The sequence below is a fragment of the Drosophila virilis genome, chromosome X, assembly GCF_030788295.1.
Source record: "Drosophila virilis strain 15010-1051.87 chromosome X, Dvir_AGI_RSII-ME, whole genome shotgun sequence".
Classification (NCBI taxonomy): domain Eukaryota; kingdom Metazoa; phylum Arthropoda; class Insecta; order Diptera; family Drosophilidae; genus Drosophila; species Drosophila virilis.
In genome coordinates, this window is record NC_091543.1 from 27,863,141 (window position 1) to 28,097,468 (window position 234,328).

The window sequence follows — 234,328 nt, forward strand, 5'->3', positions numbered from 1 at the left end:
GGATATTAATGGCAGATTGCCGCACTCAAAACCCACACCGAAACATCCGCTGTTTTGTGCCGGCCATTTGCCACAGTTTGCCACTGTTGGATTCTGCAGCAGCAGCAACCGGAAATGGACGCCGGTCGCATTATGCGTAGCCAAGGGAGCGGGGGGGGGCCAAACACTTTCGCATGAAAATATGCTCTTGAAAGCACATTTAATATGCTTCCGCTTTGTGCGCAGTCGCATGGAGATTGAAAAGCCAAAGCTGGATGGGCACAGAAGAAGGGGCAAGGGGCAAATCCAACAACTGGAGCTTGCCCGAGCATTGGAACTGGGCTCTGGCATGGCCAATTGTTAACCAGTTCCCGCACGCCTCGCCCCTTTCGACTTAAACTGATTTGCATATGAACAGCAATTTGAGATAAATTCAATTTGAGTGCAAATCATGTTACTCTCAAATCGTGCCATTCACGAATATTGGATACACTCTTGCCAACGAAAAACAGCTTGTCGATTGAATACATCACAGTTGACAATCACATTCAGCGTCAGTCTTTTGATTGACAGCCGCGCAGCCAACTTCACTTCAAAAACCAAAATAGGTCTGGCAACGCCATGTTTCCTTAACACGCTAACAGAGACAACAACAAAAATAGGCTAAAAGCTTTTTTGAGCGCAAGCCCAAGCTATTTAGGTTTTGTTTTTTGAATTGTTGTTACCCTATCGCAAGGGTATTTAATCTGCGTCAAAGAAAACATTCTGCTTTCAATTATGTAAATTCGTTTTCACGACAAGGAACACAAATTCAATAGGGAAAGATAGTTTTTGCCATGGTTAAGCCTGAACAAAAGGGTTTGACTTAGGTCAGAACTTTACTGCCAGCTCAGGCAATCGTTAATTAATATAGAATATAAAAACCGAAAAGCTAAAAAGAAACTTTCATCGCATTGCCAAAGATTTATCTAGGCGATGAACTTTAACCCAACTTTTTATCTACTGTGTAGATACAAATAACAGCCGGTATATTCCGACTGTGCAATACGCTGTTTACAGTGGTGGCAAACGCGAAAGACAGGTGGACAGCTGCACCTTATTGTTTATGCTTAAAGCCTACTTAAATTCCTTTTAAATGGCAGATCGGACAGATCGCTAACATGGGTTTAACAACGCATGTTATTGACAATAATGTAAGCAAACCGTTGGATTGGAAATAGTGTAATAAGTGTTATACTTAATAGGACAGATCGCTAACATGGGTTTAACATAACATGTTATTGACAATAATGTAATGTAATGTAGTGTACAAAGAATGATACTTAATCGGACAGATCGCTAACATGGGTTTAACATAACATGTTATTGACAATAATGTAAGCAAACCGTTGGATTGGAAATAGTGTAATAAGTGTTATACTTAATCGGACAGATCGTTAACATTGGTTTAACATAACATGTTATTGACAATAATGTAATGCAATGTAGTGTACAAAGAATGATACTTAATCGGACAGATCGTTAACATTGGTTTAACATAACATGTTACTGACAATAATGTAAGCAAACCGTTGGATTGGAAATAGTGTAATAAGTGTTATACTTAATCGGACAGATCACTGGCATAGGGTCATAGGGTCATAAGATAATCTGTTATTAATGTAAGCAATTAGTTAAAATAAAATATTTAATCGGACAAAGCAAACGATTACTAAGCCAGCATGCTTATTTCATTTTGTGAACGGTGTACTAAAACAAATAAACTTGCTACCTAGCATATAACACAGCTTTCTCAAGCTTGGAGCTATTAGCTTTCAGGGCGTCACTGCGCTATTAACAGATACATATGTATATATATATATATATATGCAAACACACACACGCTTGAAGCATTATTCTAAAGAAGAATAGATAAAGGTAGCGGAGACAACTGGAAATCAAACTGAAAGTCAGGCGTCGGGTCTCTGCAGCTGACAGCTCAGTTGAGGTGAGTTAAAGAAAGGTAAAGAGTAAACGCGAACAGAAACTGATGAAGCGCGTCTATAAATAGCGCAACAAAAACACGCCTGGCGAGTGCATCTGCAATTGATGGGTGCGAGCAAAGCACACGACAAGCTAAAGTCAAAGTCAAAGAGACTGACAAGCACCGCAGGGTTGCAAAACCGAAAGGGCTAGGCACTGGGGGGGGGGGGGAGACGAGGGACTGCACAGCGGGTACGCATAAAAGCCGCAGTCGTTTAATAGCCAATCAACCTGGGCAATGCCCAAGCAGAGTTAACTGAGTCAAGACTTTGATTATCAATTAATTTTAAATACGAGCTCTTAAAGTGTAAGAGTCAAAAATGCAATCTTCAAAGGAGTGAAAGTAAGAGTAAGCACTTTAGTTAAAAGAGTAGAATATGCTAATCAGCAAATGAACATAGTTAAGAGAGAGAGTAAGGAACAGAGAGGAAGCATCTTGGCAATTTCAATGCACACAAATTTAATTAGAGCTTTTGGGCATAAGAGCGAATTGTTGAATATACTTATGTTTAGCATATTCTAATAGAAAGTACGATTAAACAGTATTAAGAGCGCAGAGGAGAGAGAGGAACACACGAATGTTAGTCAAATTTTGATTTTATAATTAAGAGTGTAAGAGAGAAAGGATAAGCACCTTGGCAATGCACATGAACAGGCGCCGATGGCAGCTGCTCTCTTTGGCATAGGCATAATCGTGGTCTGCTCCTGGCTTATCCTTGCTTTGCGGCGGCTGATGCATTTTGTTGAGCACGATCTCATTTACACAACACACTTTTCACATAGAACAAAACCAAATCGAATAACAATGCCATAAAACAAAAGCACATTATTGATCAACAGTAGATGCACAATAAATACTGATTTATATTTATGATTTACAGTTTCTCAGTATATAGCGCAAAAAAAAAATAAAATAAAAATAGGAAAAAACACGCGCGCGCGCGTTCAGCAACAGCCAAGAGACAAGATGAACAACGCGACGCGGCTGCGACGACGACGACGACTGATGGGGCCAGCAGCAGGCAGCAGCAAAGTTGTCCGCCAGCAAACAACAAACGGGCAGGCCAGGCAGGCAGGCAGGCAGGCAGAGGCAGCGCACCGCAGCGCAGCGCAAACAGAGCGCACGGCGCAGCAGCAGTGAGCCCCAGTGAGTGCGCCGACGCAGCAGCCAGCCCCATTACATGCTTTTGTTGGGCCTGCTGCTGCTGCCACTGACACAGTTCAATGTCAGCTAGCTAGAGTCCGATCAAGAAAGAGAGAGACATAGAGAGAGAGAGAGAGGAGAGAGGAACAGCTAGGCCTGCAAATGTAAAGCTAAGGATAAACAATGTCTGTTAGCTAACAGCTGTTATTTGTAGAAATTCTACACTATTTACACTCTCAAGAGTGCAGAGAGTGGAACTAAATGTGAAACCAAATTAAGCTCATTGCGCGAAATGAAGTGCGCATTTGACGAGTCAAAAGTCAAGCACACGCCTCGCTGAGCAGCTTTTGTGCTTAATTTTAATTTACGGTAGGTACACAGTCCGTCTCTCTCCCTCTCTCTCTTTCTTTACTTTCCTCTATCTCATTTGTCAGACGCTTTATTTTATGACTTCTTATGAAAGTGTTAAGAAATTTCGCCGTCTAAACGGAGAAAAATTTCACCCGCCGTTGGCAGCAGCTGCTGCTGTTATTGTTGTTGTTGGTCTGGTCTGGTTCGGGATTGGTTTTCTACCATTTGTGCATGATTATTGTTATTATTATTATGCTTTCTTATAGCCACATCGATTATTTAAACAAAACGCCAGCTTTAAGCAGACGAGGGGCGTGACATTGACACTAGAGACAAAAGCTGCGGCATCAAGCGTCGCTGCCGTTGCTGCCGCTGCCGCTGCATGCATATATCAAGCTAAAAACTTTCTTTTTAATGTTTTTTTCTTTCATTGTTGAGGAGGCCAGCGTTCAAATTATATATATGTTTAAGAAATGAATATTTACATATGTATATAGCCAGAAATCCGCATCAAAAAGAAATCACAAATTTATGTTTTTCTCCACATGAGATAAAAAATAGTCTTGCTGCAGCCCTGGCACTAAAGCCCAAACAAGTTGAAACAACAACAGCAGCAGAGAGCAACCCACTTAGAAAGTGATCCAAATGGGATTAGTTGAGCCTCTTTCGTGCAGCTCGCTCTGGTTACGCAACTGGAGAGACCGCACGATGATGTGACATTTTGTGACCGAGATGCCGTTGCGCTAAAACGTGACCAACAGCAAAGCATCCAAAAGCATTTAGCTGTACGCGCTGCTGCTGCACTAGATCTGGTCAAAGAGTATTATGCAAGTGTTAACAGTACTCGACGGAGTTTGTCCTATGGCAAAGCTCGCGATTGGTGGGTTTTTTCGCGAATTCACCTCCTGCAGGTTTCTGTTGCTATGCAAATACGATAAGCTTTAACAGAGTTGCAACTTAAGAGAGAGAGAGAGAGAGAGAGGATCAGCACAGAAGACCCTCCCGGCCCCTTGGCATATAACAGTTAAAGTTTTAATTAAATTCGAACACACAAAAAGCTCTGGTAATGGCATTGTATGTGCATGAGAAATAACGGTTATTTGTAAACGTTGGGCAAGATGCCAGCTTTGAAAGCAAAGCAGAGCGGCGATAATAGTAATAAGAGCAGCCGCAACAGCAAAAGGCAAATGTTGCTTTTTAATTATCAGAGATGGCAAATAAAAAACGGACCAAATGTAGGGCGAGAGACCAAAATAAAAGCTCTTCTCTACATGCATGCATGTTTGTCTGTGAAGCAAGATGGCTAGAAAACGAAAAAAGAAAAATAATAATAATAATAATAAGAATAATAATAAAAAAAAAAAAAAAACTCATTTCTTTTCACAATGTAAATCGGTCAAACCAATCAAAAAGACAGAGAGCGACAACAACAACAATGGCCACTAGCAGAGCCTGTCCGGCGATATTATCAATGCTCTATTAGAGTTCTTTCAACTCGGTTTTAACAACATATTTGCAACAATTTTTGAAAGCCAGCCCTACGGCGCCTCACATACATATGACGGACTGTAGATGAGATGTGGACAGCACAGTGACTGACCCCAAAGTAATCACAAACAAAATGCAATTGAAAAAAAAAAAAAAGAGAAAAGAATATTGCAACCAAGACTTGAGCACGCCGCAATGGATAAGAGATGGCAGATGACAACAGCAGCAGCAGCAGCCGCGACAGCGGAAATAAAACGTCAGACAAAGGCACCGCTGCTGCTGTTGCTGCTGCCGCTGTTAAAGCCACTGTTAGAAATAACAACAACAATAACAGCGTGCCAAAAGAACGCAGATGAGCTGAACTTTTAACAGCGCTCATTGAGCGAGCGAATCGAGGTAAAAGGTAGACACCAAAAACAAAAGTGAGTCGAAGTTTAAATACCCTATATGCTAAAGCAAAGCAATTACTCTTCTTATAAATTTGCTGACTTTTGAATTGTATAAATGATTGGGCAACTGAAGCGAGTGCTTGACTGATTGACTGACTGACTTTTGCCGTGATAGCTAGGAAGCTTACACGCCCCTCCCAGATGAGGTCAAAGTGGGTCAAAGCTTATATAGCCGACGTGTTTAGTTATAGGTAATCGGCAAACAAACGCTAAACATGCATTTTAACAGTAGGATTAAGAGCTTAAGTTTGAAGTGTTTCGTGACAATGCCAAAATACCCGAATGCTAGGGTATACACAAAGCAACAACAGCTCGAGCGGCAAAAGCAACGGCGATAAAGCGCCCGTCTAGAAGAAGAAAGCGTTGCGGAAGCAGCAACAGCAGCAACAGCCCACGAGGGTCTCGAAGTCTGAGGGCCTCGAGCCACTCGGCCGGTCGGTCACATATGGAGTTCAACAACCTGCGATTGGAATAAATACGCAACAGCAGGGGAAAAGAATAATACGAAAACAACAACAACAAAAATAAAAGCATAATACTTTCTAGAAATTTGTTTGCTCTATCTCAATTATGCATAAATAAAATGGAACTCAAGTCGCTGCAATAAACTCCGAACAGCCCCACAAGAAGCTGCCGTCACACAGGATTGTGCATTTCAAGCCACAATTCAGTTTACAGAACAAAATCTATCGTTACATCAAATTTTGGATAAAGCTCGCAACTCATTGGCAAATGTAACATAGAAAAAGCTTTAAAAGCTTTTAAGAAATCTGCGAAGCATCACATTTTATACTCTATACTGATTGACTGATTGATTGACTGATTGCTTGACTGATTGGTGATCAATGCACAGAGCTTGAAAGCTGAAGTTCTCAGTGTAGTAGTGTAGTGTAGATCCACCCGCAAATGTGAAAAAAGCGTGAAAAACTTTTGCACTTTTTGGTTAACCATCCGATCGGCCTCAAACTCACTTTCGAAGATCTTTGTTGAAATGCACTCAAGTGATGTCTCACGCTTTTCGGAAAATCCAGCCCTTCTTGGTGGAAATGGTTCAAGTTCATTTCTAATTTTTCACGGGCGGAAACTGGGTGAAAATGTAAAATCTTGCCGGACATAACACCAAAAAAGATGACAAGTGGAAAGAGTCTGGCGCATCATAAATTGAGTTGCGCCACAAAATAAATATTATTGTTTATGCATAAAGCCAAGACCTCAAATAGCCCAGCTTAAAATACATTCGAAGCATAACAATTACGCGGCTTTATATAAAAAGTATTCAGGGCGAATTTTCTCAAATTCAATATACTTATTTCATTTATAGCTCGTCCTAGACCTGAAATTTGGAATATATGAAAGTTGCCCGAACGCGAAATATACAAGTTTAATTAACTTTGCCCCAAGAGCATATTAAACACAAAAAGAAAATGTGCACAAATGGCGCAAATATTTCGACTCCGTCGGGAAGGTACAACGCAATAGCCACAAATGAATATATATATATATATATATATATATATATATATGTAGGCTTGCATTGTGTGCTTCGACGATAGAAGAAGAGCGAAAACATTTTATATTAAAAGGGTTCGGTTTGTGCCATTTTTTGTGCGTTCCATTTACAGATACGCTGCCACCACAATCAAAAGTCCATTTGCTATGTCAACTGTTTTGTCAAAATAATCAAACGAGCCAAAATCTGCTATTTATAATATACAAAATATTCAATAAATTTAAGTACAACAATAAAATTGAATTGTTTCAAGTTTTTATCAAAATCTGGAATCTGGAAGAGAATTGGTTCAAACCATGCACCGAACCAGTGACTTTTTTTTGTTTGGGTTGGCAGTTCTGTCATGAAAAATAACCAAAGGAAGCTCTTATAGATTTCCTAGAAAAGGAATACAGTTTCTGAAAAAGCGAATAACAAGTCGTATAATGGAGCCAAACGCGACTTTCACTCAAATTCTGTTAAATTCAAATATTTAACGAATTTCCTGTACTATACAGAATATTACTTGTTCGCCTTTGGGTTTGTGGGAAATGCCTGCGACTTAATCAATTGCTATGCCCGATTTGTGTGCGAACTGTAGAGTATTGCGGTATTCGTTGTAGTGCACGATGTTTGCATTTTGGCTCAATTTCGCTTGTTTATTTTTGAATACTTCGTCTAGGTGGAGTGACTAAGCATTTAGGCCCTGGGCAATGGGCGCCGAGTGCTGAGTGCTGAGTGCTGAGCGCAGCGTCTTAGCCCCCAGACAGACCCGGAATGGGGCTTCACTATTTTGGCTTGGGGTTTTAGGCCCAGCAACAGTGGCGTGAGCAGAGGGGCGAGGTGGCAGAGGAGCCTGGGCTTTGGTCGGGTGGTTGCTGCTCCATTTTGCTGTCTTTACAGTGTGTGTGTGTGTGTGTGTGTGTGTGTGTGTTAGTGATAGCGACGGCCGCAGCGTGCTGACCCATTTTCAACTACACACACACACACAGAGACACACACACATACAAACATACGTGTGTGTGTGTTTGCTGCACATCGCATTTTGTTTTAATACTCTGTTCATTTAGTGAAACAGAGTATATGGGATTTGGCTCGACATGCAAGGGCTACATATAAAAAAAACAAATGTTTTGTCGCTGGTTTCGGTTCGGACATTGAACCAGCTTAAGGTTCGTTTCGCGTAACTAGTTCAAACCCTCATTTGTTATATATTTATAAAACGTTTTGAATTTGAAGTTTTGAAGAAAAATCTAGTTAGACTCTAGTTTGGTTCTTTTGTTTTTCGGGCAACTGCTTCGATTCATAGTAAGACATTAATTGGAATGCTCGACTCGATTCAAAACTGATTTGCAGCCCTGATGCAATAACATTTGCATTACTTTCCATTCCTGTAAATTTATAAAGTTAATTAAGAATAATTTCTATAGTCTCAGCTTAAAACTCTTTGCCTTTTACCTACTGTTGCGCTCTGAACAGTGTATTTGGCAGTCAGGCAGTTCATGTTGTTAAATGTATATAGAAGTCTATGGAAATATGTATTTTATTTGTGCCTTTCATAAAACTTATTGTTGTTATCTGAAAGCAGCTCGAGGGCTTAATCAACGCAAATGAGGAAAACAGTCAGTCAGTCAGTCACACTGTCAGTCAGTCAATCAGTCAGTCAGTCAGTCAGTCAGTCAGTCAGTCAGTCAGTCAGTCAGTCAGTCAGAAGCCGCAGCAAAAGGCAAGCGAAATGAAAAGTGGTCGCAGCAACAGGCTGACAACAAACAAAACAGTTAGCTCAAAGAGACGAAGAGATACCCTGTAAACAGCTCTCAGCTGCCGTAATATACACTCGATTTGACTATGGTAGTCGCGTTCCGAACAGAGGGTGATATATTTCTAGTCTGAGATATGCTTCAAAGACTCGATAGTTTTCGATCCAAATGAATGCAAAAGACTTCTCATGCTCAGCTCCTTCCATATATGCACATGCATGTATGCCTTGCTTTCCTTAGGCTGTTGCATACATTCGCACAAAATCAGTCAGTCCATAAAACTATTTGCTGCGGGGTATAAAAAGTGCATTACACCCGCCACCCCACCACCCCGCCATCCATCACAGCCCTTAGCTGTGCACACCCTCACCCTGGATGCCAAAAAGGTTATTGTACTTTTTCTGGCTGCCCCATTGTGTGGCTGCATTGGGGTTCAGAGTCCGGGCACAAGGATAAACAACCAGAGTAAATGCAATGGGACACAAATATTTCATAACAACACCAACACACACACACACACACACACACTCAGCTAGGGGCTGCTGTTTGCCTCTTTTTATGAGCAATTTGATTTATTCAGCAAACGAACATGCAACACAACAATACGCCATGCAATTGCAGTTCAAGTGAAATCAATTATGCATACAAAATATACACAAATTGTGCAATAACAAAATACATATACAACGCGTGCATATAGCCAGATTCATATTGTTATTGAACTCTTATACACAATCCACTTGATGTAATATGTGCGGCCATATTATTGAAATATTTTACCAAAAATATGATTTGTTTTTTGTTTTAATATCTGAAAAGAAAACGATTTCAATGTGTTCGGCAACCGAACTGGTTCACGTTCGGAGCTTTCCAAATTTTAATAAAAAAAGGGAAACACATTTCTTTTCTTCTGAGAATTTATGCCCTGGATTTGACCAAAGCTTGAACTAAGCCCTGGTTAATCGGCTTTAAAAAAACATTAACTCTTAACAGTCGCTGGACTACTTTTGCGGCTTGCAGCCCTGACAAAAGATTATTCTAAATTGGTCACATTAGTAAAATGGAATTTAGAGTGCTCGACTCGAAAGATACCCTTTACCATTGCGTCTAGCCCTGAAACAGAACTTAGCTTCTAAAACATATATATATATATATTGTTGTATATATATATATATATATATATATACAACAATATATATACAACAATTGAACTATTTTAAGCCCATTCCCTTAAAAATGGAAACCAAGGGTCAAGCGCCTTCTGGACATCTAGATGAGAACAGTTGTATGCAACTTGTTCTAGTTCAAAATTATACTCAAAAATCTTTGGGAAAATGTATTTCACACTTTTCGAAATATGAGTGAAAACAGCAGTAAAACAAGTAAGTGGTTCTAGTCGGAAGCTCCCGACTAGGGAATGCCCTGAACCCTTTTCTTCCAACACCAAATGCAAATATATATACTATTCTAAAAGCTACATGTCAGTTTGCTGACTCTAGCTCTTATTATTTGCCAAAACTGCTCAAAAAACAGAAATTCGATATCGATTTTTATCGATAAAAACATAAATTCGATATCGATTTTTATCGATTACTTGGAAAGGGGGCAAGTTATCGAATATCGGCAACAAACAAACAGCCAAAATCTCTTAATACATACGAACGGACGGACGGTCATGGCTAGATCGACTCGACTGCTGATGCTGCTCAAGAATATATACATATATACTTTATGGGGTCGGAGATGCTTTCTTCTGCCTGTCACATACATTTGCACAAATACATTATACCCTATCTACCCATTTTGAATGGGTTCAGGGTGTAAAAATTACGAACGATTCAACTGATAGTTCCAATAGGATTATATGCATGTATATTTGAATAAATCGAACCTGTCGAGTGCAAATGCTAAACGTATTTCAAAAGATCAACATTTAACTTGAAGATAAACTTAATAAATGTGTGCATATACACTGCGTGTGGTAGTGTATACACACACACACACGCAGGCGAATAGATAAACAAATTCGGTGGGGAATAAATGAATGAATGAAATGCGCTCTAAACAAATTCGCAAATAAGTGGAAAATTGCGTAGATTTTACTTTGAAATTGGGCAGATTAAAAAAGGCAAAATAAAAGCAACAAAATTCCAGCGAAACGGAATCAAATTGAAGGCACTTCAATGGAACAGAACCTAAATGGACGCATTGGCGCCTTCGGAAAATAAGTAAACAATATACATACATATAAACAAAATGCGCATCAATAATACACAAAAGTTTGCCTGCCCTGGACCAGGTAGGGCTGCATGTGTGCGCATGTGTGCGCATGTGTGTGTGGCTATGGTGTGAATATCGTGTGCGCATTGGAATTTCAAGCAGCTTCGTGCAAGGTCGGCAACACTGCCCATTCCAGTTACAATAACTGGCGCCTCTGCTCGTCGCTGATGCGATTAAGCAAACAATGAACTCTGCGTCAGCTGGAGGAAGTCTATTTTGAGCACATGCTAGAGAGCGGGTGCAGGGAGTGAAAGGGGGGGGACAAGAGGACCAGAGATCTTTATTGATTTGCACTGTAACTGTAAACTGGTTTTGCGAGCGCTCATCAACTTAACAGTCAGTGTAAAATGCAAGAGCAGCAACAACAACCAAAAGTGCAGCCAACGGAAATCACTTTCCCTACTAAATGCAGCGCGAGCGAGATATTAACAGCGATAATAACAGCAACGATTTACCACGGCGTGACAGAGTGAGAGAGCAAGAGCAACGGCATGAACGTGTGGCGTTTGTTGTTGCAACCACTTGCTACACCACGCAAGGCAAAGCAATACAAGCACACAAACACATACACACACACAACACACACAACAAACGCACACTTTAGCTTCCACTTCCCCACGATAGTTGTTTTTGTTTTTTTTTTTTCATTTGGTTGTGTTGTTATTGTCTGATAACACCGATAGCACAGTGGGCGACTGTAAAGGAATGTATTGCTTTGCATCGTGGGCCCCGCTGTTATGATTTTTATTTGTAAATAGCACGTGCTAGCATATTTCACACTCACACACACACACATTTAATAATGTACACAGTTTTTTGCAATCGCCGAACACCGCAACAGATTTTGATGAAACACATTGCAATACACGCTTAATACACTCTCACACACACACACACACGCACACACAAACGAGTGCACGCACAGCCACATACACACACGCACAGTTGAGAACACGCACGCAATTCGTGTCGTTGTTTATTGTTGCTCTGCTGTATTTACACACATCATTTTGCATTGTTTTAGGGCGTGTGTCATTTTGTTACTAGCATATATGTATCTATCCAATTGGTTCAACAATTCTTATTTTGTACACTTACAAATTCTTGGTCTTGTTGTTCAACCGCTACCTCCGACGCCATTTTACGAATGTGAAACAGTATCGGCGATTCGTATTCACCACACGAACAGCTGTTTTGCGCGCTAAGTTGGCTGCGAACGTATACGTCAGTCGCGTTAAGTTGGCTGCGAGTAAGAACTTGATCTACTGTGATGCAAGTACTATCGATTAATCTAACAATGTGATCGATCAATCTGATCTTATTGAAGTCCACATTAAGACAAACATACAAGACATACCTCTAATTTTCTATATAAACTATGTTAGACCGAAGAAAAATAATTGAGCGACATAAAGTAATAGCAACTTTAGAAGCTGATTTATATTTGTATCATATAGGAACAAATCTAACAGCCCCGCATTTTTACTAACTTGCTCAATTCGTTACTTCTAATAACAAACCCGTTAATTAACATCATGTTAAGCTTAAAATGGCACTGTGAAGTTAACATATAAATCTCCTATTTGCGAAGTTGGCTACCAATATAATATATCTTAGGTTAAATTGGTTTTTAAATGAGCTTGATGCATGAATCGATCTTGAGAATAACTATTGCGAAGCGAATACACCACTCGCAAATTGTTTTCTTTTAGCCGACATGAATGTAATACAAAATAAATTTTTATTAATTGTTATATAAAAATTCCAGTTTTCAGTACGAATAATATCAGATAATTAGCAATGCATTTCACACAATTTTAATACGAGAAACTGTGACAATTTTGCTATCGAGCTATTTAATCGTGAACTAAAAAAAAAATTGTTGGAATCGCCAGCCCTGTCAGCAAACATCTGGCCATAACAGTGGCTTAACAGGAGTGTTAACATCAACATTGAATTTATTCAATGCACAGAATAAATTCAAAGAACAATCAATACAAGATTTAAGAATGCCAAACCAAAAATTGTAAATTTTCAATACTTCAAAGCAATTATGTGAATATATTGTACAAATTCAAAACGAAAACAATTACGACAGGAAAACGATAACAGGAGTGCGGCTGTCAATGCATACGCCAGTTGATAACGCTATCGAAGCGTCGCCAGCTGTGCAGTCAACAAAAACAGTGCAATTGCCAAAAGTTGTTGTTGTAAACGGCTGCTGTCCAAGTTCAGGTCAACGTGCTAAGTATACGCAATTTTGTGCTGGTCCAGAAGCGCCGCTTAGCCAGGGATGCTGTTGTCAACGTCAGCTGTGCTACTTTGAGTGTGTGTGCTAGACAGAGAGAGAGAGAGAGAGAGAGAGAGCGAGAGCGAGACAGAGAAGCAAAGCTGCCAAGTGAAGAGAAGGTATGTACATCTTCCATATAACATAAACGTGCGGCACCTGCCAGTACATGCAATGCCCGCGTCCGCGCCCTTGCCCTCGCCCTCGCCGTCACCCTGGCCCTGGCCCTTCCTTTCTTCTTCAACGTTTTCGTCTTAGCCGTTTTCGCAGCTTATTTATTGAATTATTAAACGTGCAACAACAGTTATTATAAGGTGTGCCCGCTCCGCCCATTAGATGCCCGCATTTGGATACGGCTTGAGGCAAGCCATTTTTATAATTAAATCAAATTGTGTGTGCGTGTGCGTGTGCGTGTGCGAAGTGTGTGTTGCGCTGTCAGCCTTGAGTTTTTCCAGAGAACATAAACACTTATTGCCATTAAATACGTTAAATAGCCGCTATTTGATATAAACAAACGCATAATTTCTCAATTACAATTGCCAACAGCTGTCGCCGCACACAAGCCCAGAATTAACAACGTCGCCAGTTGCCCATTGTGAACGCATCGCTTCCAGTTAGGCATTAAGCATGCGCTTTAATAGATCGGAGCTGGCTAGCTTGGCGACCAATTCATCAACCAGATTCGACAAGGAGGGTCTGCTGATTATAACTGAGCGCCAGGAGGGCATTTTCTGGCGCACCGATGGTGAGTGCAAGCGCGTCTTGATCCACAATTACCCACACACACACACACACACACGCATATACCACATGTTTATTTTTGGCTACACTTGCGGGTTCCTTGTCCATTTATTACTTTTGTTTTATGCTTATCACCCACACACACACACACACACACACTCACGCACACCCACATACACACTGGTACTTCCCACCATAGATCAGTCGCTATTCCACGCTCTTCACCCCACTCACCGCCACCTCCACCATCACCTTTTTGCTTATGCACTTTTGCCATTTGTCTCTTGCGCTCCTGCGCCTCCAAATACAGTTAAACTGGAATGCTGGTGCAAGCTGCGCGGGAATTTGCTGTTCTATCTGAAGGACAAGAATCCAAAATCCTCGGTCGCTGGCGTACTGGTGCTGCAGGACTGTCGCCCACGCATACACCATGAGCAGCCCGAGCTGGAGGGCTACGTGTTCGATTTAGGTAAGCACCAGCATACAGCAGACGCACCATAAGTTGTCCAACTAATCACGAGACAATATTTGTATTATAGACTTTAAGGACAGCCCCTCGCAACGGATCGTCACGCACAGTGCAGCGGATCGTCTTGACTGGGTGCGCAGCATCGAGGCGTGCTCTAATCAACAGATCGACTTGCAAATCAAACAGCTGGAGGAACAGATTGCGGCGGCCACAGCGGCCAAGCGGACGGCAGCCGCCGTCATCGGCATCGGCACCGGCACTGGCATAGTCATGGGCAATCGCATTGATCAGGGTCTGCCGTTGCCAGCTAGCATGTTTCCCGACTCCTGGCCGGCGTCGGCATCAAGCGCAACGGTAGAGGCGCCCTTTGAAGGTGATCTAATACAGTTCTAAGCTGGACTCCAATGTTGGAAATTGTTTGTTTGTTTCTTTGAATTACTTTTTTGTTTCCTTTTTGGCTGCCCGTCAACTAACCACGAATAATCCAAAGAAATTAGCCATGGTCAAAGTTTCAATTATTTAGTTTGTAATCAAATTTCTTCAATTTTTATACCTCATTTTCAATACTCTATGCACAGTTGCACACGCGTTAATCAACACACACACACACACACACACACACAAAAATCTAAAACTTGTTGTGTAGTTAACCAACACTATTCCCCATCTATCCCACAATTGCATCAATACTTATACATATATATTTAGTTCCTAGCAGGCTGTTATGTAATCACAATCAAACGAAACCAAAGATTGCAGAAAATATGCTATAATGACACTTGCTGAAAGTCAACCAGCCAGACTTTAAGCTTAAATATTAGTTTCAGCTAAAAAATCAGTTGCAATTGTTTAGTTGAATTAGATAAACGGATTAAAGTTAAAGGAAAATAGTGTACAAGTCTAAAGCTTAAAGCTTAAAGCTTATTCCTAACTTAGCTGTTGCGAATTTAAGTGAAACGAATTCAAATGAGATCTCAATAGAAACCCAATCATTTTTGTTTACTATGTGTATTGTTTAAAGAGCTGAAAGTGAGAGAGAACTTAAATTATAAATTATTGAAATACAAAACAAATGTAGAAATGAGCTTAGCAACAGTGAAGCGGGGCGGTAGATTGGTGAGCTTTAAGCTTAAAGCTTGATTAATTGTTGAGCTATTTGAGGCAAGTGTCATTGGAGCATATTTGGTTGGGCTCTATTATGAATTTATAGATTGTAAGCAAGATTGAGCTAATTTCTTCCTTTTATCATTTGAAAAATTACAAATTTGCAAGCAATATATATATATATATATATATATATATATAGAGAGAGAGAGAGAGAGAGAAATGAATTTTATTCGAAGAATAAACTTTATTTTGTTTATAAAAATGTAATCAATTGATTGTTGTTGTTCTTATTTAACGTAGAGCATAGAATTTGCATTTGTAATAGATGCCACAACTAAATCGCTTTAATTTCCACACATACCATTCTGTTACTGTTCGTGTTGCAGATCTGGAGCTCTCGGAGCTGCCCATCTGCGAGACGGCAATCTCCTGTGATAATCTGCCATTGGACAGCTTTGGACGACCGCCCAATCCGCGTGTCATCTGCTCGGTGCTGCAGCCTGGCGAGGATTGCCTCTGGCGGCAGCACGCGCGCACCGAGCTGCTGGAGCGGGAACGTGCACCACATTTTCTGTGCACCATGCGCTTCCTGCGCAGCGCCGGCTTCAGGGCATCCACACGCCTGCGGTTCAGCGTGCACGATGTGCGGGAGCGGGTCTCGCTGACCTCGTTGCCCCTGGGCCATGCCGAGGTGGCGCTGGGCGTTATACAGGATGCGACACGGCTGCGCTTGCCGTTGAGCTCGCCGCGCGGTGAATGCGGCTTCATTACGCTTGCCTCCTGGGCGCCGGAGGCTGCCAACGAATTGAACCCGGCCAGCGGCCCGGAAAGGACAACGAATGGGCTGACGCAGCCAACGCCGCCACGCTCCAGCACACAGTTCTTTCAGCAGGCCACGGATAACAGCAGCAGCAACAGCAACAGCAAAAGCTCGCGGCAAAAGGGTGAGTTAGTATTTAATGGATCCGACAGATGATTTCACAAGTTTTGCTCTGCCTTAGGACATCGTCGCACTCAGTCGCTGCCACCGAAGCTGGGCGTGCGCCTGTTTGTGCCCCAGCAGTGCGGAGTGGGGCGCGTTTGTGTCAATCCCTGCCAGCACTCGTATCGTCTGCACTCGTCGCTGGGCGCGGACATCAGTGTGCTGGAGACGTTGCTGGAGTCGCGTCTGTGCTGCGCAGTGCCGCAGCAGCTGCTCTCCATTTGGATACAGCGCGAGAAGGAGCTGCTGCAGGAGATCTCCGGCATGGGCGAGCTGAGCGGCGAGTGGCGCTGGCGTCAAATGAATCTGCTCGAGGAACATCTGCGCCTGCTCAAGGACTACTCGCAGGCCAAGCAGAACATTCAGCAATTGATGCGCGACGGCGTTCACTACAAACGCTCCGCGGCCAAAACGGACGAGGCCCTCGAGTTTCTGCCCGTCAATCTGCACGTTCAGCGCATGTGGGCCCAAAATGATGCACTGCAGCGCCGCGGCGTCCTCGACATTGTCACCGTCGGCGCCTTTACGCGCCACGATGCCAAGGGTCGCAAGTGCGGCGGGCTCATCAAGTGAGTACCCGCTTGCGCTTACCATTTGCCAGAATTCCCCAATTAGTTGGTTCGCATGACAGTTCGTACAACTGGTTCTACACCCTGAACAACCCAGGTTCTGTTTTAAGCATTGGCTTGCAATTTTTCCAACTTTTTATACCCTGAACCCATTAAAAATGGGTATAAGGGCATATTGTATTTGGGCAAAATCCAAATGTATGTAACAGCCAGAAGTACGCATCTCCGATCCCATAAAGTATATATATTCTTGATCAGCATCAATAGACGAGTCGATCTAGCCATGTCCGTCTGTTTGTCCGTCCGTCTGTCTGTCCGTCCGTCCGTATGTATGAACGCAAGGATCTCAGAACATATAAGAGCTATAGACTTGAAATTTTAGATGTAGATGCTCCTAGTGTCCTACCTAACACCCCAGAGCTATAAATCAAGTTAATAACCAAACTTTTATTGCCAACCAACTTAAGCAAAAATTTAAATGCAATTGTCTTTTTCAGTACACACAAATATTCTATGATACAATTAGATATACTGTAGAAAATTTCATAAAGATCGGTTAAAAAAAACCAAAGTTATATGCAACTGCGCAATTGAAGAGAGCAGCATCTTTAAGAATTTCTCTATACAAGTACAAACACCCATTCATGCGCGTCTGCTTCGCATCTTAACAGCATGGTTATTGCGACTTTTGTCTGTAATGCTATTTAAGTTCCTTTTTTATCATAAGTGCTTAATTCAAAATTTTGACCCAAATCGACAAAATGGCAAGGGGTCACATCATGTTTTTTTTTCAAAATCGAGGTCGGTGAGAAAGAGGGAGATATGACGTTCCAAAACGACATAATATCTCGGGAAATAGCGCGGAGATATGACGTTCCAAAACGACATAATATCTCGGGAAATAGCGCGGAGATATAATGTTCCAAAACGACATAATATCTCGGGTAATAGATCCGCGGGAGATTTTGACGTTCCAGAACGACATAATATCTCGGGAAATAGCTCCGCGGGGAGATATGACGTTCCAGAATGACATAATATCTCGGGAAATAGATCCGCGGGAGATATGACGTTCCAAAACGACATAATATCTCGGGAAATAGATCCGCGGGAGATATGACGTTCCAGAACGACATAATATCTCGGGAAATAGCTCCGCGGGGAGATATGACGTTCCAGAATGACATAATATCTCGGGAAATAGATCCGCGGGAGATATGACGTTCCAGAATGACATAATATCTCGGGAAATAGATCCGCGGGAGATATGACGTTCCAAAACGACATAATATCTCGGGAAATAGCGCGGAGATATGACGTTCCAAAACGACATAATATCTCGGGAAATAGATCCGCGGCAGATATGACGTTCCAAAACGACATAATATCTCGGGAAATAGCTCCGCGGGGAGATATGACGTTCCAGAATGACATAATATCTCGGGAAATAGATCCGCGGGGAGATATGACGTTCCAAAACGACATAATATCTCGGGTAATAGCTCCGCGCGGAGATATGACGTTCCAAAACGACATAATATCCAAAACGACAGAACTCCGCGCGGAGATATGACCTTCCACATCATCACGTTTGTTTTTCAAAATAGAGGATTTTTTGGATTTCCTTTTTTTGATGCCAATCGTTAGAACTGATTACCCGAGATATTGTGCGCAGGAACTAGGAGCACCTACATCTAAAATTTCAAGTCTATAGCTCTTATATGCTCTGAGATCCGTGCGTACATACATACGGACGGACGGACAGACGGACATGGCTAGATCGACTCGGCTATTGATGCTGATCGAAAATATATATATACTTTATGGGGTCGGAGATGCGTACTTCTGCCTGTTACATACATTTGGATTTTGCACAAATACAATATGCCCTTATACCCATTTTTAATGGGTTATGCATTGAAATGAACAGAGAGGCAAATAGAGCTATAATGAGAGAGATAGGGAGAGAGAGAGAGAGAGAAAAGATATGCAAACAGAAAGACGGACATTAAAAAATCAAATTATTTCACCGATGAGTGCGGAAAATGTGTGAAAAAGACACTTTTTAAAAACGAAACCTTATTTACGGACCAAAAATGTGTCGAAAACTGAAGCTCTGCCAGACTGTAAAAGGACCTCTATCTTAAAAGATTCGAAATTATAGTCGGAGCTAAGACAGGGATTCAGAATATGGTATTTCACCCATAAGGGTGGAAAATGTGTGAAAACTTCTTTGAAAAAAAAAAGTCTCTATTTTGGATCTTGAACTTGTGAATCGATAGGAAATTGGCTGAAATTCGTTAAACGAAAATCCTTCTAACATTTCGTGTTCTCTTTTTTCCTTGTGACAGGCTGCTGCAGGAGAGCAAATCATGGAAGCTGGAGCAGAGCAACGCGTGCAAAGTGCAGGCAGCCAACGATGCTGTCCAGGCCACAAAGCAGCTGCGCAAGGAGATTGTCGAGCTGATGTCCCAGCTGCTGCAGCTGGCGAGCCGGCGCAGTGCCCGGGACATGATGCCGCTGTGCAACGAGATGGTGGGCAAGACACGAACGCTGCTCAGCATCTGGGAGCCGAGCATTGTGGAGGAGGCGGTGACCTTCCTTGAGCGTCATCGCATTATCGAGGAGCCGGACAATGTGCTCATGGAGCCCATGTCGCCGTTCCGCAAGATCACCCAACAGCTGAGTGCACTAGAGCTAAAATCACCGGAACTGGAGGATTTCGCTACGCCCGTGGTGGCGCCACCGGATCTGTGGCCACGTGGCCTGCCGCTGATGCGCTCCAACAGCTGGCATCCGAGCAACTCGTCGCCCTCCAGCTCGCTGGACATCAATGCCATTGACACGCTGCAGCATGTGGTCAAGTGCTATAATGCGCATCTGCGCAGCCTCGAGCAGCACCAGGCCGTGCCGTCCCAGGACACACCACAATGCAGTGAGCTGCAGGCCGAGGCCACATATCAATCGCTGCCACCCAGCTGGCAGGGCGTGCCCACAGAGTCGGCGACAGAGCTGCCGCCTCTGCAGCTAATCGATCTGGATGAGCGGGCGCAGGCAACACAGCCGCCGGCTGGCTTTCTGGACACCAAGCTGATGAGCTCCTCGCCGTCGGCGAACTATTATCGGCCCACCGAGGAGCCGGAGCCGCTTGATCTAACCCAGTTAAATATAGAGGCGAGCGTCATGTGTCTGGTCAGCAAGCTGAAGTTCTTTTGTGGCCGTTGCGACAGTCCTGCCATACGGTTGCGGCATCCCAAGGTGCCGCTAAAGCGCGAGGGCTTCACGGTGGCGCCCCAACAGGCGCCCGACGTAATAGCCGCGCCCACGGCTGCGCCGTCGCAGCAGCTGAAACTCGATCTGGCACCTGCACTTGCCACCGCGCCGGCACCGGCACCGGCACCCAAGAAGGGCAACAAATTCACCGACGGCCTGGATCTCTCGCTGACCACCGATTGGGTGGGTGAGCTGCGTCCCAGCATGCGCAAGCTACGCCATGCCATGGATCGTCTGCTGAAAACGGCCCGGCTCATGCATTCCGTGCAGCGTTTGCAGCAGGATGTGCGCTGCAATCGCGTCCAGGCGAGCATCATGTACCGACGGGACGTATGCTTCTCGCAGGCGGTAAGAGTTCATGCCAATAGATAAGGCTACAAACATCATCAAGTCTTATTTCGAGATTGTACTTTGTGTGCCTTGTAGCAAGCGACTCGAAGTACAAATGTTAAGCAAAACGAGAGACAAGGGTTATGTTACCTTCTCATAATGCTCATAGTCCATATCTAAACAGTACAGGGATAAAAAGTTAATGCGAGTATGGTTAAGATTTCTTGATCAATTTCGACCGATCGTTCCTATATCAGCTTTGTTATATAGTGGTCCGATTTTGATAGGATTGCGCTTATATATGCAAAGCATAGTAAAATAAGTAAATGCCGAGTTTGGTCAAGATATCTTGAACAACGAAAAAGTTTTCCATACAAGAACCTAATTTTCGACCGATCGTTTCTATATAGTGGTCCGATCCAGCCGTGCGGCAGCAAGAGACACTTCTGCAAAGTTTCATGACGATAGCTTTAGAGAACTGAGATGCCAGTTCGCATAGAAACAGACAGACAGACGGGCATGGCTATGTCGAGTCGGCTGTTGATACTGATCAAAAATATATATATTCGTCCGTCCGTCCGTATGTGTTCATACATACATGCAAGGATCTCAGAACATATAAAAGCTATAGACTTTAAATTTTAGGTGTAGGTGCTCCTAGTGCCTGCGCAGATTGAGTTTGTTTCCGATAATCGATAACTTACTCCGTTTCGAAGCAATCGAAAAAAATCGATATCGATATCCTGTTTTTTGGGCAATTTTGGTATTGCATATGATGTTGGAAGAAGAGGGTTCAGGGTATCCGCTAGTCGGTAGCTCCTGACTAGAACCTCTTACTTGTTGACACTTGCTTTTGGACAGAATTCCAATTCGAATACGAATTGGTTATCGACCAACGATAAATGGCAATATTTATCGATTTCGAACTGATCCAATATTATATATACTTTTCTGATAAAAACTTTAATAATAGTATTTAATCCCGCACAGTTGACGGCTTTGGTCTGCGCCCTGATGCTCCGGCTGTGGGGCAGAGAGCTGGATAGCGCCTATTTGTCGCTGCTGCGCGAACTCGGCCCGCTGGCGTACTTTGAGGGTCTGCTATCGCTGTACGGCTCTGAGACGGATATGTGGAGCGACATGTGCGTAGCCATTGAGGATTTGTCGGCGGTTAGCTTTACGCTGGTGGCGGCGGCGCAGGGCGAGTTGACGCCCATGCCGCGCATAACGGGCTCGCGCCAGGCACTGGCGGTGCTGCTGCCGGTGCCGGAGCACGTGCTGCCCACCACAACAATTAGCTTTAAAATCACGCCCGTCTTCTTCAACATTGGCATCAATGAGAAGGCGACCCTGGGCCAGACGCGCGAACAGCATCGCTCCAATCTGGACAATTATGTGCGGCTGAGCCAGTACTTCAGTCGCTACCGCAAGCTGGGGCTGAATGCGACGGGCGCAGCGGATGCCAGCTCATCGGAATGGGAGTCGCTGCAATCGGTGCTCGGCTATATGGAGCAACAGCTGCGCGCCAACGTGTCCAAAAACGTAAAGATACTGCATTTGGCCGAGGATGCCTGTCGTCTGATGGGCGGACTGCGCTTTACCTCCTGCAAAAGCGCCAAGGATCGCACCGGCATGGCCGTCACCCTGGAGCAATGCCGTGTCCTGGTGCGTGAATTCCAGCTGCCTGCTAAACATGTGCCCTTCGCACTGAGCACCATGCGCAGGTTGTATACGCTATCCAAATCGAATCGAACTGATCCCGTACAGCATTTTTCTTAACTAATCGTATTTCGTCTTTCAGCGAGGGCACACGCATGGATAATGTCTACAAGAATATTGGCAAGCACAAGTATGCCTTCAATCTGCCTCAGGTGATTATGCTGCCGGCCATGTATAGGCCACCTGTGGGCGCCTATGGCAAAGCCCAGACCTAGGCCCCAAAGAGTTTCCGGTTGCAAATTGTTTTTAGGCTAAGTCAAAGCAGGTGACCCCGAGTACTTATGAGAAACATTTATGACATATATATATATATAAATATATATATAAACTGTGCCAAAAAATCAAACAAACAAGTTAATCAACTCTTGCAAAATGCAAGCAAAAAAACAAAACTAACAAACTAATTAAATTAGAGAGAGAGAGAGAGAGAGAGAGAGAGAGAGAGAGAGAGAGAGAGAGGGAGAGCGCGGGAAATACGAGTAGAAGGAAGAGTCTTCGCCTTCGAGCGAGGCGTTTGTTAAACGCATTAAACAATTCCATAGAGAATATATATACATACATACTTATATATATATATATATATATAGGTTTAGCTTTCCTCTATTTATGTACGTATTTATTTAAACTATTATGTAATTTATAAACACGCTTCACTCGGCATGTTACTTGTGGCAGCGCAACGTGTACTTCATTGATTCAATTCCGTGTACTTCCAGCAAAAGAAATGAACTTGTTAATCAAAATAAAATAAAACACAACAAAATAATTCACTGTGCATTTGATGGACTTGGTTGGGCTTAGTAATCCTGAACGCGTCCGGTGCCCAGTCGCCGTTTGCGTATCTCCGTTTTTAGCCAGGACGGCACATCGCGTATGGGATGGGCATTGGGGAAGCGCAGCGGCTGCTCTGGTCCCTCGAACGGATGCGTTTGGGACAGCTTGCGCTGTAGGTACTCCTTGTTTAACTGCTTGCTATCACGATGCTTGTCCATGTACAGATTGAATGGCTGCCTGAGCGGAAAGAATTTCTGATCTGCTAGATATGGCTTCGGGTAGTCGTACTCGTACACCGGTTCCTTAAGTTCTGCAAAAGACACCACATAGGTGCTCAAATCCAAAGCAATTGGCAATGCCTGCCCAACTTACGCAAAACATTGTGATAGAACTGTGTGAGGGATTCGTCCCAGTTGGTCTGATAGAAGGCCAGTCCCGCCGGTGTCAGCTCATCCTGGTGCTGGCGATAAAAGTCAAGTGTGCTAAAGGTGCGCTTCTCCAGATTGTTGTAGTCCGTGGCAGCCAGTTTGTGTGCGCTGAAATCTAGGCGGGATTGCTGCTTGTACAGCACAAACACCATGCGCTGATAGCCCACGCCCCTGGGCGGAAAGGGCGGCAGATAGTCGGCCAGAATCTCGCCCTCGCCGACCTTGCCATTTGGTATGTTGGCGCTATTATAAACATGTGCATATTATAGACTGAGCAACAAGAAAAGCTGCGCTTTTGGAAACGTACATAAACCAGTGCAGGCACTCGGCTCCAGGATTGGTGTAGTGTGCATCGGGATTTGTGGCCAGCAGTGTCCAGTAGCTGTCACCCTGCGCCGATTTGGACGTTATCGGATCCAGCTTTCCGTCGAAGATGACCAAAGGCGCTTTGGCCACCTCGGCGGGCTTAAGCACATTGCCATTGTACACGGGACTAAAGGTGTCGGCATTCAGCTCATAGCGTATGCTCAGCGGCACGCGCGGCACAAAGTAGGCGCTGCCAAACAGATGCTCGAAGATGCCATAGTGATCGGCCAGTAGGCGCAGATCATGCTGGCCCGTGGTCTGCACGTAGGTCTCCTGCACCTTGTCCAAATCGATCAGCACTGTAAACGCAACAAAGTCGGCCGGCATATTAGAGATGGGTCAAGCAAATACAAGGCTACATACATTTATTGCTGCGCGCCAGCTGCTCCAGCTCCTTGCTGGCACGCTGTGCCTTTAGATGCTCCAGACGCGTCTTTAACTGTGCCGATCGCGATGGCTTCAGCTGCGGAAATCCAATGTTGACGCGCGCCACGACTTCCGGATCGCTAACGTTTTCATCTGTTGACCCAATAGTCAGTTAGCAGTTGGGCGCTGTGGTTACATCAATTGCACTTACCTCGCAGCCGTTGCTCGAGCGTTCGTGCCACACCGGGCGGCTTGCCACGCAGCGTGTGCCCCTGTCGCGTGCTCAGATTGAGTAGCAGCAGCGCTGTGGTCTGTGTGCCGCACAAGCCGCCATTTACGCCGGTTTTCATTAATAAATTACAAAAAGACATGCTGTTTTATAAGCAGGCGGCCCCTCGCGTTTTCGTCAACTGCTCAGCTGTTGGCGGCCGATAGGCGATAAATAGATAGCAGCTCGCAACCAGTGTTGAGCAGTCTCTGCTTTAATTTGTACTTTTTCGCGTGATCTGGCAGCTCTATCGGACTTCAATGGCGCTCGTTAATTTCAATTTTGTTTGAATTGCAATAAGCAAGAAATCGCTGCATTATATTAGCAAAAAGTATCGCTAGCAAATATAAATATACAGATTGCAGATAGTTGGGTTAAATAACCAAGCTCTAGCCGTAACCAAAACATATTTTAGCAGACTTTAAGGTGTTTATAGAATTGAACGAAAAATGGAAATTATGTCAAGTTAGCTATTACTGTTGGTTTTGTTATATCGTATTACAACACCGCCGCCAGCTCTCACCTTTTCAACTAATGAATGTATATGAAGCGGGCATTCTTTGTTGTTTACATTATATTACTGACGTACGACTATAACGTGCGTGACCGTGAATGTACCCATATTATATTTCCAATTGGTATTTTTCTCCATTTCCGGTTAAGCTATAACTTTGTGCATTTGTAATTCAATCAGCGTAATTTCATTAAGTTCTGTATTTCCCCATCGCATGATCTGAAAAGAAGAATCGGCGCCTTTAAAAGCTAAACAGCTATTTGTGTCATTATATAGATGGGTCAACCGACAAACAGAAATAAATTGTGTTAATCGATTGTATATAAATACTTTTGCAGTCAGAGATTACTCTGGTAACGTAATAGCTGCTTCTAACGGGGAAAAATTGCGCAACACTGTTTTATGGGTGCCGGTGACGAGCCTCCTACACACACGCACACCACGATGTTTTCCATACACATATACATATGTATATTAGTGGGCGTTGTTATACACAAACAGGCACAGCAAACCAGTTTGCATGCGCGCCGTATAACAGTTGGTGCTGCCGCTGTCGCTGTCGCTGCCGCCGCCGCCGCAGCGGCCGTTGTCGTCGCGTCGGCGCTCGAAAAGGACAAACTCAAGGGCAATCCATTGCTCAGGCCGAACAAAGGCCCGTCTGACAGGAGTGCCGCACTCTAGGTGAATGTAAAATTAAAGCGAATTTCTTAAAATATATATGCATGCTTTATGGGAATGCAATAAAAAACAATACAATGGTCGTTAATGTGGGTGGATGGGTTCAAACAATTGATGCGATTACACAAGCAGCATTGCCACATACGTCATGCCGCCATCCAATGTCCTTTCACCTAATTTTGAGAGTTTGACATTTGTGAGCTGCCCACGCCGACAAAAACGCCCACACACACACGCGTCACAAGCACGCTCCCAACCTCGCTCTCGCTCTCGCTCTCCCGTTCTATCGCTCTCTGCAGCTCTCTATCTCTCTTCGTCATGACTGTTTGAGGTTATGTCAAGGCGGTTTAATAATATTACAACATTTCGGTTTGTTTCCATTGCAAAAACGCAAAGTCAATGTCAATTGCCTTGCGGCTGCTTATGCATAGTTATTTGTTGTTATTCGCTTTTCTTTCCTCCTATCTCTCTCTAAGTCGGCAGCTTCTCGAAACCCCTCACACCTCCCTCCCATCCCGACCCACACACAACATTTGTGTGGTTTTTGTAAAAATTTCCACTGCGCACGCACCGTAACCGGAATCAGTTCTAGCCGGTTAGCTTCAGTTGTCCGCCCGTTCCTGCGACCCGAGCTGCTGCTGTCGTAACTGGGCTAAGTTCATATCCGACAGCCGGATGAGGCCAGGTAGCTATTGATTGGGCAGGGCATCCTCTTAGGTATACTTCGGGCTTCCAATGCCCCGCGCCAAATGCGAGTTGCCGAAAAAAGAATTCGCCAGAATTGATATATGTACATATATATTGTATACTAGGCAGATATGTGCATTTTTGTTTCGCCATATTTTCACTTCCCGTTCGCCCACCTGCCGCCCCCACAGAGTCGATTAAGTTGCTGATAAGCTGATAAGCACACGTCCGGCCACTTGAACCTATGCCCAATCAGCCCACATACATATACACATAGATCGTACTATAGCGCTAGTCAAGTGCGCTAGATATACATAGCATGTGTACACAGGTATGCACATTGATATTTATATGGAAGAAGCATCAGATAAGGATCTGAGTGTTATTTTTACCTCGTATAGTATTCCAGCCCCATTGAGCGCTATTTCAAGTGGCGATTATCGCACTGAAAACATGAATTAATTTGTTCAGGCAGTGCCATCATCCCGAACCCCGATAGGTTACCCGAACCTACCGTCCTTATCACAATAACAATCCGACGAACGCACGATTTTTGCACTTTCACTTTCACTTTCAGCCACCGCTGGGTAATTGACAGCGATTACATCAAATTGAGTCGAATGCATTTACATTTTTAGCAGTTGCCCCCTCATAGTCTAATCTGTTATGAATGCGCACAGATTAGCTACTAGCATTATGTGAGCAGGTTAGGATGCGAACAACGAACGAACAATCCTCGCTAGTTATAGTTTTTGAAGAGCTAGTCGTCACTTGCTTAAGCCACCAACTAGATCCTACTCGTTACTATGTTGGTAAACTGCACACTGAACTAGCTTTCATTCGGCTCTTCTACTCGTCACTCTTTATGTATAACAACTAGTTTCTACTCGTCACTCGCTAAGTATATTCGACGCTCGCTAGGTATACCAACTAACGGGCACTCGTTCTATATTTGTTTTTACTCTTAGTTCAATCCTTTCTTAACAGCATAACAGTAACTACCGTGTACTCTTCACTAGATTACTCTAAGAAATCGTTTTTGATCGTTAATTACAACTTTCGAACTTCGACCAACGTTCATTTCACGGTTCGAACCTTTACTTCGTCGTCTGTGCCATGTCCAACAAATTGAACAAAATATTTGTATTCTTAATAAATTAGGAATCCTTACTAGATAATATCATATCCGTAGCTAGCGTGTACTCGTCACTTTTGAGCACTCGTTACTCGTTGAAAACTTCTCGTCGCGTGTTTCTTTCAGAGTTTCACTCAATTAGATAACATCAAAGTCGTAGCTTGCGTGTACTCGTCACTTTCGTGCACTCGTTACTCGTTGAAAACTTCTCGTCGCGCAATTCTTTCAGAGTTTCACCCAACTAGATAACATCAAAGTCGTAGCTAGCGTGCACTCGTCACTTTCGTGTACTCGTTACTCGTTGAAAACTTCTCGTCGCGTAAATCTTTCAGAATTTGCAATCACCCAGTGTATTTCAGTAACGAATTCTTCGTGAATTCTTTGAAACAGTCACTCAGCGAATTCGCATACCATTCCCTGATCGCATTGTCTATATGGCCCAGCTGTAAATGTGTTTATTGTTTATAATCATAAACAAGATTGTGCCACGAGCTGTTTATGCTTATATCTGTGCTTATGTATGTACACATGTTTCTAGGTGTTGGTGTGTGAATGTGATTATGAATAGGTGGGGGTCTCTATATAGACGCCAACTCGCCTACGTACGGGCCTGCATTCGATACGACGCGGACTGGGATCGTCTCGACTTTTGACCAATTGCCAGCACGGGCTGTTTTCACTTACGATGCGAGCTTATCAGCTTGAACAGCGACCAGTTCCCTGGACGGGCAAATCTCGTGACGTCTCACATTGTCTGAGGCCATCGGTTTGCCAGTTTCGAGCTGTGGGCCGCGTCATGTTCATGAACTTTGCCTACTTGTGCTCAGATATTGCGCAGTTTTTACAGCGAAATTGCCACTCAGACGTATTTTATTTACGATTGCCGTCTCCTATTGCATTCTCAAATAGTCAATGAGACGTAACCATGCCCAACAAAGTTGTTGTACAAAATACGGATTCATATTTTTTTTACGATGCGCCCATTTTCAATTCGTATATGATATTCTCGAAACCCGCCGATATTGTTGACACCAAATGTCGTATATAGATTATGCTATACTATGATCAAATTATCACTAATTCCACAAAATCGATAAATATCGATTCGGCAGATCTTGCGGAAAATAACAGCTAGAGGAAGCACATTTTAAATATAGGCAGGTCATGATTAATTTATATTTATGCCCAAAAACGATAAGTATCGGAACACGCTTAAACTATAATCGATAAGTATCGATTAAGCGCATCTGATCGATAAATATCGATTCGGCATATCTTGCGGAAAATAACAGCTAGAGGCAGCATATTTTAAATAAAGGCAGGTCATGATTAATTTATATTTATGCCCAAAAACGATAAGTATCGATTCGGAAAATGCTTAAACTATAATCGATAAATATCGATTAAGCGCATCTGATCGATAAATATCGATTCAGAGACAGATAAATGAGCTGTTTGCATACTTAACATTTGGACTCTCATATTATCTTTTTAACTTTAATAGCAAGCAGCCTTTTATCAGCTACATTTAGCCGGAGGATAATTGCTCTTGTCAACAGCGGCAAATGCCTAATAAGAGAGTATCTAAATAAGCCGAACTGATGGTAATTGTGATCTAGTTGCATTTGGCAAATCGTTCTTTGAACCTGAAAATCAGAAATGAGTGCAATTCGATTGCAGTCAGTTTCAGTTGCAGTAACAATAACAATAACAGTTGCAGTTGCAGTTGCCGTCGCAGTTGTAGACAATAACAAAATAGTTGTTAAATGACAGAGTCAAAACAATTTCGCTGAATGAATGAACGACTGTCAATAAACAATGATAATGCATAAACAACAAACCGAACGATACACAAACACATATTTACATAAATGCATGCTAATGGGCATGCCAAAGTAACCTGTTTCGGCACTATGGCCTACCAAATGACCTGCATATGTTTATTATGCATTGTAATTAATTATAATATTTTAATTAAATAATAATATTAAGAAAAAGGCTGTCAACGTAGCCAAAGTCAGCTGGGCTAACTATCACGGCCAGACTTTTGAACCATCGTGTGGTGCGGTTCACAGTTCAAAGCAATGCCCAGCCCTTAAATTCGACTCATTCGGCTGGTCTTGAACCAAGCTTGGCTTAAGCCCGAAATTCCAAGTATGTGAACCGAACTGTGAACCCATCAAACCGCATCAAACAGCTTTTCCAAAAAAGAAAGGGTATTTAGAGTACTCAAATGTTAATTGCTTAAGCCAGAAAATGTATATGATGCGTTTCAGCGGAAGATTTGTCTCCGCCCATGCGTAAACAGACAAGTGCAATTTTTTCGTGTTCCCAAACGTGCCCCGAAACTAATATGCCCCAGTTTCGTGCACCGTTCATACGAGCATATGCGAAATGCAGAAACGTGATCTATTCCATGTGGGTTCCGCTGACACTTTTCGTGGTTATCAGCCAAATGTGGTTGTTGTTTCCAGTTATTGCTATAGCTTGTCATTGTTTATTGTTATTATATTGGTTGTTTACGTTCTTAGATTTATAGGCCCCATGCTGAAAGGTGTATAATTATACGCCCACCTCCCACACACACACGCACACACACACACACACACACACACACACGTAAAGCTAGGTCAGACAATTTGCGGTTTCTAGATCTTCATGCCAATTGATATTCCCGTCCGCGGGAACTACGAACCAAATCAGATATATGCATCTATATTCGTGTGCCACATATACAGATATATAGATATATATGTATATGTATATATACCATATATATAACTAAATTTGTAAGTCTGCTTAGAGGTCCGCTTCGGCACAAATTGATTCAAGTGCTTCGTTGATATAATAAAATTGTATGCCATGCATTTCTCTGGCCACATCTTCGAGACATTAATTGAACAAATTTCGACTATGTATATATATATATATATGTATATTGTATGTTTTATGTAGCTCAAGGCGCATTGTATTGGTGCCCAAGCAATTGGCTTAGTTAAGTGATTAGAAGCATCTCCGGCCCATATAATCAACATCTGTGTCTGGCCGTGATCTTGTAAGATCTGGAAAAAACCGTATGAACTGACAGACTCGGGCCTAACGTCGACGAAGGTTATCGATTATCGGCTATTGGCCTCGTACTGCTCCAATGATAACTCACGATTATGTTGCTTAGCCAGAGAAATACTTAAGATCTGTCGAGCCCAAAATGAATGATTCTTTAATTTGGGAACCTTGCCGAGACATCGTATAAATGCTGTACCCTAATTGAAATGTGTTCCAACACATTCTATATAATATTTCAAATATACCATATGGTAGCTATATTGGAGAACTAGAAATCCGAGCTTCTAATTATTGTCGATCATATAAGTATATATGGTAATACATGGGAATATATGGGAAACTTGGGGTTTCTTGTTCAAAATGTTGTTGACTTTCAATTCTGAATAATTCAAATGCGAAATAAACAAGAAAAACAACAGCAAACTAGTTGAAAGCAACACTTGTTATTATAAAAATATATGTAAAAAAAAAAAACTAAACAATGCAAATATATTATTAAAAAAAAAATTGTGCTACATTTGTATAGTATTCGGGTCTCGTCTGGTGTAAATGCTTTTTAGAGAAGGGCATTGCCACGTCGGCGTGCTCTGCACACTTTTTTTTTCACTTTTTTGTGCTAATTGCGGAAAATAATTGAAACACGGTTGGAGTCGAAGTAATTACAATATGTATATAAAAAGGCAAAAAACAAAAACCAACAAATTATAATAACTGTTTACAAAAAATAAGAAAACAAACAAAAAGAAGAAGAAAAAAAGCACTCGTAAACATTGTGTGCAATATTTTTAATTATACAATTTTGCAAGGCACGAACAATGACAGCGCCAACGTCGACGTCGCTGTCGACGCCAGCAGGGACACGGCGACAGCGACAGCGACAGCGCCTCCATTAAACATTAAAAACAGCTCACAATCTAATTTGGCAATAAAAAAATGTTTCCACACACACACACACACACTATGCAGATGTTTGTATGTGTGCATGGCGAGAAAAAAAAAACCCCACACAAAATAATTTGCAGTTGTGTGTAATAAAATAATAACGGCAATCATCCAAAGAAGAGAAGAAAAAAAAAGCAACAGCAATGAGAAAACTGCGTCGCGGCCGTGTCGGGCCGGGCTTAGTGTATGCTGGTGTTTTTTTTTCGGCTAGCCACGGCAACCCAATGCCCAATTTGCAGCAGCATAATTACCGTTTTTGCTAGCCTCTGTATGTTAGCAGCCTGCACGGCTGCTGTTAGTCTGTTAATTAGAAGCTGTTATTATAGCTGTTGTTGTTGGTGCTGCTGTTGTTGTTTGTTTGTTTTCGCGTCATGCACCGATTAAAAGCATTTTCGCTGCGGCCCAGCCTCGTCTTAAAGATCTGTCTTCAAAGCCCACATCAATTTTTTTTTTTCAATTTTTTTTTTATTTCATTTGCTTTTTGCGCAGTGGCAAATCGAAAACTGCAGCGTTTGTGAAATCTATCTGGGCTCAAGATATACATTTGCATTTCTAGATATGTGCGCACGAATATACAATCGATCTATGTACATAAATGTACATATGTACATACATATAGCCAATAGCGCTGCAATTAGAGTCCAAGTGAGCTACTGGAAATTTGAGATAAGCTTTGCTATCGTTGATATTAATTTGTTCGACGAGCATTAGCCCTGTTCACTCTATCTATAGCTAGTTTAGCGATATTAAGCACTTATTGATCCCGGGGGCCAATTCCAATTTCGATTAATATGTATTTATAGAGATGAATTAATAAGTGCTTGTATGGGATTACACGCTCGATGCTTAATCGAAGTTGTAAAAGCTCAAGCTAATAGGAAAATCTATTGCCAATTAATGCTGGGCAAAAGCACAGTAAACGGAAGAAGGAGCAGATCTTCCGGAAAAGCGCTTTAGTTTTATTTCTATACACACATATACATACATATATGTAAGAGCATTTTTCCTGCCCGCCCCCGGAAGGTTCTTTAACACAAATCTATGCATTTATTAAAGAAAGCTTTCGCTTTTGCGTTTTACCGTTTCATATTGCAGTAGATAACGGCTCGTGATCGTTTCGTGCTGAAAAATCGGCATACATTGAAAGCAATTCACAATGCAAATTGCCCACTGGGCATACATACATATGCGTTTGCCCTCCATCTTCTCTCTCCCTCACACACACACACACACACAGTTTTGTTTGACTGCAACAGGTGAACAAGACAACAATCACGACAAATATTGTCGCTATAAATACAAGTTTTTAGAAACATATGTATGTATGTATATACATATGCATATATGCATGTTCATATGTATATGCATGCACATACATGCATACATACAGACATATTCGACTAATAGTTTCTAATTAGTTTCGGCTAGCTGTTGTTACTCTATTGACTCGGTATCTCGATTTGTGTTGTCTGCATCCGCCAATTGCTTGGCATGCAACTATAACTGTAACAACAACAACAACAACAACAACAACAACAACAATCGCTCGCGCACACTTTTCCATATGATTAAGTGCAATGTTTTCGTTATGGCTGGCACTCACATGATTCGTATTCGTTTACGTTTTCACACTTTCAAAAGCTGCATTTGGCATTTGCATAACCAGCACGAAAGGGAAGATAAACAGAGAGCGCAAGAACGAGAGAGAATATGCGCGCCATAGAAAACAAGAGACCAGCAGAGTGCGAATTGCCAACCACTGCCGTTGTCTGGCAGAGTTGCCAACTCTGCAATATGAAACATCAACAATATTTAACATACATACATATGCAGTATGTATGTGTGTATGTGTGTGAGTTGTGTGCACTGAAAAAATGTACGTATACGTAATGTTACGTACGAAAACCCAAATCAGTTTTGGTTAAAACCTGGAATAAGTCTTAAACGTTAGCACAATAATCGGCAAATACCCTGTAATCAGCTTTGTGTCAATACCCCAACCAAAAACATCAATTGTAGGGTATTCGCCCATAATTACTGTGCGTGGGCGTGCCTGTCGCTTTGTCGCCCTTTGCAAACCCACTCGAATCTGCATTTTCTACTCTCCCCCTCTCTCTCTCTCTCTCTGTCTCTGTCTCTGTCTGTCTGCTGTGCCATTCGCTCTTCTCGAGCGATTTTTAATTGCGTATTTTGTTTTCATTCTATGCTCAGTAAAAATAAGAAAATGCCCAAGAAATATAACTAAACTGCTCTTTAAATTTAGATATTTATTTTTACATTTTTTTTTTTTGTTTCGTTCTTTCTTTCTTTCTTTTTATTGCCGCACAAAAACAAAGTGCGAAACAAACACAAAGCATATTTGCTAAATTGACGCTAAATTAACTCAAGATCGCCACATAACAAAAAATCAAAAAACCAAAAAAAAAAAACACAAAAAATGTCAAAGTATTTGCTGATAAATAGTTTCTTCGGACTGTCCGGGGACTGACGCAGGCGATCAGACAAGGATTATACACACACACATATACATACAGATATATGTGTAAATACATATACATATGCTCGCGAGATGGATTATGTATATGTATATATATCTATATGCGATCATGCATATTTATGTTCGGGCTGAAATTCGCAACGATATAGGGATATATTTGAACATGTTTCAATACCGTGCACACATATCGAATTCCTTTATAATATTATCATTATTATTATCATTATTATTATCGTTATCATTATTATTATTATTATTATTATTATTATTAGTATTAGTATTAGTATTAGTATTAGTATTAGTATTAGTATTAGTATTAGTATTAGTATTAATATTAGTATTATTATTAGTATTATTATTATCACGACATCAAGTATACGCCGCGTAGTTCACGTTAACTTTTACCTAAAGATAGATATCTGTCCAATTGCAAGAACGTGCAACCAAATAATAAAACAATAGAATCATATCAAATAAAATAAATAATGGAGAGAGAATAAAAAATGTGAACGGGTCACAAGTTGCGCCCCAAGCAAAACTAGCCGTGCCTCAACATCGAGGCACATCCAAGTGGAAGTCGTCGCATTCAAATTTGCATTTGAGTTTTTATTGCGTTGATATTTAAATGAATCGCCAGGCCTTTGAAACGTGAGCTGGGCAATGCATTCTATACACTGCGCAACACAAACATACATACCTATATACATATGTGTGTGTGTGTGTGTGTGTGTGTAGATATATAACAAGACTGGGGATTGGGTCTGTCAGTCTGGGTCAGGGGAATTTACATGTGGCTGGCAATTCGAAAAAAAAAAACAACTTTCGCGCAACTTGCGAAAGTTCCCAACTCAAAGATTTTCATTAGAAAACGGAAAAGTGCAAATGTCTGGAGGCACGCCGCACTTGAAATACCCTTGCCGACACAGCGACACAATCTATTTATAAAAGATATTTATCTTGACAAACACGGAACATTGTTCAGCCAGATTTGACTCGAGTCGACTGTACTCTATGCGTTCTTCTTCTATGCGTTGCACAGTGCACGTGACAAAGTGGAGTATACCCCACTCTGTAAGGGTATGAACACAACAGAAGAGAAATCAATCTATTTGAGCAGCGTCTCGTAATAAATGCTCTTGGCTTGAACATAAACCGTGCGGCTGCAGGGGCGGGGGATTACGTTCGTAACTTGTTGAGCGTCGCTGCTACCCCTTCCCCCCCCCCCCCCCCCCTCACACTGGAATGTCGATTCGATCAATGTTTGTTTGCGGCGCTTTAACTGGCTGCAATTCAAATGCGTCAAACGCTACGAATTGAATTATTTTCATTCGCAACTTAATTTGGGCCAGACTCGACTTGCGACTTAGCCGACATTGATGGTGTTTAATTTTCTATATATTCCAGTCAATTGGTATCGATGAAGCGGAACGAGACGAGGCGAGACGAGGCGAGACGCAGCTCATCAATTGACAATGGCCTCTATAGAAATTCAGTTCTGGGCAATTTCGAATCACAAAAGCGGCCAATGGGACTTACATAACTGTTATACGGGGTTGCATCATGTGATCTTCACGTGACATTGTCGTCTACCAGTAGTCTGCCCTGCAAGACGTGTCCTCGACAAGGGGCTGAGACGTTGCAAGAGCAAACCCACGCTGACGCTGTGCAAGACATGTCAGCGAGCAGGTCTGCGAAGAAGACACAAATGTTTTCGTTTGCTTGTTTCTCAGCTTTTTCATTGAATTGTTTTTATTGTGGTTTTGTTTTGAAATCATTTCATATTGTTTGTTCGATTGTTTAATCAGCTGTCGCTTCTAGCCTTTATTCTGTCAGCTGACATACTCTGAGCCACTGTGTGTGTGTGTGTGTGTGTGTGCGTGTGTGTAGCTTAACATAAACCTCAATACAGCTGCAGTTTTCAGCCTGCGGCGCATTTTGGATTAAGTTTCAAACGTTTTTTATCTGGATTTTGAATTTGTCATGGCTTCGTTTTGTCTTTAGCTTTATTTTTATGAAAAATAGTAACACTTTTTAGTATTTGTTTAGGCTTAATTTGTTTCATCGTCTTTTTTTTTTTTGTTTCATTTTCTTTTTGTTTCTCAACAAACAGTTGCTTGGCTAGACTTATTAAAAATACATGGCAAAAAAAATGTTGGTTATATTCTTTGATATTTCTTCTTCGCCTTTTTTTTTTTTTTTTTCTTTGAAATATTTATATATTTTTGTTCAACATGCAATGCGTCGCCTGCGCGCAGTTGCCAAAAACACGCCTTAAAATACCAAAACAGAATGTGAAGAAACAAACGAAAAATAAAATACCAACTGAGAAAAAGAATTAAAAAAAAAAAAATGAGAAAAGAAAATCACGCTTGCAGCTAGCAGGAAAATGATCAAATGTGTTCATATTTTATTTGTGTTCCTTTTTTTTTTGTATCTTTTTTCATTTTTGTGTCGTTTCTTATTTTTTGCATTCTCTTTTTGCGTACACATATAAGTAAGGTTGTTGTCCTGTATATACATAGGACTCTTTATGGGGGACCTGTTCTCTTCGTGAATAACATTTAAAACTACATAATAATTAAGCACTAAACTAGGCATATAGCTCGCATCTGCACATACATATATATATATATATATGTGTGTGCACATGCTAGTATATAGAAACAATATAAAACAATTGTTTAGCTGCTTAAAAGTTAATAACAAAAAAAAAAAAAAATATATATATATATATATACATATATATATATGTGTTTCTAAAGAAAGCAAAGAATACATGATTATAATCAATATAGAGGCTAATAAGCTGTATTATCATATAACGCTTCATAATATATATGCTATAAACATTTTACACTTATAAAACACATTGCTTGCTGTGTTTTAGCTTTTTTTTTGTTTTTGTTTTTGTTTTTGTTTTTGTTTTTAGTATTTTTTTGTTAACAATGTGCGACTGTCTTGTCCTGGCTTGGGATATGCTGATGATGCTTGTAGCACAGTAGCACAGTATAACACTTTTGGCGGCGCATGAAAGCGCGCTACACGATTCGCCAGCCTGGCTCTCTTGATTCTCTTTTGTTCGGCTGTTTCGTTTCTCTTAAGCGCTTTAATTATGTGGATTTTGACAAATCGCAATCGAAAAATTCATTTAAATTGTTTGCCGTTTTAATAAGAAATTGCCTGATATATTAAATCATATATCTTATATGTATCAACATGCGTATAAGTGTATGTGTGTGTGTGTGTGTGTGTGTGTGTAAAATATATTAACAATTGTTGTTTTTTTTTTTTTTTTACAAAATCGAGAATAGATAATTTAACCAAATAAATTAGACATACAAATAATTTATTTAATTAAGAGATAGCTTGATAGAAAGAGATAGATTATAAAACGAACAAGTGAAAAGAATAGAAAAAAAAACGAAAGGAAATGAAATGAAAAGAAAAGTAACAATTGCCGAAGCATACACATTCCGTTATTAATTGTTGTTGTTGTTGTTTTTTTTTAGCTCAACTTTTTTCTAAGATGTTGCCTAATTTAAATACTAAGAAGCGCCCCGCTTTGGCGCTACCTGGAGGATGTTGGTGGTATGGGGGAGGGAGGGGGAGGGGGATGGCGATTGGCGGCTCCGCAGCGGCGACAAAAGGAAACTAACTGATTTTCGCCTTAAGAATTTTCGAAGTCGAACCTGGTTTGAATTCGAATTGAATTGATTAGGTTTGCTTCGTTAGCAACTGCGACGCTGATTCCGATTACGATTACGATTCCGATAACGATTACAATTACAATTACAATTACAATTACAATTACGATTGCGATTGCGTTTGCTTTTGCTTTTGCTTTTGCGCTTGCCAATCGTTTACTTGCTATTGAGTATATCCTCTCGACAGGCAACGGCCGCAACGAGCGCCGCGCCTCGCCCGGACCCATCCTCGGATAGCATCAGATCAAAGCTAATGCCGGGCTTGATCAGCTGCGTTATCTTCTCGACCATCAGATTATGGAACTTGGGATGGAAACGATAGACGCTGCCATCAACGCCGACAGTCACATGCGGCTCATCCATCTTGTTGATCAGCGTGGCAATGCCCGCCGAGACGAGATGTGCGGCCCGCTTCGAGACGCACTCACAGATGTAGCGCACATTGGCGCAATCGCCATCGGTGGCATTGGATAGGCCCAGCTCCTCCAATACGAGACGGCAATTGGTGTATGTGCCGGGCTCATCGGCCTCGATCTCGCTCACGTATTTGGTAAAGAAGAGTCCGCGCGTGAACAGCACCTCCGAGCCCTGGCCATTGAACAGTATGCCCGCCTGGGTCATTTTGGCCAGGACGAGACGCACCAGCTCGCCCATATACATGCCCGAGATCATTTTCTCGAACGTCTGCTTGCCGGGATTGATGCTGTGGCTATCGATGTCCTTGTCGAATTCGGTGCGCACAAAATCGAGTGCACCATTGTCACCGAATGCCCCCCATTCCGTATTGATAAGGACGTGCGGTTTGCGATTATCGCGCATATCAAAGAGCTCAGCCTCGTCCACCTTCTCCACATAGCAGGCATTCGAGCCGGTGCCAACAATTAGGCCGATCTTGCAATTGTGATTCTTCCAGGCGCAGCTCATCAATGTGCCCGTCGTATCGTTGAGTATGGCACAAACATCGATTTGTACATCGCCGCGCCTTGCGATCGCATCCTTGAGCAGCTGGACAACATCCTCGTTGACAACGCCGGCACAATCGAAACCCTTCGTCCATGTCTCGAGCAGGCCCTTGGTCAGGCCCAGCTGGCGCAACGGAAACGAGAACGTAAAGCCGAGCGGCAAACGTTCCGAATAGACATTATGCTCGGCCATAAAATTGGACAAACATTCGGCAATATGATCGAACAGCTGCAGTCCGGATCCGATCATAATGTGCTGCGGTATCGCATAGATGCGCGACTCCATTTGGAAGTCATTGTTCTCCTGCAGATGGATGAGCAGTACACGGAAATTGGTGCCGCCCAAATCTAGGGCCAGGAACTTGCCGCGCTCATTGCCATTGGGCAGATCCTGTACGTACGTAACGAAGCATTTGACATTCGCCTTCGGATGCGTATCCTTGGCCAGGCCGCGCCTCACCTCGTGCAATATGCGATAGCACAGCTCCTGCACCTGCTCATCGGTTAGCAACAGCTGCTGACATAACTCGTGCACCATTTTCTTTTTATCCGCTGCACTCGCACCAGCTGCCGATGTTTGTATTTGAATTGCGTTTACATTTGCATTCGCTGTCGCCGTCGCCGTCTCCGTCGCCGTCGCTGCATCTGTCGCCGCGTTTGTCGCCGCGTTTGTCGCCGCATTTGTCGCCGCATTTGTCGCTTTGCTCGCTGCGTTGCCGCTGCTCAGGCCAAAGCTGATGCCGCCGCCGCCGCCTCCGCCGCCGAGAACCCGCGCATTGTCCGTCTCATCGTTGCCGTTGTGGCCATTCTGATTTGTGGCTAGTCCATTGCTATTTATAGAAACGCTGCGCATCGCGCCATTCAGCTGCTCTTGGTCCATTTCGTTGCAGTTGCAGTTGCACTTGCGGTTTCTTTAGTTTGGCAGTTGCCGACAGGCAGTCACAGGCACTGGCACCCAAAAAAAAAAAAACAATTATATATATATATATATATATATATAATTTGTTACAGCAACTTGTTATTTTTTTTTCTGTTTTCCTCACGCGCGTTTTTTCTTTTTTTTTGGTTGCTGTCTTTTGCCGCCTCGTTTGTTAGTTTTGTGCGTTTTTATTGTCTTTTACCTTTGTTTGCTTTGTTTTTTTTTTTTTTTTGAGTTATTTTTTGTTGTTGTATTATTTTTGCCGATTTTCGCTTTTAGTTAACTTTGCGCTGCTTCTTTTCTCATATACCATTTGCTTTTGTCTCGGCCGTTTTATTTTTGTCCGCTGCACGCGTCCGCTGCTGTGAAACGTTTGTTACGGAATTATTCTCCGTGGAGCTTCGCCAGTTGCTTGACACTGGCGCGCTGCCGACGCAGAGCGCGCGCTGCCGCCGTCAACGTCAGCGTCTCTGTGCGTTGTTTGCTTGTGTGCGTGTGTGTGTCGTGTGTACGTAGTGTACTTTGAAGGAACCTTGAAGGTCAAAATTGAAAATTCGTATTGGAGAGGGCGGCCGTTTCTGTGCTGGGCCTGCGTTCAAGATACAATATCATGTACATTAGTGTGCATATCGAAAGAGAGCCAGAGCGCAAGAGTTAGCGTCAATCGCATACAAATAGAGAGCGAGAGAGCACATGTAGTGATTACGCGCCTCATGAATGACTATTGTACGTAGTAGGGGCGGGTAGCGACGCGGGCAGAAGCAGCAGCGTCACCACTGCTCTCACAGGCCAACAGTGCTTAAGAGCGGGAGACGGTGAGACGCGAGAGCGGTCAGGTGTGCTATGAGTGTTGGGTGCTGCCACTGCCTTTTTGCCATCGTCAGCAAGCCATTGCACACTACACAGGCGGCTTTTTAGGCAAAATACAAATACTCTAAACAATAAATACATACATGTACATGTATGAGCGGCCTGCCCTATCGTTATTGCTATTTGGTAACTGCACGACTTAAAACTGCTATTAAAACAGCTGCGTATGCACATACATATTTATGTACATATGTATAACACATTCCGCAACAATTGTATTGTAGGTTATTCAAATGTCGTTATAGACCGGTTGCTTTTTCAAAGCTTTCTGTGACTTTTGTGGATATTTTCTGTTGGGTTTTCTGCTACTGCTGTTGCCGTATAACAGTTTATGCTCAGCTTACATATGGGGAACAAGTTTGCATAGCTGTCGCTGCCGTTCACACCAGGCTCTCTTTGTCTTCTCCTTAAATGTATATGTATATACATACATACATACATACATGCATACGTGAGTAGTAAAGTGTATGTATGTTCGGTATGGAATTTGCTGTTGATGGTCGCTGCCTGCTTTTGCTGTTCGTGGGGCTCGTCTCGCATTTTGTTGCTGGTGTTAGTCTCACCCGCCACTGCATATGCTTGTATGCACACATGTGTGTGTGTGTGTGTGTGTGTGTATGCACACATACGTACACATATATACACATGCATGGTGTGAATCTAGGTGTATTTTACGTGCCGTTGTCGACGTGCGCGTTTCAACAACAGTTGAACGCATCGCCTGACCGACTGACAATGTGTTTGTATTTGCAACTCCAGCCAACGCTTCTCTCCCTGGCTTCCGTTCTCATCAAACATACATTTGTACATACATACATACATACATATGTACATATTTCTCAGCACACGCGCGAACCTCACGACGCTCACTTGACGCGGTCGTTCGTTCACTCACCCAGTTCTAAGGAAGTTGTTATACTCATTATAATTATTATTGGTTTGTTGCTCTTTGATTTCAAAGACTCGTGTATGACACATTTGTACTTAGCTAAAACACATGCTCACATGCACACATACATACATGTGTATGAATTGTACATGCATAAAAATATGCATGACTGTGTATTGGTGCTGTCGTTGTTGTTGTTGTTGTTGTTGTCCAAAGAGGCTCGTCTGCCCAAAGTTGAATGTTTGCTATTGCATCTGACGCTGCCAATATTTCGGCATTTTCTCTGTCACGGGATGCAACAACAGCAATGACGCGACCGCCTTGTGATCATGTGCGCCACGCCTTCTGAGATCGAATGTGTTGCATGCGAAATTGCACATGCACACACATGTAGACATGTACATATGTATGCATGCACACGTACATACAGATATGCGTGCATGTGCGTATGTTGCATTGCACATAAGAGAATAACAATGTGTGCAAGGTGTACAAAGGTTATAGACAAGAAAATAAACTTATCACTACATCACTTAGGATAGGAATGGAAAATTTTATTTTTAGAGCTAGCGGCTTAACAATTGCCACGATAAAGAGAACTAAGAGCTATATGTATGTATGTATATACTATGTAACTCTTATGTTGCTGCTGCGAAACAACTAGCAAAATTGTTGAAATGTTTATCTTTTCAAATACAAATACAACTGGTTTGCTCTTATCTGGCTAACGGAAATTGCTTAGAAAAAAATGAAAAACAAAACGCAGCAAGCGCCGCCTTTATATTTGTGGGCGTCGTCTACGACTGTACAGGGGCTGGGCATGCCCACGTTTGCCAACATGGGGCAAGTAGGGTCAAATAATAATGTAATTTCTTTGCACGAGATAAATACATTCAAACACATATATGTATGTACATACACACACATGCCAAGCATTCTAATCAGTTATTTGTATGCATGTATGTGTGAGGCAGATCCACCCCCGCGCCATAATGTGTGTGCCTATGCACAATGATTCAGCGTTTCAGATTCTGATCTAAAAGAAGAGAGAGCAGCGACTGCGACGCTCTTGAGTGCAAGTTGAGTGCACAAAATGCAGCTGTAACGGTTATTTCAAAATGTGACGAAACTCTGTTTCTGTTCAGAAAAACCAGTTCGAGTGTCAAGTGGATATTGAATGCGTGGCCTAAAGCAAAGGCTTGAATGTGAACGCTGAACAAAAAATCCAAAGTTCCGCGAACCACTTTAAATCCATCGTAGAAGTCTAAAATTAGCCTTTTTTTTTTCCTTGTTCATTTCAATATTGCGACGTCAGCTTACAACGCGCTGCAGCAGCGGCCGTACATACATGTACATACATATGTATGTGGTTATTTGTTGTCCGCATTTGGGAATCCAGATTTGGGGGCTCGCCCCGTTATATACACACATACATATATATATTTATATATATATATATATGTACATGTACCTACACGCATTTGTGCATGTGTTTGTGTGACGTTGGTCGCGCTGCTCTGCGCTTGCTCATCGCTGACGCTTGCTTGCTTGTGTGTGTGTGCGTGCGTGTGTGTGTGTGTGTGGTGTACATACAGAATAATTGATTTTTGTATCGTGCGCGCTCTCTTACTACAATTGTTTTTTTTTTTTTTGGGTTTGGGGCCACGCGCGGAGCCTTCTGTGACGTCAATGATGATGACGTCGAAAGTGCCGAGTTTTGTGAAACTCGAACAGCAGCTCGCACAATCCAGGGGTCAACGCAGCGGCAGTTAACGGAATTTTTTGAACGTTGCGTATACGCCTTGTGGCCCATTGGCCAAAAGGCCTTCGATCTCAACGCAAAAGACATTAATTATAAAATTCAGATTTTTGGCAACTTGAAATCATTTCACGTGACGCTGCTGCGGCTGTCGCCCACGCAGCCCGCAGCCCGTCGGGCTGCAAAAAAATGGCTAAAATAAAATAAAAAACACTGCCGGGCCACAATGATAATCATTAACAAATTAAAAAACAAAACAAAAAACAACACAGGCAACTATCAGAAATTTTCGAAATACATGTGCACATACATACATACATACATACATACATGCGCACATATGTACAATGTATATATATGTATGTATAATACAGTTCCATGGACCGTGCTAAAACGGTAAATACAGCCTTGAATGCGAATTTCGCCAATTTCTGAGCAAAATTATAAATGGGCGTGGCCATGTTATTTTGACTGATTAGTATTACGATAAGTTGCTCATCATTTTGGCAAAACCAGTTGCCGAGCACTTGCGCTAACATGTCAGCACATGTATGTGCACACATGCACACATACATACATATGTATGTATGTAGAAGAATTTGTCGGCTTATCGCCCCAAACTCCGATTGCATCAGCCTTTAAACTTCAGCAAGGTCAAATGCACGCGCGCGTATAACAGTAACAGTTTTGCGATGAGGCACCAGCTGTGCCCTTCAGCCCACAAAGCCACCATCAAATAATAGCGCGTATATTAATCTAAAAACAGAAAGAGAGGAAACCCGTTTAGCATGCGATATCTCAGATATGTCTCTATGAACCACATTCATACATATGTATGTACATATGCATGTATAACAGAAACTGGTTGGTTCACATTTTTTGAAAAGCAGCCAGCACTTCAAACATGCCTTGCTCAAATGCACATATGTATGTACATATGTACATACATATGTGTGTACTTATACATAATTATGTGCCACACATAATCCGAGTATTTCGACCGCATGGCAGCCGCCTTGAAAAGATTTCAATTTCGACAGCACGTTTCGGGCACATGTGCGTCGACTTAGTCGCCAGGCTTGGCAAGACCGTGAACTGCCGGGTCAGACATGTGATTAAAATGAGGCGGAGGGCACTAAACGGGAAACACAGTATATGCATGCCCCTTACACCTGCATATGTTAGCACAGCACTAGTAAGACCAGTCTTTTAAAAATGAAATCCATTGGGAATTTTAAAATTAAATCAAATTTTAAATGTCGCAACGGCTGAAGTGCTGCCAGACCTGTTTAATTTGTTCAGCTGGCGCAGTGTGGCAACGTGCTAACAATAACTATCGAGCTATCGACAATAGCTATAACATCGATATAATTAACGTGCCCAACACTGTTTAGCTAGTTAGCCAGCACTTCAGTTTGCTGGCAACGCAAAAAAGAATCGGTAGAGCGGGACATACTGGTTGTTGTTTTTTTTTTGCGCCACACACCAAAGCCACCAGCCTAAGAAAAGTTGAACAATAATATTTTGCAAGTGTTATTAGCAAGTGAATGTACGTGTAAGCAATGACAACTTCCTCAATTAAACGACGTCGCTCTCCGCACGATGCACGCGCATCGAACGATGGGGATGGCCTGGAAAATGACAACGACAACAACAGCAGCACTCGAAGTAGCAGAAGCAGAAGCAGCAGCGGCAGCAGCAGCAGCGCGTTGCCCAACAATAGCATCAGCATCAGCAGCAACATGTCCAAGCGCGACTCCGAGGAGGACACCTGGGCATCAAAGGGTTACAGCTACATCAATCCGTTCGTGCATCGCATAGAAATCGACAGTCACATTGAGGTGGCCAAGGTGAGCTCTTTGGTTTACCCGTTTACCCGTTTACCCGCATCCGCACCCAGATACCAATGCCCTCGCCGTCGCCTTCGCCTTCGCGTTCATTCATGCAAAACAGCTCAAGCACAGCTGACGTCTCGCTGCGTGGGCTGTGGAAGAGATCCAATCAGGGGGGGGTGGCAGTTGGAGGGGCGCAAAACCAATGCTCGTTCTGAATAGCTATTGATATTGTTTCTATTATTGTTGTTGTCTTTGTCTAGAGACACACACGCACACACACACACACACACCTGCAGACATTTCAAGTGCAACGCTCTATATGCACACATACACATACACATACACACTTACATTTGCATATGTATGCCTCATTGCACTTGAGCCATCGAGGATGTCGATAACAGCACGTTTTGCATTATCGATATTCCTTTGTACGGTCCATAGTTTCGCGATGCCGGCGCCAGCGTCGCTGTTTACGTCAGCGCCGAAAGCGCCGCAGCGAATTAGCTGTGAAGAAACAAAAGCAGCGAAAATCGTACGATTTTCTTGTTGTCGTCTTTTTGCTGCTGCTGCTGTTGTTGTTGTTATTGTTGTTGTTGTTGGTTTTTGCTTTCGTTGCCGGCTCTTTGGGTCGTTCGTTGTAGCCGTTACTTGATGTTGTTGTTCGTGGCCAAAGCACACCTTGTGCTTCTGCCCGATTAGAGATGGGTACGTGTCTCGTTTTCCCGATAGTTATCACAAACGGATTCACGTGTCTATTATTTTTGGCTGGCAGCTGACCGGAAGCGAAAAAAGTTCTCTTCCTGCTAATAAAATATGCAATTGTTTTCTTTGTTTTTTCATGCAAGCAAAAGCTCGAAAAAAGTCGTAGCCGTTCATTTTCGAACATGTACTCATCAATTTTTCATGAGTTGCTTTGAAAATCAGTTTGAAGTAACGTAAAAACAAGAACAGAACTTTGTAAATAATTTAAAAGCCGGCTCGATTACCAATCAGTCAGTCTGTCAATCAATCAATCAATCAATCTGTCTCTATCTATATACATGTATATTTATAGATTCAGATTTAAATAGACGAAAACGTTTTTCGCACGTTTCCCTTTTCCCGTTTTCCTATATTTGTTATCGTCTGACTAATTACACGCCTACACGCCCCCCCTTCCCCACGCCATTTCCACTCTATTATCTCTAGTTGCAACTAGAACAACAACAACAACAATAAAATACCCTGTTTACCGTTCGGTTAGCAGAAAGAGACGCGGGGGATTCACATTAGTCACAGATGATTTCACTATTGTGAATTAATAATATGCTGCGCTGGCTTCTGATTGGCTCGAAATGTTTAAACACATGATCGTTGCGATATTTTGCAAACTGAGATTCAATGAGATATTTGTTTTATATACTTTGTGGCTATTTCAAGGCTTCAAAAAGATGTTTGAACCGAACCAGGTCGAACTACGGCTCACATGAGTTTCTTTAACCCAAATTGCTGCCTCAAAACGGAACACTTTTGAGAGAAAGTTCAAAGAACTTTGTATTGTCAAATGCCCAGCTATGGCGCCAAAATCAAATCTAGCCCGCATCGTGTAGGCGAAAATATTTAGGGTTCGCAATAGTTTCGCTACAACGGGCAATTGTAATTTACAAATTGATTTGTTTCACTGAGATTTTCATAACTCTAATCAACCAATTAATGGCCACACCTCAATTTAAGCAAGTTCACAACGAGCACTGTTTATTTGCAAAAAAAAAAAAAACTCTATGAATAATTAGTGTACATAGTATATCAAGAAAGGCGATCGCAACGCTTATCGCCGAATATGTCAGAGTCCAAAGTGCATATGCGTTGAGCAAGTTTCTAGTATGACACATTTGGACATAGACATGGGAGGAAGTGCCAAAGTGACCTCACAGTCAGCCAATTTGACCCACGAATTTGACATCCATTATTAAAATGATAAATATGCATATATGCTAATACGTTTGCATATTGCCGCATCAAGCTCATCTGCCGTTGAAACAAGTTATTAGAGCTCGTTCGTTCCACTTGCCTTGATCGTTAAATCAAGGTCAAGGGGGGGTCACCATTCGCACCACATTCGCACTATTCGCACTATTCGAGTCGTGCTCTGTTAATGACATGCTTATTTATACACTCACTCGCAGACACCTGCAGAATTGCACACACACACACACACACACACACACACACACACACACACACAGCTGTGCCTATGTATTGGCATTAATTTGGGCAAGTTGCCGACTTGTTTTTGTTGTTTCAGAAATGATTTTCACATGTCCTTTTGCGATCCGCATTTGATCAGCAACTATATATGCCCTTTATCTATTGCTAATGCACTTGAAAAAAGAAAACAGAGAAATATCTTTAACAATTTCTCAATCTTTAACTATTTCATTTCCGCTCTATTTAATGTTCCAAACAAATAAAACTATGAATACGAACAGAAAATTGATCGAAGTTTTATACCCTGCATCTATTCAAACCGGGTAAAAAGGGTATTATGTATTTATGTATGTGACAGGCAAAAGAAAGCATCTCCGCCCCCATAAAGTATATATATATATATAAATTCTTGATCAGCATCAGCAGTCGAGTCGATCTAGCCATGCCCGTCTGTCTGTCCGTCCGTCTGTAGGAACGCAAGAATCTCAGAACCTTTAGGAGCTAGAGACTTAAAGATGCAGGTGCTCCTAGTGCCTGCGCAGATCGAGTTTGTTGCCGATATTCGATAACTTGCTCCGTTTCCAAGTAATCGATCTCGAAATCGTGTTTTTTGAGCAATTTTGGCAAATATTAAGAGCTAGAGTCAGCAAACTTGGTGTTGGAAGAAAAGGCTTCAGAGTATTCCCTACTCAATCAAAAGATTAGCATTAAATGAAAAACCGCTTGAGATTTGTAAAACTTTGATTATTTCATCAAAGCAAATCCCAAATTGAACCGAATTGCTCGCCTATTGACGAAACCATAAGCCGTCCAGTTGGGCATTTGGTCGATTTGGAAGTATTCACAATCCGGAACCCGAACCGAATTGAGTGTTAACAGAACCGAATATTGAACTTTAGCGTACACGTCACAAAGTGGCAAAAATCCATTTAATTTCATTTAAGATTGTTTAAGTGGCTGGCTGGCTGGCCATTTCAAAGTTCAGCAAATATTGCCCAACCTTAGTGTACTTTGTTACGCCATGCGGCCCGATAAGCGCGAGCGGAAAGGGAACGTTGTTTGGAAACGCTCTGATTACTGTTATCAATTTCAGATCTATGTGCTGACCGTGCTGCTGCTTCCCATACGCGTGGTGGGCTGCATCTTGTCGCTGTTATCGGCCTGGATGTTCGCCTGCATTGGCCTCTATGGCATCTCTATGGAGGAGCTGCAGGCAAAGCCGCTCTCTGGCTGGCGCAGGTAAGACACAATCGATATACACATTCATATACAGATTGAACATTGTTATGTCACTTGCAGACATATGCAGTACTGGACGGCGCGTGCCATGCGAATGGTGTACACATCCGGCTCGTTTCTCTATATCGAAATGAAGGGCACACCGGCCAGCGCCAAGGAGGCGCCCATTTTGGTTGTGGCGCCACACTCTTCCTACGTTGATTCCATTTTGGTGGTCTCCGGACATCCACCGTCGATCGTGGCCAAGCGCGAGACGGCAGATATACCGCTGCTGGGGCGCATCATTAATTATGCTCAGCCCATTTATGTGCAGCGCGAAGATCCCAACTCTAGGCAGAACACCATACGACATATTGTTGATCGTGCGCGCTCCAGCGATGACTGGCCTCAGGTGGTCATCTTTTCCGAGGGTACATGCACAAATCGCACGGCACTTATCAAATTCAAGCCCGGCGCCTTCTATCCGGGCGTGCCCGTACAACCAGTTCTGCTCCGCTATCCCAACAAGTATGACACCTTCACCTGGACCTGGGATGGGCCGGGCGTGTAAGTGTTGATAACAGCAGCATAATTTCGAGCTCATGCTAACGTTTTGTTTTTGCTTTGTGCACAGCCTGCGTCTGCTTTGGCTAACAATGACACAGTTTTATAATCGCTGTGAGATCGAATACCTTCCCGTCTACACGCCTTCCCCGGCCGAGGTGGCCGATGCCAATCTCTATGCGAACAATGTACGAGAAGTAATGGCCAAGTGAGTTCTGTCCGATTGCTGGCAAGCAGTTAGATTGATCGATCGTTCGTGCTAATTCAACCATTTTAATATCTTGTAGGGCATTGGGAGTGCCCACGTCCGACTACTCATTTGAGGATGTCATCGTTATGAGTCGTGCTCGTGAAATGAAAATTCCATTTCCTGGTGACATTGTGGAAATTGAACGCACCCTCGATACTCTTGACCTCTTGGATTCGCAGCGCGACATGGAACTCTGCGAGATGTATCTGAAGCTTACCAACACAGACAAACTGGACATTATCACATTTGCCGAACTCCTCCAAGTGGATCTCAAGAACCCAAATCTGCACAAGCTTTTTGCGCTACTCGATCATGTAAGCGTTAAAGCCCAAATAATTTCATGTGCTTGCGATAAAAACCATTTGCACTTATTCTCTGTATTTGAATATAGCGTCGCAAGGGTACAGTGAGTCTGAAAAGTTTTCTGCTCTGCTCGCTGTTTTGTAAATTGAAGAACAGCGACGTTATAACGTTTCTGCGCGCTCTGATTAAAGTAAGTCTGCTTTATAATCCCTCTGTTACTTTGTAATCCTTCTGTATTTTCTATTATAGCTGTACAGTGAATCGAGCCAACAGATAGACAGGGAGAGCTTCACGCGTTTGTTGCGGCACGGCGGCGACAAGCTGAACGAGAAAAAGGCTCAGGCACTTTTCTTTGCGCTGGACACCGCCAATGTTGGCCACGTCTCCTTCGGTTGGTCTTGGTCTTTTATTTAGTTTTAACGATTTCATTAATTCATTTTGTATATGTTGCTCTAGATATGTTTGCACAGTACACGGAGAAGCAGCCTAGCTACAAGTTTCTCTATCACAAGTCGGAGCACATAAGGCGGACAAAGGCTAATTTAATCAAGGCCACGCCCACAGCAAACTGAAGAACCCGCAACAATGCATTTGGAGGCTGCAATACAACTTAAAAAGCTGGTTCTATACTTATTCAGAGCTGTGCCATAGGCAAGCAAACGACAACAGGCCACATAGCAGAGAAAGAGATAGAGACAGAGAAAGAGAGAGAGAGAGAGGAATAGAGGAATAGTAAGCAAGATAGAGAAGAAAGGTGTAGCACAGTCAACCTAAGCAAAAAGTTCAATTATAAACTATATATATTTTTAATAATTAATTTATTTATTGTGTACGTGTTTGTTGCCTACTGTAATTAGAGTTGTATAGCTTGAGGAGAAGGAAGAAGTGTTATTCAGGCAGGTCCAATTGAGAACTTTCCAATTTGAGAAATTGCAAATGTGCAAGCATATATATAAACAAATGTATATTTAGTAATATCGACCTGTCTGCACATAACTTCAAATAGTTACCTTTATGTGTACTTTAACTCTTAACGCAAGTCATTTCATTATTGTGATTCTATATATATATATATATATATATATATATATATATATATATATATATATATATATATTCAAATAATTCACTGTATACATGTTATGTTGCCAAGTGTGCACACTCATATATCACAAAATAGTTTGGTCTTCTAACCTTTTATATATATATATATATGAGATTATACTGGGACACTCAGCTGTCTGTCAGCTAATCCAGTGAATGTAGCTTCTTAAATATTACCCAATGCCAAAATCTTAACACAATGTAAATGTAAATGATAACCAAAAATCGGATCTTCACTTCAGTTTTTACCTTTTCAATGCAGCTCTTGAGTTCCAATCATGTATATATGGTTTTGGGCATATTCTTGGTTAGTTAGTTTGTCGTAGACATATATATGTATATATATATATTAAAACAAGTATATTTCTTGTGCATTTGTAAACGTAAACACCAAATAGACTTTTGGACACGACTTGTAGCGTCCTCAGCACCCGATTTATAATAGAGTCTGTACTATCTGTACTTAATTCAATCCAAAGACACGAGCAACAGTTATGACCACACACAATCACACACACACTCACTCACACACACACAACCGTTTATACATAGAATCTGTTCTGTTATTTAGAAATTTATTTGTAAAAGTTTTATAAAATGCTACAATTTCGGCACACACCGAAGCTTCTATGCTCTTTCCAATGCTGCTTAACTTACAAATGTAGTAAACAAAAATACTCAAGAAATAAATTGCTCTTTTTTTTTTTTTTATATGCAACTTGAAATACTTGAAAACAAAAAAAAAAAATTATATCAAATAAATACCAAATTTCTATTAATTTTGAAATACTTTTAATCATTTGTTAAATAATTGATGTGATTTAATAATAACTGAAGAGTAACTGATATAAATGTTTAAATGTGTATTATATAAACATTTAGCTTGAGATCCGTTTAACTAACGGCATTTTAGCTAGTTTAACCTAAGATTAAGATAATTTGGGAAAGAGCATATTGATAGGCGTCGATCGGTACGAGGTACGTGGGGGAATGGCAACCAAACACTCAACTCCATAATTTTACACTTGAACTAAGCATAGGCAAAGCACCCATACATTAAACTCCTATATTATAGTGTATGAACCAACAATATATATATTTATATATATATATATATATATATACATATTTATGAATGTGTTTGTGCTACTATACCAGATATTATTAGAGAAATCTGCTCTGAAATAAATGTGTACCTTTTAAGCAAAAGAAAAATAAAGGGTATTCGTCTTGTCGTACTACTGTGTCAATTTCCGGCTATCATTGGTGGGCGTACACCATGCGGCATGCGGCATGCTGCAGCGCGGCACAGAAACGCCCCGCAGCTGACATCGCGGGCAGCGAGCGCCGATATTGTCAGAGTTTAATTCATATTGAAGCCAAGTGAACGTGTCGCAGGATCTGCATTCATTGTATTAAAAATATTTGTTGAATTTTTGTTCTGTGATCTGAGAATGTGTGCAAAAGTTTGCGTGAAGCATGCTTAGACGCCTAGGACACGTCCAGATGCAGCTGGAGCTGCTTCTTCTGCTGTTCCTGCTGTGCCCTGTGCACATGTTTGTCAACTCGTAAGTAGCGCCTGCTACTGGGCCACTACCCGATCTCAATTGGCATCCACTTGCAGGCCCAAGATCATCAGCAAGGATGGCAATCTGATTTTCGAGTCGGGCGCCAATCGCAACATCAGCTTTCGACTGAGCGGCAGCTCGCGGCTGGTCATCAATGAGGAATACGATGTGCTGGAGCTGCTGATGCCCATCAGTGGCAACAAGAAACGACCCACGGGCGCCGCCAAGGACGAGTGGAGCGGCGCCGATGATATTGTCGATCTGCGCGACCTGGCCGATCAGCTAACCGAGTTCCGATCCCAGGCACTCGGCCCCAATGGGTTAAACACGATGTTTCGTCAGATCCAGAACAGGTTTGCGTAATACCCATAAAAATGTCAACACAGAAAGTTGATTGCTGTTGGTATCAATACGAGCAAGTGGTGTGAGCCACTCAGTTTCCGGTTTGAACCAGCTTCCTGTCTTTAGACTTGTTTTCCGGTTTTCCCGATGACCACGCATAAAACGATATACACATCAATATTCCAAGTTCACTCTTAACGAATATACTCTTTTCCACACCGTGAACAGAGTATCTTAAATATTTTTTAGCATACACATTTCACATGAGTCACGTCTGTCTGTCTGAAACTATCCGGGGATGTACAAGGGATGTACGCGCGATGTTGGATGGAAGTTCTTGGTATGTACGTTTCATTCACGTGGAATGTTCAATGTACGTGGGATGCACAGTGGGATACGTGAGACGTACAGATGATGTACGTGGAAAGTATATGGAATGTGGTGTGAACGTTCTTTGGATGTACGTTATATGCGATGCGTGTGGGATATGTGGGCGATCTATGTGTGATGGTAGTGGGATACATAAGATGTACAGATGATGTACGTGGAATGTATATGGGATCTGCGTGAGGCTTATGTGGGACACATGTGCAATTTATTGATATTTTTTGTGCAGAACACGGGCCAGCCGACTGCTGCTGCGACGTCTGCAAGGACGCCTCCGCAGTGTGGAGAACAGGGTGCAGCGGCTAAAGACCAAGCTGGAGCTGGACAGCTGCCACAGCAATCCCTGCGAGAACGGCGGCACCTGCTTTAACACCTACAACGGCTATCGTTGTCAGTGCGGCGCTGCCTTTGAGGTAAGGCATGGGGCGTTTAGGGGGGGCGGCGTCTAAATGTCAGATGCAGATGCAGATGCAGATGCTGAGAGCTGGTCTCCGTTTTTGGCTTTCTACAGGGCAGCAGGTGCGAGCGGGATGTGAACGAGTGTGCGCTGCTGGAGGGCACAGATCTGGGCTGCCAGAATGGAGGCCAGTGCGTGAATCAGTTTGGCTCGTTTTCGTGCATGTGTGCGCCCGGCTGGCACGGGATGCACTGCAGCCAACGGAAAACGGACTGTGCCGCGGCAAGCACCTGGGAGCTGTGCGGACATGGCAGCTGTGTGCCCAGCAGCGATGCGCTAGGCTATCGGTGCATCTGTGAGCCCGGCTGGCGCAGCAATGGACTGACGCCCACCTGCACCGAGGATATAGACGAGTGCACGGCGGCCGCGCATACGCCCTGCTCCACCAATTGCATCAATTTGCCCGGCAGCTTTACGTGTGCGCCCTGTGCGCCGGGCCTGACCGGCAACGGTGTCAGCTGCCGGGACATTAACGAATGCGAGACCAACAACGGCGGCTGCAGCCTCAGCCCGCGGGTGGAGTGCATCAACAGCTACGGCTCCAGCCACTGCGGCGAGTGCCCCGTCGGCTGGACGGGCGACGGACGCAACTGCCAGCGCAACAGCAACAGCAACAGCAACGGGGACTCGCCCAACGGCAGCCCAAATGCCGTTGGCCTCACCAGCTGTGCACAGCGCGCCTCCCTCTGCCATCCGGCTGCCATCTGCTCGGAGATTTCCAATACGATCATCTGCAGCTGTCCCCTCGGAATGGTGGGCAACGGCTACGGCGAGAACGGTTGCCTGCGCGGCACCAACCACAACTGCAACGATCTGCCCTGCCTGGTAAGTATTCCATCTGAGCACCTGTTGCCATATCACCTGCATACTGCCCACACTCTGAGTCCGAGTCTCGGAAAACTCAATAGGTCCCATGACACTTATATATGATATAGTGAATCGACTTGATCGAGCGGTAGAAAATCGTATCTTTGACAAGTTACATGAATGTCGTGATGATATATAAAATATATTTAAATATATCCATACGCCAAGCACCAATCCTGTAGCAGCACAGATGGATAGACGACCCGATACACAATATCCAATAAAGATATACAATTGTATATATTCTAACGGGGCCGGGCCTTGCCTGTGGTAGGTTTTGTGCCCGTGGAAAATACAAATTTACCCATCTTGATCTACAATTCCATATCAAAATATGTATGTAAAAAGTTGTTAAGTAAACTTTCGTCCATTAAAACTTTGACCCACTTTCGGCACCCACGAACGAAAATGATTTTTAAGCGTTTTCCGCCAATTTTCCACTGTTGTGAATGGAATTTAGCAAAAACGCGGAGATTTCAAAATAAGTTTGAATCAAATCGGACAAAACTTAAACTTAGCCCAACAAATCTTAGAATCGAAGAAGCTTCTCAAATCATTTTCCCGGGGTAAGATTTTCCCCCTCAAATGAAAATTTTAACAAAGTTCTTTGGAAAATGGGCTCGAGGCCGAGCGGCTGGCAAATAAAAAAGTTGTATGCAAAAGTTTTTCGCGAGATTTCCCGAAACCCCAGCCGGCACAATCATATATATGTATATTTATTTACCTTTAAGCTTGGCTCGTTTGCAAAATCTCCAAGGTTCCAGGTTCCGCCCCCAAAATCATGATAATGTTCGGATTCCACCGACCAAAGCCGGCTTTTCGTCGGATCTTTTCTTTTCTGATCTTGGTTTACATAGTCAGGCTTTGCTTTTGCGATGAATTGCAGGCAGAAAGTTGGAATCTTTGAATCAATGTGTGCGGGTTAGAGGAAGAAACCTATTCCACCAGCTTGTGGTGTACAGGGTATTGAGCAGTTGGGCCAAGCCGACTGCAACTTTCTTATCTATCTTGATCTCATTTTCGACAGAATGGAGGCGTCTGCATGGATGCTGGTCCCACGAACTATACGTGCATTTGCCAGCGCGGCTTCCATGGGCCACGCTGCGACCCGCTGCCCAATCCGTGCACATCGCAGCCCTGCCAGAACGATGGCCGCTGCAGTCCGACGCCGACAGATGGAGCCGGCGGAGGCGGCGGCGGAGGCGGCGGCTTCGTTTGCCAGTGCCAGCCGGGCTATCGGGGTCGGCTGTGCAATGTACGCTTCAGCAGCTGCAACGCGATGCTGACCGGGCTGAGCGGAAGACTACGGTATCCGCCGGCGGGCAACAGTTACGAGCACAATGCTCAATGCGCCTGGGTGATACGGACAAACGAATCGCTGGTGCTGAATGTGACATTCCATAGCTTCCATGTGGAGGACTCGACGGACTGCCGCTTCGATTGGTTGCAGATCAACGACGGCCGCTCCGCGGCAGCCCAGATCATTGGACGCTATTGCGGCAATCACATACCGCATGGCGGCACTATCATCTCCTCCAGCAATCAGTTGTACCTGTGGTTCCGTTCGGATGCCTCAACGGCGCACGCGGGCTTCGATCTTTCCTGGCAATCGATGGCGCCGCAGTGCGGCGGCCTTGTCCAGTTCGAAACGCACGGCACACTGGCCTCGCCGGGCTCGCCGGGCAATTATCCGCGCAATCGCGACTGCCAGTGGCGTCTGGTGGCGCCCAGCAACAAGCGGATCAAGCTCACATTCTTCACCCTGCAGCTGGAACAGCACGAAAGCTGCAACTTTGACTTTGTTTCGGTGAGTATGGGTTTGATTGATTGGCCGATGGACGGGCTTGATTGATTGATTGGCTGTTTGTTTGGCTTGCAGATCAGTGATGCCATATCTGGCCGGGAGCTGTACAAGTACTGCAGCCGGGAGCAGCCGGCACCGTTGCTGCTGCCCACACACGAGGCCCTCGTTAGGTTCCACTCGGATGAGACGGGCAGCGATTTGGGCTTCCAGCTGCATTACTCCACCGAGGAGCGGCTGCCGGGCTGCGGTGGCGTCTACACCAGCAAGGAGGGCTCGATACGTTCGCCCACCTATGACATTGGCTCCGATGCAATTTCGTGCGAATACGAGATCCGGCTAGCCATGGGCGAGTCCATCAGCCTGGACTTCAGCAAGTTCGAGCTGGCGCCGGATGCCTGCATCGAGCTATATGACGTGCTGGACGCGCCCAATGCACAGGCCGTTTCGTATGTGCTCCAGAGCAAGCACTGCGGCGGTCCTGGCGAATCCTTGCCGCCGAGCATTCACTCGCTCTACAATCGTATGCGCATCATCTATACCAGCAGCTCGCCCAGAGCCGCCACCGTCGATCGCTTCGAGCTGAACTATCACATGGACTGCTCGCAGACCTACGATGCGCCCAGCGGCATCATTAGCTCGCCGGGCTATCCCAATCTGACGGCGGACAGCGAGCTGCACTGCACGTATAAGATACTCACGGCACCCAATACGGTCATCACGCTCAAGCGCTTGGACTTTCAGCTATCGGACAACATGATGGATGAGGAGGAGATGGAGGAGTTGGGTTTGAGTGTCAGCGGACCGGATAACTGCGCGGCTGGCACCAGTGTCAGAATCAACGACGGGCTCAATCGGGCCATACTGGGACCCTTCTGTGGTAGCAGGCTGCCCGCCGAGGAGTATGTCAGCCAGACGAACATGCTGGTCCTGCATCTGAACACCTCGCCGCCCAACAGGGGTCGTGGCTTTAGGTTCGAGTATCGGGCTGTGCCAGTGGCAGGCAGCCAGTGCGGTGGTGTCCACACCAAGGAGGGCCAGAACATACGGCTGCCGGTGGATGCGCAGGGCGAGTACCGCAATGAAATGACCTGCTACTGGATCATTATGGCGCCGCCCAACAAGGCCATACTCTTGAACTGGCTGAGCTTTGATGTGGAGGGACGCGGTGACTGCAGCTACGATTACGTTGAGGTCTATGACGGTCTGATTAGTCAGGAAGAGAGCGATTCAGCATCGCCGCTGGCACGCTTCTGCGGCAATCAAGTGCCGGAGGATCTGGTGAGTCATGCACGCCTTCTGACCATCAAGTTCTTGTCGGACTTCAGTAATACGGGCAACGGCTTTGAGCTGTCGTATCGGTTCGTGGAGCGGGACATGTGCGGCGGTCGCATATATGCCTCGGCCGGCATGCTCAACTCACCCGGGTATCCGCTTAACTATAGCAACGGGCTCGACTGCATCTGGATGCTTAGCTCGTCGCCGGGCAACCAGATAGAGCTGCAAGTGGAGCTGTTCGAGCTGGCCGCCACGCGAAACTGCAGCGGCGATTGGCTGGAGGTGCGCAACGGTGGCAACAATCAGTCCAGCCTAATCGGACGCTTCTGCGGCACAAGCATACCCCGTCGGATACCCAGCTTTACGCACGAAATCTATTTGCACTTTCACACGGACGATGTCGGTGTCGCGCGCGGCTTTCGTCTGTCGTGGCGCAACTTTGCCAACGGCTGCGGCGGCCGACTTACTGGAAACGCTGGGGTCATCACCTCGCCCAACTATCCCAATTCGTATCCGAACAATGCCCATTGCGAGTGGCAGGTGCGCGTGCATCCCGGCTCCGGTTTGCGAATTGTCATCGAGGATCTGGAAGTGGAGGAGCTTAACGACTGCAACTATGACTATCTGCGCATCTACAATGGACCCAGCAGCAGTCGTCTGTCTGATGGCGCATTCCAAGAGCTGTGCGGCATGCCGGATGAGAAGGATCGCGTGCTGCACATTGACAGCAATGCGGCGGTTGTCGTCTTCCAGTCCGACATTAACAATGCCGAGCGCGGCTTCCGGCTGTCGTACAGCGCCGACTGCCAGCGCGCACTGAACAGCAACCAGGGCATCATCGAGAGCCTCAACTATGGCGCAGCCAACTTTGAGGGCGCCATCAATTGCAGCTGGCAACTGCGGCCGCCGCGCGGCAATCAGATCCGGCTGGAGATCTCGCATTTTGATCACCGCGCCAATCGCCTGCCCACAGACGCCGACGGTGGCCTCTATCTGATCGATGGTGGCAGGGTGGTGCCCATCCTCGGCCTGGGCATGCACAATGCCAGCGGCGACATTCTGACCATTGTCCACAACACGAGCAGCATCAACTTTCGGCTGGAGTATCGCGTCGATGGCTGCTTCCAGGAGCTGCGCTCCGAGACCGGCTCCTTCCGCTCTCTGAAGCATCCGCTCATGTATCCCAACGACGTCGAGTGCTATTGGCTAATGCACGCACCGCTTGGCCAGGTCATCGAGCTGACCGTCCTGGACATTGACATTGAGGAGAGCGTCAATTGCACCAAGGACGCCCTTGTGGTCAGCACGCGCACATCTTCTCACATTTGCCCGCAGCGACTAACCTTCTTGCCTTGCTCCTCACCCACAGATTTCGAATAGCTTCCGTGAGGTCGATGTCCATGAACGGCACTGCGGCCATATACCCAAGCTGATCTACACCAGCGCCGGCCACAAGCTGCACGTGCGTTTCATTTCCGACAGCTCCCACAATGGACTTGGCTTCGAGGCCACATATCGCATGATCAAGAGCTGTAAGTTGAAAATCCCTCTCTGACTGATTGACTGCAGATCAAGGCACAGCACAAGCTGAAATTCATGCAGCAGGAGATTCATGAACCTGCCTAGTTCAGTTCATTTCGGGACCTGATTGACCGGACCGACTGACTGATAGATGGACTTAGTTCTTGGTGCCGGGTCGGGATTCATGCAAGCTAACCAAATTCTGGTTCCTTTTGCAGCCTGCGGTGGCAAGCTGACATCTAGAAGCGGCGTCATTCAATCGCCCGGCTATCCGAAACCTTATCCTCGGAACAGCGAATGCGAGTGGCTGGTGGAAGTGTCGCCGCACCACACAATCGTCTTTGACTTTCAGGATCTGGACATTGAGGCCGGCTATGGCTGCGGATGGGACTATGTGGCAGCTTACGATATGAGCGGCAGCGATGGAGTCAGCGACAGTGATGCGGACAGCGATACCCTGGACGACAGCGAGGGTCGCCAGATATTCAAGGTGTGCACCAGGGGCATTCAGAGTGCGGCCAATGAGCGCACCGAATCCGCCACAAATCGCGCCATTGTGCGCTTCGTTACGGACGATTCGGTGGAGACCCGCGGCTTTCAGCTGCACTATCACGAGTCCTGCGGCCAGACCCTGTCCATTGATGAGACAGACTTCCAGTACCTGAACCTGGCGCATCAGGTGGCACGCAACGAGACCTGCGTATGGGTGCTGCAGGCCAGCGATCCCAGCAAGCACATCATCTTTACACCGACGCACATACAGCTACACGACGAGCTCTCGACCAGCTATCCGCGGGAGAGCGACTGCCTGACGCACGGCATCAAGATCTACGAGGGCGTCACCGCGAGCGGCACGCCGCGCCAACAGTTCTGCCGTTCCCATCCACCGGCGGTGATCTCGCACGGCCAGGCGCTGACGATCAGTGTGCCGCTGGCACTGGTCGCCGAGTTTGAGGGTCACTACATGACCATGGATACGCTGTGCGGCAGCAGATATAACGCTCTATCGGGCCGCTTCACCTCGCCCTACTATCCGGACAGCTATCCGGTGAACATCGAGTGCGAATGGGTGCTGGAGGCTAGCGCCGGCAACTCGCTGTCGCTCACCATTGAATCCCTTGACCTGGAGCTGTCCGATGGCTGCAACAATGACTATCTGGAAGTGCGCGAAGAGTCCGCTCGCGGCGCCCTGCTCGGCGTCTACTGTGGCAATCAGGTGCCGGCGGCCATCAGCTCCAAGGGCAGCATCTGGATCAAGTTCAAGAGCAATGACGATGTGGTCGGCGAGGGCTTTATGGCCAGCTATAACTATGGTGAGTAGCTAACTAAATCCAACCCTCCCAACTGTCTAAACTGCTCTGACCCGGCAGAGCACCACAACGAGCTGAATGGCACGCAGGGCACCGTGGAATCGCCCCATTATCCCAGCAAGTTTACGAGCAGCCAGCTGTACAGCTGGCGCATCACCGTCGATACGGACTATGTGGTGCTGGTGAATGTGGATCATCTGCGCGACGTGGATCAGCAGCATGTGCGCTTCTACGATGGCTATACCGACATTGGCGCCCAGCTGATGGTGCAGCCGTACAAGCCGCTGGTGTCCAATACCAATGTGCTGTATATGACCGCAACGCGTGGTCCCTTCCAGCTCAGCTGGGAGCGCTTGTCCAAGGAGGCGTTAGCCTCCAATCGCACCGCCGAGCTGCAGACGCGCCAATGTGGCCAGCAGCTGGTCTCACTCAATCGCAGCCTAATCAGCTTCAATTCGCCCGGCTATCCGCTTGGCTATGCGACCAATTTGAACTGCAGCTGGATACTGGTGCCGGTCAATCCGGCTGCGCATGCTACACTGCGTCTAACTACCGTGGACATTGAGGAATTCGGCGATGGCTGCTATGCTGACTATTTGGTGGTGTCCAGCAGCAGCGATATGCAGCACTGGACGAAGCTGGCGAAGACCTGTACGCAGCCCAATGATACCAGGTTTTATCATGGCACGCCCTATCTGCGGCTGCAGTTTCTGACCGATGCCAGCGTGAATAAGACGGGATTTGCCAGCTTGGTGCGCACCGAGTGCGGCTCCGAGCTGACCGCTCCGCGTGCTCTGGTCAACATAACGGAGCTGGTATCGCATAGCTATATCTCACGGCTGGACTGCATCTGGACGATACGCGTGCGCCAGGGCAAGCGCATACGCATCACATTCCCGGAATCGGAGCTCAGCTCCGGCGGTCAGATTACGGATGGGTCACAGTGCCGCAATTTCTTTGTGGTGCGCAACGGGCATGCGGAGGATTCGCCATTCCTTGGCCGTGGCAAGTACTGCGAGAACAATATAACCGATGTGCTGGAAACTAGCTCGAATCGGGCCTACATCAAGTTCGAGAAGAGCTCGTTTCCGCGCTTTCGCGCCGCCTTCCACTACGAAGAGCTGGGCCACGCCTGCTCCGGCCACATTGTGCTGGAGGAGGGCAACAGCAGTAATTTTAGCCAGCGCGTGATTAGCTCACCAAATTTCCCCAATCTGCCAAATCCGCACTCGGAGTGCGTGTGGCGCATCAGTGCGCCGCTACATCATCGCATCTCTGTGCAGTTTCTCGACTTTGATTTGACGCCGAGCAGCGGCAGCGGCAACGGCAGCGATGGGAGCGAGCAGGGAGAGGACGGCTGCGATCGTGAGTTTGTGCAGCTGAACGATGGCAGCACCGAGCTGATGCCCCAGCTGGGTCGGTTCTGTGGCAATCGAAAGCCCGACATTGTCTACTCCTCGGGCAGTGAGCTGCGCATGAAATTCTATACAGGCGTGCTGGAGCCGCATCCGGGCTTCACGGCGCTCATCCAGCTGGCCAATTGTGGCGGCAGCTATTACAGCGCCACCGGGATCATACACTCACCCGCCGTGGAACAGCTGCAGCTGCATATGCAGCCGAACAAGTACAAGGAGTGCGTGTTCACCATCGAGGTGGAGCGGGGCAGCACCATCGAGCTGAAGTTCGAGTCGATGCAGCTGCCGTTGCCGCAGAATGGCAACTGTACGCAGCGCACGCATCTCCAGCTGGAGGAGATGGAGCCATTCGGCGAAGAGAACCAGGAGCGGATCAGTGATCGCCTGCAGATTTGCGGCAACTCCTATCGACACTTTCTCGTCGAGACCAACAAGATTGTCATCCGGCTGCGCATGCCCAGCGGCCAGCTGGGCAACTCTGAGAGCTTCCAGCTGCGCTACAGCGCGATCGGAGCACGCTGCGGCGAGACCATTATTGCCAGCCAGGGTGTGCTGCAGACGCCCAACTATCCGGCTGGTGTGCGCGTGCCGACGCACTGCATCTGGCGCCTGCAGGTGCCAAAGGGCAGGCGCGTCAAGGTCCAGATACTGGACTTTGATAATGGGGGAGGCGGCTCCAATAGCACGCACACCAGCTTCCACGGGCGCATCTCGTTCTCCAACGATCACAAGATGCAGTCTGTGATTGGTCGCTATATGCACGATCCGCCCGCGGAGGTCCTCTCCACGGATAATACAATGGGCATTGATGCCTTCCTGCTGCCCTTCAGCCAGCATCGCGGCATCAAGCTGCGCTTCATCGCCTTCGGCCGCAGCGAATGCCACGGACGCCTCGATCTCGATGTCAGCTCCACAATGCTCTTCAGCCGCAGCAACGAGAGCAGCCTGGTGCACTGCAGCTACGAGCTGCGTCCGCCATCGAACAGCACGCTGCTGCTGCAGGTGCGACGCTACAACAGCAGCTCCGTCTTCATGAGCAATCAGCACATGTGCCGCGTGATGACGCCCCTCAAGCTGGTCCGCCCGGACGAGGGTGAGCCGCTGCTGCCGCTGTTTCTCTGCGGCGATCGCGCCGCCAGCCAGGCGAATCGCAGCGTGCGTCTGCCATTCCCCGTTGATATGACCGTTACGGGCAGTCGCCGCAATAACATGAATCTGCTGGAGCTGGCCTACAGCCTGCAGCGCTGCGGTGGCGTACTGCCTTTGGAGCCCGGCGATAATCTCACCATCACGCAGCCCAGCCATCTGTCTGGCGAGGAGACGATCAACTGTGCCTGGGCCGTTGGGCCCGATCAAACGGCCGAGGAGCCACTCTCGCCCCAGGATGTCCAGCTGGAGGTGGCCGTTAGTCTCAATCTCGACGGCGATTGTGAGCTCCATTATCTGTTGCTGTATAGCGGGCCCGATCAGAACTCGCCGCTGATGGGTCGCTATTGCCAGCAGGCGACGTCCGTCAATCTGGTTGTGGAGCGCGGCCTGTTCCTCGAATACCATGTGGAATCGCCAGCCAATGCCAATCACAACTCCACCTTCAATGTGACCGTCAAATATGGCAGCGGCTGCGGCGGCCGCCTCACCTATCCCTATCGCTACATTGACTTTAGTGAACAGTACAAAAACAATGTCGAGTGCATCTGGGAGATTGAGACCGAGCCAGGCTTTCATATTGGGCTATCGTTTCTGGGACGCTTCTATATTGAGGATAGCAATGGCTGCACCAAGGACTATCTGCGCGTCCAGCAGCGCGGCGATAATGTGGGCGGGGACGCGGACGCGGACGCTGGCAACTGGACGGATCTGCAGACGCTGTGCGGCCGCAATACGCCGGACTTTATCAACTCGACCAGCTCGTCGATGCGACTGATCTTCCGGTCTGACGGCGACACAACGGGCGATGGCTTCACAGCCCGCTTTGAGCGCAACTGTGGCGGCCTTCTGGTAGCCACCGCCGAGCCACAGGTGCTCAGCAGTCCCGGCTATCCCAAGGGCTATGCCAAGAATCTCTATTGCAATTACACGTTCCAGCCGCTCGAGGCGAATGCGCCGGGCGTGCTGGTGAGCTTTCTCGATTTCGATCTGGAGCGCTCGCCGTTGAACATGTGTCTGTTTGATAACATGACGGTGATCACCAGGGACAATGGCGGCCACAACCAGGAGTCGCTGCTGTGCGGCGTCAAGCAGCAGCACGCCTATCGCGCCCAGCGCTCCATCAGCCTGCTGTTGCGCTCGGACCTGTCGTTCAGCGGACGTGGCTTCCAGCTGGAATACAGCACTAGGCTCTGCGGCGGTGTCATTAACGCCACGCAGATGGTCGAGTCGCCGCGCCAGCATCAGGACAACCAAATGCCGCACAACAGCGACTGCTACTGGAATCTGACGGCGCCCGAGGGTCAAAAGTTCACCATCAAGTTCGAGCTGCTGGACTTTGAGGCCGGCAATCAGCTGTGCAGCTACGATGGCGTTGAGGTGTTTGCCAGCCCCGTGCCGAATGAGAGACAGCGCATGGCCCGCTTCTGTGGTCGTTTGTCCGATAATCTGCCCACGCTCCATATTCCCAGCAATCGGGCGCTGATCCATAGCTATTCCGATGAGCGGGATCCGTCGCGCGGTTTCCGCGCGCTGGTGCGGCTCATGCCCAACTGTGATGAGCGCATCTTTCTAGGCGAGAATAATGCTAGCTATACGTTCAACAAGTTTGTCGGCTCCTATGCCAATAATTTGGACTGCAGCTTTGTGTTCCAGGCGAGCGCTGGCTCTCAGATAAGCGTCGAGTTCCGCAGCTTCCACGTGGAGGCGACAAACAGCTGCACCGCCGACTATTTGGAGTTGCGCGACGGCGCCGGACCCTTTGCCGACGAGATTGGACGATTCTGTGGCCAGGATTTGCCGCCCAAGCTAAGCGCCTCGCGCCACATCCTCTTCATGCGCTTCGCCACCGACAACAAGGTTACCGACACGGGCTTCGAGCTGGTCGTCACGGCCAGGCCGCTGCTGTGCGGCAATCCCTTGATCAAGCTGGATGGCAAACAGCCTTTGGAAATTCATTCGCCCGTCAACGATCAGGGCAACTACGACAACAACATCCTCTGCCTGTGGAAGATCGAGAGCGAAATATCGCTGCATCTCAAATTCATTAGCCTCGACCTGGAGTCGGCCAATGCGACGGGTGCCTGCGTTTCGGACTTTATAAAAATCTACAACAGCGAGGTAAGAACTAAGTCCAGCTTTCGATAAACCATAAGAGCCAGAAGAAAACCAACTGCAAGCTTTTCCCAATGTTGCCCACAATTCAAGGAAATATTTCGCATATTAATCTTGAGCAATATCCATCTGTTCATATGAATGTTAAGATTAATCGGATAGATCTGTATCTTTTTCAATCGAAGCATTTTTAGGTCGTTTCTTTAAAGCAATTATTTAACTCTGAACGAGTATTACACAATCAGCGAGTTTTAGATTTAACATTGAAGATTCTTACGAACAAGGACTTGGAAAGCTGATTTTTTTCTTCTCATATCTCTGTTACAAATATTCTCCCTATTATATTAAAAACGATCTAAGTTAAAAGTACAAGATATATATGATAAGTACACACTATCAAAACTTAGATATTTACATACAAACACTTACCTGGAATATATTTCTTGACCGTTTTGCAAACAGGATGCACAGCTGGTGGAAGAGGGCTATGGCGATGAGGTGATCTTTAATGGACAGAAGAATGTCCAGTTCTTCCTCAACTATGCCACGGAGCATGTGTATTGTGGCAGCGGCTTGCCCGATGACTACTATCCCAACTCGAAGCAGGTGTACATCAAGTTCCGCACCAATGGAGCCGTAACGAGGCCCGGCTTCAGAATTCTCATAGTGCCAGATGCCAGCTGTCAGTATAGTTATGGCGGTTTACAGGGACGCATTAAGATTTCGGAGATCACCGATTGCGATGCACAAATCGTAGCTCCAGCTAACTACACACTTAGTCTTTACTTTGCCGAGGTGATCTTTGGCACAGCCGATTGTGATGTGGAGTACGTTGAAGTCTTCGATAAGATTACCAACAAATCGCTGCAGCGTGCGTGCGCTTACCTGGATCCGGGCAAGAGCCTCTTTACCACGACCAACGAGCTGCGGCTGCACTTTAAGACGGGCAGCTTCTTCAATAGCTTCGATGTGACGTACATTGCATCGCCCGTCCAGGACGGACCCGGCTGCGGTGGTGCCCTGTACAACACAGAGGGCGTATTCTCCAATCCGTTCTATCCGCAGAATGTGCGCAATAATTCCATTTGCAGCTGGAGTGTCCGTGTGCCGAGCAACACGCGTGTCCTGCTCAATTTTGCATGTAAATATGCTAATCCATAGCCTCCCAATGCTGGGCCATATATATAGACATATATATTTATATCTATTTATGCTTGCAGCTTTCGATCTTGGTTCGAAGGCCACCTGCCACACGGACTATCTGCTGATTCAGGAGGTGAACGAACATGGCAGCCTTCAGGAAATGCGACGATTCTGCGGCGAGGATAAGCCCCGCGTCTACCTCAGCAAACGTAGCCAGCTGTATGTGCGTTTCCACAAGACGGTCAACTATGACGGCATCGGCTGGGTAATCAAATTTGCGGGCGTCTATGACAGCTATCAGATACCAATAGATTTGCTGGAGTAGTCCTCGATCCGATGCTGATTACACACACATATAAATAACATATAATGTAAACGTATTCAAATTCAATTTCGTTTCCGATTTCATATAAATATTTGGGCATATACATGTATTTTTTTTTTTTTTTTTAATTTTATTGAATATACTTTAAATTAGTTATCTATAAAATAATTACTATATATAATATAATATAGAATTTTCATCTTTGTTTCTTTTCATCATTGCCGTTTTCTCTAAAAACACAAAAAGTGAATTAAAAAAAAAAAAAATTACTATCAAATCAAACGCACAATTCACGAATCTGTTTTCTTTCTCATAATTGTTGCTGCGCTCTTGCATTTAACTATTAATATACAGTAAACGAAGAAAAAAAAAAAAAAGTAATGTGGTATTAGGTTATTTAAATAAGAAAATTACTTTTACGCAAGTATTTAATGGTAATTAAAATAAAAAAGGGCGCTCAATTAACCGTAATTATGATAAATTAATTATTCAATTTAACAATTAACTGACCACACACACCAATACTTTGCCTAATAAATACATCATAATGCATACTTAACTGTTGCCCAACTCTATGCATATATCTCTTCTCTTGAATGCAAAAAGAATAATTATTATAATAATAATAAAAAAAAAAAAAAAATTAATTGTAATCACGCCAGGCTAGTGCCTAGGGTCAGGGCGTTGAAACAGATATTATATGTACAGAAACCGATTTGGGTTCAGAAGTTAGCAACTAAAAACCAGATAAGTATATTCCGAAAGAGAGGAGTTGGAGGTGTGGATGCGAGCGAGGTGTGAGGTGCATAAATAACTCAAGATAGGCATTCGGGTGCATTTGGAAGGGGACGGGGCCATAACTGAAAATATATCATTTCTGATACAATAAGATAGTCAAGTATTCATATTCAAATATGGTATGTGGCATGCCAGGCGACAATTATGTACTGAGCACGAGAACACGCACAATACAATAAACAATTTCATTTTTCATTACTGCCATTTCTTAGCTCGGTGCTGATAACATTCTCTATATATAAATGTATATGTATAGTATGTAAATGTATGTATATGTATATATTATATATGCATTAACTCTTGAACAATCAATTTTCATCTATCCACTACCGTTTCGCGAACAACTGCGACTACCTTCATATATTCATCGTATTTTGGTTATAATTAATTAATTAATGCATGAACTATGCTATGAATGCATTTGCTGTATGTGAATCGTTTAACAAACAATTACCAAATGGCGCTCAACATTATATATACATATATATATATGTATATATATATGCATGTATTTGTATGTATATAAATACGATTTAATTCATTCAGCTACAAATTCACAATCCATATAGAAAATGATCAACAAATATTGCTGAATTTTCTGCGCTCTAATTCAATTTTTTTTCTTTTTCTTTTTCGTTTTTTTCTTCTTTTTTTTTTTGGTATGTTTTGTTTTTAGTTGTATAATTTGTATTATTTAATTTATGCTATGCAGACGACGTTAAATTTGTCCTGAATTGACGTATTTGAATTCGTTGAAACATGTGAAACGTTGCCCATCGAATTTAACAAATTACTACACACACACACACACACAAACACACATGCACGCACAACACAACGACTGATATGTCTCAAATCATTTACCTTTTGTAATTTAAATAGATATCTTCCAATTAATTGCAAGTTGCAACCTTTTGCGCACTCTCAACTATGTTCTCCATCTCGATCTCTCTCACTCACTCTCACTCACGCACTCACACTCACACCCTCTCTCTCTCTCTCTCTCTCTATCTCTGTAACTATCTCTTTCCTTTAACATCTCTGTCTGCCGCGGGATCATTAATAATTAATTTACGCGTTAACCGTGTGCTGCCTGCTGACAACGGCAACTCTTACGAAATAGACGATATATCCATCTACATATGCATATACCTATGTATATATAGATATATTTCCAGATAAACTTAAACAGTATTTAGGTTACTTGGGAAATCGGCTGGGTTAGTGGTACAGTGGTACAATAGTGTGGTACAGTGGTTGTTTTTTTGTTTAGATCAACTAGGCGCTATATAACATTAACTAAGAAACTCAAAATCAAACAAAACTTCCGAGCACGCGCAGGCGTTGGTGTTGCGACTCACACCTGCAGCTGCCGCACCTGCAGCAACAGCAGCAGCAGCAGCAGAAGCAGCCACAACAGCAGCAGCAGCAGCCCAGCTAGGGGCTGGCTGATCACGCCTACACGTTCAGGCACTGTTACATGCAGCAAAGGAAGCGGTGAAAGAAACTTTTGGCATTGCGGCGCGCACGGCTGGCCCTTAGCTAACAGATGATGCCCTGGTCCAAGCTCAGGTTGTTGGTGGCAGCAGCAGCCGCATTCTTGGCGGCAATTACCACATGATGATGATGGTGATGATGATGATGGTGCATATGATGATGATGCAAATGATGCGCTGCCTGCGGCAATCTACCATTCAACAGCAGCGCCGTGCTGCTGCTGCCAGTTGCTGCAGTCGATCCCGAGCTGCTACTGTTGCTGCTGCTGCTACTGCTGCTGTTGCTGCTGCTGGAAATGGAGTTTGGGCTGTTGTTGTTGCTGTGCTGTTTCTTATGGACAGCGGTTAGCGGCTCTGAGGCACGTCGTCCGCCGTGACTGCTGCTGTGGCTGTGGCTGTTGCTACTGCTGGCAGTGCCGCTGATGCTGCGCCGCATGTTGCTGCCGTTGCTGCTGCTGCTGTGGCTGCTGCTGCTGGTTGCTGGCAACACACACACGCTGGGCACGGAGCATTTGCGCGGCTGCTGGAGCTGTAGTTGCGTCTGAATCGCTGACGCATGGCTGCTGTTGGCGGAGCTGGAGCAGTGCGGCAATGTGCTGTTGGGTGAAGTGTGCTGTGCCTCGAGCTCCTCCAGTTGAAATTTCTTAACCAGCGCCTTGACCGATGTGGCCGAACTGGCCTCCGTAGCGGGCGTTTTGCGTATGACTTTGGGCGTGGTGGGCGCATCCGGGAACAGCGCCAATGTGGCAATCACTGTCGTCTCCTCTAGCCCATTGCTGCCAATCTGTATGGTGGCCGTGCTGGCCACCGGCTTCTTAACAAATGTCGCCGTATATGTGTTCTCCTTATCCGAATCGGAGGCGCGTCGCGTTGGTGTCACAATCTGTGTGGGTTTCGTCGATGCACTAGCAGCAGCAGTCGTGCTTGTCGCCAGCGACATGGTCAGTGCTTGGGGCAGTGTGTGTATGGCTGTTGTTGTCTCTGTGCTGGGGGAGCTCAGCTTGTGGCTAGTGGCAATTGGTATTTTCGAGCTGGAGTGTGCTCTATGCCCGTTGTGCGTTGCTTTGCTGGCTGTTGTTGCTGCTGCTGTTGTGTTTGCTGCTGCTGTTGTGCTGTTTTGTTGTTGTTGCTGTTGTTGCTGTTGCTGTGACACGTTCTGTGCCTCTTCCTCATCATCTTCCTCCTCCTCATCGTCGTCCTCATCATCTTCGTCCTCATCATCCTGCACAAAGTCGGCATCGTTCTGTGCTTGCAAATAGATTTGTCTGTGCAAAGAGCACTCATCCTTTAGCCAGACATGCTCAAGGCAGCCTGCGGCATTCATGCGATCGCTAAAGAGTGAGAAAAAGAGAGAGAGAATTAGTTAAAGATTCTGCACAGAATTCAAGATTGAACTGCACTCACTTTGGCTTAATTCGCAATGCGCGGCGTATGAAATCAATTGCCGCCTGGGAGACGCCGCCAAAGAGATTGTCGGGAAAGGTTAGAGCGCACTGTGAGATATTGAGGAAGGTCTCCTGCTTGGTGTCGCCACCAAAGGGCGAGAAGCCCGAGAGCAGCACATAGGCCAACACGCCCACCGACCAAATGTCCGTGAGCAGCGACAAGGGCTCATATTGGAGAACCTCCGGTGCCACATAATCCGGAGTGCCGGCCATTTCGCGCACATTGATGCCCTCGCAGACGACGCGCGAGATACCAAAGTCGCACAGCTTGAGGCCATCTGCAAACAAAATGGGGAAAGCGCAGCGGCTTGTCAGCGAAATTAGTTCAATTAGTTGGCCACTCAACTGTGATCACTCACCCTCAATGCGTTCGCCGGCTAACAAGATGTTCTGCGGCTTCAAATCCAAATGCGCTATGGAACGGTCATGCAAGAACTTGAGAGCCTTCAGCACTTCCCGCATGCAGTGGCGCGCCTGCGCCTCGCTGAGGCACTCCTCGTTGTCCAGTATCGTTTGCAGCTCGCCGCCAGTGGCCCTATAAACGGAAGAGGAACGAATTAAGCATATTTTCTTTTCGATTTATCAGCCGTTTTCCAGCCGTATGTGTGAATTTAAGAAATCAATCGTGAGTCAGTCAATCACACAGTCAGTCAGCATAAACAGTTTTACGAAAAAGGTGATGTTATGTTGAAGAAACTGAACTTAATCATTGCAAGTCAGTCAGTCAGTCAATCAGTAGGTCAAACAGTCAGTCAGTCAGTCAATCAGTCAGACGATCAATCAGTTAGTCAGTCAATCAGTCGGTCAAATTGTTCTGCGGAATAAGGTACCATCAGCCATGTCTAGTGTATTTGTACGTTTGCTGCAAAAGTCTTTGGCAATCAATCAATCAACGATGTGATTGATGCATCCCACTATTAATATTATTATGATTGTTATGCTTATATACTTACAGCTCCAGCAGCAGGGCCGTGTCGGAACGCGTCTCATGCACCGCATTCAGATTGACAATGTTATCCTCGCCCTCGCATAGCATTAGGACGGCAATCTCGTGCTTGATCTCCTTGTCGCTGCTCTGGGCGCGTCGGCGTCGCTTCAGGAATTTGGCAGCGAAATGCAAACCGGTATTCTTGTGTACCGCCCGGCGAACAGCCGCAAATTTGCCCCTGCAATAATATAGAAAAAGAGAGACGACGGATTAGTTTTGGCTAGCAAACAAACCAGACCAGCTGCAGCTGCAGTTGGTCTGCAGTTGGTCTGCAATTGGTCTGCAATTGGCAACGGGCAACTGACGGCCCACACGCGCCTCTAGTTTCATTCATAAAAGACTGCCCAATTGTCGGCCAGCGACATCCACAGCCATGAGACATCCCAAAGTGACTCAACGACTCATCGAAGAGCGGAATGACAACAAGGCTGGCTACGAAAGCAGAAAGGGGAGAGGAGCACGGGTGGGACGACGTCAAAGTCGCGTTGTCGAAACGCCTTTGACAAAGTACGTGCCATAATGAAGCAATTGCGCTTCCGGCAAACACTAACAACAACAGCAACAACAACAACAACAACAGCGACAAATCTGGCATACCAAATAAGTCGGTAAGTAGTTAGCCCAGCCCCAACCACAGCACCAGATCCAGGTCCAATTCCAGCTCCAGCTCCAGCTCCAGCTCCAGCTGCAGCTGCAGCTCGGTAGCCACGACAGACAGCGCCAAAACAAGCTGAAGACGCATCACGCAAGCCTTCATCCAGGCAAAATCTCTTTCAACGGGCATGAGCAAGAAAGAAGCCCAGCATAGGCATAAAACTATATTTTACACTACATATTAATATAAATATATTCAAAAATAATATGAAACATATACAATTCTAATTCTAATTCTTTTTTCTTCTCCGAATTAACATTTATGCCTTCAAAATTATTTTCAGAACTTTTTTTATATGATTGCATATTAATTCTTAAAGCTTACGAATTTATATATTTTTATATAAGTTATAAATTTTATATAGAATTTTTATATAAATAATTATTTTATATAGTCAATATCAGTTTATCAAATTTGTTAGACTACAAAGAACACAGTTTATACAGTTCAAAAGTATAGAAAAATAATAGAAGTACAAAATTTCAAAAGCTGCGCCAAGAGCAATATGCCCAGTTTTCAGTTGGGGTATGCCATAAGGAACGATATAAGGCGCTGGGCTGTCGTCGCCTTCACACGGACTGGTTTCTAATTGTTGCCTGCCCCTCGCCCAAGAACCCCTCCTCCACCCCAGCATGCGGCAGCAGCAACATTCACAAATTGTCAAATGTGTCGCCACTTGAGGACAACGTTCTCTGCTGCGGCTGTGGCCATTAAGGTGAAATATTCTCTTCGTGCTTGCCACGCACCGAAGCTGCATGCAGCAGATGGAGACACACGAACAGAGGCAAGCGCAACTGGAGCCGGGCGTCAATCAATTCAATTAGCGCCAGCAACATTTGCATCTGGCTTTGGCAACATGTTGCCAAGCCTTACTCTTCCGTCAGCATTCCGTGCTGGTTGCAGGTGCATTTACACAGCTTTTGTGTATTTATTTTTTATATTTCATTTAATTACACTTTTTTTCTTATTCTCTTTTTTCTTTTTTCTGTTTTTTTTTTTTTTTTGGTGCAGCACTGCGACTAATTGGGCAAGGTCTTCAGTCTTGTTGCTGCTGATCGGTCATAAAGTTTAGCGGCTCGCTCTTACGTAAGGCACGACTTGAAAGTTGTTGTTGTTGCCAGATGACGCAGCTGAGCTGTTAACTGAACTGGAGATGTGACCAGAAGCGGCTGGCTGCGAGGGTGAGGCGTGGGCGTGCAGCAGTTCTTAGCAGAAGCGGCAGCAGTAGCTGGTTAGTGAACTTTTAAAGGTTAGTCTAAAAACCTTGTCGCAGGGCGCATTCTGGCTAACGGACCAACTGTGCAAGCATAGATGTGTGTACTATGTGTGTGTGTATGTGTGTGTGTGTGTGTGTGTGTGTGTGTGTGTGTGAGTGAGTTCATGGTTGGTCAACGTTGTTGTGTTGCGCCGTTTGGCCGGCCACTCCCACGCGTATTGCCCTTTTTTAATGGTTCATTAAATCGCGACAACGTTATAAGCTTCACATACTATGGAGCTCATAGGCAAAATAGTGCTTAAAAAAAAGAAGCCGTCATATGGAGAGAGGTAGAATATTTGTTGACTTAAATGCATTTCAATTATATATCTATATTATTTCATTATAGTAACAATAATTGAGAGTATGCTTCGTTAAGAAACTAAACTTAAACTAAATTAGATACCCGCCATATTTCGATTGGTATTTTTATCAATAAATTTTGGCGAATTACTCCACTGTGCTTTTGCGACTTTTGGTCAAGTGTGAATTTGAATATCGAGTGGCTTCTAAAATGGTCAGCTTTGGCAGCGACAGCGATCGATCCGAGCGAGATTCAGATTTGGGAACCATCAGCTACATCGATCAGAGTCGGTATTTTGGCATTTACTGGCTGGCTGGGCAGAGGCACATACAAGGCATTGCTTTGGCTCCATCTATGTGACGCACAATTCTCAGTTCGCCAAAACGGAGACGACCAAATAAGGTGGCGTTTAAAAACGCTCGCAAAACGCGCGGCGCGTGCACGTGCCTAATCGGCTTGCTGCTAGCGGAATGTACGGGCGGCAGGGGGAGGGGGAGAGTTATTAAAACGACAGCGGGGGTGGTAAAAAGATTGAGGCAAGCTGCTTCAATATTTACATTCACCTTTGCCGCTAGATTTCGAATGGAGCAGCAAAATTATTGCACAATTTGCGTTGTTTGTGTTTAGATAGTTTCGCAGAGGAGAATGAGGGCGAAAGGGGGGCGGTCGAGGGCAACAGATTGGGGCTTGGATATATATTTGACAGACGACTGCTGCTGCTGCAGATCAAAGCTGTTTAACGGCTGACTTGAAGCAATGGAATGTCAATTATGCTTCTGCTAGCGCAGAGCAAGGAGAAGAAGCCGCAATCGATCGTTTTCAAATTTCGCAAGAATGGGTGGAAACTTAAATGACTCAAGCATTTAACAATGCAATTTTTTGTTAGCTTTTCAGTCACTCGACAATTTGAAAGTAAACCATGGAAATTAGCAATAATATCGATAAATATAGATATGATATGATATATGTATATATTCTCGTGCGAGATTTAAAATATTTCACAGTTAGTATACTTCACACCTCATGCTAGAGCTTCGGACCTGCAGAAAAACTGCACTCATATGATCAAGCATTTTGTCCCAATTGTGGCTACAGGATATTATTTAGTCGGGCATTTAGAGACTAGAGCTCTTCGCTTATAAATGTTATTCCATTTCGCTGCGATGGTCTATTCGATAGTCGCCCGTTTTGGGTTTTTCCTCAATTATTCAAGTGTTGCGTTAGCTGCGTTTTCCTATTCGATTTGTTTGTTTACTTTCTCAATTGAGTTTGGCTGCCCGACTCCGTCCCCGTCTCCGTCTCCGTTCCCGTCCCCTTTCGAACTCTGGGCCTGGTGAGGTCTTTGATTTGCTGCCATCAACGAATGCATCTTTATTTTGATTTTGCATCGACCAGCAATTAAGCCTATTTACGGCATCTTGTGTGCCGGGTCAGTTTTCGGAAACAGAAAAACTAACAAAATTAAATGCACTTTGCAAAAAATACGAGAGTTGCACAATGCCGATGGCGCCCCCACACGAACAACGACAATGTCAAGCTACGCAAACTTGTATTGCAAATGAGAAAAACAAATAAGATAAATAACATTAAAATAAAAGTTTGTTAACAAGGTGCAAATTGCCAGGCGGGTGTTGCAGTCGAGTAGCCAAAAGGTAAGCAACTTGCAGCTCCAATTGCCCAAATGCGACGACAAGGTGAGTCGAGGTGAGGCGTAGCGCGGATGAGAGAGCGAGAGAGAGAGAGAGAGAGACGTGTGCATCAATTTAGTCGACGACTGTTCCGTGTGGGTGAAATGCATTTGCTAGTTGAAAAGTGCACTCAGTAGCATTTCCCCACCCCTGCCCCGCCCCGCACTTCAAACACTTCCACACTTCAAGCTAACAATAACATTTTGCAGGCTTTGCTGCATTTTAACAACAGCTGAAGAATCTTGCCTTTGACAGACGACGATGACGATGACGATGACGATGATGACAAGGATGCGGATGACGACAAAGTGCGGTTAAAGTGCTTGCCTCATGTTGTTCTTCTTGTTGTTGTTGTTGTTGCTGGTGCTGCTGCTGCTGCTGCTGCTTTTAGTGCAACTGGGTGCATTGAACCGAGAAGAGTGGCCGCAAGTCGCCTCGAGTCTCGTGTGTGGAGTGCAGTCGAGTTAAATCATCTGGCGGCTGTCAGCCAAGCAAATAGTTGCCCTTAAGGTGACTAACTATATAGACATGGACAGACTCTGGCGCAGTGTCGCCCATTTGATGCCTGCTCGCTAATGTGACAATTAAATTGCCCAGGCCGTGCCACATGACGCACATGCTCAGCGCTCCGGCAAATGTGTGCAACATTTTTCAATAGTACGACAAAACATAGTAAAAAAAAATCAAAACGTTTTATTCTCACGGGGATGCGATGCTCAAACTCAAAGAAATGTTCTCCTACATTTTGGCTAATTGGAAAAACAAGTTTTTGCTAGATACAGTCATCCCCTGCTATAACGAATGCCCGTTAGTTCCAAACACGAGTTCCAGTTGAACGCCCAATCTAACTTTGAGTACAGTCGAAACTCGAGCCAGCTGATCATATAACATATTTTGATGCACATATTAAAGGTAAACATTTGTTTTTTTTTTTCAATTGATTTAGGCCAACTTTATGCAGAACATAAAACTGTTCTCTAATGAGGTTGCAAGCGAACAAAACTTGAACAATAATTGAAAAATAATAATCTCTACGATAAAACTTCACTATGGAATGCACATGAAGAACTTTTTGGCAAGTCAAAATTTGAGCACATTTTGTTTTTAGAACAAATATTTATATGTGGAGTTCATTTTTTGTATGTACTCTTAGTTATTTTTATATATTTGAATGGTTTTATTGAATTTTTTATGAAATATATTTGCGTTTGACGAATCTAATGTTGATTCAAGTGCGTTATAGAGCAGTTACGATTGTATTGGAGTATTTTATTTTTTTTTTGTAATTTCAATCATTTTGTACGCATGTCATTTCAGCAGCTTTCCCTATTTTACAAATTGAAATCCATAACTTCCGTTAAATGTGCCAATTGTTAATGCGTCTTGACAAACACGAAAAAACTTTGACGCCTGTTGCCATTTTTGGTCAACGAACAAAACCAAAAAAATAATTATACACAAATAAATTTAAATATAAAAAAAAAAATTGAAATTGAGCATATGTAGAAACCGCGCTCAAAACGCGTGGGCGTCGCGCGCGTTTTATTTTTTAAATTTCTGAACAAATTTGGTCAGCGCTTAACGCAACAGCAGCAGCAATCGCTTAATGTATTTAATTAATTTAATAATTTTGCGTTTTTTTTGTTTTGTTTTGTTTTGTTTTTGCTTTTGCTTTCTCGTCAGGCAAACACGCAAAATAATTACGCATACGCCGCTTGAGCCAAGGATTTCATTGTGCACTTTTCGCTGTTTACTTTTAATCATGATGTTTGCCTGCAAATGCAATATGCTAAACCCCATTTAAGGCGGCAGCAACAACAACAACAACAACAAGAACAACAACAACAACAACAACAACAACGACAGCAATATATGCAAAAGCTCTGGTTGTCTTTTTTAATTAAGCACACGTCAAGGCACTCCAAGGGGTTGTCGACGCCACGAGAGCGTCAACGACATCCAGAACCCAATCCACAATTCACAATCCACCTATTCACAATCGTAACATATATATGCATATAAAGACAAACATATATATTCGCCAGCGCATTCGGCATTCTCTCACACTTGTCCTGCACAAATTGTGTGTGTGCCTTTGGGGCTTTCCAGCACTTGACATCATTTCCATTGTGCATAGACAGGAAGCTAGCCCAGCAAAGGAACACTGACTCACAGCAGTATGCAAACAGTTGGAAATTTTTTGTAGCAATTAGAGTACTCTAACTGTTAGTTTCAAAACTCGCTTCGAAACAGAAGAAGTAGCTGCACCAGCCAATAGCTATCGATTAGCATGTTGTTAACTCGATAAGTCGAGACGTGAAAACAATAGAAAATCAAAATTATTGCTATGCTTTAACAAGGAAAAACACATGCACAATAATTAAACGAAATTTGCATCTTCGATATGTCTTCTTCTGTTTTCGTGGAGAGATAAATGGTCAAGAAATCGTTAAATATTTTGTATCTTTACAAGCTTCAATTAAATGTAGTCGTAAAAACAAGCCCTAATCCAAGTAAGATGCAATTTGACTTTGTCACACGAGTTTTTTTTAAATCAAAGCAAATAATGAACTAATGAGGATCCGGGTTCGAATACCTAGCTTATAAAGTATTGTACCATTTAATAAAAATGAGCTCAGGTTAGGTAGATATTTTAGAACTCTCAATAATAATAAATTCTTCATGATTATATCATAATTTCATTTGCCCCATCGACATACTTTTCTGTTGCACTGTACGTTGCACAAGGCTCACAACGGGTTGTCCTGTGTGTCAATCCCTTAGGCCTTGCTCTGCTACACACACACACACACACACACACACACGCACACACACACCAAGGCAACACCGACACTCACTTGAAATTGTGTCAGGCTTGTCAGTTAGTTAACTCGAGCTCCTTCCTTCCTTCCGTTGGGGCTCGCCCGAGTACTTCCCCCTCCCCCCTACCCTAGCCGGCAGTCGATGCAGCGATTGCTTTGGGTGCATTTGTAAAGCGGCTTTAATTATGATAAATTAGCTGGCAATTGGCAGGCAGCTGCCAAGACTTTATTTTCCAGCTGCTGTTATCCTTGAGCTGTCAGCCAGTTGTTGTTGCTGCGGCTGCTGCTGCTGTTGCGGCTGAGATTGTCTGGCCATTGATAAGACGCATTCCTCAAGCTTTGTGGCGTCGGTAGATAGAGCACATATGCCCCATGGCCCATGCCCCATGTTGCAAATGTATTGCCTCTGAGCCCCCGCAAATGCCAATGGTTGCCACATGCCACATATCCATAACTCGCCGCACATGCCACCATTGCAGACAAGACTGGCAAAACGAATTTATTGGCCATTGGCAGCTGTTGCAGCCACAGCTGATATTTGCCTTTGATATTTGGCTAGAGTTCTCTATGGGCCGACCTTCACTGCGAGTCCATTAAAAGAATGGAGGCCTGGTTAGTGGGAGCCATATGAAGCGGGTGTTGCTGTATGCGAGCTGATCAATTGATAGCCATGCCACATGCCACATGCGACATGCGACAACTTGAGGCGATTGCTGCCGCCAAGCAGCGCAAGATCGTAAAAATGTTTACCCCAAGTGCCACATAGACCCCATGAAAATAACGTGTGCGAGCGATTTGAGGACAGACCCAAACATGTTGTACGTGTCATCAGCACATAATCAAGGTCTTGCAGCTAAGCCAAGCAACAACACAACATAACACAACACGGCAACAGCAGCAGCGGCTCTATAGGACAACATACCAATAGAAAAATACCCTGTGTGCATATGTCTAAAATATGTTTTGCATAGTTATTTTAGTGGTAAGCCTATCGATAGTGCACGATTGTTATCGATCGAACCAACTCACGATACGAAAACACTCAAGTCGCTGCTAAGCTATCGATACCTGTCTCACTCGATAGCTTCGATTGAGTTTGTGCTCAAAGCCCCGTTAAACTATTGATATTCGATAGTCACTGCTATCGATTATTTCTAAACGTTCTGTGTACAATTGAATCGATCAAAAAATGGCTAAAACTATCGATCAACAATCGATAAATGTAGATGTTTTTAGTGCAACACATCATTTGAAATTCTTGATTCCAATTCAAAAGAATCAAGTCGGCTAAAACTAGTTCTTGCATCTACTGCCTGTTAACAGACACATAACTATCGCATACCCCATGCTTTTAGAGGTACAGGGTATATAAAATAAATAACAACAAACTTTTCACAACTTTATGCAAACAATGTAAAAGTATATGTACCTCGATGTGTATTTATTTTTTATGATTATTGTTGTTGTTGTTGTTGTCATTATAATTGTTGCTGTTGTTGTTGTTGTTGTTGCTTTTGCTGCCATTATGTTATATGCTGATAATGCGGATATACGCTGAGGGGGCACAGGAAGACGTCTGCTGCTTTGCATGCAGAGTGAATGCAGTCTTCGAGACGTTTTCAGCATTGTTGAGTTTCTTTGGAAATGAACATAACTAAAAAAAATTGTTGTTTTTTTTTTTTTTGTTTTAGCTGTTGCAGCTGGTTTATGTGGCGTATGTGTATCAGAGACAGAGTATCGTGCGGTCCAACGACTGCAAGTGAAGGTCATCCAAATTCCGTGTTGTCCAGCTGGTCATCCAGCGTGGGTCCAGCGTGTTGCATGTGGAGTACTATGGGGCATTTATAAGCCGCTTACGCGTTACATAAGCTTCCCAAATCGACAGTTCAACTAATGCGCCGACATATTTTAATATATATATGTGAGAGAGATTTAAAAAGATTTTGCCTTGTCTTTTTTTTTCGGCTGCCATAACACTTGGAAATTGGGTTAGACAACACACTCTGGTTGAGGATTCTTTTCGATGTCTAGCTGCATATTTCATATTTTGACTTTGGGGTTTGTACTGCAAGAAATTAACTCGTTTTTTCGTTTTGTATACAGTTTGAATCGGTAACTGTTACAAAAATATAAACCTTTCGGATTACTTAAGTCCTTCGTACGTATTCAAATGTCCAAAAATATGTTTACATTTTATTTTTGATGATGTAAGATGTTTAATGATGATGATCTTTGGGTTTAGGTCGAGAGTACGGCTCTACTTGAGCCAACTTATCTGGTTTAAGGTTCGATTTACAGCAGGTTTTGCCCTTTTGTTTGACACGAACTAGGCAACTGACTCACTCGGCTGCAGCTAAATAAGTTTCAAAGCTAATCAAATAAATGCCCAAAACATACTCGAAAACTACAAAAATCAAATCAGGCGCGCACAAAATTCCATGCCAAGTCACAGCAACAACAGCAACAACAGCAGCTTCTGATCATTTCTGTGCGCTGAGTCATCAACTCAAACGCAGGTGACGCAGTGCCGAGCAGACATATTTTTGTGGGCAGGGGTTCGGCGGGGCTGCTCTTACATTGGATAAGAAAGTGATGCTCTCTGGGTAGGTGCATATAGGCTGGCTGGTTGACTGGCGGCCGAGAAGCGTTCCCATTGTATGAGTCACGGCTAAGAATGATGCTGCCAGTGCCGCTGCTAACTGTTAAACTCGGCAGGCAGCCAAAGTGGCAACGCTGCGCTCTGCACTGTGGCATCATCAAGAGCAGCAGCTGCTGCCTTCCGAGAAGTTGGGTTATTGGCTACTCGCTGCTGACCTCATGATGTAATCGAGCTCGCGTTTCTCTGGTTGGCAACTTGAAAGGGTCTTTCAAGGCCGTCGCTGCTAGCTTGTTGGTATATTTATTGCATGTTGCGTGTGTGGGCTGCTGATGATGCTGGCAAAAAATAAAAAATAAAATAATATGGCGACCAAAGTCAAAACCAAGGCTTCGCCTAGCCAAAGTCCAACACCTCCACCCCCACGCCCACCCGAGCATCTAGCCCAACCGCGTTCAGTGTTCGTCATGTAATTTAACGCTTTGAACTTTAACGCTTCGTTAAGTTTCACGCATGCAGATTTCAAATGGTGTGTGTGTGTGTGTGTGTGTGTGTGTGCGTGTCTATGCGTCCCAATTCTGTCAATCAACTGCGTTTTTTGTGGGTGCCAAGCGTTTTGTTTGGATAATGTTAACCACAAAAGGCCAAAGTCAAAGTATTAATAACAACAACAACAATAATAATAATAACAATAACAACAGCAAAGGGAAAGGCTCCTCCAATGCGAGTGCATCAAATTGCAGTCGAGTGTCCGAGACGCCCAAGGCTGCAACAACAACAGCAACAGCAACAAATGTAGCCAAATTGAGTTCAAGCGGATTTCCAAGTCTTTAACAAATTTTTTAAATAAAATGCATTTCTTTGGCAACGCCAAGAAGTGAATCAGTTAAATGAAGCAACTAAAAGTTGGAGGGCGAGAGAGAGAGAGAGAGAGAGAGAGAGAGAGAGAGAGAGAGAGAGAGAGAGAGAGAGAGAGAGAGAGAGAGAGAGAGCGAGAGCGCAAATTTAACACACACTATTAAAACAGTCATCAAAATGCATTAAAATGTGTGTGTCTGTGTGTATATGTTTGAAAAATATGCCATGACTAAACCAGTTTGGCTGCCACCCGCACCGGGTTCGCCCCTCCCCTCAGCCTAAGCATGGCTGCAATTTTGGGCAGGCAGTTTTGCAGCTGAGTTGGAGCTGGAACTGGGGAACTGGCAGCTGTAGCTGTTAGCTGTTAGCTGGCTACGGGACAGGTCAAGAGTGCAGCGCAGTTTCGACGTGGTGGCAACGCTGCTCCCCATTGTTGCAATTATGCTAATTTTTGTTGTTGTTGTCATGCGAGGCCTGGGAAGCAGCAAGAAGAAGAAATATCCAAAAGAAAAACAAAAATGAAAAAAAAAATAAAATGGGAAAAGTGGAAATGAAATGTTTTTCACACATGAATGCGAATGCAGCGAAGATGAGGGGAGTTGGGAAGTAGAGGAGGGCAAGGGGCGGGGGGCATTGGGCAGCTATTGAAAGTCGACTTTTTTTCTCTTTGATGGAAACGAGTTTGTTGTTGTTGTTGCCGCGTTGCGGAAAATGTGGGAAATTCATGGCAGCAATTTTTCGTTGTTAAAAGGCTTTAAAACTCTGCTCATTCGCCTCGCGTTTGAAGCCGGCGACTGAATACAGCCAACTTTTATCGCACAATGAAATACAATGCGCGATTTATAGAGAGTAGACAGCGACAGAGACACACACAGAAAGAGAGAGAGAGAGAGAGCGGAGAGGGTTAAGACAGCTAATGCAGCCTTGGGTCGATGCATCCCCGCCCCATAGCCCTCCTTCAACTGGGGGGCGACTTTGTTGTCGCTGCTTGTTAATTGCTTTGGCCATTGGCCCCGCCAAGAAGGTTCTCACGTCTCTGGACTGCAACTAACTGACGTCTACGTCTGGTTAGTTGAGCCATTAGCGTGTCTCTTTAGCCAGAACCCGACATGGCGGCTCTGCCCATCGCCGACCAACTGGGTGGCTTGATAAATAGCGGCCGCTAAATGGCCGGCGAGTTCGTGAAGAAAGAGCCAAATGCCGGATTGAATTGTTGCCAGGCCGAAAGGCACGCTGAGCGGCAGGCGGAGCGGCAGGCGGAGCGGCAGGCGGCGCGGCATGCTGTTGCGATGTCTTCCTAGAATGAAGAGAAAATGCACATAGCAGTTGCGCTTGGGCCAGCTGCTGAGGCATCAATTGTTGCCGACAAAGTCAACCAAAAATGGGAATTTATCATTTAACTGTTGAATATGCAAAAGCCCAAAAGCAAATCCAACAGCTGCACTTGGCACTACTGCCCGTCATCATAAACTCGGTTAATGCAATAGAAAATCATAATTGAAACACAGCGAGAAAATACAAATACAAACGTGAAAGAAAAGACACGATACACCATACAAATAAATTGTGTGCATATTAGAAAAATAAATGCAAAAACAACAATAATAATAAAAAAATGAAAAGCGCAAAAATATAAAAAAAAAAACAACAACAAAAATAAATAAACACGACAGCAGACACGCAACCTCAAAGTCCATGTGGAAGCCCGTCTAGCAACCGGCTGGCTCCGATCTCCGTCTCTGTCTCCGGCTTTGGCTGACAAACTAACTAACTAACTAAGTAACTAACTAACTGACTGACTGACTGACTGACTGACTGACTGACTGGCTGACTGACTGACTGCATTGGCCAAGTAAAAGAAAGAGTTAAGATTTAAGAGCTGGCCGACAGCGGCCGCCTTTCTACTTATGACTATTTGCACTGTCGTGCGTTGCATGCCACCTAAAATGGCCAACTGTTCAATGGAAGCGGCAGCGGGCTTCAAATGCAAAATCATTCAGCGATAAGACAATTAAGTGTATAATTATAATAATTGATTGGTGTATTATTATTATTTTATTATATCGCATTAATAGCTACGTATAGCTATCGATAATTTATCGATAAATGCCAAATGCATGTCTGCATCAATCAAATTATCGATGCTTAAATGCATAGCTGTAATTATTACTTAGGTACTTCATTTAAATCTATTTAATACCTAGGTTTTGGCATCGAAAATTAATCGAGAAATGCCCAGTACATGTCTGCAGCCATGGCATTACATTTGAAGTTAACTAAACTGACCATTGTTATCACCTATCGACGCATCAGTTATCGATGTGCTGCTGATTCTTAGCGAAACTGTTGTCGAATCGATTTGTAACTATCGATATATATATATATATATATAAATCGGCTGTCCGTGTTATATCTCTGTCATCAATGTGTGTTCATTAATCGATCGTGATTGCAGTTATCGATGCATTATCTGTTGTCGACGCAATTAAAACACAATCACAACGAAAACCTTGCACATTTAGACGGTCAATTGAGCGGTCGTAGAACTCACGTCGGAATTTCATTTGTGCTATCCTCGCTAAATGCCACGCCCCGTGCAACCAAATTAATTGTTTAATAATTATTTACTTTTTATGTATGTATTTTATATTTTATTTTTATAACTTTTAACTGGCAATGGGAGCTGAGGAACTGGCAACGGTCAACGCCACAAGGCAAACTGACCAAAATCATGGCCAGCTAATCATCAACATTATGATGAGGACGACAATCATGATGATAATAATAATATTATTGCTAATGATGATGATCATGATGATGATGATGTCAGCCAGTCAAGGAGTTGCACAGCTTGAAAATGGGTCAAACATGTGGCTGACCAGGCCAGCAGCTGAGTACGTCCAACTTTTACTTTACGACAATTGAAAAAGTGCAAAAAAAAGAAAACAAACAAAAGAAAAATGTTAGCTAGTCGCTGTTGTGGCAACGTGCAACATTGCAACATGCCGATAATGTTGCATTTTGTGGCATCTGCGACGTCCGCTGTTGTTGTTTCGAGTAAAAGTGAATCGTTTTCAGTTTGCAGACGGCTTGCTGCTACAACTCGACTCGTATTTGAATTGGGCTCTGGTTGGGTGGGTGGGCGATTTGGTTTTTTTTTTTTTGGCGGCAGTTGAATTTCCGTTGTTGTTGCAACATATCAGAAAAGTTGCTGGTCGCTGGCTAATTGAAGGCAGCCATAAAATTCAAGTTGAGCCCACAACTTGCAACAAAGAGCTGCAATTTACAATTGCCGCCTGGCATTGGACTCATTACGCACGGACGCAAGGGCGGCGCACTTGAGTGTGTGAGTGTGAGTGTGTGTGTGTGTGTGTGTGTGTGTGTGTGTGCAACAATATGAGAGGAGCTGGCGCTGGCGGAATTGGTTGCTGCATTAATGCTCGTCACGTAGCATCCATGTACCGCTTCCTTTCCGCTGCCGCTCCCTGCCGCAGCCGTGCGTGCTGCGCTGTAAAACCAATCAATGCAGCAGCAGCAGCAGCAGGCAGCGGATGCAGGCCGCGTATGTCAAGGAGGCGGGGGTGTGGCTGGGTCAATTGGCGTGACGTCGCAGCTGTTGCTCTTGCCGCATTTCTATGTTGCCGAGCAGCAGCAAACAAAATGAGGCAAAATCATGCGTAAAGATTTTCTACATGTGCCTGCATTCTGAATGAGTGTGTTGGTGTGCATCTGTCTGTCTCTGCCTCTATCTGTATGCATGTGTGTGTGTGTGTGCAACACGCGTTGCTATTTCCGTTCTAGCAGCAACATCAACAACAGGGCAAGCCGACACGATCGCTGCCCCGCAAATGGGTCAACCGATGGCGTAGGCCTGGAGGAGCAGCAGTAGGTTGTCCAAGTGGATTTTCTCAATGGTTTTGTCCATTCGCAGCGACAACAGCGAAACAACTCAATCAATGAGTACAGTTGTTTACAGAGCAGCTGCTGTTTCTGCAACACCGATTAGATGCATTCATGTTTATCGATATCGATTTGTCGATAAGTCTCTGAATATTTGTATATTATTATCGAACAATTTATTTGACATTTGATCAACAATGATCAATACACAAATTTAACGTTATTTAATTGCAGACACAGCACCTTTAAAAGTAATCCAATCGGAAACATAGCAAAGCTTGGCCTTTAATCGTAAAACTTATCGAAAAAAATAATTCGATAAATAGTAATCGACATTAATGTGGGATAATTGATATATCAATTCTTTTTCTTTGGTCTTTATCTTATTTATTTGAATTTAAAAGAACTGTTGGGAATTACTAGCGTTTGGTGTGAAGCTCTTGTTATTATCAACAATTAATTAGGCAACTTAACATATTTGTATCTTGCTTTGGGAATTTTTCAAAGTATAATCTTAAGTGAAAAATATGTACGACAAGCTTAAGCTAAGATTAACAGATGGAGATAATTCTTGTGAATGACAGGCGCTGGCATTAAAATGCTCTACCGACTGACACATTTAGACTATCTTATTATCTCTTTGGGTATTGTTTTTCATATATTTTTTCAGTGGAGTTAAGAACTGGAATGCAACCAGATTCGCAGAATGACAATTATGTATAGAGGTCGCAAGTAACGCCCTCTTTGTATATGCAGACAAATAAAAAAAGGTCGAAACCAATGCTTGGCTGTAAAGGGATATGGCAAGAAGTGCAGCACAGTTACGAAATGTATTATAGATCCATCGTTAATCAGTCTAATAAGTATCATCAATCAATAATCCATGGAATGCGGCATTCTTGCTCTATAGAGTTACGATTTAAAGTGTTTGTCAGCTTGGCTTGTCGCTGGTCATTCAAGCAGCTCATTGATCATTGATCACTGATCATTCATCGATAGCTTTTCATTCATACATGAATTAATGTATTTATGCATGTATGGGTGTGTGTGTGTGCGTGCATGTGTTTATACGCTGCAATCGCAACTGCAGTTGTAATTCATTCACGCACACACACACACACACACACACGCACACACGCCCAGACAGCAACAAATTAACAACAACAGTTTCTACCTCCTGCTCGTCATGTGGCACAATGTGTTCCCGTTTGCTGCTTCCCGTGCCCCAAGCACCCCATCCCAGACATCTCGTATTCCATGCTCCATGCTCATTCATGCGCACGATCTTTTCATTCATATGCACAATTGAAGCGAGGCACACGCACGCACACACACACACGCACACACGCGCGCATTTTATAGTAAAAATTTGTCTTAAAGCAGCAACAAATTAATGTTTATTTATTCTTGGCTCGGTTTTCTTTACATTTCATAGCTTTTAGCTCGTTTTTTCTTTTTCTTTCTTTCATTCTTTTCGTTTGCCTTCTTTTCTTAGTTATTTTTATTTATTTTGCTTTTTGCCACGCTTCTTCGATTGTCGTCGCCATTTTTTCAATTAAATTTCAATTTAAGTTTCTTCCTGAGCCACCGCCTCCAATGCTTGCCGCTCTCTCCCCTCATCACCACCCGCCAAACTCTTGACACCCGCGCCTATTGCTATCTTTGTCTTTGTGTGTGTGTGTGTGTGTTGATATTATCGCGACTGAGCCAAGAAATAAACACAACAACAACAAAAACAACAGCAACTTCTTAAGCATTTTTCTTGGCAGTTTTTATACCCTTGCAGAGGGTATTCTCATTTTGTCCAGGCATATGTAACGCACAGCAGGCGTAAATATGGGGAGTGTATCAGTTTTTTTTTTTATTTTAAATAATCCTTCTTCTTGTAATTAAAATTCCAATTTTCGTTTATTATTTTAACGAATTTTTGTAGCCTGATTTGTTTATTGCTTTTATGTGGGCTTTCTATTAGCCTGCCTAACAACAACAGAGCTGGTCAGCTAAGGGTAGGGGGGGTGGGGGCGCTTGGGGTCTGGAGCTCAGAGAGAAACCCTTTGCTTGGCTTGCAACATTTGCATTACATTTCACAGCGTTTGGCTAAGGAAAAGTTATATACAACAATGTTATATATTAGTCAGTTTAAAGTTGGCTGGGAGGGTCGGGCGTGGGGGATATTGTGTTGTTTGAAGTGTGGGAGAGCTTTGGCTAGGGAGCTGCCTGATTGGCTGGCCGACTTAGTTAGGGAAGGCCTGACGGCAGTGCGGCCAAAGACAAAGCGCAATACAAAATAGACAATGGAATGTTGTGGCCCAAAATGGAGTTGGCCAACTCAGCAGCAGCAGCAGCAGCAGCTCCAACAATTGGCAACACTTTTGCTTTAGCCGTGGCTGCTTGCAATTGTCTGTGTTGCGGTTGTGCGGCGCGGCGCGACGCAACGCGACTTTCGCAGCGGTGTCCGCATTTTTTACCATCATCATCTGCTTCTTCTTTTTCTTGAAGTTGTTGTTGCTGTGGCATCCATCCGCTTGTGGCTAGCCGGCTGCCGCCGTTGCAGGGCCCGCAATTCGACGCCTTTAGCAAAAAAATACACTGGCTATGCAAGAGCCCAGCAAAAGCAACAACAACAACAACAACAACAACAACAACAATGACAACAACCACAACAACAACAACAACAACAACAACAACATTAATAGCTCTCGTTGCAAGTAGGAAATGTTGCATAATTTATAAGGGGAAAATTGTTATAGTTTTCTTCGTCGACTTCATTTTCTTTGTCATTTGTCTATGTTTTCATTCATTGTGGCTGCGGCTGCTTGGAAGCGGCCTTGAAGTGGGTGAGAGAGACATAGTAAGAGCAGGGTAGAGAGAGAAAGGGAGAGAATGAGAGTGAGTGAGAGAGCATGAGGAAACTAGTGTGACGTATCAAAACATTTTGTGTTTCTCAATGGATTGTACTCTAATTCAAAAAATTAGAATATATAAAAAGCAACAACTTTTTTAAAGTACAAAATATATATACAAATCCCAACTATAACTGATATTCATTCATTTTGAACTAATTTTATAAAATTATATATTTTTATATGCGAATTTAAGAAAGTATATACGTCGTATACCTCTTATACCAGAAATATAGACGACAGCGAAAAGTTGACCATTTTAGGACATTTAATCGAAATGTACGTCTAGGGAAACGTAAGAAACTGTATTTTATTTTCCTTAAAAAAAGTCCATTACTAAGGCATTATCTAGTCCAAAATAGAGCCCACATCTTGCTCGCAGCTGGGAAACATATTAGTACTTAGTTCATTTTATCTATAGTCATTAGGCAAGATATAGACTGAAATATAGTCTATATATGGTTACATAAATTACGTTAGGAATGTAGGCTTGGTATAAGAATTGAGTTCCAACTTAGAAAACAAATAAACAATTAAAAATTGTAAACAGCTTAAAGCTGAATTTAAGAACTCAAACTTGCTACTAACTCTAACAAGGTTTTATGGTTTTAGATATAATTTATCTAAATGTACTAATAGATGTATCCGTGCCAAACGATTTATCTGTTGAATAGTAAGGACTTGATGTTTTTTAACTGTTGCCAATCTTGATTGCAGTAGCAACAATAATTGCAAATATCAGCAGCTATTTCAAAGATACTCAATCTGTATCTATAGCTGTATATTTACTCGAATCTGTATCTACGGCTAGCTGAAACACAATAACCGACAGAGAGAACAACCGCAGCAGCAACAACAACTGGCGGCAAGGCAAATGATTAGCTTGTCCTTCAGGTGCCGCACCGAATGCCTTTCCCAGCCTCTTCCCCCACAACCCCCCATATGTCACGACCCAGCCGCACGCCCCCTCCCCACATTGTTCCATCGTCTTGGCCAGACGTCAGATTAATTATTTTGCATCGTAAATAAATTGTGCATGCGGCAATTTAGTTAACAAATTATAGTTGGTGTGTTGAGTATTGTGTGTGTGTCTGAGTGAGTGTGCGTATGTGAATGTGTGTGTGTGTGTGTGTGTGTGTGCTGCCCAAGTGGCGCCAGCAACAAACAGCGCGACGCCAACGCGTTGTCTGCGCGCTGTTTTGCTCTCGCTCTACGACAGCTACTGCTACTGCTTCTTCTTATTCTTCTTGTATTTCAATTTCCAGAGGCATCTGATTCAAGTGGGCATATTATGGAATCAATGAATGGCTGACTGATCAGGACTGAAAGGACGTCCCTGAGCTGTACTCAGCTATTGAATACCAATGGATTAAGCTGATTTATAGATCTGCCATTGCGAAATCTATCTGTTTGCACAATCTGTATACACACAGATACAGATACATACTGATTGATTGATTGACTGACTGAACCGTGAGAGGTCGGCAGCTTGCATGCTGAATTTTCCGATGATATAAGACGTGCTTTCGCAAATTTTCACCAAATATTCACGAACATTAATTTGAGTTGTGTTTCATACATTTTGTTAAATCCACAAGCTAGCGTGAAAAATTGGTATGTTAGGGCTTAAGACCAATCCAAGGCAACCCCCATCCGATCGATTTCAGACTTCTCTAAACAATTTTGTTTACGACATTTGAGACGTAAGGTTCGCAAGATTTTCATTTCCCACGGGTGGGCAATGAATGGAGGAGGAGGCTAAACAATGTCTAAAATTTATTTGGAAACAAAACTTGCCCGCTAGTCTTAGCGCATAGCTGGGTCGGATTAACTGACTTATGGCGCTGCCAACTAAGTAGTTTGAAATAGAACACGTTGTCACTTTTGTTTTGATTGGCAAAATGGCAATTCGATTGGGAGTATGCTATGCAAGAAACATTGCCAGGCGACAGTTGTGTAAATGTGCATTAGATTCACTTTTGTTGTCTATTCTTGAGCACCCCTCGGGCAACGGCCCACTCCCCGGATCTGTGTGCCGTATGCAAATCACAGCTAATTGCAAATGCCGCTGGCGTCGTCGATCACCGATCACCCTTCCCCGATCAGCGATCACCGATCACCGATCACCAGCCGGTGTCGGTTGTCCACTTCAGTCAGTTCTCCAAACGGCGTCTCGGACGCTGACATAATAATTACCACAACTAAGCGACAATCGTTTGTCTGAGCTGAACAACCCCGACAGCACCCTTCCCCCCCACTGAGCGCCTCTTGACAGGTTGCCCAACCGTTGTCAGCTAATCGTCAGCTATGCGCCACCTACCAAGACCCACTAAGACAAGCCAAGCAACTGTGGAACCAATCCGTGGCTGTAACTTGAAATGTTTCCTTTTGGGTTTGGCCAGCGTTTGGCATTGAACCATGAAATGTTTTGCACGTTAAACGTATATACCCTGTTCATGTAACATGACACCAAATGGGGTATTTTAGGCGCCAACATAACATATAATACGAATGTGAAGGGCTTCTGAAAAAGGGTCTAAAAAGCTGTAATCTCTCCTGATCTGAGTGGATTTAGAGTCAAACTCTTTCCCCGATGTTGCCTTCCATTCCAACTCATTTACATTTAGAGAACATCTGCATATTTCTTTGTTCTCTATTTCTGAAGCTTGAGAGTTGGACTCAAAACATGCTTTATCACATTTCTTATTCTTATTAGGGCAACATAATTTACCGACATTCCGGGCGGTTCGATTCAAAGTCAGCAGCACTTAACCATGTGTTTTACAGGGTATCTGCTATTTGAGCACTTTCATTTCGTTGCTGTTGTTGATTTTGCTGCTGTTGTTGCTGTCATAGCCATTGTGCGTTTTGGTTTTGGACTCAAAAGCCACTTACGAGAGCCGCTGACGATGTGTGTGTTGCGCCCCGGTCACGCCCATTTTCCGATTATATAATAGAGGCGCATACAGCGCCAAAACACAACAACAACAACAACAACAAACACAACTTGTTGTAAATAATATTCATGCAATTTTGTTGGGCAACTGGCAAACGGTAGTGTGGCATTAATAAAACTGACTTATTATTGAACAAGTAGACAGCGTAAAAAAACAAAAAAAATATTGAAGACGAAGTCAATTTTGTTAAAGCTAAATTGCAACTCAGCTGACGCGTGGAGAGGGGGTGGGGGGAAGAGGCGCAGACGGGGCAAGAGAAAAGAAAACTAAGGCTATTTGCGGTGCGGTTCATGGTTCAAACCCAAGCCAGTTGTTGATCTGACGCTTGGTTAATCCAATTTGATTTAATTTTATTTATTTTTAACTTCAATTTATTTCAGTTTTCATATTCTGAAACTACAAAAACTTTTAATATGCACAAAACAAAAATTAGTTTTGGGAGCAAATATGATTTGCTCAAGATTTGGTTCAGCTGTTGCCTATCCAATTAATTCGATATAGTACGGTTCATGGCAGGTTAATAAAACTCAAAATTCCGGATTCAAATTGGTTCGATTCTTGAAGCCGAGCTGCAGCTCTGGCTGGGTCTCTCGACCATCGAGATCTCACGTAGAACGGAGATCTAGAAATTAAACTCTGTCTCGCATCTCGATGCGTCTGGCTGCAGTCTGCAGTCTGCTTTTTCTTCTTCTTCTTCTTCGGCTGACGCTGCTTCCTCTTCTTCTTGGCTGCATGTAGCAAACAGAAAGTTTCTACGCGAGCTTTTTTTTCTCAGTCTTTCTTTTCTGCAAGCTGCATACTTTCTTTTTTCAAGCCACGCGACTTCTACATGCAGCTGATGTCTACTTTTTGCCTGCCTCCTTCTACTAGCCGCGCCCCTTTCCCCCTTTACTCTCCTCCACTCTACTACACTCATCCGCATTACCCGCCTCTGACACGTACGTCCTTCCCTTTCGCTGCGCTTTTCATTTCTTCTGTTACGCTCTCTTATATGCTGCTGCTGCTGCTGCTGCTTCTTCTTCATCTTGTAGCTGGTTCGCTTTTACTTGAGACGACTTTTTGTTGCTCTCATTGTTGTTCGAGCCATAAAAGCGCACAAGTTGTCAATTATTTTATAATAAAAATCGCGACTGGCCACACACATTGGTCGAGAAAGGGAGAGAGACGAGCCGAATGGCCCAAAACATTTAGGCCAAGAACTGACAAAGACCAAGATGAATGTGTGTGTGTGTGTGTGTGTACCTTTAAAAGTTTTTGTTAAGCAACATCAACATTGGCCATTGGCAAAAAAAATGTTTGCGGTCAGCGCGCGAGTGAAAAGCATTTCGGCGACAACTTCCCATCCCTTTTGAGCCACACACCCCCCCCCCCCCCACACTTCCTCCTCCACCGCCTGATATCTTTACCCCCGACAGACAACTGTGACTCCCAATTAGCGTTAACTTTTGAATTGCCGTTGACCCACAAAAAATAAACAAAAAAGTACTAATAATAATAAAAGTCCAAAAGTAACAGCAAAAGGTGGCAAAATTAAAAAATAGCCAACTTAACAATTGCTGGCCAAATTGTGTTAAACAGTTTGCGCAACAGCTTGACTGGAGATCTAAGCTAGGAGCGCGCAGTGTCATTGGCATTCATGAGCGAGGGGGCAGGGCAGGGGCAGGTGGAGGGGCAACCGAATCACGTAAATAGTGGGCGTGCCCCCCCCTCAAACACATAGACTGCAAAAACGTGACCACAAATAGCTAGCAAATTCAATTAACACAATTTAAGCCCAACAAATACGGGGAGGTACACTTAGTTGGCAGGAGGCGTGGCCTGATGAGCATACGTAAGTATAGTCAGCCCCAAAGTTGTCTAGAGTTACAAATCAATGTACTTTATAGGCAGACAAAGGGCAGATCATTATTTGACAGAGTGTTCGCAATTGCCGAATCTTAATAGCTTGGTGTACGAATATATACATAATTAATTAATTGATTAAAAAATCCTATTGCACATCTATTAACATTCCTTATCAAAGAGCATTATTTATCAGCTGGAATAAATAGGGTATCTATGCTATGGTATCCATTTAGATAGACTGGCTGACTGCCTTAAGTTTTTAGCTTAGGGATCGAAGCCCTGTTGAGATAAAAAACCACGCATCCGGTTAAGTTTTTCTACTATATGAATATCTAAATGACAGTAGAACGATCTTCAATAATTTTGATAACTTGTTGAAAATAATCTGTGCCACAAAATAGTAGATACATTCGTCCGATTGTAAATACATTCGTCTGATAGTACATACATTCTTCTTCTGCTATTTTTCTGGTGTATGGCTGTCTCGGACTACTCACAAATGTCGCAAAGTTTTGCTACTTGCAAGATGAATGAAATCTTGAATAAATGGTTCGATTGCTTGTGAGTGTGCTATAGATATAGGAACATATAATTTGTGTTCCTTAATATATTTGATTCTTAACTTACGCGCCCATTTAGTTCATTTTTGAATAAGAATGCTCAACTTTTTTGGATGCTTACCTGTAAAGAGAATAATTTAAGATAAAATATTAAAATACAATATATGAAAATGCATTAAATGTATTTAAAGTAGATTCAAATGTTTATACTCTAGGGTTACAGCATTTAAGCATAAGGAAATCATGTTCCTTTCACAGTCGCAGTCACAGTCGCAGTCACAATCACAGTCACAGTCACATTACCATTTGCAGTCGACTTGCAGCAGTCTCTTGGTAATCAAGGCAAATGACAATTTCTTATCAAATAACAAGAACTACAAGTACATATATACAAAAAATATACTATATACGCCCGCATTGCGGTACTAGTTGTTGTTGTTGTTGCTATTGTTGTTGCTGTTGTTGTTGTTGTTGTTGTTGCTGTCCTCAATTTGCGTAAAATGGCACAACGAAATAAATTAAAATGCAGCAACCGTCGCCGCAGTCGTCGCAAGACTCGCTTAAGATTCCCCACCAACTCGCTAGTTTCCACTCATATATATACATATACACACATATATGTACATACATATGTATAGGAGGGGCTGCTGGGGCCGAGGATCGTGTCATGGCATGACTGCAACGATAACAAAGTCACATTGTTATCGGCGGCTCAACAAACGCGGCGCAAACCTGAAACTTGAACGAACCACAACGAATTGTAAATGCACTTTACAAAAATCGTTCGATTCGAGTTGAGAGAAATCGGATGAAAGAGCTGGAGAAATTAGGAACGTAATTCCCTTTTTTATCTAGCTCGCCTCGTTTCCACAAAAGATCAGAGCTAAACTGATTTTGAGCTTGAATCCTTGAAAGATTAAGTGGGATCGCAAAATGAACTTTAATGTTATTTCAATAAGTTTTTCCTTAAGGTAACCAGCTGTTAAGTATATATGTATGTGTGGCATGTACTGTTAGTGCACGCCAGGATATTTATGACGACAGCTGGTTATAGGGTGTCTCCTAGTCGCGCACTGCCGACTAGAGCACGTTTACTCCCATGAAAGTTTCAATTGTAGCGCCTGAATTAGGCTGACTGACAAGTCGCCTGCTCTAGCCGATGTAGCCCAGCTGTGTGGCCAGTTTCGCTTCACCCCAGAAGATTTAGCTCGTAGCGAATCGACGCATAATTGACAAGAGTCGCTTCCATGTTGGGGCACTCGTATTGGTGTGATAACATGTCCATATAGTGCCAGTTCCCTGCCCTCTCCCCAGCCCCTGGGAGCAGCTAGCTAGTCTTGTGGGTGATTTGTTGCTGTTGTTGTTGTTGTTGTTGTTCGTGTTGTTGTTGCTGTCGTCTTTTAATTTGCATTTAGCAATGCTCGCAGAAGCAGAAATGTCCGCTCGTTATGGCGTCGGCGCAACTTCAAAGCGCTTTTTTCTTTGGTTTCATTTTATTTAATATATATATATATATATATATATATATTCGTTTTGCTTTTGTTTTTGTTAGGTTTCAATTTAAATAAAATGCGCAACAAGCCGAGAAACAAATCGAAATGAGGCAAAGGAAACTGTATGAAAATCTTTAGCGGCATTTATTGACAGACAGCCTCTGACGACGAAATCAAATTACGTTTATGGAAAACAACACGACTTTGGCTACAAAATCGAGAACTTTTGCCGCGCCCCCAAATGACCAGCACACGTGTGCAACAGCAGCAACAGCAGCAACAGCAACAACTGTTGCTGTCAGCTTCAACTCGAGCTTTGGGGCGGTGACCACCCGCAATGTCTGCAATCCAGCTGCCCTCCACTTCTCAAATAACCACCACACACACACACACACCCCTCCCTGTCTCTCGCGCTTGGTGTAAACTGGTCACCGTTGGAAATGCGGCCAATACGCAGCAGGCGCCTTAGCGCGTACAACAACCCGAACAGCATGCGTTGTGTAATCGCAGCTCATTTAGCGCGGACACAAACCACACTTAAGGTAAGATGCGTGGGAGATGGCATGATTGGGCCAGGGGCAGACGGGCGTGGGGCTGTGTAAGTAGGGTGACGCGGAATTTAGCGTGGCAAAAAAATAATTAATGGCACCACTTTGATGCAATTATTGCATAAATATATTGCCAAGACAATAAATATTGCCCCTAGTTGTTGTTGTTGTTGTTGTTATTATTATTATTGTCGGCAAATTAACAAAGGCCGCTTGTTAGACGCCCCAGCGACCTCCGCCTGCCACGCCCCGCTGACCAAGCAAGCACACAATGCGAGCAATCCACCCCCTTCTCTCTCTCTCTCAACCGAAAGTCATCAGTCTGTTACCTGGACTTAACGGACTGTAAAGCAGAATGTCGTAAAACAAAATCAAGTCAAAGTTGTTGGCACAACTATATAGATACCCTGTACTATGTTAGAGCTAGAATGTTGCAAACTATGCATGGACATACGCGGAACTTGTTAATCGGACTATAAGCAGCAAAGTTAATCGAGAGTTTGCAGCAGAGAGAAGTAGAAGAAGCAGCAGCAAGCGATAGACGCTGAGTTCAGGGTATCCTCTAGCTGGGCACACCCGACTGGAGCGCACTCTCACTTGTTACTTATTTATATATGTATATATGTGTTATTTAGTTTTTCAAGCTAAAACCATTTGTTCTAAATTAGTTGTTGCCGTTGCCATTATTGTAAGCACTTTATGACTATGTTATGGTTTTTTATAGTGGCCAAATGGTTTAGTGCTTGGCTGCTTGGCTGATTAGTGGTTATAATGGATGGTGCTTGGCAAATAAAAACCACTCAGGCAACATTAAATGGCATTCGGTGCAATGTTGATCAGACTATTGATCGCCTTTTTTATTTTATAATATATTCTATTCAAATTATTTAATGTTAAATTGTTGATTTTAAGTAACTGTCAAAGTTCATGTAAGTTGGCAGATTACAGAAATTGCCATTAAAATGCGCAATTGGAATAAAATGCAGTTTGACAACATGTTAAATGTTGATGGTAAATTCCACTCTAAGGTGACAATACTAACAAGTAGCTGCAGGGTTTGCAATGTTGTTTAACAATATGTTATGTTGACCCTAATAGGCGAACATTTAAATTAGGTTGGCTGTCAAATAGTTGACAGGCTGTTAAAACGTCAGCTTGCAACAAGATTGCTAAAACTCAATGCAATTTAACAACATGTTCAAACAAAAAGATACTCACTTTGTCACACGCACCATTCATTTATTGACTTTACTCATGATTTGAATTTCACATTTTCAAATGGTGTCGTAGCCAGTTGCCAGCGACGCAGCGACAGCGGGTCAACTGATCGCCAGCGGTGCGGCAGCAGCGCGTGCGAAATTTCAATTTGCCAGCGCCAGTGACCCGCTCACGAGCCGCCAGTTAACCAGTTGTTGGCCCAGTCGCTGGGTTCACAATCAGTCAGACAGTCAGCTAGCCAGTCAGTCAGCCAGTCAGTCAATCAGTCAATCTAGACAGCTCGCTGACTGCGGCCACTCAAAGTGAAACTCTAAAAATGAAGGCGTGAAAATCTGCACAAGTTCCGCCTAGAAACGCGAAAAATGGGGGGAAAACGAATTCCGTTTTCAGTTGGGGTCAGTCGCTGTCAGTTGGCTAATCCAGTTGATCAGCTGTTGAGTTAGTAGCTCAGTCGGTTTCCTCGCGCATGCATAAATCACTAAAAGATAACCCCTCCCCCCTCCCCCTTGCCCCCTCATCCAACAGCTCGCCCTGTCTGCATCACCTGCCCACCCTCAACTCATGAAACACGTTTCGCGACGCTTGTGGAATTCACTAGATAGAGAGAGAGAGAGAGAGAGAGAGAGAGAGAGAGAGAGAGAGAGAGAGAGAGAGAGAGAGAGAGAGAGAGAGAGAGAGAGAGAGAGGGAGAAAAAGAGAGGAGGGGAGGCAGGTGGGGCTTGCAACAATTTATTGAACGTTTAAGTTTATAAGTTGAAAAATCAATTGAATTTTGACGTTGCAGCTAAGCAGCAACTGGTAGAAACGTGCTATTGGCGTTTTTAGTCGCGCTCAATGCAAATGTCGCGCGCGTTTTGAGTCGCGCGCGCAATAGTGCGCGGCGCCAGTTCGCCCCTCGGCTTTGCCGTTGTCCGCTTTTGGAGCTGTGCTGCACACACACATACATACACACAGGCACAACTTGCACACGGAAAAGGCAATGAGAACCGCTTGGCAATTGGCGGCAGCGTATCTCCATTTTGGATCTGGAGAGACGCCGTCTTTGATCGCGTTTTGTTGTGCGGGTGGATGGGTGGTCGGTCGGTCGATCGATCGGTTGCCAAGCCAAAAACGTTTGTTTGCTTTACAATTTTCTGTAACAAATTTGAGTACCCTGTATGCATTGGGAATAGGTTGATTATGGCTAGCTATATACAGCCATTTCGCGAATATCGATAGATATCGATTATTAAAGCGATAAATATCGTTTTGAACGTTTTATATAGCTAAAGATTAGTTAATTTCATTTGCTATTGCCATTTCCATAATATCGATTCTTAATGTTTCTCAAAGCATTTGAAACACCACAGCTACTTTATTGGTTTCCTTTCCTCCATAGTTCTTCTGATTGCAGGGTATCTCCCAGCGGTTGTTGTTCCCATTGAATTTGTTGAGCGCCTGCATTGCAATTACAATTAAATACGCTGTAGTTGTAATGAAAAGCGCGTTTATTGTTTTATGATTTATCATCGCTGTTATTATTTTTATTAGCCACGTCTCGCTCTCCCTCTCTCGCTCTTTGCCCCTCGAAAATGCCCCGCTGACTCGAACTGCTCCCACCTTCGGTATTCATAATGGAGGCTAATTTGACACTGGAACACGCCTGAGATCGTCGCAATCGTCGTCGTCTCAGCTGTCAAATCAAACTTCAAAACCACTCGACACATTTCACAATGGGCACTGCACTTCCCCCCCCCCCCACACCATTAGTTAGACAGCTGAACGGTCTACCTCAGTGGATCAATCGGCTCTTGGCCAGCGTTGTCGTCGTCTCATTCTATTTAGCATTTGCATGTAAATTATGTTAATTAAAACTATACAAAAACACGTTAATAATATTGGCATAGGTGTTGGCCCGCCGCCGTTGGTTCGGTTCGGTTCGGTTTGCTTTGCTTTGTCGACAACTTGTTGGAAGATTTCTTTTTCTAAAGCATGTGTCCATATTGAGTTGGGCCATATCCACCAAGTCGATTCGAGCCGCGTCGAGTCTAGCGGCTTGGAAACGCCTGTGTATGGATGGTTATGCCTGGTTTGGTTTTATTTTTCGCCAAGAAACGATTTACGTATGAAAGTATCAATCAAAACATAGTTATATTTGTTAGATTTCGCTGTTATCGATAGTTCTTAGGCACTATCGATGGCGCTAATCGATTGATTCTATGCGAAACATGTCGCGATTTCGAAAGCTGCCTATCGTCACACATACTAGAGATGGAAAACTATCGATCATGCGGAACGTGCTCTTAGAATTAAAAGCTAAATGAAAATCGACTACTGAAACTATCGATAAGTTCATTTATTGATAACTAGCATACATCTAATGGTGGAAGTGTATACCTATACTCATAATAGTTGCCCATTATTGGTAAATAATGCTAACTGCTCGTTTGAGGTCGTTTATGATACTCTAATCTTACGATAAGTCGAATGTCGTTTTTGACAAACTATTAAGAAGATATATTCGTTTCGACTCGAGCAGTTGATGATTTAGCGGGCTATTGTGCGAAATTATTTTTATTTTTTTTAGATTTAACTTGCCAAATCGATCCAATTTATTGTCGTGCATGCCATAAAAAACGTCAGACAGTTTTTTATGTGTTTTTTTTTTTATGTTGCTCCGTTCTCGTCAAACTGACAACATTTTTGGCATGCTGCAAAATATTTTGTCACGATTCTGCGTGCCAAAATCTACCAATTTAATTAAATGCCAAATGCAAGTCGCTCCGTAAAGCTGAAGTTCAAGGCCGAAACGCAAAGGCTGCCGCCTGTCTGCCGCCCAATTTCCAATTCGATTCCAGTTTCGAGCCAAAATATATTTGCCAATTGCCAGCCAATTCGAGCGTGTTTGGAATTTTTTTTTTATACTACTAACACTTTTTTCTTTTGGCTTGTAAATCAAAATGTTGCGCATAGAAATTGTAACGGTTGCCAAATCGTTTGTTTGCCATTGAATCCCCATTGTTGTTGTTGTTGTTGTTGCTTTACAGCGAAAGTTGGCTAATGTAATATGTATGTATTTTTTGTAGAAGCGTATATAATGGCACCTGATTAACACAGTTCCATTCTGTTCCGGACGCCGTTAAAGGTCCACAATAAAAAAAAAAAAGCGGGGGGGCATAGCAATATAAACAAATTGGCTTTAATTGCAAACTCTCTTGGCTTGGCCTAAAACAGCCAAACTTTGAGAATATATAATATATATATATATGAGAAAAATAGTTTTCTTTTGTATTGGAAACTTTAAGAATATGTATATATATATGAGAAATATAGTTTTGTACATAGTCTTCTAGAGGGTATTGTAATTTGGACAAGCAATGTTATACGCATAGAAAGGGATTCTAAAATATAATTATATATATATAATTATATATATATAATTATATATATATGAACAAGTCCAGTTTTCCAGTTTTCGAGATATCAACATCTGAATAACCCATATAATAGTTTATAAGATAGAATCGATCGTTATGGAAAACTATATGCAAAGCCTACTCTACTTCTTAGCTATATGTTCTACAAGGGTATTTAATGTTCGGCTTGCCGTTCATTCTTGATTTGTTATCTCTTTTTAGCCATTTGACAGCTGCCTAGAAACATGATCAATGTTGCCTGCAAACGCCCACGTTTTCAATTGTATTTCGTTTGATTTCAGCGAGAAAGTTGTGGCTGTAATTGAAACTGAGTTTCTTACTCTTATTATTATTATTATCATTATTTTATGTTTTTGGTAGCAAGGACGGGTGTAGGCTTTAAAGGTTTAACAAGACAAACGTTGCCAGCAAAGTGGCGTGAATGATTTAAGAGTCGAGACAAGTCAAGACAAAGTCCAGTGGTCAATATTGGGCAGCACTCTATAACAATATAGCAATATGTTTTGTATAGAGGAGGCAGGCGGCATGTGGCACGTGGGCGCCTGTCTGTGCCGGTGTCAATGATGACACCAGCCACAGCTCCAGCTCCATCTTCATCTTTATTTCCATTTGCTTAGACAAAGGCCTGACCACAGGCGGCCCACACAAAGCGCAGCGGCGCAGCTCAAATCGAAGCGTAGCCAAAAAACAAATATCATTTATATATATGTATATATACAAAAGCAGGTGCACAGATAAGGCTGAGCAATCAAAATCGAAGCGAAGCGATTCGAAAAACGAGAAAAAAGAAAAAGAAAAACATGTTAAATGTGATTTTATTTTGCTTTTGTGTGTGACTTTAAATGCATTTTGACCAAGTTTGACTGAAGCCGCCGCCAGTTAAGCGGGGCGCCTTAACGGCGCCAAGGTCGTTCAAGGTAGTCCACAAATGTTTAAAAAACCAAATACAAAAAAAAAACAAAAATAATACAAACTAACTCACGCCAAGGCATCAAATCGCGTCGTACATCAAGCAACGTGTGACTCGTCGCACGCTGCGTATGCGCAATTTCAGCTCTACTCCTCCCCCCCTTCACGTCACACTGGCTGCCAATCAGGGGCGTGCGGGTGCGAGGGGGTGAATGTGTGCGCGCAATTGCGAATGCTGCTCAGGTTTTGGGGCGCACATTATTTAAGAGCGGTCCGTAACGTTTTAGATACTGCCTAATGTAATCGACTTTAAGTAACAATTTCCATTGGGGTCAACAATTGCAATAGCTACCAAATCGAACTGGCATTATATATATACATCGTATATATGGTATATGTATATATATCTCATTATAAGGGGAACAACGATAGCTACAGAGGAGTTTTCTACGAAAAACAAAACAGTTGTTTGACTGAATCAGTTTATAGATAGATCTATTTGATATAGTTATCCGACATTCGGCTGTTGATGCCGATCGACAGCTATAGGTATATACATATACTTTTCGGAGTTGGCGACGTCTCCTTCTATGCGTTAGACAATTTGAAGCAGCACCATAAAACCCTCTACAAGTGTATAAAACATTTAATAGCCAAATTTTCTTTTATGTGTGGATCAAGAAAATAAACTTGAAGCATCCCTCTTTCTCTCTCTTACTTGAATTGCTTCCATCTCCTCTTTCTACTTCTCCTTCACCTCCTTCTCTTCTTCCTTCCATCCACTTCCTTCACCTCCTCCTCCTCCTCCTTTTCCCTCTACCCCAACTTTACTTCCTTCTTCTCCTCCACCTCTACCTCATTCTCATTCTCATTCTCTGTCTTCTTCTCCTCCACCTCCACCGCTTACTCTTTCTCCTTCTTTTCCTCCAGCTCCACCTCCTCTTATCTTCCCTTTACTCAATTGTTTTTCTATGCATACTCAAACGTTACTTTCACTCATCTTGTTGCGACATCCTAACGATTACTTCAATTCTGCTTTGTGTCATATTCTTAAACGTTTTGGCTTGCCACAAAAAAAAAACTTCTGCTTTACTGTTTGCAGCTTTCCAGCTGGTTAACTTCTTAAGCAAAGTTTTTGTATGTATTAATTTCGTTTTGTAAACGATTCGCGATTTTTTCTGCCTCTTGATTAGCTGCACATTTGCGAGCTTTTGTGTGTTTCTTTTTTGAGGAGGCCTGCGGCATGGCTCATGGATTGCGTTATGGATCGGATCTCTCACCTTGGCCTGTCTGTGTGAAGTCTGATGGCTTGGCCCAAGTATTTTTGTTTTTTGTTTTTTTTTTTTTTGTGTGTTATGTGATTGCGATTGCGCTGGCTTTCCTTCCTGCTGCTGCTATTGGCCTTGGCCTGGCTAACCCCCCGCGCCGCGATTGCCTAGTTTGGGCCACCCTTTGAGTGATTGGCGCGGGTTTCTTTTTTCTTTTTTTTTTTTATTATCATATTTTTTTTGCTCATTGTTTGCTTAATGATTTTGCATGCTGGGCTTCATAGACAATTTTTGCCATTTGCTGTTGGCTCGCAGTTATGTTTTGTTATATTTTTGGGTCAATAGAGCGGAATTCCGTGCAGTTTATTGAACTGTAACTGAATCGGCGCGGCCAGTTCCTGTACCAGTTCCCGTTCCAGCTGCCCGCTGGCCTCTTGACTCTTTTTGTTGGTGTTTGTGATTTGTGGGTTCAATTTTTTTTTCCATAGATACCTTTCACAAGTTTTCAATGTGTTTGCAATTATGCAATGCTGTATGCAAGCTTCGGCTGTAGCTTATTATAATAGCAACAATTAATTAATAATCGGACGCACTTTAATAATTTTACAATAAAAATGCAGCTTGAGACATTTTTCATTCGTGTTAAGCTCACAAATTGACAGCCGATAATTGATTGTTATTGGGTCACAGTACATGCAGCAGTGCCACGCCCACACTAGAGGCCCAACGACAACAACAACAACAAGAGCAGAAGAAGAAAAATGCAGGGATAAATCTTATGCGCTGACTAAGCGGCAGGCCAGATAAAGCACAGTAATTATATATATATATATTTAAATAAATATATATAAATATATGTAGAATTCAAGTTCATTTGCATATAAAATGCAGCTACAAAGCTTTATTAATCATATACGATAATGTTTATTATTATTATTATTATAGTTCTGCAGCACTTTTTGTTGTTGCTAACCTTCAAGCGCAGCGTTCGGCATTTGATTGCATTTTTTAAAAATGATTTTTTTTTTTTTTTTTATTGCATTTGCACATTTAATTATGATATGTTCGCGCATTTTTGCAGTGTCGCACAGTTTCCTAGTTCGATAAAAGCAAACATTATTGTTATTATTATAATTTTTTTTTTTTTTCTTTTTAAATGCCATTAAGCTATAAAATCAATTTGTTTTTGCCCCTGCCACGCCCCGCTCCGCAATTCGCAACTAACTCCCTCACACTCGCTTCTCTTAGCGCTACAAATTTGAGCATTTTTTTGTTTGTTTTTAAATACTTTTTTTTATGGTTAAAATAAATTGCTATTTTAGCCAAAGGTCAGCAGAACTCGTTGTTGATTCATTCGCGTCTATATCTGGTTTACTCGCACCGCCGCCTGCACTTCCCCCCTCCCACTCTCTCTCTCTCTCTCTCTCTCTCACTCTCTCTCGCCGACGACTTCACCAATTGTTGTTCGTTTATATACTCCCTGCACTTATATAGACGTAATCGCGCCTTATTATTAAATACTTGATGTATTTGCTTTTGCTTTTGCTTTTGACGCCTAATTAGTCATAATTAACGGTTCATTCTCAATGCGATAATATACATATATCGTAGTATATATCTATGTAAATACATATACAACTATATATCTATATCGATGTATTTAAAGATTCATGTTCATATGCAAATGCGAAAAGAAGAAGAAACAACTTGGCATCAATTTTCATTTACTGCAAATTAGTTAAAATCTTCATGGTTTGTTAATTATTGTCAGGGATTTCTTAAACAAAAAAAAAAAACTAAAAAAAAAAACGAAAGAAAGTACTTTGAATAAGTGCAAAAAAAAAAAAATTGATTTATTCTAGATACAAGAATGTAATACTGAAAAGATGAAGAAAACCGTTTTGCTTAGCGAGAATTGCGTTTGCTTGATTTAATTTCTAGCGTTTTTTTTTTTTTTTTTTTGCATGATAGTTTCTTGGGTGTATGATAATTGGAGTTGTATATTAGGTAGGCATTCCCCATACATAGCAGATGCATGGCATGTCGCCAGAGCCAAGCCCCCCTTCAACTTCCCCTCCCCCACCACGATGATTGCCGTTACCCACAGCCCACCTGTTGCGACATGCAATCCAGCCACATGTTTAGTTGTTGTTGGCTTCCAAGTTCGTTGTTCACATAAATTTGGGTCGATTTGTGTGTAAAAAGAAGAAGAAAGAAAAAAAAAATGTGTCTTTTTGATTCGGTATTCATGCAGGTTGAACCAAAACTACAAAAATGGCAGTTTTTATATGTACATAACATCTATACATATGTGGGGCACCCTGACCGATCTACCTCGCCCTTCCTGTCCACTGGCTGTCAGTTCAAGAGGCTATTGAACTGAACAACGGCCGCGCACAGCGCTAGCTGTGGGGCGGGACGGGCGGCAGAGGGGCAGGTCAGGGGCAAGTTTTGTGTGATTTGATTTGTTTTTGGGCCGCTTTTGTTTTAAGCCAAAAGAAATTATGCAGGTATATGACCGGTTGGCAGCACAACATTATGGAAATTACATATGTACATATGTAGATTCCGACACCAGCACAAGAGAAATGAAGAAGAGACATCCAGTCATTCAACACGTTGTTCGTATGTCACACATGCAGTCACACCAGCAGCAGCAGCAACAACAACAACAATAGCAGACACAATGCGAGAACTTAAAATTCTATGTCAATTAACGGTCTTTTGTTTACTCTTAAGCAGCAGCAGCAGCAGCAGCAGAGCTTTGCGCCATGACACACACAGACGCGCATATACAAAGCATACAAAAATTGTTAACAAGCAACCATTGTGCGAACTCTACTCAGCTGTCCGTTACCCGCTGTTCTCTGCGCTCTCTCAAAACGCTCTCTTTGGTCTTAAGCTCTTTGCCTGATCGCGAGCCGCTGTTGTTATGCCTGTTGCTGCTGCTGCTGTTGTCGGGTGTTGAGTGCTAAGGTCATTCGGTGGTTGCATACAAATGCGCGTGCGCGTGTGTGTTTTTGTTTACACATGCGAGAAAGAGAGCGAAGCAGCAGCAAGCGAAGAGCTTTTCTGTTTGTGCTGCTTTTGTCAAAGAGCACAATTCTTGTGAGCTTATTCAAAGCCAACAATTTGTTCGCTCTCTTGCAATGAATTTAACAATTGGATGACACCTTCCAGCTGTGCATATGCAAAAGAGAAATCTCTGCTAATAATTGGAGCTGCAGCCGGCCCATTGGCAAAACGTGCGTCGTCTGATCCCCATACATAGGGGGCAGCGTCGTGTGGCAAAGTTCATTGCCACACTTGGCTTGATACAAAATAAAAACCTTCACTTGCTCGCGCTCGCTCTCTTAGTTGCGCGCGTATTCGATTTCCCACTATGTATTTATGTGCATATCAAAAAAAAACTTTCCAAGAGCATAACGAGTGTGGGAGGGAGCGGCACGGGGCAGCGCTCCATTCACTTGCTAACCATACTTTTTGTTCTTTATGCTCAGTGACATTGCGTATGTTGTGTGTGTGTGCATGTGTGTGTGTGTGTGTGTGCACTTGTGTGTGAAGCTATAACTCAAATCGATATGTTTACCGCTATCGCTGTCGATACCAATTCGCAATCATGTTTTTGATGACTTCTAATGCGCGCATTTGACTGGCGCGTATTTTTTTTTTTTTTTTTTTTTTTTGTTGCCACCGCCGCGGCCGCCGGCTTTTGCGCTGCGGTGAAAGTTAATTTCTTCTTTCGATTTTCGCCAGCCGCACACACACACACACACACACAAGCAGACATTTTTGCACTTTTCAAACGAACGCTTCTCAAGTTTCCAGCGATTACTTTCGGTTGCTGCCGATCTCGTATCTCTCGGATCGCAGCTCATCAAAGTTAATGTGACAGTTGTAGTTTTAAATGTGGCCTCCAGGCAACCGGATACACATACAGCACATACAGCAAACACACCGTTCGACTAACTGAGCTTACGGAAATTCAACATAGCTCATGGATTTATGCAAAAAACAAAAAAAAAACACCGTTTCTATTTTTCTATGCGTCAATAAATATTCTACGTACAGAGATATGAGTTCTCATTGATGCAATATGCAATTTATCTGCTTATAAATAAAAGCCTTTTAAAACCGATCTTAGCTTGAAAGTAAAATAAATAAAACTTATGGCAAAAACTCGAATACTTGGAATTCAATCTTGTATCTTGAAATACTTTTGAATGCTGATTCTACGAAAAGTCTTTTCAATTGCACAATTTTATATATTCTTTTACAATCCTTCATACATAATAATAGTTTAACTCTCTCTTTCTCTCACTCAATAGCAATAGTAATAGAATAAAAGATATTTGATAAATATGATATTCAAGAAGCTACTTGTCAAATTTGGTGTCTCTAGCTCTTATAATTTATAAGATTTGCCCAAAAAAACATTCGATATTCACGGGGCATGTTATCTACTATCGGAAAGGACCTACGCTCCAAATTTTAATTATAGGTTCTAAAACCTTGCATACATGCGGACAGATGGACATGGCTAGATCGACTCGGCTCGACTCAAGAATATATGTATCTACTTTATGCGGTTGGAGAAAACTGTAGACATTAAAGTTGGCATCACTTGACATATTCTTTAGGCTGTTAATTCAAAATATTTGCTTTAGTTATAATCAGCTTAAATCGTTTACAACAACCTCTTCAAGCTGAGCACAACTTAAGCATTTATAAAATGTATATATGCATAAAAGTATCTCAAGCCGAGAGCATTTACCGACTATTTGCTGAGTTGGCAAACATTTTCAGTTTTGCTTTGTTTTGTTTTGTTTTGTATTTTAATTTTTCCAAGAAGTTTTCGTTAGGGTTTTGTTGAATTTTTGCTGTCCTTTCGAGTTTGTTTCAAAAAACTGTTTCAAATGCTGCATGACTAACAACGAAAATGCCAACCGTTCGAATTCAGCAGAAGTATCTTTTAGCTGCGGCTATTGTAGCTGTAGCTAAAGCTGTATTTGTATCTGTATCTGTATCTGTGTTCTGTATCTGCTGTAGTTGTATCTGCACAGCCGTGTTTCTGTGTATTTGCACTTCTCTTGGCTCTGTGCACATATTTGCCTTTTATGTTCGACTTTTAAAACTCGTTCATAGTTTTGCCTTAATTACGTTCTCGACGCTGAAAAATTTCTGCCTTCGCTGTTCAATTTTTGTCTGAGCTAAATGTATGCTGAACACTTTTTGCTTTTTTTTTTTGTTTTTTTCAATTATTGTTGGTATATTTGTCATGTAGGTGGTGCGCGATCGATCGCCAGATCAGAGAGCAGAGATCAGGGGAGCTCGGTGCTCGTACTCTGCCTCTCTGACGTTTTATATGGCTGGCTGTACGGGCTTTAGATGAAGCTTTATTGATAAGCCAGACACTGACGCAGACGTTTGGGGAAGTGTGTCTGTCTAACTATCTATCTATCTATCTATCTATCTCTATATATGTATACACTTTTATATACAGCATGTATGTTCCGTGTGCCTGCCTAAGCCAGATTGAGTTGTTGCCTATGTTACAATTCATTGATATTGTTTGAGTTTTTCCTCGAACACAGTTAATACTATCGACAGCTTGTTTCCTCTATACAACATTGATGATTCCAATGCATGTTTTAGAAACTATCGATAGGTCTTACGCATATAATCGATAACTATCGATAGAGTATCATTCACACATTATTACAGCTGCTTAGCTGTCGCCTTTCAGAGAGTTGATCCAACGAATGATTTCTGATTGATGACAAGAACTTAACAAAATATCTTAAGTAGACTTGGGCCAATTGTTACGCCAGTTTTGACCAAGCTAAGAGCTGAGTATTCTTTTAAGCCTCAGGCTGAATTCAACTGACTTCAAGGGCCTTGCATAATTTTGCAAGTGTGCGAGCATTGCACAACCTGTAAAACAGCAGCCGACTGACTGACTGACTGACTGACTGCTTGACTGACGGAGCCAAAGATCAGCAAAGCGGCAAATGCATAAAAGATGATGGACGAGTTCTAAAGAAGCGACCGAGAGCCCAACATCGGACGAAACATGAAAGTCAGTTAAAGCAGGAAAAGTCAGCTGGCAGAAGTAGAAGAAGAGCCAGAAGCAGAAGAAAGAACTGTAGAAATGAATGCGGGAAGTCAAAGTACTTTAAAGCACTTTGAACTCTAGAGCAGAAAGGCATACACACACTGATAGTATCTGTGTGTGTGTGTGTGTGTGTGTGTGTGCAAGACAAATTGTGAGCACTTTCTACAAACAGCAACAGCAGTTAAAATAATAATAATAACAACAACCCAGTTAGTTAGTGAATAGGAAAATTCTTAACAAAACAAACAGCACAACAACAAATCAGACAGAGAAGTCGTTAAACGCTAGAAGAACTTAACTGACAAGCTGACAAGCAAGTAAATAAATAAATAGCCAAGTAAACGGTAAATTATTTAGCCTCCAATTATTGCACAATTGAAGTTCGACTTTCCAGTTTTGAAGTTGAAGCTGAAGCTAAGGCTGAAGTCCAGAGTTAAAGTTGAAGTTGACAAAGAAGCAACAAGCCAGCAGCCCTTCAAAGTAACTTTTCTCCGTCGCAGTCAATTTCAAGTGCAAAGTTACAGTGGTCCCTCGTCAATAAGTAACTGCCCACAAACATTGATAAAGCTGTTGATTCCGGGTGAAACAAGACCGACAGACAATGGACTCTGTTCTGGTCGCTTTACTTTTATTACGTTGCCTGACGCTTGTAATTCTCAACAAGTTAAAGCTGCAAAACGAGGAGTAGGCTTTAGCTGGCATCCTAGAGTTGATAGCAAAGTCTGCTAACCGAAAAGCGATATAATCTATCAATCTATCGACTGCTTGCAGCGACTTATCGATTGGACAATCGATCAGTTTGTCCGATTTTGTTATTTCTTTAGCCTTAAGATTGCTGGGTTCGCCGAATCTTGGTTTGTTCTGTTGTTGATTGATTTTTGGTTGGCCGTCAGTCAATGACTTGTCAAGTCATGCCAAGCCGCACATCAGTTATTCTTTACGCTCCCGCCCAGCTTTCTTTCTCGTGCTATTCCTAAGCATTACAAAACCAAAAATAGCAAAATACAAAAGAATTACAAAGAATTTAACAAGTTAGAACAGTTATCTACGGCTTGTCCCAGCTTAAATACACTTGCAGAACACGACAATACTGTCAAATTTCACAGTTCAAATTATCGATAATATGTCATCGATAATCCTTGAAAATTGAAGCTCAACTATCGATATGTCCCACCCAATATCGGTATCAAATAAAATTATCTATGAAATTCTCAAGCTAAGTACATCACAAAGTTCGTAAACCCAAAATGCAGTGTATACAAAAAAAAAATTGTATTTCAAAAATAAATCTAGGCCCGACAGAACTGTTTTCTTCTTCTTTTGATAACAGCAAGCGTTTGGGTTGGGCGCAGAGTAGCTTAGTTTTGTGGTTAATAATGCGTGACATATGTCAAATGTTTTCTTGTTGTCTTCTTTTTGTTGGGAAAATTACTCACAATCAGAAGTTCAATGTCAAGATTTTCAGTGCTACGCAAAAGTTTGTTGAACCGCGCGACGCGTTGTAAACCACACAAAAAAAAAAAAAAAAAACAAAAACAAAATACGAATAAAAAAGAAAAAATACGAAAACTTGAGTTTGGTAAAATAAGATTCAATTGAAATTCGATCGGTGGCTTGCCCATTAAGACATTTTTTTTTTTGTTTTTTGCTTTGTTGGATTTCGTAGCATTATTGTTGATCAAATCAGCTTATAAGGCTACGTCCCAAAAAAAAAAAAAAAAAAAAAAAACATAACTAAAGACCGAAAATAGAAATGAACCAAAGCTTTTTGTTGATGTTGGGATAGCATAATACACACAAATATTATCACTGCAGAACAAACTAAAAGTTCTTAAAGCCTAAGACAACCTACATACATGGATGATAAGTTTTGGGGCTATGCTTCCAAAAGCGAGTCTCAAAATAGCTTTAGCTTTTGTTGATCAAGATCAAGATTGTATATACTTTCAGGTGGGCGTTGCTTGCTTTTACCTGTCGCATACCTTTTCGCAAACCCATTTTAAACTTTTCGCAAAAAAAAATACAACTAGACCCACGAAAATTGTGAACAGATGAGTTGCGCTTCGAGCGGCGTCTATTTTAAGACAAAGCCACAAAAAAATCTCAATGATAATCAAGCTTGAAGTCTATGCCAAAAGTCAAAAATTATGCCGCCCCGCCTGCCTCGCCCCTGCCAAACCACCCACCTACAGCGACAGACGCCTCCGGGTGCGTGTGTGTGTGCGTGTGTGCGTGTGTGCATGTTGTGTCTATAAATACACACAAGAGCCGTCCATGTGGTTATATATATTTTTGTAAATATTTCTGTTTACCCAACGTTGTTTTTGTTTTCTAAAAATAATCGAAGTGCCCAACTCTGGGGTGCAGAGCTGGAAGCCCCGCCAGACACTCTTTGCGTCTCTTTGGGACAAACGCAATATTCTCCAGCTGGCCTTGGGCTCAACAAATCCTTGCCATAGGCACTGATTGCGCTTCTGATGCTGATTCTGATTGGCTAATCAACCGCAAGCTGTGAGCCAAGTCAGCTGCAAAGCTGACAACAATACGCATTTCATGCAAATGCTAGACTGTGCAATACCCTGCACACCGAAAGTAATACCCTACAGCATGAGTTGATGTCGATGTATCTATATCTATATCTATATCTAATCTATATCTATATCTATATCTATATCTATATCTATATCTATATCTATATCTATATCTATATCTATATCTATATCTATATTTATATCTATATCTATATCTATATCTATATCTATATCTATATCTATATCTATATCTATATCTATATCTATATCTATATCTATATCTATATCTATATCTATATCTATATCTATATCTATATCTATATCTATATCTATATCTATCTATATATATATCTATATCTATATCTATATCTATATCTATATCTATATCTATATCTATATCTATATCTATATCTATATCTATATCTATATCTATATCTATATCTATATCTATATCTATATCTATATCTATATCTATATCTATATCTATATCTATATCTATATCTATATCTATATCTATATCTATATCTATATCTATATCTATATCTATATCTATATCTATATCTATATCTATATCTATATCTATATATATATCTATATCTATATCTATATCTATATTATCTATATCTATATCTATATCTATATCTATATCTATATCTATATCTATATCTATATCTATATCTATATCTATATCTATATCTATATCTATATCTATATCTATATCTATATCTATATCTATATCTATATCTATATCTTTATCTATATCTACATATATCTATATCTATATCATTATTTACAGGGTATACACATGCGCGAATGTTTAAGATGAATGCAAAATGCTCGCAACTTTTCACTTGCCAAGTTGCAAGTTCAAGAGTTCAAGGCATTTGCTTTGTGCCGATGAGCTTCGCACACAAATTAAAAATCAATAAATTTAAATAATTAAAAACCAATTAGCTTGTATGCCTATTATTGTTGTTCGCATTGTTGTTGTTGGCGTCGTTGTTGTCGCTGTTAAATTAATTAGCTTTTAACGCGCTTCCACAAAAATAAATTCGCTCAACAAAAGCGACGGCCTTCAGAGCGTAACTAATGCAACTAAGGATAATGTTGAATGCCAGTTATCGAGTTGAAATCAACAACAAAACAGCCTCCAAAAAAAAAAAAAAAAGAAGAAACACAAAGACAGCCCAACAAAAAGTAAACAATAACAAATTCAATTGTTCTTTGTGCAGATAAATGAAACATTTAAGAGATTTAACTCGAGTTGAAGTTGTGCTAATGAACAATTGATGCGGCATAGGAATTCGATTATATCATTGTTGCTATAAATAATTACCCTTGAGATCAACTGTGAAGGATCACGTCTCCATTTAGAAATACTCGGAATGTTGATGTCGTGCTCGCGATCGGACATTAATTCGGAGTACATTCATATTTAACTTGCTAATGAGATTGCTAATGAGTAATTTTATTGCTAATGCCTTCGATACTCTCTACTTGACTCTCGCCCTTTGCAGCTCAACAGTTACTCTAATTAAAAATACTTTCGATATCAAGACACAAAAACTATCGATTGCTTCAACAATTTGATTTTACTTCTAATACTTACTAATGCAAGTTTGATATTTCTATCAATACTAAGTATTATCGATAGCTTAGGGTTTTGACAGTGTGTATAGATCAGAAACCTGATCTATGAACCGAGTTCGTATACCGCATGCAGCTGTCATTCAGTCAATCGGTTCTCGTCTGTGGGATTCGATGAGTTCCCAAGCTCATCACAAGCTCATTATACTTGAACCCATGCTCAGCATCCACACACACGCACACACTCACTCACACATATGTCACACAATGGAGCATGGTTGGGGGTTATTAACCGATGCCACTGTCCGTCCGTCCGCTCGTCCGTTCGTCCGACTGTCCAAGGTTTTTGTTAGATGTCTTGATGCAGGTAAACACAAGTAAGTATAAAGAGTAAAACACATTACGCAGCCCGCTGGAAGGGTTCACGAACCTCCTGGAAATCTGTGAAGCGTGTGCAAATTATGCAAGAAACACAATAAGAAGAAGAAGAAGCGGGCAAAAACAAGAGAGTAAAGCGACGCCAAAATTGAAGCAAATGATTTAAGAAGATGGATCGCTTCATATTTAAAGACGCATATGAATATATTTGGGCTCTTTGTATGTATACCCATTAAAAATAAGCAAGAAGGGGTATTAACAGCGGAGTTGGTCTAGCCAGCCATCGATCAGTAACGAGAAGAAGAAGCACATCCGCTGCAAAGAGTGCACGTGAATCTGTTTGTATGAAATCAAGTTCGAGCTCGGCGCTGGGCATAGGGTATCTACCAGATGTGCAGAACCAACTAGAGTTGACTTGTTTTTAATTTTATATTGTTTTTGCAATTTTTTGTGCTATTTAGCTAATTACCTAAGCACTGGCCGTGGCTAAAGAGATGAGTAGAGATAGGCAGAGAGGGAGAGAGAGAGAGAGAAAGAATGAGATAGGGAGAGCGAGAGAGAGGGAGCTGGCTGAGCTGTTCAGCTTGGATGCATCACAGCTGCATCTGTGGCAACTCTGTGCAGACTCTGCTAGAGTTTCCACTCGCTTGGCTCAAGGCAACAGCAGCTTGGCAACGACCTTGACAACAATGTCGACCTCGTTGCCAGATCGCTGTAACGCGGCATTGATCGTCGCTTTTTGTGGTTTCTTGTGGTCTGGTTCTGGTTTTGGTTCTGATTTGAATCCGATGGGATCGGGTTTGTTTGGATTGGATTCGATAGGTTTGGTTTGGTTTTGGTTTGGTCTGGTTCGTTAAGCCGCATTCCTTGGGCGCCCATTTGATTGTGATTTGATTCTTTTAGCTTTCGTAGCCTGCATTCCTTTCAGCGCGGGCGTGGCTACACACACGCACACACACACACACACGCACACACACACCCATCGCTCTGTTTATGTTCTGTCCATCTTGTTTTCTTGCTCTCTTGGCGTTTTTGCATCTCTGGGCCTATTATACGTACGAGTACTTGACATGCCACAGCGTTTATAGTGCGGAACGTGCGTACTTGCGGCAATGAGTGCACACACAATACGCAATACACACGTCGTGCAGCATTTTGTGGCATTGTGTACTTTTGTCATATGCTCGGCATGGCAAATTTGCGAATTTGCATGGCAACTGAATCTAAGCACTAAGCGCTGATATTATTTGTATTTTCTATTTATTTGTATGTTATTCTTCGAGTTTTATGCTCGTTTAACGACATGAGGCAAAGGCGTGTAACTACTTTTAAAACTCGATCACATGTGCCCTTCTATCTAAACACATCTGGATGCCATAATTAAACCCCCTTAATTCCATTAAGATCAGCCTACAAACACCTGAGTTATCCAAGACTGCATTTTTTATAGTTTGGGTTCTTAGGAAAGTAGAGCAGTCAAAGTTTTTAGTGTATTTAAGGTTCTACAGTCCTTCCCGTCCCTCCCCTCACTTGCCCACATTCAATTAGCTAATATAGCAAATAGAAAGAAGGAAAAAAAAAAATAGCTAAGCAATTAATTGCATCGGGTGAGCAAAAGTTTCAGCTAGAATCGCGAGCCGCCTGTCGTCGCATTTCTTGAATAAAATTCGAATAAACAATTGCCGCAACTATATAACTATACAATTGTAAAATCATTTTTTTTTTTCATATATGTAATGCACTTGAAAGATAAAAAAGATACAAAAGTAGAGGCAGAAAAAAAAAATTTCCATGCACGCGCGCAGGTTGTTTTTTTTTTTTTGCGCGCCCTTTAAATGGTTTTCCATGAAATAAATGCAATTGAATGTTAAGTGAATATATGCCTAGACATGAATTGAATAGAGCCAATTATTTACAAAATGTAATTAGTCTGAATACAAAACAGAATAAGCTGATCAAATATGTTATTGCTGCAGTTCAGAGTAGTGAATGAATCACGTAAGTGATGCGAATGATTCAAATGACTTTAAGATGTTGAAATGCATTTGAAAGGCTCAACGAATGCTGGCTATTAAAAGGGCAACCAACAACCAAGTTAATGAAATACTTTGCAGTTAAAGCTCAGATAGGTGTGCGAATCAAACAAGTTGGCAAATGATTCAAACGACTGTCAAACGAGTAAATGCAAATGATTCAAATGATTTTGAAACGAGTAAATGCAAATATTTCAAATGACTGTCAAACGAGTAAATGCATTTGGAAAGTCTTCGATTCTATGGCAATTATTAAATACATTTTAGTCTGAATGCTAAACTGAACTTGCAGTAAATGAATCAAACAATTATCTAAATGACTCAAATCACTTTCAAACGATTAAATCCATTCGAATGGTTTTAATTATACATCCGAAGACAACAAGAACCTGGCTTTAAATGTGCCTTGATGGCTAATTCACTGCAACTTTCGACTGCTCAAGGCCGCCTGCTACCCCAATTCCCCTCGCACATTTGATCACCCACTGCCACACCAGCCCCACCCCACCCCACCAACCATGTTGCTCGTTTCTTATTGCGGAGCTTTCTTTGTGCAACACGTTTGCTGTCAATGACAATGCCAAGCGAATTGGCATTGCAAGCGGCTCAGTTTGATTCTCGGTTTTGTAATTCAACGTTTGATGTGATGTTGTCGTTGCTGTTGCTGTTGTTGTTGTTGTTTAGTCAGAGAAACAACAAACGCTTTGGTAATTAATTCAGCGGAAATAATGTTCTCAAAAAGCTAACGACAGCAACAACAACAACAAGAACAACAGTTGTTGCTTGTGCGTCACCCTGTTGCTTCTTGTTGTTGTTCCTGTCCCGTTTTGTCACCTTTTTGTCGTGTGCTTTTGCCATTTTTGGTTGTAATTTTCGGCGAGTGCGAAGTTCAGCTTTCACAGCAACACAGCAAGCCAGAGTACTCGACTGCCAATTACCCTGTATAGTTAGAATAGTTTTCTGTGGGTTTAAGAGCCTTTCCGTTCGAAGTTTTTCATTCATATGATATGCTATTTGTAGTTTTGTTTTTACTTCTCATAAATTCAATGCTTTTGCAGGGTATAATCGAAATTGTTGTTCATTAGGCTCGGCAATAATGCGCTTTGGTGTGTGTGTGTGTCAAAGTCAGTTGATTGATCGATTAATCGCTTGATTAAGTTGACCCGTTCAATTTGTTAATTGCGTTGTAACAGGTTGATTTTGTTTTTGTTATTGTTGTTGCTTTTACTCTACGCTATGTTACGTTCAAGGCAAACCAAATTTCATTACGCTCTTATCTGTCGAATTGCGCGCTGATTAGAAACGTAGCAGGTCCAAAGCTCGGTAACGTCAGAAAATGTGTGACAACAGTGTTGGAAATCGCTTGGGGGCTATTTTTTGTTTGTTCGTTTCGTCTTTTATAATTTAACAATTAAACGTTGCAACAGTGGCCAAACAAATAAAACAACTAAATTAACAAACAACGACATCTAAAACATTTACGTGCATTGCATGAAAAATTGTGACAAAAGCGAAAAACGAAAACCGAAATAACAGCAAACCGAATATAAAAAATACACTCTATTTTGATTTGATGACAAGCTTCAGTTGCAAATGAGACCAACAAAAAATCAAAGCAAAATACTTAAAAATTCGTATCGAGTAACGGTCACTCTTCGAAATAGGCGGATCGGGAGAGCGGGAAGAGAGGTGCGGGGGCGCACACAAGACACTGCTTGAGCTGTTGGGCAGCTCTTTTTGTGGGAGGTGCGGCTGCCCATATTGGTGCGCAACAACAACAACAACAACAACAACAAAGCTTGGCCCAGAGGTAAATAAACTTCTTATTGCTGCATCGTGCGTATCGCTATCTCTTTCGCACTGCTGGCTTGTTCGTCTGCAGCCCATTCTTATGACTTGTTTTGTTATAATTTTCGTATGTTTATGTTAATTTTCGTCGGAAGGGGAGGTGGACATTGCTGGGTATTGCCAGGTAGCGGCTGCCAAAAAAAAAAAAAAACGTGACGTTACTCGTGAAGCCAGGGGGCGTACAGGAGGTTTGGGGTTTTGTAGGTTTAACGAAACGTTGTTGTTGTGGTTATTGTCGTTGTCATTATCCAGGCGGCTTTAACCCATGTTGACCCGCGAGTAACTGTTTTCGTCGACGTTGTCTCTTGCAGTTATTTCTACATTTTCACACACACACACACATACACACACAAACTCACACACGTATAAATGGAACATTTGTGTTTTTTTTTTTTTTGTTTCTTTCTTTTTTGGGAGTGTGCAATTACTTGTCGCATATTTTGCCTCTCTTCATTTTTGTTGTGTCTTTTTTGGAAAAGTGGCGACAATTTGAAATTATAATTTTAACGGTTCTCAGCGGCTGTTTTTTGTAGTTGTTTTTTTTTTTTTTTTTGAATTTTCTTGCGGACATTGCATAAGATATCAGAGGGCGCCCCTTTTACATTTTCAACTCGCTGCTGCACCTCTCGTCACTCGCTGCTCGTTACCAAATTTACTCGTTGCTTCGGGGTTACAGGAACTAACTCGCTGCTTTATAGCAATTAGTGATATGAGAACAACAAAACTTGTTATGAGTTGCTTTCATTTTTTTTATTAGCACCAAACTCGTCACTCATAACTCGTTACTCGTTACTCAAATTTACTCGTTACTTGGTTATAAGAACTAACCAACTCGCTGCTTTATAGCGACAAGCTGGCTGCTCGCTGCTTTATAGCGACCAACTTGTTATGAGTTGCTTTATTTTTTACCCCGATACACGCCGCTCGCTACTCGTTACCATAGCAGCTCGCTGCTTCTGAAAAGCTCGATATCAACGATAAGCCTTTGTGTCTATCGAGAAAGTACATGCTGATGAAATTTATTTTTTGCAAAGGAGGTCAGTTGTTGTTGGTGTATAATATGAGACTTGGAATATCTTTGTAAAGTGTCAGCCGAGTGTATTGTGAATTTTTGCATATGCGTCAGCGCACACAAAAAGCGGAACAGCACGGCAAACGGAACAGAACGGAATAGAAACACGAGCATTGTACGTGTCAAATGCGGTACACACAACAAATACATGGAACGACTAGACAAAGGAGGGCATTTAGGGACGCACCAGGGGTGGAGGAGTAGGGTATTATTGTGGACACGGCAAATAAAACCAATCGCGTTTATCTTATCGGCGAGGCGTTTGGTGAAGCACCCGAACAGTTACTAACTGCAAGGGGACGACACCCTTAGCCTCATTTTGTCTGACTGTATGGCCAAGATAAAATTCCACTGCGAAGCAGCAAAGTTAATATTAAAACTTGGACAGAAGCCAGACACTGTCGACCTTAAGATACACCAAAAAAAAAAAACACAAAAAAAAAAAAAAGAAGAAAACTTCAACAGAGATATGATATTTTGTTTGTGTCATGTGTTTGAGAAACACTGCAACAACTTCTTTTTCTTTTTCTTGTTGTCTTTGACGGAAACGGGCAATCAAAATGTTATTCAATTCAAAAGAAACAACCATGTGGCCACATGGCAGAAATCTCAAAAGTAAAACGCAATGAAAACGCTCTAAAAACGAGTCCCGAAATAGATGGCAACTCCCTCCATCAGCTGCAGGGTCTGGGCTCAACTCTGTAGCGCTGCTTCCGCTTCGAACTAACGCCAATATTTACATTCTGGATGTCTTTAGTTGGTCCCGCAATGACGATATCCAGTGCGAATTTCAAGGCCGCGGCATTTTATAGCAGTATTTTAGCATCAAGACAGCATCCAATAAGCTGAACCTTTAACAGGCGGCGTTCGGTTTCTTATGGCTTGCTTTGACCTTGATAACCAGCAAACGCACACAATCAAACAATAATAATGGGGTTAAAGGTGTTAAGCGGAACTAGAAATTAATATGAAATATCGTCAATCAAAAAAACTGCCTCAAAGCCAGCAACTAACGATTGCATCTCAGGCATCCAATAAATATGTATATTATTTTATGACTTTCAAAAAAGTAACAATAAAAAAAAAAAGAAGAAAAACCATCAAGTTCACTTTTAATACATGTGGCATATGTGTTATCGATAGATCTGGCAATCGATAGGCAATGCAGCAGCATGTTTGTTTAAGATATTATACTTTTCCTATGTCTGCAGAATTTTGTCTCTCCCAAATTCAATTGTATATTATTTTGTTGGTTTGTTTGTGTTTTCTTTGTTTTTCCCATACATTTTCTTTTTGTGGCCGGTTTACGTGTCATTTGGCCATAGTTCAAATTAAGCTGTCAGTTGTCAGTTATAAGCCCCTCCGCGCGGGGTCATAAAGTGCAGCTGCATTTATCACAGCAGACCGCAAAGGGATGGGGGAAGGGGGGGGCAGGGGTAGAGCAACAACGTTCGGTTAGGGTATGATGCAGACATTTTTCCAACATTTTCGGGCATTTTACGAGCGCAATTAAAGTTCAATGGACAACAAAAACCACAATAAAATATTTATTAGGCGAGCAGCAGCTGAGCAGGGACAGCATATTGGGACGGGGGTAGGATGGGCAGGGGGAGATACAGAGGAGTACAGCCCACACGCTGGGGGTTGCACGCTGCAAATTTTCGGCAGGGTTGCTGAACTTTTGGCCGCAACAATGGGACAGGGACGCAAACGGGGGCGACGGACCATGGCAGCTGTCGTAGCTGTTCTGGTCAAATAAATTGAAAACAGTTGAAACACGCGCTGATGGTGGGGTTAGGTTAGGAGGGAGTTACACAAGAAGAAAGTAGCAAGAAATAGCAAATTTAAAGCAAGCTGGCTCTTAGCCAGAGTTCGATTGATTCAAGTATGCAACACTTATTTGAAGTAGGACTTTTCTTAAATGATGAAAACTTGCATTACGTTTAGTTTAAAAAAGCGAATTCAATTGCATCAAATGGGTAAAAATTATCTTTTTTTTTTTTTACTTTGCAAAAAAATGTTAAGTCATTTCCAACTTTGAAACAAGCATATCGACTTTTTTTAAACTTGATTCTAGATCTAGTTTGATTGAGCATTGAGAACTGTCGTCAAATGAAACTAGAAACTTGTCTTAAGCATTTTCAGCTTAGTTTTTCAGCAGCAATTCAATTACGCAGCAGCAGCTCGTCTTTAGAGCTGACTTTTCTCTCTGTGTAGAGTTAAGCTTTTGGGATTGCTTGCACGCACCGAAGTATACTAATCGAACATTAGAGTTATTGCTATTGATATTCTGGCAGCGAGCTTGTACAAATCCAGTGAAATCGCAGACGCAAACAAACCAACAACAGCAGCAACAACGAGCAGCAGCAGCAGCAACATTCGCTGCACAAGCGACAACAAGGAAATGTTTGCGTTTTGATAAGAAGCTGCGAGATTTTGTCGTCAAAGTTGATGATGATATTGTTGCTGCTGTTGTTGTTGCTGTTGTTGTTGCTGTTGCTGCTGATATCTGTGCATGCCACTTGATATGTTGCTGCTGCGTCTGCGACAGCAGCAACAATTGTTGATTACACTTTCTTCTCTGCTGCTCAAGTGGCGCGTCGCGCAACATTGTTTTGTTGCCGTTGCCGTTGTTGTTGTTGTTGCCGTTGTTGTTGTTGTTGTTGTTTTAGTTGAGATTGTTATTGTTTGTTGCGGCTGCTGTTGTCAACGCGTTAATTAACTAAAAGAGACTTTTTTTTTCTTTTTAATTTTGATGCACGTATAATTATGTGATACTGTCATTGGGAATTTTTCACATCACAGAGATAAAACAAATCTCGAAAAATTACAAAAACTCATACTTTCAAGCGATTCTTTCAATGACATGGTAGTCCGATATTGAGATGAATATGTTTAGCTATACACTGATCGGGCATATAAACCTATATAACATATGCGGATGGCAATGTCTACTTCTATAACAAAATTAACATACTCTTCCCCAAAGGGTATTAAAGCAGAAATATATTTGTTTAGCAAAAAACTTAATTTAATCAACTCATTATTCATCAACACTCACAACAACAACAACAATCAATAATAACAATAACAATAAATGGAAAAACAGGCCGCTGCCTGTTTTAATGTTGTTGCGTTGTTGTTAATTAGCCAAATGGCAATTTGAAAATGAATTTGGTTAAAAACGCGCATTCGTCATGCGGCCATTTCGGAGGGGGCAGGTTGGGGGCGTGGCCGGCTCCAAATGGGGCAGTTAAAAGTGGCCACAAGACGTAAGCAAATTGTAAAAACAAAAAACACAAACAAATAAATTCCCAAATGTGGCCATCAAATTTGCCACAAACAACACACACACACACACACACACACATACACGCACACAAATGCACATATACGCAAAACGCGACAAAGACGCGATCGCGTTTATAAACGCGCGTGCCGATTATTTGGTTAGCCGCTGGCCCTAACAAATAAACAAATGCGAATGCGAATGTGAATGTGAATGCGAATGTGAATGTGAATGGGTTGTGTGTGGAATGCGTATCATGAGGGGGCGGACGGGCGTTCGGTCCGAAAGGGGCATCGGGGAGTGTGCAATGGAATGTGGATGGATTTTTTATTATTATTGTTGCTTCTTTGAGAATACCAATTTGAATGCGAATGCGGTTGGCAAAAGGGAACACCTCCAAAAAAAAAAAAAGATCAGTACTTATAGAAATACCAAAAATAACGTAATATGCAAATCAAATAACAGCAAGTACTACAATTAAACAATTGAACAGTAGGAAAAAATGGAAATGAGATTTGATCAAATTAGATGCTAAAGAAAATTCTAAAATGGTTAAATATTTCGAGATATTATAACATGCCCGACAATTTAAGTGTTTTAAGCCAGTTTGAGATGCTCAAGAATTGTATCAATAAATTAGCTAATAAAAAGGAACAAAGAAAAACATTTTACGACCTCAATTCTTCGAGTTTTTCTTTTCATTTGCAACACAAATCGAGCCCTCTTCTTCTCTATGTTCAACTTAAGTGTAGGAAATGCTGAAAGGCTTGCACTTTCCAACACTGACTTCACAAGTTAACGGTCAACAACTAGTCTGGGGTCTGTGCCGAGCATATAATGATAAAAAAATAAACTGAATTGCTTAAAGTAAAAATTGACTTCAGTCGGAAAATAACATTTAAGCACAGACTTCTGTATCGATAGCTTTAACCTTATATAAAGTATTTCGACTCGATATATTGCAAATATGCAAATAGCAAGGCAAAGGCAAATTGTCGACCGATTCCAACTTCTTAAGTTTTCGATAAGCCAATGTTGATCTGAATTTGCCCAAGTGCAGTTGACAAAGTAAAGCACGTAAATAGCTTCTGCCATAATACTTTAAAGGGTATGAATAAAGGTCTGAACAAAGGTCCAGCAGCCAGTTACGAAATGACTGTCGAGTCAAGTTAGGTTCGTACTTGTTGTCAAAATCTTGCTAGACTATGTCACAATTCATAGCACACACATACGCACACACGCACACAAATCTTGCAAATGAAACATTTGACAATTGCAAACGTCAATCAATGTAAGACGGGAGAGGGGGTAAGGGGTAAGCGGGACGAAGCACACAGTTTTGTACTCGAATTGGAATTGAAATTGGAATCGGTCTTCCAAATGATGTATCGAAATATTCACTGGTTGCTTGTCTTGATGTCGGCCCAATTTATATGGCAACAAAAAAAAAAAACAACAAAAGTAAATCAAATAGAGAGAAAAAAAAAGGCAACACGGACAGTCGTACAAATAAAGCTGTTTTCAACACTGGACCGTAGCGCAGGTAATTTTTTTTTTTTTTTTTGAGCCCACTTTGAGCACGACTTTGACTTGGACTTGGCATATTGTCCAGTTGCGGCCAGTTTTTGTTGCTGTTGCAATTGTTGCTGACCGAATTTTTCAATTGGAAATTAGGCGCTTGCATAATGCCTCTATATTTATAGAGTATATGCAGTGGGTTGAGCAGAAATCACAAGTCAATTGCAAATACATGTGTATGCTACAGCTATAAAATGCATCCTGGCTTCACATAACCTCAAAGTTCTACATAACCTCAAAGCCAAAATACAACTCGACATAACCTCAAAGCCGAAATACGTCACACAAGGAGTAGGCCAACCACCACAGTCAACCACCTACCCAAAGTATGTTAAGACAGCTGATTATTCGTTTTACGTGCCACAAAATGTGACGCACTCGCAATGCTGTTGCTGCTGTTGCTGCCGCCGTTTGTGGCGTGGGCGCTTGTGTTTTTCGGGTGCTGCGTGGCAAACAAATTTGTGCGTGGGCGAGGTTCACAGCTGGCCCACGCCTTTGGGGCGAATGTCGACGTCATTCAACCCTCGTTTTATAGCTAGCCCGCTCGCTCGCTCGGCACTGGTGAAAGTGGATTCGTTGGGTAATCTTAGACGCCTGGCGGGTGCTCAACAACGTTGTTCAAGTATCACTCGCAACCTATTCCCTACCTCCCTTCCTCTATTCACTGGCATCTCTGTCGCATCTTGCTGGCGAATGTCACAGCTCCTACGGCCCTCAAACGCCCGCCCTTAAGAGCCTCTTTACACAAAGAGTCAACGAAACAAGTTTTTGCAACCTCCCCCCCTCTCTCTCACACTCTTTATCTCTATCTCAGTCTTTGTAGTTTGTGTGTGGCATGCAAAGAGATTGATTTCAGCTCGATATATGATTGTTAGATGAGTACGCTCTCTTAAACGTCAAGGAGTATTGACTGTGAGCAGAGAGCTGGTTTATCTCTGTGTGTGTGTGTGAGTAAGGAAAAAGCTTTGGTTAAGCTTATTTTGATTAATAATCAAACATTTATCGATAAGTTGAACATGTAAAATGCATTGAATCGTCGGTTTTATCGACAGCAGCCTTTAAATACGCAGCAAATATCGACTTGTTTATCGATATGGGTCAAGCTAATTAATGCAAATATTTAGAAACGACCTATCGAAGAGTTAGTTATCGATAAACATGCCTAGCAAATATGTGGCTGTTATCGTTCGCTTTTTATCGAAGCGCTCATCGATAACAGTGAAACTATACAAATATATATTTAGAAACAACTTATCGTTACCCTAACTATCGATAATGAAGCTTAGCAAACAGTTGGCTGAAACGAGTTATCGCATAGTTAGTTATCGATAACCATGCTTAGCAAACATGTCACTTGTGTTCGCTTTTTGTCAAAATGATTATCGATAAAAGTGCAGCAAATAAACATTTTTAGAAATGATATCGAATCGTTAACTATCGATAACCTTAGTACGCTGTTATCGTTCGCGTTTTAGAGTGAATATATGAATCCACCTCTATATGGATTCCACAAATTCCCAACTTAATTATCTAATCGTCTTCTTAGTAAATGGCGAGTTAGTCGTGTTCCGCTTAACTCTTGCTGTTTTCGCCCATTGCATACAAGTACGAGGAAAATCCCACAAATCACTTGGTTAATCTTTGTTTTTGCAAATGCCCCCAAAAACGAAGACGTTTCCGCTGTGAGCAATCGCTTTCTGGAGTAACTGCCGCATTAATTATCGCTGTCGCATTGTCGCTGATATTTCATCAAGAGCAACATCTTCGTCTTCTTGTTCTTCTTCATTATTTGCTAATCGGGCACATATACATATGGCATAAACGCTTTATCTGGGCCATTTAAGATTCATCGGCCGTTTCGCTGTAAAAAGTTGGAAGACAAATCTCGAAAGCAAACTTGGCTAAACAAGTTCGCTAAATATGAAACACAAAAGAACGTAGAAAAACCTTCTGCCTGCTGCTTATCTAAAGAAATTGATAAGAGAACTGCGATAAAAAGTGACACCAAAAATTGTCCCATAAGTTGAGGCCAATAAATACAAGCAAGAACGCAAATACCCTGTAGCTATTAGTCTATATAGCATTTCGGTTTGTTTTAATTGTAAAATATAACCCAATATGAATTTGAATATGAAATCCAACAAAATATTATTTATGGATGCGTTATATACAAAATTATTTTAAATTTTATCCTTCTATCCTTCCTTCTTTTCGTTTGCAGTATACCCTCTTTTGCCCATGCTTAATATTTACAGGGTAAAGAAAGCCTTACCAACTTTTGAGTCAAAACAATCGAAGGCCCAAACGAAAATTTCTTGCTTGTTTTGAAGGAACGTTCAAAATATACGCGTTGATAAGCAACAAACCAACAAAGCTAAAAGCCCAAGCAACCAAAAGAAAACGGACTAAAAAAGGTTATAAAAAAAAAAACAAAAAGCACAACCAAGAAGAAGAATTGTGAGCAGAAACGAAAGCAAAGCAAAGCAACAGGTTGAAGCCCAAAAGCAAGAAGAAAAATAAAAGGAGAAAATAAGAAACACAAAAAAAACCCCAAAGACGAAACATTTTGTTTGCCGCTGGGCAGAACTTTGCCAAACAGGCGAAATTTAATAGAAGGTGAAATTATATAAAAGCTGAATAAAAAAAAGAAGCTAAACGAATCGTACAATTTTTGTAGAAAGCAAATAATATTGCTAATAAATATGTATGTATTACCCGGTCCGTTGATACAGTGAAAGCTCTTGCATGAGCGAAAGAAGTCGAAATTTAGAATTTTTATATTTGTTGTATATGTTAGATGTTTCAAAAAAAAAACCAAACAAAGTTGGCTCAAAAATAGGCTAAAATTACAATTATCTGGAATTTTTTGGGATTTTCCGTGTTGAGTTTTTAACCAGAAACATAAAGAAGATAGCTACAAAACGCAGGACTTTTTGCCAATTATCGAAAACCTATCTGTTTTTCTCACATACATATACATATACATATACATACACATATGCATATACATATACAGATAAAGATACATATACATATACAGATACATATACACATACACATACACATACACATACATATACATACATATATATATACTTATATATTTATATGTACATGCACAGGTATACATATGTATACTCATGTTGGTAACATTTAGCGTAATTAGCAATTTACGCGCAGCTGTTTAATATAATTAACAAATGTTACGTGCCGGGAGTGCGACACAGCTGTTTCGAAAATGCTTTTGAAAAACCAAATAAAATTAAATTAAATAAAATCCAAAGTATGTTGATTTTGCCATTTTATTCTTATTTTGAAAACCAACAGAGATGAAACAATTTTAGGAGTTTCATGGAAAATGAAAAAAGTATTCAATGCGGCATTGTCGGAAGTATATATATATATATAAATATATATACATATATATTTACTTAAGGAAAACTCTAGAAACTTCAAATGAAACAAAAAATGATATTATTTAACCATATCCAATATTTCGATAGCAATCACGTAGGTAAGGAATCACATACATATGTATGTATGTATGTACAGAAATGTACAAGGTACAATGTTAGTAAAAACAACAACAACAACAAACGCGAAGATAAGCTTTTTTAGTTTATGGTAAGTATGACCAGAAATTATTACTTTTTCTTCTACATACGTAGAATGTGTACATATGTACATATATTATATTAGATTGCGCGCTTGCGAAATCAACCCATCGATAACTGATAAAATTGTTTGCCTGTGGCTTATCAGCAGCTCCAAAGCCGCACGAGCTATAGATAAAGACAGCTGCGAGCATGCTTGTCTGTCCATCTATTGTCTCAGCTTCTTCTTCTTCTTGCTGCTGTTACTGTTCTAAACTGGAGAGAGAGAGAGAGAGAGAGAGCTTCATGCAAAGAGCGCAAACGAAGCGAAGCGAAGCGAACGACCTTCACAGTCAGTCAGTCCACTTGGGCTGCATCTTCTGCTTCTTCTTATACTTCTTCGTTTATTTTCTAGTGTGCAAAGTAATAAGAACTGAAAAAAAAAGAGTGGGGCAGATTGACACGGACAGGCGTCGTCTCAAGTGGCAATGTCGCTCCTTAATCGCTCTCTCTCTCTCTCTCTCTCTCGCTCGCTTCATTTCAATTGTCAGAATAGTTAAAATAACAGAAAGAGAGGGGGGTGGGCGAGAGAGAAGGTCAGGAGCAACAACTAGGAAGCTGCTGCTGATATTTCTGCTGCGGAAACAGAAGCACAACTGTATGAGTGAAATATTTATGCAAATTGGAGTTGGGGAGAAGCGACGAGACGATTTTGAATAAAAACCAAATAAAAACTAATGAGCAAACTGCTGCCACTGATGACGGAACGGAAAGCGGAAAAGGTATAAAACGAAATGCAAAACAAATTATAATGAAAAACGAGCAAAAATGCAAATCTAGCTGAAAAGGTTGCCAGACTGCTGTCGCGGACTAAGGGCAGCAGCAGCGCGAGCAAGAGCGTGAGCGAGAGCGAACGAGCTATCGAACAAAATGCAAGGCGAAGGCGAAATGAATGCAAAATGAAGCACGAGGGTCACTCGGCGACGGCGGCAAACGGGAACAGCTGCTATGTGTTGTTGGTGCTAAGGCAAATGCCACAAAGGGCAGGCAAAGACAGCAACAATGATAACAACAACGGCGCAAGAGAGTGCCCAATGCAAGTTTTTGTGCACATGTGCGCCTGTATGTGTGCAAAGTAGAAGCTCACACACACACACACACACACACACACATACAGACAAAACAAGTTTTTTGACTTGCTGCTGCTGCTGCCGCGGCGCCTGCGCAGAAGATTTCAGTTTTCAACATTAAAAAAAAAAAGAAGGAAAAAAAACACAACTGACTGCTGACTGACTTTCTTTAAGCATTTTTGTGCTTGTCGTTGGACATGTTGCAGACGCAGTTTTCGCTTTTTTGGCAACTTTTCGAGGCAGCAGCGGCAGCAGCAGTCGCAGCAAAATAAGAAGAAGAAAACACGTTTTATGCTCCGGTTTCTCACTCACCTGGCAAACGGCGTCTGTTCCACCTCGTAGATCTCGTTGATGTCATGCGACACAAGTAATCCCTTCAAGCGTTTGGCATCAACGTCCAGCAGGCCATCGCCTATGGGAAAGATGCCCTCCTCGGTAAACATGTTTCAAGCTGCAGCTGCTCTCGTTCTCTCGCTCTCTCTCTCTCTCTCTCTCTCTCTCTCTCTTCACACACGCACGAACACTTTTTTTTTTTTTTAGATCTTTCGTCTTTTTTTTCGTTTGGGCTTTTTCTTGTTTTAGTTTAAATTTGTTTTATTTAGGGGGCGGCAGGGGCGGGGAGAGACTGTATTGCAGTTGGGGTTGCGTTGAGACGACGGCGCGAAATTTAAACTGTGGCACATACAGAAAACAACAATAATATATACAATAATTAAATATGTTTGCTAACAAAACAAAAAGGAAAACAACAAAACGTGAATGTAAATAACAACACACAAGAGTCGCGCGCGCGCTTTTCGCAAAGCTTTGGTCACACTGCCCGCATCAGCAGCAGCAGCAGCAGCAGCATCAGCAATATAAGAAAAACAGAAGCCGAGAAATTCCAGCGCCCTTTTAAGCTGCGCTGCCGACGTCGCAAATGCAACAGCCTGTTAGTTGAAGCGTGACAGCACTAGGGATGCTGTTGCTGCAGCCAAACTATGCAGGTCCAACTATAGCAACAGCGGCAGCGGCAGCGACAACAGTCACGGAAATTTCTTGGCTGTTTTTGCTGTTATTTTGTAGTTTTCGATTTGCCTGTTATTTGATTTTATTTTTGTTTGTTGATTTTTTTGTTTGAAATTTTAAGACCATTTAAATTAGAATTGAATGCGCGGCACACGCATAACAATTTCACACAACATACACAACACGTTTTACGTTACTTTGTCAATGCTGCGCTGGCTGTTGTATTTGTGTCTGTATCTGAGTATGCGTGTTGTGTGTGTATGTATATGCTCAATGCTGGTTGTGTTGGTGTATACACCGTCGTGTTCTGCTAACTTCGGCGGCGGCAGCGCAGCTCACAGCAACTTCTTGCTGCTGCTTGAATTGAGTGTGTGTGTGTGTGTGTACGTGTGTCCAACTTTGCACAAAAAAAAAAAATACAAAAAAAACACACACAAGAATTAAATAATTGAAATGCTAATGCTGCTGGATTTTAGCAAATACAACTCGCAATTAAAATATTTAAATATTATTCGAACACGAAGCGCGGAATAAACGCATGGAAAAAAAAAGTGGTGTTGCAGCGCACATACGATTTGTTAAATAATTTGAATTTGTACCACAATAAACACACACTCACACTCAAACAAACAAATAAATAAACTCGTGGTAGTCGGTAGAGTTCAGTTAGTAAACGACAAATAACAGTCACAAACCCAGCGCACACATAAACCAGGCGACAACGATTTCAATTCACAATTAAGCGCACCGAGCATCACACGTCCGCCTCGTTCGGGTTTGTTATTGCTTCTGAATATCGATGACAAATTGGTTGTAATGGCGCGTTTAATCGATAGCAGTATTTTGTTAACAGCTGTTAGGACGCTGTTAACTGCAAAACTAATATATCGGTTGCTGAGCTTGTGAAACATTTATCAATGCCTAATCTCAAGTACCAGGCGACGTTGAAATTGTTAAAATAATGCACCTATTTTTGTTGTTATTGTAAATATATGACATTGAATTAAAAAGAATACTATCGTACTCAAACTGGCACTGTTAAAAATGAACGCACAGCTGACTTAACAACGATAGCATAACATTTCTGATTAAATGGAACGCATGCGTGCCAACCTGCTGCACTTTTCCCGCTCGACTCGCCAAATAGCAACTCTGCGCTTAAGTCCGGCCGCGGGCTTGGCTTGAAATTTTCAAAATGGTTATTGAAAAGGCGAAGTGAAATGAGAACAAGCAGCGATCACGCTACACACTTGACGGAATCTTGACACGCAATGGACATTGGGCGCTGGCCTAAACATAGCCCAGCAGCCGCCACTTTAGTGCTCTTGGCGCCGCCTATAAATTCTTAATTTAGACATTTGCATTATGTTTATATTCATGTATGCTGCTGCTGCCGCCGCCGCTGCTGCTGCTGCTGCTGCATGCGGCATGTGCGTGTGTCTGTCTGCGTGCTCCACTTGCGCGCTGCATTTTCATGAGCAACCTCCCCAGCCCAGCACCCGGCCCTGTGTGTGCCCGCCGAGCAGTTGCGTGTATTTTTGTCAACGCCTCTCTGGCCAGGGCAGGCCAGGCCGGGAAAGACATCGGCGCTGGCATCTCAGGAATGCGTCGCTGCCAAAAATAGACAAGCCAAGTGCAAAAACCTTTTCAGCATTAGCCGGGGCCGCATTAGTCGCATTGCCTCATAGATTTATGCAATTTTATTAATAGAGCCGCGCAATTTGCAGCACCTTTGCCCAAAAGCCGGCATGTGGATGCACGTATAGAGATGTGTGTGCGCGTGCACACACACACGGACACAGATTGGTGCGCTGAACTCTAAACGCAACGAACTTTGGCCAGCTATAAATAGGATGCACTGCATCATGCCGCCAAATGTCGCAACTGCCAATTGCCAAGTTTACCAGATCCGGCATTTGAACTACGCACCGCAACGGAATGCTGCTGCCACCGCCCGTAACTAGATGCCAGCCAGATACGAGAACAATATTGATGGCCAATTGGTTGCCTCAGTCTGCGCAGTAAGTACATTGTGGTCCAGCCGCCGCCTCATCTCCACTATCCCCATCGTTGCCACCAGCAGCAGAGCCGCCTCCAGCGGCAGCGCCATCGCCGCCATCGCCACTGCCACGATAATCATCGATAATGTTTTGCAGCTCCTCCTGGGCATCGGTGAATTCGCGTTCCTCCATGCCCTCGCCGGTGTACCAATGAAGATGAGCCTTGCGGCGCAGCATAATGCAGGAGCCGTCCAACAGACGCTGGAACAGGCTCTGAATTGCCGTCGTATTGCCAATGAACGTGGCCGACATCTTGAGGCCACGCGGCGGTATATCACAGATGGCGGTCTTAATGTTGTTCGGTATCCAATCGACAAAGTTGTGCAGATTCTTGTTGCGCACGCCCGTCATCAGTTGGTCGACCTCGCGCGGCGACATTCTGCCGCGAAAGATGCCAGCGGCCGTAAGCAGCTTGCCCTTGCGCAAATCGATGGCGCACAACAGATTGTTGCTGGAGAAGATCTGCTGGACCAGCTCGGAGACGGTGCCCTTGCTAAACTGTTGCTGCTTGCAGGTGACCAGCGGCGCAAAGCCCGGTATGAGGAAGTGCAGCCGTGGAAATGGCACCATGTTCACATAGATCTTACGCAGGCCCGCATTCAGCTGGCCGGGAAAGCGCAGGCAGGTGGTTATGCCGGACATGGTCAAGGCAACAATATGATTGATATGCTCATAGCCGGACATTTGTATTTTCAGATTGCGATTGCAGATCTGAAAGAGCGCCTCGTTGTCCAGGCAAAAGGTCAAATGCGAGTTGTTCACCAGCGCCGGAATGCTGAGCAGCGCATTATATGGCTCTACCACCACCTGGGACATGTTCGGTGACGGTATGGTCACATAGTTGCACAGCAAATTATCCGGATACTGTTCGACCAGCGCCTCCATGATTAGCGATGTCAGGCCGGAGCCGGTACCGCCGCCAATCGAATGGAGCAGCTGAAAGCCCTGCAGCGAGTCCACGGATTCGACCTCGCGTCGCGTATTGTCCAGCACCTGATCGAGTATCTCGGCACCGTCCGTATGATAGCCGCGCGCAAAATTATTGCCGGCACTCTCCGAGCCGGCGACAAAGTTTTCCGGCCTGTACAGCTGGCTGCTGGCATTCAGGCGCTGTATGGTGCTTGCCTCCGTGTCGATGATGATGGTCCGTGCATAGAATCTCTTGCTGGCCGTTGCATTGAAGAACACATTGATGCGCTCCAATTGCAGTGGGCTGGTGCCGCCAAAGTGCCCGGATGCGTAGTCCACGCCGTGCTCGTGCGAGATCACATGCCAGAACTGCGTGTGTGGAACACTCAGGATGAGATGCAATCCTGGCCAACTGACCTGAGATCAGCTACTCACCGCATCGCCAATGGCATTGCCGGCGCCGCCGATCTGCAGCGTCACAATCTCTCGCATTCCACACGCCCGCTCTCCGCGCTGTCGCAGTCGGACTCTTTGTTTTTTCTTTTTTTTTTTTGTTTTTCCTTTATTTATAAATTTTTGACAATTCAATTTTGATGGTTGTTTTCGGCCGAAAGGTGTTCGTGTTATGGAATACTGGCTATGCGAGCATCATGCTGTGGCTTCACGGTTTCATCCACAGTCTTTTCCACAAGCTCTCCAAATGCTACGGAATAAACAACAAACGATTCCCAGCCCAAAACAATTTGCCAAGCCGCCTTCGATCGGCCCACACACGACGTGCTCGGTGTCGTTATTCAAAGATTTGCGTATTTACTACAATTAATTTAATGAGAATGGAGGGGGAGGGGGAAAAAAAAAAATAAAGTAAAGTTGTAAAGTTGAAAGGAAAAATCGATGGAAAGCAGTAAATTCTTAGACAATCAGCGCTTGAGGCAGCTGCCGCTGTAGACCAGGCAGCTACTTTTCCTTCTTTTCGGCGGCCAGCGAATTGTACAGCCGATTGACCTCGTTGGCCACCAGATTCTCCAGAATGATGCCGTTGCTGTCGATGAAGGCGGCGCAGGACTTGCTGCTGGTCTGCTCGCGCTGGCCACGCCCATCCTTGACGGACAGTGTGAGCAGGTACTTATCGTCGTACTTCTTCATATCGGAGCTGGCCTCCCAGATGCGCGGCAATTTGGCGCCGGCATCCTTCTGCACGGCAACAACAAAGGTGCCCTTCTCGCGGAACGTTGTGTGAAGCGTAAGCACGCCCATCAGCGCAAAGTAGGCCAGCACGCTGAACAGCAGCACGGGCCGCGACTGGGGAAACGGATGGGTAAAGTCCCAGGCATGCGCCATAATGGCCACACCAACGGCCAGGGCGCAGAGCACCAGACGGGTGTTCACCAGGCCGAACTGTTCCTTCAACTGTGGCCGATCGCCCAACAGGCAGGTCTTGACCGCATCGTCCAGGGCATGCTTCACCGCCGAGCCATCCCACTTGTTGACTTTAACCAGCTGCAAATTGTCAAATTGTTGTTGGATCTCGTTAACATTAGGGACGGTACCGACTGACGTGTTCAATTAAAACAGAAAAAAAAAACACCCAAACGGAAACCGGTTGCCGGAGGCGTCACTATGCCGGTCAGCGCTGTGCTGTACTTACCTCTTCAGCGGGCTGTGGTTTATCCTCCTTTTTAGTCATTTAAGCAGATTTATTAAGTCAATTCGGTAAAGGTTTGGCTGGCAAGAACGAAAAAAAAAAACACTTGTTTTTGCAATTTGACAACGCGACAGATATTCAATGTTTAATACAGCGTGACCGCATACTCAAAAGTATTTTTTATCATATTTTGGTATTTGGTATTTTTTCTTGCTGCTGTTAGGCTTCTCTGTTAAGTTCGATTTATCGATAGGCGAGCTAAGTAAAAACAGCCAAATTTAAATTTTATCTTTTGTAGTAAAAAAAAAAGGGAAAATTGTAAATATATTTATAAATAACAGAGTTGTATGGAATTTGTCTTGCAGTCTTACATAGACTTCATTTGCGCCATTAAATCTTCCAGACTCGTCTCTGGCATACCGTCACCAGCAGCTGCATGGCCCGCCTGGTCTACAGCCTCCTTTTCTGGCGCCTCGTAAGCCAGTCGGAGTCCAGATGCCACATTCGCAGTGTCTGTAGCTTTGGGCGCCTGTTCCGCGACTGGCGCATCATCAGCCACCAGCTCAATGCCCCAGTCGTTGCTGGCATGCAGCGGCTCATCGGATACCTCCTCCACCTGTTGCAGCACAGGTTTCGGTCGCTCCTGGAACTCCTTCTGGCGCTGCAGACAATGCCGATCATCGCACTGCGTATTCGGCTTGAGAGTCATCTTGGGAAAGAAGTCGTTCAGCGCATTGTAGCCCAAATAGTCGGAGACCTCGCCAAAATTAAGCAAATACTTGAGCGCATTTTGCACCAGCAAACCCGCCGTAATGCCCATCGTGGTGGGCAGCGAGGCGGCACAGACGCCCTCCCGTTTCAGCGTCCGCTCGTCAATGTTCTCGGCGACCACCAGCGGCGGCGCACAGGCAAAACAGGCCGTGTCGCCTGGACGTATAAACTGTATGTGGCCGGACACGGCGTTTTCGGATACGCCAGACTCAAACCAGTTCAGATTGTTCTCGTTGCAGGCCGCATTGATGGCCATGCGCGCCTCAAAGTTATCCACGCAGCTGAGCACCAAATCAACGGGCTGGCCCTGCTGCATGCCGCTCTCGGAGATTGTGCTGAGGAACTTGTCAAAGTTGTCCACGGTGGTTATGTTGTAGTTGTGCGTCTCGATCCGCACATCTGGATTGATAAAGCTGAGTGTGCGCGCCGCTGCTTCCACCTTAGACAGGCCAGCCTGGTCGGGTGTGAAGAACAATCGGTTCATATTGGCCAGCTCCACCTTGTCGTAGTCGAACAGTATCAGCTTGCCAATGCCGCAGCTGTTGAATGAACGCATCATCAATATAATATGCTTTAGTAATCGCATTCCCATTCCCATTCGCATTCCTCTACCACTTTTGCTTACCGTGTCAACATGTCGGCAGTGACACTGCCAACGCCACCGACGCCCACAATCGCTACCGCCTTGTCGCGTATGCGCTCATAGTCCTTCACTATGTTCATGCGCTGCAGCGCCATAAGGCGGCTGTACGGATTGGAATCGACGACCTCCGCGGACATGCGCTCAATCCGTTCACGAGCATTGCGTGTGCAGGTCTTTTGCTCCTCCAGCTCCGACTTCAGCTCGGCAATGATTGCCTGCAGCTCGTCAATGGCGTTTGACATATTGCGAACAGAAGGCACTAGTTAAACAATACAAAACAAATCTAATGCCTGGCTCCAAATCCTCGACCGTCAACGTTTCGGCTGTCGTCGTGTCACTTTCGCTGGCACAGCTGTGCGGCGTTGCCAGATGTTTTTGCTCGCCCAACGACGACTATCGATAGCGTGAGCGCAAAAATGCGTTGGGCGCGCACATAGCACGATATTTATTTAATAACATATTCAGATATGAACAAGTTTAAATATTCGAATAGAGTCCTAGAGTACGATGGGAGTCCATGTTATTAACAACAAAAACGCAAATTAACTCGTTTATACATTATTGGCAAACGAAAATTATGTTATCTCAGCATCGGCGCCAAATATTCCTATAGCAGCAGTAATTTATTCATATACTCTAACGCGTAGAGTTGCCCATGCGGTAAAAAGGAAGATCGAACAGGCGCGCAATTTAAAATATTACACCAAATATATTGTCAAAACATTATTCATATTATTATTAAATACACAAAAAAAAAAATGAAATAATATTTGTTGCTGATGTTTTTGTCTGTGTGTGTGTGTGTGTGTGTGTGTGTTACATGTTAAATGCAGCGCTTGAAAATTGCTACGATAAACAAATATTTATCAAATATCAATACAAATTACATACTACGCTCTTTAGTAGTGTGTGTGTATGTGTGTGTGTAGGGGGAGGGGGGAGAGTGTGTGTTTTGTTTCTTGCTTGTATTATGCATGGAATATTACTGTATAGACCGGGACTATCACTTGCAAATAAAGATATGCATAAGTTTATGATGCTGCCGTGCTGCCAGTTGTGGTCGCCTGTCCCGGCTGTCGGGGCTGGAGGCGCACGCGAAAGCCCTCCTCCCGCTTCAGTATGATGTCCGCCTGCAGCCTGAAGTCCGATTCGCTGAGGTCCGAATAGACACGATAGTTGCGCATAATGGTTGACAGCAGGATCTTCAGTTTCAGCATGGCATATTTGCGACCTGTCGAATATTTATGCATATGTAATCTCAGCTCATGTCAGCGAATGAACCCTTCCATTTAGTATGGATACTCACCCACACAGCTGCGTGGTCCTGCGGAGAAGGGCACAAAGGCATAATAGTGTCGATTCGCCTGGCGTTCGGGCAGAAAGTTGTCCGGATCAAAGACATTGGGATTGTCGTAGACCTTAGGATTACGATGCAGCAATATGGTGGCCACTGTGACTGTGGCGCCACGCGGTATAACATAGGGTCCCGAGTTCAGTTTCAGATCCTCCTGCAGCTCGCGTGCGATCAGCGGCACTGGCGGGAACATGCGCAGCGTTTCCATGAGGCAACGTTCCAGATATTTCATTTCGAGCGTATCTTGAAATGTGGCCGGTCGCTGGGAGTCACCAAAGATGCCATCCAGTTCGGCAATCACGCGATCCTGTATATCCTGGTGTATGCCCATCAGTGACAAAAAGAACGAAGATCCAGCCGCCGTCGTGTCGTGTCCCTCAAACATAATCGTATCCACCTGCTCCTTGATTTCGGTGTCCGTAATAAGTGCGCCATTTTGTGCACTCTCCAGCATCAGATCGAGGAAGGCCAAACGTTTCTTCTCGCCAATATCATTGTCCTCCACGTCCAGATCGTCCTTGAGGCCCGCCGACTGGCCGTAGGAGAGGCCGGCAACGGGGCTGGCCAGCTCAACGGGCTTGGCGCCACCAGCTGATGATCTCTGTTGCTGCTCGCGCAGTTCCCGCTCCTCCTGCTCGAGGGCGGCAGCCTTCAGCTCGCTCTGTGCCAGAGAGCCGCGAGTGCCCTGCTCGAAGGCCGCCTTCTTGCTGCGTATAACCTTGGTGGTGAGGCCGTGAATGATGTTCAGCAGACGGCCCTGCTCCTTGTAGTAGCGGGTCAGCGTGAAGATGAACTCGTTGCGCAGAAAGATGCTGCGATGCCGAGCATGGAGTATATCGCACATGCGCATCACGGCCATTGCGTACTCAAATCCAGACTTGTCCTGCGTCTTCTTCGATACGCCCATTGCGGTTTCTGCAAGTGCAACATGTTGGAAGACGGGGTCCACCGAAAAGTAGAGCCCCACCAGCTCCGATTAGCCCATAGCCAGCAGCATGTCACAATATTGCGAACGCAACGGGAATGGCAATGCGAATGGGAATGGAAATGGAAATGGGTATGGGTATGGGTATGGGAATGGGAATGAGATTGGAAGTGGAATGCACTCGACTGACCCAAGCGCCAATTAAACTTAACAAACATACAACGGAGACTGCGCCGGCTGTCTAATTGCAAATACAATGCATAAATAGCAATCGCTAAGCACACACTCACACACACTCACACACACACAAACAGTAAACGAGCTGAGGGCCAACGGAGCGTATGCGCATTTTGCCAAAACACATTTTTGAATGCCTATAGAAATTGATTTCTTTGAAAACCAATCAAGTATCAAGTTGAAATCTGGTATCTGGCATCAGCTATCATACAAGCATGACATATATCATATACAGGTGTCATATTTACTTTCAGCTGATCAGGCCAAGAGTTTCAGTAGAGTTACGTAAGCTAGCTAAACTTGTATATATAATTGAATCGATTTCATGTTGGGCAACCGCGAGAGTCCGGGTTCGAATCCTCGGCCAAAAATCCATAAAAAAAAACAACTAGGCTAACAGCTTGTAACAATTTCCTCTGCCTGTAATAATCATAATAAATCTCATGTTTTATGTAACTTTTGCGTTAAAATTTGCATAGCGCAAGCCTTTGGCGAACTCGATTAAGTTCCGTGGAATATGGGTGAAAAGGCGTTAAGGCTTTTGCAACAGACAGAAGAAAGCAACTCTGAGCCCATAAAGGATTATGTCTGAAATTTGAAATATGTCATATATTTTCTAGCCCATTTGAAGAGTGGCCTGGGCTTTCATGTATACACACTTTTGTATGAACATATTAATGAACATTTCGAAGGAATCGGACTTTAAGCACCGAAGTTAATCAAGACTGCAATTCGAATAGATAGTTTGGGGCAAGGGCAGCAAGAATCACGGGATCAAGAAAGCTCGAATGATTGGCACCTTCGGTTCGGGTTCGGATGCGGTCGTATAAGTCTCTATTTCTGTGCGTCAAGTGGAAGTGAAAGTCTAGTTTGGAGCCAGCTGATCTTAACGTAAGTCTAAATAATTGCAATTACACGTTTCTTAGAAAACTGGACTATTTGGCCGAGTTACGTATGCGATTGCATGGCTGAACCTTTGATTGAATTGACAATTCTTCCGCTAAGGCTGAAAACGGGCTGTGCGTGTCCGAGTAATGTTTGCATTGCGCAAGTGTGGAAATTCTGGTTTTCCCCACTTGCTTTTCACCATTTCACTTTGGCCCACTGGCCAGTTGACCAGCTGGCCAGTTGGCCAACTGGCTGGAAAAACTGGTAGTTTGTTGCAGCTGAATACTCCTTAAATATATGTACGTATATGGGCGGGGGGGGGGGGGGGGGGGGGGGGGGTTATGCAATGGCAATCGAAAATGACATTTGAATTTCTTCTCCTTCTTCTTCTGCTTGTTGTTGTATTTTTGATTCAGTTTTCGCTACACGCGCCATATACTGTAGATATATATATATATATAAAATTTGCAAACCATTTTTTTTTTTTTTTTTGTCATTTTCATTTTGATTATTTTTATGTTGAATCTTAATTGCTAATTGCTCGTTTGCGTCAGTCGGACCTGGGGCCTGGGGCCTGGGGCCTGGTCTTGGGTCTGGGTCTGGGGCTGGGTCTGGGCTTGGGGCTGGGCCTCGCTGCTGGCTGCTATTGCATTCAAATTTTCCTGATTAAATGCTTAATGGCAATGCGACGTGATTTTAATTGCACTTGGCTAGCAGTTTGGTTCGGCTTTGCGCTGGCAATTTTCAGACGCGATGCGCGTTTTGGCTGCATTTCAATTATGGGGCGAAGGTGAGTGCCTGCCTTATGCAATGGCCCAGAAAACAATCGGCCAAACGCACAGATAGATATATGTCTACATATATATATATATATATATATATATATCTGTGCGACAATGTCATTAACATTTGCCACACACTGGCGGGGTTTTCACTTTTAAGCCAAAACGTGTTCGGCCTTAAACGAACGACAGGCATTTGTATGGCACTCCACAGTTAGTGGAGCCTACGAGCAGGCTTTAAACATTATAGCCCGGCTCAAACGTGCTAATGACATTATGATATTTGTTATAGGGGCCAGAGCCTTCGCCAAGCCACAAAGTGAAAGTCGTCAGAGCTGCTAAAGATCCCTGCTACGCAGATAATCTCAAGATTCGTATAAACATTGGATATAGTCACAGGCTATAGAAAGTCGTCCAAGCAGCTTAAACAGCAACTTGTCTAGCGCCCTAGGCATATTCTCTCTTAGGAAACTGCAGCTAGAGTTCGGATCTATATTTAACTAGAAATCTTCGATCTTTATTATCTTTGTGTACGGAGAATTCTCTGAGCTACGTGTGCTGAAACTCCAGAAGGTTTGATGCTCAAACAAGGAGCTAATCTGATAAATAAGAATCGTTCAGTTTTCGACTAGTTATATCAGGTATACGAATATTCAGTCATACGATTAGATAAGTGAAGGCAAGGTTTAAGAAAACCAGAAATTGCACAAGTCACAGTTGAAATCTTGGCACATACTGGAAATCGGTCTATGCCAGTTGATGGTGGCTCATTATTCAAACTAAGTATATACGGATTAGTTGGGCATGTATTTGAAACAATTTGTGTGCGCCATTGTCTGTACACACACAAAGCACAAAAGCGGCAAACGGACAACAACAACAACTTTGTACATTTATGCGAGTATATAGGGAAATGGGTCTGTGCTCAATTGTGGCATATGGCATATAGTAATCGCATATGTGATAGGCACACACACACACACACACACACACATCCAATGCAAAAAATGAAACTTAAAAAATGAATCGGAATTTGAATCTGAAACTGAAACTGAATCCAAAACGTAGCCTGGCGGTGTGAGTGGACTGTACCGACTGTATGTGTGTGTATGTGTGTGTGTGTGTGTGTGTGTGTGTGTGCGCGTGTGTCACTTACCCAATAGAATCTCCACAGTTGCCTCACTCATGTAATCATGACAATCAAATGTGCCACCAGCCTCCGCACGCAGTTTCCGCACCACATTGCGCGAGTTCTCGTTAAACAATTCAATGAAACTCTTTAAGACATTCAAATGGAATGTGGGTGCGATTAGTTTGCGATGAGCGCGCCACTTTTGACCTGATCGGGATACAGAAAAGAAAGATCAAAAATTATTTTTATAAAATAATAATAACCAAAACTATATCGATAAAAGGTATGTAGAAATTGGAATAATAATTGGAATATTTAGTATATGTAGTTAATCAAACTTGGAGTACCTAAACAGAGAGAGAGAGAGAGAGAGGAGAGCAACATGTATGGAGAGCTGGAAATAATAGTTAGTATAGATAGTAAAACTTGGGATATAGAAACAGAGAGATCTAGTGTTGGAGAAATCGGGGCAAGCTAAGTACAGCCATAGTAAGATCCAAACTATTCAAGATATATAGAAAATAAGCAAAAAAAAAAAAGGTTGAGAGCATGGAGAGATGGGAATAATATCTAAGATAAATAATAGGAGCGAAATATAGAGCTCAAGGAATCAGTTGAAGAAAATATCAACTAAAAGAGAAAATCTTAAGAAATAAAGAAAAACGCATTAGATAGATCAAAGAAACGAAACTTTCAAGTAAGAAAATGAAAACTGAAATAATATAATGTATAAAAAGACGAAACCTAGGCTGGACTGATTGAAATGAGAAAAGATCTAGGCGCAGTCATAATATGGATAATCCACACGATATATATGGTACATCAAAAGTTAAATGAGAAAAAAAAAGAAAGAGATAGTTAAGCCTGGGGCATTGAGCGAAAGAGATGGCAATCGCACACAGCAAACAGTTGCTGCTCTGTGTTCGGTTGCGTTTATTTATAGCCGCCATTTGTTCGGCGTTGTTGTGCCAACTGTCAGGCTTACAAATCGTTTTATTAATTTATGATTCCATAAACGCAATTTAAATTGCATTAGCTAGAACAGAGAGTGGCACCGAACCAGCCAACCAACCAACCAACCAATCCAACCAATCCAACCAACCCCATGAACGACTTCGCCTCGCATAGGGTAATAGAGTGCGAAGTAGTACTCACCTGTGCTAATGAGTAGACCATCGCCGAGCCAGGGCTTGAAGAACTTGTACTCGGATGCCTTATCGATGTAGACGTGGCTGCTCAGCAACAGCTCCACATCGCGCGGATCATAGATGAAGACGACCAGCTTGGGACCGATCCACATTTTGGCGATATGCTCAAAGGGTGTGCTCTTGCGTATGACTGTTTTGAAAACAGCTGAAAACAGGATACAGAATTGTAGCCAGACAGAGACAGAAAGAGAGAGCGGGAGCGGGAGAGAGAGTTAGGTGGAAGTTGGGACAGTGGAAACGTACACGAAGCGGGTCCAATCACATCAAACAAATGCCCCACAATGGGCAAGCCACGCGGGCCCGGCAGGCGCGCCGCCAATCTGTAGAGATGAGCACGAGACAGTCGCCAATAGGTGTACCAGAGCACCAAAGTGGGCAGCAGCAGCAAGTAGAAGACGCTGCTGGGCGAGCCCAGGGCGGCGTCTTTCTTCAGCACCTCCATCGAGGAGGCGTTAGTGTAGCACACGCGGTCAACAAAAAAAAAAAAAAAAATCAGAATCAAAAAAACAAATATCAACTGTAGTTGAATCTAATGCACGCCACACGCCACGGCGGGCACCACAGCACTAAGAACGAAGGCGGATGCCACGGGAGATGTCTCGACTCGTAGCTCAAAACATTTCAATGCGCGCCGTGAAAAGAATCTCTTTTTCTGTTTTTTTTTTTTTCTTGCTGTCTTGTTTTGCGGTTGCGGTTGCTGCGGATGCTCGTCGCTGCCTGTCCGTCGCGATACTGATAAAAACTGGCCTGGCAAAGCGTCGCGCGTTCTGCTCCGGTAACAGCAACAAAAATAATAATAATAGTAGTAATATTGATAATAATAGTAAGCAAATAGGACAGACAAAATCACAGCAACAATGAGCACAAACACGAGCAAAACGGACGCGAAATGCAGCACACACACAAAAAACGAAAAAAAAAAAACAAAAAACAAATAAAATAAAAAATAAAATTATACAAATAGAGTATACAAAAAAATTATTGAAATGAAATGGGAAATGGTCGGCCCGACGTCGCACGCTCCACGCTCCGCGCTGTGACTAGCCGCCGCCGCCAGTGCGCCCGACTTTTATAGCCAACAATGTGGCAAGCGGCAACGAACTGGCGCTGCCAGACAGGACGGACGGGCGGACGGTCGGACGGTCGGACAGACAAACAGACAGACAGACAGACAGACCGAACGATGCACACAGTGTCCGCACAAAGGCGGTCAAACGGGTGATTATTTAAAATGTGTCCAAGCCGCCATTTAAAGCAGTGCATGTAAGCAGTGCACGCAAGCAGTGCAACGGCTTGCACAGCTTTGAAGCTTTCGCGCGCCATATAACATTTAAAGCTTTGCCCGGCATTGAGAGTTTCCGCTTAATTGAAGTCTTTTTTGTTTTGTTTATTATGCATATTGGACATTAATGAATGATTATTTTTAGTAATTGTTACCTAATAATTAATAGTTTCTTAATTAAAAAAAAAAAAAAATCGTATCCATCACCTTTTGCCATAGCGAGTATTGCAGCCTAATTGTTGCTAATATACGAGGCTCGACCAATAAGTTGCATTGATGCAGGAAGAGAGGGTATTATGAGATACAGAGAACATCTTAACAGCTAGCAAAAGCGCATAAAATCGGCTGACTATATCATAAGTATGTCCGTTAAAGGAACAATCGGTGTCTCAAGGGGCATTTAATCTTTGGCGTGATGAAATAAGCGCTATGTTCCTGCACCTTTTCTGTTTGTTATGCATTGTCGAGCGTGTTTTCTTGACTAGACAATTGTGTCACACTCTCCACTTACAGAGGAAGCCAGGTGGGAGGGGCTGCACAGATGCAAATTAGGTTTCCATCTGATAATAGGAATCTCAGCTAGCGTGTGCTTATTGATCGACCCTCGCATGTGTATGCGACCACAGTACGTATGAGCAATATTATTGCCCAGACATTTACAATTAATTATATTTAGAAATTAGCTTATGGAAGTCGTTGGCTGGACAACACTGGACAACAGGGCATCCGATTCCCATTGATATACATACATATAAATCGATGAACAATTATGGGAAATACAACAACTAGATATTGTGTGAAGCCTAACTAAAATAAGTACAAGATTTCATCTATTATATGATATTTGGTTTTGTGCCTAGCTCTAGAAGTATGCTATGAGTTTTCCTTCCGCCTCACTCATTTTTGTCGGCCAAAAGTGGAAGCTCCTTAAACGGATGACTCGTAGATGACAATTTGCAGCACCTTGGGCTTGCTATTCTGCGCCTCCTTCACCTCCTTGAGTATGGCATTTGTGATGGCCTCCAGTGCGGCAATATCCGAATTGTGCTCGCTCTTTTTGTTGCTGTTCCACTTGGGCATAGATACCTGTGTGTGTGTGTGGGTGTGTGTGTGCGGGCATTCATTATTGAGAAGGCAATTAGTTGACGCTCTTCACTTACGGTTAAGACCTTTTGCAGTGTTGCATAGTCAAGGCCCGTTCCCGCCGTCTCGCCCAGCCGACGCAATGTCTCCGCCATGGGACCGGAAAGTTCCTGCAATGCGTCGCATAGCATGAGTGCAGCTTAACAGCTTAGCAGGTAAGCACTTACCTGCAGCTTGGCCCAGCTGGTCGCGTACTGGCGACGCACCAGCTCAATGATAGTGGAGGTTAGAGCCAGGCCAATGAGTATATAGAGCGTGCAGAGCAGCATGTAATTGGGTTTCTCTGTGGAGAGCAGAATAAGAAAACATATCAATAAGCTATTGCAACCGTCTGATTCTGGCTAACGCACTCGGCACCAGATCACCAAAGCCAATCGTTGTCATTGTTATGAAACAAAAATAGAAGCCATCAAAGAATGTCCAGTCATCCTCCCAGAGCAGCAGCAGCCCGGCACCAGCGGCTAGATAAACGCCTAGAAATCCAACGGCCAGAATCGCATAAAACCACGTCTTACCGATAAAGTTCGTGAACTTCGGTTTCGCTGCAATCGATAGACATTAATCGAACCGATAACAAAACAAATCTCTTAACGGTCTACTCACTGGGCATATGCGTGCCAAACACGGACACAGCGCTGGCAAAGAGCCGACCCCAGTCGGCAATGACCGTCAGTGTGAAGGGTATTCCAACAAGTGCAAAGCAAATGCAAAAGACGCGACCGCTGATCGTTACGGGCACTATATTGCCATAGCCTGCCATAATAGAAGGTTCCAAAATAAGTACGAATTTTAGTATTATACTCGCGACAGACCGCACCAATTGCTATGCCTCTACACAATAGAAACACCAATAATTGAGTATTTTTGCGAAGAAAAAAAAAACCGAATTAAAATAGCAGCACGAAAAACAATCGCAATTGCAATTGCTGTTGACAGAATTCGAAGCAGACGCGCATGTATTAAGAAATTCTTGGAATTTCCGCACGGACAGACAGACGGACATGGCTAGATCGACTTGGCCATTGATGCTGATTAAGTATATATTTACTTTACTCGGAGATGCACCTTCTGCTCATTTTCAATGGGTTCAACGTATAAAAACGCGCTTTGCGTAGTATAAACAAAAGCTAAGTTCGACCAGATCACAGTTGAGGCTAAGTACTATAATAATAGCATTAGTTCTTTATTTAGCAAATGCAGATGAAGTTTATTTGAGATTATTTAAGTGATTAAAGCTTATCGCTTACCTATGGTGGTTAACACAGTTGATGAGAAGAACACAGCTTGCAGTATGCTCCAGCGCTCATAGGGCTCTGGAAAGTCTTTATCGGCTACGATAAGCAGCCCGCCCTCGGCCGCCTGCTGTACGGCCTGTGAAGGTTTGGGAAATAACAAATATAAATTAATTAAAATCTATACTTCATTCAAGACATGGTTAGAAGAACTAAGCTCAATAAAGATTGGCTTCCTTCTGACATTTACACAAAACCATTTTAGCCTTTTTAAAGCCAATGTTGAGTTGAGCTAGAACTTACCGCTTCATATTTGGCCAGCTCAAAGGCGAGCAACTCGTTCAGATTGTTCACCTCAGTATTGTTTAGTATGGTGCTCATGAAGCGTTCCCGCTGGGTCTTGACCACATCCTTTAGCTGCGTTAGGCGCGCCACCTCCGCTGGCCGCTCCAAGTGGCGAAAGATCTGCGTTAACAATATGGATACAAATGGGGGGCAATTGCAAATTACAAGGTTATGCAGCATTAGCATTTAATTAAAGTGTGTCGCATAATAAATGGCACACAGAGCATCGCATACGGCGCATGGGCTGATGAGATGGCGGGCTGTGCGGGAGCATGATGATGGCATCGCCATGGCTATGACCGAGTCCGGCCCAGCTTTATGCAATTTATTGACATTAGATTGATGGCCACGCCGGGACTATGCACATTGGTATCCCTTTCTATGGGTATATACTCTATGCCCATAAAAATGGATCAATGGCTCGAAACAAATTCAGCAATTGCTTGTAACATATTTCAATATTTCCCTGTAACTTTTTAACAAACATAAGCGTATCTCGATAAATCAAAAGACTAAGCACTTTTAACACTCGAACATACACACATGAAACATTCAAAGATCTTTTTTGCGTTACCAAGCCTGTTAAATAATTAACATGAGAGTGGAAATTTAAACTCAAATTTAACCTCTTGGTAAAATTTAGTGACTACTCCACTCCATTTTTCCAACATTATAACACGAGCTGGCAAACATGCAAGCTACAAGTAGCGTAACGTGCCTGTTAAAAAATTAACATAAAGTTTACATGATAATGTAATTTAATGTATGTTAATGTTAATGTTAATGTACATGTTAATGTATGTGTAGCACGCAGCTGCAATTGCTAATAAATATTCAATTTTGCTCATATAATCCGTGAGTACAAGGCGTTTTGCATAAGTTAAGTCTTTTTGTAGGGTATCTCGTAGCTGTGGTCACCGAATTGTTATTATTGTCGCTGGCAGCGAGCATCATTAAGTCAAGTAAGTGGCATTTGCGATAGGTTCATTAACTCTTGAGTGGAGGAAATGCAAGTTTTAATGCCAGCTCGGTGAGTCAACAAGTTTTTGAATGTTTTTCCTACGCGCGTGAACATCTAAATGTAACATAATGTTCAAATTGTATATTCAACAGCTGAGTTTTTCCTTGACCTTAACCATTGTTATGAACACAAAAAAAAAAAGGAAAAACATTTAATGAATGCAATTCAATTGAACAATTAGCAATAAGAAATTTTCCCCCCATGGTTTCGGGCATTGAATTTTGATTTTTGATGTTCGGATCTAAAGGTTCTCCAAAAAAAAAAAAAAAAAACACAAGATGCAGAAGAAGAAAAACCCGAAATATTCTCTTCATTTTTCACACATCATCGCAATAAATTTGTTTAACGTCTAGTACGCGCTTTTGCTTAGTTTTTGTTATAAAAATAGTTGCACAAATTGATTTGTGTTTTACTTTCAACACCAAAAGAACAACAACCAGAAATATACGTGTATATGGTATTTACGATATGTCTGCCATGTACATACACATATATATATATATATATATATGTCGATCCGAAACTGAATTCGCATTCGAAATTCAATTGAAATGTGTCCGCAATTTCTCTTCTTCGCGCCCAACGACTTGTATTAAGTGTTCCACGCTCCCGACCAGCGACAAGATGACCCCATAGAAAAATACACTTGGCCAGCAGCTGTGTCTTTGCATTTTCTGCACACACAGAAACACTGTCCAGCACAATTGTGCACACAACAATATGGTAAATACCTAACACATCTATTTAGTATTTAGATAAAGAAATGGACAACACTGTTCAACATGAATTAGCTCGAAAATAGGTATACACTTTGAGTTTTCAATTATATATCACAATTTCAGAATATTCACAGTATTAAATAGAAGGATTTCCCTTTTTCGCGAACTAATAAGTATTTTTGCAAATATCTGTTAACTATTTAACAATATAAATGAACCAAACTGTGTATATAAAAAGAACAACACTTTTATTTCAGAAAAAAAGTGTGCACACATCATTTTTGCAGCGATGCTCAAATTTTATGCACCCATAATCCATTGCCCCCTCGCGAACGAGTTTTATTAAGAGAACCCTTCCCGTCGCGTGCCGCCTCTCACCCACAGTCGAAATTTGACAGCAGCAGCTGCAACTGTGAAGTTTTTAAAGAAAACGCGAAACTGAGTATATATTCGGCACGCCGAACATTTAATACTCATGTAAACACTGAGTTGTATGGACAGTTTTGTAGATGAAAATGGGATCGGATGTCTTCTATGGTCGTATATAAATTTAAATATTTTAAACTGACGAACATTATACAAAAAGGAAGTCAAAGCTTCACATACGAACCTATTAATGTCGACAGAATGTGAGTAAAAATAACGAAATTAAAGATTTTTCTTATAATAGAGTAAAATTCAGAGAATTGCAAAACTTAGCTAAAGTTGAGAGAATTGTGAGAAGGCAAAACTTAAAATTTTATACGGAAAGCTTTTTGTATTTTAAAAAATAAAACTTATGTAATAAAGTTATTTAAAATGAAAGTAAAGTAAATTGTTTGACTTAAAGGAACAACCAAAAATTGCAAAAATATTTAATGGTTGAAATTAAGTCTCGCTGCTGCTCAGTGCAATTATCGTTCGTCCTTGCACATGGTTTATGATAATTTAGTAACATTTTCGCAAAGCTACGCAATTGTGTAATTAGCTCTGGTTCACTCAACCAAATGATGGCGACAACTTGTCCCAGTTCAAAAGTTATTCACACTATAATCTATAAGTTCTGTCCATGGGCAAGGACAAGCACAGCGGCATCATCGAAAATAGCAGCAGCAGCAGCAGACAGGCGTTAAATCAACTTTAGAGCTTCTGACGGGTACGGTTCTCCCCCTCTCCCCCTCTCTCCCGCTCCCTCTCCCTCTCTCTCTTGGTCCAATCCGTGACCGTACCATGCGGCGTATACGTTATGTTTATAACAATTTCGTGTCGTCTCAGTGGGTTCCGTCCGTGTGTTGTTTTTGTGCTTGCGCATAAATTATAATTATTAATAGACAGACTTTGGTTAAGATGCGACACGCAATGCGGGAATCGTGGCCAAGATCCTAGCAGATATGCGCCGTTTATAGATAACAACAAAGGTGTTTGGTCAGTTATCTATAAGTTTATCAAAAACATACTTGTAATCAACGATAAACTAGTTTGCTCTGACTTGACTGATAGACAGAAAGCTTAATTTTAGTTGTACTTACAATATGTGATGCGAGTGAAGTGAAGCTGGGAAAATTCCACCTGTGCCAGTGGAATATTAGTGGAAAATGTTTTTGTGAAACTTATTTTAATATAAATCAAACTTATATTGAAGAATGCTTTGCAGTTTTTCGCAAAGTACGCGGAAAATTATGGTCAAAGCTTGTTTGGCTTAAAGTTGAAAGGACTGAAAAGTGTGCAGCAAACTTTGAATATAACTTTTTTGTTTATCATCCCAATCGACTACAAGCTCCCTTTTTAATATCTATCAAGATACAATACACTATTCTAATAGAATAATATATCATAAGTCACGCCTTGCTTGTGGGCCCTAAGCAGTGACTGTGATATTTGGCGCAGCGCCGGAAGCTGAAGGCCGTCTGGAAAGGGCTTAGAACACTTGTCAGAGCAAGTGTCAGTCCATTTGCACGCCATAAATCACATGCCGCACGCAGCGCCACGCGCAACAATTGCCACACGGCAGCTGAGCATAAAGTGCTCCATTGTCACCTGGCACGTTTGCAGCTACTTAGCGGGGCAGCTGGCATAATAGCTGGGCAACTACAGTGTATACCTGTTTGGCTAAGCTGATGAACACCGGGCGTATGCTTCATATTGTGCTGTTATTCATTTCCATTAGAGAGCAACAACAACAAAAAATGCACACATTGCGTATTCTTCACACTTTTGTTGTTGTTTTTAATCATAAGCGACAGCAGCAGCAACAACAACAATTACGTCCAGCGCAATTTTTTTTCATTAAAAACAAAAAAGGGGAAGTAAAAAAGGAATCCTGTAAATACTTTTGCTGCTGCTATTCTAATAATGATGTGCGGCCCATTTAGTGGGTGATAATTCATTTCCGCTGCTGTCTCCGGTTTGCGGGCTAAAAGCGCCCAAAAGCAGGCAACCCCGAAAATGGATTGCCTATGTGTGTGTGTGTGTGTGTGTGTATATATACAATGCATGTACATGAGCTCGCATATTTGTTATGGGCGTGAAACCAATAATGTAACAGCAAGTCAGATCCTGATATATGAAAGGGTATATATCAGGAATATCAGAAATGTGAACAAGCTCTTGTTGTACTTAATGCTAGCCCGCACTAAAAGCTGCCTGCAGCTGAATCGGGCATAAAATTATATAAATTGATAGTTTTATATTTGAAATTAGTTCCGGCTGTTGCCGGCCTCCAGCAACAGCAGACGTTGCCATAGGACGTAGTACAACAGGCCTTGGCCACAAATGAAAAAATCGCAAAAAAAAAAAAAAATGACAAATCACGACCTTCAACCAAGATGAAATAGGGTATGGTCCTGGGCCCTGAGCAGTGAAACCAAGCCCGAGCCCAAGCCTGCCAAAACGGAAGCGCGGTGTAAATGCGAAAATTATTAGCAGCGTCCGAAGGGCGCCACGAAATGCTTTCGCTTTAATGATATATAAATATTTGTAGAATGTGTTTTTCTTCCTACTCTTTCTACCCTAACCTGCCCAGCTGTTAAAGCTGCCTTGATATTGGTCAATGTATGTTGGCCATATATACTCTATATATACATATACTAAACGATATTCATAAATTTGTAGTTGTGGGGGGGAGGGACAGTGCGGCAAATGTTTTAAATTGTTCTTTTTATCTTTTCCATCAGTTCATTGATATCGCTTTTCTTGCTAAGCTCGCGTTTGGCGAGAGAACAGTTTTTGGCTCGAGAAAAGAAAAACGTTCGGAATTGAAAAACGGGCTAGTATAAGAAGCTATTGTTCGGCTTCTCTTTTTCTTATTCTAATAAGTATATTAATTACAATAAACAGTAAACAGTTAACAGTAACAGAGGGGAGAAGGGGTCTGTAGCAGCGCTATGAAACATACTAGATCTGTATATTCTATTCAAGAAGCTACAAGTCAAATTTGTTAAAATCACATGGGTTTGCTTAAAAAATAGGATTTTCATATCGATATTTATCACCTGCCTCGAAACGGGGACAGGTTATCGATTATCGGAAGCAAATTTGTACAGAAGGATCCACAAAAATAAAAAATTTTCAATCAGACAGGCGAAAGGACGGACGGACAGACGGAAGGCTGGATAGGATGAACAGACGGAAGGACGGACGGAAGGATGAACGGAAGGGCGGACGGACAGACAAGCGGGTGGACGGACAGACAGAGCGATGGACGGACGGACAGACGGAGGAATGCATGGACAGACAGAAGGAAGGACGGACGGACGGAAGGACGGACGGACGGAAGGACGGACGGACGGAAGGACGGACAAGGCTAGTTTGACTCGGCTTTTGATGCTGATCAAGAAGGGATATACTTTATGGGTTCGGAGATTCTGCCTATTACATACTTTTCCACAAAAGCAATAAGCCCATTTTAACCATTTTCAATGGGTTCAGGCTGTGATTATTATGATATATTGTTTTTCTTTTTTTTTATTTTTCTATTGTATAAGTGTTTATTTTGTTGAATTTTTATTTTTATATTGAGTAATCAAATCGATTGCATAGAAACTGTGATCTTTGTACAGGGCATCCTCTAGTCGACCAGACTCGAGTAGTTTTTTTAGTTTTTTTTTTTTACGTGTTGATTCTACCTATAATAACACATTAAAATAGAAGTTTAATATTGGTCTGATATTCAGCGCTTTGTTTACAGACAATACGCATTTTCATTTTCCATGTTGATGCGCTTTTCTTTTCGTTCTGGTCGTGCGCCCGAAAAGCCGCGGGGCGTTTTTATTATATGGCTACAAATTTTCATGTACTTGAACTTTGTTGTTTTTACACTTGCCGTTTTTGAATTTATGTTTTCATAAGCTTATGATTTGATACCAAATTAGACATAAATTTATTATTATGTTGCTGCTCTTCTTATGCATAAATCGCTGGCACTTCATTAAATTTGATTGGTGCTTTGTCTTATTTATTTACAATTAGCTGATCGTAAGCTTTGGCATGATTTACACTGGAAAAAATACGAGTCGCTTTGAACAGAGAGAGAGAGAGAGAGAGCATGACTTTGTATGGAAGTAGAAAAGTATCAAAAACCGTGCTAATGTAACCATAAAAATGTCTTGAGAGAGACTCAACTTGAACTCTGGTGCTTCGCCTTGGCAACTGTCTTGACTATTTGGTCCAGTGTATGACAGGGTAATCGTAATATTGATACAAGCTGATACATTTTCCGGCTGTGTGCGTCCGTCTGCTGGCAGCAGCTGCTGGCCCGTAACCCAGCCCATTAAATCAAATATAAAATGAGTAAATTTTCATTTTTTATGGCCACTTGCAGCAGCAGCAGCAGCAGCAGCCCCGCGGCGAGCTCATTTTGTACATTTGCACTTGACATATTTATGCATAATTGTTATGGGCCACGAATTATGGCCAAGGCCATACAACAAGAAGATGCCACACAATTGAAGTACACAGAAATCAAATTAAGAGTCCAACAAATATATATATATATAGTGACATATCCATAGTCGCACCCACCCTTTAACATATCTTAGCACATAAGCATAAGCACAATTATAAACATTTCTAATATTGTAAACAAAGAGCCTGGTGATAACATCGACATTGGTCAAGATCAAACTGTCCCCCTTTGGTAGACATAAACAATTCACCCTAAATATCACGCCACTGTCAATGTTCCCATCAGAGTACTATCCCACGCATAATTGCTGACGCAGCTCAAACTTCACTCAATTTTGACTCAAACTCTCTCAAAGCGAAGTTTGCTAAGCGACCGCAACAGTTAGATAAATCAGTTCATATTCGGGAAGCAAATCTGAATGTACTCAACAAAAGTAGCCGTTAAGTGAAAAAAATATATTTCAATTTATTATTTTCACTTAACGGCTACTTTTGTTGAGTACATTCAGATTTGCTTCCCGAATATGAACTGATTTATCTAACTGTTGCGGTCGCTTAGCAAACTTCGCTTTGAGAGAGTTTGAGTCAAAATTGAGTGAAGTTTGAGCTGCGTCAGCAATTATGCGTGGGATAGTACTCTGATGGGAACATTGACAGTGGCGTGATATTTAGGGTGAATTGTTTATGTCTACCAAAGGGGGACAGTTTGATCTTGACCAATGTCGATGTTATCACCAGGCTCTTTGTTTACAATATTAGAAATGTTTATAATTGTGCTTATGCTTATGTGCTAAGATATGTTAAAGGGTGGGTGCGACTATGGATATGTCACTCCCCCAACCATTAGAAAAGTGCCTGTCCTCAGGTGTTTAAGTTTGGATATAGTGTAACATTTTCTTCTTTTACAATTGGTATATCTCCTATTATTGTAGGTGTTTCTTCTACTTTGGGTTTTTTATATTTTATAATTAATTTCTTAGGTATGCTTTTGAACTTATATGTCAAATACAGTGTTAAACTTATTAATATGATTACAAATATGGTTATTGTAATTATCTGGAATACATTGTTAAATTTTGTATGTGCATTTATAATTTGTTTCGTTTGTACAAACGAAAGTGGTTCTAATTTTATAACATCATTGCTTACGTAAATGCTTTGAGTATAATCTAACATATTGTTTGAAATTGAAATTTCATTAATTTGCAATGAACAATTAAAGATTTTTATTATATTGTTTCCTTCTATTGTTATTTCGTTATTTATACAATTATGGTTTAATATAGTTTTTGGTAAATTCCAAGTTAAAATTATATTTGGTTCTATGTAGTTGATTTGAAAATTTTGCAAAATTTTAGTATAACTACATTCTGATGTTATTTGGTTTAAAATTCCTGTTAAACATTCATTATTAATTAATTTTTTTGTTTCTCTGCTATAAACTTTTTTATCTTGGGTAAAATATTTTTCATGAGCTATTTCTGTCAAAATATTATTATTTTCATCCGGGTATGGAATTATTTCGAATACCGGGCTTTTTATTATTTCTCGAGGAATATGGGATATTATCAGTATTTCGTTTGTATCTGATTTAAACCAAGTGGAAGTTTTTGTATTCAACAATTTCTCAGAATTAACATGCAACAAATAGTCATGTTTTAGTAATTTTGGGTTAAAAATTCCTAATCTTGTGAGCTGCATTCCCATCTCAATGTCTTCTATATATTCTGTAAAGTGTTGTAAGTTAAATATAAGGATATCTAATTTCTTTCCTTTTTGTTTCTCTTGATCTAGTTCGTTCATGATTTCTATTCCTTTGTTTATAGCTTCTATTATGTAATTTAATTCGTTAACCTGAACGCTGTTTTCTGCTAAGTTGCTTATTTTTTGTTCAATTTCTGCTTTGTCTTCTTGATCTAATGTTCCAAATAAGTATTTATATGCTGTTCCTACTATGTTAACTAAACCTCTTTTGCTGCGTTTGGCTATTTTTAAGCCGTTTATTTCTCTGTTTAATTTTTCTACTAGGTATTCGATTTGTATAAGGTTATTGAATTCTTTACTTTGTTCAATTAAATTGTTAAAAGTTTCTTCGGTTTTTGTTGAGGTTATTTATTAGTTTTTCTTTATTAGCTTGAGTGTCATACTCTGGTGTACCTGCATATATGAATATGTCCGCTGGTGTTCTGTTAGTCGTTTTGTGCTTTGTTTTATGATTGTACGTGTAGAGTATAGTTTCAAATTTTGTAAGTTTATTTTCGACGTCTGAGTCGCTGTTAATGATTCTTAGTTTTTCGTTAACTGTCTTATGAAATCGTTCTACGTCGGATATACCGTTTTTACTAGTGGTTATATTAATATTTACTGCTTCTGATTTTAGCCATAATTGTAAAGCTGTGCACATAAAAGCTGAGTCTTTGTCTGCCTTTATTTCGATGGGTTTACCCATTTGGTTGAACACTTGTAATATAGCTCGTTTGGTTTCTAGCCAGTCTCTACTTTTTATTTCTATTAATGATGCAAATTTTGAATAGATATCAATGCAAGATAAAAATTGTTTATCTCCTACTATGTAAAAATCCATTACATATTTTTCTCGGATATTAGCGATTTCCGGAGTTATTTCGAAAGTTAATTTTGTATCTCTGTGTTCTGTTTTTGCGATGTTGCAAATCTCACATTCATTTATTAGATTTTGAATTAGATTTTGATAATCTGGGAAATAGTGGGTTTCTTTGAACCAATTGATAGTTTTTTCAATTCCTGGATGTAATAATTCTTTGTGCTTTTTTAATATTAATTCTTTGAATTCTGCGTATGTTTGAAGGTCTATTAATTTTGTACTAGTTTTCATTGCCTTTGTTGAATTATTCGGACTTATTATTTCTAAGTAGGCTTCTTGAAAAATTGGAAAATCTGCTTCGTTGTGGAAGTATAGCACACTTTTCTTTGTGCATAAGTATTCTTTTATTAATTCTTTGGCATGCGTATTAGTCATGTCTTTGTACGTAATTTTTATGTTGGTTTTGTGAAAGTAATTCGTAACTTTTGTTTCGTTCTCGGTTCCTTTTTCAAATTCTATTTGTCGATTATAATAATTAAGTGGTCTTTCTGTGATTTGTAAATGGTTACTGTTGTCTTCTTGAGCACTATGTATTGTTGCTCTTGTGCTAATTGTATCTTCGCCTAAGAAGTTTTCGTTTAATTGAATTCTGGACAGAGCATCTGCCACATAATTTTCTTTTCCTGGGACGTATTTAATTTGGAAATCAAACTCATTTAGCTTGATCTTCCACCTTTGTAATTTCATGTTAGGTTCTTTCATATTATTTAACCAGACGAGTGGTCTGTGATCACTAAGGATTTGAAATTGTCGACCAAAAAGATAGGACCTAAAGTATTTAGTGGCCCAAACGATTGCTAATAATTCTTTTTCAATCGTTGAATAATTTAACTCATGCTCGTTGAGAGTTCTACTTGCATAGCATATAGGCTTATGCTCTTGCGAAAGGACGGCCCCTATTGCCATATTACTTGCGTCTGTAGTTAATGAAAATGGTTTTTCGAAGTTAGGGTATATTAAAATTGGGTCGGATGTTATGAGTACTTTTAGCTTTTCAAACGCTAGTTCGTAGTCTCTGTCTTTTATATTGATTTTTGCTCCCTTTTTTAATTTAAGTGTTAATGGTTTTACTATATTAGCGAAATTTGGTATAAATTTCCTATAGAAACCACATAATCCTAGAAATGATTTAATTTCTTTTGGGGTTTTTGGAATTGGGAATTTGACAATTGCTTGTATCTTGTTGGGATTTGGTTTTATACCCTCAGTTGTGATGATGTGACCGAGAAATTCAGTTTCTTTTCTCATAAACTCGCATTTATCCAACTGTAGTTTTAAGTTAGCTTCTCTAAGCTTCTTAAATACCTTTTGTAGCGACAAAATGTGTTCCTCCAATGAAGTGGAAAAAATAATAATGTCGTCTAAGTAGACCAGACAATCTTTAAAAATTAAATCTTCTAAGAGATTGTTCATACAACGTTGGAACGTTGCAGGTGCATTCTTAAGACCAAATGGCATGCGAGTGTACTCGTAATGGCCATGTTTAGTCGAAAATGCGGTCTTGGGTATTGAACCAGGATCCATTTGGATTTGGTGGAAGCCTTTGGCTAGATCAATGGTTGTGAAATATTGACATTTTCCAAGTTTGTCTAATATTTCATCCATGATCGGGATAGGGTATTTATCATTAATAGTTAGTTCATTGAGATTGCGGTAATCTATGACTAACCGGAATTTTTGCTTTCCAGATGCATCGTTTTTCTTTGGAACGATTATTACTGGTGAGCAGTAAGGGGATTTGGATTTACGTATGATATTTTGTTTTATCATATCGCTTATTTGTTTATTTACTTCCTCATCGTATATTTGAGGATATTTGTATGGACGCTTGTAAATTGGGTCCTCATGTTTCGTTAGAATTTTGTGTTTAATTGTACTAGTGAAAGTCAAATTGTCACCTTCATGGTACTGGATATCACGAAATTCATGTAAAACTTTTTTTATTTTTTCTTTTTCTTCTGAGTTTAGGTGCTCTAGCCTAAACTCATTGTTTTCTATTAATTCATTATTAATAGCGAAGTTAAATGGTCTGTCCTCTGTTGAGGGTGGATCAAGGCACTCTTGTGCGGTCATGTCCTCTTCGACCTCTTCGTCATTATATCTAAAACAAAAGTTAAATTCTCCTAAGGTTACGGATCCTTGTGCATAGTCTATTTTTGCTTGACATGCCTCAAGGTATTCTCTCCCAATCAGAACATCATAATGCTCTGAGAAGTCGTGAATATAGAATTTTTGTTTGCTCGGACAAATTTTGCTTGCTCCTAATCGTATACTTTGTTTTAATTCAATAACACCATTTATGGTGTGAACCTTTAATGTTTCGTTGTAAACTGGAAAATTTAAGCGGTTTGTTTTCATTAGATTTATGGTTGAACCTGTGTCGATGACACATTTTAGAACTTCGTCATTCATAATCAATTTTATGAATGGATTTCTTCTGTTTGTTCCGAGGCTTGCTGATGAAAATTTTCGGATGTATCCATTTTCATCTGCCCACTGTTACTATCTCTTTGACGTTTAGTCGGAGGGTTTGGTGCATTCAAGCGTGAATGGGACTGATTTTGGTAGTTTAAGGGATTTTGGTATCTACCTTGACTTAATTTCTGTTGGAACTCGTGGTGAGCTTTCTGATTGTCTTCGGACTTATTATGCTGTTTATTTTGTGCGTGATAACTCTGATTCGTGTTGGAATAGCCACTTGAAATGGTGGTTGGGTTAGCATTTTGCTGATAATTTCCCATGTTCCTACGATTGTTATTTGGATTTCCCTGAACATTATTATTTTTAGGTTTTTCAGTAACGCTATTTTCATATAATCCCTCTCTTTGAGCTACTTGCTTTAGTTTTTGTGTCGACGTAATGTCGTGTCTGGCTAACATCATGAAAAGCCTATCTGGTAATTTTTTTGTAATAACATCTTTGATTGTGTTATTCATAGCATTTGTATAAAGGGTTGTATTGCTAGGTATATTTTCTAGTGCTAACTTATTTAAAATAACAAAAGATTTATTCTCGAGCTCCTCGATGAACTTACGGACGTTTCCTTGGTAATTCGTGTTGTATAAGCGTCGAAGGAGTTCTTCAAATGGTGTCTGCACTTTGTATTCTTCAATCAATGCGTTTCTCAGCTCCTGCCAAGTGTTGGCTGCTGTCCTTTGTGATATTCTCTGAGCATCTCCTGTGACTTGCAATTCGATGGCTCCGTATAAGATGCTATGTTGTCTAACATCTCGGGTTGGATACAGGTGTAGGATGTAATCTATCCTTTTAATGAAGGCGTTTAGTTGATCCGTTGATCCGTCAAAGCTTGGCACCTGTCTAAGTTGTGAAAGGGCCTGGTTGAGGTGTTGTTCTGATAATTCCATTGTCATCTTGGTGTAATACACTTTTTTTTGAATAGTTTTGAGTTTGTAGGTTTGAACTTTATTGTTCTTTGATTTTGCACTTTTATTTTAAGTTAAAGTTTGTGATGGATTATTGTGTAAATGTTTTTTTTTTTTTTTGTGTGTGTGTCTTAAAAAGACTCAGTAATAACGTATTGCAGGGATCAAACGATATGCAAAGCCAGTCGTTATTAACTGTAGTAGCTTTATTGCCCAAAGGGTCAATATTATTAAGCTACTAATGACCCGAAGGTTCTTGTGCGGATACGTATTCGAGAAAATTTTTATTACACTCCGACAACACTTTCGGTCGCGATTGTGCGTTAGATCTGGGAATTAATTATCCTTTAGCGATCTTTAATTTTTCCCGACGTATCCTACCGGCTGCGCCAATTAAGTTTTACACGTTAGGTTACTATAAAAAAATATATTTCAATTTATTATTTTCACTTAACGGCTACTTTTGTTGAGTACATTCAGATTTGCTTCCCGAATATGAACTGATTTATCTAACTGTTGCGGTCGCTTAGCAAACTTCGCTTTGAGAGAGTTTGAGTCAAAATTGAGTGAAGTTTGAGCTGCGTCAGCAATTATGCGTGGGATAGTACTCTGATGGGAACATTGACAGTGGCGTGATATTTAGGGTGAATTGTTTATGTCTACCAAAGGGGGACAGTTTGATCTTGACCAATGTCGATGTTATCACCAGGCTCTTTGTTTACAATATTAGAAATGTTTATAATTGTGCTTATGCTTATGTGCTAAGATATGTTAAAGGGTGGGTGCGACTATGGATATGTCACTATATATATATATATATATATATATATATATATGTATTATTCCAGCCAGCGAATGATAATAATGTGCGCCCCACCTGTGCCATCCGCTAATTAACAGATCTGAGCGGTTGTTTTTGCTGCTGTTGGTGCTTTTTATTTTTTCTTTTTTATTTATTGCGAGCAAATTCCAACTCAACTTCTAAGTGCCAGTGTATGTGTATTTTATGCAAATGCCGTTTGACCCAAATACACCGAACCCACCGAACCAGGTCGCAACTGCCCAAAACAAAGAATCAATATTCTTGTATAGTCGAAAGGCAAATACACTTTATATGACGGATGCACAAAGTCTCTATACAATACGCAAGTGCCAGAAATCTTAATTTGTTACTGTGTTTTTTTTTTCTCTATGCACGCCGAGACGAAATTTGCGAGAGCTGAAATAAAAAAGAATTTTTTCCTTCCGGAAAATAACAACTAGTCTGTTTTAGACATGTTATTAAAGCCTTTTATAAGATATTTAATATATTTTAATAAATTTATATATATTTTACTTTGCTTTGCCTATGCACAAAGATAACAAACATGTTGACAAAAGATGTATACCTCCGGCAAGAGTATACAAATGGCCCATTCGAACGTTTGCAAGTGGCTTAAATAAAGGACGCAGCCAGCCATCAACTACCAGCCGGCAGCTGTCAAGGCGTGACATTTGCCTATGATGAGCAGCAGATAATGAGCAGCATCTGATAATAGGCAGCTGGACAATTCTGGGACAGTTCTGTTGTATACCCTATACTGGGAAGAGAAGCTAGAAGGGTTATCTTAACATAAAATTCCAATGGAAAAAGAAACCCGCGTATTATTATAATCCCCCAATTATCCGAAACACCGATTTTTGAGAGAGTTCTTCTATAACAGGGTATTTGCCAGTACACACTTGACATTAACTTTCTGACTTCGCTCGCATGTGTTGATTTCCCCTAAGACTGGGAAATGTTGGCCAAAACAGCTCAATTAGAATTCGTATACAATATGGAAACGAAATAAGTCTCCGACTCAAATCTCGGCCATTTACACACTTACACGTTCCACTTTCACTGACCCGCACCTGTCGCGTTTGACCGTGTCACGAGGACGTTAAATTAAACCAACTGTAATTCCATGCGATTTGCATGCAACGACGAACAAGCCGTGTCGCCGTGTTGCTAATCAGGTCGGTCGCAGAAAGTCAAACAACGAGATCTCTCTCCGTCCTATGTCCTATACTTTGCTTCTGGGTGGGGTATATTATGTTGCCTTTTTCTCTTTTTTCTCTCAGCCCATAAAGTGTCTAAGACTTGGTAGAGGATAACCACCTGTCGAGCATGCTCATCAAAAGTTTATTTTCTATTTGTTTTTTTTTTTTTTTTTGTATAAAATTTGAGCTGCTTTGCGTTTTTCAGAATTTGACGCGTGCAAGCCAAACATGGCACCTGCCTGGCTGATGGGCACACATGCGGTTAGGGGGCGGCACGAGCTGGGGGCAAGGGTCATGGCATGGAGCATGCGTTACGCCGGCCAGAGATTGGAGCTGCCAAAATGGATTTCCGCTGGCTTGCGTGCCACATGACATGGCAGTGGAGAAATACGAGCCGAAGCAGTGTCCACATTGCTGGCCAGCTGTTTCGGCTCAGCTTATTTTTAATGAGCCGCGCGTATTAAATTATAAAGCTGCCAAAAAAGAAATTGGAACAAAAATAAAAAAAAAAAAACAAATATTTGAAGCGTATTTATTTCAAACAACAACAATTTCTGACAACCAACATATTTGGTTTTTGGTTTTAATTATGTGCTCGCGATTTTTGTGCGCGTGTTTTACAGCTCTTGAACAGCCCGCGACTCGCTGGCAGCGAGGGCAACTGTTGGTCGAGCGTGAAAGGGGCTCGGATAGACACATTGATTGACATTGTGTTGTGAGCAGCTGCCGGACGGGCTCGCCATCACTTGGCTGCCCATAGCTGATGCCATCATTTCCACAGCAATTCAAGCCACTTTGGAAATCAGAAAATATGCTTAGCCACTCGCGATTAAGTCATTTATGTTTCAGGCACCGACTATATGTCTATAGCGCCGCCCTGTGACCAATACAGACAATATGTAAGGCCTTTTATACACTGAGCCCATATCTCAGAAACACATACATATATATTCTCGATCTGGCTGACGAGCTGAGTCGATTTAGCCATATCCGTCTGTAAGTCTGTAAAGCTTGAGACTTGCAATTTTAAATATCTATTCTCTTATAATTCAACGTTTTTCTTCGATATATCGTCATAATTTGAAAAAATTTCGATTAAAATCGATTTTGCGAGAGGGTTTTTTGAGCATAACTCAAAAATTAAAGGAGCTCGATGGACCAAGTTTGGCATGGAGGCTCTTCTATACTATATACAGATTGTACATATTATGATATCTCTGCTATTAGGCGGACATTATCTTTTATAGCATTATGAATCAGGCCTTTTATGAGAGGAAAGTAGAGTTTTCACTGACACCATTTTATGTCTAGAAATTAAATAAAGCCTATTCAGCAGTAGCTTTCACACAGTATGGAGTTGGTTAACAGTCATTTCCTAGTCCCAAGTCCCAATAGAATTTAAATTGTTTTAAATTATGCAACATTAAAGCCAAGTCCGGCGCGGCAGCTTTTAGCATACATGTATGTATAATATTTATATATATTTATGAACTTACAGTTCTTTCACTAGACATTCCGATGCTTGATTTATTGTTTTTCCAGACAAATGCAATCAGTAGCTTTCATGCACTACGTTCCAGTGTAAGTCACAACAATTTGCATGTTTCAGCATGTCTGCGTGTGTGTGTGTGTGTGTGTGTGTGTGTGTGTGTGTGCTTGTGCTGCTCTGTTTTTCACCGCCTGTCATAACAGATATAAGTCAGGCGTTGAAGCTACTGACATGGTGCCACGTTGCGTATGCGCATTATGTGCATTTAAGTAACACACAAAGAAAACATACACACACACACACACACACATGCACATACACATAGAACGGATCATCAATCAACGCCGTTTTGACATGCAAAATTCTGCACGCAACTTGGCATCGAAAGGATTTTAGGGAGCTCAACTAAATGTCCTGGCAAGTCCGAATTAAATTGCCAAAGTTGTTTGCGTGTCGAAGAGAACCAAAACAAGACAGAACGGCCAAATACGGCACACCGAAGATTGTATACCCTTGTTGAGATAAAGTACCCATATTATGAATAAGATATATTCAGATATATATATATATATATATATATATATATATATATATATGCACATATGTGGGAAGCAAATGGAAAAGATGTCTCGATAAACAGAAAACTTGGTCTCACACAAACTTATTTTCTCAAAATTTCATTCTATAGAACTATGCATGTAGTTATAGTATATATCATGGATAATAATATATCATGGATATATAACATAATATAATATGTTTTTTAAACAGCGAACTTTATGATATACCAGCCCCATTATAGTATTACCAAGTTTAGTTAATATCTCGCGCCTTTGAGCCAGATGATATACTGAACCGATCCGGTCGCTTCTGACAGCTTTCTATGCGTTACATAATTCGTGACAAAATCATAATATCTTCTGCAAGGGTATTAAAAGGTTGAAAGCCAAAGATTGGCTACTGCAAAACAATCAAAGGAACGCCAAGGCATGCAAATTGCCTGGCATGTGGTTAAACTTCTGCCCTGCCGCCCCTTCAAGCCGATCCCAACACGCCCCCTACCCCACTCTCTCTCTCTCTCTCTCTCTCTCTCTCTCTATCACCCTCTCTTTCTCTCTGCCAGAATATGCATTGCACGCAAATATTGTTGTTGTTGCTTTTTTTCGGTCACTGCGGTCGTCGGTCTCGGGGCGCCAAGATGTCCCCCAAAGTTATTCGCATTGTTATTCTGGTTTCTTGTTTTTGGGGCTACTCACTTCGTAATTGCAGCAAATTTTGTGGAGTTTATTTCGCAACGATTTAATTAGGGTTGCAGAGAGACTTAAGCCCTTAACTAATAGCGCAGGGCTGGCGACTTTTAAATCACGAATTCGATTTAATTGTCAAAACTCTTCGACTCTTGCTTTAAAATGCCTTCAGCTGCACTTATTTTTGTTCCCTGTAGCAAGTAAAAGACAGCAAAGTAGTGCAAATGCATTTTGTGGAAAAAGAACTGCTCTGAGGCCAATAAATAAATAGTATTCTCTTTAAAAATTTAAAAATTCCTGAAAAATCGAGTGTTAGCGATTTATTTTTTGTTTAAACAACAATCAGTTAACAACAAGGCGTAAAAGCAACAGCTGACTTCGCAACCTAGTCTAGGCTTTGAAAAGCTTTAACTTGTTGGGAATTGCAAGCATCAACAGGAATATCCACTTGCAATGTGTGCGCCTGTAGACAGATGTATGTATATATGTTATATGATCAGAACTAAAAAATTAAAATAATAATATCTCGTATACTGAAAACAGAGAAACTACGTAAAAGCATTTTCTTTTTGGTAGTATTATATTAATTTAATATTTATGCACATATTCCATGTTTTTATGCAAGTTTTTATATACGAGCGCATTTAAATGTTTGACATAAATTACGAATTCAAATTTCAATTATGTTAATATGACGAATGTTTTGTTATGGGCCACTTCCTGCTGCTAAGTGCCAGCAATTGCTCCAACAACAACAATAACTAAGCCAACAACAAAAAAAAACTACTAAAAAAAAAATAAAAAACAAAACAAAAATAAAACCTTGACACGCCAACTCTCCATAAACTTTTGCACTTGGCTTTGATTTCACTCGAATCTCTTTTTATGAAAATCTTTTTTGCCGCGTTTTATTCGGATGCACGTGTGTGCGTGTGTGTGTGTGTGTGTGTGTGTGTGTGTGCGTCTGGGCAGAACAAGAAATAATACGTTAAATAAATAAATAAAGCATATAAACAAATTGCGAGCAAATTTCGTAGTTTATTATTTTATAATAAATTGTGAAAATTATTAATGCGAATTTTGAATAGATAGTTTATTTTTGCCGAGCCGCAGCAACTACAACTACAACAGTTTACAAATTATTTTTAATATCGTTTTATTTTTGGTTTCCAGCAACAAGAGATAAAAAAAAAAAAAAAAACACAAAATAGAAAACAAGCCGAGCCAAAAATCAAATGGAACAAAGCAAACATCTGCAGAATTCTTCAAATTTATTTGCTCGCCGAAAAAAAGAACAGCCGCAACAACAACAACAAGAACAACTGCCTATACGTTGAATATGTTAAATAATTTTACTTTATTTGCTTTTTTTTGCGGGCCGTGGGCTGTGGTACGCCAAAAATTACTCATACGCCGCATTGGGCTAGCGCTTGGCTACTGTAAACTGAAACATTGCGGCCAACACCAAAGTGCGGCTGGCCGCAAGAAAAAAGGGCAAAGAAAGTAGCGTTCAGGTGTCAACGACTGCCTAATACACGCTTACAACAGCAAGTTTTATAAAGAGCACATGATCTTTTCAAGGTCAAGAGATCTTCAAGAGAGATCTTCAGCTGAAGAAGTCCAAGATTTGCTGGGAGCAAGTAATTGGCACCGAAATTCATATATTTTTAACTATTTACCCAAAGCCAATATACGCGTTTTACTTTGCTGAACGAGCATTGGCAAGACGCTTTTCTGCTTGTGAGCCTTGGCTGGAGACGTGGCCTTTATCTGGCCAGGCAATGGGGCAATGACAGCTGGCAAAAAGGTAGCTAGCCAGAAGAAGAAACTGCTTGTAGGTGTTTATACACCTGAAGATAAACATATTGCAAATGAAAGTCGTGCAATTTGCATTCGAATCGCTGTAAATGCCCCAAATTATGGCACCGTGGCAAGTTTTCGATTTGCCAGCTGCCAATGCGAATGCTTGAAATTCTTCCGAGCAACTTGAAGCAATTTGCACTTATTTCCTTAAGTCGTGGCATTCTCGAATGCTTTGGGCAGAAGTAAAAATAATATATGTATATATACATTTTTTGTAAAGCTTTTAGTTTCTTTTTTTTTTCTCTTTAAAAATTTCAACTTACTCACCTGACAAAGCGAGTCTAGAGTAACTTGAAAGCAAATGCAAAACACACAATTTTAATTGTAAATTTAAAGCTTCTGTGAAAAATTCAAATTCCCTTCAAAAGTTGTGCTGAATTTATTAAGTTGTTGTCCTTTGATGTCCTTAGTAGAGAATACCCGACTTGCGGAGTATCTTGGGTTTATTGTTTGATAGTTCTTACATCTGCTCCAATCTGACAGAGCAAGAACCAGGCACCTGATCCTTACGCTAGGATGGCTCTCAAGAAAACTCCACACTCAACTATGGAAACATTTGTTCAAGATCTTTAAACTAGTATGCAAAGTTCATTATACATATACATTGTACAATACATGTTTTACACTTTTTGGCAAAATCCACCCGTCTGTGCGGAAAACGAGTGATTCAAGATCATATTCGAGTTTTGTTAACGGCCAAGATCAAAAAATGCGCGAAAAACTGTTTGGCTTCTCAATATGCACAATGGAGAGGCGAACGATCTGAATCCACCTGTCTGTGTGGAAAACGAGTGATTCCTGATTGTATACGAGTTTACGTGGTGCACGAATTGTTGGAATATCCATTGCCAAGATCAAAAAACTGTTTGGTTTCTCAGCCGATCTTAAGTAATTATCCGGAAAAGAGAAGATCGGTAAATATTATGTAAATTGCACACGGCAATATGCACAGTGGAGAGGCCAACGATCTGAATAATTTCGCTGGCGAGGGGAGGGGCTGGATTTTCATGTTGCTTCTATTTATAGGAAATGGCACGCGATGGAAATCTCAGCGAGCCGTGCGAGTAATTCGTGTTGTTGTTGTTGGTTTTTTTTTTTTTTTTTTTTTTTTAATTTTAATGGCGCCTGCCGCATAAATCTGTTCAATTTTGTCACCTGACTGTCGTCGGGTAATTTGTTAATTCATATCAAGGCACACAAGCACACACGCATATAGTTTTTGGGGGCGCCAGTTGCTGGCCAGAAGCGAGTGGGCGGAGCGTCAACGACTCTGCGGCGTCTGCAAAATGTTCATCACCAATTTGTGTGTGTGTGTGTGTGTGTGTGTGGGCTGTAGTGTGTGGGTGGGTGTGTGATTGTGTGACTGGCATATGTAGAAATTGATAAAGTTTTTTGTTGCGTGTAAAATGCGTAAATAAATCGCTCAACGGCTCTTGGCCGACCCCTATAAGAGGCCAGCATCAAAAAAAGCCAAAGTCATATTGCTTTTTTATATATATATATATATATACCCTGTAACAATGGGTAAAGCGAAAGTATAATAGTTTTGTGCAGTAGTATGTAACAGGCAGAAGGTATATTACATATGCTCTTGTATGCGTTTATCACACTTCGATAGCTCGTTATCGATAAATATCGATTTTAAGACTTGTCTTATTAAGCCTAACTCGAAAAGATCTGTGGCTAAGCACCACAGTTATTAAGGAAAGCGGATTCTATAGTATTCGTACATAAAAGAAAGTTCCAACGGCAGCTCGTCGCAAAGTTGAGGGTATCTTCTAGTCGATCACTTGTAGACTAAAGCCGTCTTGGTTTTTTTTCTTTTGCGGGCAAGTGATTTTATGACTTACACTTGATACATATTTGTTCATATGCATGCACACACATACACTTACGTTTCTGGCTGGCTTTGTTTTTGTTGTAAATAAATTGAAAATGTGCAAACTGACAGCTCGACACTCGATTTGTATGCCTTGTGCGTGAGGACTGACCCACAAAAATCAAATATAACATCGGAGAGCAGAACTTTGTCTGATGGTCATCACAACCCCCCTCCCAACAGCCCACAGCCCCTTCTCCGATCCCACATAGAATAACCCCACAAACTAATACACTTAAACACTTTGGAAACTGTTTGCGTGGATGCGACGGGCATCGATGGATGCGATTCTCATTCGCATTTCGGATATGTCGCTTGTCATTCTCGAGTCATTTGCACGCATCCAATTTATATATTTTTGTTCGTCCGTTTTTTTTTTCATTTGTTTTGCAGGGTGTTGACATGATTGGAATTTGCAAAGAGCACAAAGTGTTGCATAGCGCCAGGCGTCACAGCAGAATTGTTTCATTAAACGTCATGAAAACGAAATTGCGGTCAATGGCGCACCAAATAGAATAGTCCCATTAAGCCTAGAGCAAAGTGAATGACATGTGAAACTAGTGTCCAGCCAAGACCATTCCCCAAGCTCCCATAAATAAAACGCTGCCATCTTCGTTACAGTCAGCTGATCCTTGCGTAAGCCCTTTCAAGCTAACGCAAACTTATCGTCATTTAAGACAACCCTTTGTCTACCTTTGCCGCGTGTGCTATCATTTTGCAAGGCAAATCTGCCAGATTTCGTAAATCATAAATATTCTAGATAAGTATTGAGTGTATATGTTTATATAAGAACTAGTCTCCCAGTCAATACATATTATGGCAGCCGCTCGGTAAGGGCATATTGAACTTTCAGATGGAATGGTTTTTTGGCTCATATACTATATAGTTATGATGCCATTGACTATGCCACATAATGCGGCCATTTAAAGTCGCCTCTTTGTGCTATTTCAATTTGAAGTCGCGCCGCGCCAAAAAGCAGGCAACAAAAATTTGACAGGAAAGCAAAGTTTTGGTCAAACAAAGAGGACGCACAATCAAATGGCCGATTGTCATACGGTTAATGCGCGCCTGGCGTGATTTCCCGTGTATGTGTGTGTGTGTGTGTGTGTGTGTGTGTGTGTGTGTGTTGGTCAGTTGACTTTTGGTCAAAATCAAAACGTAAACATCCGGAATGTGGCCGTGCCTAGTTCCTGGTCTCATTTCGGTGGCAAGAAATTGGCTTAATATAAAATCATGTATGTCTGCGCCTGGATGGCTTAGTTAATCAGATAACAAACACACACACACACACACATACATGTCTAATTGCCTTCTTCTTTTTTTTTTTTTTTTGGCCAACAACTTAATTTCTTTGGCCTTGCCAGTAGCTGCCAAAGGTGACTCGAGCATTTGATAAAGCGAATAATTTGTACGTGATGCGAATCGATAAAGCTGCGCGATTTACGAAAGCAACGCCTTAGCCTTAGTGCCTCGCACAATGTATGCTAATTAAAATGATTTATAGACAGATTCCACATAATGGCATAATGACAGACTTCAAGCAACCACCCGGCCAGGCCAAGCCATATGGTATGTGTGTGCGTGTCGTTGTTCGTGTGCCGCTTGAGATATCGCTGAATATCCACTTGAAGCCTCAATACATTGCCTAATCCTAAATCCATTGGGGGTGGGCTTAATTAATAAATGAACTCTGGCTGTTGACAGCCACTAAAAAAGAGGAGCATAAAACAGATAAATGTCGATTGTTTCATGGACAAAGTTGTCAGCACAGCACAGCACAGCACAGAGCTAAGGCGATTGAAAGTTCAGCAGCGACTGTTCCACAAAACGCTTTCAACACTATTTCGCCAAAGAGACCAAATGGAGTATTGAGCTACAGAAGCTTAGATGCCTAATTGATTAGCCCAGAAAAGCTAAGCAGTGTTTCAGTGTTTTAAGGCTCTTGGCGAAATGCAAGCGAAAGTGTTCACCAGAACACGTCTCAGCGCAGTAAGGCTTTCAAGGACGGCATTGAAGCTGCCTTTATACCCTGGCAGCGGCAGTTGAAACTTCAACACAAATCGTTTAAGGCTCCAAAGTAGACTTCTTGTAGCCCATCAATTATATTATTATTAATTTATTATAAAGAAACTTTCTGAAAATATGTGATTTGGGCATGAATGTGTGCTAAGGGTATTTGATGTTCGGCAACGAGAACTTAAATCTTCCCTTTGAGGGATTTACTTGATGTGTTGGCTCACAGATGATTTCCGTTCGCAACTTTACAAATGTTCAAACCCGAAACCAAAAGCCATATTGTGCTATATTATGTGCATATATATATATATATATATATATATATATATATGTATGTATGTGTGTTTGTGTGCGTGTGCATGCGGTCATGTATCTGTGTGGCATTCACTTCCGTTTCATTTGGTAAGCGAGACTGGCAACAGAATGCAAGCTTATGCCAAACATGGCAACTGCCGCAAGCTGCAGGATTAACCTTAAGTGAATGCAAAATGAATGCAAAAGAACAAGAGATTGTTGCAACTGTTGCCATGCGAGCAGCAGCACAGCTGGAGCCTTGCGGTTGCAGCGTTGATGATATGTCTTCTGCTTGGCTGGCTTGCAAAAGATTACGCATACGCACCGAGAAACAACACCTCAGCTGCCCTCAACCAGCACACCCCCCCCCCCCACCCCCCGCACACACCAGCCGCCACCCGCCGCCGCCAACGACTGTTGCCGTCTGGAGTAGCTGATGAGGCCACATTTTATTTTTGGTACTTGGCTTGTCTCAGCCAGTTCATTATGTGCTCGCGCGACGATAGGCCAAATCAAAAGGCAGCGAAACATAAAACAAATGCTCACAATTCGTATTGAAATTCGAATTCAAGTTCAAATTTTCAACAATTTGATGATCAATTTGGCATCAAAGTGCGCGTAATTGGCCAACATGTGCTGTGGGTGGCGCGTCTGTCTCTCTCTCCCTCTGCGCTCGTGTGTGTGTGTGTGTGTGTGTGTGTGTGTGTGTGTAGGTTTTTCTCTTTGATTAATTCATGGCAATTGCTCACTGATCAAAACCGAAGAGTTGGTCAAATGGCTGGCTAAAGGTTCAGCCCATGAATCAGGCACTGAGCATTCAGAAAAAATGGCATGCCAGCAATTTAATTGCAAACAAATTAAAAGTCAAATGATAAATGAATCCATGTTTCGGGTACGCGGCAGTAAATGATTTGTTGCTGAAAACTGAACTCGAACTCAGACAAAATAAACAATAAATTCTGACGCATATTTCAACCCAAAGGCAATTAGCAACTATTTGTATTGAAATTGTTAACTTAAAAAAAAAAAAAAAAAATCCAACACAAGTAAAATATTAAATTTGTAGCTATTTTGAGCAATTTAAAGACAATTATTTTCCAAATTGTAATCCATCAAAATATGCACTTAAATTTTCAATGCAATTCAAATACAAATAAATGTGCATTTCAAATCAAAGATATGCAAATTATGAATATTAAGAAATTCCAAATTTTTATATCCAAGCTAGAAATATTATTCATATTTATATGTATATGAGCTAATTCTGAATATTTTCTCAATGAAAAACTTGTATGTTACAAATAGCTGAAGGTGCTCCTGGTGCGCGCGCAGATCGAGTTTGTTTCCGATATTCGATAACTTGCCCCGTTTCCAAGTAATCGATAAAAATCGATCTAGAAATCGTGTTTTTTTGAGTAATTTTGGCAAATATTAAGAGCTAGAGTCAGCAAACTTGGCATGTAGCTGCCAGAATAGTATATATATTTGCATTTCGTGCTGGAAGAAGAGTGATCGAAGTATCTCCTAGTCGGAAGCAACCGACTAGAAGCTCTTACTTGTTTTATTGTATTTAAACTTGAATAACAACAAAATGTTTTCAGTTCATGGTACGTTCTGCGACACACACGGCTTCGTTTGAAGGCCTGCCTCATTAGTGCATCAAAAATTGCAGCACGAGATTGATGAGCACACAAAAAAGTCCACGAGCATATTGTAGACATGGCAACCGCCGTCGTAAAAAAAAAAACATGTAAAGCAAGTGAGTTTTTAACATGGCATGTGCAACATTGCTGCAAACTTCTCAGAAGAGCCCGTATTTAATTTATAAATGCTATTCAAATGTACCTCAATGAAATGAATGTAAATTAGCGTGATTCATTCGCGTTAACTCTCAAAGAAACCAATTTTAAAGGATCTTCCAGCGAACGCTGGAAATTGTCTAAAGCTCAAATATTATTTATTTATTTTGGGTGTATTTGCTGAGCAATTCAATTTTATTGTAAGTTGCTTTTGTTTTTATATTTAAATGAATGAAATAAATAGTTTTGTTTTTCAAAAATTCGCTTAACATAATTTTTTTCATGAGCTCGAAACCAATTTAAATGCCACCCATACAAATGTATGCAAATTGTGGACTCGTTTTACGCCATTTCAATCAAGGACCAACTTTTTCAGTGCCCGTCGGGAGGGGAGGGGGGGGGATTGGGTGTTTTAAGCGTAGTTAGGTGTACATCAAATGCATAAATGGGCCAACTCATTTTGAAGAAAAAACTAGCTCGTAGTTAAGAGTAGCAAATATTTATTTTTAGCCTAACTAGCCAATTTGCTACTTCAGCTCTAAGACTGTGAAATATATGAAATTTACTTTCATTAAATAATAAAAAATATTATTATTCAGTAAATCTAAACATAAAACAAAGAATTCTCTTAATCGTACTTTCATTTGAGTTTTACGCGTTTCACGCTTTTCGGAAACTCCACAGCGGAATTGGGCAACAAAGTGAAATTTGTGGTTGCAATGAGAGAATCTTCATGAGAATTCAAAGTTGTTTGATTAAAAAGCTATTCTAGAAAGTTAACCATATTCAGCTTGTTATGACTTTTCAAGAAGATTCTTAACTTTTTCAGCATCTAATCAATGGAATCTACATGCATGCTATATGTATTTTCATTCATATAGATTTGTTATTTTTCGGCATGATAATATATGTATATTTTGTGCCGTGTGTGTAGTTTTTCGACTATGTCAGGAATGTAAACAAAAATCACTATTAAATATATAATATGTATATATGTAGATATATATGTATATATAGACATGTGTGTGTGTAGTAAGGTGAGCTCCTCAAAGCTGCATGTCGCTTTACCTCTTAAACATAAAGAGCAAGCAGACCAAGCAGCTGGCCCACTCTTGGCTGGGATCAGGCTCAGAAAATTGGTAGCGGGTAACAAATGTGACAGAGGCACGACAATTGGTCATATGTCACTTGGCTCGTGTTGCGAAAGCCGGATGGCAACAATTAGTGCTGCTAATGAGAGTGGCGCTGCACTTGATGGCGGCGGCATTGTTGGCGTTGCAGTCATGAATGGATATTGACTTCATTATTGGCCAATTGAGGGGAGACCAATAAATGACGACGTCATTGGCCAAAATGTAAATGTTTAGACAAAAACTATTTAAACTTGTCTAAATGCTTGCACACCCAAACACACTCACACACACACACACACACACACACACACACATGTCGTGCTATGGCTGTGGCTGCGGTCAATGTGGTCAATGATGCAGCGCATCCAGTCGAGTCCGACTGGAGATGAATATGAAATATATAGCTATTGGGCGCGTATATTGCGTGGGCGTTCGAACAGAGAGATGGCAAATTGGGTGCGTGGGCGTGGCAGTTACGGTCGGCACTTAAATAATGCACTGAATAGTTTTATGTCTTAATTATGAGCTAATTTTTAGTATTTTCTCAGCAATAAATCTGTGTGTTGTATTCTGCGCACAGGCAAACAGAAATTTAACGCCCAGTTCCAGAACAAGTTGTTGTTGTTGTTATTGTAAATTTCAACTATTTCAAATTTTTTTTTTTTTTTCAAAATATGCAAATGATTTGTTTGTTTGTCTGTTTGTTTGTTTGCTTGTTTGCTTGTTTTTTTTTTTTTTTTGCTTGTTTGTATGATGCGTGTGTTGTCAAATTATGTTAGTTAGCTTACCAATCCGCCGACACCGCAATAGATGGACAGCGAGACAAGCAATCCGATGTGATTCAAAGCTGACTTCCATTTGAGCGACTGCCAGCAGGCGGAGCTGCGACTACAGATGCCGCCACCGCTCTCGACAGCCTCGGCACGGCGATCCAAATGCTTGAGCTTCTCGAGCAGCTCAGTGTTGGCCTCATCCTGCGATTCGTAGTCGTTGGGCGATCTGGCCTTGGCGGGCATCGCTTTGCACTGCTGTGTTGTTAATATTTACAAATTGCACTCTCTGATTTGGCAGTGGTCCCATCAATTAGCTGGCGACCAGCGCCCGCCGCTTAAACTGCCTCGAACCATTGCAGTAAATCCCAATGATTTTTAATTTAATCTCAATTTATTTCACTAGCAGCTCGCACGCAATTTAAATACGCGCCAAGTAAAACGTACACCGTCGCGAATTGACGCCCGAAGCAGCGAACAGCCAAAGGAAATCAAAATCAACCGCACTCGACGACGGCCAACGAGGCGTATGAGCAACGGCAACGGCAGCGGCAGCGACAGCCACAGCCATTTAACAGAATTGTTTGTATTAACAGCGCCATTTTGAGTCTAACAGAACTTTGGCATATTCACAATACTGTTAAGCGTTACAGTATGAACATAAACATTAAAACGGAAACCTAATTAAATCAAAGCTCCCAGTCGAATTTGAATATATTGAATGCACATTAACTACAAATAGAATTGATTTGTTTAAAATTTGATAAAAACAAGACTTGGGCTTATGAATATAGAACTTAGGTTTACGAGCCGAATGTTAAGGCTAGAAAGTGGTTAACAGCGCAACAGTTTTTCGGATATGCGGAAAAGATATAGAAAGAAAATAACATGATTATGAGCCGATTAGGAATTAGACTATGAGAAATCCTATACACAGGAATCACTTTAAATAGACACCAGACTCATTCTCAAAGCTTCATTTGGAATAGTTGAGTCAACTGTACTTTTTAGATAACACTGAGCCGATTTCCATTTACATATTGACTTTATTTATATAATAATACATCAATTAGATTTACATCTACTTAAAAAAAAAAATCCAAATGGAGCAAATTGAGTTTATGTTCTTTTTGAAATTTTGTTGCTCTGTGTGAATGTGTTGCATGTGTCGATGTGTATGAGTGTGTGTGTGTGTGTGTGTGTGTGTGTATGTTTGATCGGCATAACTGTGTTTAGACATCCCAAACATTAATGTTAAAGTTCATGTTAGCTGTATGGTAACCGTTCACGGCTTAGAGAGTTCACATGTTAACTAAACGCTCGCGTGACTAGAGCTGTTGGTAATAACTGAGCAGATAATAGTCGTTTTTTTTTGTTTTTTTTTTTTTTTTTTGAATACCCTGCTCTATAACAAAGACTTGCGATCAACACACCTATACCATATGCAATGCGCCTATACAACAAATGGTGCATTTCTGAGTATATTACCCAAACGGCAGGTATGACAAAAAAAAGGATTTAAATAATAAACTGTGGTAGAACAACAAAAATAACTCAATAAAAATAGTTGTTGTTGTGTTGCTTGAGCTCCTCCAAAAAAGCCATTTGAATGTCCAAGGCCGAGGATCCACGTCAAAGCGAATAACTGTCTAACAGAAAGAATAGACATATCAGTTATATAGGCATAAACACAGTAATAGTGCTTAAATTCACTCACAATAGAGAAATTAGAAAACAAATATCACAATAAACGTAGCTCTTGTCGAACAACAGATTAACAGATCTTAACATGCAAGCAAAAACCGAGACATTTATTTCAACATTGTTAGTTAGCCTATTTATCTAATAGACTTTACATATTTTGCTCAAGCGTTACATATGGTTTAAATATGCGTGCAATTTATAATTAATCAAGTCTTAAGCTTTTAAGGATTTAAGCATAACATTAACAGAAGCCATTGAAATGTAACTAAGCTGTTAAAACTGTTAATAAAAGCATGAAATGCGTAAGACGAACCGATGCGTGCATAACAATAAATAATGTGGGTCATTAACCAACTAAATAATGTTGGGCAATTGGAAACAAATGAACAAATGAAACATTTGCTGCTCTTTATGCTGGAGGTATTAGTGCAAGCTCTGTTAAGCTTACATCTTCAAGTCTGCAGTTGCAAGCTAACATAACAAAATTAAAAAGAGAACTTAACAGTCGGGCCTAATCGACTACTCGAAACTCGATTCAGAGTGTAATTGCCGACTAAATCAGTCGCATGGAGTTTACTTGATTATAATCCAAAATAAATAGCTGGCTGACCTAAGACTATTAACAACATAAGGTTTCCGTTAGGTTAGAAAGTGATAAAAAAAAAATGGGGGTTTATTCACAAAAATAACACAGATCATGTTCCTTGTGAGAGACCAAAATGCGACAGGAAACCTGATAAATGTTCTGCTATATAAAACTAGGAGTTTAAGAAATAAAATCATTTCGAATTTGAACTCAAATGAAATTGTATTCTTGTTCAAATACACTTAAACCGCAAAGCAGAGACTGTGACTAGGAAATCTTGAGTAGAGTGTATACTGAAAGCCTTTTAGTTTAAACATACTGCATTTGCTCTCTAGAAAACCTCTAAGCTCCAGAGAACATTAAATTATACAAATTTCACTATTAATACAATTTTTAATTGAAAACGGAATGGGGGAAAATTTCATCTAACAGTTAGTTCGAAATGTTATAAACAGTTATGTTAGGCACGAACATTAACACCCAATTCATGCGTAATTCGTTCGCCATGTTATGCGACAATTTGATCTAACAGTAATTCAAAATGTTAATGTGAATTATGTTAGGCACGAAAATGAACACCAACTGCAAGCGTATGAAGAGATGAGATAACTTGCATGCTGTAAGAGATGGCAAAAGATGCAGGCAAAATAGAAGAGCACACACACACACACACACATAGACACAGGCGCGCATGCACACACATACAAAAGTATTTAGAGCGAGACAAACAATTTGGCGCGCTGTTAATAACCTTTTGCGTGACGCGTTCATTTAGTTGAATTTCTAAGATTCAAACACTGTCAGAATATCCTCCATGGTGACTCTGGAGTTTGAATGGAGGCTGTTGCTTATTTGAAAATCCGGCTCTAGAAAATTTGAAAGAATAATGATGAATCAAAAGCCGACCAACATGAAAATTAAAAACAAAACAACACAAAATACAATAATTATAATGACAATACGCACCCACAAGCTGGCCCAGTTCATCGTCATCTAGAGTCGGTATTTCACCGATCGGCGAGTACGGCGGTTGCGGTATGCTACTGGTGCCGCTGACTGGTTCACTGGCATTGAAGGTGGTGGTCGCTGCAACAGGCGGTGTCAACTCAGTGTCCACCGTCTCTGTCTCGCTGATTTGCCGCGCCGGCGCCTCTTCAGCAGTTGTCAGAGCTGCGCTGCTGGTTTCCTGCTCATGGGCCGACTTAAAGCTGGTGTCAGACTCTGGTGACTCAAAGCCTACGGTGCGATTGGGTGTCTGCGGCAGGAGCTGTGGCGTATTTTGTCGTGAGGGCGGAGTGTGCAGCTCCCGTACATCCTCAATGGATGTTTGAATCTCTAAAATGTCATCGGTTGTCACATCATCCGTTAGGGCAGTCGATACAGGTGATTTTTCCTTTAAGTCTTTCTGCTCCAGCACGTCTGTCGACTGTTTCTGTTCTGTCTCTTGTTCCACAGGCTTCGGTTCAGGAGCCACAGGCTTCGGTTCATCATCCTTTGGCTGCGGCTCCGGGTCCGTTTGCTTCTGTTCATGTTCTTGCTCAGCTGTTTCCTCTTTCTTAGGTTGAGATTGTGGTTTCTCGGCTGGTGATGCGATTTCATCAGCATCACTTTCTGGCACTGGCACTGGCACTGGCTCCGGACCTTGCTCTGGCCCTTCGGTGCCCTCCTCGTCACTCACTGTTGTAGTTACTGTTACTCGTTTTACTGGGGTCGGAGTGCCAGAGCGACGCACGCCCAATGTTTGATAGTCGGGCATTTCGTTGGGCACTGTAAAAGTAAATATTTATTTAGTTCAGTAATCAGGCATCTTTGACTATGCACTAACTCACCAATATACTCGTCGCCGGCTTCGTTTTCCACATCCTCATCCTGACTGTCATCGATGCGCAGACTGGCCAAATCGTTGACTGGAACACGCAGTGCCGGTCGCTTGAGCTTAGGACCACGTCGGCCGCCGTTGCAAGCGGCCGTTCGCCCGGACCGCTTGCTTGGGCTGGCCGAGCTGCCAGCAGAGCCGAGTACGGTGTCGTGTTTAAGCTCAATGTCCTCGAGCACGTTTCCAGTGGCATCGACACGTTGCAAACGGGTTGGCACTGAATTGCACAATTTCGACAGCAGCCTGGGCGTACCCGCAATGGACGATGATTTGCGCGGTTTACTGCCAAGTATCTCGACAGCTTCACTAAATGAAACCGACAGCTTTGATTTGGACTTTCGATTTGCGCGCTTCGGCGTGTAGATGTCCGCGCCAGTTAGGCGCTTCAACTTGACCACGCATTTAAAGAAGCGAGCGCCATAACGCTGCACCAGCGCCTTGCTGACACTGTTTGGCCTGGCCTGTTTGAGCGATCTTTTCAGATTTGGCGGCGGTGTGTGTGCACGTGACGTTGTCTGTATGACTCGTTGCTTGGCACCGTTCTGCATCCAGGGTACTTTGATGTGCACCTTATTAATGGTTTTTTGCTTTTTGGGCGGCGATGGAGAATCGTCCAGCATTGGTGAATCTGATGCCATTTTACGTGGTCGGCCGCGTTTGCTGGCTTTCCGTTTGATTAAACGTTCAATCTCTGTCTGGTTCAAGCGCTTAATGCGCACCAAGCATTGTCTAATGCCTGCCGAGGTACCAGTTTTATTCTTGGAAGTTGTTGGCACATCTGCAAACATTTTCTGTTGGGCCTTCGTCTTGGGCGGCTGTGGCTGTCGATGCTCATCATCCCCATCCTCATCCTCCTCCTCTTGCTCACCGTCAGCATCGCAGTCGCGATCGGCGTTGTCGTCCCCATTGTTGTCGCTAACAAGCGCGGCTTCCTGTGAATTGGCATCATCATCAGCAGCAGTGTCATCCACTATTGCTTTGTCATCCTCCTCAGCTATAATGTATTGAATTTAATAATTGTTCGTACATTTTGAGTTTATTTTGTAACTGACCCAAATTGTAAATGGGTGATGCTGGCACCGGCGAGCGCGGTAGTGCGATTTCCGTATCGGAATCATCCTCTGCAATTCGTTTGTACTTAGCTTCAATTGGACTTATTTGACTGTCCTATTGGCACATACCTGGATTAAAAATGGGCGACATTGGCAATGGCGGCGGCGTAGAGGGTTTTTCTTTCGGATCTGCGTCTGCTCCTGCCTCAGCCTCTGGCTGCACTGCTGCCGCCTCTCGTACCCTTGGCGGCGGTGGAGCTGCTCGCACCAAGTCGAACAAATCCATTGCGTGTGTGTGAATGTGTGTGTGTGTGTGTGTGTGTGTTTGTGTGTGGGTAAGTGCTTATGATTGATGGTTTTTAGCTATCTTGTTGCGTCCACAAACACAAGCTCATCCACAGTTTTGCTCGAGCCGCCTAAGCTTCAGCCCCAAGCGAACGAAGCGCGAAAACCACACGCGTAAAAAATAATAACATACACGGCAAATGGAAACGCGAAACGAAATATGCTGCGTAGTTGTCTGTACGCCTGTTGCCAATCTTTTTAATGCAACTTTTTGAATCACTTACCGTGGCTGCAACAATTTTCTTTAACAAAAATTGAGGCAAAAAAAAAATAAACGCGGATTTATACTCTATTGCAGAGAGACACCGACGCCGCTGTGTAGTGATGTAAAATGTACCGTTTATCGAATCATCGATTCAAAGTTGGCGATATTTATCGAAATTAGCTCGGCTATGCTCGCAGCAACTACAGTTGATAATTAAACGGTGTGCGTATTGCGAATTATCTTGTGTTTTTATGACTGGCTAATCATTTCATTTTTATTAACTTACTCGAACGTTCTGTTTTGGGCGTAGTTGAGCAGATGGCTGTAAGGATTATGTTTGTATGATAATATGTTTCACAGCTTACTCAGCACAACATTTTTCTCTACACTCTGACTCGCAATACATATTCAATATAGTGTTGTGTTATGGAATAGTTTTTGTCATGCCATAAATACCAGCAGAAATCATTTAATATTCCCTCAACGAATTCAATACTTTTACACGCTCTGCTGTCTGTTGCTTCTCCCGCCAATTATCGATTACAATTTGATCGCAGCAACGAGCTTAGCTGGCCGATCTGGCCGGACTTATCGGCATCCACCACAATCAATCGAAGGTATATCGGGGTGATGGGCGCGCTATTTCAAAGAACTTCAGTTTTCAATTGGCATTTTTATTCACTTTCATTGTATAATTGGTTAATTGCAATAAATATGATTTTGTACAATTAGTTGGCGAATTTTTGCAGGCAGCAAGACATTGTGCAATTAGCAATTGTTTGGATTTGTTTCGTTTACATTTCGATTTCTGAGGATAACACCTTCAAGACTAGCACAAAAACTTCGCCGGCTCAGCATATAAATATGTATAAAATATAAGTAGTACATACAAAAGCTATGTAAACATATATAGATAAAAGAATACTTTGCGTAGACAGGGGCGAGTGGTGAGTTAATTAATTAATTGGGCGGCGAAATATATAAAAAAAAAAAATAAACAACGGCTCTAAATAAAAATAATAATAAACAATTAAATACATTATAAAAGTACAAACATTTGCTGGCGTTTCTGTGTCGTGTTTATATATACATATATATATATACATATATATATATACATATATATATATATATATATATACATGTGTGTGTGTGTGTGTGTGTGTGTGTGTGTGTGTGTGTATATTGCAGTCGAAAATTGTCATGTCCGGCGGCTACTCTGTCACGGCACCGCACGGCTTTTAAATGTACACCTTAAACGCGCTCCAGCCATGGAAGCACTTTGTAAAACGTCTCGACTCCTTATTCTTCATGGTAAGGAACAGTTTACGCGGTCGGTCCGGCTGCTTAATGCGCATGTGCTGTATGTAGACCTGGGCCGATTTGTAGGCCAGCTTCACTTCCACCTCGCTGCAACGCGGCCCCATCCAAAGAAAGACGTGCTCACCATTGTCGAGTATCATAATATCATCATCGGCCAAATCGTCCTGACAGAAATCTGCGCACTTCTCGGCCACCGTATAATAGCCCCGCTCGTTGGAGCAGCGAAACAGTCGCGTGTAGTTCATATAATCGGCATTCGTGTCATATGGCTTGCGACCGCCCAGCGCCACCCAGAAGAAGTTTTCCGGCTCGTCGCCCTCGTTGAGTATCTGTAGGTATGTCAATTCATAAATGTAACACACTCTCTCTATATATATATATTGGATAATGATCCATTGGGCTGTTACTCACCTGCAGGCTCACCCAGGGACTGTTGAACATCTGTTCGGCTATATCCTGCACCAGCTTTGTCTCCTCGTTGCACGCTTTGCTGCCCAGCCAAACGTACACAATGCCCGACTGTGACTCGTCCTCCGTTTCGAATGGCACATGTAGAATATAGCTGGGCAATTAAAAAAGAGATCATTAATAATATTATCTGATTTATCGGAAACGTTATCAGTTAAACCATGAACTGGTTAATAAACGATAATAAAATGAAAAAAAAAAGGGGGGGAGGGGGGGGGGGGCGTTGTCAAGACTTACCAGAATGCCGAGTTCAGATGCACTGCATCCGGCTGGATTTGTATGAGTCGTGTGGTCAATGCGCCGCCATTGGAACGCAAATGGAAGAACTCAACGGCGGGTTTGCCATCGGGCGTGAGCGCCTTGTCCTTGCGTTTGCCCGTATGGATGATGAACTTGCGCTTGAAGTGTGACATGAACTTGAGGTTCTCCTGCTGCTGAAAGATGCGCATGACCTCCAGCTCCTCGCCGAACATTGCCTTGAACTTCTTCTGCAGTGTAAACGTAAAGGTTAGCCAGCCCATGTTGCCGGCATTGCGTCCCTGCCAGAAGTAGACAACACACTCGATCTCATCCTCGGGCGGCGAGGATTTGCTATCATCGCCATTCGGTTCGGCGCCACCTTCGCCAGCATCGACATCGTCGACAGGTATACAGTAGCGGCAGAGGAAGACATAGCATTCGCCCGTATAAAAGTGTCCGAGCTCCTCTTCGGGCAGCCGGACAAACTTCTTGTTCTCGAGCACAAAGGCCTCCATCATCTCGAGATCGTAGTTCCATTCCTCCTCCAGCTGCTCGGCCTCGGCCAGCGGCATCGCGCTCTGGCGTGGCATAAACAGCGCCGCCAAATCTGTGCGTGTCTCCTGTTTGCGCGCCCATTGCGTCAAATTGGCGCCCGTTTTGGCCACCGATTTGGCGGTGCGCGTGAAATCAACAGCCATCACCTCATCCCACCCGGGGAATTTGGTGCGAAAGATTTGCATCTCGTTGCCCTCCGGTACGCGCATGACCAGCGCACAATCCGGCCGCTCCAGCATGTTGAACAGCTCGCGGCTCAGCTTGACGGCGGCGGCGCGCACCAATCGGGTCGACTTCTTGCCAAACCAGACAAACAGATCCGTATAGCAGTCGAGGATGTAGACGTGCTTGCTGTTGAGCAGCGTGTGGCTAAGCTTCTGTTCGGGCAGCTCCACCTGTGGCAGCTCCAGATAGCCCATGCCCAGCTGCACCTGATAGAGGCGCGGCTGTACTGGCGCATAGTTCTCATCGATGTGCTCCTCGGGCTGCGGCAGATCGGCCACCTCCTCCGGCAGTATATCGAATGCCTCCCAGAATTCTGGACTCTCTGCGCCCTGCATATCGACCAGAATTTCGCACTTATTCTTGCGCTCCGTCTTGTTGATCTTCTCGGCCATGAGGCGCGCCTTAGAGTTGAGCGTGTTCTTTGAACGCTTGCCCAGCCAGATATGTATCCGTGTGCCCACATCCAGGAGGAAGGCATGCCGCGGATCCAGTGATTGCACAACCACAGCCATTGGCTCTAAATGAATGCTAGCCCCATATGCATGGACCAGATAGAGCCGTGTTATGTGTATCATCTCCTCGATGGTATAGAATCCGGTAGCAGTGCGTCCGCCCTCAATGTAAATCACTTCCGTCTCGAATAGGGCCAGAAATTCATCGGATTCGTCGCCCTGCTCCTCGCGTATCGTGCGACATCGTGCGCCCAGATAATTACGCAAGTTGACCGCATGGATGGCGGCACAGGCGCGCTTGTCCAGCGTCGCCTCGTTACCAATCCAGAAGTAGATCTCCCAGTTGAGCGTGTGCAGTTCATCGAACTTGGTCTTAAGGACAATGTAGCAGTCGCCCTCGTAGAATTTGCCATGCACCACCTCCTCGATTTTGTTGGGCAGAAAGTTCTCGATCTCCCAGATGGTTAGGCCCGGCTGCTGGCCATCCTCCTTCTCAAAGAACTTGGAATAGTCCAGCTGTGGCTTCTCCAACGATTCGTCCCAACGTTTCGGCTTTAATGACTCTGTGGGCAACGCATCCATGTCATCCTTCTCTTTGTCCTTAGCCACATCCTTCATACCCTTTAGCACCTTGGCCGCATCCTGACCGCCATCCTGGCCCTCCGTACGCGGACCCCGTCGCAAACGTATCTTGCGTGCCGTCGCATCCTTGGGCGTCGGCGCAGCCGGTATCGAGGGCGGCACAGCTGCCCCGGCCAGTCGCAGTTGCGTCTGCAGCGAGAAGTCAATGTTGTAGAACTCGAGGCTGGTCGCTTTGCTGGCCTCACTGGGCTTGGGCGGCATCACCAGCTCCGGATTGTCGCGCAAATCCAGCTGATCGAGCCCCTCCAGCAGATGTATGGCATCGGGCAGTGTTATTAACCGATTGCTGCTCAAATTAAGCTGCTTGAGCGCGCCGCATCTGCACAGGCCCTCGGGCACCATCTCGAGCAGATTGTTCGATGCCGAGAAGCACTCAAGGGCGCCCAGCTTGCCAATGCCCGACGGTATGCCCTCAAAGTTAAGTTTGTTATCGTTGACAAAGAGGCGTCGTAGCCGCGACAGCTTGCAAAGGGCGGCGGGCAGGACAGTTAGCTGGTTGCGTGATAAAATCAGCGACTCGAGACGCTGCCACTGGTCCATGCTGGAGCTGAGCTCGTTAATCTCATTGTCGCTGAGATTGAGGCGCACCAGCGTGACCACATTGTAAACGCAGTCGGGCAGCTTGGGCAGTGCATTGTGCGAGAGATCCAGCTCCACAAGATTGGCCAGACTGTCGATGCTAGTGGGAAAGTTGAGGAGCGTGCGCTGTGTATTGCTCATTTTGAGCACCTCGAGGCTCTGCAGCGAGGGCAGCTGACGCAGCTGGAACAGCTCCAGCGGATTGCCGGACAAGTCTAGCGTCTTTAAATTGGTCAAACGGCGCGTTTGCGGCGGCAGCGTCTCTAGGCGATTGTGCGATAAATCGAGAAAGAGCAGATCCGTCAGATGTATGAACAGCGCCGTGGGTATGCTCTCAATTTGATTGGAGCTCAGATTGAGCACAATTAGATTCTTGGCACGCTCCAGACCCTCGGGCACCTCCTTTAGCCGGTTGTGCGACAAATCCAATGTGGTTAGCTCCTCCAGCTGGAACAGCTCTGGGGGTATGCCGCTGTTCTTTAGCTGATTGTGGCGCAAATCTAATGAGCGCAGGCACGTCAGTTCCGTTAGCTCGCCAAAGAGCTTTTCCAGATGATTATGATTTAGGGAGAGGTGCTCCAGCTTCTGAAGATGGCCCAGCTCCTCGGGTATTTGCTGCAGCTGTGTGTGGTCTAGTGTTAGCCACTGGACGCGCGACATTTGCCGCATGGAGCTGGGGAATGTTTTCTGCAACAACAAACATTGGTTATAACGGTAAGCGGCTCGGCAATGTAAACAAAGCGCTAACAGCGCAGTTAACGTCGCCGCTGACGTTAACGTCGGCGTCGGCGTCGGCGTCAACGTCAGCAGCTGCAGCAGCTGTGCGCTGCTGATGACAAATTCGCCGTGAATGGCTACTTTTTTTTCATTTTTTTTTTTTTCCTATTTGGAGCAATGACTGAACCGCTAATCTAAGTCTGGGGTTGACCCGCTTGTGCAGGTGCAGTGGCCAGCAGCTAGCGACCAGCACTTAATTTAGCATTTACATTTACATTCCGCATTTAGCTCCACAGCAACAGCAACAGCAAAAACAACAACAACAACAACGCACAATACTTACGCTGAAATCATTTTTCGTAAAATCAACGCCGCGGACAAACGGTAAAACACTCATCCTGGATATGCTACGCACTCTACTGCTGCTGTTTTTTGTGTGGGTGCGGGGAGTAGCATAAAACTAACAATTTTGCGTCACGGACACGAAGACGGACGGCGAAAACGGCTGCGAGCCCCGTTCTTGTTATTGCTATTTCAATGAATATATGTGCCTGTGCCTGTTCTAGCGATGGCAAAAGTATCGATATTGCGACCATATCGATAATAGCTTGAAACTATTGCAATTGCCATGCTCGTGCAATAGATCAAAGCAAACATATCGATATTTCCCTTGAAATGTGCATTTTAAAGTTGTTATTGTTTCCTCAGATATTTCCGTATCAGTTAAAATCAATCGTTGGTTCTTGTACATGGCTTAGTAACTTGTGCTCTCGAATTAGTTCTCTTTTAATTAAGAAACTCAATTCACTTTTTGCAGCCAGTAACTTTGTAAGTTCTATTCGGCTCTCTTACGACTTATCTATAGGAATATAGGAGGACATCTTGCTTGTGCAACATATGTATGTCGTATAGGGCCGATGTCAACAGGTCAGAAGCAATCTTATCAAATGAAATTCACTAATCACATGGAGGAGATCGAAATGGCGGTGAGCACAGCTAAGCTTTTCTTGAGATCAATAGAGAGAGAGAGGGAAAGAGAAAGACAGAGAGAGCGAGAGAGAGAGAGAGAACTGAACGATATATGGAGTAATTAATGGCTAAATTTATAACTTATCAATATTTATAGTTAAAACAAAGGTATAAAAATCAGTTTGAGTTAAGTTGTCTTAAAATTGTTGTGGAGCCGTCAATTTCGAAAAGAAAGCAAATTAGCTTGGTTGACCGGTGTTTCCATGCTGTGTGATTGTTGCCGATACTTTCTGTGCTCGTAGGTACACACTGGCAATGTGTTGTTCGAAACGGGGTGGGAAAATGCGCATGGAGCGCAAGATTGCTGAAAGGACTTCAGTCTCCTGTTATCCTGTAACTGCTAAGCGTCTCCTCTATGGCATATCAACATCGCATGCATTATCTAGAGGGTGTGACCAAGTTGAATGACAAAAAATTTTCATACTTTGCTCAGTCTTCGGAATGTGAAGTTCCTGCAGGACATTTGTCTCAGCGACGTTCCAGGCAGCAATAAAACTATAAACTTACAAAAAAATATAAAAAAAAAAAAAAACAAAAAAATTAAACCAATTCCATTGAATTCAACACAAACCACAAACAACTACAGTGAAAATGAAAAAAACTTGTCCAACAAAGTGCTTCGTGGGCGTCTAAAATACCGTTTCGTGGTCTCGTGCCAGGCAAAAGAATTGAAAAGTAAGCTGGATGCAAATGCGTATGCGGCGAACGCAGTAGCTTCTCAATTTTCAGCTTTGTTTGTTGTGAAAAATTGTGTACCCATTGTGCAAAAAGGGGAGTGTTTGTTGTAATGTCCTGTGCCGCAGTAATCGGTAAATGCGATACGCAAAAAATTATGCACATAGCTGCAAACTATGTAAATGCTGTTAAGCACATTAACAGAATCTAAAAAAAATATACATGCATGTATGTACATATAAATTTGTGGGACATACAAACATACATATGTACATAGTATTCAGGACCTGGATTTCGCGAAAGCGTTGTTTTTAAAAAGCTTCGGCGGCCGAGGATGCGTGGGCGTGCGTCTTATTATGTGCGTCCCAAAAAACTAGCAATATATGTATGTACATGGGTGTATACACATATATTCGTATATATATAATATAGAAAAAATATATACATATACATATACATATGCATGTACTTATATACATACACACGCACGCACGCACGCACACATGCGCCCACGCTGCTGCCTCCGTTTGAGATGGGCGTGTAGTTTGGCGCTGTAAGCTGCTGTGGTCGCATTTGTAAAACGGTAACAGTCGAATGTTACAATGCCCAATTGGCTAAAAGCATTAAGCCACAACAACTAACTAAGCGCATGATGCTGCGCTGCATTTTGCTTGCTGGCATACATGGGTGGGGCGGGTGGTGGGGTAGTCGGTGCGGCAAGCGCAGCAATTACGAGTGCGTGGCACGAGCAAAACGCGAGACCAAGCCATAAGGAATAAGGAAACAGTGCGAACTTTTAATCAATAGATATACAAAAACACACACACACACACACACGACGAGCAGGACAAAAGCAACAATAACGGGAGCAGCAGCAGCAGCAGCAACAACAACAAAGAAAAGTATAACAGCGTGAGCGCGCAAGTGGCTGAGAGAGCTTACCCCGAGAGAGAGTTGCAGACTGATACTGCGAGAGAGTGAGCGAGAGTCAATGAGCGCGCGCCTGGCCGTTACCTTTTTACCGTTACTCGTACTTGTACTCGCACTCGCAATCGTTGCGTTGCCATTTTCGTTGCCAGCAAGAGCAAGAGCAAGAGCAGGAGCAGGAGCAAGCAAAGCAAGAGGAAGACAACTGAACAAAATTGCTATTGCGCTGGGCAGCCGCAGCATCAATAACAGAGCACGAGCACGAGCACAGCGTGCGGGCGGCCGGTCGGTCTGTCGGTCGCTGAAGCTGAGATTTAAGGGTGTGCGTGTGTGTGAGTGGCTTGCTAAGAAAAAAAATGGGAGCAAGAACGCGTTGCACAGACAATTTTTAATTAAAGTGCTGCAACATGGCTCATTTTGGGCTGCTAGCGTTCGCCCGCCCACATGCTTATTAAATAATAAAGACCATGCCCACACACACACACACACACACCCGCACACACGAATACGAGAATGAGAGCACACACAGAGTCCCGCATCAGGAAAAAATATGCATGTTTTGTTTAAAGTGTAAAAATGTGTACAATATCTTATTGTAAGGCCGAAGAACAAAGTGCTTACAGTCAAATTGAAATTACTTTTGACTTGATTTTTCGCGAATTCACATGTAACTCAATAATTCATTAAGGTTTTTAAAAAAAAAATCGTGTCAAGAAGTGAACGCGTCCTGGGCGCATAACCTAATGTATCAGAAATTCAAGTGCTTAAGCCATAATTGTGTTAAGAGTTTTTTTTTTTTTTTTGTTGAAACTTCATGGTAGATAAAACACACACACACACACACACACACACACACACACATCTACTTAATGTCTAAGCGCGTTCCATATTCTACACACACACACACACACATGTATGTATGTACACATATATCTGGATAGCGGTTGGAACGTGCCAAACCACGCCTACATTTTTTGTTGTTGTTTTTTTTCTTCTGCTTTTTGAATGAGCCACATTCTTGAAGAGCCCTACACACTAATTGTGTTTCCTTGTTGTTGTTTCGCCCACATTGGCACAGTGTGCGACAGTTTGATGTCAAGAGTTTAGAGCTCTGCCCTCAGAACACGAAGCATAACAACGAGCAGGACCAGGACCAGGACGAGGACGAGGACGAGGACGCGGACGAGGACGCGTACGCGGACGAGGCACCTGCAGGAGCATCGCACTCCATAACGTCTCCATTTGCAATCCATCTGCAATCGACGCAGCACTTCATTTGGGACCAGTTCACAAGCAGTTAGTACGCATTAGTCGGCCAATCCCAAAACCAGGATGGGCGACTATCACGAGTTCACGGATCAGTACAAAGTGCCGGTGATAGCCAAGCTGCTGCACGCACTGCCCCACTACAATATCACGTTCCACAAGATCAACAGCACGTTCCGGCCCAACGATGAGATCTATCTGGAGGTAAGACCAAACCGCGCCAACATCTCACGTTCAATACAGTCAAGCAACAGGGTTACGTACATGATTGACTTAGGGTTACTTTTTATAATCAAACATTTTTGGTGCTCTCAAGAGAATAATTATAAAAAGGCACTCAAAGAAGAAACTGGTTTTTCCAATTTCTTAGTTATCGATTAGCTATCGATAAGTTATCGTTACCGATATCTGCGAGAACATAAAAATTATGATGTATTTAGCGATAGTATGATGCAGTAAGCGATAATTTATCGTAAAGCTATCGATAGGTTATCGTTGCCGAGCATCTTCGATAACATATTATAAAATTATAATGTATTTAGCGATAGTATGATTCAGTAAGCGATAATTTATCGATTAGCTATCGATAAGTTATCGTTACCGATATCTACGATAACATATTAGAAAATCATAATGTATTTAGCGATAGTATGATGCAGTAAGCGATAATTTATCGATTAGCTATCGATAAGTTATCGTTGCCGAGCATCTTCGATAACATATTATAAAATTATAATGTATTTAGCGATAGTATGATGCAGTAAGCAATAATTTATCGATTAGCTATCGATAAGTTATCGTTGCCAAACATCTACGACAATTGTAATGCATATACAAAGTACTTTATTATGTAGTAAGAGATATTTTATCGATAAGCTATCGATAAATTATCGTTACCGTTATTAATAAGCACAAGGTCTCGCAGCCCAACGAAACCCGTTGACATTATTGTGTCCACCGTAGCGAAAGTACACTGTACTCAGTCATTCATTAAAAAAATATTCTTTCTCACGCGCCATCTTCGCTGTCCGGACACAGAGCCTGGGCATATTGGGATCGGTGCCGGCAGCGCTGCTGATTGTCTCGTTGCTGGGGCTGCTCTTCTATTTGATGACGCGCTGCTGTGACCGGAAGCCGCGTCCGGCGCACTCCATAACCAGCTTGAAGGTGGCGCTGTCCATTGTAACGGTGATGTGCTGTGCGGCAATTGGACTGGGCCTCTATGGGAACGATGATCTGCACAATGGGCTGCTGGAGGTGCTGACAGCTGGTCGGAAGGTGGACAATTTGGTGACAACAATACGAAATCAGACGCACATACTGGAGAATACGCTGACCAATCGCATCCGGCCGCAGCTGGTGGAGCTGGCCGATATATTTGATCAGCCGGTGTCCAATCAGACGGCGCTCTCCAAGCTCTTCGTCTCGCTCAACATTGTCCAGGGTAATGTGACGCTGGCCACGAATGCGGCCAGCGATATACGACGTCCACTGATGGGCATCTCGATGACGCACTTTCTCACTGTGAGTACCGTCATGCAGTTGCTATCGATTCACTTGCTCGCATTATTATAATTTATTTATTATTTTCTTTTGTGGCACTTGGATAGCGCGGCGATCAATGGGAGCTGATTCGCTGGCCGGGCACGGTGGCGACTCTCGCTTTGCTGCTCGTACTTTGTGCTGTATTGCTTGTGGGCGTGGCACGGCATTCACGCTGCGCCCTAATCCTGTTTAGCGTATGCGGCCTGCTGGCCGTCACCGGCTCCTGGCTAATGTCCGGCCTGTATCTGTCATCGTCGGTGGCGGTCGGTGATCTGTGCATTAGTCCAGCCGATTTTCTGGTCTCGACAGCGCCACGGGATCTGCCAACAAATGTGCTGCTGCACTATACACAATGCGAGCCGGGACACACGAATCCGTTTACCCAACGACTGCGCGAATCGCAAAACTCGCTGAACAATGCCCGCAGCGCGATGGCCACCGTGATGAAGATCTCTCTGGTGCTGTTCAAGAGTTCGGGCCTGCAGCCGAAATTGGGTGCGGTTAATGCGGATTTGAACAGTAGCGAACGTCTGCTCACCCAGCTGACCGCCCTGGTTGACTGCAAGGCGGTGCATCACAATTTTCTGGCCGCGGCCCGTGGCCTCTGTGAGGGCGGCCTGTTGGGCCTGGTCCTGATGCTAATTGCCAGCTTCATAGCGGCCATATTGCTGACGATTATGGTGTGGGTCGATTCGCACACATGGATCTATATACGCAAGCGCAACGACTATGCCCAGGTGGATGAGCCATCGTATATATCGCATCCGGCGCCACAGAATCATCAGCAGATGATGAACGCGGCACGCACTCTGCCGCGAAACCATAACGGGTAGGTGTTAACTGATCCCTAGACTGATCCCATTGCAGCTCGCCAAACCGCTCTCATTGCAGGCACTTCAGTCCGCCGGTGATCAGTGGCTCCCACACGCTGCAGCATCCCAACAAGCGACAGCAGCACGAGATGATGGCCCATGCGCACATCCAGCAGAACATGCGGGCAATGGGCACCCATACGCTGGGCAGACTGCCGTCGCACAACCACAGCCCCACCCACATGACTGGTAAGTCCGACTACCGCCAGCTGTCCACCTCCAATACCAATACCACATTGCCATCAGTAGCACTATTGTTGCATTACCAGCACCATCCTGTCTCTCTCTCTCTATTTGAATCTCTGTTTCCTTTCGCTGAATTATCTGTTGGGTGTGTGGAAATCTTAGGCAAATATAAAAAAAAAGGCATGATTTTAAGTCCTTTGATATTCAAAATTGTTCGGGAACATAACTGTTTGCCTATTTAATAGAGAATTCATTCCAAAAAACTCGCATTTTTTACTTACATACTTCAGCCGAGTTTCAATCCTATTTGGATTTTATATTTTAAATCGCATCAAAAATCAATCAAATATCTCTCTATTGTAAGTTTCAATCAGGGTTTACGGTTCACGAACCCATGAAACAAGTTTTGGTTCCAATATTTGGACTCTTCAAAGGTTTTCATTTGAAGTTGAACCATTTTTGAAAAATATAATGGTTCAGTTCGGGTTGCCTTGTCAAAACTACTTGATGGTTCGGGTTTGAACCGGGTTTCAGCCTGTAAACCTTATTATTGAATCGTAGAGGGGGGGGTGGGGGGATAAGTAGAGGTTTCTTGCACCGGTTTTTGGTTTTGGTTTGGTTCGGATCGGTTCGGTGTAGCAACTGTTATTCTGATACTCTAGGCCGGATTGCTTTTGCGTTTGTTTGTTTGTTTTTATGCTCACTTGCCTCATTATCATTCCATGCGTCCGACGCCCGTCGACTTCCACGAATCCGCCACATCCGTATCCGAATCCTCATCCGCCTTGCTAATTGTGTGTACATTTTAGGTCCCAATAACGGTAAATATGCAACCCTAAGCAAACAATGCAAAACTTTGGAAGCCAATGACTTTTACTGAAAATCGTCGCCAGCCGCCGCCGTCGCCGCCGCCGCCGCAGCCGCTTCCTCCGTACCGCCCACCACACAGGCCCAGGTGGCCCAGGCCCAGGCCCAGGCTCAGGCACACGCTCATGCCCAGGCTCAGCAGCAGCAGCAGCAGCAACAACAGCAGTTGGGTCCGCAGCCAATCTACTGCCATCATCCGCATCAGCATCCGCACGCGCATCCGCACGCACATCCCCATTCGCACTCGGCCGCAGTTGCCGCCGCCGTGCAGCATCAGCACGCCATTTACCATCAGCAACAGGCGCAGGCCCAGGCACAGGCACAGCAGTATGGCACATATACGACGGCCGCGGCGGCACATGCACATGCCCAGCAGCATCATTTGCCGCCGCCGGGTCAGAGCCAGATCTATCAGCAGATACCGGCGCATTTGGCCGGTCAGCTGGCGCCCAATGGGAATCCGCATTCCATTTATCAGCCGCTGGTGGCGGTTAGCCAGGGCTCCATTTATGTATCCAATTTGGCGACGATGCGTCGCCAAAATAGCCAGGGTGGGCCGCAAATACCGGCGCATCACCACCAGGCCTCGGTGCAGGCGCAGCCGCCGCCAAATCCACACCAGCAGCAGCAACCGAATCCTCATGCCCACCAGCAGCAGGCGCCACAGCACCAGCAGCAGCAGCAGCAGCAGCCGCCGCCGCCCTCGCAGCAGCAACAGCAGCAGATGCTACAGCATCAGCTGAAGTCGCCGCAGCAACAGCAGCTGCAGCAACTGCAGCAGCAGCAGCAGCAGCAACAGCAGCCACCGGAGGCGGAAATGGTGCCCATTAGCACCACCATGGATACGGCCATATACGATCGGGATAAGCAAATCTACAAGTGCTCCACGCTGCGTCAGGGTGGCAAATTTGATCCCAAGTACAAGCCATCAATACTGAATTGCCCATTGCCTGAAATACCCAAGGATGCGGAGCAGCCCAAAGTGGAGTCCATCTATCAACAGCAGCAGCAGCATCAGCATCAGTCGCAAAACTATTCCAAGTAAGTTGGTAGCTAAATTCGTGTGCCATCTCATCCGCCACCACATCTCATACTTGTAGAACCTTGCAACGGCCACCGATGAAGCTGCCGCCGCAAATGAAGGCCATACCGCCGCCGCGGATTGGTACGCCCACCTCGCCGCCGCCGCCAACAGCTCAGGTTGATGCGGCGCTGCAGAATGGCGGCGGCAATGATGATGCCGCCCTGCCACCGCCGCCCATGGAGGCGCAGACGCATCTCGGCACCAACGTGGACGCCACGCCGCCCAAGTCACGCATCCAGGCCGCCAATGGCAAGCCTGGCAACGGTCTCGCTCTGCACAATGGCGGCGCTGGCGGCGGCGGCGGCGGTGGGGGTGCTGGTGTAGGCGGTGGTGGAGCAGCACCATCAGCTGGAAATGCTGGCACCGTTCTGGACGATGACGACGATCTGCCACCGCCTCCGCCGGCGATAACCGACGAGAGCAACTATGCCGTAACCGAGCTGTAAGCGCAGCTCTGCAGTGACATTTGGTTATTTAACCCAAAACAGTGGACGGCCCACACCTGATGGCATTTAGTAACATTTCTAATGTGTTCCTTGGCTCTTGATTTGCATTTCGAATCCTAATCCTCTCTTATGCATCCTACCAATTAGGGCTAGCCAAACAATACGAAAAACAAAAAACAAAGAAAAAAAAAGAAACGAAAACAAAATACTTGAAACTGATGGAAATACAACCCAACTACTGGACTTTTGTATATATACAAACACACACACACACACACACACACACACACACACGACTACACAAATCCTAACTATTATATATATATATACACACACAACACACACATACAACATACATATGTATCTATGACATTTACTAGACATACATATACATATATATACATATATACACAACATTTAGTACGAATATTCTTTTTGATAATAGGCATTTTTATGATCGCAAAATTTTTATTGTAACAATTTTAGCTCGAAACAGACGCATAACAAGAACAAGAAGAAGCATAGAAAGCCAAAAAAAAAAAAAAAAGGAGCTGGAAATATGCAAAGAACACAAACAAATATGGGAAAAACTTATTGTATTATATAGCAGTTATATACATAGTTGTATGTAGGAGTGTAGGCCGGAACTACTCAAAAAAAAAAAAAAAAAAAAAAAGAATTAAGAAGATATAGATAACATTGCTTCTGCCCCTCTCTCCACGCAAAAGAAAAAAAATACTAATAATGGTGGCTCTCTAGTTATAATATTTCGAAATTAGTATTATTACTGAAAATACTAAACATTTTTTTTTATTTGATTATTTTTTCAAATTAAAAACGTTTCATAACCTCAAATAGCAGCTAGTCGAGAGCGACCAATAAAACACATAACGGTTAAGGGGAGAGGCCACTTAGAGGATGGTAAGGGTGGGGAGGGGCAGGGACAGCAGCTGAGTGAACGGTTTTTCAAGGCATTTTGTCGAGTCAATTTTTTTCTCCAAAAATATGATCGGTAATGGAATCGGCTTTGATATTTTCGAACTTGTGGAAGGTGGAGTATGGGGGGGGGGGGGGGGGGGGGGGGGCGGGTTGAATAGGTTATTTGGGTTGTGCGCCAGGCTAGGATCCGGTTAGAGCTATACGGACCTTGCGATTTTATTGTAATTAACCGTAAGCTTAACAACAATTGCATTTATTAACAATTTAAACTAACTACTTAGCACATTCCGAGTGCGCATATACATACATACATGCATACATGCATACATACATATACATATACAAACATACTATATATACATATGTAGCAATACAAGTAACTGTATATTTAATAGCAGTAGCTAAACGAAAGACGAAAGCGTAGCCTAAACCAAAAACTGGACTATATACACACACACACACATATGCATATACCCAGATCGTGTGTAAACAGATAGCAATATACAAATTTATATAACTAAAGAACAAAGTACTGCCCCGACATTCGGCTGAGCCGAAGCAAACCGCAAATCGACAACACACACACTAAACCGTTATAAATTACATACACACATATATATATACATATATATATATATATATATATGTATACAACTTGTATATATATGCATATATGGACTAACGCAATATGATAAAGTATATGCAAAGAAATGAAACTCAATATTTGTGTAGTTAGTTAGCGGAGTTGTTAGTGGAATTCTATAAAAAAAAAAAGTAAAAACAAAACAGTGTGACCAGAGGTCCGGCTAAAGCCCAACAACTAACACTGCCCGACAAGTCAGTGAGTTTTTAACACACACACACACTCACACACACACACACATATATATATATATATATATATGAACTATATTAACAGTACAGCTAAAGATTTATTACTAGACAACTACTGTACACTATATAGAGCACATCGGGAATGATCAATTGTATAATATACATATATATAATATATATATACATATATATATATATACGTATGTATGAAGCATATAAAGCGTAAACGAAAACCAAGTGACAAAAACAAAAAACAATCTAATATAAACAAAAAAAAAAAAAAAAATCTGAATGCAAAAAAAAAAACCGAAAAGAATTTCGAACATTTATTCGATAAACATCAACTTTTAGGTATTAATACTTATGTATAGAACTGTAAAGTAACTTCAAACAAAAACGACCGAATCGAGTTTTTTTTATTCGCTTATTAACAATTATCAAACATAATGTTATAAATTAACGAAAGATACGGCATGAGTATAGCTGTCCCACGCCCCCAACCCAACATTGAGAATTCAAATAACTATTCGGCTGATCGAATACGAAATATATCTATATCTACGTATAAATTGAGTACAGTTGTGCGGCAAAGTTAACAGATCTTCAACCAGATATTGATTTACTCAGTCATAGAATCTAGAAATCTATATACTTTGCCAAGTTTTCCAATTGCAATTTTCCATGTATCTATATACTCTATATACGTTATAGAAAGTTTTCCAATTTCTTTCGAGAAAACTCTCATTTCAAGCAAAGTTTTCTTTTGTTCCTTAAATCATACAGAAATCGTACTTGTAGAGCAATATCTATGCTAAAAAATAAAGTAATTCTTAGATTCAAGAAAAATCTCCATTTCCGAAGATAGATAATTGCAGCAGTTCTCCGATTCTGGCATGGATTATGTCTCAGAGCTCTGAAACTTGGCATATGCAGACTTCGTAGACGATTTATTTTTCCCGTTTTGGGCAATCTTAATCGTATAGCCGATCTGACATGATCTGACTTAATCATAATATCTTGCACGATTGAAATAACGTGGTTATAATTGGGGCAATTCTCGAATGGAGCAGCTGATTTGAAGACCTGATGGCGCAACCAGAAACTTGGGTATGGGGCGGAATGGACTTACGACAGCGGCTGATCGAAAGAAGCTATATATACACACACATAAATACATACATATACATACATATATAACACACTAGCTCGTAAATATATTTCTGTGTTAAATGTTGTCATCGTACGCGTTGTAGTTATTAAAGGGAAAATACAAAAAAAAAAAAAACCAAAAAAAAACCAAAAAATAAACAAAACTTTAGGAGCTGGGAAGCCTTTCGGGCATGTAGAGAGCGGCAAGATCCAAGTTGTACAACATATACAAACATTTAGTGTATATGCATAAATAGTTAAAGACAATGTAAAGAGGCGGCAGAAGCAGAAGCTTGAACAAAACAAAAAAACATTAAAAATCGTAGGCAAAGTCGAAAGCAAACTGAAAAACAAAACTAAAAGCCGGCATACCTACAAATTCGATTAGGTTCGGCAAATCGCTTGCGAAACAATTTCACAATGTTGCGTGGATTGGAGTTCGGGAACTAAACCGATTGAAGGGTATATGGTGTTTTATGCGCAACAAAGTAGAAACTACAAGAAAAAAAAATATATTAAAAAAAAAAAAAAACTAACAAAAAGAAAAAAACAACTAAAAAAAAAAACAAACAAACAAACGAACGGCACAAAAACCCCGACAAAAATTTCATTCAAGCAAAAAGCGGCAAACATAAAAGGAACGCTAAAAAAACGAAAAATATTAATAAAATAAAATAAAACGATAAAATTTAATTATTCAACGAGTTTTACTGATCTTTGGATTTCTAATGGTATTTGGGCTCATTTCAAATTCTCGATTAACATTTTTGTCTTTCAGCTAAATTTCGATTTCACGAGTTTTACTAAATTGCTTATATTGTAATAAAAGCTTTCATATTAAAGGAACTTTTGCTTATGATTCGGATAAAGGCTTCTTTTAATTATCATATCTACAAGCAAGGCTTACTTAAGTTCATGAGAATCGCATAGTAAGGCAATTCATATGAATACTTTATTAACCTGCGACTGCGTTAGAAGAGAAATAAAATATATGCCAAAATCGAAAAAAAAAACGTTTTGTACGAAACTTTCTGCTTTACCATCCGAACGGCGTCAAACTTATGTATTTCCAAAGATCTTTGCGAAAATTCATTCGCGGAAAATAAATGAAAAAATAATAGAACGAGCAAGGCCGGGTAATATGTGCTAGTTATATGCTAGAAATACACATGCATTACGTCAATACATACGATTCTAGCAAATGTGTTTTACTGGGAACTTAGACAGCGGGTATTACCCGGCATTGTCCGGGTGAGATATCAAAAATTGCTAGAAATATATGGAATACGTGCACAGGGTATCTACCAGTCGAGCAATCCTGGCAAGGGCACTCAGTTGATATGTCATTTTCGGTTAAGATCTGAGCTAAATGGAAACGAAGAGTGAGGCACTAGTCGCCCGTCTCTTTCTCTCACCTCAAGGAATACTCTCTCTCTTTCTGGCTGTAATTAGAATCATATTATTATAGTATTTTTATTATGAACAGAGAAGCACCATTTACCCGTTTCGTTGGCTCATCTGAAGGTTTCTCTCTGCGTGGCTGTAATTAGAATAATATTAATCATAGCTATTATCATTATCATTGTGCACATTCGCAGCAGCATACTTTATTTCAACTTGTATAATAAATATATTTATCATTTTTATATGTTCGCATACAATATATATATATATTGTTTTTGATTTCTCTTAGCGCCTAAACAAATTAGATTAGAAAGGTGCAAATTATTGCTACGCACACAATCGAACATTGTCCAATTGTCCTTAGTCTATTTAATTTAATTAAAGGTACTTGCATGCACGGACAAACAAAACCAAAATGTGCAACAAAATCGAATAAGGACAATGGAATTCCAGTCAAAGGATATTCAATGCGTTCCACAGAGCAGAACAACAACAACGATGCAATAGAAAACAAAAATGAAAATAAAAAATAAAAATACATATGCATATGTGTATGTGTATGTGTGTGTGTATATGTGTATACACAGCACATGAATAATAAATTGGTTAAGAATACATATTTGTATATATAAGAATAAATGATAATACAATAGTTGAATATATAAGTAAAAGAATACATTGAAGCAAACGTGCTTTTTAGCATGTGGAACATCAAATGCTGTCCCGGCTCTCGTCTAAGAAGAGTTCTTTGGAATTACAGAATTGCTTTTGGAGTTTTAAGGTTCTTTTAGTTAGTTTACGTTTAATGCTTATGCTTTATTGTGTCTGCTGTCTGTTTGGAAAAGGGGGGCGTGTGTCAAATGTGTGTGGCTCCGCTAGAGTCGGACGTTGCTCTTCACAGAGCATTCGCTCTGTGCGCTGGACCAAAGTCATTTAGTTATTTATTGTTTAATTGCACTATTGACAGCCACCAGCTCGGGCACCGATGAGGATCCGGCACTGCTCTGGCTGACAGTGCGCGCATGGTTCTCCACATGGTTGCCGATCGCAGCTGCTGCAGCTGCCGCTGAGGCCGTTGCCGATATTGCTGGTGTCGATGTGGCAACACCAGCTGCTGCTGCTGCAGCAGCAATCGGCGCTGCTGATTCCTGCGCCTCAACAGTCACAGGCTCCACGGTTGGGAATACGGGCGGCGTGGCCGTGGACACAACCGGTGTCTGTATCATGGGCGTCGGCGGTGAGCGATTCGCCGGCAACTGATGTGCCGTTTCGCCTGACATTTGCATGTGATATCTGCGACAGGCGAGAGAAAAGAGATAAGAGCACATTGGAGTTGGGTTGCCCAAAAAAATCTTACTTGTAAATGTTCTCGGTGCTCTCGACCACGCCCTGGGTCAAATTGAGGCTGCGCCCCTTGATGCCCGATTCCTTGGCGGGCGGTGACCACCAATTAAAGACGCGCCCCACGACTGGCACATGGCGCAGTATGCCCTCCTGCCAGAGTTTCTCCTCGGACTCACGCTGCAGATCCGCGGTGGCCGCCTCAATGCCCTACAATTGAGCAGTTGATTAGTTTTTAGATGGAAGAGTACTGGTTGGCTTTGTTTACCTTCTTAACAATTTCGGACATGGTGTCGAGTACGCGCGAGTTCTCCTGCACACTCTTGCCAACGGTGACGACCAGATCCAGTAGCTCTTCCACCTCCGTCTCGTGCGTGACCATGCCGAAGCGCACACAGATGAGGCCGTCGGTGCCCTCGCCCAGAGAGAAGGCATTGTCCGTTGACTTGAGCGCCTCCACCAGATCGATGTTCAGCTTGTTCAGTTCCGTTTTGGCCTGATCCGTCAGCAGCGATTCCCAGCCCTCGGGCACAAAACGTACACCGCCCATGCCCGCCCATTCGGGCAGCGGCACCAGCCTCAGGACCTCGCTGCGCTCCACCAAATGCATAAAGCGCGCCTTGTGCTTGATGGTGGCGCGCAGTATATCAACGTGCGCCTCCAGGCTTTGCGCAAAACTCTCCAGATTCTCCGAGCTGGGCGGCTGCTCGCCCAGGCCGAGCTCCAGCGGACAGTAACGTATGCAGCTGCCATGTGTTGGATGCTCAATCACCTCAAAATCAAACTAAAACCAAATGTACGCAAAATGTATATATGTTTTTTTCGAATCCCAACAAGAAGCTGATCTCTTGGTCAATGGCACTCACATTGGGACAGTCGCGTTGCAGTATCTGGCCCAGCCAAGAGTTCAGGCGATCAAAGTACGAGGCATTGTTGACCTTCTCCAGCGGCCTGAGGCCCGTTTCGGCAGCTGGCTCCGCACCAGCTGTAATCGGAATGGTTGTGCTGCCATCGAACTGATAGACGACCACAGGAGCAGCCGCATCGAACAGGGCGTTCACATCGAAGGCGCTGTTAATAATGTCCGACAGAGCGGCGCCCGTCTGAGCGCCAGGCGTGTGGCTCTATAAATATATGTCAAGGGTAAAATGTAAGGCACGAGTTGAGCGGGCCATAAGAGAAAGTGCTGGTACCCTGCACACAATACCCAAGGAGTTGAGGAGCTGGACAAGGTTCATATTGAGTAAGACTTAAGTGCAGCAGAAATCTTTCATATGGTCATCATCCATTCTTGGTTTGATTCGTGAGCAAAGTCACCAATTAGCTAAAAGGATGCCTGCCGGGTTTGAGCCGCCTACTAGTTCAAACTACGCAGTATAAGCTGCCTATGAATCGAACTAGATGCGAAAAAAAGAAAAACTAAATCGCAGTAACTTTTAAAGCCGAACATTAAAAACTTGTTGCTTGATTGTGAACAAAGTCACAAATCAAGGATGCAAACTGGGTTTGAACCAAACACCAGTTCAAACTATGGAACATGAACATATTATGAATCGCAGCTATTGCCAAAGAAAGGCGAATTCTAAATCGAATTTTTGGGTCTGGGTTCAACAATCGAACCAATAAACTAATTTTCATTTGTTTTTTTTTTGGGTCTTTCATCTCGAAATGCTGGAGCTGCAGCTGGAACCTTTACCTTACGATCCTGAGCCAATTATATTTCGTATACAGATTCAAGAAAGCTCGATATAAGCAAGAAGGAAGGAATAGCAAACCGATCTGATACGTTATGTATGAGACATGTTGGAAGCATAGTGAGGCTCGTTTCTAGGTTTCTAGGTTTTGGATAGGCTGGATAGCATATGTGATATGCATGATGTGAGGATATCTTTAAGCATTACAAAACAAGTAAGAACTTCTAGTCGGGTGCTCCCGACTGCCAGACACTCTGTACCCTCTTCTTCCAACACGAAATGCAAATATATGTCTATCGATTTTTATCGATTACTTGGAAACGGAGCCCAGTTATCGAATATCGAAAACTCGAGCACCTACAGCTAAAATTACAGTCTTTAGCTTTTGTAGGTTCTGAGATCCTTGCGTACATACAGACGGACATGGACATGGCTAGATCGACGCGACTGTTGATGCTGATCAAGAATATATATACTTTATGGGATCGGAGATGCTTCCATCCGCCTGTTACATGCATTTGCACAAATACCAAATACCCTTTTTACACATTTTCAATTGAATTCAGGTTAAAAAAAAGAGGTTTTTCATGCAAGAACCAATCGTTTCTATATGCATATATATAGATGATATATAAAGACGATTTACGGAAGAACAGGGAAGAACGTCAGTTAAGAGAATAGGATGGGAAATATTTGGTTGGGCAAATCAGATTGTATGTGGGGGAGATTATGGGTTGCTACGTTACCAGCACACGGATGCCCTCGCACTTGGAGGCGATCTCGAAGAGAATACTGCATGTCTGGAATGCGACGTGCAGCCGCTCGGCGATGGCCTTTCTGCCGAGCGCCTGCAGGCTGGTCCACAGCGAGAGCGCGTTGAGCCGCCTGGAGAGGATCGGATCCGATTCGAAGGCGCTCAGCGCGCTATTCTGTAGCGGGCGATGGAGCAGCACAATGGGTAAACTGGGCACGCCCAGCCAGCTGCCCAGATTTAGCGCCATGGAGTGCAGCACATCGTGCACATTGCCCGGACTCTGGGCGCAAACGAGTGCGGCCAGGCCATGGCCACTGGCATGCAGCCACATGTTGTGCGCCTTACAGACATCGCGCAGCCTCTGTAGATTGTCCACGTAGCCGCAGAGGGAGGCGCCAATGTCGGCGACAACCAGCAGCGGCGTACGGCTGCCAGCCAGATCGAGCTGCACCTGCTTTTGCAGCTGGCCCAGATCCATGGTGCCGTATTTGCTGTGCTCCGGTATGATTTTGATGGCATCCAGCGATATGCCCAACTGTCGGCAGGCGTACTGCAAGCGCACCGGCGTCGTATTCTCCGAAATGTAAAAGCACGGCTGGGCCAGAGCTGGTATGCCGCCCTCTAAGTAGCCCGGACAGCGTGCCACAATCGCCAGTCGCACGGTTCGCAGGACGGCGTCAGCGTTGTCTGCATGAAAGCTGCTGGCGGCATTCCCGAAATGGAATAGAGTGCCCAGCCAGCGTGTGGCATCGCCGGAGATGCTGTTCGTAACACGCAGCAAATGCTGGCGATCCAAGTGCGACAGGTAGGCGACAATGCTGTGCGAGATTAGCGCCAAATGGGAGACATCATCGAGCGCGGGCAACGGAAACTCCGGATCATCATCGCTGTCCGAATAGGCGACCAGCTGTTCCAGCGATTTAAGTATGTCCGATGGCACGCGATGCTCCTGACGCAGCTGCGTCGACAGCGCAACATCGGCAACAGCCACTGGGCCGCGCTGCTCCTGCTGATCCGGCAACAATTGATTGTCACCAGTGCCATGATTGTCACCAGGCTCCGTTAACACTTTGCTCGGCGTGCCCGGCACTGCTTTCACATTCTCCAAGCGCTGCAGCACCTGACTGGAGCGCAGCTCCAGTTCAGCCAAGCCGGAGCGTATCTAAGTTGTAAACAAATAAAGCAGGCATCAGCAACAACAACAACAACAACAACAGCAACAACAACAGCAGCCATAAAATCAATAATAATAATAATGCGTTGACGTGTCGTCGTCGTCGTCATCAAATGCCAACTTACGCTGGACGCAGCGATTTCTGCCACTGCTGGAGCACCCGTCGCCGTCGCCGTCGTCGCCGTTGACGTCGACGTTGTCGCTATCGTTGTGGCTGCCGCCGTTGTTGTTGTTGTTGTTGGTGTTGTTGTTGTTGTTGTTGGTTCCGATGTTGACGGCGGCAGCTGTGGCTGCTGTGCCGCGGCAGCAGCGGCGCTTGGCTCGTCATCAACTCCAGCCGCTGACATTTCAATTGGTTAACTTGGCAAAATTGTCGCTGGCTCTTCTTTTCGTTCTCTGCTTGTTTTTCTGTTATTCTAGCTGATGTGGAGTTCTACTATTGAAATCATCCGAAATTGGGTATTTCTCATTTAGTGCAATTGCGGTCACACTTCACTTCTCACTGGGCATTGCGGTCAATCGTTGCGCTATCGATAACATGGCGCCGCATATCGATATTGCTCAAAACAGATTGGCAGCCCTGCGGCAAATGGCGCCAATTTTGTTTAAATTGATATGTGCCAAATGCCAGTTGTAGAGTTATTGCGGCTTACAATGCAAATAACATTTGCAATACCAATGACAGTGCTACTAATGCGAATTTGCAGCTTGGCATTTGTTGCGACATGTGTTTGCCACCAAATAAAATGCAATTTTTGCGAAACTCGGGCAACATATGTATGCACATATATGCGACTGGATTATGCAAGCACAGACAACAAAAAACGAACCAAGGGGAGCTCTTCCAATGTTGCATAGCAATATGTGCATACTTACACACACACACACACACACACACACACACATGCCTTGGCATACCCAGCAGATCCTTGCAGAATATTTTGCCCAAAAATAGGCATTTTCTCTTGAACGTTTTCTGTCCATGCACAAAATCAAAGCTGCTATATGTTATCTATAATGTTTCTGATCTTAATACAGTTGCCCACGTTTTAGCGAAATTCTGTATAATTGGCATTTGTCTTCTTCTTGCATACCTTCTGGCATGCTGATTTCGGCAGCCAACTTCGCATGTCATGCGCTTGTGCCTTCCACGAGCATGCCTTCTAGCATGCAAAATGCAACTAGACTTCAATTTGATTACAACAACAAAACAGCTGATTGTTTTTTATACAAAATACTTATTCGATTGTTTTCAGACTTCGAAAAAGTCATGTCGCGAGCAGCGCTTTTGGGTGGCATCCAAGTTCTACAGGGCGACATGTATATTGGCATATGCATGCATGTATGTCATGCATGTGTACACATATTTACACTTGTAATGAAATTTTCCATGTGTGTGTGTGTGTGTGTGTGTGTGTGTGTGTGTGTGTTGTGCGTCTGTAGCTTTTCACTTTATTCATGCATAAGCTAGCTGAGAAAGTTTCGCGCTTGCTGCAAACTGTTTGCCTGCTAAAAGTTGCCACGGCATTGGGCGGGATTTGCGAAAAACACAGGCACACAACCTCCCCCCACCCCACTCCTTTCCATGCCACACCCCACGAACACGCCAACCCACCAACCTGCCGACACATGCAAATAACATATCGATGCTGCTTTTTCAAATAACATCGCATGCTGCCCCGCCCCCGCCCCCGCCCCCGGCAACGTTTCCGCTGTTTAAGCTGCATTGGGCTTCCCTTGTGGCTTTGGCGTCTGTTGTGCCGGGGATTTGCGACGGAGCCGCCGGTACGTGCCGCTGCACATGCATCAATTTGCCCTGGCAGCCGCAGGGTCCCAGTTCCCCCCAAAAGCAAAGCGTTCACCTCGCCTCGGCCACGCCCCAAATCCCCGAGCATATACCCACTAAAATTGCAGGCCCTGAACTTGTGCTCAAGAACTTAGTCTAATCATTGTTATCTAATGCGGGCGTGGGCGTGGCCAGCGGCACACGCATACATACACGTAAGTACGTGTGTTTACATGCGCGTCATAAATTAAACAATTTCGCTTGATTAAAACAGCCGCAACGTTTAAATACACACACACACACACACACACACACACACACACATGCATATGCACCATAAATTATGGGAATTCATGAATTTGTTGTCTTACTTTGGCGTAAAACAAAGGGTATATCGGCTTTGTCTGTCTGTGGTTCCGTAAAAATTGAGACAATGTGGCGCGAAGGAAACGGAGAACATTATCATTATCATTATCATTATCATTATCATTATCATTATCATTATCATTATCATATCATTATCATTATCATTATCATTATCATTATCATTATCATTATCATTATCATTATCATTATCATTATCATTATCATTATCATTATCATTATCATTATCATTATCATTATCATTATCATTATCATTATCATTATCATTATCATTATCATTATCATTATCATTATCATTATCATTATCATTATCATTATCATTATCATTATCATTATCATTATCATTATCATTATCATTATCATTATCATTATCATTATCATTATCATTATCATTATCATTATCATTATCATTATCATTATCATTATCATTATCATTATCATTATCATTATCATTATCATTATCATTATCATTATCATTATCATTATCATTATCATTATCATTATCATTATCATTATCATTATCATTATCATTATCATTATCATTATCATTATCATTATCATTATCATTATCATTATCATTATCAGTATCATTATCATTGTCATTGTCATTGTCATTGTCATTGTCATTGTCATTGTCATTGTCATTGTCATTGTCATTGTCATTGTCATTGTCATTGTTATTGTCATTGTCATTGTCATTGTCATTGTCATTGTCATTGTCATTGTCATTGTCATTGTCATTGTCATTGTCATTGTCATTGTCATTGTCATTGTCATTGTCATTGTCATTGTCATTGTCATTATCATTTTCATTTTCATTTTCATTTTCATTTTCATTTTCATTTTCATTTTCATTTTCATTGTCATTTTCATTTTCATTTTCATTGTCATTGTCATTGTCATTGTCATTGTGATTATCATTGTCATTGTCATTGTCATTTTCATTGTCATTGTCATTGTCATTGTCATTGTCATTGTCATTGTCATTGTCATTGTCATTATCATCATACAATTTCGTCGAATTTGTTTTATTATAAGTCTTTTAAGATGTGACTATCAAAATAGGCATTCAGAATAACTCCGTGCTGGGTACAGGGTATTGCACGGTCAGGAGAGCCTCGCGGTTGGTTCATAGTGTTTGTTGTTATTCGGTGTTGTTCGCCTGCCACAATTCATATAAAATTAGTTTGCAAGCGCAAATAGTTGCAACCAACAATTGTCGGTCAAATGCAGTTGAGCTAAGCGGAACGGGTGGTGTTCGCAAGGAGAGGGAGGTGGCGAGAGGGAGGTAGGTAGTTGTGGGGTCTATGTCCAGTTCGTCAATTCGTAGTTCCTTTTTTCTGTTTTGGCCCTAAAAGGGTTGCGCATTTTCCGATTTGTGTGCAGCCTGCGTGGGCTGATTATATAAATTGCGTATACGCCGCGTTGCAGCAAATAATTTATGAGAAACACGCACACGCACACGTCCAGGGAGAGAGAGAGAGAGAGAGAGAGAGAGAGAGAGAGAGAGAGAGAGAGAGAGAGAGAGAGAGTGTGTGTGTGTGTGTTGGCAGAAGTACACACACATGTGCGTATTTAGCTTTACCTCAAACATCTATGCCAAGGTGCGAAAAAAAAGGCTCAAGGCCGCAAGCAGCAGCACTTTAATTTTCACACACACACACGCAGAGTGGGTGTGCGTGTATGAATGGCAGAGGTGCAAAGTAGTTGCCACTTAAGGGGCAAAAACAAAAAAAAAAAAAACTAGAAAACTTCAAACAAACAAGCGGCAGGCTGCGTCAGGATTTGAAGAGCTCAGCCCGTGAAATGGGCAAGAGGTGGGCGGCTGGGCGTGGCCCACGCTCAGGCAGACAGACTACACTAAAAAAAAAAAAGAAACATTTAAGCTAGGGGCTGGTAAGGGGGGTCGGGTAGGGGTTACTGTTGCAAGCTGCACTTCAGTACAGTTCAGTTCAGCGGCAGTTCGGTTGACTTTTGGATCCGTGCAAATTGACGACACATATGCATATGAGAGGCTAAATGAGCAGAGGGCCACGCCCACCTGTCGCTTTGGTGACACGGCATTTTATTCATTTCTTTTATTTTTCAGCGCAATAACAGGTGATGTCTGCCGTTTAATTGGCAGTGAGCAAAAAACACACAAAAAAAAAAAACACAAAAAAAAAACACAAAAAAAAAAAACGAGAAAAACAATATACATATGTATTTATGCCAGGATGTGGGCCGGGTCTGGGCGTGAGTGGCAACGAGTGGCCAGCACAATGTGAATACATCAGCAGGAAAAAACAAACCATTTGTCAGGCGGACAAGCACACACGATCGCACACACACACACACACACACACACACACACACACACGCGCACGAGAAAAGGCATACATTGTGAAATTGACAAAATATAAAAATGACTGCGGCTGTGTGTGCCATAGAAAGCCAAGAAATGGACACACACACACACACACACACAGGCACGCACATACAGTCATGGCCATACAAATAGCACGGCTGAACTTTACAGAAAACTAATTGATTTGTTATCAGCATCAGCATATTAATAATAATGCTTTGATCGTCTAAAATGGCCAGTTTTTTTTTTTTAGGTTGCATACTTAAAAATTGATGACGGCTTCATATTGAAGACTTACTCTAATCTTTAGTTTTAAAAAGCGTTCCATTTTTGGAAATCAATGAAATCTTAGCAATTTTCGTTTGTTGTTTTTCCTTTTTCCTTCTCTCTTTAAACAAACTTTGCCGTGAGCTTGGGTTCATTAGTTCAGAGCATAGGCATATTTTTCAAAGGACATTTTGTGCTAAATTGTATATTGAGATATTGTTCACGTTTTGTTTTAACATTTATGGGAATAGTAAAAAGTAAAAAGTCACTCTTCAGCCTTAGATTGCCAGCTGCGTGCATGAGTGTTTTTGCTTGTGCGATTTATATGGACATGACTGTATACCGTATACTATACGGTGAGGCAGGCATCAATAACAGGCAAACAACAACAAGAAGTCAAAAGAAATGCGACGCCGCAGCCGAAAGTCCGAAGGCAACAGCAAAAGGCAAATGCAAAAACTACAACAAAACATAAAGAGAAAAAATTGCAGGCGGCAAAATGAATATATGTATGTATGTGTGTACAATACAAACATGCATGCGCCTGCTGGCTAGGCAACACATACACTCACACTCAAGTGCGCAGCAAAAATACGTGTGCTTGTTTGTATGCCACCTACACACACACACACATACACAGAGCCAGCCAAACCCAAAACCAAACACTGTTCACAGCACCGAAAATTTCAATGAGCTACGCGCACAAAAAAAAAAAACAACTATGCAAAGAAGTTAAGCTGCAGCTACAGCAACAAAAACAGTTACAACAACAACAACAACAACAACAATAACTGTAACGCAACAACAATAACGGCAGATGTGACTGACTGAGGCTGAGCAAATAACTCGCCAAAAAGTCTTTGTTCCCAATGCAATTGAACGTAAAATTCCCGAATGCTTGTAACAAAGTGAGAAAGATAGTAAGCGAACAGTGTGAGATAGAAACACAAAGAGAGCGAGAGAGCGAGAGAGAGGGAGAGCGCAAGTTTAGCAATAACAACAATATGCCGCAAACAAATTAAACGCTGCTGTAGTCGGGCATACCCGACTAGGAGATATCCTGAAACAAGTTCAAAATTGGCTTCTAGCTACATTTCGATATTTTATGAAATCGATTATGCAGCGAATATACCCTTTTTACCTACTGTATGCAGTCGTACATAGAATACGATAGAAAGGCGACATTCATGTGTTGCACAACACTGGTTAGCCGAGTACTGGGTGAGTGAGCTTCCATCCAGTTCATCTGACTCATTACATACAAAATATGTTGTAAAAATCATAATGCCAGATAATTTATATTTATATATATATACATATACTTGTACAGCTTAATTAAAGTTCGGTCAAGTCAACCCATACTTAGTGTGTGCCCAATATATATACTTACTTATACATATACAAATTTAATATGTACTCAAGTCTAGAAATAATAGAGCAGAGAGTTTGATAACATTGCAAGACGCTGCACGATAATCGTGAAATGAATTTTCTTTGCCTTTGGTATAGCAATAAAGGCGACCTCATAAGTTTGCCAGTCATTCGTGTGGGCGTTGGGCGTGGCACACTCATATGCTGGCGACCGACGGACGCAGGGCTAGGGGGGGGGGATATTATGCATTCACTATGCCCACGCATGTGTGTGTGTGCATGGGCATGTTTGCTTGTTTGTGTGCGTGTGTGTGTGTGTGTGTGTGTGTTCTTTATTGCAGTTTACACAACATTCGCAGATCCGCACATTTGCACATCCGCACATCCGCTGTAGCCGAATGCAAATGCGCCGCTCGACCGTTATTCGTGTTTGTTTTTATTGTTGGCGAAAAAAAAAACAAAACAAATATAAATAAATAGAAATAAATAATTGCATTATTAATTTCTAACCGGATGTGTCTGTGTGTGCGTGCGCGTGGGTTTCTCTTCTTCTTTTTTTTCAAATTGTTTCTATAAAATGTCCAAATTCATTGAAGGTGACTTTTCCGATACTATTTACAAGTTAATTTATCCATTTCTCATTTCTATACGCTTTCACAGGGTATTATGAGTTCCATACGAAAGCGTCATATACACCTATGTCCATCTGTCTATGCACGCGTCTAGGCACGATCGATTGCAAAATAAGAAAAGCTTTGCTGTTTGTCAAAATTTGTATCTTGACCTTGATAATACTATAATACTAAGTATATAGATAGCTTTATGTGAAAAGTTGTTAATTAATATTTTCCTTTATAGAATCCTTTTTTCTAGTTAACGTAACCAATATCGTATAGCTATACGCTGGGTAAACGATAGTTGAAAGCAGTTGGGTTCAATTTAGACCATTCCACGGGTGGAAGTTGGGTGGAAAGCACGAAACATGATTTTAATTTAAAGAAAACAAAAATGTATTCAAATCTTTGTCGTACGTTTTATGTGCTTTAGGGTATTCAGACTTTGGCAACACGAACATAATTGTTATGTTTTTTGTTTGTTTTATTTGTTTCGCGCCGCTTTTTTTTTCAAATTTATTTTTGGGTTTTTGTTTGAGGTGAGTGCACGTATTTAGGGAGCTGTGAATAATTTTTCATGCTGTGATTTATTTAAGGCATCGCAAGTTTTAATTGCGCCAACGCGAGTTTTTATTTCTGCTGCGCGGCGCGGAGGGCTGCAGCTAAATGTTTATTGCATAATGGCACTTGGAATGCTTGCTGTTGGTTGCTTACCTTTGTTTTTTTTGTTTTTGTTAATTTTCTGTTTTTTTTTTTTTATTTATTTTGTTTTTGTGCCGAAAGCCTTTGAACTAAACTCGCGCCGTGCGTTTCTCTAGCGAAGTGTGCGTGTGTGTGTTGGTGTGTTGGTGTTGGTGTGTGTCCACCCACATTGTTGTAGCTGGCTGTGGCTGCTCTGGCATTGCCATCATTGCAGCGCTTGGCAACCCTGACCTGAATTTAACTCTAAAAATTTTGCGCAGTTTTTATACCCTGAACCCATTTAAAAGCGCTAAAAAGGGCATCAACGTTTTGCGCAAAAGTATGTAACAGGCATAAAGAGTTATCTCCGACTCTATAAATTATATATATATATATTCTTGTTCATGCTGGCGACTGTAAAGATGTTAGCTCAAGTGTGTGTCTGTATAGAAGGGCAATAGAATGCTAGTCAGGCTTGATGCAGGGTATCGCGCAGTCGGGCATGCCCGATAAGAGCACTCTGACTTGTTTGTGACTGACTTGAAAGTGAAACGCGCACACGCACACACACGCACAGTGAATTTTACTGTCTGTGAGTGTTAATTTAATATAAGTTTTTGTTTGTCTTCCTTTTGCTATTTTGAGATTTTGCTCGAAAATAAAAAGTGCATTTAAAACTGTTCAAGTTAGTTGCAAAACAGCAACAAAATGAGAGCGAGCGAGAGAGTGCGACATCTGTGTGTGTGTGTGTAACAGAAAGGCAATTTTGTACAGTTAGGTAAATAAGTAGACAAATAGCAGGGTATATAGCATAGATCAAGTAATGGGCATACGTACAGGCATGCTTTATGATTCTGTTTTGCAGCTTATGCCGTTCGCTCCGACCGTCTCAGTTCGCCTCTCCAACACTGCAGACCAACTGTTATGTCTAAGCTGATCCCTCTCCAGCTCACACTAGCTAGCTGGAGAGGAAGAGAGAGAGGGAGGGGGGTCTGTCAATGCACTCGAATAGCAGCCACACAGACAAAAGCCTTTAAACCGGGAACAATACAATTTTGAGCTCTGTGTGCTTTCAGGTAGCCGCCACTTGCCAGTCGTCATTTTGTGCTACTGTGTGTGTGTGTGTGTGTGCTTGTATGTATGTGCTTGTGTGTGTATGCATAGCCATGCAGTTAGTTAGGCAATGACAATCAACTCAAAGCGAATTCCCCCCCTCCCCTGTTCTATCGCATAGCGTTTGTTTCGAACAGGGCGAAGAATATAAATGCAAAGGCAAAGGCAAAGGCACTGACAGAAGGCAACTGGCATACAAAACCAATTTCCTTTTTATGGCAAATGAAATGAAAATTTGAAATGACCACAAAAACGAGTGACAAGCACACAAAGTGTAGGTCGAGCGCGATGAAGGGTGGAGGGGGGGGGGGGGGGGGGGGGGGGGGGGTGTAGTGTAGTGCCATACAAAAATCTGCACTGGAAATCGCAACTCGGACAACAAGCGACAATGTGAAGTGGCTTCATCTACAACAAATCTGCTCTTCCTCTTGCTAGTTGTCTTTTCCACTGTCTCTCGCTCTCTCTCTCTCTCTCTCCCTCTGCGCTCTGGTGCATAAATGTAGGCAGGCACATTAAGCAGAGCGAAAGCCAACAACAAGCTGCGCAAAGCAGCAGCCAAAACGCGAAATTAACCGCTAAAAACTGAGCAACTGACCAACACTGGACGACTGTCAGCATGCGATTAGATTGTTTAAGGGGTTAGGAGGGGGGGGGGGGGGGGGGGGAGAGGGGCAAATATAGGTTAGGTGCTTGCTAGGCCGCGGGGCGCACGCGCTGTCTACCAGCAGAGTTTCGGGTCAACCGAGCAATCTAGCCGCAGCGGCTTTGCGGTGGATTTATTTTATTGCCCAACGCACAGCAGCTAATAGGGTAGTAGCATGTGGCAGGGGGAGTGGGAGAGGTTGCAGTTAGCCAAGCAACTGCTACAGCAGTTAGCTCTTGCCTTCTGTTGGCATCGTTGCCTGCCAAGATGCCTTTTGTGTGCGGCTGTCCTTAATCCTTTCGGTTGTTGCTTGGCCAGAAGCCGGAGTTGGAGCTCAGTTAAGTTGTCTGCCACTGCCGCCAGCAGTGCCCCCTCGCCCGCTCCTACCCTGCCGCTCCTTGGCCAACTCATAAAACCCCATACATATGCGCATTTCATTTGATTTGATTTAATTTTATAGCCTTTTATGTGTGGACCTCGCGCGCTCGGCTGGGCAGCAGTTGCTGATGTGGAAGGCTGCCGTGGAAATTTTGGCGGGGGTTGCCTGGTGGAGGGGGGGCTATGCATGCCATGTTGTTGGTCGGAATTAATTTCATGTGATTTTTATTTATTTATGCCAATGAAAATTGCACTCGCTTTTTGCCTTTCTTTTCGTTAATTTTTTTTTTAGCCTTGGCTCAGAAGAGAGCATGAATGGTAAGTGGTGGGGGGGAGGGGTGGTAAGGTTACCCAAAAAGTTGCAAAAAAGGTTTTGGGCTTCACCTGACTTCGTTTAAAAAATCCCAATTTTCCTACTTCAAAATCGTCTTTAAATCGATTTCGTGAAAATTAACACTGCTTGAGAACTAAACAAATAAATATGTATATATATAAATGTATGTATGTATATTGTATGTGTGAACAGGTTTGAACTGCCTTAAGGTGCACACACACACAGGCATGATTATTATATTTGCATCTATTTGCAGGAGGGAGACACATACATACATATATCTATGTAAGTACACACAAACGTACATGCATATATTTATTCATACGCATGCAAAATGCAAACATGTATGTAAAATGTACATACATGCAAAAACACATACATACAAACTTGCATAAGCATACATTAATACATGCAAACACACAAACATACATACATACATACATACATATATACGAATAGGCGAATAAGTAGCAAAACGTTTTAAGAACAGACGCTCCGCATCTTTGATTTTTTTGTTTAAACAGCCGATACGTTATTCTAAGTTATTGCTAAATATCTTAATATATCCGTTAGTTTATCGGGAACGGTTGTTTTGTCGCGAGTTCAAGCTAAAGTAGTTCAAACAATTAAGTTTATTAATTTGTGCATTTAATTGTGTGTTTAATATTCACATTGGGTAAGTCTCTCTCTCTCTCTTGCTCGCTCTCTCGCTCTTCCATAATCGTTGTTTGTGCATTGTCTTTGCTGCTCTTGTGCTGCAACTGTAATCTATAAATAGAATAACACTCTTCTTACGCGCTCTCTCTCTCTCTCAATTACATTCTTTGAGCTTGTTTGAAAGAACGGCCAAGCCGGTTAGTATGAACATTCTATTATTAAATGGTGCAGCACTGTGTGGTGTTTTTTGTTATTTTTTTTTTGCGTTAGGAAACTGTTGTTGTCATTCGCGTTGTCCTAATTTTGTTGTTTTCCGTTGCGGCGTCAATAGGTTCGTTTGTCAATCTGATAATCAAGCTCCATCCAAACAGCCGGGCCACAGCTAACATGTCAGTCAGTAAGTGAGTGAGTGAGCGAGTGAGTGAGTGTGAGTGAGTGAGTGTGAGTGAGTGCTGGGCCTAGGCCTATGATGCGCGGACCACTCGTATATGGCGAGTCATGTACAACGCATCATCATTTATCAAAGCGCGGCAACAATTCGCAGGCTGACATACACCATCTGCTGCCCCCCCCTCCCAAAGCAAAGCCGTCGCCATTTTCTTGCGCTGCTTTTTCGGCGGCGACGGCGGCGGCGACGTCGGCTTATCGTTAGTTGGTCCTGTCATGTAACGGTTAAATCTGCATGAAAAATTAATGCTGTTGAGTGTATGCGTGCGTATGTGTGTGTGTGTGTGGGTGTGGGTGTGCCTCTGGGCTATTGAAATTAGAATTGGCCTTCGGCAGCCGCTACCGCATCCGCTTTTACTTGCCTATTCGGTCTCCCGTTCGTTTTCGCATTCGCTCTCGCATTCGCTTTCGCATTGCCTCTCCCCCCCCATGCACAATCGCAGTTCACAATGTTTACATTTAGCGTTTATTTTTTATTTGGCCAAAACGAGTGTCGTTTGGCTTTTATGTTTTTGTGTGGGACAGGTCAATGCAGTGTTTCGCAACTGGGTATGTGGGTCATGTGTGTGCGTGCGTGTGTGTGTGTATGCGTGTATGGTTGTATGGGTGTATGGTTGTATGGGTGTATGGTTGTATGGTTGCATGGGTGTGTGGGTGTATGGGCGGGCGTGGGCGTGTGCGTATGCGTGTGCGTGTATGCGGCATGCGTTTGCTTATGGATTTGCCGTTAGTAGTTGCGACGCCAGAGGCTCTCCAAAGGTTGCTGTCGACGCTGGCGCAGCTGCTGATGCAGCTGTTGTTGTTGTTGCAGCCTCTTATAGCCGGCGCCGAAACTCTGCTCGGCGGCAGCCACATGACCGACGGCAGCCACATGGCCGGCGGACTTGTATGCATAGGCCAAATGCGGCACAGTTTTTCGCCGTTGCTTTGGGTCAAAGGGCGCCAGAACTGACACCGATTGCTGATAGCTGGGACGGGGCGGGGCCTGGGCCGCTGTCTGCGGCGTTGTTAACTTTCTTGCCTCCGGCTGTTGTCTTACCTTTCGCTTTGGTGGCTCCAGTTTAACCGGCGGCTGCAGTTGTTGCTGCTGCTGCTGCTGTTGCACGGACGTCTTCTTTGTGGGCGCACTCTTAGCCGGGTGCTTGGCCAGCGTCTTGGTGTCAGCCTTGAGCTGCGAAATCGAATACTTTTTGGCTGCCGTTGGGAAATAGCCCGATGGCTTATTCAGCGGCTGATCCTGGGCAATGCACTGCTGCTGCTGCCGCTGAAAGCGCTGCTGCCGCTGCTGATGTTGCTCGGGCAATCGCTGTGCATGTATGTGCAGCATCTCGGCCTGAAGTATTTGCTGTCGATTCTTATAGGCGCGCTTATAGGCAGACACTTGTGAAGCGCTGGCGGCCAACAGATGATGGGCGCCCTTTACTGATTGCGGCTGCTTGGGCAGCTCCACTGGCAACTTGCGTGTCACTCGCATCTTTTTCACAGCCTGCAGCTGCTCGGCCAGCCGGGGCGCCGGCACCTCCTGTCGCCGGGAGTTGCTCTTCATATAGAACAAATGGCTGGTGCGGCTTATATTGTTGGAGAGGGCTGCCTTGTGGGCATTGTTGTCGGCATGGCTGTTCGATTTTTGATTGGACTCTTCGACATATGCATCTTTGGTCTTTGCCTCATCCGGTACGATAACCTTGCTCTGGACAATCTCCATGGCCTCGGCATTGGTGGTCTTGCTGTTGGCTTGTTTTGGGCTGCTGCTGCTGCTGCTGCTGGTGCTGCTGCTGCAGCTGCTGCTGCTGCTGATAATGCTGCCTGTTTGCTTGACGGACCGCTTTGATTTGGTCTTCCGGATCTTGACTGGCGTCTTGCACTGTTTGAGCTTCGTTTTGGTCCGCGCTGACGGTGGCGTCGGCACAATCGAGACCGGCCGAAGCAAGGCATCTAGTTTGTGTTCGTGCTGCTGCTGCTGTTGCTGCTGTGGTCGCCAGTTGGGCGCCAGCGGCCCCAGCGGCCCCAGCGGCGGCTTAATGCGTTTACCAGTTGTGTTTGTCACTTGCGTTGCGGCCAGAGGTTCCTTTTGTCTTGAAACCGGCTCCGAATTTGATTCGAGCGATTGCGATCGGGTCTGAAAGTTAAAGCTGCGCTGCCTGTGATTCGTATGGAGCACATTGTGGAAGCTCAGGCATGGCTCCTGCTTTGGTAAATGCTTGTTGCCGATCTGTTGGATACGGCCGCTGGCGTAGCCCTGTCGGCGATTGAACGCCTGATATGCAACTGGGCCGTCCGCAAATTGTATAACCTCAAACTGTCTGATCCGTTCGCCGAGTGTCTGGAAGCGTGTCTGCTCCTTAATGACATTATGGGGCGTTGCCTGCTCGCCGCGCATTGTATATGACTTGGGCAACCCCGGCAGCTGGCGGCCATCGATGAGGCCGGCGCTACCGAAGCCAAGGCGAAAGCGCGCCGTACTTGGCTCGTCCTCGGGCTGGCGATCGAAGCGCACGGCCAGGCGCTGCTTTAGCGCCTCGTCGACAACCATCAGCTTGTCGGCATCGTTGTCATAGTCTCTACGCTGGCGCTTTGTCAATGATGCCGCACCAGCATTCGCTGTCTTCTCAATCGCAATGAAATGATGCTTACAGCTGGGCGGCCCCTTGCCCTTGCCAAGCGCATAGCCCACGCCCAGTTCCAGCGTTGTGCGCGGCGGCAAGCTCATCGATCGCCCACTAAATCCGCCCAAATCCATGTTATTTCCATTCACACACCCATCCGTCCGCTGCTGCTTACCCTTCAAATTACTGCCACTCACCACGTTGGTGCTACTTTTATCTGGTCTACTGGAATCCTTACCCTCGCCGCCGTTGTCATTCAATATCTGTTTGCCGTACATACGCAAGCCGCCCGCTGAGAATGACATGGAGCGCCGTCTGTTCGCCTGAATTACCGTATTCAACAGATGACCCGAATTTGCGCAGGCCGCCTGATCGGCCATCTGTTTGTGATTGCGCGGATACTCCGGAGCCGTACTCCGCTCCCGTTGCATTGTCAATATACGCAAGGGTGCTCGATTCTCTTCACGTACCTTTACATTCTGAGACACTATAAGAAAAAAAAATAAAAAAAATAGTAAAACACAAACTGGCCAACATAGAAACAGACAGACAGAAAGGTCAAACAGCTTAACGACTCGCCGATGGATACTAATCAAGAATAATAAAAATGCACAATTTATGGGATCGAAGATTGCGTGAATCCCGATGCAATGCGCTCAAAAGAACCTGAAGTGCAACAAGCTAAGACTAGGACTATCTAGAATAGCAGACTATGCAAAGAAGTAAAGAATACTCTTGAATGCTTGTTGCATTCATTAGCGTGGACCTTTAAGTCCGTGAAGAGAAGTCAACGCGACACAGTTTCCCATCAATCTATCGCTCTATCTATTCTATGTCCCATATCTTTCTCTCTGTCTATATATCTTTCTCTTCAACTGTCTCTTTCTATAATTGTAATTGTATATCTCTCTCTCTCTTTATTGCTATATTTATATCTCTCTCTTTATATCTGTCACTTAATCCATCTCTCTTTACTTCCTCTTTATGTATCTCTATCTCTCTCTCTCTATCTCTCTCTCTCTCTCTTGTCTCTCTCTCTCTCTCTCCCTCCCTCTCTCTCTCTCTCTCTCTCTTTCTCCGTCGGATATATCTGCAAAAATGCTATCATTCCGAGCATAATATTATATATACTTACTCGGACTATATGGCAGCAATGAGGTGCTTCGTTCATAGTAGCTCTTCACTGCATTCTCATATAACTGGTTGGTGTTGCGCAGTAACCAGAGATTTTTGCGCCCATTGACCCGCATTAGCCGATTTATTTGATCGGCCTTCATACTATATCGGCGGCTACACCTCGTCCTTCTTCTGTGTCGCGTGAGAATGCGCAGTGGTTGCTCTTGTATTGAGCCCGATTGTGGCGGTTGCCGCCTAGCGATTCCAGATCCAGTGGCTTTTACTTTTATATGAGAACGCTGTCACTGGGTTGGTAAACTGGTTAGCCGAAACGGTTCGGGTGTTTTTATATGCGCTGCTCCCCAATTGAGGTGCACGCGCCTTAAACTCAAAGAATTTTGTGGTTCTTTACGTTGGCAACGAAAGTGGCTTAGATAATTTTTATTGGTACGTTCGTCTTAAATAGACCTTGGACCTCTTTTATACTGTATGCAATTTAAAATCGGAAAATAGGGTAAAGAACTGACTTTAAATACTAAAAGTGTCGAAGCGTAGAGAAAATTGTTTGGAAATTGAAATACACCCAAAATAGCTATACATGAAAAGCCTGCTAAAAAACAAAAATTTTCCCGCATCAGACCAAATATATATACTTTGATGACATATAAAAACGGCCTTCTACGCTGCCAAAATCCAAATCAAATTCAAATCAAACTCTTTCCATATTATAAAATTTTGCTCAAAAACTAGCATTTCGTTCGTTCTCATTTCCGCGCAACGATTAACAACAATTTTTCATTTGACAAAGTACTATTAAACTACGAAAAAAAAAAAACGGCTCCATATTGTATATAGAACTTGGTCAACTTGACGCCTTAACGTCGGACTAGCAGGCTAACAAGTCGCCGGTTCAACTCCAGTAGCAAATGTTTACTTTCTGGCGTATCTTAGCTCTTAGAGTATCTAAGTTTTGCTTCAAGAACCAAATCTCAATATCGATTCTTATCGATATCGAGATATCGAATACAATCTACGAATATGTTATATACTAAGACTTTCTACTTGCTAAATAGTTTAGAATAGATGACTTTATTAGAGGAAAACTTCATGTTTTTGATCTCAGGGAGGCCTAACAGAACTCGCTGGGCGAGTACAAGGTATCATGAAATAATTTAAGGGCAACATCAATGTCTGCAGATCAGTGATCAATGATCCAGAGTTGGATGAAAAGTTCTACAGGAAGCGAACATTGTCGAACGAATCCAACAAATACAATTTCTTTAATACGGACAGACAGACAGACGGATAATCGTCAATAGTAAAAGCCTATTTACGCATTTTCAATGAGAGAAAGAGAGAGTATGTAAATTATGGATCGGTTCTTGTTTTGGCCTGCGCTGTACTTTATCCAGCTAATTAGATTTAAGGTGCGTTTCACGCGGCGGCTTGCAGCCTTGATTCCTAACGATTGCGCATTCAACTGGGCTCAGTTCTGGGCGGGAGAGATGCGCATTATTTGCCACACGACGCTTGACACTGATTAATTGGGTTGTCGTCAAGTGGCTAAAGTTGGTAAAAATATAATAATTAGCCGCAGGTAACACAATTGCAACAGTCAGTGGCAACATCCAATGTGGAGGCAACTGTCGCCAGTCTCCTGCTGTTTCTGCTGTTCGTGCGGCAATTTGTCAAAGCTGCTTCTGAAGTGCAGCTATCCACGGCTTCTCACCATGCTGTGTTGTTGATGATGATAATGATGATAATGTTGATGATAATGATGGGCTTGCTAATGATTATGCTGTTGCTTGCAGTTTGCTGCTGCCTGCTCTTCTTGGAATGCAAACAAAGCGGCAAAAAAAGTGCTGAAAACATGATCCGGGGCTGATCCGGGGCATCAGGCAGGATCTGTTGCTGCGGCTTGTTGGCAGTGCGTGTGCACAAATTGGTTTTAATTGAATTACAGTGCGTAATTTATGCATTGCTTAGCCCATGTACGTACACGCTGCCACACACACATGCCCCTTTTCACCACAATCAAGCCACAGCCACAGCAAACAAATCGATTGGAGCTGCAGTTGGGCTTAATCGAATCCTGGATGCATTGCAGCGTTGCCTGCATAAATGTGCCCCATTTATGAACAGAGCCGCAGAGGCCAACACCACAGGCCACAGGCCACAACTCACACACGCACACACTCACACACACACGCACACACTCACACACATACTGCATATAGCTGCCATGCAAAAGGCCAAAAGAATTTTGCGTGTTGGCAACTTTTTGGGGGCAAACAAAAAACTTTTGCAATTCTTTGCATAAAACTTTAAAAATTAACTTAATTAATTGGCACATCATTTCGGTTAGTGCTCGCCTCCCCATCCCCCCCGCAGCTGGCACCTCTCGCCTTGCCAGCCGCTGCTCTTATCTTTTGCCAGCTAGTCGACCTTTGACCCTTTTAATGCTTTGTGTGTGCTGAATGAATTTCAGTTGATATCCAAAACAAAATGTTGCTTTGCCTTGCTACCAGCTACCCCCCCTACCCCCCCTCAACGCGACGGCCTCTTGTTGCTGCTAAGCTGCCACATTAGCAAAGTGAGGTGCAAATTTTACTGGTGTCCTTTTTGGGCTAACAGCCAGTTGTTGTTGTTGTTGTTGTTGCTGCTGTTGTTGTTGTTTGTTTGTTTGTTGGGATTTTAGTGAATGCTGAAAAGTTGTCTCGAGAAAGCTTTCAGCTTTTAACGTGCCACTAATTGAGGCGATGGGGCAGCTGGGCGTGTCAGCTAGATGTTGCCTAATGCTCTGCTGTCCATGTGCGCTGGCCCCATTAAAATTGACATTCATTGCATTTCGGGCAATTAGACTAATTGACTTTTAACCAGCACATGAGACCCATGCGCCCAACAAAAACCCCCATGGAGCTCCTGTCCACCCACCTTGGCCCAATCCACGCGCCCATTAATTTTGTATGCGCAATTCGCTTGTTGCAGTTGCATAATTATCAGCGACAAGTGTTCGCGTTGCCTGTCTGGGTCAACTAATTTGGGCTAGTTAGGCACAAAGAAGGGTCGAGAACTATAGCGAAAGATAGAGAGCTCGACTGAAAAGTAGAGAGAGCGAAAGAGTGGCAGGAATACCATACGAACATAGATCAAAGCAAAACCAACGTAAGAGCTTAGTTTTGGAATGCGTTAGAAGCATTCCTATTCAAACTATTTAAATTTTAATACCCTGTACCTGTATGTTATGTATATAGATTCTATATATCGGTTACCTTGGTAATACATATATCTACTTCAAATCGATAGCTTCGACAGCTTCAAGGAAATCGATAAATATCGGTTTTTGTGCTAGGTATATAAATACTTTTAAATGCCATAGATGTGCTCTATAGAGATCGGACTTTAAGCACCGAAGCAGGATATCGTACAGGATATCTTCCATTCTGGCAATCTCTAAACCTATTAGAATTGGCAAGAAAGAGTAAATAACATAAATTTAACAGGCACAAGAAGGAACACCATTAAGTATACCATTAAGCATATTCAGCTTGGTGCTGGCTCTTTCGAATAGAGCATTCCTGTGTTTATTTTTTGTATAGAAAAACTCCAAACTCCGCACAATTTATCTAATGGCAGCCTAGCGATTAGTAGGTGCGAGCCGGGCAAGTTTAATGAAATACGAGCTTGCAAGAAAAACATGGCTCGCTTTCGTGACAAAATTCGAATAGCCTCTGCTGGGGTATACAATTTATAAGACTGTGCGCATTGAGTTTCCAGTTGATAGATGAGTGCGGCAAAGGTGCAGCGTGGGTGGGGCTTGTGGAAACAGTTGCCACATGCCGCTGCTCAAACTCACAGTTGCAAGCCAGCTGCACTGGCTGCCCGACGGGGCACGGACAGAGGACCAGGCGCCAGCACTCGGAACTTAACTCAGCTCCGAGTCGGAACAAGCAGCACAGCGAACAGTTCGTAAACTGCGATTGTGTGTCTGTGTGTGTGTGTTGGGGTTGCTCATTCATTCATTTGCTCAGTCAGGCATTCATTCATTTCCATGATTATGTTTCTTATCAATGATAAATGAATATGTAGTACCAGCACTCAAAACTGCTGCTCTAAACTGCTGGCAAAGTGAAAGTAATACCCGAGCGAGCCAATGCCAAAGAAAATATCAAATGGTTTCGGCAATGCCGACTTTGCATTTGCCCCTGCAGCGCAGTTATCGATTGTCAAAAATGTGTTCAAGCGATCATTTCTCGGGTTAGCTATCTATCGCTGTGTGCCAAGCTTTAAGACAAACTTAAAGTTCGTTTGGCAGCTTTAACAATAGTTTAGAAGCTTTCAAATAGAAGCTTAAACGAAATTGCACAGCTGAACTTTATAACTTGGAGAAGCTTTAAGAGAAGCTTTCTGCAAACTTTTAAAAATGTTGTTCGTAATGCAAAGCTTATATCTGTATATTGTGCGGCATATTCGCTATTTAGGAGCTTTTAAGTAATTCGTTAAGGGATCTATTTAGCTCGCATGTAAAGCTTAAATGTAATTTGTGGGCTGACTAGCTGGTATGAAGCTTCTAAGTAATTAGTGGCTGGGCCGTGGCAAACATCTTATCAACAACATTATTTTTCTTCAAGAGCTTTTAACTAATTCCCTCAGGGTCAGTACAAATCGACCCACAGCTGAGCTTTAAGTTTATTTCTTTTGCTATTTGGGGGCCTTTAAGTGATACTGTAAAAGACCTCTTCAGCTCAACATAGAATTTGAATATAATTTGAAAGCTTAACTATATGACATAAAGCTTTTAAGTAAAAGATGGCTGATCGGCTAAAAGCTCTCTCTCTCTCTCTCTCGCTCTCTCTCTCTCTCTTTGGGTTAACAGATCTTTGGCACGTGTTTACTCGATTAATCGAGCATGGGTGATCACAAAATCGATATGCCCGTCGGCGCCGCACGGACTGTAGTGAAATCATCTGCCGCGAGATGAAACGAGGAGAAAAGTCAAGCGCAGCCAGCTGAAGTGCAGGCGAAACAGTTTCTGACATTTGCACCCGACTCAGACCCACAACAGAATCGTCCGTCTACTGCAGCTCATGCTGCGTCTCCCGTTTGCCGTCTCCCGTCGCCCGTCACGGGTCTCGCTACTACTGGACCCATGTTCCGCGTCTCGGGCCCCCGCCACTTGATTGCTACAACGACTTTTGGCCCGAAAAGTTCTTTGTGGTTGGGCGCTGGCGCGGTCTGACGATGGTTAAGGGATGAACGGATTCTCGGCGGGCTAGAGCAATGCTTTGGGTCTGCTTCTGCTGCCGCTGCTTTGAAGTGGGCACTCGGCAATTTTCCAGCACTTTAGGAATAAAATTTTTAACAACTCGCCGAGGCGGCCGCTAAGTGCGTCGACGTTTAAACTCCCAGCGGTCGCCAGCGGGCGGGCGTCCATCATCTTGTGGACGACGAGTCGACGTCGTCGTCCGTTTTAGTTTTGTGAAACTTTCTGCTTTCGCCTTACACAAAATATGCAAAAGCGCCGTAGGGTCTAACCTCTACCAGAAGCGCATACACAGCAACCTGACAATTTCTTAACTGGACCTTGTCCTATAAGCATGCTTATTTAATGATTAGCCCCATTCACCTGTCATGCTTGTAAATAATCGACACTCAATGTGGATCCGGGCTAGGACAAGAGTTTCAAAGCACTTTCCGCTCGCTGGCCGTTGCATTATTTATGCCAATGACGTTGAATAATTAGCGCCGCTTGCTGCAATTTGTGATATATGGCAAGCCAATGGCTCCATCAATATTGGCCGGCTAATGACGCCTCCTGCTGCAGCGTCATCCACCCAACCAGTTCAGTCCGTCCGGCCTTAATGCTTTTCATCACAAGCATTTTAGTGGTGAGGCATAAGGATAATGAGCTCGCCGATGACCCAAATGCTGCCAATAAATAGCCTGGCCAGCCGAAAAATTAAGTATCCGATCATTTCATACCCTAAAATTCTATTTAACCCAACGAACAAGCTCTCAAATTGAAAGTCATTCAATGGCCAGAATGCTCAAAAATCAAACTAATAAATTCGAAATCATACCAAAAATTTAATATATATGTACAGTCGTCGCTAGATCATTTGTCTAAGTGACCCAAGCATTTGGGAACTTAACAGAGAAGATGCGAGTGCAAATCGCTTTAGTCTTAGTCTAAAGCCATTTAAGCGAGTAGCTCGTTCTTCTTATATAACAATGTAGGAGACGAAAGAAGAATGTCTTTTGTTTTGCAAGTGTGAGGCTGAATTAACAGAACGTACAAATAAACAAATACAACTAACGAGTAGCAAAAAACCAGAGCAAACAGTTGAAAAGATACAACTTACAAGTCACGAATAATCAGAACGAACGATTGTATACATGGTCCTATGAATTCATGAGTGAATGTACGGAACGAGTGATTTAACGAATTCAACTAACGGGTAATATGTGAATCGATCGAAGGAAGTAACAAATAAAACTAACGAGTAGCGAGTAAAGCGATTTAACAACTAAAACTAACGAGTAATAAATGAACCGAACGAGCGAGTTAAAAAATTGAACTTAAGAACAATGATTGATCCGAATTACGGAAGATACACCTAAAACTAATGAGTTCTGAATAAACAGAATGCCGAGAATGGAACGAACGGAATTTGAAAATAAAACTCGAATGAGCAAAACCAACGAGTAACGAATGAAGGCAACGAATGAAATTCATTTCTAATTGGCACTCCTCTAGTTTATTATTGACAAACGGAATTGAAAATCATATAAGTGACGAGTGAGAACTAACGAGATGAAAGAACTAGTACTAAGTAAATAATCGATTAAATTGTTAGCGCCCAAAAAGAGAGATTTCCTATAAGTTAGAGTGTTGCTAGGGAAAGTTGAACAAACAATTGCAAAAGTTATATAAATAGGAAAAGTTGTTGCCTTTAACCTTCAATCGAATGTTTGCATACACCTTCTGATGGGTTCGTTCAAGGGTAGCTGCATTATTTAGTGGACGTTGCTGTGCCGTCAGAAAAGCAAACAACCAAATAAAAATTAGTAGCAAATAAAATTTTAAAATTTAAACAGTCACCAGGCTGACCCAGAGAATACTTAGAGATTGGCGTACGCTCAGGAGCGACGCGGTGCAATCAAACGGAATGTACAAAACTGTCGAGTATTTGCCACGGAACCGGCAAATCAAATCGAAAGCAAAGTTCCCAAAAAAAAAAAAAAAACGAGAAAAACGAAGAAAAGCAAGCGATACTAGCGTTGGCAAAACGAACGTGTTTCCCGCACTTTTCTCAACAGCGGCCGAGAAAAAAAAATCAAAAGGAAAAACGAGCAAATGTAATGGCAACAGCAACAAGACAACTCTGGCGAAATTTTTGCCAATACAGTTTGCCCAGGCATTTGTCAAGCCTATAAAGTGAGCTTGTGGGGAGCACTGACAGCGACTGGAGTGGGCCGGAGTGAAGCGGAGTGTAGGGGGCGTGGCTGTCAAAAGTCAAAAGACATATACCGCATACATTGATACATGCTAGAAGGATGCCTCAACTCGCAGCACGGGGCCTGTCAAACAGTCAATCAGTCAGTCAGTCAGTCAGTGAAATAAACAGCTAGCAAAAAAGTCTGTCGATGGGTCTGGATGATTGCCTATGCGTCTGCCGACGCTCAGGGTGGGAATGGCTAGGCTCTAGGCTGGGCGAGCATTACACATTATCGTTGTGTCTGTGGGTGTGCGGGTGTGTGTGGCTGTGTGTGGGGTTGTGCGTGGCACAATACTGCCAATTGGCATTAACAAGCTGGTTGCCATACATACGCCTCTGACTAGCTAGGACTAGTCTATTGCAGCCTTTACCCCTGTCGCAACTATGGGCAGAAGCAAAGCAGCTGCTTGTGGCAATATTATGCCAACTTCTCTCTCCTCGGCATTTCACTCATCTTTAAGACTTTGCGGTGAAAAGTTACGCATATACAATACAATGGGAAAATTCCATTAGTTGTCATTTCTTCAGCCCCGTTTCCAAGGGAACAAATGGAAGTTGTTGCAAATACCGTATAAGAGACTGAGAGCTGAGACATCTTCGACTGCGTTAGCTATATGTTAGGTATTCCCGATCAGCAGTGGCTAGCCTTAAAAGCCAAGGTCAAGGCGCGAAAAGATCCACTTGGAGCCAGAAATTCCAATTAAGTCTTGACATATGTAGTTCTCTGTGCCACAGAGCAGAATGAGCTCATCATTGATCGATAAATATCGATTTTACGAAATGGTTCTTAGCATAGCTCGAAAATTATAAGAACTAGATACATCATCGTCTTGATCTGTAGGTTGTCACAAAGCATCCACAACTTTCACTTTTTGTATGCCACACAAATTTGAATTTCTTTTGAATGATAGAGCCTTGCCTTTGACACACTTTTGTTTGGACAATAAACACGTCTGTTATTCAAGAATTGTGCTCATTATGGTAGCCGACAAATTGAAGGGCAGCTTAGCACTACTAGTCGGGCAAGCTCGACTAGAGTATTTGAAACGATAGAGTATCTTTATCTTTTGGTCAGAGATATACCATAAATAAGTTTATGTTCCGGTCCTTGATTCTCTGGCGGAATGGTCTCTCCATGTGCCATTCGGTCTGTTCGGATTTCTCATTTCGTAACTCTGTCTTCGGTCACTTGTGATAATTTATCTCAGTTTCAGTCACATTTTTGGCGACCATCTTTCTTCTAGTTTGGGCCACTTAAATCACGGGACAACAAAAAAAAAAAAAAAAAAACTTTTGCTGGCGCATTTCAAATGCAAACTCAGTTTAAATAAATTGCCACCTGATAGAAAAATCAACAGGACGGCGAATGGCGAGCTGCCACTTTTAGCAAAGACCATTTGCAGACGGGGCACGTGCGCGCACACACACACACACACACACACACACACACAGAAACACACACACGCACACACATATGGCAGAGTCTGTTCTTGACATTGCCACGTGGTGTCCTCCCTGCTCAAAGTCGACAAAGGGCAGCGCTAAGCAAATTGACGGCCACGCCCACTTTTGGCTAGGCCCAGGCACTGCTCGAGAGATTGGCTTATCGAATGGCGGCTTTGGGCCCTGTCGATAGTTCTGTTTAGTAGACGCGTTCCTTGGCGTCTTTTGGCCAGATTGCGATTACGCATACGCCGCGTGTGTCACGCACGCAGCGCCATTTCTCGCTGCGCCTACGAAATGAAATTAAATGCCTTTGATTTATTTATTTATATTTATTGTGCGTTGCCCCCTGTCGAGCACAGGGGCGTGGCAGTCTGGGGCAGCGCCCGGACCCAAAAGGGCGCACTCTAAAATGGAAAAACAGAAAAATCAACAGCAGTAGCTACGTGCACAAAAAAAAACTTTCTGTTTCTCTTCTGCCACTCCTCGCTGTTTACCAGCCAGTACAGGGTATTCTAATTTTGTCACGCAATGTGTAACGCATGCAAGAAGACGGCTCTGGGCCGAGTCAGTAACTCTATTTTTTTCATGCAAAAAAGTGTCTCAGTACGAAAGTTTCCTTCTTTCCATTGCAGGCCGCGAACCTCGAACCTCTACAAAGCTGTGTAGATATATATATATATATATAGCTTTATAGATATATAGCTTTGCTCTCAAAAATGATGTTCTTTATATGCTTCTCATATGTAAGAAAAATCGTATGAACAACGAAGAACTCTATCCTATATCCATGTTTGTAGAATTGTTTCACACATTTTTGCAGGGTTGTAGCAAAGCTTTTGTATGAAATTTCTCGCTCTACAAGAAGGGTATTCAGTTTTCGGCGCGCCGTATAGGCAGCTCTTTCATTTTGTTGCTGGTGCTGCTGCTGCTGCTGCTCCACATGACACATGGCACAGCTCGTTGTTGGCTGCTCTTTTCGACCCCTTTTCTTTTTTTTTTTCTTCTGCTTTTTTTTTTCTCGTACAGTTGGGCGCGAATTTTCTTGTCGCCTTTCGCCGCTGCTTTGATTTCACTTTACACATTCGCCTTGCTTCTGCCCGCTGCAACTGAATCTGAATCCATATCTGTGTCTGTATCTGTATCTGTGCCTGTGCCTGTGTCTGTGTCTGTGCCTGTAGCTGTGCACGTGTTGAGTGGCACTTGACAAAGTTATGACACGCCCCAGGTGCGGCCAAGCGACCACCATCATATGATGATGATGATGATGATGATGATGATGGGAATGTGAATGGTGACACCAAAAAATGGAAACATAGCCGCTTGCAATTGATCCGCGTGCATTGCTTTCCGTTTGCCTGGCTGATCCGCTGGCTTAAGGGCACATCGAGTGCTGGAGGAGCAGGTAGAGGCAGGATGCTTGTGTACAGCTGACGAAATCCGAAAAGACGAGAGGTTTTTCACTTTAAGATATAAAGTTGTGCAATTGCTTAAACGAACTATTGGGCATGTGAGCCGACTCTCAGCAGCCCCTCGTCAAGGAAATGCTAACATTGTTGGCACATCTGGCTACGACCTGTCCATAAGCTGTCAATAGTTAATCAATTGAATGAAAAATTGATATCACAAATAATATTCGTCAATTGTCAGAAATAATTTGTCATAATTTGTGACTGAATCTTGTTTTGCGGCTGACCTCATAACCCAATGCTAGCTCAGCCAGGTGCCAACATTGTAGTTCAACCCAATCAAATGTTTACCCTGTAGTTAGATTTCATGCTCAATTTGCTTTGCACCTAATAGAGCGTAATTGTGTTTGACAGCATGTTTAAGTGCATGTTAACTTGCCAGTAACATACGCAAATGGACATCAGCAAGGCAATTCGAAAATTTAAAGAAAGTTACCAAGCTGGTTCGATTCAATGCCTTGACTCTTCCACATCAATGAAACCAGATTTTGGGATAAATAATTTTGTCTTCGTTGATTTTCTTATTGGAGTGCAAAGCATTGCTTACTGCACTTATTATCAATATTATTATTAATATTATTATTATTAGTTAAAATATTCAAATAGTTTAATTTATGGAAATGAGCTTGGTTTTCATCGTGAATCACATGAGCTTCCGTAACAGGGCTTATAATTCAATTAATATTCGTTTAGTTGCTTCAACAATAAGTTTTAATTCCTTCCCAGCTTCCAACATTTATACCATCGAGCATGTATACATTGTTTGGCCCCCATCAGGTTTTCAGCTGTCACTCGTGCTGAGAAAGTTGCCTTCCCTTTGGTTAACTGCTGTCGGCCTGAGGTCGTCAACAGGTGTGCGCGCGCCCTCAATCAGACAGTCGCCAGTTCCACATTTCATCACAGTCCAGTAAATTCTAACCCCCACTAGTCCACCCCTCTCCCTCCCCCTCCCCCCACCCCCTATCTACACCGCCTTCCCTATTCGCCTCACAATGCTGTGCGGTTGTTCTCAATGCTTGATTAACACGCCCGAATAAAACTTTGTATGGCTCTCAACGTTCGTTCGATGGTTCTTGTTGTTGTTGCGAATGCTGCTGTAATTTTTGTCACTTTTAATGGCAGTTTGCATGTTTGTTGCTCGCTCCACATCCACACACACACACACACACACACACACACACACACACACACACAAACACCCTGCAGCCACATCCACCAGCCTTTGGCTCCCGCGCCGTAAGAGAAACTTTCAGTTCGATTTGCCGCCAGGCTGACTTTTCACTCCGCCAGCATCAAATGTCTCCAGTATTTTTTTGCCTTAAGGGGGGGGGGGGCTCCATGTTCCATCTCCCGTCCATCTCCAGTCCCTCGCATGTCCTTTCTAGTCCTGTCGCCCTCCATGCGCTTCTTATTTATTCGACTTTGTGTGTGGAATTTTATTGCTTTAGCATCAGAGACTTGTGCAAATTATTTGTGCAAAGTTTTTAACGTTTTCCTCTGTTAACGCTTACCCAACTTGTCATTGATCACAGATGCTGACTCATTGCACATAAGGATCCAAAAAACACCGATGTCCCCTCCAGCTCTCTGCCTGTTATCCACGGTAGGCAAGAAGTTAATAGCTCAATATACCTTGAAACTCAAGTTCAAGGCGCTTGCGACAGCAACATCTGTCGGCATCATCATTTGAGGAGCTCATTAGTCTTTCATTATTTTGGTAAACTTCAAATTTGCCTGCTTTCAATTTCACGGCACTCTTTCCCCCTTTTATAGCCTACTGATAAGTCGTTTCGGGTTTGTCGCTTTTCGGTTTCTGCCCGTTTATGACCATGTGATTTTTTGAGTTTGAAATCGTTTTACGATTAAATTTTTATGCATGCGTTAACGACACAAAACGAAATGTTGCACATCACAAGGCGTTACAGTGGCTAAAAATTCATGGCAAGCAAATAAAATGTAAGCGAATCGATCAAATTCCATAAATTACCTCCAAAAATGGCATAAAAATGATTTCAATCGAACAGTTTATAACTGACACATTGCTTTTATACGAGGCGAATATAGTTGACCGATTTGATATGGTTTTGCAGATATGTTAAGGGATTTTTTGAATTCCACCCGCAAGTGTGGAATAATCATGAAAACTGATTGCAACTCATTTTCAAAAATACTTCGTTTAGAGAGAGTTATTTGACACTTTGAGCTTGCAAAGATTCATATCCAATTCAACTCCATTTGAGATATGTTTCGCACGTTCTGCAGAATTCACCTCTCCTAGGTGAAAAAAGTGGGGTTAACGAAAATTTGTGTAAAGTCTTATTTTCCGTTCGATCGGGCTTTAGCTTATTTTTCAAACACATTAAATCATTATGAATACGTGTTAAAGCAATTTTGAAAGTTCCACACCTAACTGTGGAAAATGGGCGGAAAATGGTTGTATGCAACTTTTTTGTTTACCATTCAAACTTTGCCTAAATTCGTTTGAGACGTGTTTCATACTTTTCGCAAAATCTCTAGCATGAAAAATGTGGGCCAAATGTTGTATAGACAAAAGTTTCAAGCTTCACAAGACGGAAAAACGTTGATTTCCACTTTTGCCTTTCTAATTCGATGCACTTTAAACTAATATTTAAATACAATACCATGCATAATAATAGATTTAAATGTTCTACAAGCGGAAAATGGGTGGAAAATGAATGCCGGAGATTTGAAGCAAGAAACTTGAGCCGTGTGATGCCAAAAGAGAACTTAATTCTTGTAAAAAAAAACTTAATTAATTTATTCATTCATTTTGAAAAATTTAACTTTATGGTTTATGCATTTATTTTGCTCGCATTCCACTGTTATTTAAATTTAACGCCCTTCTAACGCGCCGCGATTAGCAATGTTTATTAATGTTAGGTAAATGCCTTCCGTGCGCTGAGTTGTAAACGTGTTTATTCGTTTTTTGTTCAGTTTTTCAGTTTTTTAATTATCCCAAGCTGGTTTTAAAACCCATTACCAATCTTTCAAGATACTTTTTTACTCTTTATTTATTTTTTTGTTTATATATATATATATATATATTTTTTTTTTGGTGAGCGAAACTCAATTAGGTTGCATGCATGCGCGTTGCCTTGTCAAACACGTGGCGGATGGGCTGGCGGGGCAATGGCGGTTCGAGCTGCTCTGTTGGCCGGGTGGAATTGGGTGGTTGTATCCGACAATCCAAATCACAGCGACAACAGAAAGTACAAGCGAAGTACAGAAGTATAACAATTACAAGGGAGGCACGGTGCCAGGGTGGCAGGGCACGAACGGTGCGGAGAGGCAGACATTGGGCTTGTGGCGGGCGGGAGAACATACTAAATACCCAGCAAGTGGAAAGCGGAAACGGAAATGGCGCACACAGCACAGCACAGCACAGCCATAGCCAGAGCACAGAGAAACGAGAGCTGAGAACAGAAAACTGAGTGCTGAGAATGTGTGTCGCGTGTAATTCATACAAATAGCAAAGCTAGTGATATACACCAGACCACCCATCCACACCCGCACCTCCATGCCCATCACCCTTGTAGCACTTGGCTGTGTCCTGACCATGTCAGCATTTTTAGCTGTCGTGTGTTAAAAATGAAAACCGGACTGAACCAAACGGACTGTTGTATGGCCCACAATGGCGGCCAGTTCGAGCTACTCAACCGCCTCCTTGCGACGCCTCGCCATCTTCCTCTCCATTTGCCTCACTCTGTCTCTCTGTCGACATCCTGCTGCTGCCACTGTGGCAGCTGATGGCGCTCCTCGTTTAGAGCTAGAGTTTCAATTCAATTCGCTGCGCCATGTTCATTGTTTATTTTTCATTTAATTTTACACTTTTTCATCTTCGAAGCAAAGCATAGAGCCATCTCTTCACTCACTCTGCCATCCCAGGCTCCACTTTAGATACCCTCGACGCACATGGGCTACATTCGCTTTACGGTGTTGTCTAGTATTTAATTGTATGGATATTGTGCGTGGCCAATTGTTTCGAAAAGCCAAGCTTTTTTTCCGATGGAATGCGTTTTGGAAAATTGGAAAATTGCAAATAGACAAAATTAGTTCCTTTTTTTTTCTATCGCTTGTCTTTAAGTTGTAAGTAATTATTTATTGTTAATATTTCTGGGCACTTATTTATTTGCCAATGTTATAGAACAACAAGAAATTGTCGATAATTTGGTTGAGCTTAAGAGCAGAAAGTTGCCTGTGCTGACATTTCTCATTTTCAAAGTTTTCATAGCATAACTTAATTATAATTACAGTGGCCAGCTTATTAATGCTGAATCTACCTGAAAAGTTTTCTGTGCTGTAAACCAAACAATTTATTAAAGAAAATTATGTTTAATTTCTTGGTTCATTTCAACTGATTTTTAACAAATGTTCATGCTATATAAAGCAGTTGCTTGCACGAAGAAGTGTATGGATCGAACGCCAAGGAAAATAATTCTTGAATTTAAATAAGATAATATGTGTTTTTTGTAATTAATTGAAACGAAAGTTTTCTCTTTTCTCGCGCAGCTGCGGCGAGGCAATATTTATGAAATCAAATTAATTTGCTAGAAAGATATATCAAAAGCCATTTTATCAAGGATAGGGCGTGCTTTGCATAAACATCGATAAGTATCGATAGATATCGATATCTGCTGTGCATTACCAAAATGTCTATTGAATATCTTTAAAGCTGGTTGTTGGCTTGTTTGGTTCCTCATTACTTGTATGGCTTATGGTTTGATCCTTTGCTAACTTTTGGCTAGTAACTTTGAGATCGTAAGCCTATCTTTATTTTATTTTGTTTGCCCAGAGCTTAGCCTTAACAAGCCACTCGCTATGCCCATAATCCTAGAGCTATTGTATCTGTGAGATGCTGAACTTGTTACTTTATGTATACATACTTTGTTTTACAATTCGAAGCGTGGCGCTTGTTGTGAAAATTCAATTATGGAAGACCCTGTCTGCGTCTTGAAGCAGTGAGGTGCGGGTGGGCGTATCACAGGGGCGTCAATGCAACGGGGCGGGGTCCGGTCCGGTTCGGTCTGGGCGTTGGCGTTGCCGTTGCCATTGCCAGCAAATTTGGCGCGTAAATGACAAAAGTTTTCGTTCGAGTGTTGATCTTTAGTTAGGTCTAGGCTGGGGGATTTGACAGTGCTTTCGAGCAGGGGGCGTGCCGGCGTTGAACTTTAGGACGTTGGGCAACATCGTTAGCTGCCAGTGGCTGTAAGTGGCATCCTTGAAACTTGTGCTTCTGCCGCACGCATTTGCTGCATGCAACACCAGCAACAACATGCCAAGCTGCGAGCTGCGAATTGCGAGCTGTAAACTGTGAGCCACTGCCAGCCTGTTATTTTCTAATAAAAAAAAGCAACGCACACACACACACACACACACACGCACACACCACTTACAGGTCATTAAAGTCCAGACAATGAGTGGAAAATTGAAATCTGTTTTTATTGAGTTAACTATCTGACTGAGCAATAATCTGTTTTAGGCGCAACAACTGCAAATTTGATGGCTCTTAGATTGTTTATCTAATACTGCAACAACTAAACTAAGCAGCAGCAGGCCCTTTTTTCTCAAATGAATATGAGCGTGGCATATATTAACTTGGCTAAAAGTTTGATAAATTTGCTTGTTAAACTATGAAAGTTATGGACTTTCGTGAATATCTAATCTGAGAGTATTTGTTAAATGTGACATCTGCAAAAATTTCTATAGTTGAAAATTTTAATGGTGAATTTGAAAATTTAGCTAATTCCGATCAAAAGAAAATTTATAGAAATAAGAAATTTTCTTTAGAACTTATCGTATTTTTATATTGAATAGGTCTTCGAATCAAGAACTTTTAAATTTAAAAGTAAAAAATGTCACAAGAGGAGAAGAGAGGATAAGAGGAAAGAAAGGAGAAGAGAAGTAAAGGATTTTATTTTTAAATAAAAAAGAATTAGAAATAAGAAAGTTTTCAATTTATTGCAGTTTTCTAAAATTTAGAGCAATACTTTTGTTGAGCGAAGTTTTCAATAAAAAGCTGGGTACATAAATGTGAGAAAATCAGGTGCAGGAACCGTAAGCTGCACAGACATCCTTGATATACTCATTTTGTCTTTGTCAACAGAGTATAAGAAAGTACTTGGGACATGTCCACAAATGCTGTGTGTGGGGCGCTTAAAGATTTTGCACGCTTGTCGTTGACAAACGTTTCAGTTAGGTGAAAGCAAGTCTAATCGTTTACCAAAACACACACTCGCACACACACAGGCACACAGGCACACAGGCACACAGGCACACATAGTTGTGCACATAAAGCATCTTTTAGAGCGTAGCAAAACTCGTTGCGGTTCCATTTCACATTGAAAGCACATTGAAAAGCCAAATTTACCATGGCCACGCCCAGCCAGCTGCAAACGTGCAAAGTCAAAACCAAATCCAATGGCAACAACAATAAAAGCAACCAAATTTTCCGCCTCAATTAATTAAAATGTTTTGTTTTAGTGTTTTAGCAAGAAGTAGAAAATGAGCGCCAATATGCTGAGACATGGCGTCCTTTCATTTCACATTTCACATGCCACATGCCACATGCGCAACACACCGCCCCGCCCACCCTAGCTGCCTTGCCACCCTGTCTCTGAGCCAGTCTTGTGTAAAATGCTGATTGATATTTCCCTTCCGGTTAATAATGTAGGCTCAATATCTTTATTGTTGCTGGATCTGTTAAGATTGTTAGACTGAAAAGACTTTGGCTGCTCAAGGTCGCACAATAAAAATTAAGTTCATCCATCATTCATGCCACACAGCTGCGGCAAACGGGCTGTGGCACAGGTGGTGGAAGGATAGGAGGGAGGAGAAGCTGGCAGCATGGGAACCGCAGTTGAGTTTCGTTAACAGCGGGACGACGACTCAATTAGTCGCGCAGCGCTGCACTAACATAACATTTGAAGCAAGTTTGTTTAATTTAATTGTTGTCAAGTTTCGCTTGCTTCATTGTCGTCCAGTTTGGCGTCCTCGACGGCATCTCCATATGGCCCCACTGGCTGCTCTTATTGTTGTTTTAAAACAATATGCCTGGTGGCTCGTGGCTCGTTAGACAAACCGCAGACACAAAGCAGGAGGCGCACATAAATAATCATTTACAATGTCCGCAGCCGGAGCTGAAACGGAGTGTGTAGCTGAAGGGCCGGGGGTCTCGGTATGCGAACATGGGGGCATGCCCCAACATCAGCTGTCTGCTTGTAATGATCGCTAATAGAGATGACTGCGTCCTCTGGAGCCCAACCGCGCTTTGGTCAGCGGTCACCTGCAGGCGGAAATACGAGAACAAAAGATAGGTTGGAAAATAAGGAAATAGAGAAAAACCGTTTCTTGCTTCCTTATTTTTTGTGAGGAGCTCTCCAAAAGTGGCTTCAATAATATTTTTAAAGTATTGGAGCACGGGTAAAATGGATTGAATATAATATATATGAATATATAACAAGATGATTTTTATCGGTTTCATGGGAACATGTTTAGTGGGCGTGTTTGAATGAAAGTTTATAGATGCAAGTTTCTGGTTTTATAGTCTCTGAAATCGACTCGTTTATGCAAACGTACGTATATACGTACTTATACTAAACGTACATAAAATTGACTTTATACTACGCTATAATTAAGGAAATCGTATTTTTATCCATTGCTCTTCTATGCGATTCTCATGTTTTAAAGTAAACCTTACAGATTTCCATGCTTTGATTATACGTATTATCTCTCTCTCTCTCTCTCTCTCTCTCTCTCTCTCTCTCTTATTATGTTTATCTTTTTTTTTTCTACCATAATTAGATACACTTATACATAG

At 42.7% G+C, this 234,328-nt stretch overlaps 17 protein-coding genes across 24 annotated transcripts in view; 4 read left to right on the forward strand and 13 right to left on the reverse strand.

Moving 5' to 3' along the window:
* Window positions 1–12,209, reverse strand: part of Ptpmeg2 (Protein tyrosine phosphatase Meg2) — a 38,709-nt gene extending 26,500 nt beyond the window's left edge. Inside the window, exon 1 of one of the 2 annotated variants that reach the window (XM_002055006.4) lies at window positions 12,061–12,209. In XM_002055006.4, the coding sequence (XP_002055042.2) occupies window positions 12,061–12,102 (42 nt within the window). In that variant the 5' untranslated portion in view covers window positions 12,103–12,209. Of the gene's footprint in view, window positions 1–2,635; window positions 2,756–12,060 lie in introns of those variants that run through there. The other variant, XM_070211317.1, reaches the window with a different exon arrangement.
* A 668-nt stretch (window positions 12,210–12,877) lies between these two features.
* Window positions 12,878–23,205, forward strand: LOC6631748 (inositol polyphosphate-4-phosphatase type I A). Of its 2 annotated transcripts, none has more exons than XM_002055004.4 (9): window positions 12,878–13,371; window positions 13,796–13,994; window positions 14,301–14,459; window positions 14,530–14,832; window positions 15,953–16,510; window positions 16,568–17,117; window positions 19,469–20,738; window positions 21,711–22,444; window positions 22,522–23,205. In XM_002055004.4, exons 2-9 carry the CDS (start codon window positions 13,877–13,879, stop codon window positions 22,652–22,654), a joined length of 3,825 nt encoding a protein of 1,274 aa, XP_002055040.2. In that variant the 5' UTR covers window positions 12,878–13,371; window positions 13,796–13,876; the 3' UTR covers window positions 22,655–23,205. The 2 variants fall into 2 exon arrangements, with proteins under 2 accessions (XP_002055040.2, XP_070067417.1); XM_070211316.1 differs by lacking the exon at window positions 12,878–13,371 and adding an exon at window positions 13,458–13,611.
* On the reverse strand, window positions 23,034–24,800 carry mRpL38 (mitochondrial ribosomal protein L38). The gene is made up of 5 exons (XM_002055003.4): window positions 24,585–24,800; window positions 24,371–24,526; window positions 23,949–24,306; window positions 23,586–23,884; window positions 23,034–23,523 (listed from the first exon to the last, which is right to left on the reverse strand). Exons 1-5 carry the CDS (start codon window positions 24,742–24,744, stop codon window positions 23,237–23,239), a joined length of 1,260 nt encoding a protein of 419 aa, XP_002055039.2. The 5' UTR covers window positions 24,745–24,800; the 3' UTR covers window positions 23,034–23,236.
* An 11,765-nt stretch (window positions 24,801–36,565) lies between these two features.
* On the reverse strand, window positions 36,566–40,137 carry Hex-A (Hexokinase A). Its single transcript, XM_032439395.2, has 2 exons — window positions 39,948–40,137; window positions 36,566–39,774 (listed from the first exon to the last, which is right to left on the reverse strand). The coding sequence occupies exon 2, from the start codon at window positions 39,704–39,706 to the stop codon at window positions 38,021–38,023; it is 1,686 nt and encodes a 561-aa protein (XP_032295286.1). The 5' UTR covers window positions 39,707–39,774; window positions 39,948–40,137; the 3' UTR covers window positions 36,566–38,020.
* A 4,534-nt stretch (window positions 40,138–44,671) lies between these two features.
* Window positions 44,672–51,421, forward strand: LPCAT (lysophosphatidylcholine acyltransferase). Its single transcript, XM_002055001.4, has 8 exons — window positions 44,672–45,113; window positions 48,382–48,527; window positions 48,588–49,073; window positions 49,141–49,278; window positions 49,358–49,634; window positions 49,712–49,813; window positions 49,873–50,014; window positions 50,080–51,421. Exons 1-8 carry the CDS (start codon window positions 44,826–44,828, stop codon window positions 50,193–50,195), a joined length of 1,695 nt encoding a protein of 564 aa, XP_002055037.2. The 5' UTR covers window positions 44,672–44,825; the 3' UTR covers window positions 50,196–51,421.
* A 671-nt stretch (window positions 51,422–52,092) lies between these two features.
* Cubn (Cubilin) lies at window positions 52,093–66,779 on the forward strand. Its single transcript, XM_032439380.2, has 11 exons — window positions 52,093–52,295; window positions 52,352–52,648; window positions 53,254–53,437; window positions 53,536–54,306; window positions 55,376–56,155; window positions 56,228–58,726; window positions 58,797–58,959; window positions 59,167–60,261; window positions 60,319–64,940; window positions 65,397–66,075; window positions 66,155–66,779. The coding sequence occupies exons 1-11, from the start codon at window positions 52,207–52,209 to the stop codon at window positions 66,400–66,402; spliced, it is 11,427 nt and encodes a 3,808-aa protein (XP_032295271.1). The 5' UTR covers window positions 52,093–52,206; the 3' UTR covers window positions 66,403–66,779.
* Window positions 66,780–68,331: 1,552 nt separating this feature from the next.
* Drak (Death-associated protein kinase related) lies at window positions 68,332–129,284 on the reverse strand. Of its 3 annotated transcripts, none has more exons than XM_002054998.4 (6): window positions 129,182–129,284; window positions 127,791–128,150; window positions 71,095–71,307; window positions 70,501–70,676; window positions 70,101–70,419; window positions 68,332–70,027 (listed from the first exon to the last, which is right to left on the reverse strand). In XM_002054998.4, the coding sequence occupies exons 2-6, from the start codon at window positions 127,919–127,921 to the stop codon at window positions 68,743–68,745; spliced, it is 2,124 nt and encodes a 707-aa protein (XP_002055034.2). In that variant the 5' UTR covers window positions 127,922–128,150; window positions 129,182–129,284; the 3' UTR covers window positions 68,332–68,742. The 3 variants fall into 3 exon arrangements, with proteins under 3 accessions (XP_002055034.2, XP_070066360.1, XP_070066359.1); XM_070210259.1 differs by having other exon boundaries at window positions 129,235–129,276; XM_070210258.1 differs by having other exon boundaries at window positions 129,106–129,276.
* Window positions 129,285–129,921: 637 nt separating this feature from the next.
* Window positions 129,922–132,117, reverse strand: betaTub65B (beta-Tubulin at 65B). The gene is made up of 2 exons (XM_002054997.4): window positions 131,891–132,117; window positions 129,922–131,824 (listed from the first exon to the last, which is right to left on the reverse strand). Exons 1-2 carry the CDS (start codon window positions 131,945–131,947, stop codon window positions 130,496–130,498), a joined length of 1,386 nt encoding a protein of 461 aa, XP_002055033.1. The 5' UTR covers window positions 131,948–132,117; the 3' UTR covers window positions 129,922–130,495.
* A 147-nt stretch (window positions 132,118–132,264) lies between these two features.
* On the reverse strand, window positions 132,265–133,265 carry Spase25 (Signal peptidase complex subunit Spase25). Its single transcript, XM_002054996.4, has 2 exons — window positions 133,104–133,265; window positions 132,265–132,955 (listed from the first exon to the last, which is right to left on the reverse strand). The coding sequence occupies exons 1-2, from the start codon at window positions 133,140–133,142 to the stop codon at window positions 132,413–132,415; spliced, it is 582 nt and encodes a 193-aa protein (XP_002055032.1). The 5' UTR covers window positions 133,143–133,265; the 3' UTR covers window positions 132,265–132,412.
* Window positions 133,266–133,377: 112 nt separating this feature from the next.
* On the reverse strand, window positions 133,378–134,868 carry Uba5 (Ubiquitin-like activating enzyme 5). Its single transcript, XM_002054995.4, has 2 exons — window positions 134,497–134,868; window positions 133,378–134,410 (listed from the first exon to the last, which is right to left on the reverse strand). Exons 1-2 carry the CDS (start codon window positions 134,754–134,756, stop codon window positions 133,468–133,470), a joined length of 1,203 nt encoding a protein of 400 aa, XP_002055031.1. The 5' UTR covers window positions 134,757–134,868; the 3' UTR covers window positions 133,378–133,467.
* A 436-nt stretch (window positions 134,869–135,304) lies between these two features.
* Window positions 135,305–142,002, reverse strand: Cyp4g15 (Cytochrome P450 4g15). Its single transcript, XM_002054994.4, has 5 exons — window positions 141,284–142,002; window positions 140,988–141,185; window positions 139,857–140,039; window positions 135,821–136,783; window positions 135,305–135,745 (listed from the first exon to the last, which is right to left on the reverse strand). The coding sequence occupies exons 1-5, from the start codon at window positions 141,480–141,482 to the stop codon at window positions 135,546–135,548; spliced, it is 1,743 nt and encodes a 580-aa protein (XP_002055030.1). The 5' UTR covers window positions 141,483–142,002; the 3' UTR covers window positions 135,305–135,545.
* Window positions 142,003–142,406: 404 nt separating this feature from the next.
* LOC6631750 (TWiK family of potassium channels protein 7) lies at window positions 142,407–172,692 on the reverse strand. The gene is made up of 8 exons (XM_002054993.4): window positions 172,200–172,692; window positions 145,001–145,162; window positions 144,713–144,836; window positions 144,069–144,218; window positions 143,816–144,007; window positions 143,633–143,748; window positions 143,483–143,575; window positions 142,407–143,408 (listed from the first exon to the last, which is right to left on the reverse strand). Exons 1-8 carry the CDS (start codon window positions 172,425–172,427, stop codon window positions 143,250–143,252), a joined length of 1,224 nt encoding a protein of 407 aa, XP_002055029.2. The 5' UTR covers window positions 172,428–172,692; the 3' UTR covers window positions 142,407–143,249.
* A 515-nt stretch (window positions 172,693–173,207) lies between these two features.
* Window positions 173,208–178,252, reverse strand: HP5 (Heterochromatin protein 5). Of its 2 annotated transcripts, none has more exons than XM_032440076.2 (6): window positions 177,529–178,252; window positions 177,400–177,468; window positions 176,301–177,341; window positions 175,438–176,238; window positions 175,223–175,337; window positions 173,208–173,826 (listed from the first exon to the last, which is right to left on the reverse strand). In XM_032440076.2, the coding sequence occupies exons 1-5, from the start codon at window positions 177,683–177,685 to the stop codon at window positions 175,255–175,257; spliced, it is 2,151 nt and encodes a 716-aa protein (XP_032295967.1). In that variant the 5' UTR covers window positions 177,686–178,252; the 3' UTR covers window positions 173,208–173,826; window positions 175,223–175,254. The 2 variants fall into 2 exon arrangements, with proteins under 2 accessions (XP_032295967.1, XP_002055028.1); XM_002054992.4 differs by having other exon boundaries at window positions 173,208–173,830.
* Window positions 178,253–178,602: 350 nt separating this feature from the next.
* On the reverse strand, window positions 178,603–183,708 carry fliI (FLII actin remodeling protein). Its single transcript, XM_002054991.4, has 4 exons — window positions 183,494–183,708; window positions 179,978–183,120; window positions 179,684–179,834; window positions 178,603–179,601 (listed from the first exon to the last, which is right to left on the reverse strand). The coding sequence occupies exons 1-4, from the start codon at window positions 183,545–183,547 to the stop codon at window positions 179,191–179,193; spliced, it is 3,759 nt and encodes a 1,252-aa protein (XP_002055027.2). The 5' UTR covers window positions 183,548–183,708; the 3' UTR covers window positions 178,603–179,190.
* A 175-nt stretch (window positions 183,709–183,883) lies between these two features.
* On the forward strand, window positions 183,884–193,101 carry tty (tweety). Of its 3 annotated transcripts, none has more exons than XM_015171028.3 (8): window positions 183,884–183,978; window positions 186,860–187,251; window positions 188,086–188,571; window positions 188,658–189,421; window positions 189,484–189,653; window positions 190,460–190,471; window positions 190,544–191,558; window positions 191,618–193,101. In XM_015171028.3, the coding sequence occupies exons 2-8, from the start codon at window positions 187,114–187,116 to the stop codon at window positions 192,045–192,047; spliced, it is 3,015 nt and encodes a 1,004-aa protein (XP_015026514.1). In that variant the 5' UTR covers window positions 183,884–183,978; window positions 186,860–187,113; the 3' UTR covers window positions 192,048–193,101. The 3 variants fall into 3 exon arrangements, with proteins under 3 accessions (XP_015026514.1, XP_015026513.1, XP_032295349.1); XM_015171027.3 differs by lacking the exon at window positions 183,884–183,978 and adding an exon at window positions 184,388–184,854; XM_032439458.2 differs by lacking the exons at window positions 183,884–183,978; window positions 191,618–193,101 and adding an exon at window positions 184,407–184,854 and having other exon boundaries at window positions 190,460–190,664.
* Window positions 193,102–196,539: 3,438 nt separating this feature from the next.
* Window positions 196,540–201,797, reverse strand: LOC6631449 (pyridoxal-dependent decarboxylase domain-containing protein 1). The gene is made up of 6 exons (XM_002054989.4): window positions 201,462–201,797; window positions 200,155–201,324; window positions 198,581–198,838; window positions 197,983–198,498; window positions 197,731–197,924; window positions 196,540–197,666 (listed from the first exon to the last, which is right to left on the reverse strand). Exons 1-6 carry the CDS (start codon window positions 201,681–201,683, stop codon window positions 197,315–197,317), a joined length of 2,712 nt encoding a protein of 903 aa, XP_002055025.3. The 5' UTR covers window positions 201,684–201,797; the 3' UTR covers window positions 196,540–197,314.
* An 11,013-nt stretch (window positions 201,798–212,810) lies between these two features.
* LOC6631300 (uncharacterized) lies at window positions 212,811–216,684 on the reverse strand. Its single transcript, XM_002054988.4, has 2 exons — window positions 216,100–216,684; window positions 212,811–215,451 (listed from the first exon to the last, which is right to left on the reverse strand). Exons 1-2 carry the CDS (start codon window positions 216,239–216,241, stop codon window positions 213,086–213,088), a joined length of 2,508 nt encoding a protein of 835 aa, XP_002055024.1. The 5' UTR covers window positions 216,242–216,684; the 3' UTR covers window positions 212,811–213,085.
* Window positions 216,685–234,328: the final 17,644 nt, after the last annotated feature.

Bases quoted from the DNA above. Each gene is read 5' to 3' on its own strand.
- LOC6631748 (XM_002055004.4), top strand. From the start codon at position 13,877: ATGCGCTTTAATAGATCGGAGCTGGCTAGCTTGGCGACCAATTCATCA. The intron at 14,833-15,952 runs GTGATCTAATAC...TTCGTGTTGCAG, and splicing joins GGTAGAGGCGCCCTTTGAAG to ATCTGGAGCTCTCGGAGCTG. The intron at 17,118-19,468 runs GTGAGTACCCGC...TCCTTGTGACAG, and splicing joins AAGTGCGGCGGGCTCATCAA to GCTGCTGCAGGAGAGCAAAT.
- betaTub65B (XM_002054997.4), bottom strand. From the start codon at position 131,947: ATGCGAGAGATTGTGACGCTGCAGATCGGCGGCGCCGGCAATGCCATT. The intron at 131,825-131,890 runs GTGAGTAGCTGA...CCACACACGCAG, and splicing joins GCAATGCCATTGGCGATGCG to TTCTGGCATGTGATCTCGCA.
- LOC6631750 (XM_002054993.4), bottom strand. From the start codon at position 172,427: ATGCCCGCCAAGGCCAGATCGCCCAACGACTACGAATCGCAGGATGAG. The intron at 144,837-145,000 runs GTAAGTTCTAGC...AAACCTTCACAG, and splicing joins AGCTGGCCAAATATGAAGCG to GCCGTACAGCAGGCGGCCGA. The intron at 143,409-143,482 runs GTAAGTGAAGAG...ACACACACACAG, and splicing joins CACTGCAAAAGGTCTTAACC to GTATCTATGCCCAAGTGGAA.
- Hex-A (XM_032439395.2), bottom strand. From the start codon at position 39,706: ATGGACCAAGAGCAGCTGAATGGCGCGATGCGCAGCGTTTCTATAAAT.
- mRpL38 (XM_002055003.4), bottom strand. From the start codon at position 24,744: ATGTCTTTTTGTAATTTATTAATGAAAACCGGCGTAAATGGCGGCTTG. The intron at 24,527-24,584 runs GTAAGTGCAATT...TTGGGTCAACAG, and splicing joins GCTCGAGCAACGGCTGCGAG to ATGAAAACGTTAGCGATCCG. The intron at 24,307-24,370 runs GTATGTAGCCTT...TTGCGTTTACAG, and splicing joins GCTGGCGCGCAGCAATAAAT to TGCTGATCGATTTGGACAAG.
- Cubn (XM_032439380.2), top strand. From the start codon at position 52,207: ATGCTTAGACGCCTAGGACACGTCCAGATGCAGCTGGAGCTGCTTCTT. The intron at 58,727-58,796 runs GTCAGCACGCGC...CCTCACCCACAG, and splicing joins GCACCAAGGACGCCCTTGTG to ATTTCGAATAGCTTCCGTGA. The intron at 66,076-66,154 runs GTAAATATGCTA...TTATGCTTGCAG, and splicing joins TGTCCTGCTCAATTTTGCAT to CTTTCGATCTTGGTTCGAAG.
- Drak (XM_002054998.4), bottom strand. From the start codon at position 127,921: ATGTTTACCGAGGAGGGCATCTTTCCCATAGGCGATGGCCTGCTGGAC. The intron at 71,308-127,790 runs GTGAGTGAGAAA...ATATTATTGCAG, and splicing joins GAACAGACGCCGTTTGCCAG to GGGCAAATTTGCGGCTGTTC. The intron at 70,028-70,100 runs GTGAGTGCAGTT...CTCACTCTTTAG, and splicing joins GCATTGCGAATTAAGCCAAA to CGATCGCATGAATGCCGCAG.
- fliI (XM_002054991.4), bottom strand. From the start codon at position 183,547: ATGAGTGTTTTACCGTTTGTCCGCGGCGTTGATTTTACGAAAAATGAT. The intron at 183,121-183,493 runs GTAAGTATTGTG...TTGTTGTTGCAG, and splicing joins TTACGAAAAATGATTTCAGC to AAAACATTCCCCAGCTCCAT. The intron at 179,602-179,683 runs GTGAGTAACAGC...ACATACCTACAG, and splicing joins GTCCCTGGGTGAGCCTGCAG to ATACTCAACGAGGGCGACGA.
- Uba5 (XM_002054995.4), bottom strand. From the start codon at position 134,756: ATGTCAAACGCCATTGACGAGCTGCAGGCAATCATTGCCGAGCTGAAG. The intron at 134,411-134,496 runs GTAAGCAAAAGT...TTCATTCAACAG, and splicing joins ACTGCCGACATGTTGACACG to CTGCGGCATTGGCAAGCTGA.
- tty (XM_015171028.3), top strand. From the start codon at position 187,114: ATGGGCGACTATCACGAGTTCACGGATCAGTACAAAGTGCCGGTGATA. The intron at 187,252-188,085 runs GTAAGACCAAAC...GTCCGGACACAG, and splicing joins ACGATGAGATCTATCTGGAG to AGCCTGGGCATATTGGGATC. The intron at 188,572-188,657 runs GTGAGTACCGTC...GCACTTGGATAG, and splicing joins CGATGACGCACTTTCTCACT to CGCGGCGATCAATGGGAGCT.
- HP5 (XM_032440076.2), bottom strand. From the start codon at position 177,685: ATGGATTTGTTCGACTTGGTGCGAGCAGCTCCACCGCCGCCAAGGGTA. The intron at 177,469-177,528 runs GTATGTGCCAAT...AACGAATTGCAG, and splicing joins GTCGCCCATTTTTAATCCAG to AGGATGATTCCGATACGGAA. The intron at 177,342-177,399 runs GTCAGTTACAAA...AATACATTATAG, and splicing joins ATCACCCATTTACAATTTGG to CTGAGGAGGATGACAAAGCA.
- LPCAT (XM_002055001.4), top strand. From the start codon at position 44,826: ATGACAACTTCCTCAATTAAACGACGTCGCTCTCCGCACGATGCACGC. The intron at 45,114-48,381 runs GTGAGCTCTTTG...TATCAATTTCAG, and splicing joins GTCACATTGAGGTGGCCAAG to ATCTATGTGCTGACCGTGCT. The intron at 49,635-49,711 runs GTAAGCGTTAAA...ATTTGAATATAG, and splicing joins TTTTTGCGCTACTCGATCAT to CGTCGCAAGGGTACAGTGAG.
- Cyp4g15 (XM_002054994.4), bottom strand. From the start codon at position 141,482: ATGGAGGTGCTGAAGAAAGACGCCGCCCTGGGCTCGCCCAGCAGCGTC. The intron at 141,186-141,283 runs GTACGTTTCCAC...TCCTGTTTTCAG, and splicing joins TGTGATTGGACCCGCTTCGT to CTGTTTTCAAAACAGTCATA. The intron at 135,746-135,820 runs GTGAGTATCCAT...AATATTCGACAG, and splicing joins AGGACCACGCAGCTGTGTGG to GTCGCAAATATGCCATGCTG.
- LOC6631300 (XM_002054988.4), bottom strand. From the start codon at position 216,241: ATGAAGGCCGATCAAATAAATCGGCTAATGCGGGTCAATGGGCGCAAA. The intron at 215,452-216,099 runs GTAAGTATATAT...TTTTTCTTATAG, and splicing joins ATTGCTGCCATATAGTCCGA to TGTCTCAGAATGTAAAGGTA.
- LOC6631449 (XM_002054989.4), bottom strand. From the start codon at position 201,683: ATGTCAGCGGCTGGAGTTGATGACGAGCCAAGCGCCGCTGCTGCCGCG. The intron at 197,925-197,982 runs GTAAACAAAGCC...GCTCAATTGTAG, and splicing joins TGTCCGAAATTGTTAAGAAG to GGCATTGAGGCGGCCACCGC. The intron at 197,667-197,730 runs GTAAGATTTTTT...CGCCTGTCGCAG, and splicing joins AGCACCGAGAACATTTACAA to ATATCACATGCAAATGTCAG.
- Spase25 (XM_002054996.4), bottom strand. From the start codon at position 133,142: ATGACTAAAAAGGAGGATAAACCACAGCCCGCTGAAGAG. The intron at 132,956-133,103 runs GTAAGTACAGCA...GACAATTTGCAG, and splicing joins AACCACAGCCCGCTGAAGAG to CTGGTTAAAGTCAACAAGTG.